At 39.7% G+C, this 288,358-nt stretch overlaps 2 protein-coding genes, 1 long non-coding RNA gene and 1 pseudogene across 5 annotated transcripts; 2 read left to right on the top strand and 2 right to left on the bottom strand.

Annotated features, from left to right (window-relative positions):
* The first annotated feature begins 68,293 nt into the window (after nt 1-68,293).
* On the top strand, nt 68,294-264,054 carry SYN2 (synapsin II). Its single transcript, XM_027042666.2, has 13 exons — nt 68,294-68,875; nt 212,166-212,223; nt 213,516-213,607; nt 215,801-215,957; nt 220,238-220,327; nt 231,326-231,388; nt 231,773-231,915; nt 239,293-239,367; nt 239,832-239,934; nt 241,247-241,396; nt 256,037-256,097; nt 260,171-260,390; nt 262,900-264,054. The coding sequence occupies exons 1-13, from the start codon at nt 68,484-68,486 to the stop codon at nt 263,033-263,035; spliced, it is 1,740 nt and encodes a 579-aa protein (XP_026898467.1). The 5' UTR covers nt 68,294-68,483; the 3' UTR covers nt 263,036-264,054.
* On the bottom strand, nt 73,865-74,328 carry LOC128314864 (40S ribosomal protein S20-like; annotated as a pseudogene).
* Nucleotides 208,814-228,881, bottom strand: TIMP4 (TIMP metallopeptidase inhibitor 4). 3 transcript variants are annotated; one of them, XR_003415072.2, is made up of 6 exons: nt 228,178-228,869; nt 226,895-226,992; nt 226,364-226,478; nt 223,621-223,745; nt 218,480-222,749; nt 213,404-218,304 (listed from the first exon to the last, which is right to left on the bottom strand). XR_003415072.2 is itself a non-coding variant. In XM_053218937.1 (5 exons), exons 1-5 carry the CDS (start codon nt 228,314-228,316, stop codon nt 212,432-212,434), a joined length of 693 nt encoding a protein of 230 aa, XP_053074912.1. In that variant the 5' UTR covers nt 228,317-228,881; the 3' UTR covers nt 208,814-212,431. The 3 variants fall into 3 exon arrangements, 2 of the variants coding, with proteins under 2 accessions (XP_053074912.1, XP_014930136.1); XM_053218937.1 differs by lacking the exons at nt 213,404-218,304; nt 218,480-222,749 and adding an exon at nt 208,814-212,647 and having other exon boundaries at nt 228,178-228,881; XM_015074650.3 differs by having other exon boundaries at nt 213,404-222,749.
* Nucleotides 264,055-267,479: 3,425 nt separating the features above from the next.
* LOC128314863 (uncharacterized) lies at nt 267,480-282,626 on the top strand. The gene is made up of 5 exons (XR_008297007.1): nt 267,480-268,978; nt 270,181-270,254; nt 275,547-275,624; nt 278,615-278,906; nt 281,766-282,626. It is a non-coding gene; the product is annotated as an uncharacterized LOC128314863 (long non-coding RNA).
* The last annotated feature ends 5,732 nt before the right edge of the window (nt 282,627-288,358 follow it).

Below are 288,358 nucleotides of genomic sequence, written 5' to 3'. Positions count from 1 at the left end.
AGGGTGTTAATTTCTGTATCTGGGGAGAGTGCTTGGCAATCAATAAATACTCTGGAATCCAATCTTATGTTCTTGATCAAGGGTGCTTATGATCAAGAACATAAGCACCCTTGATCAAACATTCTTAGAATCCAATCCCACCTGTGTTTCCCTCGTTTTTGGAAATACAAGCTTGCTAGGTCTTACAGCTCTTTTGAGATGTTGCCCTTTTCCTCCCCTACCTGGTCCACCATGTCACCTAGCTATAGACCTGGTAGCCTGGATGGGAGGTGGGGACAGATCCTAAGTGGAGGTACTTGTTGTCTTGTTATAGAGAGGCCTCTCCATGGTTTCCAAGTAAGAGGCAAGGGGAGTGCTCTTACTAAGAAGGGGTGGACCACTTATGCTGGCTTGGGGCTTCTAGAGGAGGTCTAGAACAGGTACTCCCTTCCTGAGTGTCAGGGACCCATGTTTTCCAAACCTGGGCCCTGACCTTGGCTTGACATATCTGCCTTGACTGAGCAGTTAATCTTCCCTGGAACTTGGGCCTCTATTAGGTCTTGGGCCTGGTGCTTGGCTTCCTGCCCTCCTGGGGGAGGAGATGAGAGCCCCTCTGTAAGGTATCAGGAGTTCCCTTGGCTTTCACAGGTGGATTTCAATTGCCTACTGATCCAGCAGCTTCTCATGATCTCTATGAAAGGCATCAATGGTGTTATGCAATAACCATCTATAGTAGGTTGAAGTGTGACTCCCAAAAGATATGTGTACCCCAAACCTCAGAATGTGGCCTTACTTGGAAACAGGGTCTTTACAGATGTAATTAAGTTAAGGATCTTGAGATGAGATCATCCTGGATTTAGGGTATGCCCTACATCTAATAGCTCATTTTAAGAGAAGGGAGAGGGATATTTGAGACGCATTGGTACAGAAGGAAGAAGATGGAGGTACAGTGTGAAGATGGAGGTAGAGTTTGGAGTTGCAAAGCCCCCATGAGTTGCCAGCAGCCATGAGGAGAGAGGCATGCAACGGATTCTCCCTCAGAGCCTCCAGAAGGAACCAACCCTGCTAACTCTTCAATTTTGGGCATTTGGCCTCCAGAACTGTGAAGGAATCTATTTCTGTTGTTTGAAAATGCCACGTTTGTGGTAATTTGTTATGACAGCATTAGGAAAGTACTCCCCCACCCAATCCCATTGTCCTCATAGCTACTACGTGCCCATACATCTGAACACCTGATAGATCACACCAGCTTGTGGTTGCCAGTGGTACATGACATCCTGATTCACTACAGGTGAATGTTTTAACAATTGGGCTATTATCACCTTGGGCTGGGGGCTGTCTGTACTGCACCTGCCATTAGTGGTGGGGTCTTCATTGATGAGCGATTTAGGTCTAAACCCCTCATCTATTGCCTGTTTTCTGAGATTCCTTCTGATCCCAACTGTCACAGTTTGGATTCTCTGTAAGTGGTTGCTGAGATAAGACTTGGCACGCAGGATATTTAATAGGGATCACTGGCTGTGGCAGGGAAAGGGAGGAGGTAGACTGAGCAGAGGGAGAAGTCAAACTGTAATGCAGACATAAGAGAGCCTTGGCCAGACCTACCAGGACCACAACACAGCGGGCTAAGATGAGCGCACTCTCCAATCCCCACTGTAATTAATCTTTGGATGAGGACACCCCCTGAAGCCAACCCCTCAGAAGCTGTCAGCTGAGAAAAAAAGTTCTTCTTTTAAGGGGCATCTGGACAGCTCACATCTGTGTTCACTGCTTCAGCATAAAGGTGAAAGAAGTCTTATCCTCATTAACAGATGAGAAAACTGAGCCTGAAAAAGGCTAAGTAACCAGCCCTGCAATAGCAATTAGCAGAATCAAACTCTGAATCTTCCAGAAAGAAGGAAACTAAGATTAAGGGTTACTCTGTGTGAGGCACTTTAGGAAATTTCACATTTATTTCCTCTTGGTTCCTCATAATATTGAACGCCATCCATTACTTTCTTTAATTTTTTAAAATAATTTTTAAATGTTTGTTTATTTTTGAGAGAGAGAGAGAACACAAGCTGGAGAGGGGCAGAAAGAGAGAGAGGGAGACACAGAATCCAAAGCAGGCTCTGGGCTCCAAGCTGTCAGTGCAGAGCCCAACGAGGGGCTTGAACTCACAAACCATGAGATCATGACCTGAGCCAAAGTCGGACACTCAACCGAATGAGCCACCCAGATGTCTCTAATTTTTTTTTAAGTAGACTTCATGCCCCACACAGAGCTCAAGGTGGAGCTCAATGCAGAGCCCAACGTGGAACTTGAACTCAAGACCCTGAGATCAAGACCTGAGCTGAGATCAAGGGTCAGATGCTTAACTGACTGAGCCATCCAGGTGGCCCACTTTCTCTAATTTTAGAACAGAACTAAAGCCTAGGGGAGTTAAGCATTTTGCCCAAGGCCAATGGGGTTGGTAAGAAATGGAAATAGTTAGAATTTGAACCTAGGTCTGTGTGTTTCCATAATCCTTTAAGAAGCCTGGAGGGAACATTACCTCTCATGTACTTATAGTCAAAAATGTAGAGAGGAGCATTCCATAATTAACTAGAGCTCAACTATTATCCAGGGAAAGGCAAAGTGTGTTTCTAGTCTTTATTTAGAACAACAAGATTGCAGGCAAAATCTGAATCAGAGATATCATCTGGCAGCTTTGCAGGAGGCTCCTTGTTGGAAGGTTTGATTCCTTCTTGGATGATGTGGAATGAGCTAAGTGGTTAGTCATACATGTGACAGAAAAACAAGACTGGCTTATTGGTAAAAGCTAGGAAAAAAGAAAGGCTTTTTAAAATAAGCACTGACAGTTTGCTATGAGAGAATTCTGGTGTGGCAGTCAGAAAGCCTCAGATTTTTAAAATAATTCTTTTTCTGATTACAAAAGTAATTTATGGGTATTATATGAGAGTACTGAGCAGCAAATAGAGGAAAATTACAATCATTTAGATCTCCACCACAGAGATAACCCTTGCTAATGTTTGGATGCTGAGCCTTCTAGTTTTTTCTCTTGTGAATAAATGACTACTGATAGATCTAATATATTCATGTAAAGTATATATATGCATTTATAGATAATGTTTTATAGGTTTTATTTTACCAATATGGTACCTATAATGTACAGATTACTTTTTAATATTTTATTTATTTATTTATTTATTTCAGATGACCCTTTTAAAAATATTTATTTATTTATTTATTTATTTATTTATTTATTTATTTATTTTGAGAGAGAGACAGCAAACACACCCATGGAAGGGGCAGAGAGAGAAGGAGAGAGAGGGAATCCCAAGCAGGCTCCTGCTGTCAGCGCAGAGCCTGATGCAGGGCCCGATACAACAAAGAGATCATGACCTGAGCTGAAATCAAGAGTCAGATGCTCAACCAACTAAGCCACCCAGGCGCCCCTGTAACTTGAATTTTTTTTAAGTTGGTGCTAAGATGGAGCTCTTGAGTCATATTTACAAGATCCCAATTTTTTTTTTACTAAGATATAATCGACATATAACATTGTAGCAGTGTTAGGTGTACAATGTAAATGATATGTTCTACGTATGTGTTGTGTTTACCAGAATAAGTTTAGTTAACATCCATTACCACACAGTTACAGATTTGTTGTTGTGATGAGAGATTTTAAGATCTACCCTCTTGGGATGCCTTAGTGGTTCAGTTGGTTGAGTCTCTGATTCTTGGTTTGGGCTCAGGTCATGACCCCAGGGTTGTGGGATAGAGCCCCGCGTCGGACTCTGTGCTGCTCATGGAGCCTGCTTAAGATTCATCTCTCTCTCCCCCTGCCCCTCTCTCCCATTTGTGGGCTCTCTCTCTGTCTCTTTCTCTCAAAAAAATAAATATAAAAAAAAATCTACTTTCTTTGCAACTTTCAAATATAATACACGGAATTAGTAACTATAGTCACCATGCTGTGTATGACATCCCCAGAACTTATTTATCTTATAATTGGAAGTCTGTACTTTTGACCACCTTCACCCGTTTTCCCTACCCCCACCCACAAGACCCCAATCTTGTCCCCACTACTTCCTGTATAACCAAAGGCAAATTCCTAATCCTTTCTCCAGGCCTCAGTTTCCTCACCTGACAAATGGAAGTTATAATAGTGCTTACATCACAATGTTGTTGTGAGCAGTGTAGGTAAATCTGTTGTTTTAGTGCATGGTACATCATAAGTAGTCAAATACAGTTGCCCTTACAAATACAATTATTAGGGGCGCCTGGGTGGCTCAGTCAGTTGAGTGACCGACTTCGGCTCAGGTCATGATCTCGCGGTTTGTGAGTTCGAGCCCCGCGTCGGGCTCTGTGCTCACAGCTCAGAGCCTGGAGCCTGCTTCCGATTCTGTGTCTCCCACTCTCTCTGCCCCTCCCCCACTCATGCTCTGCCTCTCTCTGCCTCAGAAATAAATAAACATAAAAAAAAAGAAAAAAAACCCAAATACAATTATTAGTTATTATTAGAAGAGGAGAACCTATTGTTATGCCCAAAATTCGTGATCCCCAAAGACCACCAGGGAGCCGAGTCTGATGTAAAAGCAAAAGAGCCTTTATTCCAGCTAGCTCGAGCTCAATCCCCTACCTGCACCAACGCAGCGGTGAGATACCAGAGAGAGAGAGAGCGAGTTTCAAAAGGACAAAGGTTTTATTGGGGCCTAGGGGCAGCTGGTGAGGTAATGGCTGTGGCCTCAGCCTATTGGCTGGGGCAGGGTCTGAGTCCTGTTAGGCAGGTGAGTGGGGGATTACTCAAGGGGAGGAGGTGTGGTCAAGGTGAAGGACACAGAACAAGACGGAGTCGGCCTGCGTAGGCCTGCCCTTTCACTATGTCATACAGTAACTTCTTTGGTTGCCATTAGTATTTTCAATTCCTCCTTGACCCTTTTCTTTTGAGTTTATTTTTTTAAATTAATTAATTAATTGGGGCGCCTGGGTGGCTCTGTCGGTTGAGCCTCCGACTTCGGCTCAGGTCATGATCTCATGGTCTGTGGGTTCAAGCCCCGCGTTGGGCTCTGTGCTGACAGCTCAGAGCCTGGAGCCTGTTTCAGATTCTGTGTCTCCCTCTCTCTCTGACCCACCCCCATTCATGCTCTGTCTCTCTCTGTCTCAAAAATAAATAAAACATTAAAAAAAATTAAATTAATTAATTAATTATTTTAATATGAAATTTATTGTCAAATTGGTTTCCATACAACACCAAGGGCTCATCCCAACAGGTGCCCTCCTCAATGCCCATCACCTACTTTCCACTCCCTCCCACCTCCCATCAACCCTAAGTTTATTCTGTTTTTAAGAGTCTCTCATGATTTGCCTCCTTCCCTCTCTGTAACATTTTTTCCCCTTCCCCTCCCACCATGGTCTTCTGTTAAGTTTCTCAGGATCTCCATAAGAGTGAAAACATATGGTATCTTGTCTTTCTCTGTATGACTTATTTCACTTAGCATAACACTCTCCAGTTCCATCCACATTGCTACAAAAGGCCATATTTCATTCTTTCTCATTGCCACATAGTATTCCATTGTGTATATAAACCACAACTTCTTTATCCATCCATCAGTTGATGGATATTTAGGCTCTTTCCATAATTTGGCTATTGTTGAAAGTGCTGCTATAAACATTGGGGTACAAGTGTCCCTATGCATCAGCACTCCTGTATCCCTTGGGTAAACCCCTAGCATATGACTCCTCTACCCTTTCTTAACCTACCTTACCTCACCCTTCAGCCATCAGCTAAGCAATTGTTTTCAAATTACATCCTGTGTCAGAATGGCTTGGAGGGCTAGTTAAAACACTGCTGAGCCCTACTCCCAGAGCTTCCCCCTCAGAAGGTTTGAGAATTTGTACTTGTAACAGTGCTGATGTGGTTGATGCTAACCACCAAGCTAGATTATTCTGGGACAAATTATCCTAGGAAAGGGATGCGTTGGCAGAGGAAAGAGTGCTGCTTCTGGCTTTTGAGTTCCCAAAGCCTAGGCTTTCAAGAGAATGAAAAGAACTCAGGGCATATTCAGCACATTTGAGAGAAGAATTTGAGGATTCAGACCAAGGCTTCTTGTCCTCAAAACTACAGGATGATTTTCTGTGCCAGGAGAGGAGAAGGACAGAGAGGGCATGAGGAGGCGGAGAATTTGTGGGTTTGGACCTGAAGGGACCACATGGACAGGAGCTGAGCCAGCCTCTGCTCACCATCCAGCTTCTACCAGCGTGAATGCTCTCCCTTACCCGCAACGAGAAGAATTTGAGAAATGCATCAGTGTCTGTGGGCTACCGTACCTCTGTTTTAAGGGCTCTGCTGTCTCTTGCTGGTGAGAAATGAGGACCTCTTTCAACAGCACCCAGAGGGGCCCTGCGGGAGTAATGCCTACCTGCACCCCCAAGACTTTGCTCAGTCCCTGTCCAGCTGCATTGTGCGGGGCATGGGGTAACTATGGCAACGACTCCTCTTAGCTTTTCCATGGACACTCCTAATCCTTCTGAGATGGCCTTCAGATGTACCACTGAAGGAGTGAGTGGACTCAAAAAAATTGCATCCCGTTGATTCCTTTTCCTGGATGTGAAATCTGATGTTTCAGAATCTGAATTTCTTCATGGGGTTGGGAGAACTGAGTGAGAAACATTACAGTTTTTATTATCTAAAAATATTTTTTTCAAAGTTTATTTATTTTTGAGAGACAGAAAACCTGTGTGTGAGCGGGGGAGGGGCAGAGAGACAGAGGGACAGAGGATCTGTCTGAAGTGGGCTCTGCGCTGACAGTGGAGAGTCTGATGTAGGCTCAAACTCACAAACTCTGAGATCCTCACCTGAGCCAAAGTTGGACACTTAACCAACTGAGCCATCCAGGTGCCCCTGAGTGAGAAACTTTACATGAAAGTATTTTCCACAGTACCAGTAGATCCTCAACAAAGTGAGTTTACTGATTCTTCCCTTCTCATCTGGAAGTGATCAGTAGAGGATGGGTGGGTGGGTGGATGGATGGATGGATACAGCAGCACTCTACCTACACTACAGGTTTTCCCAGGACATGGTACCTGCTTTTGCTTACATTGGCTTTTTTTTTTTTTTTTTTTTTTTTTTAGTACCCACCGAAACTTCCTGAGAGATAGGTATGATTATCCCCAGTCTACAGATTAGGAAACCCAGAAACCAAGGCTCAGTGAGGTTGAGCAATTTATCCAGGATTCATCTGCTGGCAAGTGGCAGTGCAAACTGCAAACCCAAGTCTGTATTAGTTGGAAAAAAGGGAGGGGTAGAGAGAGGATAATCAAAAGGATGAGTTAGAATGACATTCTTGGTGGATTTCCAGAGGTAAAAAGTAGAGACTCATAGAACTGAATTTACTATACATTACCTTCTGTTTTCTTCACATTTACATTGTTGTTAAAGGTACAACTTTCTTCAGTTAAAAAGATTAAAGCATAATTTACATGCAGTAAAATTCACCTTTGTAGTGTTTAGTTCTGTTAAGTGTTGACAAATGTCACAAATATAGTTGTGTAACTACACCATAATCAAGATATAGAAGAGCCCTACCCCCCACCCAAATTTCCCAAACTCTCAACCTCTGGCATCTCCTACTCTGCTTTCTGACCTTATGGTTTTGCCATTGCAAGAATGTCATATGCATGGAATTGTATGATATCTGGCGTTTTGAGTCTGGCTTAATTCACTTTGCATATCTGTATAGTGCATCTTTAAATGTTTCCTAGGTACAGTCTCTTGATTATAATTCTCATAAACTCTTTGTTTTTTTCTTTTCAAGGATGCAGGGGAAAAACTCTGTAATTTTCCAAAGGCAATTTCTCCTTAAACAGTAAAAAAAAAAAAAAAAAAAAAAAAAGGACGGAGGGCGGGGAGAAGTGGGGAAGGAAGATTTAAGTTGTTTCCTCTTTAAATCTTCTATGCCGTAGGAAGCACAGCACAGAGTCTGGTTAACTTTTCATAATGTCAAACACAAAAACCCACTTAAACCTAGGTGATCAGTCATTCTTGATTAAACCTTCAGGAGACTCTTAGGACCTGGGGCAACAATAAAGAGAAATGAGTCTTGATTTTAGGCAATGTAAGAACTAACTCCCATAAATAAGGTACTTGCTTGCTTAGAAGCAGGGTGATATGGTGGATTGGTTAGAAGAAAGCGGAGCAGATAGGAGATGACAAGGATAATAGAGGATGTGGATTTCACTGGCCAGGAGACACGAAGACCAAGGAGCAAGTTCTATATCCATCCACCTTTTCATCAACCCATTCATCATCCATCAATCCATTAATTCAACAATTATCTTTGGAACACGTGTCATACAAGAGTAAACAACATATAGTTCTGCTCCTCCATGAGGTCGCATGTAGATCTTCCAGATACAGTTCCATAGGATGTACACTGCATAACTTCAGGGGTCACTCCTTACATCATTGTGTCTGATGAGTTGTGCAATGTATAACCCATGCTGCTCAGCCCCAGTCTAGACAGGAAGACAAACAAGTAAACAGGCAGTTGTGGTACAGTATTTAAGATAAGTAAGAAGGGAGACTGTGCGAGCCAAGAGGAGGGGTACTTAATCAAGTCATTGGACATGGGGGTGGATTTCACTTAATATCTAAACTGAGCCCTGTGGAAAAGTGGAAGTTAACTGGGGGAAGATGTGGGAAGAAAAAGATCCAAGCAGAGGAAATAGCATTTGAAAAGCCCTAGAGGCCTTCTTTTGCTTGGTACATTCAGGGATTTGGGACCAGTTTATGTAGTTGGAATGAGGAGGGAGGGATAGGCAAAGAACGTGACAGATGAATTTAGAAAGGTTGGCAGGGGCCATATCAGAGGAGGTCTGGTAGGGGAGGCTAAGGGGATGGACTTTATCCTGAGGCCGTTGAGAACCAACTGGAGGAGGACATGACATGGCCAGAGTTGCTGTTTGGAATGATCATTCTGGCTGCTATGTGAAAGACAGGTTGGGAGGGCACCAGATGGGAAGCTTGGAGTTTGGTTAGGAGGCTGGGCCAGTTACCTGGGTGAGAGATGAGAGAGCTTAGAGTAAAGTCATGGTTTGAAAGAAGGGGACAGAGATGAACTATGTTGGGAGGTAGAATTGTCAGGATTTGGTGATTGGTCAGATAACAGGAGATAGAGAGGCTAGGAATGAGGGGTGGCCCAGGTTGCTGCTTGACACTTGGGTACATAGTGGGGCCATTAACTGAGATGAGCGAGGGAGGTGAGGTTCATCGGTAAGGTAATGAGCTCTATTTGGGCTATGTTGAGTCTGAGATCCCCGTGGGACCACAGGTGTTGATGAACACAGCATATAGAGCTCTGATGCTTGGGAGGGTAATACGGAGGTCCTCATACCCCCACAGTCATTGGAGATGATATTCCAGGCACCTCATGAGAGTGAGAAAAAAAGACCTAGATTGGAGCTCCAGGAAGCACTGAATCTAAGAGACACACTGATGTCAAGGAGAAGAAGCCAAGGAGAGCCACCCCATTTTCTTCTTCCTGCTGCTTCCTGGGTTGTTAAGTTTGACTCTGGCCAGAGTACAGTGGGGTGAGGGTGATTTCCAAGCTCCTAAAACATTCATCACAGCAGCCCCAACAGTCATCACAGAGCCTGGCAAGTAAAGGTGCTGATCTGATAGCGGTTTTAAAGAAAAGATTGAATGAATATGTTAAAAAGTGGGACTATAAAGCATGGAGACTTCAAAAACAATATACCAGTGCTTATAAATCCAAAAACATGTTCCCTGCAAAGCAGTCACCTTAATGAATATTTATCTCCATATAGGAAAAGCCTCTTAGAGTATGCAAGCAAAGACAGATATCATTTAGATCTGATGTAGCCTGTGTCGGGCTCTGTGCTGACAGCTCAGAGCCTGGAGCCTGCTTTGGATTCTGTCTTCCTCTCTCTCTGCCCCTCCCGCCCCCATCTCAAAAATAAAAAAATTGAAACATCAGAAAAATGTAATTTAAAAATCATTAAAGATTGAAAGGCAAGTGACAAATTAGGCAAAGTGAACTATAGGACACCAAAAGGGTGGGCTTTCCTAGTACATAAGTATGTGTAACAAAAAGAAAAAGAAAGAGATACATATTTCAATGTGAAATTAACCAAAAATTATGAATAGGCAACTCACAAAAGGACAAATACAAATAAGAAATAAACCTATAAAAAGTTCCATCATATTAATAGTCAAAATAACATTGTTCAATTACCAACTTGGCAATGAATTTTGAAAGTTTTAAAAATATACAGACTCTGGGGTGCCTGGGTGGCTCAGTCGGTTAAGCGTCCAACTCTGGATTTTAGCTGGGGTCAAGATCTCACAGGTTTGTGAGTTTAAGCCCCCCATCGGGCTCTGTGCTGATGGCACGGAGCCTGCTTGGGATTCCCTCCCTCCCTCTCTCTCTCTGCCCCTCCCCTGCTTGTGTGTGTGCTCTCTCTCCCTCTCTCTCAAAATAAACGAACTTTAAAATAAAAATAAAACTAGATGTACTCTTTCATGTAGAAATTCCACAACTAGAAATTTATATTAAGGAAATAATCAGGGATGTGCAAAAAATATATTAATACAAAAATTGCATCATAATTTTAGTAACAACGAAATTGGAAACAACAAAAACAATGACAGGAAATTGCAGATGACTTTCTTTTCTATTTTCTATAGTAGAGGGAAATGGCCTTTATAATTTGGGTAACAAATAAATTCTGCTTTTTCTAAAAGGGGAAAAGAATGCCACCTTGAGCACAAATATTCTTTTGGAGGGCTGCTGCTGTTCAGAATCTTCTAGGGCCCCCTCTGCAGCAGTCTTAAGAGCTAGTTTCTGTGACACATAAGAAATTGATCATATTATTCCATAGTTACCACTTCATTTTGGGTCAAATACGGCCATGATTCACTTCTATCATTCACCTTATTCATCTGTTTCTATACCAAATGACTTCAGGATCTTCAGAAAAATCACTCTACTAAAGTACAAAAATTTCCCCTTCACTGAAGGAATGCAAACGAATGTTGTTTGGATTTTAGGAATGTATATATATATGTATATATATATATATATATATATATATATATATATATATATACAGGAATACATTTATATATATATATATACAGGAATATATATATATATATATATATACAGGAATACATATATATATACAGGAATACATATATATAGGAATATATATACATATATATATATGCTTATCACAGTGCTCAGCATATGGAGCTCAATAAATAGTAGCAGTTGTTATTCCCATTTTCTTATTTTGTTTTATTTATTTCCTCATTTGTCTAGGAGGCCAGATTGCTGAGGCCAGATGGGTGAATTCTCCAGCCAATGCTTTTGATAAAATACTGAGTCATTCCATCACTTTTTTGGAGCTGGACACTCAGTAGCCTCCCACCTTAAAATGTCAAGATTCCAGGAACCAGAGAAGCAAATGAATAATGTCTAATCAACTGCCTTAACAACACTCACGTACTATACGAGTGGACATTGTGGTTCCTCAATACACATCAATATATGATCTTCGAGGTAAAGGCAGCTTGCCTTGGTCTGCCCTCCACTGTCATCTAGGGGTGGGGAGGGGAAGTGCTGCCTGTAATGCCTTGTGGTACCACTTGGGGAAGATCGTGGGCTGCACAGTGTCACCTCTACAAGGAGCTCAAGCTGGTCTTCCCCAGCTCCAAAGCAGGGTCTGGATGGAGGTGAAAAGATAGAGGAAATCTGAAAACAGACCTCAGAATGCGACAGACCTTTGAATCTAAGCTCTGTCACAGCTGCATGACTTCATCACTCTCCATCTCTGAGTTTCATACTTTTAAAATGAGGATATAATAGTGGCTGTTTCATAGGGATCTTGTATGATGGATTGAGATAACAAAAATAACCGCCTAAAATAACATCTGATACATTGCTCTACAGATGGTATCTCTAGTAAAAGATTCAAAGCACATGATTAATAAATGCTGCTAGGGGGGTGTAAAATGATCATAAATAAAACTAGCTGGGGATCGGGGAGGAATTCTCCAGACTTTTCCTATCCTTGAAATTTCAGGATCGCACTTCTCTCTCTTCCCTCTGCTGAATCCACTCCTGGGGCCACGTGTCCCACAGGCAGGCTCTGGCCCCTTGGGAGACCTACCTATGCTGAATAGTGGGAAATAGGGGTAGAGTAGACGGCTCAGGACAGCAGCTCTGCACAGAGTCAGAAGAGCCAGGGTGAAAGCATGGGGCTGGAAAAAGAGAACAGGGATGGCAAACAGTTCTCATTTTGCACACCCAATCTGTTTGGGGAGTAGATGAATGTGTTGAGAAGGAATCTGGGGTTGAGTTCAAGAGTGAGGGTTGTGATCAATTAGCAATGTCTGCTGCAGTTGTGGGATAGGGAACTGGTGCCAATATCTGCCCTCTGTGATCTGACAAAGTGCTATCCAATCATGGTCCATGGACCAGAGCTCATCTGCAAGCTACTAGAAACTGGTCTGTGACAAGGTAAGAGCAGAAATTGAGAGTAAGTGTTTAAAATTTTTTATCGCAATTTGACAGAGTAATTTTATTGAATCTATTGAATCTAATTGAACCTATTGAATTTATTGAATCTATTGAATCTAATAATAAAACATTCAGGCTTTTATTTTGGATGTGTTTCTTCTTATTTTTTTTCTAGATAATTCACTTTTATTACATTTTATAAAATTATTAGTCTGTGACATATCAAGGGAAAAAATGGTTCTTCACCAAAGAGTCTTTCAGAAGCAGTGGCTGAGAGCTTCAGGTGAAAGGGGCAAAAGGAGTTTTTTCCTTTTTTTTAATTAATTTTTTAATGTTTATTTATTTTTGAGAGAGACAGAGAGTGAGTGGGAGAGGGGCAGAGAGAGAGGGAGACACAGAATCCGAAGCACGCTCCAGGGTCTGAGCTATCAGCAACAGAGCCCGACGTGGGCTCGAACTCATGAGCCGTGAGATCACGACCTAAGCTGAAGTTGGATGCTTAATCAACTGAGTCACCAAGGTGCCCCAAAAGGAGGTTTTTCTGCTCCTGTGTGGACTACCAAACTGATTAGAACAGGAGTCAACAGTGTAAGGAGTGGGTATTGCGTACATTTCTGCGAATCTCCCTTAGGAAACTGCAGCAGTCAGTGAGTTCAAGTTTGAGACCCTGGCTGCCTTTGCTTCAGAGAATGGGCAGTAATCTGAATACTCCCATTTGCCTTTTCTGCTTATTGTCCTCCCAAAGGTTGATTGCTCTTGGGAAAACCGAGGCAGGTCAACAAATACGACCTAAGTTCTCACAAAAAGTTTCCAAGGTGGAGTTATTGGCAGGTATCTATAGCCTCCAATGGAGACTACAGGAAGAGAACAGTCACATGTGGATATGTTTACAGGCCTCCTGTGTGGCAGGCCCCAAGATGCAACACTAAGTGGATGACACAGGTGGCAAGTGTGGTAGACTGCCTGCTACCTAAGTTCTGGATCCTTAGAACTAAGGGTATGTATGCTTCCTCTGTTCAACTTAGCGGTGGATTTGGGCAGTCTGATTTCTATAGCAGGCTGAGCAAGCTAGGGAATGACAACTGTCAGGAAATCATTTATATTGAAATCACAAAATAAAAAGCGCATGGTAGGGGAAAGCAGATGAAAGCTGAAAGCTTAGCAGAAAATTGTAATCATGTAGGCAGACAATGCAAAGGAAGGATGGGTAGGTGGATGGCAGCCCTCCCCCTCACCTGGGAGCTGTTTCAACTCACCCAGAAGCAAGAATGTCTTTCCTGCAGCCAAGGTTTTGCACAGTGACTCCAGAGGCTCCATGCTCAGGGATTGTGGGACCAGTGTTGGTAGAGGTCGCATGTTGTAGTGGTCTAGAGGTAAGGATGGAGTTGGACCAACTTGGGTTCCAATACCGATCTGCCGCTTACTAGCTGTGCCATCAAGGGATAGTTGCCTTACTGTGGTGACTCACAGTTTGCCTCATCTTTAATATGGGGATAATATTAGGGCCGCCTCCTAGGTTATTCAGGTTCCTTTAGCACATTCCCGTGGGGTGGGCTCCAAAAAGAGTTGAGCTGAGCTAAACATGAGAGTCCTCTGGTCCGATTCCTTTAGGTTTTCAGATGTGGAAACCGAAGCTCAGGGAGAGGAGAGAAATTGCTTAAGATTAAATTTGCTGGGGTGTCTGGGTAGCTCAGGTGGTTGGGTGTCTGACTTTGGCTCAGGTCATGATCTCATGTTTTGTGAGTTCGAGCCCCACATCAGGCTCTGCTGACAGCTCAGAGCAGAACCTGCTTTGGGTTCTGTGTCTCTCTTTCTCTGCCCCTCCCCCACTCATTCTCTCTTTCTCTCTCTCTCTCTCTCTCAAAAAAATAAAAATAAACATTAAAAAGGTTAAAAAAAATGAGATTGAATATGCCAAGTAGTGCTGGGATTGGGTCTAAACTCCAGCTTTTTCAGCTTACTAGCTAGCTAAAAAAATTCAAAACTGCTTTGTCATCCAGTTTGAAAAGTGTGCAAAACCAAATGGTTTCCTAGGTTTTAGCTTCCTCATGTGTGTAGCCAAAGTCCCAGCTCAAGCCTGAGTGCGTATTCAGATGCAAATCCTGACTCCCTAGCATACCAGTATTTCCTGGGAAAGAGCTCATCCTAAGGAGAGGAGGCAACTAACATAATGAGCTTGACTCACTAGTAAATTACGCTCTTCCGATAGGGTCATGAGTAGAGTGTGGTGGGTCTCAATTGGTTCTGGGTTCAGATCTAGACACTTGTGTTGAGGTCCTTGCAAAGAAGAGGATTGTAATTGCTCTGTTTTACTAAAAAGTCTATGATGTTTTGCACATGAGCAGCATTACTCTGCGACAGTTCTAACAGAGGGTAGCACGAAAGGAGATGAGAAGCGTTCACTCCACTTGTCTGCTACATTACAGGGCAGCTTGACCTCCTGGACGCTTCAGTTGTGGCAGAAGACGGTGTTGTCCAGAGGGGACTCAGAGATCCTCAGTGAGTGTGTGAGAGAGCAGGCAGAAGCCTGTGATGGTAGAGATAAGTCTATCTAACTTATAGTAGACACTACTAATTGTCTACCCAATACCATTCCCTCTTCTTTGGTAACTGAACTGCCATCTTGTTCAAAGAGGCAATGTGTCTGGCCCAGATTATGGATCCGGGCTAAGTCAATTATAATAATTGCATGGCCCCTCTTTCCCAGGCTCCCTTGAAGTTGAAATGAGCATGTGACCTAATACTGGTCACTGTGCCTTTAGGGGCAATCTGCTCCGGGGACATCTGGGAAAGTGTTCAGGGTATAAACATGGATCCCTTTCTTTTTCTTCCTGCATGAATGTGGCTTTGATGGCTGGGGCTGCAGCAGCCATTTATTTAGAATCTCCATTAGCTGACTCAGGCGAAACAAAACAATACAAAACAAAGCAAAATGAAACAGCCTCCTATTTGTTTATGCCACAAAGGTCAGGTTTTCCGTTCTTTGGGGCAGAAAGCATTCCTAACTTGATAAATAAATACACATAAAGAATGAAAGCATAGGGGCACCTGGGTGGCTCAGTTGGTTAAGTGTCTGACTCCAGCTCATGTCATGATCTTGCGGTTTGTGAGTTCAAGCCCCGCGTCAGGCTCTGTGCTGACAGCTCGGAGCCTGGTGCCTGCTTCAGATTCTGTGTCTCCCTCTCTCTTTCCCCCTCCTCCACTCATGCTCTATCTCTCTCTCAAAAATAAATAAACATTAAAAAAAATTTTTTTAATAAAAAAGAATGAAAGCATAGTTATTGGAAAGGAAGCAACTAATACATCATCATTTTTAGATATTATAATTGTGTACATTAAAAAATCCAAAAGAATCTACACAAAATGATTAAATTAATAAGTGAATTTAGCAAGATCACTGGATACAAGATCAATATACAAAAATAATTTTATTTCTAGCAACACATTGAAAATGAAATTTTTAAAAATCGATTTATAACGGCATAAAAGGCACCAGCTATCTAGGAATAAATTCAATGAAAGATATATAAGATCTAAAAAGAAAAACAAAAAATAAACCCAAAACATTATGGAGGGAAATTAAAGAAGATCTAAACAAACAAACAAACAAACAAACAAACAAAAAACCCGAGGGATATTTCATTAGGAAGACTCATTATTGTAAACATGACAATTCTCACTACGTTTACTCATAATTTTAGTGCAATCTCAACTTTAAAAAATTCCAACAGGTATTTTGGCGAAGATTGACAAACTTGGCAAAGATTAAGAATAGCCAAAGCGGAGGTGCCTAGGTGGCTCAGTCAGTTAAGCGTCCGACTTCAGCTCAGATCATGATCTAACAGTCAGTGAGTTTGAACCCCGTGTCGGGCTCTGTGCTGACAGCTCAGAGCCTGGAGCCTGCTTTGGATTCTGTGTCTCCCTCTCTCTCTGTCCCTCCCCTGATTGTGCTCTCTCTCTCTCTCTCAAAAATAAATAAACATTAAAAAAATTTGTTAAAAAAAAGAGTAGCCAAAGCAATCTTGAAGAACAATGTTGTCTTACCTACTAGAGTTTTATGTTACTAGTGTGATGTGAAGTTGTAACATAAAGCTTATAGTCATTAAGACAGTGTGGCATTGGCCCAAGGATATACCAACAGAATGGGATAGAGAGGCAACTACATTATAGCTACATTAACTACATTCTTCAAACATGAGGAATGAATGAGGCTAGACACAAAAGGGTACATATTATACGACTAGATTTATATAAAGTTCAAAAAGGGGCAAAGATGGTAGGATGTTAGATAGTTGGCACTGGGAAAAGAAGTTACCCTGGGGTGGGTGTTAGGGACTGAAACTGAGCTGGAGGGCACTTCTGGGCTGTTCCTTTATCTGGGTTTTGGTAGTAGGCAATATTCACCTGGTGAAAATTCTTGAAGCTGTACACTTATGACTCATGCACTTTCCTAATTTCTGTTATCCTTCTATAAAATGTTTACAATTAAAATTTTTTGAATGTTTATTTATTTTTGAGAGAGACAGAGAGAGAGAGAGAGAGAGAGAGAGAGAGAGAGCATGAGAGGGGCAGAGGGGGAGACACAGAATCCGAAGCAGGCTCCAGGCTCTGAGCTGTCAGCACAGAGCCTGACGCGGGGCTCGAATTCACGAGCAGTGAGATCATGACCTGCGCCAAAGTTGGACGCTCAACCGACTGAGCCACCCACGTGCCCCATTTACAACTAAATTTTTAAAAGAGTGTGGGCTCTGGAATCGGATGGATTGGATTCAAATCCTGACTTGGCCTCTTATTGTCTGTGTCTATAGGGAAGTTAAAACCTAATGCCTGTGTCCCAGTTTCTTCACATGTAATTTGGAATGAAAATAGTACCTACCTCATAGAACTGTCCCAAGGAGCAAATGAGTTAATATATATAAAACCCGTAAAACTATCTCTGGTGAATTGTAAGCATTCTATGAAGATTGGCTATTATTATTCCTATTATATGACAATTTGCAGCCTAAGCTGATGAGAAGAAGCTTTATAACTAGGGAGGAACTTGAAAGTTTAGTATCTAGGTTTTGTAGCCAGAATGACTAAAACAACAACAACAACAACAACAACAAACCAACGAATCAAGATGGTCTCCCAAACTATTTGCTTGTATGCTTGCTAGCTGGAGAATTTCCAAACCAAGATGCATCTGAGCCAACAAAAGAGCTTGAAATCCACCAAGGATTCCAGTTATTCACTGGTTTGTTAGCTAGCTCTGAATTTGAGGGAAGACGTTTCCTCATTAGCTTGCAAGTTTAAAAAAAAAAAAGGCAATTCAAAGTCTTTGCTCACTATTTTGTTAGCTAGCTAACAGCCTAAAATTGAAGACTGCTACCAGCTTTTTGCTTAGTTTCTTTTACTAAAACATTCTTAGTTGTGAGTTGCTAAAAAGCAGACTTAGGATTCGTGATGATTCTAGGTCTTTGTTGGTGGACAGGTTGGAAAGACTTCACCATGTTTTTCTCCCGGCTATCTGCCTGAAGGCCTTGTCTCTAATTACGGAAGAAAACCTTTTGTCCTCAAGTGAAAGGGTTTTCAGGCTTCAGAGATCAGATAGGAGGTAGATAATGTTGTACCCTGGGAATCACCTTGGTAGAGGACATAGGACCATATCGTGCCCTGCGGTGGAGAGCACAAAATAAGAACGAGTAACAACCCTGTTCTTTAGAACCAAAACCTGCCAGCTGGTTCAGAAAGTCACCTGGTCTTTTTTTTTTCTTTCCTTTTTCTAAGATAGGAAATTAAATGACCACACCTGTAATTGTTTCTGCATGAAGCCTTTAGAATAGAGGGCTTGTCTTTCCAGATCCCCAGGGCATATTAAAACAGCAGAAAGCTCTGATAAAAAAACAAAGACTAGTGGCTCCTGAAGGATCTCTCTTTCTCTGGTGCCGGAGCCCTTCAAAGCTGAGTACTGAATTCATTTGTTTCTCTCTTTGGGGCCTTCAAGCCATCTCAAAGTCTGTCCCTTTCCTCACTAGAGAAAAAACTCTTGGAGAGATGGATGTGACTCTGGGTACATCCTTCTATACAGAGAACAGAGAACAGCTGGACTTTGTGTCTCCCCAACTCAGCAGGGATAATTATTACACAGCTTAGTTGGAGAAAGAATATGTCTTTCTTTGTGTAAAGGCCAAAGCAGGCAGTGATCTATGAAGCAAGCTCAGCTCTGAAGAAGGAGAAGGAAAATATAAAGTGGCTAGGAGCTGGGATGAAGTTCAAACCCCAGCACTGCCACTTACTAGTTGTGTGACCTCCCGGCCTGTGAACTTGAATCCCTTTACTTGTTCAGAGGGGCCAAGAGCACCGACTTCATAGTGTGGTGGAGAGGACTAAATGAGATAACGTGCGGAGAATACTTAGCATGGCGCCCGGCACACAGCGAGCCATCGGAAAATGACAGCTTTTCTTTTTATCATTCGTGTCAGGTGGTACCTCTCATGGCTTCTGAAATTATAGCTGGCTTTCTTTGACATCACTTCTCTGCTTTGAGTCTTCCAAATGAATTTTGTGGTTAGAATGTTTGTCTGTCTCTGGTGGTCTGGTATTCTAGTTCATCAGGCCAAGGACGTCTGTCCCTTGGAGACATTTCGCCTGGATAATTAGCAAGAAATTGAGTTAGGGGCTGCTACAATTTTCTCAAGGTTGTCCAATCATGCCTCTCTCATCTCAGGGCTGGGGCAGCCTGGCTTTTGTCTTCATCGTCAAAAGACTGTAAGTGTGGGTGTGAGGTGAGTTCAGCCCTCAGCTGCTTGTGCCATTTGGAAGGTTGCCAGAGGGAGAGGGAAGTGGCTACATCCACATTTGTCTGCTTTTGTCTGCCAACAGCTGGTGGAGTAAGAGCAGGTGTCTCTCTCCTAGACTACACCCTGCTTGCGCTACTGGCCTGGCCCACTTCTTGCTTGCAAGTTCAAGATTGGGGCCCCTGCCTATGCTACCTCTTTGTGCCCTATTTCTGGGAACCCCCCCTCAAATAATGATAATATTAGTGATAATAGTATCAGTTGCCATTTTGTATACTCTTTTCACAAGATGCTTGGCTGTGGGATCACATCCTACCCTGGCCACTTATTAGCTCAATGAATTTAAACTATGATTTTTACCTAAATCAGTGGTTCTCAAACTTTGCTATTCAGTAGAATCATCTAGGTAGGTCCTGAAAATTCCAATGCCTGGGGCTCCTGGGTGGCTCAGTGGGTTAAGCGTCTGACTCTTGATTTTGGCTCAGGTCATGATCTTACAGTTCCTGAGTTCCAGCCCCACATCGGGCTCTGTGCTGACAGTGTGGATGGAGCCTGTTTGGGGATTCTCTCTGCCCCTACCCCACGTGCACACACACACACACACTCTCTCTCTCTCTCTCTCTCAAAATGATAAATAAACATAAAAGAATTTATGTTAAAAAAAAAAAGAAAATTCCAATACCCAGGCTTACTAATTGCATCAGAATCTGTGGGGGCAGAACCCTGGGAATGAGCATTTCTAACAATTCCAATGCAGCTCTCTGAGGACCGGTAAGCTGACTCTCCAGCCTAGTCTCTTCCACTTGGTGTGGTCCTCAGACCAGCTGTGTTGATATCACTTGCAAGGTTGCTAAAACCTGGGAACTTCAGGCCTCACCCTGGACTACCGAATCAGAATCCCCAGGTGATTCTCCTGTGCACTGAAGTGCATGGGAGAAGCACTCCTGTAAGTCTCGCTCTCCTCATCTGTAACATAGGGGTTATACGCACCCATTGTGTTTCTCCAACTTACCTGATCAGAAGAGTCACCTGGAGTGTGTGATGAAAATATAGATTCATTAGGCCTCACCCCTACCTCATCAGTCCCCCTGAATCAGAATGTCCAGGGTGAGAGTCAGTGAATCTGTATGAATACCATGTTCCCTTCAGGTGATTCTTATATAACCAGGCAAGTTTGGGAAACCCTGAATTATAATCCTCAAAGTACTATTGTCAGGACTGAGAAAATTAAGCTCTATTTTTGTTATTATTGTCATATATTGAGGGTTTACTATTGTGTGACACAGTGCTAGCTGCTTTGTGAACACTCTATTGAATGAGACAAATACTGTCTCCATTTTATAGAGAAAGAAACTGAATTTCAGAGAAGGAAAGTGACTTACTCTAAATTGCACAGCTGAGGCACAACTAAGCCAGGCTATCTCCAAAGCCCAATCTCTTCACCACTCCCTGCTTTCATGGACGTTCAATTCATGCTTTTTTTCTGCTTCAAGAAGAAGAAAGTTCACCTTTAAGCCAGCTGTTAGAATTCCAGATTCATCTACCAGTTCATGTACCTGCCCAGCTGGTTTATTCACCCGATATTTATTGAGCACTAGAGATGGGCCAGACACTGTGCCAGGCAGTGGGGATGCAGCCATGAACAAGGCAAGCATGGCTCATTGGAGCTTAGAGTTCAGTGAGGGAGACAAACCATCTGCAGGTAATCCCACGAATGGTAATTGATTACAACTGGGACAAGTGCTGGAAGGCCCACATAGTCTAAGGGACCCTAGACTCTGGATCCAGGGAAGGCTTCCTGGAGGAAGTGGCTTTGATGCTGAGGCTTGAAGGATGAGCAGGAGTTACCAGGCCAGGAGGCAAGGGGACAGTGTCCCAGCAGAGGTACCAGCATGTGTGAAGGCCCAATAGCAAGACGTGTTCATGGGACCGACAGACTCAAGCTCTCAACTTCCGACCCAGGGTTTCACTGACATGAATCCAGTGTCTTCCCTGGAGCCAGAGTGATCTAAAATACAAATATTCCCAGTCCGACCATCTGTTAAAAACCCCTCTGATTGGATCCAGTCCTAACATCTTGGGCAGGAATTTAAGACCCTTTGATGACATGTGTCTCACAGCCTGCATATTTTTTCCTCAATATCTTCTTTCAGTGAGTCTGTATCTTATCATAAGTGACTCACATCCATCCATTCATCCATCCAACTATCCATCCATCCACCCACCCACCCACCAGGCATCTATCTGTCTATCCATCTATCCATCATCTAGTTTGGGGAGGAGAGGACTATTTTACTTGTTATTCAATGCAGAGCTCAAATCTTGCCACCGGGTAGAGTTAGTTGACCCCTGCTCTCTGTTCCTGTACTACTTTATTCATACTTTGCTACAGCCAAAGCTGACTACAGACATGTGGGTACCCTGGGCAGTGTTTTATTTAAAATTAACCAGATTATGCTTTAGTAGTAACAAATTAGCCATGGAATCTCTGTAGTTGAACATAACAAAATTTCTTTTTAACAACTATATTGAGATAAAACTCGTATATCATAAAATTCACCCATTTAAAGCGCACAATTAAAGGCTTTTAGTCTATTTACAGAGTTGTGCCACCATGACCCCTTATCTAATTTTAGAACATTTTATCACCTTAAGAAGAAACTGTACCCATTAACAGTCTCTCCTTATTCCCTCTACCAACCCAGCCCCTGGCAACCACTTATCTATTTTCTTTGTGGATTTGCCTCTTTTGGACATTTCAGATAAATGGAATCCTACAATATGTGGCCTTCTGTGTCTGGCTTTTTCACTTAGCATAATGTTTTCCGGATTTTTTCACCTTGTCGCATGTATCGGTATTTCTTTTTATGGCTGAATGATATTTGATTGCATGGATATACCAAATTTAATTTATCCATTTATCATTTGATGGACATTTGGGTTGTTTTACTTTTGGGCTATTCTGAAAAATTTATTTCTTCGTTGGTCAAAGTTCACTGAGACCCCATCCAACCCCCTAGGGCAGTGTTCTCCATGTGACAACACTCATTGAGTCGGGCCACTTCGGTTTTGTGGCTCCCTTATCTCAACACAAGACCTCTTCATTTGTCATAGCAAGGGGAGAGAAAACCAAGGAGAATGTGAGAATGTACATCTACTTGTAGATGCTTTGGCCTAGAAGTGACATATGTGGCCTATGCGTATAGCCTGCGGTCTGGAACTAGGCATGTAGCCCTGCATAGTTGCAAAGGGGCTGAATAGTGCACTTGTGTTGGGTGCTCAGAAAGAGAAAAACAAGGCCAGATAATGGTGAACACAAGTGATGTCTATCTCAGGCAGGCTAGTAATTTGGCATTGCTTCAAAATGTTATTCCTCAAATATTTGGTAAAGGGAATTTAGAGAAGAGGCTGAATGCTGTTGAGTGTTAACAATGAAAACAAATACTCCTCTTGGCAGTTTATAGTCTCTCTGTTGTCCAAGCAAAACAGCTCTGGGTTCAAACTTACATCTCCATTCAGCAAAACAAAACGCCTGCCATTAATCTGAACCCTCCTCCCTAAAAGGCAGGTTAGTGGTTAGGAGTGCTGATTTGGAATCAGTGCTGAGTGTAAATTCTGGCTTCACCACCCTGGACACATAGTAGCTATTCAATACAATATGACAATAATATAAATAGCAAAGAGTTATGTAACACCTACAAAGTGTCAGGCACCCTTCTAGGTGCTTTATATATTTTAACCCACTGAATCCTCACCACAACCCTATAAGATTAAGTACTATTATCCCAAGCAAACTGTGGCACAGAAACATTAGGTAACTTGACATACAGCTTTTTTTTTTTTTAACTTATTTATTTTTATTTTTTTAATTTTTTTTTTTTTTTGAGACAGAGAGAGATAGAGCATGAACAGGGGAAGTGCAGAGTGAGAGGGAGACCCAGAATCCGAAGCAGGCTCCAGGCTCTGAGCTGTCAGCACAGAGCCCTTTGCGGGGCTCGAATTCACGAACCGTGAGATCATGACCTGAGCTGAAGCCAGACGCTTAACCAACTGAGCCACCCAGGCACTCCTACCTACAGCTTCTAAATGTCCAAGCCATGATTTCAACCATTTGTGTTCAAAACTATATGCTACTAAGAAATTCCTTTACTTAGAAGACTGAGTTCTCAAAGTCTGCTCCTAAATCCACTTGCTTAAAGTCCTGAGGGGTGCCCATCATACAAGTAACTGCTCTGTTGACAAAGAGCAGAGTTGATGACCTTCTACTTTGGCACATGCTTACCCACAGTTGAGATTTCAAAAGTTGTTGAACTTCTGTATTATGGCAAGAATGACTATTATTGTGATTAATTGAGCATGTACTAAGCATCGGATACCACACGAGAAGCTTTCACTCATGCTGTTTCGTAAAATTACTAAACTAGCCTGTGAGATAAGTGATACTATTTTCATTTAACAAATGAAGAATTTGGGGCCCAGAGAGTTGAATAACTTGCTCAAGGTGTCATAGGTTGTAAGGGGTGGAATCAGGAATTGTACTCAGATGTAGCTGAAGATACTTTCCTGGGGATGGCAGTTGGGAAGGTTGGGCAGAGAATATGAGGAGGGAGCGGAGAGGAAAGGAGAGGCGGGATGCAGGTAGAGAGGCATGGGAAGTCAGTATAGGCTTAATGGGAACCCCACTAAATGTTGCTTGGAAGGTGGGAAATCGGGCTTTTGTGTTGTGCTTAATTAATCTTCACTTGCCTCTTTGTTAGTGTAACCGTGAAGTTTCATGTGTAAACTCCCTGATCTTATTTACTTATTTATTTATTGAGAGAGAGAGAGAGAGAGAGAGAGAACGAACACAAGTGGGGGACAGGCAGAAAGAAAGAGAGACAGAATCCCAAGCAGGCTCCACACCACCAGCACAGAGCCCAATGCGGGTCTGAACCTACAAACCGTGAGATCATGACTTGAGCCGAGATCAAGAGCCAGTTGTTTGACTGCACCACCCAAGTGCCCCTAAACTTCCTGATCTTTAATAGCAAAAATCAGAGTATTTGGAATCTGGGTAGTTGAATTCTTTGTTCACTGTTATGAGTAATTTGCTATACGTCCTTGGAAAAGTCATTTTACTTCCGAGTTTTATGTTCTCTTAAAACAAGGGTAAGATTATCTAGGACAGGGAGTTCGGAGGATCAAACGAGGCAGTGCAGGGGTGCCTGGGTAGTTCAGTTGGCTAAGTGTCTGATTCTTGATTTCGGCTCAGGTCACGATCTCATGATTCATGGGATGAAGCCCTATGTTGGGCTCTGCACTGACAGTGTGGAGCCTGCTTGGGATTCTCCCTCACTCTCCTCTCTCGGTCCCTCTCCTGCTCATGCTCACGATCTCTCTCTCTCTCTCTCTCTCTCTCTCAAAATAAATAAACATTTTTAAGAAACAAATGAGGCAGTGTATTTGATTTCTAAGTATTTATTTGTATTTTAAATATAGCACTCATTATAAACACATTTGTCAATGGTGGAAAAACTGGAAGACAGAAAGAAGCACGAATTAGAAACAACATAAATATCCTTTGTGGTAGGCACCATGGGCTGGCTAACCTGACACCAACCTGCCCCGCCCCGTCCCCCTCCCCGCCCCCCCCCCCCCACCGCTGCCTCCGCCCGTTTTTTTCTGTCTCCCTTGAACGTGAGGTAGCATGCAACCCAGTTCCATCCAATGAGATGAAAGTGTCAGGCTTTGCTTTTCCAGCTCAGATGAACAGATGGGGTTTGTGCCATCCCTTCTTCCTTGAGTGTGGAATGCAATGTGTGAGTTGCAACCATCTTGGGACCACAGGGAAAGGCCAAGAGAACCGCACAGATGCTACCCTGTGACAATGTTGTGTTGCTGAGCCAATGCTAGCATCCACCTACAACCAGACTTCTTTTGTGAGAAGAATAAACCCTTGTTATTTTAAGCCACTGTTAGTTGGATTCTCTGTAACTTCTATCATAACTGTTACATTAATACACTCCTAGCATCCAGAGATCATAACCAATAACATCTCAGTGTGCATATTTTCAGATCTTTTCCAAAGTATATGTAGCAGAAAACTATTTTGAATTATTAAGAGGTTGTTCCCTCCTAACACATGCTACCTGTACCTTTTGTGTTCTGTGCCCAGCATTTGATCATTTTCCAGGCATTACTCATGAGGGAAAATAAGGATTCTAGAAAAACATAAAGCCAAATTCTTGGCCAATCCTAAGGGGACTTAAAAACCTATAGTAGAGACAAAAGTTTGGAAGTGGAAGTACCTTTGATACAAAAGAGTCAGGGTTTTTTGGCAGGAATAAAAAAAAAATGTTTACCTCTGGATTTGCAACAGCCTGACTTTATGTATAAAAGAACAAACCTGGGAACCTCAGATGAATGTTTGGAGGATAAACCCCAGAATGAAGAAGAATGAGGGTGCAAAAAAAAAAAAAAGATATAGGTTGGACTATCTGGAGGAGAAAAGGTGCATTGGAGGGATGAAAACAGAACTGACCTATTACCTGGATTTGGAGGAGGGGCTCAGAACTCAGGCCCACACCTGAGACTGGAAGTGCGTATTAGGAATTCTAAATGGGTTTCACGAGAATAAAAAAGCAGAAGGCACCTGAGCCTCTCTTCCCAGGATGTAAGTTCATTAAAGTCACTCCATCTCAAACCTAGTACCTTGAGGGGGTGATGTTGCTGAGCAGGGATGGCAGGGCCGAAGGCATCCTTTCAGATGAGGGAGAGCATCTAAGAGTTCCCCAGTGACCCCCTGTAATGGGACCAAACAGGCCGAGAACAAATTGGGAAAAGGTAGACCAGGAGTATGTAGGCTTTTCAACCAACAGCCAGGAGAGAACTATAGACGTTAGCAGCAGATGCCAGAACTTGATAACGAGGACCAGGTAAGATAACTGCAGAGGCCAGGGAAGAGCAGAGGGTAGCACAAGATCAGATGCCACTCCTCTGAACTCCAGGGCAAGGCATCTGACCATGGAAGAAGTGGAGAAACAGGAAGGAACAGGAAATGGGGAGGATCTTGAACTGCCCACCTGAAATCAGGAAGTGTCTGAGTTGCTATGAATCGCAAGGTTAAGTTTTCAACAATCAGCAGGAATGTGGGCTAGGAGCCTAAGACAAGTTCAGTTTAAAGAAATAAATAAGGCTATTTTTTTTGACACCTAAGGATGTATTTTGTAGCTTTTAGCTCACTACCATACATACCTATATTTATAATGTAATTGTAATTTTTCCCATTTGGAAGAGTATTGCAGAAATTATTTTGTAAATGTCTGTTTCTCAAATATACTATGAGCATCTTTCTATGTCTACAAATATTAACTTGTAATAGTGATTCTTAAAGTGTTTTTGGAAACCTTTGAGAATATGATAAGAATTATTTACCTGGAAAAATGCACATATGCATCCACACAAAAATGTCTCTGTATAATTTAAGGGTACCTGTTTAAGAACACAAGGTTAAAAATCCCTTGTTTTCAATGCAATTTTCAATAACTGGATGTTATACATTATATGGCCACCCCACCATTTATTTCACCAACCTATTGTTGGATAGTTAGACTCTAGTTTTTCTGTTGTAGATAATCTTTATGATAATTTTCTAGAAGCAGAATTGCTACTCGTAGTAGGAATTTTGCCCTGCAAAAAAAGCACAGAATACCTGAATAACTGGTTTATTTTTCTCACATAACAAAAGATTCAGAAGAAGCAGCTAGGTGTCAACTCAATAATGACACCAAGGACCCATACTTTTGTTCTACTATGCTTAGCTTTTTGTCTTGTCACCTCATGGTTCCAATATGGCTGTTGCAGAGCCAGATACCATGTCTTTATTTCAGGCAAGAAAAAGAGGGAAAGGCGATTCTTTTCATCAGGAAAGCAGATTTCTGCATAAGTCTCAATAGCCAGAACTAGATCTCAAGACTGTAGGTTTCTAAAGGAGACTTAAAAAGTGATTATTTAGTTTTTCCAGACTTTTTTAGTGGAAGCAGTTAAGGGAGAAGAGTGTTGGTGGTGGGCTGTGGGTTAATCAGTCTGCCACATGGGGCCCAAATTTTAAAGGATTTGATCTACTGAGGCAACATATTTGGAAGGGCTTTGTAAACCAAAAACTTCTGCACAAATGTGAGGTATATAATTTATTAGAAGTGATGCTGTGTTTTCTCAGCAGATCAAATATGTAGTATTATTGCTAACTCCTGGGCAACTGCCTTGCTAATTGGCCACCTCTGTTCAGAAATACATTGTTAAAAGGCTCTTTTTGTAGTAACAGCTTTTCCATACCAGTGACCAAATTACTTGTTTATACCCTGTTTCCATATTTCATTCACCTCCTACTGGGGTGTTAGGGAAACAAGCTTAGGCATGGAGTCCAAAGAACTGAGTTCACTTCTTAGCTCTGCTACCTGATCACAAGAAAGACAGCCCTTGGATTCCTTATGAGTAGGATATGAATAATAATTTCTACTTTACAGCATTGCTAGAAGGACCAGATGAGATTATGGAGGAGAAAGTACTATGAAGTAGAATATAGGTATCTTTGTTGTTAAGCAGTCATTCATTCTTACTGGCCACTTTGGGATCTGTTGAACCAAGGGCAGGGCCTGTGGTTTGCTAGTAAATGGACCCTCCAAACATTTCCCCCCCTTGATTTGTAGTGTTTGGTGATATTCATGGAATAAATACTCTCACCATGGCCAACATCAGGCTACCAACAGTTTAACAACCAGCAGAAATTTTGCAGATAATTCCCAGATATTTAACAAATCTTCCTATTAGTTGGTACAAGCCAGCTCCAGTGTACCACTGGCCCAGAGCCCAAAATCAGCCACCTTGCAGCTAAGTGTCCTGGCTGAATCAGAATCAGCATGGGGATACACCTGGCAGGAGTAGTTACCACACATTTCTCAATTTCTCATTTCATCCCCAATGTCTATCTACACACACACACACACACACACACACACACAACACACACCTGGATATGTGAAAGGAATTTGTAAACTCCAAAGGGCTATCCTCATGTAAGTTTTTTGATGAACTGATTTTTAGTAGTGATTAGTTCTAAGCCTATGAACAAAGGATTTGAGTTACAAGAGGAGAGAAGTCATTGAGAACTAATCCTGTACATGTAATTCCTCAGTTTGGTAAGTGACAGAAACCCAACTGCAACTGACTTAAGTAGAAAGGAAAACTTCCCCTGCCTATATGGCCAACTCATCTACAACAAAGGAGATAAGAATATACAATGGAGAAAAGAGAGTTTTTTCCATAAATGGTGCCAGGAAAATTGGACAGCCATATGCAAAAGAATGAAACTGGACCACTTTTTTACACCATATACAAAAATTAACTCAATATGGATTGAAGACATAAATGTGAGACTGAAACCATGAAACTCCTAAAAGAAAACACAGGCAGTAATCCCTTGGACATTGGACTTAGCAAGGTATTTATGGAAATGTCTCCTCAGGCAAGGGAAACAGAAGCAAAAATAAACTATTGGGGCTACGCCAAAATAAAAAAATTAAAAAAAAATTTTTTTAAGGGTGCTTGGGTGGCTCAGTCAGTTAAGCGTCCAACTTTGGCTTGGGTCATGATCTCATGGTTCATGAGTTCAAGGCCCATGTGGGGCTCTGGGCTGACAGCTCAGAGCCTGGAGCCTGGATCCTGCTTCAGATTCTGTGTCTCCCTCTCTCTCTCTCCCTCTCTGTCCCTTCCCCCTTGCGCGCTCTCTCTCTCTCAGAAATAAGTAAATAACATTTTTTAAAAAAGTATTTGCTTGAACTCATGAACCATGAGATCATGACCTGAGCCCAAGTCAGATGCTTAACTGACTGAGCCACCCAGGTGCCCCAATAAAAAGCTTTTGCACAGCAAAGGAAACCATCAACAAAACAAAAAGGCAACCTACTGAATGGGGCGAGATATTTGCAAATGATATATCTAGTAAGAGGTTAATATCCAAAATATGTAAAGAACTAATAAAACTCATCACCAAAAAAACTCCCAAATAATCCAATGAAAAAATAGAGAACCTGAGTAAACATTTTTCCAAAGAAAACATCCATATGGTCAATGGACACATGAAAAGATAGTCAACATCACTCATCATCAGGGAAATGCAAATTAAAACCACGAGATATCACCTCACACCAGTCAGAATGGATGGTTAGTATCAAAAAGACAAGAAATAATAAGTGTTGGTGAGGATGTGGAGAAAAGGAACCCTCATGCACTGTTATTGGGAATGTAAATTGGTGCAGCCACTGTGGAACACAGCATGGAGCTTCCTCAAAAAATAAAAAGTAGATTTAAAAAATAGTAATTCCACTGCTCGATATTTACCCAAAGAAAATGAAATCACTAATGCAGAAAGATATATGCGCCCCTATCTTTATTACAGTATTATTTACAATAGCTGAGACTTAGAAGCAACTCAAGTGACCATCTTCTGAAGAATGATAAAGAAGATGTGTGTATATATACAAAATAGAATATTACTTAACCATAAAAAAAGAATGAGATCTTGCCATTTGCAACAACATGGATGAACCTAGAGGGTATTATGATAAATGAAATAAGTCAGACAGAGAAAGACAAAGATCATATGATTTCATCTATATGTGGAATCTAAAAAACAACAAACAAACTCAGACTCTCAAATATAAAGAGTAAACTGGTGGTTTCCAGGACGTGGAGGAGGGGAAATGAACAGAGAAAAAGAAAGAAAGAAAGAAAGAAAGAAAGAAAGAAAGAAAGAAAGAAAGAAAGAAAGAAAGAAAGAAAGAAAAAGGAAGGAAGGAAGGAAGGAAGGAAGGAAGGAAGGAAGAAAGGAAGGAAGGAAGGAAGGAAGGAAAGCTTATTGGTTCACATAACCAAGATGTTCAGGGCAAATGGCTTTAGGCAAGGCTGGATCCAGGTACTCTAAAAATGTAACCAGGATCCCAGGTATGTTTTCCCCTCTCAGTGGCAAAGCAACCACTAGAAGTTCCAGTTTAGCAACCCTGATGAAAAGAGAGCACTTCTTTCTTGATAGTGTCAGTAAAACTCCCCAAAATTACCCATTTTTACATCAGTCTGTGGTTCCCAAGAAGGTCATATTAACATTATTACTTTTTTTCTTTTAAACTGCTTGTAAATGTGGCCCCTCAGATATTCCTAAAAGTCCCTCTTGGGTATGGTCATATGGACTCCCAAATCAGTCTGGGCTATTGCTTCAGCAAAACTTCGCAGCTGTCCACTGCTACACTCCAGAACCACAAGATGAAAAAGCTGTGGCCCCGTTCCCTGAGCCCACAGGTCAGGTGGGAGATGAGATAAACTATAAATGCCACATCCTAAACACTTACTCTAGGCCAGGTACTTTACAGGCCTTTGTCCTTCAGTCCTCTCAACAACCCTTTGAGGTATGTATTAGGACCTGCATTTTACACGTGGTAAAACTGTTGGCTAAAAATCTTGTCCAGGTTAACTCAGCTAGTACGAGGTAGGTAGCCAGGATCTAGCATTCTTTCTTGTCTCCCTATTTATCTTCAGGAAAGAAGGAAATCTAACTCAATTTGATATTATCCCCAACTCCAAAACAGTGTTCCCCTCACAAGAGATGCTCAATTAAAATTATATGAATGTAAAAACCTGTACTCTAAATGAATGTAAAAACCTGTTCCTCAGAGGGCCACTGATCTGAAGGGGTGAGTTCACTGGTGCAGGGCAGTGTTATGGGCTGAATTATTTCCTCCACAATTCATTTATTGCAGTCCTAACTCTCCAGTACAGCAGAATGTGACTGTATTTGGAGATAGGATCTTTAAAGAGGTAATTAAGCTAAAATCAGACCATTAGGGTGGGCTGTCATCCAATATGACTGGTGTCCTTTTAAGAAGAGATTAGGATACAAAGACCCAGGAAGGAAGAAAGATCACGTGAGGACACACAGAGAAGGTGGCCATCTGCAAGCCAAGTGGAGGGGCTTCAGAAGAAACCAATCTTGCAGACAACTCAATCTTGGATTTCTGGCCTTTAGAAGTGTCAGAAAATAAATTTCTGTTGTTTAAGGCACCTGGTCTCTGGTACTTTGCTATGGCAGCCTAGCAAACTAATACAGCCAGGAATATCTTGGAAAAAGCAGAGTCAGAATAGAGGAGGAATGTCTCTTGTTGATTGTCAAAAAATTACCTAGGTAATAATATATGCACATTCAAACAGCATGAAGCCTCCCTCCTACCTGCACCCCACCTCCATCCGCACCTGTTTTCCCTCCTGGGAGGCAAGTGGTTACCAGCCTCTCAGGTTTCCTCCTGGTTATTCATTTTTGTTCTCTCTCCACAAATGTATATTTAAATTATTTTTCTCACCCTATACACACTGTTTTGCACTTTGCTTTTTTGTTTAATAAACATCCTGATGATCCTGCAATAATGACTTTAACAAAGCACGTTTGGAAAGTCAGAAAAACACCCTGGTGAATCACTAACATGATTAAAAACTAAAAGCAGTGCATTAACACAGCACCGCCGCCCTGTCAGATATTTTCAGCCTGCTGCATTCTGTGGAGCATGGGGGAGAGGCCTCAGAAGCAGGTGAGATGGGCACTGGCTGGAGAGGAGCCTGACCCTCGCAGGAGGGCAAACCTTTGGTTATTCACCCCACTCTTAACCCTCCTCTCTGCCCTTCTCTCCCTCACACACAAAGTAGGTCAGCTTGAGAGACACTGCCTTGAGCGAGCAGGAGGGAGAATGGTCCATGCTGAGTGGGAGGGCACGATTCTGGGCCCATATTGGGATGCCATCTGTAATTGTAGACTCTCGGAACTGCAAGAGATCTTAAGGATCATCTTGTATAATTCCTTCATTTTACAGATGGGGAAGCTGAGCCCACAGAGGGAAAAATGGAACCTACTTAAAGTCACATAGGTAGATGGGGACAGAGCAGGGGCTAGAACGTGGATGTCCTGCCACACAGGCCAGTGCTCTTTTGAAGTTGCCATAATACCTCTGTTGTTTCTGTAATCTTTGTCTAGATGTCCAGATTTTACTTTGTCTTCTTCGTCATCATGCCCTGTGTATCTCCCCTCTGTAACTGAAAGTAAGAGAATAGACCTGAAGTCAGACTGCCTGAATTTCAATACTGGTTGCCCTCATGGAGCTGGGTTACAAGGGGGAAGTTAATTAGCCTCTTGGTGCCTCAATTTCCTCTTCTACAAAATGGGAATTATCAGAATATCTACCTCTCAATGTTGTTGACAGGGTGGCCATGTTGTATAACTCCGAGCAGCACCATTCAGACCACAGTCCACCATGCAGGTGATATATGAGTACTATTCCCTAGAATTGTGCAGTGCACAGCCTAGACACAGTGGTCCTGGCTAGGATGAGTTAATGAAACCATGGTTACCAATTCTCTAGCATACAAAAAGCTCATTAAATATTGGCTATTATCATCACCATCATCAGTTTTATTGTCATCATGAAGGACCAATTGCCTTGTTTTTAGAAACAGCAAGGAATGGCAGAAATCAGTAGAAAGTCATCTTTTTGTAAATTTCATTTCTGTTATAAAGGTAATACGCATTCAAAACAGAAAACCTGGAAAACACATATAAGAAAAAACCCAAACAACAAAAATGTATAATCTCACCAACCAGAAATAATCTTTTTTTGATGAATGATATGTTTTTCCAGATCTTTTTTTTCTGACTGCTTTTTTTAAAAATAATTTTTTAATGTTTATTTGAGAGAGAGAGAGAGAGAGAGAGAGAGAGTGAACAAGAGCAGAGAAGGGGCAGAGAAAGAGGGAGAGAGAGTCTCAGGCAGGCTCTGGGCTGTCAGCGCAGAGCCTGATGCAGGGCTCCAACTCACAGACTGTGAGGTCATGACCTGAGCCAAGATCAAGAGCCAGATGCTCAACCGACTGAGCCACCCAGGAGCCCCTCTGCCTGCTTTTTTACTTACTAATACCTTGGGAATGCTTTTCCATGTTAATATATTCTAATCTATAACATTAGCTTCAATGAAAAGAGTAGAGCATAGTGGGTAAGAGCATGGACCCTGGATCTAGATGGCCTGGGTTCAACTGTCAGCTCTGCCACCTTCTAGCTTGTGTGACTTTAGGCAAGACAATCTCTGTGCTTCAGTTTCCTCACCTGTAAAACAGGGCTAATAAATACAACATCTACCCTGTAGAATTGTAGTGAGGATTAAATGAGCTAACATATCTAAAGTCCTTTGAGAGCAATTGGTAAGAATGTCATATGACTGTTTTTAGATCAGTCCATTAAAAAAAGATACTATAATTTGCTAAGCTGGTTCCCTGTTGTTGGCCCTTTAGATGATTTCCATTTTTTTCCTATCATAAATAATATGGCCACAAATATCCCCAACCATCTATCTTTGAGCACATCTATGGTTATTTTATTAAATTCCTAGAAATGGAATCACTGATTTATAGAGGATGTACTTGCCAAATTATCCCAAGTTTGTACCAATTTACATCCTGGCAACATTTGAAAGGATAGGAGAGAGCATGACTCCCTGAGGTCCTGGGAAACAGAACAGGAAACTGAGGACACAAATTGGGGCTAGAGGATGTGCTTTAGTTGTTAGTAGATCCATATAGTTTCCTGGAGACGCCATGTCTGCCCTTTGCAGAGTAATGCCATGTTTTCCAAACTTCAATCATTTCAGTATCACCTTCATGATATTTTCCATATCCAAGAACCATCTATACTATAGTTAATATTTAAAAATAGATTTACTTTAAAAAATACATTTGAAATTTAAAAGAAAACTTTATTGTTTTATTTTTTGAGAGAGTGCATGCACGTGTGTGATTAGGGGGAGGGGCAGAAGGAGAGAGAGAGAGAATCTTAAGCAGGCTCCACACTCAGCATGGAGCCTGATGTGGGGCTCGATCCCATGACCCTGGGATCATGACCTGAGCTGAAATCAAGAGTTAGGCACTCAACTGACTGAGCCACCCAGGCACCCATGAAGTTTAAAAGAAAACTTTAAGTCACTACTATAAATCACTCCCATAAAAAAGAAAGTAACTATAAAAAAATAAATATAATAAACCATTACAAAAGCAAATTGTTATTAAATTGTAGCTACACACTGTAACCTGGGGAGGCTCTGAGCTCTAGGCCTTGAGCTTTGCATTGTTAGAGAGGAAGATTAGAAAATTAGCAAGCACTAGAGAGGTGTTAAAGACTTTATAGCACCAAACTGACACTTTCCCCTTAGTTTAGACAGAAGGTGCATTGAAGTGGGTGCATTGAAGAGGGTGCTTTGAAGAGGGTGCAAAAGTGCACTGAAAAGTGATTTTTTTTGAAAGGTGGGGACATGTGATTTTAAGTTAAAGGACCTGTGAATTTGCCTCCTAAAACTGTCTCTATAACCATCATTTTCCTCACTTGGGGAATATCAGCCAAAATTGCCACACTGAAGGATAGCTTCCTAGGTGTGAAAGAACTCCTACTTCCCATGCTCATGGAATCTTCTCAATAAACCTACCAAGAGTGCTGTAATTATCACCTCCATTTTACAGATGAGGAAACTGAGGCATGGAAAGGTTAACTAAAATGCCCAAGATTGCTATAGCTCGTTGATAGGAGAACTGGGATATGGAACTCAGGTGTTTTGGCTCCAAAGTCTAAGTTCCTAAATTGTATATCTATAACATATGTTATATACATAATATATTGATGTATTAATATTTATAATATTAAATAATATATCTAATAAATATACATGAACGGTATAGATGGTCCCATTACCAGTTATGAGCTGTATCCCTGGTCTCTGATAGCTGTAAAGGTATATTTAGACAATGGGACTCACCTTGAACCCCCTTAAACACGTCTGATAATTGGCTTCGTACCTTGCTAACTTGACCCTGACTTGACCTTGCTTTGACCTTGACCTTTCTTTCTTTTTTTTAATGTTTTTATTTATTTCTGAGACAGAGAGAGACAGAACATGAGGGCGGGAGGGGCAGAGAGAGAGGGAGACACAGAATCAGAAGAAGGCTCCATGCTCTGAGCTGTTAGCACACAGCCCCACACAGGGCTCGAACTCACAAACCGAGAGATCATGACCTGAGCCGGAAGTTGGTCGCTCAACTGACTGAGCCACCCAGGTGCCCCTTGACCTTTCATTGGTAACTAGACTGGTGACTTTGAGACTCTGAAACCCTCTGCTAGCACTGATAGCTGAAGACCTCGCACCAGGGATGCTTGGGTCTTGAGGTGAGTATTACATTTGCATGAGCTTTGTGGAGGCTACAACGGAGAAGGGAATGACTTTGCCAAGGATGCAGAGTGAATTACTGGGGGAGCCTGAACTAAAACCCAAATCTGCTGAGTCCCACTTGGATCCACCACATCCTGCAGCTTTCTTAAGTTACGTGGACAATTTGCCTTCATAATAATTGTCTTATTGTGTTTTCCAGAGTCAGTTGCAATCTTGGGAGATAGGTAGGTATTATTGTGGAATGCTTTATTTTTTTAACATTTTTTAATGTTTATTTATTTTTGACAGAGAGAGAGAGAGAGAGACAGAGCATGAGCGGGGGAGGGGCAGAGTGAGCGGGAGACACAGAATCCGAAGCAGGCTCCAGGCTCTAAGCTGTCAGCACAGAGCCCAACTCGGGGCTTGAACTCATGGACTCTTGAGATCATGACCTGAGCTGAAGTTGGACGCTTGACTGACTGAGCCACCCAGGCTCATTTTAGGGTGCTTTATAAATAAGGTAACTGAGGTTGTGCTCAGGGTCATATAGCTAATAAGTAGCAGAGCCTATTGTATACACAAGAAAAAATTCTGTCAGAAAGGGGCATAATTAGGACTACAACCCAGTCCTGTTGGCTTTAAGTCCAGATTTCTTCCTACAAAATATCCCATAACTATTTTGGCTTCTTCAGTTTCCTAGATCCTGATGCTAACTCTCATTTCCTAAGATTTTCAATCTTACCTCTTTTCCAGTAGGGATGGGGGAATGGTGCCAAGTATGAGTGATTCATACTGATGTGTGAATGACTATACCTAGCTTCATATGTTTCCCCATCTGAGTGTGTTTGCACTTAGAGAGGTTGTTCTCTAATGTAAACTATATTTGTAATCTATTGCTATATAACAAATAACCCTAAAACTTAGTGGCTTGATACAATAATAATCATTTGTTATCTCTCACAATTTCTGTGAATCTGGAACTCAGGGCAGAGAGAAGTCTTTACTCTGTTACATGATGTGTTGGTCCTCAGCTGCAAGACTCAAAGTCTAGGGCAGAAATCATCTGAAGACACAGGTACTCACATATCTGGTGGGTGGTGTTGGTTGGCAGCTGGCACATTTACTTGTGGCCTATCCATGCAGTCTGAATGTCCTCTCAATTTAATAACTGGGTTCCCAGGGCAAGTATCCCAAAAGAGACAAGATAGAATGCATATTACCTTTTATGACCTAGTGTTGTTTCTTCTTCATTTCACTGATTGAGGTGGTACCAAATGTCTACTCAGTTTCAAGGGATGGTAACATGGACCCCACTTCTCAAAGGAGGAATGCCAATGTCATATTATAAGATCTTGTGGGACAGATATGTATTAGTGCAACTGACTTTGGAAAACATAATCTGGCACAACTCTCTAATGGTGTGGATGGAGTTTTGGGGTGATGGTGGGATTCGGAGCTGGTGGCCAAAAAAGAATTCTTGAAGATGTCTTTGGTGCAAAAAGGTGACTTATTAAAGCATGGGAACAGGACCCACAGGCAGAAAGAGCTGCACAGGGTTGTGCAGAGTGACTGTTTATATACTGTGGAGTTGGGGGAGGTAAAATCAAGAGAAAGTTTTTTAAAGGGATTTTCCTACGCTAAAGAGGATTGACAGATTACTGGAGGCCTAGGTATTGGCAGGCTAAGATTGTTTTTCCCTCTAGCAAAGCAATATTAAGATAGTAGGGAGTTCCTGGAGATTAGGCTATTGATGAGATAATTGTAAACTGTTGGAGACTCTATCAGTTTAGCCATTTGTTTTCTGTCCTTTCCTTTGTTCTTGGGCATCCTAGAGTGTCTGAGGAATATACACGTATCCTACCTGGGAGGAGGGTGGTTTGCAGGATATCAGCTTGCCCTATGCTCCCTCATCAGTGGGATTTCATACATGTAATGTGGTCTGTGGGAACAGAGTTTTGGGCAGTGGGGATTCCTTCTAGTATGGCTCCAATCAGATCTCATTGCTCCTGGGGTCATTTTGCTCCAAATTCCTACATTCATAATTCTGCTTTTGCTCTCCCTTTATACTGTGGGAAGTTGTGATCCATTTTTCTCAGAGGGCTCAGACAGCCCTCACCACTGACAGACAGGGGCATGATCCTGCCTGCCAAGAGGACCTGACATTGACAATGAACAGAAATAAAAAGTGCTGATCTGCTTCTGGGCTATCAGATGGAGCCCAGCCAGCAATGACTAGAAAGTTTCCTGCTTTGAAGTAGACCTTCCCTGGGCCTTAGAGGAAGCTTACAGACTGAAGATGGGCTCTGGGTAAGGAAATGTGTGTGTTGGGGAAGAGAGGTACCAAGATCTGTCCAGCAAAGTGATGGCAGTTCCAGAATTTCTATATGAGAGGTTTATGGGCAGCAATCCGGTTGAAAGAAAGAATTGGAAGTTTCATTTGCACAGCACTTTACATACGTTTGAGAAGGCATTAGTTGTCTGTTTCAAAGATTTGGGAATGGGGGCTGCCTTAGTTTAGATCTGACCAGAAGCAGACCCTGAGATAAAGATTGAAGAATGGGGAGAGACAGTAAAGGAAGGTAGAGAGTAAAGAGCACGTTTTGTCAAGCCAGCTATCATTGTGGGTGAATGGGGCTTATCTTGCTGGGGAAAAAATGGTAAAGTGAGTGTAAAACTCTCATCTTCAGAGTTATCCCACCCAAGAGCTGGGGTATTGGTATTCCAGTTGCCATCAGAGCTGCTCTTGTAGAGCAGGATTTAACTCCATCCTGATGTTCTATTCAGAGAAAGCTTGCAAGGCTTTGGAGAAAGTGTTTTTTTTTTTTCTTTGAGAGACTGCATGTGAGCAGGGGAGGGGCAGAAGGAGAAGGGGAGACAGAATTTTTTTAAGTTTATTTATTTATTTTTGAGAGAGAGAGAGAGAGAGAGAGAGAGAGAGAGAGAGAGACAGGAGGGGCAGAGAGAGAGAAGGAGAAAGAGAATCCCAAGCAGGCTCTGTACTGAAAGTGCAGAGCCCAACGTAAGACTCCATCTCATGAACTCTGAGATTATGACCTGAGCTGAGATCAAGAGTCGGATGCTTGAGGTGCCTGGGTGGCTCAGTCGATTAAGCAACTGACTTCAGCTCAGGTCATGATCTCACAGTTCGTGGGTCCGAGCCCTGTGTCGGGCTCTGTGCTGACAGCTCAGAGCGTGGAGCCTGCTTCAGATTCTGTGTCTCCCTCTCTCTCTGTCCCTCCCCCACTCTCATTCTGTCTCCCTCTCTCTCAAAAATAATTTAATTTAAAAACATTAAAAAAAAAAAAGAGTAAGATGCTTAGCCAACTGAGCCATGCTGGCACCCCAAGAGAGTGGATTTTAAGCAGGCTCCATGCCCAGAACAGAGCCAGACATGGAACTGGATCTCACAACCCTGATATCATGACCTGAGCCAAAATCAAGAGTCAGATGCTTAACCAACTGAGCCTCCCAGGTGCCCCTGGAGAAAGTCTTTAAAGCCCATCCATTACCCAAAACTCCTGTCTGGAAAGAAAGGATCAAAAAGGTTTTATAGATGATAAAAATGTTCCAGAATTACAGGTGTATCTCATTGTATTGCACTTTACTTTATTGCCCTTATTGTGTTTTTTACAAATTGAAGGTTTGTGGCAAGACTTTGTGCAGAGCAAGACTATTGGTGCCATTTTCCCAACAGCATTTGCTTACTTTGTGTCTTGTGTCATATTTTGGTTTTTCTCACAATAGTTCAAACTTTTTCATTAATATTATACTTGAATTCTGCCATCTCATGATATAACAATAATGGGTGAGGAATTTCTTCTCATGGATGAGCAAAGTGGTTTCATGAAATGGAATGTACTCCTGGTGAAGATGTTGTGAAGCTTGTTGAAATGACAACAAAGGACTTAGAATGTTACATCACGTTTGTTGATAAAGCACTGGAAGAGTTTGAAAGAAGTTCTACTCTGAATATAAAATGCTATCAAACAGCATTGCCTGCTACAGAGAAATCATTTATGAAAGGGAGAGTCATTTGATGGAACAAACTTAATTGTTGTCTTATTTTAAGAAATTGCTACAGCCACCTCAACCTTCAACACCTACCACCCTGATCAGTCAGCAGCCATCAACATCAAAGCAAGACACTCCACCAGCAAAAAGACTACAATTTGCTGAAAGCCCTGATGATGCTTAGCACTTAAAAAATTTTTTTTAATGTTTATTTTTGAGAGAGAGATAGAGAGAGACAAAGTACAAGTGGGAGAGGAGCAAAGAGAGAGACACACACAGAATCCGAAGCAGGCTCCAGGCTCTGAGCTGTCAGCACAGAGCCTGATGCAGGGCTCTAACTCACAAACTGGGAGACCATGACCTGAGCCGAAGTTGGATGCTCAATCAACTGAGCTACCCAGGCGTCCCAGTGCTTAGCACTTTTTAGCAATAAAGTATTTTTAATTAAAGTTATGTGCTTTATTTTTTTTAGACATAATGCTATTGCACACTGAATATAGTATAGTGTAAACATAACTTTTATGTGCACTGGGAAACCAACAAATTCATTTGACTCACTTTACTGTGATATTTGTTTCAATGTGTTGGTGTGGAACCAAACCCACAATATCTTTGAGATATGCCTGTAGATAGTGGTGATGATTGTATAATTTTATGAATATACTAAAGACCCCTGGATTATTTACTTTGAAAAGGTGGATTCTATGGTATGTAAGTTATATCTCAATTAAAAAATGATTTACACAGGATAGGCATAAAGATCAATGGAACAGAACTGGGAGTCTCAAAATAAATCCTTATTTTTATAGCCAACTGATTTTTGGCAGTTGTTATTGGATTTAGGGCTCACTGGGTAATCCAGGATGATTATCCCCTAAGATCCTTAACTTACGATATCTATGAAGACTTTTTTTTTTTCTTCCAAATAAGATTGTGTTCACAGGTTCTAGGGATTAGGATGTGGACATACATATCTTTTGGGGGGGGTTACCATTCAACACACCACAAACCCCATTTTACAGATGATAAAACTGAGTAATTTACTAAAGCAACACAGCTGGAAATAGCAGAACAGAGATGTGAATCCAGGCAGTTGGGCTCCAAAGCCCATGTTTTTAATCCCAGAGAAATGAAGGGACAAGACCAGATAAGATTTTTCCAGCTGCATGGTAAAGGATGGATGGGAGAGGAGAGACACGTGGTGCATAGACAAATTAAGAGGTGATTATAACAATCCTAGGCAGACATTGACGAAGGATTGGACTAAAACAGTGACAAATGAATGGAGAGAAGAGGAAGAGGCCCTATATCCCATCCTAGTAATTGGTTCTTCCCCCCCCCCCCCAACCCCCTAATTGGTTCTTTCCTAGCCTTCCATGGGGTAGATTGTCCACATGGACTTCAGGCCATAAAACTTGTTTCTTTGGGGTCTGGATTATGCCTTTCCTGCCCACTGTGATGGAGATGGGATAGAGGGATGTCCTCAGAGATGCTGCTATGAAATCTCTTATCTCCCCACCCCTCCCTGTACACACATTTAAGTAAAACTGGGGAAAAGGAACTTCCAAAGGTGGTCTGGACTTTGGTAAGTGTCATAGCTCAGGTATGTGTCTTGGGTACTTATCTGGACTTGGTTACATGTCTAGCTTTTGCCATAACAAAATACCACAGACTGGGTGGCTTACATAACAGAATTTTATTTCTCACATTCCTGGAGCCTGGAAATCCAAGATCTACTGGAGACCCTGGAGAGTCAATGGTGTAAATTCCAGTCCATGTCCAAGTATGAAGGCAGGAGAAGACCACTCTCCCAACTCAAAGACAGTCAGGCAGAGGGAAAGAATTCTTTTTCACTCAAAATTTAATCTATTCAGAATTTCAACGGATTGAATGGGGCCTCCCCCATACTGGGGTGGGGGGACAATCTGCTTTATTCATTCTACTTGTCCAAATGTTAATCTTAGAAATAACCCCAGAGACACACCTAGAAATAACATTTAACCAAATATCTGGATACCCTATGGCCCAGTAAAGTTTACACATAAAATTAACTATCACAAGTTAATATCTGTCTTAATTCAGGCTGCCGTAACAAAATATCATAGAATAGGTAGCTTAAATAAGAGAAATCTATTTTCTCACAGTTCTGGAGGCTGGAAGTCTGCTATTAGGGTGATATTGGGTTCTGGTGAGAGCCTCTTCCTGGCTTGCAGATGGCAGCCTCATCACTGTGTCCTCACATGATGGGGAGAGAGAGCAAGTGCTCTGGTGTCTCTTTTTATAAAGGAACTCATCCCATCATGAGGGACCTTCATGACTTCATCTAAACCTAATCATCTCCCAAAGGCCCCATCTCCAAACATCATCACATTGGAAGCTACAGCTTCAACATATGAATCTGGGGAGGACAATCCAGTCCATGAGAGTGGGGAGAGCTATTTTTTAGCAGGACTTCCCTCCAAGCATCAATAGTTCCCTCAGACCAAAGCCTAAAGGCCAACTCCTAAAAATCTAGACCCTTCCTTCTTTCCAGAATTTAACTCCTGTGCTCAAATCCCCTATAATCACCCTCTGTTCCATGAGGTGACCTGAGGCTTGTACCAGTTGTTTGAGAAGTGAGACTGATGGCTACAGTGATAAAAGTAATGGATTTCGTTTAGCCAGTGAGATTGATTGGTGAATCCTGACACTGTAGAATTAGGTATGGCCCAATGGAAAGAATTGGGGATCAGAATCCAGCAGATGTGGGTTCACATTATGGTTCTGTCCCCTACTTTCTCTGAGAACTCTGCCAACCTACTTAACCCCTTTGAACGCCTATGTTCTCATTTATGGAAAAGGAAAAATACTAATACCTATCTCAAGGGGCATATAGTGAGGATTCAAGAAGATAATGCCTCAAATGCTACCATTACAAGTCTAAGGACACCAAGGAAAGAGGAGGAGCATCATCATTACCAATGAAGTACTATTTTCATAGCTTACATTTATTCTGTATTTACTACACACTGGGTACTATGCTTAGAACTTTACATGTGTGATCTCATTTAGTTCTCCAATAAATGTATGAGGTAGGTTCTGGTGTTACCCTCATTTTACTGATGAAGAAACTGAGTCCAAGAAAGTTATGTAGATTGCCAAAGGCCCCTGAGCCTCAGCTCATTGGATCAGGATTGGATACCTGACCCAGGTTGAATCACTTAGATTCTCTCTCCCAGAAATTGCGAATTGGATTTCAGATGCTTGATACTCTCTGCTGGTCATTCAAAATGAAGACATGTAAACTTGGGAGCTACAGAGTAGTCATTAATGGTTAGGTACACACAAAGGCAGAAATTCTGTAGAGAGTGAAGCAGACACAAAGACAGAAACAGGAGAATGAGGCTGTGGAGAAAGAGAAGATGAGAGAGACTCTCTGGATTCCCCAGTTAGACTTCTTGCTTGTGTTAGTCATGACTAGGATGTAAATGATAGAAATCTGCCTCCTACTGGTTTAAATGGAAAATAATCAATCCATTGGCTCTAAGAATAACACTGACTTCAGGCATACCTTGATTCAATATGTTCAATATTGTCTGGAACCTGTCTCTGTTCTTTGATCTGCTTTCTTCTGTGTTAGTGTCAGCTTCAAGCAAGCTCTTTCCATGGTGGAAAGATGGCTGCCAGAAGCCCCAGGCACAGAACTAGTGCAGGGCTTTCATCTTGCAGAGACTATCTCTTTCCCAAAAGTTCTAAGAAAGGACTCATCATTGAGTCATTGGCTGGCATTGCCCATCTCTGAGGCTAACACTATGTTCAAGGAGATGGAATGCATAATTGACCGAATATGGTTCCAGGGGTTGGAGTCACTTAGACTCAAATCACATAGACTGAGAAGGGAAAAGTGGCTCCCCAAAGAAACACTCATCAGAGGAAGGGGGACTGGAAATAGGGCAATAAATACAATAGGTGTTCATCACATGTTACTCTATTCTCATAATAAATTTCTTTCTTTTAGCCAGCTTAAAATGGTTTAGAGGAGAAATCTGTTGTGACTTCAAGAACCCTTGATGAAGATAGTCGGATTTCTACCATATGCTTCCAGATATCCTGCCCTACCTTCTAATACCCTTCTTCACCCAGCCACCAGCCCCAAAGTCTTGTCCTACCTGCTCTCATACCTAATTGTAATCACAGATAAAGATTGCTACATTTTTTTAAAAGTAGGTTGGGGTGCCTGGATGGCTCAGTTGGTTAAGCATTTGACTTCAGCTTTGGTCATGATCTCACAGTCCGTGGGTTCACGCCCATGTTGGGATCTGTGCTAACAGCTCAGATCTTGGAGCCTGCTTCAGATTCAGTGTCTCCCCGTATCTCTGCCCCTCCCCTGCTCTGTCTCTTTCTCTCTCAAAAATAAATAAACATTAAAAGAAATAATAAAAGTAGGCCTCATGCCCAATATGGAGTCCAATGTGGAACTTGAACTCACCACCCTGAGATTAAGACTGGAGCTGAGATCAAGAGTAGGATGCTTAACCAACTGAGCCACTTAAGATTGCTACATTTTCCACTCTACCAGCCTGATGCAGACTAGCATCTTGAAGCCATGCTGAAGATGGCAGATTCTCAAGGTAGAAAGAACTTGGTTCTTAAAGAACCACCTATCGATCAGGAACATATATGTTGGAGTACATGTACACAAGAAATAATCTATTGTGTTAAACTGAGATTTGAGAGTTAGTGTGTTTCAACAGATACCATTACCTTAATTAAGAGAAAAATAAAGAAGGCTGGTTTAAGGACTTTAGACTTGACTTTCAAGACTGGTTAGCCTTACCATCAGGGGTCTTAGTTGCAAACAACAGAAACTGACTCTGGATTGTATAAGCAAGAAAGAAGTTGTGTAGGGATAGGACATGGTGTAGTTCACTGAATTGCCAGCAAGGCTAGGGATCCAGGATTGGGAAATGGACAGGACAGAAGGAAATTATATAGCCAGAATCACAGGCAAAATCAACCTTGGAACCAGACTGTTGGGAACACTGCCACTCTCACTGCTGGACATTGGACAGTCCAGGTTGCACAGCCTACACCTGCAGCCCTGGATACCTCTGCCACTTCCACCCCTAGAAATTGGGTGTTGGGGATGCAACTCTGTGTTTGTTTCTTTTCATCACCAACTCCAGATTCAAAATCCCAAATGGGTACATCAACTTGGCCAAATCTAGGTCACGTTCCCAGTCCTCTAGTTGCCAGAAAGTCTGAGACAGAGATTGTATCTGCACTTTTCAGCTTCTACATTAGGAGGCACTTTTGTCTCCTACCAACTGTTAGAGAGAAAGAGATTTCCCAAACTAGGAAGGGTATCAACTAAATTGCCCCTCCCAAACTATGCAAATCCAAATCAACAGCAACAACAACTACTACTATCATTACTACTGCTGCTAAAACAAATGACCACTGAAGGGTTTTAAGCAGGGAAGTGGCATTATCAAATACATGTTAGAAAGATGCTTTTGTTGGCTAAATGTAGTTAGGATTTGAACTTCTTCCAATTCTTCCAGGCTGGGGGTAGGGAAACAAATGAGGAGCCTCTCAGAGTGTGTCTGTGGAAGAGCCACATCAGGCATCACTTGGGAGCTTGTTAGAAATGTAGAATCTGGGGTGCCTGGCTGGCTCAGTTAGTAGAGCATGCAACTCTTGATCTCAGGGTCAGGAGTTCAAGTACCACGTTGGGCATGGCGCCTACTTAAAAAAAAAAAAAGAAAGAAAGAAAGGAAAGAAATGCAGAATCCCCTTCCACTCCTGAGCTGGTCTAGTGCAGTGCTTTTCAAACTCTGAAGTATATATGAATTACCAGGGATCTTGGTGAAATGCAGATCCCGATTCTGTAGGTCTTGGCGGAGGAGCTGCTATTCTGCCTTTCCAACAAGTTCTCAATTGATGTCAATGCTGCTAGTCCAGGATGACATTTGAAGTAGCAAGGATCTAAGTCAGACAGGATGAGGCATTGACCTAGGTTACTGGCAGTGGGATGGTGAGGTTCCATCTCCTCTGAAGGAGATGGAATTGACAAGATTAGGCAAAGGTTCTGATATGTGGTAAAATCAAGGATGTATTCTAAGTTTCTCGTTTGCATAACTAGATGGCGTTATGCAAAGTGTTTGGGGATTTTTTTTTTTTTTCTGATCTACATTTCTTATAAGGAGCCTGCATTTACTTGTGCATTAAAGAGAGGGGAGACAAAAGAAATCAATGATGCTGTAAGCGGCCCAGGTAAGTAAGGAGGTATTTTAAAATATGATAAACATCTTTAACTTTTGATGAATAAAATGTATACTTTTCTGTCTAATAGTTTCTTGGGCGTGATCCATGCTGAATTGGTACAAACTATTCAGCTGCTAGAATCCAACAATATTCCCACAAAGACTTAATAAAATATGATATTTTTTTCTTCCTTGTTAATTTAAGAACTAATCATGGTATAATGCTGACCAGGTGTGACATAGTGATTTCTCTTTAAAAATAGTTTCTAGGGAGCTGACGATGAAAACATAAGGGGGATAATGTACTTCTTTCAATACTGAACCCAATTAATTTCAGTGACTCATAAGTGCTAGGATGAGAAATTAGATTATTAAAGCTACATTTGTTTAAGAAAGAAATAATTTGCCTTCTCAATAGACTTGTAATTGTTTTAGACATAAATTGCTCTGTGAAGTTAGGTTGGAGAATTCAGTAAAACTAAAGGAAGGCTCATCCCCAAGCTTTATTGAAAGAATAGCCAACTATCTGGTTACAGGCTGCTGGCTGAGGTAGAATTGATCATCCTGTAACACGAAGCAATGATGGTCATAGCTAATACTTACTGAGCCCTTCCATGCACCACACAGCTTGTTGAGTTTCTCACAGCACCCTGAGATACATACATTTATTTTATTTTATTTTATTTTTATTGAAGTATAATTGACATTTAACATTCTATTAGTTGCAGGTGTCCAACATAATGGTGAACATTTGTATACACTGAGAAATGATCACCACAATAAGTCTAGTTTGTGTCTGTCACCATACAAAGTGACAAAATTTTTTTCCTATGATAAGAATTTTTAAGATTTCCTTTCTTAGCAACTTTCAAATTTGCAATACAGTGTTATTGACTATAGTCATCATGGTGTATGTTACATTCCCATGACTTATTTATTTTATACCTGGAAGTTTGTACCTCTTGATCCCCTTCACTCCTCTAATCTCCCCTCCCCTCTGGCAATCACCAGCTACTCTCTGTAACTGTGAATTTTGTTTTGTTTATTTTGTTTTTAGTATATGTGCTGAAGTGAGCACTGTTTGTTTTGTTTTTAAAAATGTCACATATAAGTTAAATCATACAGTATTTGTCTTTCTCCATCTGACTTATTTCACTTAGCATAATACTGAGGTAGGCACTTTTAATTCCCATTCTATAGATGGAGAAAATAAGGTTTAGTGAGGGTCACTGGCTTGTCAAATTCTCTCAGATGGTAAGTGACAGACCCTCATCCAGGTTTGACTGCTTGCAGAGCTATGACCCTTAAAAACCTACCCCTGAATTCTAGAATGTTAAGCAAGAGAATATAAGGTACATCTTCTAAGGTTTACATATGAGGAAAGCAAAGTTCAGGTAATTTCTGGTCCAGTGTGGTTTCTGATGATGCACCACACTGCCTTTTACTGAAACTGACCAAATGTATAAAGTTAGTGAAATGGATCTGATTCTAATGCATATAAGTGGTTCCCTATTGGTATGACTTTGAGAGCCCTCGGAAGACTGTTTTCTCCAAGATATGCTTTCCCTCATTAGATGGTCTCTGAGGTTCTAACATTAAATATTAATTCCTCTAAGTTAGGCCATTATTTTTTTTAATGTTTATTTATTTACTTTCATGTGAGAGAGAGGCAGGGAGAGAGGGAGACAGAATCCCAAGCAAACCCCATGCTATCAGCGCAGAGTCCAAGGTGGGGCTCAAACTCACAAACTGTGAGATCATGACCTGAGCAGAAACTGAGAGTCGGATGCTCAACTGATTGAGCCACCCAGGCGTTCTGTTAGGCCTTTCTTATACCCTTGTTAAAATGCAACTGCTCAAGCCTGTCAGTGTGGATGTGTGCATACCCCTTCCTTGAGAGATGTTTTAACTGGGGAGAGGGAACCAAGAGGGGCAACAGAGGCAGACTGAGATGAGTCTTGGGTCAAGAGAAAAGGAATAAGGAAAAAGATGAAAAACAGGGGGCCTGGGGACCTGAATGACAAATCTCTCAAATTAATTTGTTGAAGAACTGATGTAAAGAGGGGGAACTCTTAGGGTTAATGATACATGTTTGTTTTGAATAAAGATAGCATTAAGCAGATCTGATTTCTCTCACTAAGATCACCTATAAAGACAATATAGATATGGAGCAGAGCTATAAAAAGCTTGGAGAAAAAGCCCTGAATTTGACACTTCCTTATTTTCTGACCCTGAACAAGGCTTTCCACTCCACCTGGCTTTAGATATTTTTTTAAAAATTATTTAAAAATATTTATTTATTTTTGAGAGAGAGAGAGCGAGCATGAGGGGGAGAGGGGCAGAGAGAGAGGGAGACACAGATTCCAAAGCAGGCTCCAGGCTCTGAGTTGTGAGCACAGAGCCCGATGCGGGGCTTGAACTCACGAACCATGAGATCATGATCTGAGCTGAAGTCGGACGCCTAACCAACTGAGCCATCCAGGAGCCCCACTTTTTTTTTTTCTTAATGATTTGTTTGTTTTATTAGATAGATAGAGATAGAGTGTGTGTGTGAGCATGCTGGGGGGAGGAGCAGAGAGAGAGAGAAAGAGAGAAAGAGAGAGGGAGAATCTCAAGCAGGCTCCATATTCCCAATGTGGGGCTCGATCCCACCACCCTGGGATCATGGCCTGAGTGAGATCAGGAGTCAGATGGTCAACCAACTGAGCCACCCAGGTGCCCCTCCCAGCTTCAACTTTTAACATGAGTTGCTGGCAGGTGGGGGCAAGAGAGGAAGGGCCATAACTGGTAATTGATTTGGCTGCTGGGTAGATGATATTTTTGAAACACCCTGAATCTATTCTAGGATTAAATCCTCCTAGAGCCTATCTATGCAGGACATGCTTCAAATAAGGCTGACACTGAGCATCCTTAGAGAGACTTCTCACTTCCCATCAGCTTCCGTGGTTCACATTCCTCTCCTGTTAGGGATAATTAGTGGAATAGCCTCAGTTGTCCTTCTTAGCATTCTTGTTTGGCCAGAGAAGTCTCTGGCACATTCCTTTTCCTAGAGGAGTCCTTTGTCACCTCTGACTGAAGCAGGAGAAACAGTTTACATAATGGTGTTCGCACTGATGCTTCAAACTAATTTTTTCTCCAATTACCACATTTTCTGACAGCTAGTTTAGAAGTTGTTACCAATTTTTTTTTAAGCTGGAGAGCTTTCAATTATAGACCTAAGTTTATCAGAACATAACTCTAAAGAACAGAGCTTCAGATTTTAAAACAGAGATAATGAGAGATATTTCACCAATGACACAGATTTAGGGAAGAAGGTGATTCCTCCTCCAAGGAATCTTAGTGAAAGATATTAATGTTTGGGAATTTCCTCAATTAATCTCATAGGTGAAATCCTTCATAAAGCAGCTTATCTTGGATTGTGGCTCAGCTTGGCACAAACCTATCTGTGTGATAAACTTACGTGACAGACCTATGGACACAGCTGATCAAAAAGGAAAGCCTGATAAAGCAGGCAAGGCCCTGACCACTAGCAGGCATTTATGTAGATGTTTTTGTGAAACCTAGGGTTTGACATAATCCCTCAAACCATGGATATAGTTGTCCTCTGTTGTCACATGGCCATGATGGGAAAGAACTATGAGTTGATTAAAATAAAAACTGGAGATAAACAGTCTTCTGCTATGAAAAAATATGAGTACTTTTAACTTCAAGAGTCAGAAGTACCTGGGCTAGAATCCTTGCTTTGCTGCTAACTAGCTAAGCGACCTCAGGGCAAGACCCTACACTTCTCTGAGCTTCAGAATCGTCTTGTGTTTGGTGGGATGGTGTACAGAGGGACGGGACACAAGGATGCAATGAAAGTGCTAAACACAGGGCCTAGAGAATGATAAGATCTCCATGCTTCGGTGAAGGGTAGCTTTAAGACCATTTCCTGGCATCTACCCCCAATCTCATTCCCGATTTTAATTTAGCTTCTCCTATCCCATGTGGTCATGTCACTCTGGTCATACCTCAGCCCACTTCTTAGACTCTACACACCAGAGAAGTAAAGAAAGGGGTCATTGATGCAGTGTAGATTGAGGGCACCATGCAGATCTTAAATGGTTCTACTGGCTCCCCATTGCCTCAGAATCAAATTAATTCTCCTTGGCAAGGGAGGCAGGATTGTGATAAAGGGCTCTCCCTCTGGAATTAGCTGGATTTGAATCCCAGGTCTGCCGCATCCTTCCTGTTTGACTTTGGTGAAGTCACTCCACTTTCTGAACATGAATATTTTCAGTGGTAAAAATAAAAAAAAGGGATTGTAATAGTGCCAATTTCATAAGATTGTTGAAAAGATAATATGAGATAATTAACGCATGTGAAGTTTTTAGCATGAACCTGGCACGCATCAGTCACATAATTAGTGTTTTCTATTGTTGTTACTATTTATTATCATTATAATTATTTTATATTGTTAATTTTTAAATTTAATTTTATTATTATTTATTACCACTTGGTTTCAACTTGCTTGTCAGCCTTATTTCCCTCCAGCCATACTTCATACAACACCATGCTTCAGCCACTTTGAAATACCACTAAAAAATGAACTGAACAGTATAACGAATATAGTTAATAATACTGTACTACATACTTGCACATTCTAAAAGAGTAGATTATTAAATGTTCCACCACAAAAAATAAATGGTAATTATGTGATGTGATGCTGGTGTTAGCTAATGCTATGATGATAATAATTTTGCAATATATGAGTGTATCCAATCGACATGTTGCTCAAACTCACACAGTGTCATATGTCAATTGCACCTTAATAAAGCAGAGGGAAAAAAAACTTAAAAAAAAAACAACCCAATGCATTGAGCTCCTACTATATTCCAGGCCATTTCTAAGTGTGGATACTCACTCAAAAATTCAACTCTGTTTTTTAAGACATGGGAACTTATGGTGTAGTTAGAGTCTGTTTGCTATTTCTAAAAGTTTCTCATACTTTTATGTCATCATCTCTGTGTAGATGCCCTTTCTGCTGCCTAGCAAGACCTTTCTTCCTTCTCTCATTGGTGGTCTTATTTATCCCTTAAAATCCAGCTTGACTGTAAAATAGTTCCTGATATCTCACGGCAGAATTGAATGTTCTCTGCTCTTTGATGCCATAGCACCTTGCATATAATTCTATTATACTAATTATTGTACTGGAATGTTTATATGACTATCCCTGCTGCTAGAGCAGGAGCTAATTGAAATCAGGGGCCTCTGTCTCATTCATCCAACGATTATTTATTAAGCCTTCTGTGCCTGGTACCACTACACATGCTCAGACATCAGAGATATAATGCACGTTCCTGCCCTTAAAGAATTCATAGTTTAGTAAAGAAGCAGTCATTTATCCATAAAATTCAATTCAAATTGATGATTGTTATAGGGCATACTCACATCAGTCTCATTTGTCTGGACATTCCTTGTCTGTAGGCCCTGTGAGTTGGCTTGATTTGAATCCTATCACCAGAAACATTTCCCCCTAAAGATTGGCTTCCATGCTGAAATTTCACCATTTAAGTTTGTCTACTCTAGGTCTGTATTAGTCAGGATTCTTTTGGTTGCAAGTGACAGAAACCCAACTGAAACTAGTGTAAGCCAAAAGAGGAACTTACTGGCTCACCACGGAAAAGGTGAACAGCCAAATTATGTGAAAAAGCAGGGAAATCTGGATTTCAGGAAGAAGTGCCATCAGAGGCTCAGTACCAGGATCATCTTTATATCCCTTTTCTCAGTTGTGTTGATGTCATTCTTAATGCCAACCAGCTTTCTCTCTGCATGGTGGTGCTGGAGGCTATGTAAATACACCACTCAGATCTCCTTGAGGTGATCAGGAGCATGAGCCTGAGACACTCGAGAGAGGTCACTGACCAAAGGTCCAAGCTGCTGAAATTCATTGCTTCTATTTGCCCTGAGGTTATGATCTCCTTGGATTGCTCCATGGGAGTGACTGACTGAGTGTGTCAGGCTTCTCCTGGGAAGACCAGAACCCCTTGATGATTGATTTTGGCTTGAGGACTCCCCAACAGCCTGTCAAACCTTCCTTGGACTGGTTGGTAGTCTTGGAAGCTAATTTCCTCTGTCACTTGGAGTCAGACTTGCATTATAGTCTAATGATTCTCTCCACCTTCCTAGCTTCCTTTCCATTTTCTCTTACTGTGATTGACCCAATAAAATCCGCGTGCATTTAATCCTGTTTTAGTGTCTGCTTCTCAGAGTACTGGAGTAATAGACTCCTTCAAGAGAGTTTACCATGACAGCAGAATTGACTGAAGAGCCTGACTCACTCTTGTGGATGCACAACAGCATTTTGCTGAGGCCACGCTTTTCCTAGACTATTTCCAGCCAATAAATGAGCATGGTGGCAGGGGAGGGGGGTGCAGGCTAATGCTAGTCCATGTCTCTAATGGGAAATTTTGGCTTGACAACTCCCCATAGGCCTGGCCAAGCTTTCCTAGAACTGTGCTTAGAACTGAGACTCTTCCTAACCAATCTTCCTTCCTTCCCTCTCTCCTTTCATAGGCGTCAGTCCTGCATTGCAGTCTGAGCCTCCCCCTGCCCTACTCCTGCTCCCTCCCTTTTATACTTCACAGGTGTTTCTTTAAGAAATCTCTTCCATGGGGTGCCTAGGTGGCTGTTAGTTAAGCATCTGATTCTTGATTTTGGCTCAGGTCATGATCTCACTGTTGTGAGATTGTATCAGGACCCCACATAGGGGTTCGAACCCCATATCATTCTCTGCATTATGCAGAGCTTGCTTGGGATTCTTTCTCTCCCTCTCTCTCTACCCCTCCCCAACTCAAGCTCATGCTCTCTCTCAAAATAAATAAATAAACTTTAAAAAAATTTTAAAAGGGGCATCTGGGTGGCTTAGTCAGTTAGGCGTCCGATTTAAGCTCAGGTCATGATCTCACAGCTTGTGAGTTCCAGCCCTGCATTGGACTCTGTGCTGACAGCTCAGAGCCTGGAATCTGCTTTGGATTCTGTGTCTCCCTCTCTCTCTTTCCCTCCCCCACTCACTCTCTGTCTCTTTCTCTCTCAAAAATAAATAAACATTAAAAAACTTTTTTTAATTAAAAAATAAAAGAAAGAAAGAAATCTCTTCCATGTCTAATCCCATCCCAGTTAACTGCTTTTCAGAAGACCTGAACTAGCACAGGTGGTAAAAAGGGATTTGAATAGGTCTTGCATTTTTGCCCTACATTTACCACTACCTTCAAGACCAGTAATTATTCTTTAATCTATTTGTTAAAAAAAAAAAAAAAAACTCCCAGAGAAAGACTCTGGGTGGGGTTGGCCTGCGTCAGGTGAACCAATCAACTGTAGTCAAGAAAGTGAATCATGTGAAACATGTCAGCCATGTGGATGGAGTTTGGGAGAAAGGACCCAAGAAAAGGTTGGGGAAGAGGATGCAATACAGATGCAATTAAAATTTTCCACAGGGTCTTGGAGGCATTGCAGGTTTTCAGAACTTCTTGGAAAATCCATGATAAAAGGGGAGTTAGATTCATTCTTAAACCTTATCAGCTGGTGTCTGGAGGGTACCAATGATGGTGAACTGAGAATAAAGCACTATGAATAGTACCCAGGGGAGAAAAGCAGCATCAAGCCTGGGCAGGAACTCTGTGATGGGAGTCGGAATGCACTTGTATCCTCCTAGTAAGAACACTTGTATCTTCTTACCAATTCTGTTAGGGGCCAGCCTTATCTGAGTCCCCCTCAGTGGAGGAACAACGTATAGTCCTTAACTACTATAATGGTTATGCAAAACTAAAATTGTTCAGGAGCTCTAAGATCCAAAGTCCAGTGGAGAGACAAGATACAAAAACCCAGAAGGGGCCAGAGGCAAGGATCAAAGTCTGGGAACGGAGCCAGGAGTTTGGACCCAAGAGGGAGATTGTTTGGGTAGGCAGATCAGATAGCAATGGAAATCGACTGGCCTTGAAGGATTGCTTAAGGTATCAACTACCATTTATAGCTTACTTTTAAGGTCTGGCAGGAATGTGATGTGTGGGTGGGATGGTTTCATTGAAAGGTCCAGCGGTGGAACAGTCATGGCACAGTGCAAAATGTGTACACTGAACCCTTAATGTGAGCCCAATTGAGCCATAATTATAGATTTGTATATTTGGAGCCTTAATGGAATTTTCCAGGAGAATTCAGGGCCAGAGAGCCCTGTGCAAATCAACAGAAATCTGGAATTCCTGGGTATCAGAGACTTTGGGAAAGAGAATAACAGCAGAAGAGGATTTGAGGTATTTGTTTCATATAGATCTTCTGAGATAAAAGGGGATGACTTTGTGACAGCGAAATGCAGAATAGATCCCCAGGTGTTAAGCTTGGGAAATCAGAGGTCTAGAACCCTGTGCTTATCCTGCACAGCCACTAAGCTGTCAAACGCACTCTCTTCCAGGCATATGCAAGGTGCCCTTCATGCATTTACTATATGCCAGACAATGTCCTAGCATTTTTCTTTTTTTCTTTTTCTTTTTTGGGAAAAAGAGAAAATGCGCGTGCTCATGCCTGCATGCACACAAGTGGGGAAGAGGCAGAGGGAGAAGGAGGGCAAGAATCTTTAAGGGAATGACCCATTTCATTCCCCTCAGGAGGGTGACCTTGCCGGAAACAACGCGTTCTTTGCTAATACTTTCTTATTTCTGCACTCTTTCTGTTGAGCATGGAACCTGACACAGCGCTTGATCTCACAACCATGAGATCATGACCTGAGCTGAAATCAAGAGTTGGACTCTTAACTGACTGAGCCACCAGGTGCCCCTGTCATAGCATTTTTCATGCATCATTTCTTTGAATCTTAGAAAACCCCCAAGAGGTAATTACTATAATTGTTCCCATTTCACAGATGAGAAAATTGAGGGTCATAGAATGAAGTCAATTGCTGAAGTCACACAGCTAACAGAAAGTAGATCTGCAGCTTGAACACCAAAGACTGTGTAATTGGTCACCTCACTAAGCTCCCCCACCCTGCTTTTAACTCCCTTAGTTACCAACTTTAGTTGTTTTTCCATGTACTCCTTTGATGCTGATAGTTACCCCTTCAGCTAGTACTCAGGGTCATACTGATTATTATTAAAACATAACTTTTTGTTTGTTTGTTTTTAACTTGAAATTTTTTTGAAAACGAGGTAATATACAGGCAAATGGTATAAAATTTAGAGATACAAAAGTCCATAGGTTATTTCCCCATCACCCAGTTATCTTATTAAGCATGTTAAAAAGAAGACAGCAGGTCCAAAATGGAGTCACTTGTACTAGACCCCACATCAGCATTGTTTTGTTCCTTAAACAATATGGGAGTTCCTCAAAAGGTTAAAAAAAGGACCTTCCATACGATCCAGCAATTTTACTACTAGGTATTTACCCAAAGAATAAAAAAATACTAATTCAGAGGGATACATGCACCCCAATCTTTATAGCAGCATTGTCTATAATAGCCAGATTATGGAAACAGCCCAAGTGCCCATTGATTGATGAAATGATAAAGAATATGTGATATATGTATATATATATATATATATATATATATATGTATATATATATATATACATACACACACACACGTGTGTGTGATATATGCCATACACACACACACACACACACACACACACACACACACACACTGGAATATTACTCAGTCTTAAAAAGAATGAAATCTTGCCTTTTGCAACAACATGGATGGAGCTAGAGAGTATTATGTTAAGTGAAAAAATCGGTCAGAGAAAGATAAGTACCATATGATTTCACTCATATGTGGAATTTAAGAGACAAAACAAATGGGCAAAGGGACAAAAAAAGGAGGGGGTGCAAACCAAGAAACAGATTCTTAACTATGGAGAACAAACTGATGGTTACCAGAGGGGAGGTGGGGTGGGGTGGGTTAAATAGGCGATGGGGATTAAGGAGAGCATTGTGATGAGCACCGGGTGTTGTATAGAAGTGTTGAATCCCTCTATTGTACACCTAAAACTAATATTACACTGTATATTAACTAAATGGAATTTAAATAAAAACTTTAACAACTTTTCCTTTTCTACAGTTCAGCAGATCTCCTTTGTATTGCTCAATAGGATGCTGCCTGATTCATGAATCATTGAATAAAGCCAATTTGATCTTGAAATTTACTCAGCTGAATTTTTGTTGTTTAAAATGCATGAGGTTTAGAGGTCATTTGTATTTTCTTTCTTTCATGTCTATTACCTATTTTGCTATAGAATTGTTTTTTTTTCCTTACTGATATGTGGAAGCTTTTATTATAAGGGAATTAGTTCTATGCCTGTGGTATGAATTGCCAGTATTTTTCCCAGTTTGTCTTTTTGCCTTCTGAATATATGAAGGTTTTTTCCATGGAGAAATGTTTGGCAGTCTAATTTATCAATTTTTAAAAATTTTATGACTGGGATATGTCATTCTTAGGTTATTCCTTAGTCCAAGATTATAAAACAAATTACCCTATGTTTTACTCTATTATTGTTTTGGCTTTGATCCATCTGAAAAATCTTTGATGTAATGTGTGAGATATGGATCCAATTTAATTTGATAAGTTTCAAGTTATTCCAACAATGTTTATTGAGTAATCTTGTTCCCCACTGCTTTGAAATGCCACATTTATCCTATGCTAGATTTCTGGATATATTTAGCTTTATTTCTGAGTTGTCTATTTATTGATTGTTTAAATCACTGCAGCTCAATATCATGTTTTAATATGTAGTAGAGCCGGCCACTCTCTTTCTTCTCTTCCTTTTCAGAATTCACCTAGCTTCTGCTTGTTTCTTTTCTTTTCAAAGATTTTATTTTTAAGTAATCTCTATACCCAATGTGGGGCCCAAACTAACAACTCTGAAATCAAGAGTCGCCTGCTCTCCTAAGTGAGCCAGCCAGGCACCCCTCTGCTTGATTATTTTCTATATGAATTTCAGAGTTGGTTTGTCTAGTTCCCCCAAGAAACCTGTCAGTCAGTATCTTTTCTACTGGAATTGCATTAAATTTAGGGAGAAATGACATCTTTATGACGTTGAGTCTTCCTACCCAAGAAAAAGACATAGCTTTTTTTAAGTGTTCTTTGGTATCCCTTAGTAACATTATTTTCTCTCTCTTTTTTTAAAATTTTTTTATGTTTATTCATTTTTGAAACAGAGAAAGAGCACAAGCAGGGGTGGGGCGGAGAGAGAGGGGGACACAGAATCCGAAGCAGGCTCCAGGCTCTGAGCTGTCAGGACAGAGCCCGATGTGGGGCTCAAACTCACGAACGGTGAGCTCATGACCTGAGGCGAAGCCGGACGCTCAACCGACTGAGCCACCCAGGCACCCCAACATTAATTTTTTTCAAATAGAATTTGAATACATCTTTTTGACTTTACTGATGGATAACTTATCTTTTTATTGCTATATAAGTATTTGTTCTTTCCTCCATGTGCTCTACCTGGATGTTCTTTTGGCAACAATTTAAGATCTCCATGGTGGCAGTATTGCCTCATGGTATCTTGAGAAACATCATATCTGATTTGATTTGGGTTCCAGTTCCTGCTGCCAGCTTGCAGGCAAGACCTAGATCCTCTGTGGGTTCTAGCCCAAGGAATGCCCTGTCCATACACCTTAAGCTCTTCTAGAGTGGGTGCCATGGATACTAAAACAGGTTGATGGTGTTATATGTGTTATAAACAACTACAAATCTGTATGAATTGAATGCCTTTTCATGCACTGTAAGGTGTCTGTCCATCCCAGGGCAAAAGATGGCCAACTAAAGCTTATGTTGCTTCAAGATGAGACTCTTCAGATGGATTTTTCTTTGGTGTCCTGTAACTGCTCACCTTGAGGAAATTGATGTAGCATTCAGTATTACACTTTCTAAAGATGTAGTATGATTTTCTCCTCAAATCACAAAAGACAATAGGGAGTCAGGTATGCTACCAGAAAAATGGATTATTGGGCTGGCATTGGAATTTGTCAATGTTCATTAGCATTCTCAATCAGCATTAATATTTAATGAGCACCTGCTATTTACGTGCCATTCTGTGCTAGGAGTTCTGGACACAGAAGTGAATAAAGTCACAATTCCTTTCCCTAGAGGAGTCCACAGTCAAGTGGGGATAATAGGTAGAAACTCACTATAATGCACTAGATTAAATATTCTATAGAGTTAAGATCAACATGTTCTGGGAATGCAGAGAAGGGGTTGTGAAATTAATTTGGTATTAGCAGTATTGGCTTTTGAGTCGGGCCTTGAAAGATAAGAAGTAGTTAGCTAGTTTGACAAGGGTAGCAGGTGGTACTAGTAACCTGTAACTCTCTATTTAAATGCTAGCTTTGGTGAAGAGATATGCCTGGCTCTTGTAGAAGGCAGGCTGCTGGGGGAGCTAATGCTCCCAGGAGCAGTACTCAACCAGTTTTGAATGGGATCTGACTGATAATTGCCCTAGTTTTCTCACCCCTTGAGTGGGATAACTCCAAGATATGCTTTACAATATCTACCAGGGTTGCTGAGTAGGATTGGGCCCCAGCCACCCAAAGTGATAATGCTTTTCCCTGATTTCTTCCTTTCCTGGTCTCACTTGTTCGTGTTCCCACTGGGGCTTCCTGGGAATCATCTCTGAACAAACTATTTGCACTCAAATCCTAGTTTCAGGGTCTGCTTCTGGGAAACTGACCCAACAGAGCAAAGCACAGAGTGCATAACCAGAAGAGAGAAGAACATCAGCAAAGGCACATACATATGACAACTTGCCTTCTTTTGGGCCCAGAAAGCAGTTGCAGATGGTTGCAGACCAGTTCAAGGAAGGCTAGGAGATGAGCTGAAAAAGCAGCATGGAGAATCACAAATGCCTGGCTACCAAGTGGCATTTATCCTCTTGTAAAGGAAGGACGATATGATGAGAATGGGATTTTTTAGAAATCCCTCGGATGATTTGGTGGCGGGTAAGGGCACTGTCTGGGGAGGAGGGAGACTGAAGACCTTCATCTCCTCCTTCCTAGTATTTTTGGCCCAGGCTTGGGACTCCAAGCTCCAGCTCTGTAGTGCTATCTATAGGGCTCAGGCCCTCACCTGGCAGTGCCTCCCGCCATCCTACTGATTGGTTGCTGCCTTCATCACTGGCCAGACCAGGCCAAGGAGTTGCGGGGGACGCAGCCGCTGTCTCCGGAGGTGGGCGGAGCTCTTTCAACAGCCGGTGCTGTTGCCAGGCCCTGGTGGCTGTCTATCCCCAGCGCCTGCACAGACTGAATTTTCCTTTCTGCAGCTGCGCTTTCGCGCTCACCACTTGCCTGTCTCCACTCTCCATGTGGGGCTCATCTGAAGCTTCCTATTCAGTCATTGATATTCTCATCCTGTTGTTGGCTTCTGTCAATGGGGGAATTGGGAGGCTTTTGCATAACAGGCTGGGGAAGGACCAGGTGTTTTCCTGTCTGCCTGGATACTGAGGGGTGTTTTGTTTTGTTTTGTTTTGTTTTTTGAGCAGGTGTCATAAGCAGTCTTTGGCCTTGTTTTCTTTTCCTTCTGCCTTTTATTCTTTCATCTTTCTTCTGCCTTTCCTTCCTCCTGCCAGGCCTTGGATGAAGCATTCTGGATTCAGAGATGATTTAGTTGAAATCTCTGCCACCAGAAAGATCTGTTTAATGAAGGAAACAGAACATGATCCAGTAATTACAATACCATTTGCTGAGTTCTACAATTGAGTTATTTATGTACTTTACTATATTTTTAAATGTTTGTTTATTTATTTATTTTCAGAGAGAGAGAGAAAGAGAGGGGAGGGAAGAGAGAGAAGAGAGAGAGAATAGCAAGCAGGCTCCATGCTGTTGGTGCGGAGCTCAACACAGGGCTTGATCCCACCAACTGTGAGATCATGGGTTAGGGCATGGAGGAGGGAGGCATAGTCAGGGAAGGCTTCACAGAGGCAGTGGTGCCTGAACTGCATTTGGAAGGATTGGTTATAGTCATGAGCACCTGCTAACTACCAGGCACCATGCTAGGCCCTTTTAGCTCGAGTCCTCATGACAACATTATGAGGTAGATAGTCCTACTATACAGAAGAAGAAAACCTTAGGGATATTAGATAAATTAGCTGAGATCATAAATCTGTAAATGGTACTGTCAGGATTCCAAAATAGCTCTGTCTACTTTCTGCAAAGCTTGTGGTTGTCCCATTGCACCATGCTGCAAAGCATGGGGAAGGGTGTCTCAAGTGGAGGGAACAGCTTGGGCAAAGGCTTGGAAGCACAATAGAGATGACATATGGGGTAATTTTTTGGAACCCTTGGCTGCCATGCTCACTAGTCCCCAGCACTTTCCAAAGTGCTCACTGTGGCTTGTAGGAAAAGCAAGTGGCAAGTAAATGTTTAAGTCTTTCTCTTAAAATTGTGAAATAGAGTTTCAATATCAGCTCTTTTGTGACAGGCTGTGTGACCTTGGAGAAGTCTTTTCCCCTCTCGGAGCCTCTGTTTCCTTATTTAAGTGAGAGTATGTATCCTACCTTGTAGAGCTGTAAGAATTCAAGGCAATGTGTGAACCAATCATTACTATCGATCTGTTCAAGGTGACTTTAGGATACCCAGGACTGGCTCCTGATGGAGGGGTTGGCTGAATCATCAGGCAGAGGGATTTTTAGATAATTGGATGGGGGAATGCCTTCCATCCTCCAAGAAATGAGAATGCTGGCAGAAAGCCTACTGCTAGCCTGCTTCAAATGGACCAGATGCTATTTTGGAGATGAGAAAAGACATTCTCTTGACACTGGCAGTGTAGGAAGATAAAAACCAAGAAATAGGAAAACTGACCCACTCCTGATCAGGAACAAGGGACAGGCAAGCCAGCCAGGTGTCTTCAGCTATCCAGAGGGCCTCCAGCCCTGGCAGAGTCCTGCAGACCCTGGGACTTAGGGGAGGGGACGAAGAGAAAGTGCTGATGGGCTTTCAGGCTGAATCACACTCATTAAAACAACAGTCAAGCATTCGACCTTGGACTATGACTCTGTTTTTCTCAGATCCCTGGAGCTGACTGTTTTCGAGAGAAGAAATGGGGCCATCTGCTCAGAGCTGGTCCTGGCACTAAGGAACCTTTCCCCAGGGACAGCTGTGCAGGAACTCATACAATGCGGTGTCAAGGGTGGGGGTGGGAGAAATGTATTCTCAATGTGTAGACACTTACATTAAGAAGTCATGCTGGGGCACCTAGGTAGCTCATTCGTTTGAGCATCTGACTCTTGATTTCAGCTCAGGACATGATCCCAGGGTGGTGGGATCGAATACTACATAGGGCTCCGAGCTGAGTGTGGAGCCTGCTTAAGATTTTTTTTCTCTCTCTCTCCCTCCCTCTGCCCCTTTGTCCCACGCTCTCTCTCTCTCTCAAAAAATAAATAAATAAATAAATAAATAAATAAATAAACAAATAAAAGAAAGAAAGAAAGAAAGAAAGAATGCCATTGATTATTTATGCCACTTCACCAATAAAGAAGTGGATGTCTTTTTCTTTTCTTTTTCACACAAATCCTCAGATTCCAAGCAGAGATATTATAACCATACCTTCAAAATAAATCTTCACTTAAGAATATCATAGACTTTGAGCCTATGAATCTCTCCTGACCTCTTCCTTTTACACCTGAGGAAACTGAGACTCAAAATGAAATTGACTTCAGAATATTACATAGCTATTAAGCTATTAAGTGGTGAACGAGGGATTCAAATATTTGTCTCCAATTCAGAACATATGTTTCATTATATTTCCCTCTTTAAAATAATTGCTGTCATGAATATGTGCCAGGCATTGTTTTGAGCACTGCTCATACATGATCTCACTTAATTTTCTTCAGAAACTCTGCAAAGAGTGATTAACCCCATTTTACAGATAAATAAATTGAGTCTCATTAAATAAATTGCATGAGATTGCTTTGCTAATAAGCAGCTGAGGCAGAGGATAAACCCACAGGGGGTTGACACTAAAAATCTAATTGGTTCACAATCTAAGAGTAGTCAAAAGATTATAAACACAACAGCTCATTCACTGGCATCTTGTAAATATCTCTTCCTACTACCTGGCAGGAGCCTCCTTGAAGAGGAACTGTACCAAGTAGAGACAGGGTGTTGTCTTCTACACCCACTCAGTACAAAAAGCTCAGTGTTATCCCTGGGGTGGGTTGAATGCTAAGTGGAAAGAATGCTCTTTCACTTATCCATGAAGTGGTGTGAGGAAGCTACTAGAAAACAACCTCTGATGAATCCTCTGAGTTTCTCAGGCGGGGGAGACCCACTCTGTGCTGCTCCTCTGTGCGTGACAGTAATGTTCCTCTATCACCATAGCAACAAACAATACACCCGCATCCCACAAGAGGCCGGAGCTGCTCTGTGGGGAGTTGTGGTCCAAGCTGGGTGGGAGTAGGAGTAGGGTGTATGGGGGAAGGGGTGTTTCAACCAGCTTGATTCTTTCTGCTTGAAGCCAGCTTGTTCCTGAGGGCAGGAATGTTTATACAGGATGCCAAGCCTCCTATATCTGCAGGATTTGGGGCAAAGGGAGATGACAGGGAAGCTGAGAGCCCAGGAGGGCACATTATTTCTTCCATGGCTTCCAATGAAATGTACTTATTTGGCAAGCTGCTGATGAATGGCACCTTTCTAAGGGGCCTGCCAGAGTATTCTAATGGGGAATCTTATGGGCCTTGCAAACAACCAGACCTGCCTTCCATCTCCACAATTTTTTAATTCTAAGATTTCATGTTAGTTGGTATAACCTCTTTGAAGTCTAATTGCTTCAATGGCAAAAACGGGATATTTAACACCTCCCCGAGGGAGATTAAATGAGATAACACATGAGCAGTTTCTGGCATGTGGTCAGCATCTAATCAGTTGTAGTCATTATTGTGTCCCCAATACTGTCAGAGAAATGGAGACTTGGCAAGGGGACCATCTCCGACTCCTTGAAGTCAGGGAAAGACTTGGACTTAGAAGTTTCCTGGGTGCCTCTACTTCTCTCTCTTTCTCTCTCTTTCTTCTTAAAGCCATGCTCAGTGTTTGCTCCCCAGACTCAGCCCCTGTATTGCCTGGCTCAGCCTGGTGACATCAGATGCTTACTTCCCCCTGTGGGGCTCCACTCACAGAATCTCACAACACTAGACCTTGGGGATCACCCAGCTCCGGTCCCTCTCCCTCATTTTCCAGGTCAGGAAATGAAAGCCTGGAGAGAGAAGTGCATTGTTCAAGGTCACCCAGGGAGGTAGAAGCCACTAGTTGAAGGGATTGTTGCATTCATTTTAGCAGGTGTGATTAAGCCTGGGAGTAGCTGCAGAGGACCCACCTCATGCTTTTCATGAAATCTCTTGGGTGTGTGGCTTTAGGATAAGTGTGTGTGGGGAGAGTCCTTTTTTTGTAGTTTAGCTGTGGTGCTGGTGAGTTCTGTGATTCCCCTGACGTGAGGAATATTAATAGCTAACACTTGCACAGTGCTTTACAGCTTATAAGGTACAATCATATACTTGATCTTATTTAGCCTTGGTAGTAGTCCTTCCAGGTCATTATGATAATCACACCATTCTTTTACAGATGAGAAAACTGAGGCTGAAAGTGATTTGTTCAAAGTTACACAGTTACCGTGGGGTAGATTTAAGAATTAAACTTCTATTTGTGTGATTCCTAATTACAGCACACTGGCCCAGCTGACATGGCCACCTATGGAGAATGCAGTGTCAGGCACACAGCTTTTCTCTATCCACAGGTGGAGGAGGAAGGCATCCACAGGGCTGATGTCACGAAAGGCCCCCGAGTGAAGGTGACAAAGTCAATTCAGTTGGGTTCTCCAAATGACAGGTAACATACGTGTGGAAAGCAATATTGATGCCTTTTCTGGTAAAGCTTTTCACTTTCAAAGTGTTCTTATATTATCTCATGAGAGACCCAAGGCACACCTGTCCCTCCCTGTTTACATAAGAGGCCCAGAGACTGAGCAACTTGTTGAAAATTGCAAAGCCAAGTAGTGATGGGACCTATAGTTTCTGAATTTCAAATTCTTCCTACATCTCTTTAGGGCAGGGGGTCTGAATGGGGTCCCTGATCCTGAGACGTGAGCAAGGGCCAAATGTGGCATGTTCTAGCAAACTCCCTCGTTTGAGAGGACACTGGACAACAAGTGTTTGGTCAGGTGGCTTGGTGTGTCAGCTTTTTCTTTAAGCTCTTTTTTTGAGCTCTGTCTGCCTTTCTCCCTGTGAGCATTCTTTGCTGCATTGTTGCTCAGGGGAAGAGAGAAATCAGAGAGGCGATAAAGCATTTAAATTCGTTCCTGATTTTAGCAGGATTCTTTCATCTGCAGTCACCAGATGTGTGCCTGTGTTTACAACTCAGTGGGAAGATAAAGATTATGCAAGGAAGAGCATTACACAGTCCTGGGCTTCTAAAACTAGTAGAGACCTCTGAAATTCTGACATTTGGCTTAGTCGGTCATTGAGTGATTCAAAAAGGTGGGGGAGGCCTTTCCACTGATTGCTTTGAGAGAAATGCCTTCTGCCTAGAGCTAGGAATGGCTGCTTGGTCTCAGAAGGAGATAGGGAGAAAGGCCTAAATAGTGTCAGAATTGTATATTTTGTAGAATTTCCAAGGCCTGCTTCCCCTTCAATTCCAGAGAAAAAACAGGATATATGATAGACTGAAAGTGCTGTATTCTTCCTGCCCCTGGAATCTGGATCCACAGGTAAGGATAAGGGAAAGATTTTCATTATAGCTCATTAAAAACCCAAGCCCACTTACAAGCACGTGTCTTTGCATGCTGCACAGACACTTCTTGGCAAGGACTCACAGGAGTATGGAGAATACTGGTTGAAGCAGATGTGATTTATAGTTGTGCCAACTAATCAAAATCTTCTGCTCATATACAACTGATTAATGACCACACATTCCCAATTATAAGAAAATAGTCTGTTTTTCCATAAGAATAATATCCTTATTTAAACCTACCAGAAAATAACAATAAATTCATGGAATATTTAATAAATATGTTTCAATGGTCTTGTGGGCCTACATTGTCTCAATGAAGCAATCTCAACCTAAGTAGTTCTTTGGGAACATTCTGGTCTCGCACCCAAGATTGGGACACTAATTGTGTGTTAGGTGTTATATCAGGCTTCATAGAACATTTTGAGTGGGGCAGAAGACAGAATCCCTCACCTTGAGGTGATTGCCAGCTAAAAAGAAAGCTGGATAGACACTAACAACATTAACATACATACAAGTACAGCCTCTCAGAGCCTCCTTACAAATATTTAAGGGTATACTTTATGCCAGGTGCTATTCCAAGGCTTAAAGGATATAGTGATAACACAGGTGGGGTCTTTGCCTTCGAGGAGTAGATAAATACATTTTTATCACATGCCTAGTCCAGCTTCTCTGTCTCTGCTTTTCCTGTCCTCTCTGTCTTGGTTGCCTTCTCCACCCTGTTCTGGGTATCTAAATTCCACCCATTTCACAATGCCTGAGCTGTACTTCCTCTGTGAAATCCTCTTACACCTCAAAGATCTCTTCTTCCTCTGGCTCTTTTAACACTCACTGCCTGCTCCACTTTCTGGTCATTCACAGACTGCCCTGCTATTGCTGGTTATGTGTTCACATGTTTATGAGTTGTCTTTTTAAGGGTATAACTTGGGTTTTATTCGTTCTTGAATCTTGTTACCTTTGAGTGCTTAGCATAACCCTGTATGTATTAGGTACTCACAACATGTTTTTTAACTGGTTGATTTAAAAATATTATACATATACTACACCCTTAATGGTTAAGGGGAACTGCTTAGTGAAATATAAAAAAGAGAACCCAATTTAAAAAGGGGGGGCGCCTGGGTGGCTCAGTTGGTTGAGCATCGACTTTGGCTCAGGTCTTGATCTCGCGGTTCATGGGTTCAAGCCCCATCGTTGGGCTCTGTGCTGACAGCTGGGAGCCTGGAGCCTGCTTCAGATTCTGTGTCTCCCTTTCTGTTTCTGCCCCTTCCTCGCTCGCACTCTGTCTCTCTCTCTGTCAAAAATAAATAAACATTAAAAAAAAGATAACCACACATCTGAAAAATCGAAGTGATACAGTATATGAAATCCCATCATTAGAGATTCATACCTTTGTAAAAGATTCATCTGACACTCTAAAAAATACTTCCAGGAAGGACGATACCCTAAATTGAATTTAGTTATCAGTGACATATCAGTTTTATTCTCCAACAGACACAAGAGCTGAATTGGGTAAGATTACAGTTCAACTTTCAAACAGCTGAGTCCTTACTGCATGCCAAGCACTGTGCTTCATATTGGGGTCCAAGATGGCTAAAACATAATCCTATCCTTGAAATCTTACATACAAGTCACCAGAATATTTCATTATAATTTTTAAGGGGCTATGACAAAACCAAGCATAGGTAATGAACACTTAGTCTGCCTTGGAGGATTGAGGGAAGGCTTCTTGGAGGAGTCATCAACTAGCATTCCTCCATACCTTCTCTGAGTGCTTTCCCCATTTCTCTGCTGGTAAACTTTTACAGCTGCTTCAAGACCCACTTCAAATGTCACCTCCTCTGTCTGGGAAAGCCATTTTTTTAAGTTTATTTATTTATTTTGAGAGAGAAAGAGAGAGAGAATCCCAAGCAAGTTCAGCACTGTCAGGGCAGAGCCTAATGTGGGGCTCAATCTCACAAACCTCGAGATCAGAGCCAGCATCAGAGTTCCACACTTAACCAAGTGAGCCACCCAGGTGCCCCCTGAGAAGCCATGCTTCCCTCATGCCTTGGTGCCCCTAACCCACTTTGCCCAACAGTGTTATAGCATTTCTCACATCTTATTGTGGTTAATTGTTCCTGTGTTTATCCTCCCCATACTCTCCTCTGTCCCATATAGATCATGAACTTCCCACAAACAGGGGTCACTTCCCATTCATATCGGTTTATCCAGCTCTTACCACTGCCTGGCACATGGTAGATGGGAAGACCACTGCATTATTATGCATTATTATACTGAGAACTGGCTCAAATAAGAATCTAGCCACTACTACTAGAAGACCCACTGTGTGCCGGGTGCTTTATATATACACAATCTCATTTATTCTGTGTATGTAACAACTTTGAAAAGTGTTATCTCCCCATGGCATAACATATAAACTTGTGGAATCATTATTTTGTACACCTGAAGCTAATGTAATGATGTGTGTCAACTATACTCAAATTAAAAAAATTTTAAAGTGTTATCTTTTTTATCAGATAGAGAAAAGAGGTTCAGAGGCTAATCTGCCTGAGGTCGCACATCACCCAGAGTGGCCTGAATATAAAGTACTATATCTGCGGTGTCCTGTTCCAATACAACACCAATCCAATACCAATACAACACAGGGATTAAGTATATCTCATGAGAGGTGAAAACAAAGGTCCAGAGGTCATACAAGATTTAGGGAGAGCACATGGGAAGGTGATAATCAGAGTTCTTCACGGAGGTGGAGGCAGATCTAGCCAATGAATGAACTGGAAAAAACAAATAGAAGGATTTTGAAGAGATAAACTTCTTGGTACTCCATAGGCTGCAGCCCTGCCTGACAGAGAGGTGAACACAGAAGTTGTGGGGGACCCTTAGATATCCCACTTGGAGGCAAGGGATCCCCAGCCTTACACATAGCTTCTTTTCTCTGGTTCATGGGGAGGGGGCGAGAAGTAGGAGCTCTTAAGTGAGCCATCCCTAAAGTGCAGGCAACAAAAATGCATCCCGCAGACCCGGTGGAGGGATCTATTACCTTATTTCCCCAAAGTAGAGGAGATGACCCTTTGCTTTCCCACTAGGTCATGTCTGCGTCACCTTGGGATGGAAGGGATGTCTTTCTCACCCAGCATTGAGGAAGGGGTAGTTATTTTTTTTCTCACCATAGGAGAGTGTGTGTATGTGTGTGTGTGTGTGTGTGTGTGTGCGCGCGCGCGCGCGCGCGCTAGTGGGTGCAGATTATTCCTTCCTCCCTCACCCGGAGGATGAGTAGATGGCACCTTTCTCCTAGCTTTGGCAAAGGAGGTGGTTCTTTTCTTTCTCACTACAGGGAGTGTGTGTGTGTGTGTGTGTGTGTGTGTGTGTGTGTGTGTGTACGCGCGCCAGCGTCACGGGACTGGCTTTTTTCCTCACCTCATGGTGGGGAGGCTGACACCTCTCTTCCCTCCAAAGAGCGTGGGAACAGTCTCCTTCGTCTCCATATCGGATGGGACTTGGCTCTTTCATCCCCAGCCAAATAGGTGGTAGGGGTCTCGGTCCTCTTTTCCCTGTTTTCGGGGAGCATGACTGGTTCCCACGCTCTCCCCACAGAGCTCCGCTCAGGTTGCGAGAGACCTGGCCGTCCCTATGGGTTAAGACCCCAGACCTAGCGGCTTAGGCGCCCGGCGCGCAGGCGGCGAGTCGGGGGCGGCGCCCGCTCTGCGGCGCGGGGCGGGGCGAGCAGTGGCCCCGCCCCAGGCCCCGCCCGCTCCCTGGCGCGGAGCCTCCAGCCACCCGGCCTGCCCGGCCCAGTGCACCGCGGCTGTCTGCTGGGCCAGCGCGCCGCGGACCCGGCCGCAGCCTCCTCAACCGCCTCAGCCGCCTCAGGCTCCAGCCGCCGTCGCCGCCTCAGTCTCGCCCTCCGCGCCGCACGGCCTCGCCGCCTCGCGCGCCCCCAGCCCCTCAAGCCAGATGATGAACTTCCTGAGGCGCCGGCTGTCGGACAGCAGCTTCATCGCCAACCTGCCCAATGGCTACATGACCGACCTGCAGCGGCCCGAGCCCCAGCAGCCGCCGCCGCCGCCCCCCGGTCCGGGCGCGGCCTCGGCCTCGTCCTCGTCGGCGCCCCCGGCCGCCTCGCCGGGCCCCGAGCGGAGGCCGCCGCCGGCCTCGGCTCCTGCGCCGCAACCCGCGCCACAGGCGGCCCCGGCGCCGTCGGTGGGCAGCAGCTTCTTTAGCTCGCTGTCCCAAGCCGTGAAGCAGACAGCCGCCTCGGCCGGCCTGGTGGACGCGCCCGCGCCCGCGCCCGCCGCCGCCAGGAAGGCCAAGGTGCTGCTGGTCGTCGACGAGCCTCACACCGACTGGTAGGTGCCCGGCCGCCGCCGCCGCTCGGGGCTCCCGGGGCCTGCCGGGCAGCTGTGGAGGCCGCGGGGAAGGCGGTCCCGGGGCGCCAAGGAAACGTTTCGGACCCGGGAGAAGGGGGGTCTGCATGGTCCCGCAGTGGGGAGATGGCGGGTGAGCGTGCGTATGGCGGGGGGGCACGGTGGAAAGGTGAATCCTGAGGTGAAATATTTCCTCGATTCTCTCAAATCCCTCACGACACATAAAAAGAGCTACTTTCTGCAACAGGGAAAAATCTTAAAAAATAGAGTTTTGTTTGTTTGTTTTCGAAGGGGAGGTGGTGCAGAGGAAGCCGACTTTCAGCCTAGACACATCAAAGCTCAGGTGAAACATTCAAAGCCAACAACAATTCTATATCGTGAGTCACGGAGTGAATTTGCAGTGGAGATCGGTGTTGTGCGGGGACAGGGTGGTGGGGATAGATTTCACCTGGCTGGATGAGGGCTTGTATCCGTAGTGACATCAACGTTGGTCAAGGAAAACATGTGAAAGCCCAGGTGTACAGAGACTTGTTCCCATGGAGCATGGCTTAAGTCTATTTAAGAATATTAAAATTCTTGTATTTTGTGCAGCAGGGAGGGGATTTGTGGATTTTTTTCATTTGTTTTTGTTTTAGGAAAAAATATGTGTGTGGGAGGGGGTTGTGGAAGTGATGGCCTTTTCCAGCTGGAAAGATGACTGAGGTAAAATATTCTGGATCATTAAAGGGGCACAAACAGAGATCTACCTTAATGCAGTAGACGGCAACTTCAAGAATTCTTTCTTTCTTTCTCTTTCTTTCTTTCTTTCTTTCTTTCTTTCTTTCTTTCTTTCTTTCTTTCTTCTTTCTTTCTTTTTTTAAGGGATATTCAACTTAGAATGGTGAAGGCTGGGGGGAAATGTTACCTCTAGTTGGTAAAAGCTGAATGAGGTTCATTTAAGACACATCAGTTTAAAGAGGTTCTATTTTATGTAGCAGGAAGTTGGCCCAGGGGATGAATGGGGTGGGTGGTGATGGTGGAATTGATGGGTGAAGGGCTTGAAGACATGAAGAGGCAAGAGCCTGGTTGCCCCCGCCCCAGGAATACGGGAAGGGTTTTATTTTTTTCGTTCTCACAGGGGTTGAGGTTACAGACTGGACCCAAGTGCTTCCTCTCGAGAGTGAGGCACAGAGGGACCACAGAGCTGTTTATCTCCATTTCCTCTTTTGGCTTGCTTCACTGCTTTTCTCTATCATTTTCTCACTGGGAGACTTGGAGGGAGGGAGTACTGGCGTGGGTGTGGTGGAAGTGAGATGTAGATGTGGAGATGCACTCCGGCTGGCCCCTAATATGACTACTTTGAATAGTCATTTGGGTGACTTGCGTAGTTGCCTTTTCTCAGAACAGTGGAGTAAAAAATCTTAAGGGATCTTTGTTAGGAAATGACAAAGGTACTTGCAGGAGTGTTTGCGGAAAGTTAAGAGTATATGATGGTACCATAGGGAGCCCCCTGTAATTACTCTTAGTTCAAATCAGCAAGTGCTTATTAAGTGAGAAAGGTTGGTAACTAAGCTTTACTGAACATATGTTATATGTCAAACCCTGTACCAGGTGCTCTAATATATAGCTCATTAAAGTCTTACCACAAAACTGAGGCTTACAAAAAATGGATAATGTGTTCCAAGTCATAGAGCCAGCAGATAGTAGACCCACGATTTGAACTTAGGCCCGTTTGACTCCAGTAGTGCCACTCCACTATGTTATGTTCCCTTACTATTTTGTTATTATATTATTGGCAATATTAATAATTAGCTCCTTCTGTAGGGTAGGCACTGTAGGGGCCTTACAGACAGCTCACATTTGGGGAGACAAAATGGAAACATGAAATGGTTAACAAAAAAGAATCTAGAATTATTTCAGACTAGTGTTTCAGGCATTCAATAAATGAAGTGAATGGGAGAGCCAGAGTTATAGGAGAAAGCTTCACAAAAGATGAGTCTTGAAGAAAGGCCAGGAAAAGGAGGGGAAAAATGGGAATGATATTGGTGCTTCATTTTTTTTATGCAAGAATCTGACACTCCTGTACCTTGTCCTGATCTCCTATCCTGTTGAAGGCATTTGTTTTGGGTTTAATTACCAGTTAGGTACCTGCAGGTAGGAAGACACTCATTTGTACGTGTATGATGTGGCTGCTGTAGATTTGTGTTTATCACTAACTGTTTCAGTGGCTTGAGATTTGAAACTCTTCTTGGGTATTTTATTCTCTAGGAAGACTGCCTGCCCGGCATGAACCAGAGAATTTGCTTTGCCCTGGAGACTAGACTTCTGATGGAAGTAATAGAAGCCATTTTCCTTTGGGCTGACTCCCAGCTGTTTTCGGATTTTCTCTGAAGTAATAACATTGATTTATTAAAACTCATAAACCCAGTTTGAGTTTAGTGCTTGACAGCATTTGATGCTTCTCTGTTTCTGTGCTTAATAGCAATTCTCAGGATTGCAGATTTTGTCTGATATCATGCCTAAATGTGTTAAAAACATCTCAGTTAAATATTGTTGAATGGTTTTATTGGAAGTTCTCTGTAAGTTAAGGAGCAGGTGCCTGCTTATGACAAGCAGAGTGCCTTAACAAGGTGCTTTTTGCTCTAAAGGCAAATTTTAGTAAATTTGTTTTATTGTTTAAACTGTCTAGATACCATTCAGTGAGCAGGTGTCATATGTGCCTCCTATTATTTTCCTGATGCTTGACTAGGAAGTCAGAGTGTAGCTTCCCAGTAGAATTTAAGAATATCAGTCTCATCTGAATTACAGAATGCTAAAATAAAGAGGGTTTTAACAAGCATTTAAATAATTGGAGATTTAAAAGAAGGGCTTTAAATAGGCAGCCTTCAGAGCAACTCTAATATAGATTAAGATTACTTCTAATGTTTACCAGTGTAATTGTGAACAATGGAATTTGGGGACTTTGCCACTGACTAGGTTGTTGGGAAAATTGGGAGGATATTTCTGTCTCTTTTGATTTAACTGTGTTTTCATTGGTTGCTAAAGATCTTTAGGTTAATTGCACAGTGAAGAATCATTGAAAAAATGTATCTGCTTCACTAAAAAATGAAATCAAGATCATTATATCCCTTATTAGTAATTATTGTTAATATTTTAAAAATATATACATATTGCCTGACAATGCATGTTTTCTTTTAAGGTTCATGCCTAAGGTTGAAATGCAGTTAAGATTGAACTCTAGGAGCACGTGGGTGACTCAGTCAGTTGGGCATCTAACTCTTGATTTCAGCACAGGTTATGATCCCAGGGTTGTGGGGTTGAGCCCTGAGTCAGGTTCCACACTGAGCATGGAGCCTGCTTAAGATATTTTTTCTCTCTCTCTCTCCCTCCCCCTCCCCCTCCCTGGCCCCTCCCCTGCTCTTGCTCTCTCTCTCTAAAAAAATGAATAAATAAAATAAAATAAAATCACTGAACTCTTATGATCTCTGTGTTTAAACAAGGAACAAACGTCCATTTGGATATGTTGTTTTTTCTGCATATTACACTCTTACTGGTGAAAAGGTAAGTTTTCTCTCAGATTTTCCTGACTCCATTTTCAGCGATTTCAATAACAGTGATGAAGTGAAATTTTTCATCTTAGCATCTCTCAATGTTTGGTTTGAAAATCAGTGTAGCACAGGCATTCTAGAGACTATCTAGATGTTCTAGAAACTGCAGATATGGTAAATCCACAGGTGTTTATGGAGCATCTTCTCTGTGTAAGGTATATATTCTAAGAAAAAGGAGACATAGTATCTCTCTTTTAAGATCTTTCTGTCGAGATGGATAGATAAGCATACATTTTTTTTTTAATTTACTAAAAACTACCCCTTGTATTCAAAGAATAACAGTCCTTGGATTAACAGCATTGACATCAACCAGGAGCTTATTAAACTACAGATTATCAGGTCCTCATGCCTACTGAATCATAATTTGCATTTGAATAAAATCTCTAAGTGATTCACCTGCACATTAAATTTAAGATACACTGAACTAAACGGTATGTAATTAGTGCTAAAGGTGTGGCAACAACACCAACTACTGTCATTTATTGGGTAACTGCTGTATGTGAAATGTATTAATAAGCTTTTTACAAATATTATTGAATCTCTACCATAGCAGTGTAGTACTATAGAAGTTTAAAAGAATGAAAAATGGGTGCGGGCTAGAAGTGGGAAGGGAATGCTTCATGGAAATAATTGAGATTTGAATTGAACCTTGAAGAATTCGAATAAAAAAAGATAGGTTTGGCTCAGTCCAGAGAATGGATAGTATAAGGAAAGTACAGTGGTAGAAAAGACAAAGGCCGTGAAAAGACTGGATTGATGAATTACTAGGCAGCACCTACTTTCATTCTTTTATAGTCCAACTTTGGCCATATTATTAAGAATAGGGGAATTCAAAGTATAGTAGTCTGAACCAGTGCTTGTGAGAGGCTCTAGAAAAATATTTGAATTGGAACTTGGGAGGAAGCTCAAATGAGGTTTGAGGTTTCTGTCTGCTAAATATTTTGTCTGTGTGTCCTGTTTCTGACTGGTGAACATAAACACACTGATTCCATAAAATTTCATTGTTCGTAAGAGCAGTAGGCAATAGCTTAGAATTCTAGATGGTTAGAGCTGGAAGATCATCTGGGTACTTTATAAATGGGAGAAATCTTGATCTGAAGAGGGGACAGTGAGTTGTTCAAGGTTATTTAACTAGTTAATGGCAAAACCAGAACTAGAATCTAGAACTTCAGTCTCTCTTCTAAGCTATCTCTCCCCACTATACCACAGTACCACTCTATCCCTTTGTTTTGCTATCTTTCTACCTTTCTAACTTTTATCTTTTTCCATCCCTGATTCTTTCAAGGACTGATAGAGACTTTTCCTTTTATAATTATCGCATTTGAACTCGAAAGAACCTGAATGATCATCTAGCTGTGGAGAAATGGAACGATTTGCCCACCAATAAGAAGTTAGAGAATGGAGACTAGAACTTACATCATCTGACTCCAACTCAAATTTCTTTCTACTCTTTTTGTTTTTTTAATAACTGATAAAATTTACTGAAAAGATTGATTTAAGCATCTGCAATGGTGACTTCAACCTTCACTCCTGGCTCAATCCTGATGGAGGTAATTTGTTTAACAGTCCCAGAAAGACTGAAAATCAGTAAGTCGCTTGTGGATCCTCATTTGAAAATGATTCCAAGTCTTAGAACCTTCACCACAAGGAGATTTTCCTTTAGTGATTCTCAGAGTCTTGGCAACTGAACTGGTCCTTTCACTTTGAGATTCTTTTCCTTTGTACCTCTGGTCAAGTCAGCACATACGTTCTCCAAAGATACCGGGTTGTGGCTGGTTAGAGTTATTCTGAATTGTTGAATTCCTGCCTCTGGTTCCTGAGTGTTTTCCCAGTGCTTTTAAAAGCCATGGCTGTGGAGTGGCTTCCTGATCATCTTGTTCCTGGGCAAGAGTGAACACTAGTGAGTCAGGAGCAGGAGCAAGGCATCCAGGGCTCCCCTATAGCTGCGACCGCATCTTCCTTAAAGAGGTCTTTCTACTCTTCAGTCAGTCTTTAAGCAGATCCCTCAAATTAATCTTTTTTCTCCTTAAAAATACTATTTTTGTCTGTTTTAAAGATTCTTTGTGGAATTCTTTAATGAATACTTTAAAAAGAGCCACACGAGTATCATGCTATATTCATACCAATTTCACTGTCTTATTTGTGTTATTGTTGTTTCAGGAAAGGTTATTGTAAAATGGTTGAAGGAGATTCTTAGAGGCCTAGTAATCAAAATCCAAAAATATAATAAGGTTAGTCGGACTGTGGTACAATGATGACCTTCCTTTCAGGGACCCATTTTTACCAGTGTCCCTCTCTACTTGAGATTGCTTCCTGTCTTTCTGTACCAAGTTCAGATCTTTAATAACATTAGCCTTTTCAGTATCTTGCTAAGCAAGAAGTAGTGGAGACCCAAACAGTAAGTTTTCCAGAGTTGTATACCTTCCTCTAAAATTGGTAAAACAGTTAACTGGGGTATGTTCAGTGCAGCTGAACATCTAACATAAGCCAGATGCTGGAGATATAAGGATAAGTTGGGCATAGGCCTTGTTTATGAGGATCCTCCAGTCCAAGAGGGAAGAAGACAGACATTTAAAAAAAAATTTTTTTAACATTTATTTATTTTTGAGAGATACAGAGACAGAGTGTGAGCGGGGGGAAGGGCAGAGAGAGAGAGAGACACAGAATCTGAAGCAGGCTCCAGGCTCTGAGCTGTCAACACAGAGCCTGACGCGGGGCTCGAACTCCCTAACCATAAAATGATGACCTGAGCCAAAGTCAGATGCTTAACTGACTGAGCCACCCAGGTGCCCCAAAGAGGACAGATATTTAAATAGGATTTATTATAGTATGGTAATTAGCATGTGTACGATGCTATGAGAACACAGAGGTGGGTTGTCCTGGGAAATGAAGATGTGGGTAGAAATGATTAGGCCGTTAAAAATGTGCCATTGTGTATCCTTAGGTAAACTATTTTGCCTCCTTGGTTGATTTTGTAAAATCTGTCAAATGAGAGGATTGAAACAGACATTCTCTAAGATCCTTTACAGCACTATATTATTTCCATGTTACAGTTTTGTGCTATTTTCTTTAAAAAAAACTTTATAATTTATTCTATGGCATAATGCTTGTAAATCTTTGGAAGAAGAGGCATAGGTCAATAAATGACTAAACATGTCTTTGGATGAAAGGCTCATCTTTGAGTACTCTCCATTCAGTAGCTCTTTCTTACCTCCTCAAAGATGGGAATTGGGGACATGTGGTTGAATTTCTTTCTTCCTGATAGACCTAAGAACTTTTGTATACGTATGTTGAAGTATTGGCTGAAAGCCTTTATTTCTTGATCCCTGCCATATACACTGTGCTGAGCAGTTTATATAAGATACACATACACATTGTCTTACTTTATTCTCACAGTGATCCTGAACAGTAGAAAGGATATTTCATAGATGAGTAAACAAACTCATAAAAGTAATCACTTGCTCAATATTAAATAGTTAAGCTGTTAAGCTGAAATTTCAGGATCTGAACCCAGATTGCCAGATTCCTACACACACACAAAAGACAAACTTGCCAGCAGAAAAAATTAGATTATTTTTTATTATAAAAAAGGTTGTTTCTTTTGCAAAAGGATTTACCATATGATTCATTAATTTAAAAATATATATATATATATTTTTAAATTTATACCTGAGTGAGTTAGCATATAGTGCGATAATGATTTCAGGAGTAGAATCCAGTGATTTACTTAAATAGTAAGCACCCCACTGCTTTTGGAGTTACTCAATTTACAAAAATTTTATATACACACAGCTTTTTCAGGATCATATCCTTTTTTTTTTTAATTTTTTTTAACGTTTATTTATTTTTGAGACAGAGACAGAGCATGAACGGGGGAGGGTCAGAGAGAGGGAGACACAGAATCTGAAACAGGCTCCAGGCTCTGAGCTGTCAGCACAGAGCCCGACGCGGGGCTCAAACTCAGGGACCGTGAGATTGTGACCTGAGCCGAAGTGGGCCGCTTAACCGACTGAGCCACCCAGGTGCCCCAGGATCATATCCTTAAAAAGAGTGAGGGCATGGTTAAATGTAGTGGCCTCAGGATGTAGAGTTGCATACTGTTTTTAGTGTTTAATGGCACTCATGCTATATGTGCCCCTCTAAATCTTGTAAGACCTTCTGCATACTCATTGGATGGCATTGTCATTCTTTGTTTTAGCTTTCCACGTAGATGCAATTGAATACCACAAGGCTACATATAGTTTTCCAGAGAGAGGAGAGGATGATAAAAAAGGTTTCTCTATTCTGCAGACATTACTTCAATGCAGCAGAAGGAAGTAACCTAGAATAGGGCAGGAGACCTATAGAAAGAATAAAGTGAGCAAATACCATAGATCTCTGAACTCTAAAGATGCTCATTCAGCGTGCCTATGAATGGGAGGAAGTATACTGGCCTTGTTTGTTGCTTGACAGCAGGCATTTCTGAAATTGTAATCAGTTCATGTAAAATTACAAAGCAGATTATGATTATATTCAGTCACTCTACACTTCTCTTTTCAGCAGCATGAAACAATATGAACATATAGGACTAAGGGTCAGAGGACCTAGGGTTGAGACCTGGCTCCACCATCAACCATATGACCCTATCAGAGTTACATAACCTCACTGAGCCCCCTTTCCCTCTATTTGACACATTTTTCATTAGACACTTACTATATGCCAGACAGTATTTTGGGTTCTGGAATAATACAGACAAAAATTCCCTTATGTGTAAAATGGAATAATAGCATATATATCTCATAGCGATGTCATGAGAATTGAATAAAACAAGGTTTTGGAGAAGCATTTTGTAAAGGGTAAAGAGCCATACTAGTGACTGTTGCATCCTTCTTTGTTTCCACATGCAGGTACCCAACCTATCTTGGTCCTTTTGTTGAGTTCCCCAGATCTTATTGTGCAGTTTTATTATCTATTTTGCACATTTCAGGGGTGAGAAATATCTTAATTTTTTTAGATTGAAGTCTGTTCATACCCAGAATTTTTGAAGGTTTTCTTTGGTATTTTTTGAAAGGAAACATAATTTAGTCTGTTTTTTTGTTTTTTTAAATAAGAAACATTACCCATTTGACTCAGCTATATTAACAATTAGGGACAGGACCACATAAATCCTTATTTTATTTAATAAATGAATTCTAAAATAGCTCTGCTGCAGTTTCACTTGTGACTAATTAAGGAAGGGTGGTCACAGAGGGAGAAATGAAGGAAGAGAGAAACATAGAATGGCTTTAAAAGGTGTTCCTGTATTATTTTCTCCTATTCAATCTATCTTTCATATTGCATTCAGAATATTCTTTAAAAATTTTTTTTTTTTACATTTACTTATTTTTGAGAGAGCACGAGCAAGGGAGGGGCAGAGAGAGAGACAGACTCAGAAACTGAAGCAGGCTCCAGGCTCTGAGCTGTCAGCACAGAGCCAGATGCTGGGCTTGAACACATGAATCATGAGATCATGACTTGACCCAAAGTTTAACCAATTTCAGAGTATTCTTAAAACAAAAGCATTCACTGATTTTCTAGAGTTAATTTCCTTTTAAACATTCTTCTCTAACTCATTGTTGCTTGTGAGGATTATTTACAACCTCCAGTTTATCTTTTCAGACTCATTTGTCACTACCCTCTCAATCCTAAACTTTGGCTATATTCTAGATTACACTCTTTCTGAACACGTAACTTGGGTTTCAGTATTCTCTGCTATTATTACACAGTTCCTTTAAAATGCTCTTGTTCTGCTTCTCTCTCTTACCTCAATGCTCATTTTCTTTATCCCATTTTCAGAGCATGAGGATACTGTCTATTGTTTAAAAAAGCCCCATCTCCTCCAGCCTTCTCCATGTCTTTGCTCTAAATTTCACCCCTTCTATTTCCTTCTTTTCATACTCTCGTTTTCTACTGGTTGGTCCATCCTTGTAAAGAAAGGAACAAGCAAAATCTGCTCTTTGCCTTCTTAATCACTCTTCCAGATATGAAAGAGAAATCTCACACTTGTCCCCACTTCCTTATCCTATATTTGCCCCCTTGCACTGAGAGCTTTTACCTTTTCCATAATACTGAAATTGTTCCTGCTAGGTTACCTCATTGCTAAATCCAAAGGAAGGTGTCAGTCTATACTTTTAACTGATTGGCTTGATACTGTTTATCTTCTATTTGGAAGTCCCTTGGTTTCTGAATATGACAATCTTTTTTTCATACTGTCTTTTTAAAGTTCCTTCTCTTCTTGGTCTTTTCCTTTGCTTACCTCATTAAATGTAGGTGTTCCTCAGGGCCCCATCTTCTGCCCATTTCCTTTTTCACTCTACATATTTTCCCTGGTCCATCCACTCTCAAGATTTCAGTTACTTCCTAAATGCAATCAGTTCCCAAATCTCAACCTTTAGACCAGAACATTGTCCTGATCTGTACATGTATGTTTAGTTGCCTGCTGGACATCTCCATTTGGGTGGTTAAAGGTGATTCAAGGTCATTTGTTTCAGTATTGAATTCCTTATCTTCCCTTCCTATTCCAGCTCTTCTTATATTCTCTGTCTCAACTGAGGACACCATTAGTTGTCTGTTTCAATTTCTCATTAATTTCACCTAGAACTTTTGCACGCCTCATCATGATTTCCACTTAATAGCTTGAATGAGCTATTTAAAATACAAATGTGACTCTTTGACTCCTTTGCTTAATGCATTTTGTGTCCTATCCCATGTCTGATATGTAAAGTTCATGGCCTCCTGTGATTTGACTCCTGCTTACTTCTTCAATCTCCTAACCATTTCCATCCCTAAACTTCAGTTTACAGGATTATTGAACTATTTGCAGTTCCATATACACATTATGGCATTCCTTCCCTTTGTTTATGCTGTCCACTCCTCCTGCAATTGCTTTTCTTCTACTTTCCTTCCTTTTCTTGACTAAATGCATATTCACCTTTTGAGACTGAGATGAATATTTCCTTTATCAGAAATCCTTCTCTTAGCTCCTGGAATATATCGGGCATCTCTGTCCGCTCCATGCCCTCTTTCAGTCATGTGGATATCTTTATCACTGGACTCAACACAATGATTGGTTTATGTGATAGAGAGTTCTTTGCAGCAGGCTTAGGGTTTTATTCATTTTTATATCCTTAGCATCCAGCAGAGTGTCTGACACATAGTTTGAGTTCAGTAAATCTTTGCCAAATTGAACCTAGTAGAGTGAGATCTAGAGAATGAAAAAAAGGATAGAAGGGAACAATGGTGAGGAAGAAGTATTCTAGGATTAGAGTATATGTTATTATGTTGGAAATCATCTTTACTTACTGCAAATATAACTCTTTTTTTTAATATATTTTTTTAACGTTTTATTTATTTTTGAGACAGGGAGAGACAGAGCATGAACGGGGGGGGGGGGGGGTCAGAGAGAGGGTGACACAGAATCCGAAACAGGCTCTAGGCTCTGAGCTGTCAGCACAGAGCCCAACGTGGGGCTCGAACTCACGGACCGTGAGATCATGACCTGAGCTGAAGTCGGACGCTTAACCGACTGAGCCATCCAGGCACCCCAAATATAACTCTTAAAATGCTTTTTCTCTTATGCTGTATGAAATACAAATTAACTTAATTACCAATTTTCAAACAGTCCAAATCATAAATCTTTAGAGATTTAGCTCTGAATGAGAGCCATACCAGCCCACAATACTGGAAAATATTATCTAGCCCATGGGAGCTTTGAACAGAGCAAAGGCAAATAGAATAAAATTAAGGGTTGAGGTTCTCCTCCATAGATTATGTTGACACTTAGCTCTCAAGAAGCTCATTTTTCTGAAGTTCTTCTCTTCCCTCAGCATGAAATACTCATCTTGGGCCACCCAACATGCTTGTTTCTTTCTCCTTAGTGAAAAAATTCTTTTGGTTTACCCAAAGGATAATTCTGGACAACTAAACAACATTGTGACTGAAAAATGTTGACATACACAGTAAACTTTTCATGATCTGACTTTGGTTACCTCTTTAGTTCTAACTGTCTTTGACCCCCACCCACTTTGATAGCCATGACAAACTACTCAGGTTTAATGGAATGTGCCATGCCCCTATGTTTTACTCCTCCTCCTACCTGAAAGGCTTCTTCTGTGTTTTTGCCTGGATAATTTTCAAGACTCAGTTCAGTTGTTGACTGTTAATAGAGTCAAGACTAGATTTACTCCTTCCTTAGTTCTTTCAATTTGTGTTAGAAACCATAATATACTTGCTTGTCTCATAGCAATTAACTTGTATTATAATCAGGTTTTACTTGTCTCTCTTCTCATCTTCTCACCTTCAACACTGAGATCTCCTTGAAGACAATGACTATAACTTTAATTTTGGTATCCCCAGCATTTGGTATGACAAAGAAGGTTTTCAATAATTATTTGTTGTATCAGTCAATGACTTATGAAAAAATTTCTGAGAGACAGAGAGAGAGTGTGTGAGTATATGAGCGGGGGCAGAGCAGAGAGAGGGAGACACAGAATCCAAAGCAGGCTCCAGGCTCTGAGCTGTCAGCACCGAACCCAATGCAGGGCTCGAACCTCACAAACTGCAAGATCATGGCCTGAGCCGAAGTCGGACACTTAACCGACTGAACCACCCAGGGGCCCCAAAAATACTCTTATAAATTGTAAAATGGTATAAAAGCATTAATTATTGTTACTAGCCTCCCTTGATGATAAACCTGCTCTTCCACTCTCTAACATACCCTTTTCTGATGGGCATAAACACTCCATGCTTGTTCTTGGGAGAATAGCCGTGTACTCTTGATTTCTTCCCCTCTTTCAGCCTAGCCACTAACATGTCTTTGCTTACTTGAGCCTTTCTCAAATTTTGGAGTCAGTTCTTTCTTTTTTCCTTCTGTCTACGACCATTCATCCATTCCAGTCCTCCTAATTACAGCTATAATAACTTTCCAGGATATATACCTCTTATTTATTTCTCTGTTCAAGAGACCTAGCAACTTTATGCAATAACTTTAGCTTGAGGTAATCCTGCAAAAAGAGGCTTGGACTTTGTAGGAAGCAACTGAAGTCCCTTTTGTTCTGTTGCGGACTCTAATCCTTGAAAGGCCCTAATATTCATAATAAAAACTCAATTGAATACTGTTTCTTTTATACTTCCAGGTTCCAGTAATAATCCAGAGAGGGAGCTGTATGTGGGGGGGACATGCTGGATTGTCCTATGCCCCAAGTCTCATGGTGCAGGGCTCCAAATTTGAGGGTATGTAGTGGGATGTGGTAGACCCTGTGACACAACTCTAGGGTTACATATGGATATATTTTCCTCTTCAGCCCCTATTTTTCCCTGATGGTGAGAATTTAAATTCTATTGAGTGCTAATTAATGCTTTACCTATTAGACAAAAGGGCACCAATGAAAGATTGATCTGCTAATCAATCAGCAAACATCTAACTTCAGTGTGTTAGTTGCCATTAAGACCACAAAACCAGTTAAATACTTAGATAATTATAGAATATATGCTTTCAGCCTTGAGAAGTTGTGCAGAATCTCAAGGAAGACAAAAATTAGGAGAGTATGGTAGAAAGAACATTGAAGACATTTTAAAATACCCAGATTCAAGTGTCTACTCTGCCAGTTAACTTTTTGTGTCACCAAAGGCAATTTAAGTCTTTAAGCTTCAATTTCTATTTCAAAAATTAAGGATTTGGGTTAAATCATTTATCTTCAGAAATCAAGTGATTTTTAGAAATCAAGTGAGTTCTACAGCTTAGATTGTTTGACAGTATAAAGGGTTTTTCAGATGAAGGAAGAGATTGCTGTGGGCTGAGGAAGTCAGAAAATGTTTCGCATAGCCTTTGAAGGCTGAGGGAGATTTAGATTAATGAGGAAGGAGAGATGCATTTCACTTAACAGGAAAAGAAAGCAAAAGCATAACAGTAATGGGTAATGTGTGTGTAGAGAAGATTTAAGCTAGTTAGTGTACAGGTTTCAGGGCAGGGAAAAGAGAAAGTTTGGGTAAGCAGAGTGGGAGAAATGATCATAATACATAATCTATTGGGTATATGACAGGCATTGTTCTATACAGATTTATTAACTTATTTACTAGGTTATGAAATAGGTTATTATTATTAACTTAATTTTACAAGTGAGGAAACTAAAGCTCATAGTGAATCCAAGGTTTGAACCCAGGTAATCTAGTTCTGAGTCCATGCTTTTAATCAACTTGTTGTGTAATCACTAGAGAACAGTGTTCCAAATTGCTTGCCCCTGAACACCTTGATGTTTCTTATCTTCAATGACAGAGACACACATTTGACCTTGGGCAATTTCTTATTCTGTCTGAACTTCAGTTTCTTCATCTATAAAGAGGAAATAAAATGTATCTCAAAGGGTTCTTATGAGAACCTATTGAAATAAACTGAAAACATCTAATCATAGTCGGGGACATAGAGATGTTCAATAAGTGTTCCACCATGATGAGCAGATTTTGACAACAGCATACCATATGAGTATTTGTAGGAGACTTCAAGTCAAGTAAAATTATTTGTAGACAGATTTCCATGACACTAAAAATAATTTAGAAAAAATAGGACAAACCTAGATGAATATTCCTTCATTTTGGTTGTAGTAGTTGGTTACATACAGTTTAGAAAACATTGATTACTAGTGTTTTGAAAGTCTTGGAAGATATTTTTGAGATAGCTTTGTTCTTTGAGTGCTATCACATTCATTGTCTCATTTCATCCTCCACATGATAGTATTTGTGGGGCATAATTAATGTTATCCTCATTTTATGCATGAAGGAATTAAGATGGGGAGATGAGCCAAGCTCACATAGCCAGGAAGTGATAGAGTCAGGACTAGAACCCAGGACTAGACTTCTTTGACTTTGGATTTTGTATATTTTTCTACTAGCTTCCTAGACAGAGTTGCTGGTGTCATAGAACTAGGTGGATAGCTAATCTAGTTGGAAGCTTATATTAAGTGGACAAGAATATCAGTTCTTTCAGCCATTTAACAGACATCTTTGTTTTCCAAGGATATTAAGCTTAATGATTTCTCTTTAATGCCGCCTTGAAATTCTCTTGCAGAAACTTCTGGGTTCTGACACAAAAAGCCAATGAACAGTGCCATGGAAGGTGGTGACAGGAAGGTTGAGACTGATACTTTTTGGAAAGAAGGGAACCAAAAAACCTCAAGAAGCATCATAATGTTCTGTAAAGCATAGGAGATTGGGAGTCAGATGGTCTGGGTGAATTCAGGTATAGCAAGTTGCTATCCTTTTCTGAATCTCAGTTTCTTCATCCTTAAAATTGTAGTAATAATGCCTGCCCTTCTTTCTTCATGGATTGTTGTGAGGTCAAATAGCAAACTGTAACACACAGATTTAAATATATATGGATTGAAGCTATTGCAACAGGTAGGATTGAGAGTTGATATGAAGAAGAATTCTCAATTTCCTCTTAAGTATTGTCATGGGCAGTTTTTCTAGTTACTAGGAGTAGGAATTTAGGGGAGCAAATATATTTTTCCTAGTATCAGGGCTGTTGATTATAGTAAGAACTGTGGAGGTGGTGAATTTTGTTGTGGTTGTTGTTGCTGTTTTACTTTTCTGTGCCTTCTCTCCCTGTTGACACCTTTCATTCTGAGTCCATGGACATATGTCGTGTGACTTGGGTGGCACTCATTCCAGAGGTAAACATATTTTTCTGAAACAATTTGGGACAGGAGGTCTTATTTTTCAGTTCAAGAATTATTCTGGTGATTTTTAGGAGCTGAAATGAGGAATTTGGAGGAAATTTTAGTGGCTGGACACAGGGGTGGTTGGAACCGCCTCGAAGTCAGGAGGTTCATGGAAATTGTAGGCCAGATTATTGTCGGTATGCCTATCTCCTAGCCTTTAATTTTCAGTAGGCTAAGTTAATCTTTGCTCAGCCAGAAGTTGTGAATGGTTATTGGCAATTCCTTTTCACAGGTTTTTGCTTTTTCATAGAAGGAGTTGGAAAATAGAACAATTTCTCTAACCCTAAATAACGAATAGTGGAATACCAGCCCTAAGATTGGGAGCAGAGGAGAGTCCTTCCTTATTGCTACTTGCCCACATGAAAAGTCTTCTCTTTGAAAGAATAATTTGTCAGTTGAGTTGGCAAAGTAGGATTAGGCTGATTTTCCTTTAGCTCCTAGATGACTTATGCAGTCATTTTGGTTGAAAAAAATATACTCAACTTAACTTTGACCCTGGAAGGAAATTTAGGATTCTGTAATAAAGTCATACATATAAGTAAAACTTGATAATTTCTTATGTGCTTTGACTTGCAGGTGTCATCTCACTCAATTGGCACCTTAACCTTGTGATGTAATTTGGTATAACTTCCTGTTTTGATTATGAAACCAAAGCTCAGGTAGATTGTGATTTGTGTATATAGTTACAACATGAAATAGGTAGAGTGACATCTAAAATCTAGATTCTTCTTTCTCTGTGCTTTTTTCTCCTTACTTCAGTGCCTCTTTTCTCTATGTAGCTAAAGTACTTTCTGAGCCATTAGTCAATTAGGACACTTTTGCCTAAAAGCACTAAGGATGGATAAAAAAATTGCTTAAGCTGGAAAGAGCCTGTATGGCCTGTGACAGGTGCTGCGTAGGTTGGTTGAAAAACAACTTAAAGATAATCTCCTTTCCCTATGTGTTTTTGTTAATGCTTATAATATTTTTATGATTTAGAATCCTTCTGGTGTTTCTGGTGTATTTCAGACTGATTTTAAGTTGTCAGGAAAGGGGATTTTTGACTCCAGAGCTCAATTCCTTTAAAGCTTCTTATTTTCCTTTGTACCTGGAAATTTATTTCTTAGCCAGATTTTAGGATGGTGTCAAATTTAAGTTTCTACTAAAGAGACTGTTCTCTGTGATCTATTTTTTTCTGCCTTCTTTTTTCCAGGTAGCCAGTCCCTCTTGCTACATCCTACCCCTTAATTCCAGCAATAATTATATGCAAAGTTCTGAGAGTCAAAGGGTTTGGGGGTAGGGCAAGGATATGAAGCTCCTGTCCCTTCTGATTCCATGTGTTCCTCCCAAATTCTGGGAATACCTAGCACCCTCTGTCTTTTTCCACACCTTTTAGGAGCATCTCAGCAGTGGTCTTGAGGAAATAAAGACTTCCCAGAGATTTTTCAATTGTTGGTTTGGTTTTTCCCATCAATAGAGCTTAAAAAAAAAAAAAGGCACGTACAGATCAGCCTTTTGCTTACTTTTAGTGGTCTCCTTTCCCTCTCCGTCTTGAGGGTATTTATTATGAAGTTTCCCATGTTATTTCATTCATTTTTTCATGAATTATTCTGTAGGAACTGGCACTATAATGCTGAGCACAAGAGACATTGTCCTATCTTCACAAAACTTATAATTTATTTGGAAAGATAGTCAAACAAGCAATGTAATAAAGTAGGATTTATAGTTATGTCAGCATGATTAAAGAAAGTTTTAAACAGAACATATTTCTCTCATAATTTTGCCATAGCAATAGAGAAGCTGCTTCTACATTTTTCCACATTCTCTTCCAATATTTGACTATATGCAAACTTATTTTTTACATAATTGTGATTTTTATGTAGCCATAATTTCATATTGTTTTTTCAGTTATAATTTTTACATGTTGTTACTTACATTTTTTTTTCATAGCACTTGTACCATGATTTATCCAATTATATTTCTATTAGAGAACTGTATTGACTTCAAATTTTTCATGATTATTGTATAGTAAGACTATAGGCATTCTCAATTTTCAGGTAAGACTATAGGCATTCTCAATTTTCAGGAAAGGAACTACTTGATCAAAAATTATGAAAGATGTAGCTTTTGATAGATATTACTATACTGTTTCCTATAAAAAGTTTTTCCTGTTTGTAGTCCATCAACCATTTCTACCTCACTTTTCAGCACATTATTATTTTTTAAATATTAATAGGAGTAAAGGCAATATTTGAGTGTTTTATAAAAATATGTGTATTTATTTGTTTTGAGAGTGGGGGAGGAGCAGAAGAGAGAGGGAGAGTGAGAATCCATGAGAGACTTGAACTCAGAAACTGTGAGATCATGACCTGAAATCAAGAGTCAGATGCTTAACTGACTGAGCCAGCCAGCCACCCCAAAGCAATATTTGAGTGTTTTAACATGCATTTCTATGAATACAGGTAAAGTTGAATGTTTTCCCTAATGTTTGTTTATAAATATGTGAAACAATTTCTCTGGACTTGGGAAGTTTACTTGTTGATTTGCTTGGGACATTTTGATTTTGAATGGGACATTTATTGTTCATGAGGAGGAATGGATGACAGTGGGTAGAATGTCTTCCTGGGGATTACGTCTAACTTGGCAAAAACTTTTGTAATGGTGGAGTCAAGAGTTGGATTCTTTGAGCTAAAATCAGTACTACACGTGGGGTCTATACTAGGCTGTGAGTTCTTTTAGGGCAAAGGCTATGTTTTATTATTCGCCTCAGCTTTTTAGCATGCTGGCTGATAGTAGGCCTCAAAAAATTATTGAAGGAATATGAATTTCTTGGGGAGCACTGGATAAGCTCCTTCTCTAAATATTATTCTCATCTCTTCTTAAATTGCCTAAAATGTCACCATTTAAGATTTGTTCTTTGGATCTTAAAGATTTTCTAATCTTGGAGTCCTCTAGGAATTTATTAATACCTATAGGACTGTGGTGGTCTCAGGCATCATATTGGAGATTACAACCACACTGAGAGCAGCACTCCGTATGGATGGAATATAGAATAGACACCTGGTGGTGGAGGAGTGGAGATGGGGTGAGAGATGCTCAGAAGAGTAGTAGGAAGTTGTCAAAATAAACCTTATCTATCTCAGAGAATCCCAGGAATATGAGAATTGGAAAGTAATCTTAGTGGTCACCTGAGCCTTGGTGTCATTATGTATAAATGTCAATGAGAATGTCTACTTTCTAGGGTTATCATGAGATTTTATTGAAATTAAGTAGTTTATGACAGTGCTTTGTAAACTCTGAAGTGCTATGTGGAAAAAAAAATCATTGTTATCATCACCATCTCATGTAGGAAACTAAAAATAGGGAGATAAAGTTACTTTTATTTTTTCCCAGGAGCTAGATTTATTTTTTATATTTTGCTGCCAATCTTTATCATATTAAGATGAAATAGAACTTTCTAAAGTATTATTTTCCCCCAAGGGAATAGTGAGGGAGGATGGAGGATGATGGGGGGTAATTTTGAGGGGTGAATAGACTTTCTTAAGCTTTTTACTACTTTTGCAAATGATTAGTTTTTTTCTCAGTCCTTTTCCTAGGGTTGAATGAAAATAACAAGAAGAAGATAAAACAACACAAGTATGGCAGAGTGGGCCATGTTCAGATGCAGTCAGTGATTTGATAAGAAGGAATCATGAGCTGATCCTGGAATAGTAGATTGGGATCTGATAAGAGGAACCTTGAATGCAAAGCTCAGAGATGTAGTCAGTGGGGAATAGTGAAGGTTTTGGAGCAAGAGAGTGATTCAATCAGTGCCTTCCTTGGGAAGGTTTATCTGGAGACAGTGTAGAAATGGAGGAGGAAGAACTTGTGTTGGCCTGGAGACTTTAGGAGCATATTTTGGTTGTCCATCTATGAGATACTGGAGGCTTATAGTAGTGGACCATGACAGTGAAGAAGGGGTTGATACAAGGATGTCAGAGAGTGTAGTCTTTGGCTAAAGGAGCTCTGGGGCCTTATGGCCTTCAGTCTATTATCTCTTCCAGAGGCCTGTTTTCCTGGTAAACTTTTTAAACTTGAAGTATTAAAGTGCCAAATAATAAATATATAGTTCATTGGGTTTTGCAAAGTATAAAGTACAACACAAGTCAAGATACACAACATAACCAATACCTGCTAAGCTTCTATAATACCCCCTTCTTGATGACCCTGAAAGCCCATAATATACATGGGCCCCCTTCTGAGACTTAGTACTTATTTGTCCCTGCAAACAGCAGCCTCCTAACTAGGTAACCCTCCCTATGCCCTCCCCCGCCCCAGTCCCTCAGTCTCTTCTGCCTCCCCACTGAATCTCTTAGCAGCCAGTCATTAAGACTGTCTCAAGGTAGGTATTATACTGGCATATCTTTTGCTCCAGCTGGCAGGCTGACGGAAGAAGCTCCCATAGCATTTTTAAGGCTAGTTAAACCTCTTATTTCTCCCTCTCATCATTTTTCTTCATGTAGCTTTTTACCCCCAAGAGTAGGAAGACAAGAATGACAAGTAATAGGGCTAGCTGACAGGAGACATGGCCCTAGTACTAAATTATTGTATGCCCTTAAATATCACATATCCCTTCTCCTGATTGAAGTTTTATAATTTATAAAAAGAAGGTGTTGGATTGGGGTAACTGGTTCCACAGACCATTCTCAGGGCTTACTGTGGGAAGACTCAAGTGGAGATACTTTGGATCCTCTCTGTATTATCACAACCAGAGCAACTCTGGTTTTATTTGTTGCGTATGTATTGACCTTTCTCCTGAGATTTTAGTTAAAGCAAAGGATTATATAACAAATATATTCTTGAAATCCACTAGACTTAGAAGATCTCTTACAAGTGAAAGTATTACTTGTGAAAACTTTGTGAAAGATTATGAATGGCACAACAAGGATGAGCAAAATTTTTACCTTTAACATTTTCTTTGTATGCACAAGGCCTTCATGCTATCCTCTGAACCTGAGGGAATGGAGGGGGTATACTTAATTTTGTCTAGATTGGGAAGGATTAACCAAAGAGGAGGCATCGGAGCTGAATTTAAAGGAAGAATAGAAATTCACAGGGTGAATTAGGAGATTGAGGGGAATAAGGCATTTCAGGAAGAGGAATGAGGCAGGAAGGCATGAAAAGACACTTATTTTGGAAATATTGTATTCTGGGTGTAGATATGTGTATGATGAAAAGGGGAACAAAGGAATGCTAGATGATATGGGTTGAGAGGTCAATGGGCTCTTTTTTAAAGGGTCTTGAACATTATAGTTATAGTGATGAGGACTAATGAAAAATTGTAAATATCATTTGAATTAGCACTGCTACATGAATTTTGGGCTCCTTTAGATTCAGGACCCTTGATCCGCACAGCAGTGTTTATAGCTATGGCAATTGCGAAGCTCACACACTAAGAAGTGATTTTGATTAGAGAGAGCCTTGGATCTATCCTAATTTCTTCTTCTTAATTGGCTTAGAGTATCAGATATATGTGTAATGCTTGTGTAAAGACTAAGGGATTAAAAGGGGCTCTGTTGATGGGCAGCCAGTCTCCACACTGTAATGAACTCAGTGGTGTCCTTCCCATTTAAACTCATCATCAGAGGTGGAAGTGGCAAGATTGTAGTTTTACCTCCTGTGTGAAAAATTAGAGTCAGTCTTGTGGCTCAGGCTTTTCAGATCTCCTCATTCTGCCCCTGGAAACATGTGTTTATTTGTAATGCATTGCATTTGTGGTAATTGGAGCAGCGTGCCTTTTCTTTCTTCTGTCAAACACCTGTCTCCCTGCCTAGAGAGCCTCAGAACCTGATGTAATGAGCCTGTGAATTGTATTAGGTTGGGAATCAGGTTCCAAATTAAACACATATGAAGGTGTCCCACCCATTTGCTCCATTTTTTTCATTTGTGCCCTTGAGATGTCCCTAGACCTCATGTCCCTAGATATCATGAGTCCCTAGATCCACCGGTTGGGGACACATTTCATGTTGGGGCACAGTATCTGCCCATTTGGTGGGGCCAATGTCAGCTTCATCCATTTTACAAAACTGAGAAGGACTGAACTGACATTGAAAAGTTACTATGACTAGGCACTTAACATATATTATCTCTTTGAATCCTTACACTTTCAGAGAGGTGCTGTTGCCATTTTACATATAAGCAGATGGTTAAGTAACTTCCCCAAAGTTGCATACAGCTAGAAAGTGGTGAAGATTTGAATTTTTGTCTGAGTTGAAAATCCGTGTTTTTTTCTACTTCTTGACTCTGAAGGCAGAATAATTATGCTATTAGAGTCATAGAAATTTCACAGCCGAGTGGGGAAAAGCTTAGGGGAAGGACTTAAGGCATCAAGGTCAGAAAAGAGGTTTTGGAAAATTGAAATTTAATCAGAAGTAGAAGGTATACAAAGTAATAAGTTATAAGCAATTCTAGTATTTACCCCACTTTGGGAATGAAGCAGATTATGCTGTGGCTAGTGATGAGTTTAGATAATTTCCAGGTATGAGTCAGAGCAGGAGATTGATATGCTATGTAGCTAGGGCTTTCTTTTAAAAAAATGAGATATAATTTTAATACCATGAAATTCACCTTTGGGACACCTGGGTGGCTCAGTCAGTTGAGTGTTTGACTCTTGATTTCAGCTCAGGTCATGATCCCAGGGTCATGGGATTGATCCCCACTTTAGGCTCCTTGCTGAGCATGGAACCTGCTTGAGATTCTCTCTCTCCCTTGGTCCTCCCTCCCCCACTCATACTCTCTCGCTCCCTCTCTCAAAAAAAATCACCTTTTTAAAGTATACAATTCACTGATTTTAGTATATTCACAAGGTTGTGTAACCATCAGCACTACTTCCAGAACATCTTCATCATTCCAGAAAGAAGCCCTATACCCTTTGGCAGTCGTTCCCCATATCCCCTTTCCCTAGCCCCAGGCTAATCTACTTTTTATGTGGATTTGCCTATTCTAGACATTTTATGTGTGTGGAATTATATAATATGTGACCCTTTCTTCTGTGTTCAGCTTCTTTCACTTAACATAGTGTTTTCAAGGTTTATCCGCATTGCAGCATCTATTAGTGCTTAGTTCCTTTTTTAAAAAAAGTTGATTTATTTATTTTGAGAGAGAGAGAGTAAGCAGGTGAGGTGTGGGGCAGGGGTGTGGGGGGAGAGAAAAAGAATCCCAAGCAGGCTCCAAACTGGCAGTGTGACATGGCTTGAGCTGAAATCAAGAGTTGGACGCTTAACTGACTAAGCCTCCCAGGCACCCTAGTACTTGGTTCCTTATTATAGATTTTATTCCTTTTTTCCTTTCTATACAATATTCTATTGTACGGATAACCATATTTTATCCATTTATCAGTTGATGGGCATTTGAGTTTTTAACACTTCTGTGCTATTATGAATAAGACTGTTATGAGTGTTATGAGTGTACAGATTGTTACATTAACATATGTTTTCAGTTCTTTTAGGTATTTCTCCAGAGTGGAATTGCTGGGTCATGTAGTAACTCTTTTCAACTTTTTGAGAACCTCCAAACAGTTTTCCAAAGTGGCTGGTACCATTTTACATTCCTACCAGGAATGTCTGATGGTTTCACTTTCTTTACATCCTTGATGATACCTACTGTCTTTTTTTTTTTTTTTTTATGGCTATCTTAGTGTGTGTGATTTTGACTTACATTTCCCTACTGATTAATGATGCTGATCATCTTTTCATGGGCTTATTGACTATTTGTATGCTTTTGGAGAAATGTCTATTCAAATCCTTTCCCATTTTTTAATTGGGTTAATTGGGTTGATTTAATTGGGTTTTTGGTTATTAGAATTCTTTACATGTTATAGATATAAAAGTACCTTACCAGAGATATGATTTGCTAATATTTTCTCCCATTCACTGGGTTGTCTTTTTACTTTTTTTGTCTTCCTTATTTGACGTTGTTGTTTGATATTGTTTTTTAAAGCAAGAAGTTTTTAATTTTGATGAAGTCCAATTTATTTTTTATTTCTTGTGTTTTTGACATATATCTAGGAAACCATTTCTTATTTCAAGGTCACAAATATTTACATGATCTATGTTTTCTTCTAGTTTTTAGTTGTATCTCTCACATTTGGGGTTTTGAATCATTTTGCATTAATTTTTACGTGTTGGGTTCTTATACATGTGGATATTTGTTTTTCCCAGCATCATTTGTTGGAAATGCTTGTTTCCCCCATTGAATTGTCTTGACACACTTGTTGAAAATCAATTAGTGGTAGAGTTATGGGTCCATTTTTGGATTCTCAGCTCTATTCTATTGATCCAGCAGATTCCAACAGTTCATTATCTACGTCAATACCAACACCATGCTGTCTTCATTATGTAATTTTGTAAGTTTTGAAACTGGAAAGTGTAAGTCCTCCAACTTTCTTTTCCAAGATTTTTGTCTAGTCTGGGTTCCTTGAATTTCCTGATGGATCTTGGCATCAGTTTGTCAATTTCTGCAAAAAGAGCTGGAATTTTGATACAGATTGCGTTGATCTATAGATTACTTTGAAGATTATTGACATCTAGTAAATCTTACAATTCATGGACATAGTTGTCTTTCCATTTATTTTGATTTTTTAAAATTTCTTTCAAAACTGTTTTATAGTTTTCATTGTATAAGTCTTCTACTTCCTTTTCAACATTTATTCCCAATAATTTTAGTATTTTTGGTGCTATTATAAATGGAGTTCTTTTCTAAATCTTATTTCATTTTTGAATTATTACTATATATAGAAATACAACTGACTTTTGCATATTGATTACCTCTTGCAAACTTGCTGAACTCACTTATTAATTTAATTATCTAATTGTGTGTATATATTTCTTAGAATTTTGTATATATAAGATCCTATCATCTGTAAGTAGAGATAGTTTTTCTTCTTTCTTTCCAATTTGGATGCCTTTTATATCTTTTTCTTGCCTAATTGTCTTGGCTGGAATCTCTAGTACAATGCTAAGTAAAAGTAGAGAGAGCAAACATCTTTGTCTTATTGCTGATCTTTGGGGGAAAGCCTTTAGTCTTTTACCATTAGCGTAATGTTAACTGTGTTTTGGGTTTTTTGTTTTTGTTTTCTTAATAGATCCCCTTTATGAGGTTGAGGAAGTTCCCTTTGATTCCTAGATTGCTGACTGTTTTTACGATGAAAGAGTGTTAGATTTTGTCAAATGCTTTTTCTATGCCTATTGAAGTGACCATGTGGTTTTTGTCCTTTATTCATATGGTGTATTGCATTAACTGATACTCATATGTTGAACCAACCTTGCATTCCTGGGATAAATTTCATTTAGTCATGGTATATAATCCCTTTTATATATTGTTAGGTTTGGTTTGCTAACATTTTGTTTGTAGCTGGGAGATATTTAGTAGATCTTCTGATATTATGCAAGGAGAAATGGAAGGTGCCTCATATTATTCCACTAACTGCTATGTGCCACCACCTTGCTAAAGGCCTTACATATGTTACCTTATTTAAGCTTCTATCTTGCAGATGAGAAAACAAAGGGGCAAAGGTTTTTTTTGTTGTTGTTGTTGTTGTTTGTTTGTTTTGGTTGTTCAGCACTTATCCTGTCTTAAATGATGTTTGATGCTGCAAGGAAAAAATTGAGATGGAACCAAATAAAACAATAGATTTTTTGAAGGTGTGTCCTGAGTTGTAAAATTAGCTTTATGTATTGTAGTAACAGAACTGAACCTGTCATGAGTGTCATCATAGACTAGATATGTTATATCAGGTGAGGCATTGAAGATAGAGAGAAACTAACGTTTTTCTTCATTGTATGGCCACTCTTTTTTTGATATCAGGTAGCGCCTAAATCAAAGCCATCTTTAAGCCTCAGGCTTAAAGAAGACATGTTTCCTGCCCTTAAGTATTTAATAGTCTAGTTGTGGATGACATGCAAGCTGTACAGTGAGATTCTAGGCCTCTAGCAAAGGTGGGCACTGGTGTTGGGAGAGTCTGGAATATTCATTGTATACTTAGATGATGGTGATGATGATGACAATGATAATAATAATAATAATGTATGGAGTGATTAGGTATGAAGTATACTGGTTAGTGATTTGGGAGATTTGTGGTCATGTTTGAGGAGGAGAGGCTCTCTGAGTGCTCAACAGTTTGATCATCATGAATTAGGATTGTATGGGCATTCAGCTTCCCAAAGGTGATTGGAATTTGATGAGAGATGGCAAGTGTGTAGCTGCAGATAGAAATGGCAGTGAAAGTAGACTTTGGAATGGAAAAATAGGAGGTAGGAAGTCTTTGGATTGGCAAATGAATCTAGTTTTGATGAATAGGAGATAAGAATGGTGATTGGTTACTCTGCCAGGGTAAGGCAGAGGGTGTGGTAGAGAGCTTTAGTGGTGTTGGCAAATTCTGTTCCTTAAAGTGAATGGTAGGTCCATGAGAGTTCTTTTTATTAGTAGGCTTTATAACTTATTTATGTTACATTTTAAAATATATCTAATGTTTCAAAAAAGGAGGAGAAGAAAGAAAGAAAAGAAAAGAAAGAGGAATAAAATTAAGTCCCAGCAAGGAACTAATGTGTTAATAATGGAAATGTCAGGTAGCCTTTGCTTAATGTATGTTTTATTATAGCCATCTTGCCTATTTGGAGTCATTAGAGGAATATGTGCTTCTCTATTCTCTTCCATATTCTATAACTGAAAAGGTAATTTCTTAGGGCTGGGCTTTGGGAAGAGGAAAAAAGATGAAGATTTGAAACAGATTTTGTTTCTCCTTTTCAGAGGAGAAAGTGGTAGGTGTGGGAGTGGGAGCTCATGTGTTCAGGCATCAAACTTGGCAGACAACTCCTTCAGAGCAGATGGAGTGAGGATTTCATCACCTGACAGACTGACTCAGACCTGCCTCCCTGCAGCCAGCCACTACTGGGCATGGTTTGAATCTCTGTCAAAAGCTGCAGGATCATGTTATTCCTCCTTCTACTCTAGCAGTGGCTAACTCTAACCTTCCCAGGTGAAGAACTGTCCAGGACTCAAGGGAGCCAAGTGTTTCTTCAAGGATCTGATGATATATTTGACCTTGGTCATTTGCAGAGATAGTGGCTTTGATGAAATGGGCATTTCTTAGGTGGTGTTTAAGCAGAGGCTGTAACTTCCAATGGATGACTCCTCCCATCAGTGTTGCTTTAGGGAGGGTTTTTGCATTGGATTGGATTGGATTGCCTATGTGTCCTCCTTGCTTCTTTTCTGCCCTGAGGAGATGAGATGTGAAGTGGAAGCTTCTCTACAATCCAGTGATTGGCTTAGTGAGGTCAGCAGAGGAAAAATCCCTGGGAAAGGCTTGGAGTTACTGCCTGAGAAGTAAGCGGCTTTCCAGAAATTACAGATCTTGCTGCCAGTCACGATTTTAGCAACCAGTGAAGATGAACATGTTCTGGATTAGGGCCACAGCCTTTTAGTTGATATCCTTGCCTTTAGTCTCTCTCCTGCCAATCTAGACTATAAATGCTGCCAGGCTTTTTTCCCTAAAACCCTGCTGTCATCATGGCACTCTTCATTCAGGTATCTGTCATAGCTGCTGCTCTGCTTCAAGTCTAAGCATAGTGTCTAGCCTTGAAATTTTTTACATCTGGCCTTCATGTTTTATTTTCTTGCCCAGCATTCATTCTGTTCTTCTTTAGCTAAAACCTACCTGCCCTCTAAGACTTAGCTCAATTTCTTCCTCCTTCATGGTAGCATTTGTCACTGTCATCTGAATTCTGTGAAACATATATGATAACTTCCAGATAATTCAGGGGTAAATTATTTCATAATCTCTATTTATATATGGACCATCATGTGTAAGATGATGCTTGGTACTTACCAGTATATTTTGTTAAATAATTAAACATTGAAAGTTTTGTAAATAATAACTAGTATTTGTATACTATATTTGTATCTTAATTCTTCCCCTCCTTTTTTTTTTTACATTCCTATTTAAAGATAAAGAAATTGAATCTTTTTTAAAAAATTTTTTTAACCTTTGTTGATTTTTGAGACAGAGAGCATGAACGGGGGAGGTTCAGAGAGAGAGGGAAACACAGAATCTGAAACAGGCTCCAGGCTCTGAGCTGTCAGCACAGAGCCTGATGTGGGGCTCAAACGCACAGACTGTGAGATCATGACCTGAGCCGAAGTTGGATGCTCAACCGACTGAGCCACCCAGGCGCCCCAAGAAATTGAATCTTGAAGAGTTGATGTAATTTGCCCAAGGTCTCACAGTTGCTACGGTAGAGAGAAAACTGGAGCCCAGATTTTTGGGTCTTTTGAAAATGTTGACTTGCCTCAGGCCTTCTTAAAATCCCAGTTTTTCTTAAGGTATTTGTTGATAGTGTTATTTAATTCCATGGAAATATTGTGGGAGTGCACTGAAAAGGTAAGGTCTTCCTGTGAACTGGACAGTTACAAAACATGTTGGGAATCTTTCAAACTCAAATGAATCTGAAGAAGGGAAGTTGGGTAGGTTGATTAGGCCACTCAGATTCATGTCCACCCAGCACCTTAGAATGTGACCTTTTTTTGGAAATAGTTTTTGCAGATGTAATTATTAAGGATCTTGAGATGAAATCACCCTAGATTTAGGGTGGGCTCTAAATCCAAAGACTGGTGGTACTTATAAGGATAAGAGGGGATACAGAGAGAAACAGAAAGGAGAAGGCCATGTGAAGATGGAGACAGAGATTGCTGATAGCCCCTAGAAGCTGGAAGAAGCAAGGAACCCAGGCTTCCTTATAGCCTTCAGAAGGAACATAACCCTGCCAACACCTTGATTTCAGACTTCTAGCCTCCAAAACTGTGAGAGATGTTTAGATGTTTTAAGCCACTACATTTATGGTGATATGTAATGGCAGCCTTAGGAAATTAAAACAGAAGGTAAGAAGAATTAGTATTTACTAAAAGGTCTGTTATATACCAGACATGTTCTAGGCACTCTAATGTGTTATTTTATGTTGTCTTCCAACAACTTTATGTAGGTAAGGGTTATTTATCCATAATTTACAGGTCAGAAAAACAAGGCTCAGAAAAATAAAATTAAAAATTGTGTTTTAAGACCCTTCAATCATGTTGTTGTCAGCTATGTACTTTTTTTTTCTTCTGTAGATTGCCTGAGGAACTTAATTTTGCAGCCCCCAGAGTGACTGGGCACTGAATTGTGATGGTCCATCCCCACTAGATTAGTTAAAGATGTGAAACATGGATTAGTCAAAAGAGGGCCAGAAGTCTCATATGACCTTTCTTTTGGGATTAACGTCCAACATCTGTCTCCTCCAGCATCCTTACCTATTCCTTACCTCCTACATATTCACACCTTCTTCATGACACTTTCCCAGATTCTCCTCTCCCTGATATTCTTCTTTCTCTTTATCTCTTTCTCATATGAAATTCTATAGCAGTTTATCTGTTTGAACTTTATTGCACTTAAAACAGTCTTTTTTATGCAATTTCTGTCTGTTTCTTATTTGCCCGCGTATATTGTAGGCTTCTTGAAGATGGGAATCTTGTCATTTTTTAATTTTCCATATTACCTGCTAGGAATCCTTACATGTAACATCTGCTAATTAATTATTAGGTGAATTTCTGTTTTCCTCTTCTCACACTTTACCATTTTCCTTTGGAAGGTAAAGTTTGTCTTTGGTCTCTTCTGTCTGTCTTCTCAGTGACATCGTTATGTCTTATGATGCACCCCACACCATCTCTGAGCCATCTTGTCCACTGATTCTCACTCAATTCTCTTCTCAAGTGATTGCTGTGCTGTGGACAAAATCATTTTATATGAGATTTATCGTAATTCTTTCACAATGTGTTATAATTATGTTAGATGTCTTCTTCCCAAACTGCAAACTCCTCAAAAGGAAAGGTTTTTCTTGCTTATTCTTATACCCAAAATACCTCCTAGCTTTTTGCTTTACATTCATTAAATGTTGGCTGAGTGGGTAATTTAAAGGTGTTTTTCTTCCTAGAATGTCTGTATTTTTCTAAGAAAACTGGTAGCTCAACAGAACTTCCAAAGCCTATTGAATTTGGTGGTGGAATTCAAAAAAATATTAATAAGTGAGGTAGAGGTTTGAATTGCGAGCTTTTTGATCCCCCTAATATTCAACATTATAGGTTACCCACTATTTTATATGGCTGATCATGCCAAGTGTAGATGGGAAGTAGATCATAAGGCCAAGATCATCTTGAAAAGTGATTCTGAAACTCTCCATATGGAACAGAATTATTTCCTGGAGAGTTTTGTGAAGCTGTCTTTTTATGAAAATAGCTTTTAAGAAGCAAAGCAAAACATTTTAAGCTTTAGATAATTCAAGACAGAGCTGATTGAGATCCTGTTTTACAGTTTCTTCCTCCTGGAAGAATAGTATAGTATGATAGCATAGTATAATAGAAAGAACACTGAATTAGGAGTCACAGTGCAAGTTCTGGTCCCAGATATGACACTATTTAGTTTTATGATTATATTAGACTATTGTTTTTGTTTTTGCCTCCCAGTGTCTATTTCCCCTTCTTTTAGCATCAGTACTCAGATTTTACTCTAAGGAGCCATCTCCTCCCCAGAATTCAGGCTTTGAGATTTGGACAGAGCCCACTTTACCCCTGGCTCCAGGGATGGACATGTGGTTCATGTTTTGCTAATTAGAGTATTACATTCTTTTGATCATGGATACTGACTTAGGGATGGACACCAATCTCAGTTTAGATCTATGGCTCTGATTTTAGATTAGTTTTTTTGAGAAGATATGTATTCTTTTTATACTGGATGTGAACCTGGGAGTATCTAAGTTTGGGGTCCTCAGGAGAAGTTCTGCCTGGGAGTGAAGCCACAGCAGATGGAGAGCAACCAGGTGTTTTGACGTCCTAAAATCTGTTGAACTCAAAACCTGGACTTTTCAAATATGTGAATTAGTAAATTATGTATTTGCCTAGTTTACAGTTGCAAATGTAAGAGTTCTAATTAAAAAAGTGACATTAAGCTTTTCTGAGCATTTTATTCCCTTAAAATAAGTACACTGGGCTCATTAAGAGGTAGATTTACTACTGTCTTGATACATGTTTGAGATAAACTGGATTTTTTCACCAGAATAATCCAGATATGTGGTATAGATATTCTTGGTACTACTAGATTGTCACGGCATCTCCATATAGTTAGGTCTGATGTTTCAATGGATTTATAAAATCATAGTATAGTATTTGTAACCTTGGCCAAATCTCAACCTCTGAATTTTAGTTTCTTTTCTTAGGATGCTGATATTGATAACTCTTTTGTTCAACTCACAAAATCAAATGGTGGAATGAAATCAGAGGGTCAGATAAAAAGTATAATTTCAACCTTAAAGGATGGGTAGGATTCAGATGAGGGGAGGAGAGGTAGGGCATTAACATGAACAGTATGAGCAAAGGCAAAAAAGAATGGGAATTCTTCTGTAAGTCAAACTTTTTTATACTTCTGGTGGAATATTAGGTTTCATTTTGTCTTTTTCACTATCTAAGTAATTAGGATATTGAAAGATTTGAAATAGGATCCTTGTGGAAAAGTAAAGGGTTCCAGAAGCGATTTAGTAACTCTCTAAAATTATTTTGCCCTGTGGTCAAAATAATTCTAAGCAACTATTTTCCATACTTTCATAGGAAAGAACGAGGGGAATACATAGGAGATATTTAGAATCTTATAAAGACATTTATTTAAACATTAGAATCCCTCAAAATAGGAGTCTTTTTATCTTGGGTGATGGTTACCTAGTGTGGAGGCCCTGAGGTCTCAAGACCAGCCATTGGCATCCCTTTTCACTTAACTCTACCTGGTCATGATTTCTTATTGTGAACTACAGCACATTTCTTCTAGTGGGGAATAAGAACAATACCTATAATGTAGGTTTTCTATATTTTATTGTGCTCTTTGGTATAGGGTTTATAGAATTCATAGAACTTCAGCGCTGAAAGAGTAATAATAATAATAATAATAATAATAATATAGTAACTATTGAGTACTAGATGTGTGCTATCTACTGTGCTATTCTCTTTACATATTTTATTTAATTCTTACAATTATTCTATCAGATATTGTAGTTATTTCTATTTTATGCATGAAGAGATTGAAGATTACAAAAGTTAAATGTACTCCAGGTCATTCAGCTAAGAAGTTTCAGAGCTGGAATTATTATAAATCTGTATGCCTTAAGGATTGTATGATCCAGAGGTTCCCAGCCTGGGCTTTCCAGGTGGTTATTTTGAGTCTTAGTCCCTGAACTTTCAATCCAGCCATTCCACTATGCCACCACCAGGGGGCTGTACCTGTGGTGTAACAAAATCTGTGCTAAAAATGAACTTAAAAGGAGTTTACTGCATTTAGTATTTTAGTGTGTGTTTTTTTAACCTCAGTGACTGCTTAAGATTGAGATATTATTATAAGTTAGAACTATCAGAATTTAATATTTTTCTGATACAATAAAAGAGTGAATAAAAAATACATAAATTAATTTGTCATTTGCTGCAAATAAGGGTTTTGTTAAAATGTAAAATAAGTTAAAATGAGATACTAACAATGAATGAAGAGAAATGTATTTCAGGTTTTCTTTTCTGGGTTAAATAAATAAATGGCCATACTGTTTTTCTATTTGAATAGATATTTTTATTGTGTTTTTTGTTTTGTCCTTGAAAGATTCTATTGCTTAGACCACTACCGGTATTGCCACCACTAATAACAATCATTTGACTAACCTTTTGTATTTTACATAGTACTTTCTCATATGTTATTGCCCCAGACAAAATTAATTTTTCCATCTTTTCTGTTTCCATAGGTCTCTGCACATAGCCATGCATTGTGTTTTAACTATTTTTTATGTCATTTACCCCCCACAGTTCCCCACACCCCATTCCCAGAACAGTATTCATAGTCAGCTGATTTGTGGTCCTTGTGGGGTTGGAGTACTGCCATGTTGAGTGGTGGGGAGCTTAGGACTGCCTCCCAGAAGCACAAGAGAGAATTATGCAGAATTTGAATCTGCTGGAGTCATGAAGAAAAAAGTTAAAGTCAGTTATGGTTAGAAATAAAGTGAAGGTTGAATTTATAGTATAGTGTAGTGGGGAAAATAAGATTAGACTTTGGAGTCCAAGGAATTCTTTCCTTTCCCCATTTACCAGACATTTATTCATTGTCAAAGCACCCTGTACTTCTTGACAGTGGTATTTATTATATAACTGAAATTTAATAATTATTTGTGTAATGATTATATTTTCCTCTAGCAAACATATTTAATCAGGAAAGAGACTGTTAGTATTGTTCAGTTGCATTCTCTGCACCTAGCACAGCAACTGATATAGTTTAGGTGCTCAGTAAATATTTGTTGAATGAATACATGGATGAATGTCTGGTAAATTGGGGGGAGGGTTAAAATTGGCTTGACCAAATCTGAAGGTTTGGAAAAGGTTTCACTGAGGATATTACATTCCAACTGAGACCTGAAGGATGAATAGGAGTTTGCTAGGCAAATGAGGAGAACCACATTCCAGGAGAAAGAACATTTGTGAAGCTTCTAAAAAGGAAAGAGCATAGTTTGAAGAAAAGCATTTCCATGTTACTGGAATGTAGAGAAGGGAGAGAGGTATAAAATGAGAATAAACAAAGTTTAGATCATGCAGAGGCTTAAAGCTTTGCTAAGTATTTTGTACTTTATTCTAATAGAAATGAGACACTATAACAGTTTTGATAGATGAGAGCCATGATTAAATATTTTTTGAAATGACTGCTCTGGCTGCAATCTAGTGGAGACTGAATTGGAGGAGGGGAAATGTGGATGCTGGGAAATGATTAAAAGGCCATTTCAGGAGCCCAGGTGAGAGATGACATTGGCTTGCACCAAAATAGTGGCAGTGGAGATGGAGAGAGGTGGAATAACATAAGAAATATTTAATAGATACAATTATCAGGACGTGATGATTGATTAGATAGGAGATGAAGGAGAGGGATGTAGCAAAATATGTCTGCTAGATTTCTGGGTGGGCACTTGGGTGGATGCGGGTGATGTTTATCAGATGAGGAGTACTAGAAAGCCTAAAGGAAGAGATTTTAGGGGGAGATGAGAGTTATTTTAGACATGTTACATTGAAGTGCCTATGACACATCCATCTAAAGGATCATTATGAGCAGTTGGGTATATCGGTTTGAACTTCAGGAAGGTGTATTTTGGTCCATATGAGGACAGAAAGAACTTTATTCATTTTTTTCATGACTGCATGGCGTTTCATTGTATATACTAAAGTACTGATTATATGCCATAAGTAACTGAAGGAAAAGGTAAATAATGAGAGAGAAGAATAATTGATAATATTATTTTAAAAATATTTTTAGTGTTTATTTATTTTTGAGAGAGACAGAGTGTGAGTGGGGGAGACACAGAGGGGGAAGGAGACACACAACCTGAAGCAGGCTCCATGCTCTGAGCTGTAAGCACAGAGCCAGACATGGGGCTCGAACTCCTGAAGTGTGAGATCATGACCTGAGCCAAAGTTGGATGCTTAACTGACTGAGCCACCCAGGTGCCCCAATAATGTTATTTTTAACAGCAAGAGGGAATTAGGTCCAGCTCACAGGTGGTTTTGGTCTTAGATAAGAGGAGAGCCACTTGATTTATTATTTTAACAGAAGGGATGGAGGAGAATATGGACGAAGACACAGAAAGTTGTGTAGATTGGATGGTGGGAAGTTGAGGATATATCCATCTGGTGGATTCTATTTTCTCTGTTAAGTAGGAGGCTAGGTCATCTACTGAGAACAAGGAAGGAAGGGGTGCTATTTGAAGGGAATAAATAGGATTTAAAATTACCACTGTCTTTTGACCAAATACATGATTTATTGACAGTTAAAAGCCTTGTTGAGGTGCCAGTCTGCCCTGCTTTTCTTTTTTTCATTCCTCAGCAACTTGGGGTATACCTGAAGAAGGTGGATAATTGAGCTTATCAAGGGGTTTTGAGGTTTTATCAAGTGGATAGGGTGAAAGGTAAAGGAAATTTAGGTTCTTGAAATACTAGGTCATGGAATCCAAGTTGAATAGAGAGGCAAAAGAAGATAGGAGGGGAGTAGGGACAGGGACAGTGGTTCTCAAACTTTAGTGTGTGCATTCAGAATTATCTGGAGGATTTATTAAGGTGAAGATTGCTTTCGTTTGTAAAATAGGAGGTAAAGTTCTGGTGTCTTTCTCACTTGGTTGTTGTAGATGTTAGGGAGGCATCATGTGAATTTTCTCTTTAATTCGAAGAGAGCTATTAACATACTTTTTGCTCAGCTGTTCAGATTTAAGGTGGCTCAATAAATTATAAATTAGCAAATAACTCTGGAGTGAAAATACTTTAGCTCCTCCCCCCACCCCTTTGGTACCTGATTGGGAGACCCTCTACAAGTTACATACTTTGTGTACTCCAACCTTTTGCTCTGACTTATAGGCAAAGTAGCCATTACTTGTCTTTAGTGGATTGAACATTTTGTGTGACCCCAGTTGAAAGAGTTTTTAAAATGAGGGAATCAAGGGGTGCCTGGGTGGCTCAGTCTGTTAAGCGTCTGACATCGGCTCAGGTCATGATCTCATGGTTCCCGAGTTTGAGTCCCACATTGGGCTCTATTGACAGCTGAGTCTGGAGCCTGCTTCAGATGCCGTGTCTTCCTCTCTCTCTGCCCCTCCCCCGCTCATGCATGCACAATCTCTCTCTAAAAAATAAAAAACATTTAAAAATTTAAAATAAAATGAGGCAATCACCATTTCCTGTGTTTTACTTTCCCAAGGGGATGGTATGAGATTTCATTCTTTTTTTAACAAAATTTTTTTTAATTCTTTTGAGGTGGTTTTTAACATACAAAGTCTCCGTTTCACTTATAGAGTTCAGTGATTATTATAAAGATGGTGGCAATAGCTAACTTTTATTGAGCACTAATTGTTTGCCAGGCATTGTTCCAGTTACACAGTACAATGCTTTAATGCAGTATTTAATTTAATTCTCTCAGTAGGCTTATGAGGGCATATACTATTTTTCCCTTTTTTTATAAATAAGTCAAACGTGACTTAAGAAAGGTAAGTAATATGCCCAAGTAATGGGCATAGTAAGTGCCCATAGGTAAGTAATATTCCCAAGCGTGACTTAAGGAAGGTAAGTAATATGCCCAAGTAATGGGCATAGTAAGTGATAGTTAGGGTTCAAATCCAAGATTGTCCAATTTCAAGCCTCGGTTTACAATTGCTATACAGGAATTGTAGCAGTCAACACAGTAGTGCCTACTTTTAGTCATTGTATCAGCTGCTTTATTAATTTTGCAATCACGCAGACTTACACTCTGGAAGCTTTATGTGTCAGTCTTTTGAGTTCTGTGTAAGATGGGATTATCAGAATTTCATGAATATGCAGGTGAGACATGGTGAAACTTGATGTTTGGAGATGCTTATGGTCCCATCTTTTGTTTGTTTGTTTGTTTATTAGAGACTGAGTGAGTGAGTGTTCATGTGTGTGTGTGTGTGTGTGTGTGTGTGTGTGTGTGAGAGAGAGAGAGAGAGAGAGAGAGAGAGTAAGGAGGGGCAGAGAGAAAGACACAGAATCTGAAGCAGGTCAGCACAGAGCCTGAAAAGCGGCTCGAACTCACAAACCTGACCTGAGCTGAAGTTGGACGCTTAACCGACTGAGCCACCCAGGGGCTCTGCTTATGGTCTCATCTTTATCATTCATTCAACAAGTATCAGTGAACACTTAGGGGGAGGGTATATCAGTCCATTGTGCTAGGTGTATTATAAAACAGTCTAAATTCTTATCAGCTTAGTATAACTTTGGGAAGTTTAACATTGGGGATCAAAGGAGAAGTAGAGAAGAATTGTGGAAAGAACATTACATTGAAGGTTGAGAGACTTAGGTTCTAGTCTGGTACTGGAATGCTATAGATGACCTGAAGTTTGTAAAGGAAATGGTACAGTACTTCCTGTAAAATGACTAGTACGTGTTGAATGAAAACTGGTTTGGAATTCATTTTGTTTTGCAGTCCTATGTTCTCTGTTATGGCATTCTTCTCTTTTGTTTGTTCATATATTCATTGGGCAGTGCATATATTTGTGTCACACCTCTGCATGTGTGGTTGATAGATTTGGAAACTTAAGTCCAGAGTAGAAGGCAGATACCAGGCAGAGATTAAATCAGCACCCTGGAGAGTTCCAAGTGAGCGCTGGAGCTGCACATCACAAACCACTCTTAGTAGTTCTTAGGCTATCAATGATTGTAATTCTCTGCAAGAAACTTAGAATGCTTGCGGATCCTTAAGTTACTCTCTTCATTTAGTGTAGATTCTTTGACAGTAATGGTTACAGTTTGGAATGATTTCATACATTTGTAGACTTGAAAAGATCTTCATTTTATTTTATTTTTTAATGTTTATTTATTTTTGAGACAGAGAGAGACAGAGAATGAACGGGGGAGGGGCAGAGAGAGAGGGAGACACAGAATCGGAAGCAGGCTCCAGGCTCTGAGCCATCAGCCCAGAGCCCGATGCGGGGCTCGAACTCACGGACCGCGAGATCGTGACCTGAGCTGAAGTCAGACGCTTAACCGACTGAGCCACCCAGGCGCCCCAAGATTTTCATTTTAAAAAGAGGGAGAGAGAGAGAACAGAGACCCAGAGGGAGAATAGCAAAAGGATAAGTGCCTTGCCAAGGGATTTTAGCAAGTCGTTAGAAAAGTCTGGACAAGAATCCAAGTCTTCTGACATGCAGGCCAGTGCTTAGTATGTGATGATAGACCTACCTGTCTTTGACTCTTTAAGTGTCCTCTCAGTAAAAGCAGTTCAGATTATGAGGATAAAAGAAGTAATAAATCCTACAGAATATGTTTAAAAAATTATAGCTTTTCTGGATGAACAGGAATTTAAGATGATTGCATAGGACTGTGGCAAGGGGAAATATTCAGGTTCCATTAGTGGCTTTCAGTGGACAATATTTTTTTTATTAGACTATAAGCAGAGGGCACTACGCTGAGAGATGAATTGCTACATTGTTCTACGTCTCTCACAGAGGGACACAGACTGATAATTTCTCCTCCAAAGCTACTGTTGATCTTCTAGTTTTGCATAGTGGCGGTCTGTTTCTCAAATTCTGCTGCCCCAATAAGTTTTCTTAATACAGATGAATCTCCAAATTTCAGAACTGAAATGTCTTAGAGCTCCTATGGTCTACCTCCTTTATTTTATGGAATACTTTAAAATGTTTGTTTATTTATTTTGAGAGAGAGCAGAGGAGGGGCAGAGAGAAAGAGAAACCCAAGCAGTCTCTGCACTTTCAGTACAGAGCCCGATGTGGGGCTTGAACTCACGAAACATGAGATCATGACCTGAGCTGAAATCAAGAGTCAGATGCTTAACTGACTGAGCCACCCAGGCATCCCTGGACTACCTTAGTTTTGAGCTACTCTTTAACATTAAGTGAGTCCTAGAGCTCTGAAATGGAATACTTAGACTAGTTCTTGCATCACCCCACTTGGAGATGGCTTACCAAAGATCTCTGGACCGGAGGGTATATTTCTTAAATGGGTTAATTGCAAAGACTGTCTCTTGAATCACACTGTACGAAAGCATCTGCTTCAAGACTTGCGTGTACCTGAGGTATTAGGATCTCACCTCTTCAGGCAAAAACTCTCATATATTCATTTAGCTTCTCCAAGAGAGAAGCTTTTCAGAGGCCAGAAATCTTATTAAATCCACCATATATTTCCCATGGGGCCTCTGCTTCTGAGTTGGCTCCCTGCTAGTTTCCTCTACCATTCTGTTTCTTTATGTTGTGCTTTTTAATGATGATAATTCTTTGGCTTTGACTAGTGTTTTGGTTTTAAAGCATGTTAACACATCCTTATTTAATCCTCAAACCAATCATATGAGATGAATATTATCCACATTTTAGTATCTAGATTCAGCAAACATTTATTGAATGCTACCTACACACTAGACATTTTGCTAGACTGTCTCATATATATGATTTAAAATTTTTGTTTAATGTTTATTTAATTAGCTGTGTGACTTTTTTAATGTTTTTTTTTACATTTATTTAATTTTGAGAGACAGAACACAAGTGGGGGAGGGGCAGAGATAGGAGGAGACACAGAATCAAGCAGGCTCCAGGCTCCAAGCTGTCAGCACAGAGCCTACCATGAGGCTCGAACCCACAAACTGTGAGATCATGACCTGAGCCAAAGGTGGATGCTTAACCGACTGAGCCACCCAGGCACCCCGCTGTGTGGCTTTTTAAAAATATAATTTATTGTCAAATTGGCTTATATACAACACCCAATGCTCATCCCCACAAGTGCTCTCCTCAATGCCCTTCACCCACTTTCCCCTCTTTCCCACCAGCCCCCCGCCATCAATCCTCAGTTCTGTGTATTTAAGAATCTTTTATGGTTTGCCTTCCTCCCTCTCTGTAACTATTTTTTTCCTTTTCCCTTCCCCCTTGGTCTTCTATTAAGTTTCTCAAGATCCACATATGAATTAAAACATGATATCTGTCTTTGACTGACTTACTTCACTTAGCATAATACCCTCCAGTTCCATCCACATGGCTGCAAATGGCATGATTTTATTCTTTCTCATTGCCAAGTAGTATTCCATTGTATATATGAACCACATCTTTATCCATTTATCAGTTGATGGACATTTACGCTCTTTCCATAATTTGGCTATTGTTGAAAGTGCTGCTATAAACATAGGGGTACATGTGCCCCTATGCATCAGGACTCCTGTATCCCTTGGATAAATTTCTAGTAGTGCTATTGCTGGGTCATAGGGTAGTTCTATTTTTAATTTTTTGAGGAACCTCCACACTGTTTTCCAGAGTGGCTGCACCAGTTTGCATTCCCACCAACAGTGCAAGAGGGTTCCCGTTTCTCCACATCCTCACCAGCATCTATAGTCTCCTGATTTGTTCATTTTAGCCTCTCTGGCCTGTGTGAGGCGGTATCTCAGTGTGGCTCTGATTTGTATTTCCCTGATGATGAGTGGCGTTGAGCATCATTTCATGTGTCAGTTGGCCATCTGGATGTCTTCTTTGGAAAAGTGTCTATTCATGTCTTCTGCCCATTCCTTCACTGGATTATTTGTTTTTTGGGTGTGGAGTTTGGTGAGTTCTTTATAGACTTTGGATACTAACCCTTTATCTGATAGGTCATTTGCAAATATCTTGTCCCATTCCATATGTTGTCTTTTAGTGTTATTGATTGTTTCCTTTGGTGTGCAGAAGCTTTTTATCGTGATGAGGTCCCAATAGTTCATTTTTGCTGTTAATTCCCTTGCCTTTGGAATTGTGTTGAGTAAGAAATTGCTGTGGCTGAGGTCAAAGAGGTTGTCACCTGCTTTCTCCTGTAGGGTTTTGATGGTTTCCCGTCTCACATTCAGATCTTTCATCCATTTTGAGCTTATGTTTGTGTATGCTGTAAGCAAGTGGTCTAATTTCATTCTTCTACATGTTGCTGTCCAGTTCTCCCAGCACCACTTGCTAAAGAGACTGTCTTTTTTCCATTGGATACTATTTCCTGCTTTGTCAAAGATTAGTTGGCCATACATTTGTAGGTCCAATTCTGGGTTCTCTATTCTATTCCTTTGGTCTATATGTCTGTTTTTGTGCCAATACCATACTGTCTTGTTGATTACAGCTTTATAGTAGAGGCTAAAGTCTGGGATTGTGTTGTCTTCTGCTTTGGTTTTCTACTTCAGTTATACTTTGGCTATTTGGGGTCTTTTGTGGTTCCATTCAAATTTTAGAATTGTTTGTTCTAGCTTTGAGAAGAATGCCAGTGCAATTTTGATTGGGATTGCATTGAACGTGTAGATTGCTTTGGGTAGTATTGATATTTTAACAATATTTATTTTTCCAATCCATGAGCATGGAATGTTTTTCCATTCTTTGTGTTGTCTTCAATTTCCTTAATAAGCTGTCTATAGTTTTCAGCATACAGGTCTCTTACATCTTTGGTTAGGTTTATTCCTAGGTATTTTATGGTTCTTGGTGCAGTTGTAAGTGGGATCGGTTTCTTTATTTCTCTTTCTGTTGCTTCATTATTGGTGTATAAAAATGCAACCAATTTCTGTACATTAATTTTGTACCCTGCGACTTTTGCTGAATTCATGTATCAGTTCTAGCAGTCTTTTGGGGGAGTATTTCAGATTTTCCATGTAGAGTTTCATGTCACCTGGGAAAAGTGAAAGTTTGACTTCTTTGCCAATTTTGATGCCTTTTATTTCATTTTGTTGTCTGATTGCTGATTCCAGGACTTCCAAAACTAATGTTAAATAACAGTGGGGTGACAGTGGACATCTGTCGTGTTCCTGATCTCAGGGGAAAAGCTCTCAGTTTTCCCCCACCCATTGAAAATGATATTAGCTGTGGGATTTTCATGTATGGCTTTTATGATGCTTAAGTATGTTCCTTCTATCCCAACTTTCTTGAAGGTTTTTATTAGGAAAGGATGCTGTATTTTGTAAAATGCTTTTTCTGCATCTATTTACAGGATCATGTGGTTCTTATCCTTTCTTTTACTAATGTGATGTATCACATTGATTGATTTGCGAATATTCAACCAGCCCTGCACTGGGCCAGATGGACTTGACAGATATATTTAGGACTTTTCATCCTAAAGCAGAATATACATTCTTCTTTAGTGCACATGGAACATTCTCTAAGATAGATCACAAACTGGGTCATAAAACAGCCCTTAATAAATATAAAAGAATTGAGATCATACCATGCACACTTTCAGATCACAATGCTATGAAACTTGAAATCAAACACAGGAAAAAGTTTGGAAAACCTCCAAATGCATTGAGGTTAAAGAACATCTTACTAAAGAACGAATGGGTCAACTAGGCAATTAAAGAAGAAATTAAAAAGTGTATGGAAACAAATGAAAATGAAAACAAAACAATCCAAACCCTTTGGGATGCAGGGAAGGCAGTTGTAAGAGGAAAATACTTTGCATTTCAGGCCTATCTCAAGAAATAAGAAAAGTTCTCATGTGTATGATTTTTAAAAGTCTCATAGTATCTCAGTAAGGTATTGTTCACATGTACAGAAGAAAAACTAGAAGCTTAAAGAGGTTAAGTAAGGAACTTCTGTTCTACTCATTTCTGGCTTTTTTGTTTGTTTGGTTTGTTTGTTTTTAAATACCTGACACCTGATTAGAACTGTGGTTAGCACTTAGGGAGAAGCAATAGACATGTTTGATATTCTCAAATTTATGCTGTGTCTGAGGGAGTCAAGATTTGTAAAGACAAGGTAGAATTTAATCTAATATTAAAAGTTGACTATTGGTTATACTTCCAAGAAAAAAAAATTAAGTTGACTCTTAGAAGAGGGGAAAAAACCAAATCTGAGTGGACCAGAGAAATTAATACAGGCTTATGGAGAGAAGATAGAACCTTAATTGAGGGATCTGGAGCCTTTTTGGGTCCCTGATCTGTGGATAACAAGATAAAGAGTTAGGTTAGGAATGGTAAACTAGATAGAGATATTGGTGGGAAGAGAGATTAGAGCCAGGAAAACAAGTTAGGTTATTTTAATCAAAATTACCTGTAGAAGCCAGGTATGATCATATCTTCCTTCTTACTAGGGAAAAGAGTTTTTGTTTGTTTGTTTGTTTTTATTAAAAAAAACTTTTTTTTTTAACGTTTATTTATTTTTGAGACAGAGAGAGAGCATGAACGGGGGAGGGTCAGAGAGAGGGAGACACAGAATCTGAAACAGGCTCCAGGCTCTGAGCAGTCAGCACAGAGCCCGACGCGGGGCTCGAACTCACAGACCGTGAGATCATGACCTGAGCCGAAGTCAGCCACCTAACCGACCCAGGCGCCCCGGTTGTTGTTGTTGTTGTTGTTGTTGTTGTTGTTTTTAATACCAAAGGGTCATAATATTCTTAAAATTCTTAGCTTTGCCCCATTCAGTTTAGCTTTCAAAGAAATGGTAGGTAGGGGATTTGGTTTCATAGCCCACTTTTCTTCCTTTGATCCCAAAATGCTGCTCTGAACATGCTGCTGTTTTTCATGCCTCTTTCTGTTTTTTCAGTATACTTCCACACATGTTTCATTTTGCCTTTACAACAACCCTGCTGCAAAAGGCATGACAGGTATTATTTCCATTTGGCAAGTGAAGAGACTGAGACAAAGGTAAACTAGGCAACTTGTGCAAGATCACACATTGAATTACTTGAGGGCTAAGAATAGGATTCTGATTGTGTAGTCCTTCTTTCTCATTACCTGGTAGAGAGAATTTTAGCTCTCACACTCATCCTCTACTCTCCATCTACCAAATTTAATTACTCCACAGTTTGTACTTATATCAGTGATTAGTGTTTACATTATTATAATTATGTAAATACTGTTTTCTGCAGAGTTAGATGATATATACCATGATTACAATGCTTACCATACACAACTCCCCCAACATGCTGCACCCTGGAGCTAACAATATTCTGATGTTTTTCCTTGAATAATTTTTACAAACAAATTAAAAACTTACATGGTTTCTCAGAATCCATTATATATTTGTGACTTGCTCCATGTTCCTTAGACAACAGCTTGAAGCAAGCATTAAATGCTAATTCTGGGAGGTGCAATGTCAGGGCAGCAAGAATGATGAAGGTAGAGGGAAGTGAGGCAGGACAAATAGGAAGCAAATGCAAGGTGATGCATTACTTCACTGGCTACTGCTTTGCAACAAGCTATGAAGAGATAACAGCTGGTCGTTTGGCAGATTTCATTACTCACCCATTCAGGACATTTCCTTATGGGCTGTACTGAAAATTGCTAGAATAATCTACCAGAAAGAGGGAAAGGGATTTTATCTTTTAATTTTCCTATGTTTTCTGCTTCCCACTAGTGAAAATTTTCCCCATGAAGAATAAACTCTCTCCCCACCCTTCTTGTATGTACCATCAGATGTGTCTTTGGCAATTTGGGGGGAAGCGACATTCTACTATCCATAGTGTGATACTTTATCTGAATCTGGAAGTTGTGGGAGGAGCCAGAGACACCCCGAGTGGAACTCTGAGCCCCCACAGAATCACTATGGTGGCAGCTCAAGACAGAGTAAAACCAAGAGAATCTGATGAGGAGCAAGAGATGTGTCTAATACAATCAAGTACTAACAATATCTGAAAAATCTACCAATTGTCCCTTCTTCCATCCCCTCTCTGGAGATCTCCCTCCCAGAAATCTCCATTCTGTTTCAAGCTGTATATTTGCTTTCTAGGCCTGTTGTATTCAGGGGCTTCTTTTTACTGCTGTCTTAGGGAGTAGCTACTGTTTGACAGATCCCACTTTTTCCTTTTTGCTTTACTTTAATTCTTCAGGAGCACAACTTCTAGGAGTTTTTTTTAAAGAAAGGGTACCTAAGAGATGAATCTTCTGAGAAATTGCATGTTCAAAAATTTTGTTATTCTACTCATACATTTGATTTACAGTGTAGTAGAGTATAGAATTGTAGGTTGAAAATAATTCTTTGCCAAAATTTAGAAAATTATTACTTCTTTCTTCTAGCATCTTGTATTACTGTTGAGAAGTTTAACATTGATAGGTCAAGAAGGCAGAATTAAAAATTAAAAAAATTTTTTTGAACGTTTATTTATTTTTGAGACAGAGACAGAGCATGTACGGGGGAGGGTCAGAGAAAGAGGGAGACACAGAATCTGAAACAGGCTCCAGGCTGTGAGCTGTCAGCACAGAGCCCGACGCAGGGCTCGAACTCACAGACCACGAGATCATGAGCTAAAGTCGGATGCTTAACTGACTGAGCCACCCAGGGGCCCCAGAATTAAAAATTTTAAAGCATTATACCTGACCTTTTGGATATACAGATTTTATATCTAGCAATTTAAGAATATACCTTTTCCTCAAGTGTACATGGAACATTTATACAAAAATAATATGAACAAGTCATAGTATAGCAATGAATTTCAAAAATAGATATTACAAAGAATAATCTTTGACTACAACATAATGAAATTAGAAGTAAATACAAAAAGATAAAATTTTTAAATTTTCATATATTTTGAAAAATTAAAAACACAAACTAAGTAGTTAATGCAATTTAAAAATATCTAGTATTGAATAATAAAACATTACACAGTATTTGAGGGATAAAACAAAAATGAGTATAGAAGAAAATTTATCTTCTAAAATACATATATTAGATAAGAAAGCCTTAATGATTACAGCTTTGTAATAAAGCTTGAAGTTTGGAATTGTGATTCCTCTTACCATGCTTTTCTTTTTCAACATTACTTTGGCTATTTGAGGTGTTTTCTTGTTCCATACAAATTTTAAATAGTTTGTTCTAGCTCTGTGAAAAATGCTGGCATTATTTTGACAGGGATTGCATTGAATGTGTAGATTGCTTTGCGTAGTATAGACATTTTAGCAATATTTGTCTTTCCAATCCATGAGCATGGAATATTTTTCTATTTCTTTCTTTCATCTTCAATTTCTTTCATAAGTGTTCTATAGTTTTCACTATACAGATCTTTTAACCTCTTTGGTTAGGTTTATTCCTAAGTATCTTATGGTTGTTGGTACAAGTGTAAATGGGATCGACTTCTTGATTTCTCTTTCTGCTGTTTCATTATTGGTGTACAGAAATGCAACAGATTTCTATACACTGGTTTTATATTCTGCAACTTTACAGAATTTATGGATCAGTTTTAGTAATTTTTTGGTGGAGTTTTTCAGGTTTTCCACATGGAGTATCATGTTGTCTGCAAAGAATGAAAGTTTGACCTCTTCCTTGCTGGTTTGGATGTCTTTTATTTCTTTTTGTTGTCTGATTGCTGAGGCTAGGACTTCCAGTACTGTGTTGAACAATGGTGACAGGACATCCCTGTCATGTTCCTTACTGTAGAGGAAAAGCTGTCAGTTTTTCCCCAATGAGGATGATACTAGCTGTGGGTCTTTCATATATGGCCTTTATGATGTTGTGGTATGTTCCTTCTATCCCTACTTTCTTGGGTTTTTTTTTTTAATCAAAAATGGATGCTGTATTTTGTCAAATGCTTTTTTGGCATCTATTGAGAGGATCATATGGTTCTTATCCTTTTGTTGATTAATGTGTATCACATTGATTGATTTGTGGATATTGAACCACCCCACAGCCCAGGAATAAATCCCACTTGATCATGGTGAATAATTCTTTTAATGTACTGTTGGATTTGATTTGCCAGTATCTTGTTGAGAATTTCTGCATCCATGTTCATTAGGGATGTTGGTCTGTAATTCTCTTTTTCAGTGGGGTCTTTGTCTGCTTTTCCAGACTTCAAGCTATCCTACAAATCTGTAATCATCAAGACAGTATTGTCCTGGCACAAAAACAGACACACAGATCAATAGAACAGATTAGAGAACCCAGAAATGGATAGAAAACTATTTGGTCAACTCATTTTTGACAAATCAAGAAAGAATGTCCAATGGAAAAAAGACTTTAAACAAATGGTGCTGGAAAAACTGGACAGTAACATGTAGAAGAATGAAACTGGACCAATTTATAACACCATACAGAAAAATAAATATAAAACGGATGAAACACCTAAATGTGAGACAGGAAACCATCAAAATCCTAGAGGAGACACAGGCAGCATCCTTTTTGACTTTAGCCATAGCAAATTCTTACTAGACAGGTCTCTGGAGGCAAGGGAAACAAAAGCAAAAGTGAACTATTGAGACTTCATCAAGATAAAAAGTCTTCTGCACAGTGAAGGAAACAAAACTAAAAGACAACTTACAGAATGGGAGAAGATATTTGTAAATGACATATCAGATAAAGGACTAGCATCCAAAATGTATAAAGAACTTACCAAACTCGACACCTAAAAAATAAATAATCCAGTTAAGAAATGGGCAAAAGACATGAACAGATACTTCTCCAAAGAAGACATACCAGTGGCTAACACACACATGAAAAAATGGTCGACATCAGTCATCATCAGGGAAATACAAATCAAAACCACAATGAGATACCACCTCACATCTGTCAGGCTAAAATTAAAAACTCAGGAAACAACAGATGTTGGCGAGGATGCAGAGTAAGGGGAAGCCTCTTATACTGTTGGTGGGAACACAAACTGGTACAGCCACTCTGGGAAACAGAATGCAGATTCCTCATAAAATTAAAAATAGGACTACCCTATGACACAGCAATTGCATTACTAGGTATTTATCCAGAGGATACAAGAGTGCTGATTCGAAGGGGCATGTGCACTCCAAAGTTTATAGAAGCACTATGATCAATAGCCAAATATTGAAAGAGCCCAAATGACCATCGACTGATGAATGGATAAAGAAGATGTGTGTGTGTGTGTGTGTGTGTGTGTGTGTGTGTACACACACATCTTTGTAATTGTGAATCTTCTAGTTCATAAACATGATGTATCCCACCATTTATTTGATGCTTCTGTAACCTCCCTCAGTTTCATTTTGTTGTTTTTCAGTGTGGTGCTTATCCAAGCACCCATGGATAAAGACAACAAAATATGTGTTTCACATATTTTGAAATATGTGAAATTTTGAAAGATATTTGAAATAAAGGTCAAATACAGTCCAGAAATATGTGTTTCACATATTTTTTTGTCTTTATCCATGGGTGCTTGGTGGCTTTTTTTTTATGTTATTATAAATGGTATTACTCTTTGGATTTTATTTTTATTTATTGGTTGCTGGGATATAGAAATAAAATTTTGCATAAAAATGACAAAAATAGAGTATTTCCATTTTTCAGCTCCTAGTGCAAAATGTATCTAAACATTGAACATCAGCAGCAGTTAATATCACACACAAAAAAGAGACAAGCAGACATTATGCACTCCTGATAAAAGAACATAAAGGCATCTAACATGAGTCTGATCAAGCCTCTGGATCCAGCTGCCAATTTGTAGGAAGTACATAGGGCTGAGAAACATGTTGATCTTCCCTGTGGAAAATTGTATGTATGGGTCAGTGGCTCCATGTTCTTCAACAGATCCACCACAAGAGGAAGAAACAGATGAAGGAGGGAATCCTGTGGATTAAAAGGGATTTAGAAGACATATACCGTTTTTTTAAATGGGCATCTCTATAATGTCTAAGACTGTACAATGGGGTGCAAACATCAGAAGGTGATTACTAAAAACTCAGGATAGAGGTTACTTTATGGGGAGGGGACGGGAGGGGAATAGGTTAAGGTTGTGATAGGGTACCAAGGAAGCTGCTGGTAGGCAAAATTCTATTTCTTAACCTGAACGGTGGATATATGGGTGTTTACCTCCTAACAACTCATCAAACTCATTAAGCAATACATTGTTTGGTGTGGCTTTCTGTATCTTCGTTTTATTTTATGACATAAAGATTAAAAAAGAATATATTTTGTGGTCTGAACTAATGAACAAGAGGATTAGTGGGCAGAGAGGATGAAAGAAGGGAGTTTTATATATTAATTTTGTTGACCACTCTATGCTGATCTTTGTGCTAGGGCATTTCACAGATATTATCTTCATGTTCAAAACCATCCCTGTTTCGTTGAAAATCAGCCTTTGATACAAGGGATTTTTTTAAAGTGTTTATGTATTTTTGAGACAGACACAGAGCTTGTGCAGGGGAGGGGCAGAGAGAGGGAGAGACACAGAATCTGAAGCAGGCTCCAGGCTCTGAGCTGTCAGTACAGAGCCCGACGCGGGGCTCGAACTCATGGAGTGTGAGATTATGATGTGAGCTGAAGTCGGGCGCTTAACCGACTGAGTCACCCAGGCACCCCCTTTGACACAGGGTTTAAAAAAAAAAGCCAAAAACTATCCTTGTTTACCAAGTCTCATAGAGATTAAATAAATTGCTCATGGTAAAAAATAGTAGAGGAAAAATTCAAGCCCAAACATGATCTGGTTCTAAAGTACAGAGTCCTTTTACTTTCCTCATTAGAGTGATGTTGGCAAGTAGAAGTGTGGGTGGTTTATTAATTTCTCTCTAAGTGGCAATAGTATTTACCCTCTGGTAGTCACCCTTACTTAAAGTTTTGTACTTTGTGTATATTAAAAGTTGTATGGAAGCGTGTGTATTAAATTCTAACAGAAAAAAATGATAGTTTTAAGCAGATAATATCAGATGTGAAAATACAGTGATACTTTTAAATCTTCTGTTTTCTAGTGAAACATGAACAAAGATATTTGAAATAAAGGTCAAATACAGTCCAGAAGCTGAGCAGTACCAGAACAATCTTAAAAATATAGAAATATAGGGTTCAGGGAGGGACTTTATTTTCAGTATTTTATGTTGCATTGATTTTAGCCCTGTACAATATAAACTTGGATTAGACATGCCTGTAGGCTGAGTAAGGGTAATCTATTACTTCTTTGGTTACAGCTTGATTTCAGAAAGTTGGTTTTATATTTATAACTTTAATTTTGACTTAGATTCAGTTCTCTCAGCATCTTATCTGTTAATAACTTAATTTTTACTCTTACTTTACAGGGACTGACCTTTTCTACTCTCTCTGGTGTTTTGCTTTATCCACTCCTTTGGCTTGCATTTCTTGTTACTATAGGACAAACGGAAGATTTTATGAAAAAATACAATGCAAATACTTAAAATAAGTATATAAATTGAGTTGGTTCTATAAAAGTGCTAAAACTAAAAAATAACTATATAAATATACTTCAAACATATTCTGTATTTTGATCATTTTAGAATGTAGCTTCTCAAGTGTGTCCTACTACCTATATCAAAATCACCTAGGAAAGTATTTTAAGAACATACTCCATAGGTCCCATCCTGTTTAACAAGTGACTGTGCCTAGAATTTGATCTTTATCTTTTTGTCAGTTTCCCTATTTATTTCTTCACCTGTTTAAATTTCTTTAGACATTTTTTTCTTTTTTTTTTTACCTTTAATTCCAGTATAGTTAACATACAGTGTTATAATAGTTTTAGGTATGCAACATAGCAAGTCGATAATTTTAGACTTTTTACTTAGTGTTCCTCATAAGTGCACTCTTTAACCCCCTTCAACTATTTCACCCATCCCCTCACCCTCCTCTCTTCTGATAGCCATCAATCTGTTCTCTATGTTAAGAGCCTGGTTTTTGGTTTGTCTCTTTTTTCTGTTTGTTTTGTTTCTTAAATTCCACATATGAGTGAAATCATGTGGTCTTTATCTTTCTCTGACTGACATATTTCACTTAGCATCGTGCCCTCTAGATCTATCCATGTTGTTGCAAATGGGAAGATTTCATTATTTATATATCTGCTTTATCCATTCATCTATTGATGGATATTTGGGTTGTTTCCATAATTTGGCTGTTATAAATAATGCTGCACTAAACATAGGGATGCATATATCTTTTCAAATTAGTGTTTTCATTTTCTTTGGGTAAATACCCTGCAGTGGAATTACTGGATCATATCGTAATTCTATTTTTAACTTTTTGAGTAACCTCCATACTGTTTTTCACAGCAGCTGCGCCAGTTTGCATTTGACTTATTTAAATTTCTTATCTATAATATCCACAAGAACATGTAGATATCAATAGGCCATCTGGAGGTTATTTGATAGACCATTTGCATGTTTTTGAAATAATAGGTTTGATGTAAGTTGGAGATCTTGACAGCATAAATACATTTTCTTTCCAACAAATTAATGATCCCTTTAATAATAGTAAATGATTTCTGAATGATTCTCAGCTGCATTATCAAACACATTAAATTAAGATACGCTGTTATGCTGTGTGTATATATATATAAGAGTAAAAAAGGAATCAAGACTTAGAATATTTTTCCCCCAGAATGAGTGTCAGTTATTCCAGTCATTAACCTTTGTATGTTTGTGTGGTGTAAGATAACAGTAATTTACTTCTTTTCCTGACAAGCAATTGTTTCTTCTCTGTTTAAATATGCTAGTGGTAGGAAATTTTCTCCTGATGCAAACTGTTCCTTGAAATGATGGACAGTTGCCTCTATTATTATCTCTTATTCTAGTATTAGCCCTTCTGGTAACAATTAAGCTCTAGCATTTTGAAGTGGGCCCAGAGAATAAATCAAGATAAAAGCATTGAGGAAGGGAATACAAAGGCAGTGTTGAAACAAGGAGAGAGGCATGGGCAGAGAGAAACCCAGAAAGAAGCATGGGGACTGGAAATCTCTTTGATAATTTTGTTTTCCCTGACCTAGTCCAAAGATTCTGTTGGGAGTGTCATAACAGTGCTGAGAATAGTTTCTAAAAAGAACACTTGTGTTTATCATCCCTCTCCGCCACCACATGCCATTCCCAAGGGTTCCTTCTCATTCCAGTTCCATACTAGTTTAAACTACTTTCTCACCTTTTAAAACCATCCCCTAATGATATCACTGTGACCCCACATCACCACCAGTTGGAACGAGGGAAACTTAGTATTTGTCCAAGAGCCGAATCCAACACTGAGGTATATCTAAATCTGCCTGCCAGGTTACCTGCATCTCATATAATATGTTGCTCAAGTGGTTGTTCAAGAGAGCAACTGATTAAACCATAAGGATGAAAATGTGAGCAGCAGGTATCAGTTTTGACATATAAAGAACTTAGAAATTACCACTTCCACCCTTACACAAGAAACAACAAAATGAAAATCAGTAACTCTTCTTGGACAATAAGAAATCAGTAATAAGTAAGTTTTCTTATCAGAGAACTTGAGATTGCTACCCTAAAATATGGAGAGTTAGGTGAATTTAGAAAATCATAGTTGAGATCTGCTTATTGGAGCAGAAACTGCTGGAGTCATGAACTGTTAGGAGCACTTAATTGATAATTTTGGTGAATTGCTGGAAGCTGAGTGTGGACTAGTTTGAGAATGAAAAACTCCTGGGTTTGTAATCTTAGAGAAGACTAAGATTCTTCTTAGAAAAGAAACCCACACTATCATGGGTTTTACATCCAGGATCTCACTGTGAAGAGCCAAGAAGGATCTTGTTTTGATTCTGGCAGGAAGAGAACAAGAGGAACCATTATAAAATATACCTACAGCTTTCATAATAAAGGTCTCCTCTTTAGGGGAAAAGACTTTACCAGAGCTTATCCTACCTGGGAAAAGGACATTTCTTCAACTCTACCCGTCTCCACTCTTACTGTCTCAACTCAAGTGAGGAGAGAGGATAGAAGCTGGGAAATGCTTGTGAGGGACACATGCCCACCATAAGACTGAGATTTAATCATAAGATTATAGAATGCTTCCCCCCCATCTTACTGTTACACCAATAGGGCTCTGATAGAATAACTGGGTTACAGCCAAAGTAGCTTCAACACACAGACTCTATGGGGGAGGGGGCAGGGGGTGCGTAGTTCTCAGGGAAACCATGACAACAGGGGAGATACAAATGGATGCTAGAGGAATTTGAAGACTCTGGCACCTACTGATATGCCAAATATTATACAGCCAAACTCTTAGCCGGATAACCTAAAACATCACACTAAAGGAGTATTTACCCTAGCTCTGATTCCTGATAAATCACGTCTGGCTTTCAACAAAAAATTACAAGGCATGCTAAAAGGAATAGGAAACCACAGTTTGAAGAGAGAAAGCAAGCATGAAAACAGACTCAAATGGCACAAATTTTGGAATCATCAGACAGGAAATTTAAAGTAACAGTGATTAACAGGTTAAGGAATATATGAAAAATTAGACAATGTGAAAGATAACATAGGCAGAGAGATGAAAACTGTAAGAAAGAACGAAAAAGAAATGGAAGTGACATCAGCATCGTGGTATGAGTCATTCCCTTTTTCTTTTTTATTTACAACTAATTGGATGTTTATAACCAAAAAAACAAAACAAACAAAACCAAAAACCTGTACAGCATTCCAGGACATCCAAGATATCCACCCATCTGTGTACCTGAAAGTGGGTTGATTGGACCTTGGAGGAGGCTGTGGAGCAAGGGAATTGGCAGTGGAACCTGTGGCAGCAGAGGAATCAGTGGCAGGTTCAGCAGTGGGACAGCAGAATCTTTATGACACAGGAGGAGTAAAGTGAAGGCACTTGAAAAACATGGTGTGCTTTCAATTTTAGTGGCCAATCAGCTCTGGTAAGAGAAACCAAAAACTTGTGCTATAGCACCACCTTCTGGAAAGCAAAAGAAAGACTCCTAATCACCAACCTTTTGAACTGTTGGAATTAAAATAAACAATGTCCTCCCTAAATAAGGAAGGTGTTTGCTACTTCAGATGTGGCGGCAGAGGCCCTTATCAACCCCTTGAAAAGTCATGGTAGTACAGTATCACCAAAAGAAAATGACAGTTTTCCAGCACTGAATCCAAAGGTGTGGAATATAGTGGTCTAACTGATAAAGAATTCAAAAGAGCTATTGTAAAGAAATTCAACAAGTTACAAGAAAAATTACAAAGACAATGCAGTGATTTCAGGAATAAAATTAATGAAAAGTAGTACTTTACTAAAGAGAATAAATTCTGAAAAAGAACTAAACAAATTCTGGAGTTGAAGAACTCAAAAAATACCATGAAGAATGCATTCGAATGCATTGGAAATAGAACAGATGAAAGAGAGAATTAGCAAGCTAAAAGATAGGAATCTAGAAATGATTCAAGGGAGAGAAGACAGAGAAGTAAGATTTTTAAAAAGTGAAGATAGCCCATGAGAGTTATTACACTCCATTAGAAAAGCCAGCATAAGTATAAAGATTATTCCAGAAGGAGAAGGGAGGGTGAAGGGACAGAGAGTTTATTTAAAGAAATAATAACTGAGAACTTCCCAAACCTGGAGAAGAAACTGGTTATTCAAGTCCACAAAGCTGATAGAACACCTTATTATCTCAGTGCAAAACGACTATCTCAAATACATATTATATTAAAACTGTTAAAAGTCTATGATAAAGAATTTTTTTTCAATATATGAAATTTATTGTCAAATTGGTTTCCATACAACACCCAGTGCTCATCCCAAAAGGTGCCCTCCTCAATACCCATCACCCACCCTCCCCTCCCTCCCACCCCCCATCAACCCTCAGTTTGTTCTCAGTTTTCAAGAGTCTCTTATGCTTTGGCCCTCTCCCACTCTAACCTCTTTTTTTTTTTTTCCTTCCCCTCACCCATGGGTGTCTGTTAAGTTTCTCAGGATCCACATAAGAGTGAAAACATATGGTATCTGTCTTTCTCTGTATGGCTTATTTCACTTAGCATCACACTCTCCAGTTCCATCTACGTTGCTACAAAGGGCCATATTTCGTTCTTTCTCATTGCCATGTAGTACTCCATTGTGTGTATAAACCACAATTTCTTTATCCATTCATCAGTTGATGGACATTTAGGCTCTTTCCATAATTTGGCTGTTGTTGAGAGTGCTGCTATAAACATTGGGGTACAAGTGCCCCTATGCATCAGTACTCCTGTATCCCTTGGGTCAATTCCTAGCAGTGCTATTGCTGGGTCATAGGGTAGGTCTATTTTTAATTTTTTGAGGAACCTCCACACTGTTTTCCAGAGTGGCTGCACCAATTTGCATTCCCACCAACAGTGCAAGAGGGTTCCCGTTTTTCCACAACCTCTCCAGCATCTATAGTCTCCTGATTTGTTCATTTTGGCCACTCTGACTGGCGTGAGGTGATATCTGAGTGTGGTTTTGATTTGTATTTCCCTGATAAGGAGCGACATTGAACATCTTTTCATGTGCCTGTTGGCCATCCGATGTCTTCTTTAGAGAAGTGTCTATTCATGTTTTCTGCCCATTTCTTCACTGGGTTATTTGTTTTTCGGGTATGGAGTTTGGTGAGCTCTTTATAGATTTTGGATACTAGCCCTTTGTCCGATATGTCATTTGCAAATATCTTTTCCCATTCCGTTGGTTGCCTTTTAGTTTTGTTGGTTGTTTCCTTTGCTGTGCAGAAGCTTTTTATCTTCATAAGGTCCCAGTAATTCATTTTTGCTTTTAATTCCCTTGCCTTTGGGGATGTGTCGAGTAAGAGATTGCTACGGCTGAGGTTAGAGAGGTCTTTTCCTGCTTTCTCCTCTAGGGTTTTGATGGTTTCCTGTCTCACATTCAGGTTCTTTATCCATTTTGAGTTTATTTTTGTGAATGGTGTGAGACAGTGGTCTAGTTTCAACCTTCTGCATGTTGCTGTCCAGTTCCCCCAGCACCATTTGTTAAAGAGACTGTCTTTTTTCCATTGGATGTTCTTTCCTGCTTTGTCAAAGATGAGTTGGCCATACGTTTGTGGGTCTAGTTCTGTGGTTTCTATTCTATTCCATTGGTCTATGTGTCTGTTTTTGTGCCATATGATAAAGAATTTTAAAGGCAGCCAAGCAAGGAAAAGACAGTAACCTGCAAAGGAGCACCTATTAGGCTATCAGCAGATTTCTCAGCAGAAACTCTACAAGCCAGTAGAGAGTGGAATGACATGTTTAAAATACTGAAAGTTAAAACGTCCAACCACAAAAGGCTACCTAGTATATAGAAGATATTTGCTGATCAAATCTGATAAGGGGTTACTATCCAAAATATATAAATTATATAATTCAACACTAAAATAAAAAAACAATCTAATAAAAAGTGGGCAGAGACCTGAATAGACGTTTCCAAAGAAGATATACAGATTGCCAATAGACACATGAAAAGATGCTCAACATCTCTACTCATCAAGGAAATGTAAATCAAAATCACAATGAGATAATATATCACAACAGTCAGAATGGTTAGTATCAAAAAGACAAGAAATAAGTGTTGGAGAGGATGTGGAGAAAAGGGAACCCTTGTGCATTGCTAGTGGGAATGTAAATTGGTCTAAACACTAAGGAAAACAATATAGAGGTTCCTCAAAAATTTAGAAATAGATCTCCTTTATGATCCTGCAACTTCACTTCTGGGTATATCTTCAAAGGAAATGAGAACAGGATTTCAGTGAGATATATGCACTCCCTTGCTTATCACAGCATTATTTATAAAAGCCAGGATATGGAAACAACATAAATGTCAACCAGCGGATGAACAGATTAAAAAAAAGATGTATATATACACGATGGAATAGTCAACCATGAGAAAGGGGAGGATATTTCTCTATTTGCAACAACATGGATGGCCCTTGAGCACATTATGCTAAGCAAAATAAGTTAGAGAAAGGTAAGTGCTATGTGATACCACTTATATTAGAATCTAAAAAAGTTAAATCTGTAAAAAACAGAGTAAAATAGTGGTTACCTAGGGATGGGGGGCGGAATAAGAGTGATGGTACTTAAGGGTATAAACCTGTAACAAGTAGGAAATAAACCATAGAGATTTAATGCACAATATAATGAATATAGACAATAATCTTGTGCTGTTAATTATGTAATGTGATAAATATCACTATATCACAACTAAGTTACAATGTATAAATCATGCTGTATACCTTAAACTTACGCAATATTACACGTCAAAGTTATTCAATTTAAAAAAATGTGAGAAATAACACAAAAGCAATGAAGAATGCTTTTAACACAAAAGCAGTGAAAAATGCTTTTGTGGGCTAATCAATAGACTGGACATAGCCAAGGAAGTTATCAGCATACTTGAAGATATGGCAATAGAAACTTCTCTGGCAGAAATGCGAAGAGAAGAGTTAAAAAAACAAACAGAACATCCAAGAATCGTGGGGCAATTTCAACAGATTTAACATATGTGTAGTTAGAATATCAAAAGAAAGAATAAATATTTGAATAATAATGACCAAAATTTGATGCTGAAACAGTCTTTGACAAAATAGAAGTGAATTTCCTCAACCTGATAAAGAACATCTTACCAAAAACCTACAGCTAACATCATACTTAATGATGAAAAACTGTGTGCTTTCTCCCTAAGATTGGGAATAAGACAGACATGACCTTTCTCACCATTCTTTTTCAACACGGTACTGAATGACCTTAGCTGGTGCAATAAGAGAAGAAAAGGAAATCAAATGTATGTAGATTGAAAAAGAAGAGATAAAACTCTTCGTTCACAGATGACATGACTGTCTATGTAGAATGTTACTAAGAATTGACCAAAAAACTCCTGGAACTGATAAGTGTATAGAGCAAGGTTGCAGGATACAAAGTTAATATATAAAGTCAGTTGTTTTCCTATGTACCAGCAATGAACAATTGGAATTTGAAATTGGCTAAATCTACCATTTATAATACCATTACAAAAAACTAAAAAACTGACATATAAATCTAACAAAATATGTGCAGGACATTTATATAGAAAAAAACCCCACCAAAACTAATGAAGGAAATAAAAGATCTAAATAAATGGCGAGTTGTATTATGGTCATAGGTTGGAAAACAATATTATTAGGATGTCAGTCCTTCCCAACTTGATCTATGGATTCAGTGAAATCCCAATAAAAATTCCAGCAAACTATTTTGTTAAATACCAACAAACTGATTCTAAAGTTTATGTAGAGAGACAAAAGATTTGGAATAGTTAACATCAACAGGAGGAAGAACAAGGTTGGAAGATTCACATTTCCTGGTTGCAAGACTTACTATTAAGCTGCAGTGATTAGGGCAGTATACTACTGGTGCAAGAATAGACAAATGGAGCAATGGAACAGAACAGAGAGTTCGGAAATGGACCCACACAAATATAGTCAAGTGACATTTGACAATTACATAGAAAAAGGATAATCTTTTCAACAAATAATGCTGGCAAGATTGGACATCCCTGTGCAAAAAAAATCCTAGACACAGATTTTACATCATTGACAAAAATTAATTCAAAACGAATCTTTTTGGACCACAATCTAAATGCAAGGCTATAAACCTTCTAGAAGAAAACGTAGGAGTAAATCCAGGCGACCTTAGTTTTGGCAGAGTTTTCAGCTATAGCACCAGAAGCACAATCCATAGAAGAAAAAATTGGTAAGTTGGATCTTATTAAACTAAAACCTTGCTCTGTGAAAGACACTGTTAAGAGAATTAAAAAAAAAAAACAACACCACAGACTGGGGGAAAATATTTGGAAAACACGTATCTGATAAAGGATTTATATCCAAATATACAAAGAACTCCGAGACTCAACAATAAGAAGTGTACACTTTGGAACACAGTTTGGCAGTTTCTTTTGGAGCTAAACATAATCTTATTATAAGATCTAGCATTCATACTTCTAGGTATTTACCCAACCAATTTGAAAACATATGCCTGCACAAAAACTGATGTGCACATGTTTATAGCAATTTTATTTATAGTGGCCAGAAACTAGAAGGAATCACCATGTCCTCCAACAGATGAAGGAATCCACACGATGAATATTACTTAATGATAAAAAGAAATGAGCTATCAAGCCACATGGATGAATCTTAAAAGCATATTGCTAAGTGAAAGAAGCCAAATTGAAAGGGCTACATGCTGTGTGATTCCAAATATATGACATTTTGGAAAAGGCAAAACTAGGTAAAAAGATCAGTGGTTACCCAGGAAAGGGGGAGGAGGGAACCTGAATTGGTGAAACATAGGGGATTTTTTGTTGGGTAGTGATACTGTAATTGTGGATATATGACACTATTCATTTGTCAAAATCTTTGGAACTCAGAAGCACAAAGAGTGAACTGTAATGTTTGGAAGTTAAAAAAAATCATTTGGGAGGTTGAGTGATCCCAATATGAATACAGAATGTAACAGACGTAGAAATGTATGAAACATCCTCACTGAAGTGAATGAATTTCTGCTGCTGCTATATTCCTTGACTTAACACCATCAATAATTTATTTTTTTTCTCTATTGTATGTATGTTGGGAAGCACTCTTAAATCCTTTGTGAAAGGATTTAAATATTAAAATTACTCATGGGTGAGTGGTTAAAGCTGTTATTGGTAAGAACAATAAGTAGGAAGTCAGACGACTAGGGTTCTCATATGAGCTGGATCACTGATTAGTCATTTACTTTTCCTAGTCTCAACATCCCCACTTGCAAAATGAAAGAATTACATAACTTCTAAGGCCATTTCCTGATATAAAGTCAGTATATATATATGTCATTCTCATCTCACTAACTATGTGAATGTTCTGTAACAGCAGAAATTGTCTCCTTGCTTGCAGAGCATTGTACACAGGGCTGAATTGAACATTTTTCTAGGCTCTTTTTCCTGTACATGGAGTCATTGTTGCTGGTATTTTCAAGTTGAAATCAGACTGTCATTTTTACTAAAATATGGGAAAATACATTCATTTCACATTACTCTCAGAAATGCTGACTTTGCTGCAGACATTGTTAGCTATTTGCACATATCCTAGGGCTTTTTGTAGGGCTTCACAAATAAGTGGCTATACTTATGCCAAAAGCATTGGTGTTTTGTTTGGTCCCATTTGTCAACTGAGTTAATAGTGTCCATTGATATAGTAATATAGGATTGTCAGGCATTCAGGGATAAGACAGCAAATGTATATCATTGATGTGTTATTGATGAAAGCCAGGTAGGAGGAAATTTAAGAGAACTGAACTTGGAATGCCAAATTCTGGTTTTGGCTGTGCCTCTGATTTTTATTTTTTACTTTCTTTTAAAAATTTAATTCCAGTATAGTTAACATACAGTGTTACATTAGTTTCAGGTATACAGTATAGTGATTCAGCAATTATATACATTACTCAGTGCTCATCATGATGAATGTTTTCTTGTATTTTCACTTTTGAAACAATAAAGTTTTTTTTAAAAAAAAAACCTTACCCCAACATTATTGATCTGAAATCACTCTACACATAATATCTGATCTTTTAACCTTAGGAAAATACCATACCTTTTAGGTTTTTAGATTCTTCATCTTCACACTGAGGAGTTGGGCAAGATCATTGCTTCAGTCTTTTCCAGAGCTAACATTCGAGAATTTGTGTGGCTTAAGTATTAGGTTGAAGATGATAGGCTTTGCTTGGAGTTCCTCATGTGTGATAAAAGTATCAAGAATCACACCCAGATTCATAGCTTGAACCTAGAACACTAAGAAAATCAATATTTTCTCCTAGATAATACCTCTGTAATGATTGTCTCTTAGGTCTTTAAGCACTATCAGCAGTATTACCTCCAAGATGGTTTCACTTTGTAGTCTTTGCAGTTCTATTATAACAGTAAGGTTTAAGTGAAGTCAGACAAATCCAACCTAAGAATTTGACTGCATTGGTGCATTTGACAGAAAATTGTCAAATAGTGGGTATCTACCCAGCTCTTTGGAAGATTTATGCTGCTATAAATGAAGCTTCATCAAGCATTCCAAGTAGCATCAGTTTCTCCCTCTGTCCTAAATCATTCCCATCAACATATCACAAGCTCTGGCTCACTTAGCTTAAAAAAAAAAAAAAAAATCTCCTTGACTCCCATACTCCCATTGTCCTTGGTTCCTTTCCTGGAAAAACTTCACAAACACAATCTGTATCCATGTCTTCACTTCTCAAGTTTTCTTTAAATTTTTAAAATTAAAATGTAGATGAACTCAATTATAACATATTTGGCATGAGCTTGATATCTCTTTTTATGGAAACATTTAAAGTTCCACCTTTCATGTCTGAAAATATACTACCTTTGCACTTAATAGTTTGCTAGCTTTAGAATTTTACGTTGGAAATTATTTTCCCTTAGAATGTTGAAGGCATTGCTCAGTTATCTTCTGGATTGTAGTATTGTTCCCAGGAAGTTCAAAGCCACTTTAGTTTCCTAATCTTTTGTATGTTATCTGATACCAACCCTTTTTTCTGAAAGTTTTTAGAATTTTCTCTTTGACTTGCTCTTCTGAAATTTACAATGATGAACTTGGTGAGTGAGAATCAATTTATGCTAAGCTCTATGGAGCCATTTCTTTAAGTCTAGAAAACAAGCCCAATTCTGGGACACTTTCTTATATTTTTTCATTGTTGATTTTCAACTCATATTTTTCTGGCCTGTCTTTCTAGAACTACTGTTATTTGGATGTTAAAACTTCTGAACTAGTCAGGTAATTTTCTTAATTTTTTTGTCTTCTGTTTTCCATCTCTGAGTGTTTCTGTATTTTTAGGAAAATTTCCTCAACTTTTCTTCCAAAGTTCCTATTGAGTTTTCTTTCAGTGATATTATTTGTTTCTCTTAAAAAATTTTCCCATGTAAAGTGTACACTTTAATGGTTTCTATTATATCTAAGAGTTGTGCAAGTATCACCACAGTTGATTTTAGAACATTTTCTTCACTCCAGAAATAAACTGTACCCATTAGCAGTCACACTCCAAGGAAATGCCACATTGTTTTTATAAGTTGATGGACATCTCATCAATTGATGGACATTTGGGTTTTTGGCTATTCTAAACAATGCTGCTATGAACATTCATGTATAAATTTTTGTGTGATATGTTTTTCATTTATCTAGGGAACATACCTAGTAGTGGAATTGCTGGGTCAAATGGTGACTGTATGTTTAACCATTTGAGGAACTGCCAAACTGTTATCCACAGCAACTGCAGCATTTTACACTCCCATTAGCTGTGTATGAGGGCTCCAATTTCTTCACATCCTCACCAACTCTTGTTCTTTTCTTTTTTATCGTAGTCATCCTATTGGGTTATGAATTGGTACCTCATTGTGGTTTTGATTTATGTTTTCCTGATGGTTAATGATATTGGACATTTTTTCATATGATATTTGCTATTTGTATATGTTCTTAGGAGAAATGTCTATTTGGATCTTTTGATAATTTTTTACTTGGGTTATTTTTTTATTATTGTGTTGTAAAAGTTCTTTATTTATTGTGGATACTAGACCCTTATCAGATATATAATTTTAAAATGCTTCTCCTTTTCTGTAGGTTGTCTTTTCACTTTATTTAATGGTATCTTTTGAAGCACAAAGTTTTTAATTTTCATGAAGTTCAATTTTTTTCTGTTGGTTTTGCTTTTGAGATCATATCTAAGAAACTATTGTCTAATCCAAGGTCACAAAAATTTACTGTCGTCTTCTTAAGATTTTGCTCTTACATTTAGGCCTTTTATCTATTTTGAGCTAATTTCTGCATATGGTATTAAATAGAAGTCCAAATTCATCCTTTTACACATGTATATACAGTTGTCCCACCACCATTTGTGGAAAATACTCTTCTTTATTGCCTCATCTTTCTACCCTTATCAAAAATCATTGGATCATAAATGTGAGGGTTTATTTCTGTGCTTCTATATCTATTTTTAACTTACAAGAACTCATTGTTTTTCTCTGATTATTCTGTTTTCATCCTATGTTTCTACCATAGGGCCATTATCTTTCTGAGGATATTAATGATAGCCTTTAAAGCTTTCACTTCTCTGCAAAGTCTCTGTTTCTGTAGGTTGCTTTTTGATCTGTTCAGGGGTTTGACTCTGTTTCATTTTGTAATATCTACAAAAATGTGTGTTATTCTCAGTTACCTTCTCAAGTCTTAAGATGGGTACTAAAGGCTGATTGAAAGCTCTGTGGGTTTGGTCGAGCTTATCTACTATGGGCCTCTGTAGGGTGACCCAGCTAGACCTGATCAATGTTTCAGTATGTTAAAATATTTTTCTTTTACATCTTTGGTTAGGTTTATTCCTAGGTATCTTATGGTTTTTCGTACAATTGTAAATGGAATTGATTCTTTGATTTCTCTTTATGCTGCTTCATTACTGGTGTATAGAAATGCAATAAATTCCTGTATGTTGGTTTTTTTTATCCTGAAACTTTACTAAATTCATGTATGAGTTCTAACAATTTTTTGGTGGAGTCTTTTGGGTTTTCCAGATAGAGTATCATGTCATATGCAAAAAATGAAAGTTTGACTTATTCTGTGCTGATTTGGATGCCTTTTATTTCTTTTTATTATCTGACTGCCAGAGCTAGGACTTCCAGGACTATGTTAAATAACAGTGTTGAGAGTGGACATCTCTGTCTTGTTCCTGGCCTTAGAGGAAAAGCTCTCAGTTTTCCCCCATTGAAGATGATATTAGCTGTGGGATTTTAATAAATGGCCTTTATTATGTTGAGGTATGTTTCCTCTAACCCTACTTTGTGGAGGATTTTTATTATAAATGGATGTTGTATGTTGTCAAGTGTTTTTTCTGCGTCTATTGAAAAGATCATATAGTTATTATCCTGAAAACTATTAAACCACTGATGAAAGAAATTCATGACACAAAGAAATGGAAAAATATTCCATGCTCATGGATTGGAAGAACAAATATTGTTAAAATGTCTATACTACCCAAAGCAATCTACAGATTTAATGCAATCCCTATCAAAATGCCAGCAGCATTTTTCTTTTCTTTCTCTTTTATAATTTTTATTTAAATGCTAGCTAGTTAACATGTAGTGTAATGTTGGTTTCAGGAGTAGAATTTAGTGATTCATCATTTACATATAACACCCAATGCTCATCATAACAGGTGCCCTCCACAATATCCATCACCCATTTAGCTCATCCTTCACCCACCTCCCTCCATCAACCCTTGGTTTGTTCTCCATCATTAAGAGTCTCTTATGGTTTGTTAATCTCTTTTTTCCCCTTCCCATATGTTCATCTGTTTTGTTTCCTAAATTCCACCTAGGAGTGAAATCATATAGTATTTGTTTTTCTCTGACTTAGTTCACTTAGTATAATACACTCTAGCTCCATCCACATCACTGCAAATGGCAAGATTTCATTCTTTTTGATGGCTGAGTAATATTCTGTTGTGTGTGTGTATGTATACGTACATATATATACACACACACAGTATCTTCTTTATCCATTCATTAGTCAATGGAAACTTTGGCTCTTTCCATAATTTGGCTATTGTTGATAATGCTGCTATAAACATCGGGGTGCATATACCCCGTTCAATCTCTATTTTTGTATTCTTTGGGTAGATACCTAGTAGTGGAATTCCTGGATCATAGGGTAGTTCTATATTTTAAGTTTTTCAAGAACTTCCAGAATACTGTTTTCCAGAAGGCTGCACCAATTTACATTCCCACCAACAGTGTAAGAGGGTTCCCCATCTAATATCATTTTCCACAGAGTTATAACAAACAATCCTAAAATTTGTATGGAACCACAAAAGATCCTGAATAGCCAAAGCAACCTTGAAAAAGAAAAGCAAAGCTGGAGGCATCACAATTCCAGACTTCAAGTTATATTACAAAGCTCTTGTGATCAAGACAGTATGGTACTGGCACAAAAATAGACATCTAGATCAATGAAAGAGAATAGAAAACCCAGAAATGAACTCACAGCTATGTAGTCAATTAATCTTTGACAAAGGAGGCAAGAATATACAATGGGAAAATGTCTCTTCAACAAATGGCATTGGGACAACTGGACAGCAACATGCAAAAGAATGAAACTGGACCACTTCCTTACACCATATACAAAAATCAAAATGGATGAAAGACCTCAATGTGGACCAGGAACCCATTAAAAGCCTGGAGGAGAACATAGGCAGTAGCCTCTTTGACATGGGCCATGGCAACTTCTTACTAGATATTTTTCCTGGGGTAAGAAAAACAAAAGCAAAAATAAACTATTGGGACTTCATCAAAATAAAAATCTTCTGCAGAGCAAAGGAAACAATCAACAAAACTAAAAGACAGCCTACAGAATGGGAGAAGATATTTACAAATGACATATCTTATAAAGAAGATAACATCTAAGATATATAAAGAAGTTAAAAACTTCAACACCCAAAAAGCAAATAATCCAATTAATAAATGGACAGAACACATGAATAGGCATTTTTCCCAGAAGACATACAGATGCCTGACAGACACATGAAACAATGCTCAACATCACTCATCATCAGGGAAATACAAACCAAAACTACAATGAGATATGACCTCAGACCACTCAAAATGGCAAGCTTAACAATATAAGAAACAATAGGTGCTGGCGAGGGTGTGGATAAAGGGGAATCCTCTTATACTGTTGGTGGGAATGCAAACTAATGCAGCTACTCTGGAAAACAGTATGGAGGTTCTTTAAAAAGTTAAAAATAGAACCACCCTATGATCCAGCAATTGCACTATAAGTATTTACCCAAAGGATACAAAAATACTAATTTGAAGGGATATGTGCACCCCGATGTTTATAGAAACATTATTGACAGTAGCCAAATTATGGAAACAGCCCAAATGTCCATCAACTGGTGAATGGATAAAGAAGGTGTGTTATGTGTACACACACACACACACACACACACACACACAGGAATATTTGCTTTTAAAAAAGGAATGAAATCTTGCAATTTGCAATGATGTAGATGGAGCTAGAGAGTATTATGCTAAGAGAAATAAGTCAGAGAAGGACAAATACCATATGATTTCACTCATATGTGGAATTTAAGAAATAAAACACATGATCATGGGGGGAAAGGAGAAAACCAAGAAACAGACTCTTAACTAGAGAGAACAAACTGATGGTTACCAGAGAGGAACTTGGTGGGGGATGGTTTAGATAGGTGATGGGTATTAAGGGGTGCACTTGTGTTGAGCACTGGTGTTGTATTTGTGTTGAATCACTAAATTGTACACTTGAATATAATATTACACTGTATGTTAACTAACTGGAATTTAAAAACAAAAAAATCTATTTTTTAAATAGTTCAGAAGGGTCTCTTCACTCCTCTTCCTAGGAGAGTATAATCATAAATTCCAGAATTCTGGAATTTCATTATGGCATGGGCTGGGGTCTCTCAACAGTGAGAAAGTAAACTTTTACTTAATCTACTCTGTTTTCAATTAAATATCCCTAAACTTTAAACATGCCCAGTGACCCCTATGCCAAAAAATCCTTTTTTTTAATCTCTCCTGAGAATTAACTCTAGTTTTCTGTCTGAATTAAGAGGGGTCAGGAGAAATTTGTTACTGAGCTAAGTGTAGCAGTAGAGGATACAGAGGCCTAACTGCTTCTTAATACTTAATTGATCTGATTGCTTTTACCTGTAATGCCACTTCCAGGCATCTGGGCCTTTGGGGAATTTCATAATATCAACCATGATGCTTCTCTGCTTTCTTAACTCTGCTATCGGTTACTGCTTCTTCCATTTTCCACTGTCCACAATCTTGTGGCTGTCATTCCTTCTTTTCTCTTTATACTTGTATGTTTATACCTTAAAAAGAAAAACAAAAATTAGGCAACCCTTTATATTAATTATAGTTGGATTTCTGGAGATAACAGAGTTAAATATTTATGTTCATTTTGTCATCTTTAACCAGCAACAGAATATTAAAAAGTATTTTTGTTATTGATTTCTGATTTAGTGCATTGGAGCCAGGGATTGAAACTTTGATATTTGTTGAGGTTTAGAACCTTGAATAAATCAATTTTTATAAATTTTCCATGTGTGTTTAAGAAGAGTATGTGTTAACTATAAAACTTTGGCTGAGTATCTGTGTCGTGATTTTCTTCGTGCTGGTCATGACCTCAAGGAGTTTATTGGCACGTGCTGTATGTCAGGGGTTTTTAACTTGATTGTGCTTGGCCATGAAGTACAGCTTTCCTTCACATGCTGTACGTATCTGTGACCACTCTTGGGCATACCGCAGTCTTTAATCATGCAGTTTAAAACTGTTGTGGCACAAGTCACAACAGTTTATTCTTGTCTAAATAAAACTTATTAGTATGATCTATATAGAGAGATATTTACACTTTTTAAAAAATGTTCATTTATTTTTGAAAGAGAGGGAAAATATGTGCATGAGGGAGAGAGGGAGGGGCAGAGAGAGGGGGACAGAGTATCTGAAGTCAGTGCGGGTCTTGAACTCATTAACTGTGAGATCATGACTTGAGCCAAAGTCGAATGCTTAACTGACTGAGTCACCCAGGTGCCCTGAGCTATATACACTTTTGATTGTTTTCTACATGTCTGCAAATAAATGCAATTTGTGACCTGTATTAATGATTTAGTATAAAGTGGGAAAACTAGATTAAAAATATTTGCCTTAAAAAATGAGATGGAGGGGCACCTGGGTGGCTCAGTCAGTTAAGCCTCCGACTTCAGCTCAGGTCATGATCTCATAGTTCATGGGCTCAAGCCCCAATTCAGGCTCTGTGCTGACAGCTCAGAGCCTGGAGCCTGCTTCTAATTCTGTGTCTCCCTCTCTGTCCCACCCCCACTTGTGCTCTGTCTCTCTCTGTCTCTCAAAAGTAAGTAAATGTTAAAAAAGAAATTAAATAAGGATGAGTATATGTTCTTTGGCATATAATTCTTGGTATCTAAGCCATTTCTTGGATTAAGTTTGTTAATTTTTATTCACGTATTCATGGACTTAATAATTTACTTCCTGATTTATCAGTTAAAGAGGTTTGATGAAGTCTACCACTTCAGTTGTGAATTTTCAGTTTTTCTTTACTGTCAAAAGTTCTGTCAACTTTTGCTTCATGTATTTGGAAACTGTCACTTAGGACCATACGTGTTTCCAAGTAGTTATATCTTCTTGGTAGATTGCTGCTATTAATTGTATATAATAAGCTTTTATCCCTCTATCAGTGCTTTTTGACTTTGATTCTGCTTTATATGATATATAAAATTGTGAGATATGTACTCTGATATATTTTTTCCATCTTTCAACTTTCCACATTTATATATTTTTAATGTTTTCTTTTTGAGAGAGAGAGAGAAAAAGCATGAGCGGGGGAGGGGCAGAGAGAGAGGGGGAGGTGGGGACAGAGGATCCAAAGCAGGCTCTGCACTGACATCAGCAAGCCTGGTGCAGCGCTCAAACTCACAAACCATGACCTGAGCTGAAGCTGGACGCTCAACCCACTGAACCACCCAGGCACCCCTCCACATTTATATATTTTAGATGCATCTCTTGTAAACAGAATATAAATGGATCAAAAATTAATCTGACAATTTTTTCTTAACTTGGAATTTTTCATTTTTTATATTACTGATACATTGAATTAATTTCTGCTGTTTGCATTTTGTTCATTACCCTGCTTTTACTATTCATTGTTTTCTCCTTCCTACCTATTACCACATTGCTAATATTTTTTCCTCCCTGCTTTCCCCTCTCCACTAGTGTGGAAGTTATACATTCTATTTGTATTCCTTTAGTGAATACTCTTAAAATTATAAAGTTTTAGTTGACTTAAAATCTAAATTAATCAATTTCTTTATTCTTTGGAACAATTCAACAATCTTAATCTGATTATTCTTTTCATCTTATTTGTTATTATTGTCTACCTTTTAGACTTCACTTGCTTTTATTCAAATTAGTCATTATTATTTTGTTTTGTAGCTTGGCTTTATATAGAAGTCTCAGTTCCAGCATCTGCCTTGTGCAGGACTGGCCCTCAGTTGGACATCAACATCCAAGTCCATATTATTTGTAATAATGATAGGTTGGGGGGAAAAACCCAGATGTTTATTTATTAAGATACATCCACCCAATGGTATGCAATAGAACCATAAAAAGGAATGAGAATTTATCTTTCAGATATAAGTGAAAAAAGCAAGGTACAGAACAGTATAGTATAATTTTATTTAAGAAGTAAGTGCATGAGTATATTTTTTCAAAAAGAAACACTGAAGGAAACTAATAAAAATTATTAACTGTGGGAGATATGGTCATTGGAGAACTAGATGGACAGGACAGGATTGAAAATAAGACTTCTCAAAATATACATTCTTATTCAGTACCAGGTTCTGAGGAACTCTAAATTTAGGGGCTGGATAAAAGGAAGGGGAAGAGCAAAAGGGACTGAGAATAGGAAGTGAGATAGGAAGAAAGGCACTCTCCTGACTTGGTTAAACAGCCCTGTCTTATACTCTCTATAAGCAATCTCACATCATCAATGCTTGGCAAAGCTTATTTCCTTCATAGTGCTTATCAGTATCAGTAATTATTTGTATATTTGTATATTTATTTTTTCTCTTTCTCTACTAGAATGTAAAACCCATGAGAGATTGTGTAGTGCCTAGAATAATGTTTGGGAGATAGGTATTCAACTAATATTTGTTGAATGAAAAAGTAGAAGCAGCATGTGCAAATCTGTAGGGGCATGAAAACACACACATATTGGAGAACATAAGCCATTCAACAGAAGGGAATATATTTCGTGTGTGTTGGAAGGAGGACAGGTAGCTAGGTAAGGCAAGGCTGGGAATTGCTCAATACTCAGAGCTCTGAGTTTTAAAACTCAATTCATCTCCTCTGGTTCTCAAGATGCACGAGAGTTACATTAGGCTTAAGTTAATTATGTAAGTACTTTCCTTTTAAACATGTTTACATTTTTTCTGCTCCCTGTTACTTTGGTCATAGCATGTGACCTTGAACTTGGAAGAAAAACATATATAGGTTCTTGCCCTCAGGGCTTAATATTAAAAATATTTATGGGGTGCCTGGGTGGCTCAGTCGTTTAAGCATCCGACTTCAGCTCAGGTCATGATCTTAAAGTCTGTGAGTTCCAGCCCCGCGTCAGGCTCTGTGCTGACAGCTCATAGCCTGGAGCCTGCTTCAGATTCTGTGTCTCCCTCTCTCTCTGCCCCTCCCCTGCTCATGCTCTGTCTCTCTCATCTCAAAAATAAATAAAAACATTAAACAGTATTTATAATTTTCCCACAGGGGAAAAAAATGAGGTATTTGTCCAGCTCATGACGTTCTTCTTTTCTGAGAACTCTTCCTGTCCCCTCTGCTCAGTTGATTGGACCAACGGTGGACAATGGAACCAAGTCAGGTTAATCCCTGGAAACTGGAAATTAGGCCTGAGAGACATTAGTTTGGAAAAGAAGAAAAGCCAGGCATAAGAAAGAGAAACTTTGGTTTCTGATGACTACAGTTTCTTATTCTAGTTCCTCACGAGGCTCAGTTCGCTGAGATCTCTGAGATATCACTTACAATAAATTCTTCTTTTTTGTTAAGGTAATTTACCGTGAGTTTTTTTCTTGTTATCAAAAGAAATGTTAGATGCCACTTTCCTGGGGTACCTGGGTGGCTCATTCAATTAAGTGTCTGACTTCAGCTCAGGTCATGATCTCATGGTTAATGAATTCAAGCCTCTCATCGAGCTCTGTGCTCACAATGTGGAGACTGCTTGGGATTCTCTCTTTCTGACCCTCCTCAACTTGCGCTTTCTCTCTCTCTCAAAATAAATAAATAAACTTAGAAAAAAAAAAGATGCCTCTTTCCTTCCAAGCTTTACTAATTTTAAATTACATTGCACATCTGTTTAATACTTTATAGCCTCCTAATACACACTATCATTATTTCATTTTCCTCACAACAATATGAAGGTTAGACAATATTTTCTCAATTTGATAAATAAGGAAACTGAGGCAAAGACTGATGACGTGACTTGACTAGGTCCTTATAGATGTGGTGATTCTCTATGTATCATTCCATCTCTAAATTAGCTTGAGGTCATCACACAGGTTGTTTTCACAACATAGAGCTTCATTTTCTCCATTGAAGAAGAATTGAGATAGCAGGGAAAACTGTCACATTAAATAATATAATGAGACATTTATTCTATTTGGAGAAAAATTAGTTGGGGTACTATGGGTTTTTCTCTGCCTAACATAAGTATAGGCTTTTAAGGAAGGATGTCCTGTATTATAGTAGAAGAGTGAAATGTCATGCAGTTCCTTTTTTTGTGGCTGATGCTGAGTTTCTTTCTTAGCCTTGCAGGTTTTTTTTAATTAAAAATTAAATCTTCTGGGTCATTGTTGGAAAAGATACTCTATTCTTTCTCTTTCCCTGATAACAAATTCCTATGTAGTAAGAATTACTGAGACAATATTTTCTTCTATATTTGGCCAGTGATTTTTTTTAATGTTTATTTTTGAGAGAGAGACAGAGAGAGAGAATGCAAGCAGGGAATCCCGGGGCAGAGAGAGAGAGGAAAACAAAGAATCTGAAGCAGTCTCCAGACTTTGAACTGTCAGCACAGAGCCCAGCGCAGGGCTCGAACTCGTGAGCCATGAGATCATGATCTGAGCCAAAGTCTGACACTTAATCAACTGAGCCACCTAGGTGCCTCTTGGCCAGTGATTTAAAGATATGCTTTCCATTTCTGAAATCTCATTAGGAGTACATAAATGCTTTTCTTTTAATTTAAGTTTTTATTTAAATTTCAGGTAGTTAAAATACAGTGTAACATTAGTTTTGGGTGTAGAATTTAGTGATTCAACCCTTATATACAACACTGGGTGATCATCACAACTCCCTCCTTAATCCCCAATACCTATTTAATCCATCCTCGTATCAACCTCCCCTCTGGTAACCATCTGTTTTTTTTCTATAGGTAAGTGTCTTTCTTGGTTTTCCTACCCCCTCCTCATGTTGGTTTGTTTTGTTTCTTAAATTCCACATATGAGTGAGATCGTATGGTGTTTGTCTTTGTCTGCCTGACTTATTTTGCTTAACACAGTATGGAGAAAGGGGAACCCTTTTACCCCAGGAATGCAAACTGGTACAGCCACTCTGGAAAAGTCAGACTTAAAAATAGAACTACCCTACAATCCAGCAGTTGCACTACTTACTAGGTATTTGCTCTGATGTTTATAGCTGCATTATTAATAATAGCCAAATTATGGAAAGAGCCCAAATGTCCATCAACTGATGAATAAAGATGTGTATATATTTTACATATATATGTACATATGTATATATACATATATATACACACACACATATATATATACACACATATATAATATATATACAATGGAATAATAGCCATAAAAAATGTAATCTTGCCCTAAATGCCTTTTGAAATTATTTACTTATTAAGAAAAGCATGTGTAATGCCTGTTATTTGCAACACTGGGTCATGTGTGAAAATTTGAAAAAGTGAGTTAGTTACTGTCTGTGAAGAGCACACAGGTGGTAATAATAGTCAACACTTCTTGAGTAGTTGCTATTTGTCAGGCACTATTCTAAATACTTCAGAATATATATTAATTTAATCCTCACAACAATCTTGTGAGGTAGGTGTTATTATTATTACCATTTTATAAATGAGGATTTTTAGGAACAAGCTCAAGTCACACAGCTAGTTAGTTGTAGAGCCAGGACTAGAATACGTACTTGCTTCACTCCAAAGTTTGTGCTTTTCTTATTGCGCTATGCTGCCTTTAGAGGCAGGAAAAAGGAGGCTAACGGAGTAATGCCATTGTGTGGTGATAGGACTCAGTTGGGATGAATTCACTCTAAGGAAAACTCATGTAAAAATAAGCCTGGCCACAGATTTCAATTAAACTTTGTAGAATTTTTCAGGGTATTTGCTGCCTTAATTGTGGTGGAAGGAAATGTTCAACTATAAGAATTTGAAGGCTGATAGTATACAGGAAAGATAATTTACTTTTTTCTTTTTTTTATTTTAGAGAGAGACGAAGTGCAAGTGGGGCAGAGAGGGTGAGAGGGAGAGGGGGTGAGAAAGAGACAGATAGAGAGAATCCCAAGCACGTTCCATGCCCAGTGCAGAGCCCAAAGTGGGCTGATCTCATGACCCTAGGATCATGACCTGAGCTGAAATCAAGAGTCAGATGCTCAACCAACTGAGCCACCCAGGCACCCCTAGAGGAAAGATAATTTAATTGTTAAGTAGTATGAAGAAAGTAAATAGCATCATCTGTTAATGTATTTTTACTGATGAGAGAATTTATCACATCTGGATTTAGAATTAGAGCATTTTTAGAGAGCAAACAACAAAGTTTGGTCAAAGGTTAATCTACACTGTTATCCTGGTGGTGCTTAGCATATAAATGCTTTATAAGTGCTCATTGAATAAACAAGTAGAAAGCTGCCTTTACTTATGCACACATCATTGTCTTTTCTAATACAGTGGTGTATGCCCATAATATCAAATCACAAAAAGAGCTACTTGAAAGGAAAATGGAATATGTGATACTACTTTCTGCTAGTTTCTGAGGGAATAAGCTATTGTTCCAGATATTTTGCATTTCTACAGTACAAAGGTAGCTGAGAGATGATTTGCTTTTTTTTTTTGACATTCCTCAGCTTAGTTCATATTATTAGGTTTTCATTTTAGATATTTGGGCCTTTAGTTTCTTCCCTTCATTTACTTTTTTGTTATTTTTACCAAAGCAAATTGCAAAAGAAAGAACATTTGAGAAGGCAGTTCAGATCATGATCAACATGTTATAATAGACCTGAAGAATGTGTTCTGTACACTTCTGGGATTAGAAAACATTCTGAAATTGGATTGATGATTTCTAACAGTACTTGAAAACTAGAGAATCAGAATCTCAGAGGTATTTTTCTCAATAACCATCCAATCCATCTTTCTGCCACCACACATGCCCCCTCCCAGACCAATCTCTAGCTCTGAGTAAATGGATTGATTTGTAATATCTTTTCCCACCTATCTATATGCCACCCTTTCTTCAAGGCCAAGTCAAGTAGTATTTCCTCCAGGGAGCTTTTCTAAAACATCGTTCTTTCTTTGTATGATTATTGGTTTGTCATTAACTTTAGCCTTTTTTCTAAGGTGTAGAATGGAAGGTCCAATGGGTAGAAACTAAGGAAGACAGAATAAGGCTCAGTATGTGTGTCAAAACAGTGTGTCAGTGGTTTCTCTAAGATCATCCCTAGATTTGATGATTCGTTAATTAGCAGAATTCTCAGGACTGTGTACAGTCATACTCAGAGCTATGATTTATTATAGTGAAGGGATACTAAACAAAATCAGCTTAGGGAAAAGATGCATGTGGTGAAGTCTGAAGGAAACCAGGTGCAAGTTTCCAAGAGTCTTCTTTGGTAGAGTCACACAGGAAGTATTTAATTCCTGCAGCAGTATTTTGACAAGTGTAAAATGTTGTCTACCAAGGAAGCTTATCAAACACTCAGAGCCTAAAGTTTTTACTGGGGGCTGGTCATGTAGGCACCCTCTACTTACCACATGCCATAATTCCACACCCCTAGAAAGAAAGTAGGTGTTCATCATAAACCACATTGTCTGTATAAATAGTTTAGGCATAGTGAACTATTCTTATGAGTTCTGGGAATGTTGGTACCCTCCTGAAATCTAAGTTCCTAGCTACTAGCCAGGGATCAACCTTGCTGGAAGGACTTTCTAATAATAGCATTCTTAAGCCTGGTATGTTAACTTTTTATGGTATTGGGAATCTTTTTAATGTGCTTACAGAAGGTGAAATAGACTAACTTAGGAAGTAAATATTACCGTGTTAGAAGACATTTAAAAATAAGTTGGTTGAAAACTTGTATGAAAACTTTTAGAGAAAAAAAAGTTTTAGAGGAGATACATCCATTGCTATTATCCAAATTCTAGGACTTTTTAAATCCCATAAGATATATTATCTTGTAGTTTTCTTTTTTCCTTGTGTTAGTCCTTTAATACACAGGAGAATGGCACTGTATTAGAAGAAACCTGAGTTCTTACTTAGTGCTATCACTCTTTACTTGTCTCCTTCATTTTTCTTATTTGTTTATAAAGTACTTAAACTTAAAAAAAAGTATTTATTTGTTATTTCAGAGCATGCTGTGCACCGTCAGCATGTGAAGCCTGGCATGGGTTTTGATCCCACAAACTGTGAGATCATGACCTGAGCTGAAACCAAGTTGGACCTTAACTGACTGAACCACCCAGGTGCCCCAAGAACTTAAACTTTTTGATCTCAAAGTTTTGTGTAGCTCTTATATTTCTGGTCCTTGAGGGACTCCACTGGATTACTTTGATTAATAAAAAGCTCTTGATGATACTGAGGTAAAAATCTTATTATCTTTAATGTCTAACCATTCCTTTTGTTCTTAATTATGTCTTTTGGATAGGTCTGCTCCATTTCTCACCTGAATGCCTGTGATTAAGAGTTCTACCATTCTTGGTATTGATGCTAATGAATCTTGCAGACTAAAGTTTGAGTTTAGCTTCTTACCCTAGGTTGATGGAAAGGGAGCAGTAAGGAATGGGGAAACTTGAGGGAGAGCTCAAGACAAGGGAAATGTTTGTGCCTTCCTACTACAGTTCCCCCTTAGACTTGGTAACCCTTCAGGTTTAGGAAAACACTCAGAAAATATTCAAAGTGCTTGAATGTTCCTAAACTCCTGTGTCCCTATAACTTACATCTCTGTGGACTGTAGTGATTCTTCCTAAGCATAAAGAGACTGCTGTTGGCCCTTCATCACCAGTGATCTATGGTGAGGATGGGGCAGAGCTCAGCCATTTGCTAGTTTTAATCTGTCTGGAAACAGGAGTCCACTGGAATTGAAGAAGCCTCACCTCTCCATCTACCTGGCAGAATTATCATGACATCTAAATTTTACTCTCATAAGGTGTCAGTACTCTACCAAGTAGAAAGTGACCACTTCTAGGGAGCAAGAACTCCTTAGAGGCCACATAATGTTTTTCACAGGTTGGAGTGGGAAGAGGAGAATGCGAAGACAGTCTGTTGTCCAGACATGTTTCTCCCACTCATGTAATTCAGAAATCCTATTTTGGCATCCCTGTTAGGTCATCCAGGTTTAAATTAAAACCATTCATTGAGGAGGAGCTTATTTCTGCACCTTAAGATACTCCATGTGATCACTCTGAATATTTTTTATAATGTTAACGTGAAAGCTGCTTCCCTGTAACATCTAAACATTTTTAATTTTTCTAATTATACTTGTTAGTGTTTTTCAGACTGCTCTGTTTTTTTCTGAGGAGTCCTTCAAAATATTATTGTATTTTGCAATAATACAAATTATTGCACTGCATCTGGAAAATACAATTCATTAAATTGATATGCAAATTAGTTATTCAGATTTAGTCAGGACAGTGGATCAGATGAGAATCTAGAAGGAATAATTAACTTTTGAGCAATCCTTGGTAAATAGTGTTATATTAGCCTCTAGGGAACCTAAGGGCATTAGATGTCTAGGGGGAGTCAGGGGAAGACAGTTGGAGATTGGCAGATGGCTCAGAAAGGTAGACAAAGTATCCCAGCAGTTCCCTGTTACCTAAGAGTGAATGGAGTACAGGGGGATATCCTGGACTGGATTTAAGAGTCCTGGCTTTTAGGAGTGCCTGGGTGGCTCAGTCGGTTGAGCGTCCGGCTTCGGCTCAGGTCATGATCTCACAGTCTGTGAGTTTGAGCTCCGCGTCGGGCTCTGTGCTGATAGCTCAGAGTCTGGAGCCTGCTTCAGATTCTGTGTCCCCCTCTCTCTCTGCCCCTCCCCCACTCATGCTCTGTTTCTCTCTGTCTCAGAAATAAACATTAAAAAAAAAAAGTGTCCTGGGTTTTAGTCTTGCCTTTACTCCCAGTGGGCTCTATAATTTTGGGTAGTCACTTCTAGTGCCTAGTTTTCTTATCTGTAATGTAAGAAAATGTAATAGGCACTAGGTAGCCCTTAAAGCACTCTAGGCTATGATTACCAGGAAATAGACTAACTACATTTTAAGACAGTTTCTACTTAGATGTCTAACTTGCCCTCTAGGGACACACATATCTTCAAGACTAGCAAATTTACTTCTAAGCATTTTTTTTTCTTTTGATGGGTTCCTTGGTCCTTGTGAGTTACAAAATCAGTAGCTTCTTAAGAGATTTACATCCAGAGGTGATGAAGAGAGTAAGTCTTTGGCTGTGGCCTTCAGAAAGATTTAAGCTATTTTCCTACAAATGTGTTGTCATTTAAAACATTTTTTTTGCTTATAATATACATTTATTATTTTCTTCTCACCAACAGTTTTTTTTGTTTGTTTTTATTTAAATTCCAGTTAACATGCAGTGTAATATTAGTTTCAGGTGTACAGTGTAGTGATTCAACACTTCTATGAAATGTGTTATTGTTTTATAAAAAAAATTTAATGCTTATTTATTTTTGAGAGAGAGAGTGATAGAATGTGAGCGGGGATCCCAGGGCAGAGAGAGAGAGAGAGAGGGAGACAAAGAATCTGAAGCAGGCTCCAGGCTCTGAGCTGTCAGCACAGAGCCTGATGCAGGACTTAAACTCATGAACGGTGAGATCATAACCAGAGCCAAAGTCAGATGCTTAACTGACTGATCCACCCAGATGCCCCTGTGTTTTTGTTTTTAAATGACTATGAGGAAAGGCAGGAATGAGTCCAAGATGGTGGGGTAGGAAGATCCTGAACTCATGGATCATTTCCCTCTGAAAAACATCTGAAAACTAGATGAACTGCTTTTTACAACAAAGGATAAAAAGATCATTTTGAGACAGAGGAGTAGGAGATGCAGAGACAAAGTCTCACACAAAACCCCATCCCCAGTCTGGGGACAAATAATAGGGAGGGTCTCACTGGAAAGGCACTTCTCCTGGAGTAGGAGGGGTTGCCCCCACTTTGGGGACCTCAGCCCCTGTGGTCTATACTGAAAAGATGAGCCTCCAGAACCTCTGACTTGGAAAACCAACAGGGCTTATGTTGGGGTTCCTGAAGTGCTATAGAAAAATGACATTCCCTTCTTGGAGGGCTCACATGTGGGCTCACTTGCCTGGAGACCCAGTGAAAAATGGCAGTTTGAGAAGTCCCTAGACTATATGCAAGAGAGTTTCACTTGATGATCTGGAGCCATCAACTGGAGAGACACAGGACAGCTGAAACTCCCCAGAGATGGAGGGATTGGCAGATGCCATTCTTGCACTCTCCAAAGAGTCTGCTACCACAAGCAGGCAAGCTTGGATGTGGCACCCTCTTACCACCTTGTTGGAATGTGTGGGGGTGACCAGTCACAGCACTTGCTGAAGCTGGAGAGTATGGGCAGTTGCAGCATGCCTCCACTCCCTAGCTGGGTTGGGTGAGTACAAGTGGTTATAGAGTTCTCCCACTCCCTACCAAAAGTGTGTGAGGATAGGCAGTTGTGACACTCTCCTTCCCCCTGGCTGGGGCTGGCAACAGATGCATTCAGTTAAGACATTCTCTTCCTACAAATGCCCCTTCCACCCTGCTCTGTTGTTTTTCTGAAGCTGGCAATTGTGCCCCACTCACTGTAATCTACAGCTGTCTTACTAAAGCCATCCCATGCAACCTACACAGGAGACATCCCTTGATTACCTGGTCCTGGTGGCCCAGAGTGCTGGTGTTCCAGAAATCTATGGGACTATAACAATCAGGAAGACAGTTATTGGCACTACACCACTCCCAGGACATTCCGCAGACAGCAGACTGAAGCACAACCCCAATTTTCCTGTCAAAGAGGACTCTTTACTTAGCCTGGAGTTCAGACTAAGGAATAGGCTTCAGGTTTCCCATACATCGAGAGGCTAAGTAGGCACTCCCAGGGAGACACCATCCTTTTGCATACCCTTGGCTTCACTACAGTTCTATGAGACTTCCCAGGGAGGAGCTTATATATTTGTCTAGAGCCCCAGTTTTTGTAGCCGTGGCCCAGGCAACACCTTCAGATCTCCTAGCTTACAGTTAGCTTGAAACTAGGTGCTAAATGATATTCCTTTGCTTGGATCACTGACTGGTCCTGGCACACCTTCAACAATGAGGACCTATCAGGCAGTTTAGATAATCAAAAAGGTTTGGGGAACAACCAAGAGAGAGGATAAGGTTGAACAAGAAGGATCATCACCTATACAAGGCCACTCCTTCAAGACATAGAGGTACCTTTTTCACCTGATATACAGATACAAACACAGAGTCAAGCAAAATGAGGAAACAGAAATTTGTTTCAAATAAAGAAATAAGGCAAAACCTCAAAAAAAGGCCTTAGTGATATGGAGATAATCAATCTGCCTGATAAAGAATTTGAAGTAATCATAAAGATGCTAACCAAAGTCAGGAGAAGAATGGATGAACACAATGAGAACTTCAACAAAGAGAAACCAAAGAGAAGAAAGTACCAAACGGAAGTCATGGAGCTGAAGAATACAATAACTAAACCAAAAAATATAGTACAGTGATTCCACAATATAATGAAGTATAAGAATGGATCCATGAGCTGGAAGATAAAGAATGAAATGCAACCAGACAGAGCAGCACAAAGAAAAAAGAATTTTAAAACAATGAAGATAACCTAAGGAACTTCTGGGACAATATCAAGTGGAATATCATTTGCATTATAGGGGTCCTAGAAGGAGAAAAGAGAGAAAAGGGGGCACAAAACTTATTTGCAGAAATAATGGCTGAAAACTTTCCTAACGTAAGGAAGAAAACAGATATCCAGTTCCAGGAAACCCAGAGATTTCCAGATAAGATGAACCCAAAGAGAGCTACACCAAGACATATTGTAAATAAAATGTCAAAAGTTAAAGAGAGAATCATAAAAGTAGCAAGAGAAAAATCATAAAAGTAGCAAGTTTCATGCAAGGGAAACCCCATAAGGCTGTCAGCAGATTTCTTAGCAGAAACTTTGCAAACCAGAAGGGAGTGGTATGACCTATTCAAAGTCCTGAAAGAAAAAAAAAAAACTTCCAACTAAGAATACTCTATCTGATAAGATTATCATTCAGATCTTAAAAAGAGATAAAGAGTTTTTCAGACAAGCAAAAGATGAAGAGGTCATGACTACTAAAGTGGCCTTACAAGAAATATTAAAGGGACTTCTTTAAGCTGAAAGAAATGGTACTCATTTTACAAAAGTAAAAATCTCACTGCAAAAGGTAAATATACAGTAAAGATAGTGCTACTAAGAAAGCTACTAAGATTAAAAACACAAGTAGTAAAATGAACTAAAACTTCTAATTAGCAAAGGGATACATTAAAAGATGCAGAAGTGACATCAAAAACATAAAATGTTGGAGAGGAGTAAAATTTAGAGTTTTGAAATGTGTCCAAATTTAAGTTGGCATCAACTTAAAATAGACTGTTATATACACATGATGATGATATATGTGAACCTCACAATAACTACAAAGCAAAAATTTTTGGTACATATACAAAAGAAAATGAGAAAGGAATCTAAACATAACATTAAGGAGTCATCAAATCACAAAGACAAAGGAACAGAGAAGACTGAAAACAGCGAGAAAACAACAAAATAGCAATATGTAACACCTACCACTAATAAGTTTAAATGTGAATGGACTGAATTCCCCAATCAGAGACATGGAGTGGCTGAATGGTTAAAAACAAAAACCAAAAAACAAGACTGCCTCCAAGAGACTGTCTTCAGAAGTAAAGACACACAGAGACTGAAAGTGAAGGAATAGAAAAACATATTCCACGTAAAGGGAAACAAAAAGCTGGTATAGCTATACTCATATCAGGCAAGATAGACTCTAAAACAAAGATTATAGTAAAAGACAAAAAGGGGCACTGCATAGTGATAAAGGTGTCAACCCAGCAAGAAGACATAACATTTATAAATATCTGCACACACAACATAGGAACACCAAAATATGAAGCAAATGTTAACCTAAAGGGAGAAATTGACAGCAATACAATAATAATAGGGGATTTTTAAACCCCACTTACATTACTGGATAGATAAGCCAGACAGAATATCAATAAGGAGATATTGGCTTTAAACAACACATTAGACCAGATGGATATAATGGATATATACAGAACATTCCAGCCAAAAGCAGCAGAATACACATTCTTCTCAAGTGCACATGTAATATTCTCTGGGTAGATCACATGTTAGGCCACAAAACAAGTCTCAGTAAATTCAAGAAGACTGAAATCATATCAAGCATTTTTTATTGATCCCAATGGTATGAAACTAAAAATAAATTACAAGAAAATGAAAAATTGTAAGTACATGGAGATTAAACATGTTTCTGAACAACTACTGAGTCATGGAAGAAATCAAAGGAGAAATTAAAAAATACCTAGAGACAAATGAAATAAAACCAAAATTTATGAGCTGCAGTAAAAGCAGTTCTAAGAGGGGAGTTTATAGCAAAATTGTTCTACCTCAAGAAATAAAAGAAATCTCAAATAAACTATCAAACTTTACATCTAAAAGAACAAGCCCAACATTAGCAGAAGGAAAGAAATAGAGCAGAAATAGGTGAAATAGAGACTAAAAAGACAATAGAAAAAAAAAATCAATGGAACTAAGAGCTGGTTCTTTGGGAAAAAAAAAAAAAAGTTGACCTGTAGCTAGACTTGCCACAAAAAAGAGAGATAGGGCTCAAATAAATGAAATCAGAAATGATGCCATGAAAATACAAAAGATAAGAAACTGCTATGAACAGATTATGCACCAACAAATTGGACAATCTAGAAAAAAAAATTTCTAAAAACATAGTCTTTCGAGACTGAATGAAAATCTAGATAGATGGATTACTAGCAAGGAAATTGAATCAGTAATCAAAAACCTCCCAACAAACAAAGTTCTACTACCAGACTGCTTCACTGGTGAATTCTACCAAACATTCAAAGAAGGTTTAATACTATTCTTCTCAAACTTTTCCAAAAAATTGAAGAGGAGAGAATGCTTGCAAACTCGACAATACCCTCATACCAAAATCAGACAAAGATACCACCAAAAAAAAAAAAAAAAAGAAAGAAAGAAACAGGCTAATATCCCTGGTGAACATAGATGCAAAAATCCTCAAGAAAATATTAGCAAACTTGGGGTGCCTGGGTGGCTCAGTTGGTTAAGCTTCCAACTCTTGGTTTTGACTCAGGTCATGATCTCCTGGATCATCAGATCAAGCCCTGCAGTCAGCTCTGCACTGACAATGCAAAGCCTGCTTGGGATTTTCTCTCTGCTCCTCCCCCACTATTGCTCTCCCTCTCTGTTAAAATAAATAAACATTAAAAAGAAGTATTAGCAAACGCAGTTCAACAATACATTAAAAGGGTCATACACCATGATCAAGTGGTATTTATTCCACAGATGCAAGGATGTTTCAACATTTGTAAATCACTCAATGTGATACACAACATTAACAAAATGAAAGATAAAAAACATGATTATCTCAATAGATTCAGAAAAAATTGACAAAATTCAACATCCATTTGTGATAAAAACTCTCAACAAAGTGGGTATAGAGGGAACATACCTCAACATAATAAAGGTCATAATAACAAACCCATAGCTATTATCATACTCAGTATTGAAACACTGAAAGCTTTTTCTCTAAGATCAGAAATAATACAAGGATACCCAGTATCCCCACTTTTATTCAACATAGTATTGGGAGTCCTAGCCTAGCAATTAGGCAAGATAAAGAGATAAAAGACATACAAATTGAAAAAAGTAAAACTGTCACTAATTGAAGGAAACATGATACTATATAGAGAAAACCATAAAGACCCCACCAAAAACCTGTTAGAACTAATAAATGAATTCAGTAAAATTTCAGGATATAAAATTAACATACAAAAATCTGAAATCTGTTGCATTTCTGTACATTAATAATGAACTATTAGAGAAATCAAGAAAACAAACCTACTTACAATTGCAACATAAAGAATAAAATATGTAGGAATAAATTTAACCAAGGAGGTGAAAGATCTGTACACTGAAAACTATAAAACATTAAGGAAAGAAAGAAGACACCAATAAATGGAAAGATATTCTGTGCTCATGGATTAGAAGAATTGTTATTATTAAAATTCCATACTACCCAAAGCAATCTACAGATTCAGTGCAATCCCTGTCAAAGTTCTAATGACATTTCTCACAGAGCTATAACAAATAATTCTAAAATTTGTATGGAACCCCAAAGACCTCAAATAGCCAAAACAGTTTTGAGAAAGAACAAAGTATCATATTCCCTGATTTCAGAATGTATTATGCAGCTATAGTAATCAAAGCAGTATAAAATTGGTATAGAAACAGACATATAGATCAATGGAACAAAATACAGAGCCCAGAAATAAACCTATGTATATGTGGTCAATTAACTTCTGACAAAGGAGGCAAGAATATAAAATAGGGTAAGGACTCTGTCTTCAATGAATGGTGTTGAAAAACTGGACAACTAAATGCAAAAGAATGAAAATGGACTACAATCTTACACTATATACAAAAGTCAATTCAAAAATGGATTAAAAACTTGATTGTAAGACCTGAAAACATAAGACTCCCAGAAGAAAATAGGTTGTAAGCTCCTTGACATTGGTCTCATGGTGGTGGTGCTGGTGCTGGTGTTGGTGCTGGTAGTGGTTTAGATCTGACTCCAAAGGCAAGGGAAACAAAAGCAAAAAAATTATTAGGACTATATCAAACTAGAAAACTACTGCACAGTGAAGGAAATCATCTAAAAAATGAAAAGGCAACCTAAAAAATGGGAGAAAATATTTGCAAGTCATATATCAATAAGGGGTTAAATATCCAAAAATATAAAGAACTAAACTCAATAGCAAAACAAAAGCAAACAATCCAATAAGAAAATGGGTAGAGGATCTGAATATACATCTCTCCAAAGAGGATATACAGATGGCCAATGAGCATGTAAAAAGATCCACAACATCACTAATCATCAGGGAAATGCAAATCAAAACTATAGTGAGCTATCACCTTTTACCTGTCAGAATGGCTATTATCAAAGAGATAAGAAATAGAAAATGTTGGCAAGGATGTGAAGAAAAGGGAACCCTCCTTAAACTTAAAAAGAAGGGGGGCATCTGGGTGGTTCAGTTGTTTAAGTGTCCAACTCTTGATTTCGATCTCACAATTCATGGTCATGATCTCACAATTCATGAGTTGGAGCCCCGCCTTGGGCTCCACACTGACAGTGCAGAGCCTGCTTGGGATTCTCTCTCTCCCTCTTTCTCTGCCCCTCACACATGCATGTTCTCTCTCTGTGTCTCTGTCTCTCAAATAAACTGGGGTGCCCGTGTGGCTCAGTTGGTTAAGCATCCAACTTCAGCTCAGGTCATGATCTCAGGGATTGTGTTTCGAGCCCTGTGTTGGGCTCTGTGCTGACAGCCTGGAGACTGCTTCAGATTCTGTGTCTCCTTCTCTTTCTGTCTGTCTGTCTCTCAAAAATGAATAAACACTAAAAAAAATAAAATAAACTTTAAAAAAAAAGGAATCCTCCTGCACCACTGGTGGGAATGTAAGTTGGTGCAGCTACTTTGGAAAGCAATATGGATGTTTTTCAAAAATTAAAAATAGAGCTATGATCTAACAGTTTCACTACTGGGTATCTATCTGAAGAAAATGAAAACATGAATTTGAAAGGATGTATGCCTCCATATGTTCATTGAAGCATTGTTTACAACAGCCAAGATATGGAAACAACCAAGGTATCCATCAATGGATGAATGGATAGAGAAGATGTGGTATGTATATATGATGAAATACTATTCAGCCTTAAAAAAGACGAAATCTTGCCTTTGCAGCACCATGGATGGACCTTGAGGGTATTATGCTAAGTGAGTAAGTGAGATGGAGACAAATACTATCATACGGTTTCACTTATAAGTGAAATGTGAAAAACCAAGCAAGCCAAGAAACAAAACAAAACCCAGACTCATAAATACAGAGAATACATTGGTACCATTGGGGAGAGGACAAAAATGGGTGAATGGCATTAAGAAGTACAAACTTAAAGTTACAAAATAAATAAGTCATGGGGATATAATGTACATCATAAAAAAATATAGTCATAACATTGTGTTAACTTTTAAGATGGCAGATGTAACTAGACTTATCGTGGTAACCATTTTGCAGTGTATACAAATGTTGAATCACTATGCTTTATACCTGAAACGAAAATAATATGTCAGTCTTACCATGTCTTCCCCCTACCCAGAAAAAGATCATGATGAAACTTAGCTTGTCTCTGAATAGCTAGGCAGGACTCAGCAGGTTTTAGATAATCTCTATGACCACGTAAATGAAACAGGACAAATTCAAGGTCCCATGGAAGCACCAAATGCAAACACTAAGTTCATGTAAGTTACAACAGCCCAAAAAGAGAGTTGACATAATGAAGTAGAAAGAATACTAAATAGAGAGTCTGAAGCTCCAGTTTAGTTAGGCCTGGCTCTGCCACTTCCTGGCTAGTGAGACCCTGAGCCTAGTGAATTTACTTCTCTGTGCCATAGAATCTTTAGGTGTAAAATAAGAGTGTTAACTTACAAGTAACTGAGTGAGGCCTGGCAACTCTGAAGTAAGAGGAATGGAGCTAGAAGCCCCTGAATGGAGAGTCATCTGGGATGACAGGAGGGTTAGCAGGATGTTCCTGGCCAAGAGCCTAGTAACGAAGCTTTACTTCTTACTGTACCTTGGCCTAAGTGAAATTGTGTTTTGTCCTGATTGTGCCACTGAAAGACTGGCTAGGTAGTGCTTTTCTAACTTTCTTCCCACAGATACCCATAATGACAGAGGAAGGTGAACTCTAAGGTTTTGGTGGGAGAGGGGAACAGTATAGCTTTAAACACTTTACTTCAAGTTGAGCAATAGATACATTTAAAATGTTATATTAAGACAATCTCATGTAAACATAAAAAATTCTATTCTGTAATATATTTTTGTTTTACTATCAACATAGAGCTTTAATTTTTTTTTAGGGAAAAGAAAATTTAAAACTATTTCCTCTGTCTCTTCCCCTCATAATCTCAGTAGACAGAAGGCCTAAGTCTGGAATAATGATAAACACTACTGTTTATACAAGTTTATTTTCAGAGGAGAAATAGAAAAGGACTTTCATTTAAGTTTTATTTTTATATTGAATGTATTGCAAGTGTATACTCAGAAAAAGTAGAATTTTAAAAATACCCACCTTTGGAGTGCCCAGGTGGCTCAGTTAGTTGAGCGACCAACTTCGGTTCACATCATGATCTCACAGATGGTGGGTTTAAGCCCCAGATTGGGCTCTGTTGCTGACAGCTCAAAGCCTGAAGCCTGCTTTGGATTCTGCATCTCCCTCTTTCTCTGCCATCTCCCTGGCTCACTCTCTCTCTCTCTCTCTCTCTCTCAAAAATAAATAAACATTTTTTAAAATGATAAAATAGCATCCACCTAAAAAACCGTTGCATGAAATTGATACTACAGGAAGAGTCTCTGTGCATATTCCATGGAGATATGTACTTTTTGATACATTGTTCCCATTTAAGGAGCATGGGGCTATAGGAGAAGATAACAACCTTGCCTTAATCTTTTCTTAGAAATAATTTGACATTGTATAGCCTATGTGATAGCTTTTACTGTTAGTGTTTCCCACACTGTTTTGATCTGTGTAGGCAAACCTGGTTATCCCAACTATGGGGAGGAGAGGTGTGATTGTTACAGTCTTTGAGAAGGAGCATGATGTAATAGGAAAACGACTTGGCTTTGGGATAAAAAAAAAAAAAGCCATTTATTCTTCTATCAATCTATGTATTTATCTGTGCAAAAAACCCAAAATTTGCAAAACAAGTTGAGTTCTATTTATGAATTATGAGAACTTGGCAAGATATCTAACTTCTCTGAACTTCCATGACTTTATTCAGAAATTATCCCTACATCCTCTTAGGGTTGTTATGAAAATTAAGTGAGATAATATATGCATAAGTGCCGAACATACCACTTGGTACATAATAGATACTTAATGAACTTTATTTTCCTTGCTTCTTTCTGCTTGTTGAGGAAACACTTTATTCCTTTCAAAAAGCTTTCATATTCAAGGTCTGTTTTGATCCTCATAGCTCAGGTGATATCATCTTTACTTTAAAATAAGGGAAGGTGACTGGGCGGGGGTAGTGACTTATGTGCTGTTACTATATTTTAGTATAAGCAGAAGAGCCAGGACTTGAAGGCAGGTTTTTTGATTTGCCACAGGGCTTTTTTCCATACTTAATTTGGTGGAATTTCTTTTGTCTTTAAATTGGATTGTGTGTATTATTTATGGTAGGTATTCTGTCAAAATAACAAAATCTCAAGACTTAGTGGGAACTCAACAGTGGTCTAGCCTCTGTATCTTGCCCCTTATTCAATATCTCTGCCAGGTATTTATTGGAAGAGAGGATTTGACCATCAAATAAATATAAGACAGCAGGCTATGTAGAAGTGTTTAAGACATTACTTGGAAGTTGTGAGGCATATGTGGTGTAGCAAAATGAATACCAAGCCTTCTAATTAAAACTTTTGGAATTGAGGTTCAGAACTACTTTGGCCAACTCACCAAATAATTGTACAGAACAGGTATTAACCATCGATAGAGGGAAATGTCACAGTAAAGGTAATTAAGGCAAATTACTACAGATTGTTCTTTATTTTTTGCCCAGGAAAATTTTTATTTTTTTGTTAAAAACATTTTTTAATGTGTATTTACTTTTGAGAGAGAGAGAGAGAGGGTGAGCAGGCAAGGGATAGAGAAAGGGAGACACAGAATCTGGAACAGACTTCAGGCTCTCAGCTGTCAGTACAGAGCCCAATGCGGGGCTTGAACTCATGAACCATGAAATCATGACCTGAGCCGAAGTCGGACACTTACTTGACTGAGCCACTCGGGCGCCTCTGGAAAATTTTTTTTAATTCTTTTTTTATTTTTATTTTTAATGTTTATTCATTTTTGATAGAGACAGAGAGGGAGGGACAGAGAGAGAGGGAGACACAGAATCCAAAGCAGCTCCAGGCTCTGAGCTGTCAGCACAGAGCCCGATGCGGGGCTCAGACCCATGAAGTGCGAGATCATGACCTGAGCTGAAGTTGGATGTTCAGCCAACTGAGCCACCCAGGTGCCCCTGGAAAATTCTTTTTTTTTTTTAAAGGTGGGTTTTTTTTTCCCCCTATGGTCAGGAAAAAGCAAGGAAGTCCGCTCTCACCATTACTGTTTAACATAATGGTGGAAGTCCTAGCCTCAGCAGTCAGACAACAGGAAGAAAGAAAAGGATCCAAATTAGCAAGGAAGAAATCAAACTTTCACTAGTTGCAGATGACATGATACTCTATATAGAAAACCTGAAAGAACCCACCAAAAACTTACTAGAACTAATACATGAAGTCAGCAAAGTCATAGGATTTAAAATCAGGAATCTTTTGCATTTCTATACACCAATAATGAAGTAGCAAAAAGAAATCAAGAAATCCATCCCATTTACAATTGCATCAGAAACAGTATAATACCTAGGACTAAATCTAACTAAAGTTATAAAAGATCTATACTCTGAAAACTATAGAACACTTATGAAATAAATCACAAAGGACACAAAGAAATGGAAAAGTATTCTATGCTCATGGATTGGAAGAATTGTTAAAATGTCTATACTACCCAAAGCAATCTACAGATTTAATGCAATCCGTATCAAAATACTACCAACATTTTTCACAGAGCTGCAACAATCTTAAAATTTGTGTAGAACCACAAACACTGAATAGCCAAAGCAATCCTGAAAAAGAAAAGCAAAACTGGAGGCATCAGGATTTGGGATTTCAAACTATATTACAAAGGTGTAGTTATCAAGATAGTATGGTACTGGGACAAACACAGACACATAGATCAATGGAACAGAATTGAAAACCCAGAAAAATGGATCCCCAACCATATGGTCAATTAATCTTTGACAAAGCAGGAAAGAATACCCAATGGAAAAAAGTCTCTCCAACAAATGGTATTGGGAAAACTGGACAGCAACATGCAAAATTATAAAATTGGACCACTTTCTTACTCCATGCACAAAATAAATTCAAAATGGATAAAAGACCTAAATGTGAACCTGGAAACCATCAAAAGCCTAGAGGAGAATACAAGCAACCACCTCTTCGACTTTGGCCGGAGCGACTTATCAGGCTGGATCAAGGTTGTGAAGATCCTTAAAAACCAGATAGAGTTTGACTTGAAAACATTTTTTATTTTATTATTTTTAAAGTTTATTTATTTTGAAAGAGAGAAAGCACAAGCGGGGAAGGGGCAGAGAGAGGGAGACACAGAATCTGAAGCAGTCTCCAGGCTGTGAGCTGTCAGCACAGAGCCCTATGTGGGGCTCAAATCCACGAACTCTGAGATCATGACCTGAGCCAAAGCTGGATGTTGAACCTAGTGAGCCACCCAGGCTTCCCTTGAAGACATTTTTTAAAAATCCAAAGAGTGACATGATCAAATAGACTTTTCAGAAGATCATGTAGTATGGCTACAATAGTCATATAGTCCTCAATTTTCTGAATCTTTGAATGCCTGGAAAGATAGTACTTCAGGCCTTTAGAATTCGCTGCTGGCTTGGAATTGGAGATTCTTAGAATTGGAGGGGATCTTAAGTATTATTTAGTTTAGCAGTTATCGGTCTTCTTATGCATCAGAAATTCATGTAGAACTTTAAAAAAAATTAAGATTCCCAATTTCCTCAGATTTCTTTAATCAGATCTGCTGTGTTGAGATCCTTGATTTTTCTTTTAGTAAGCTTTCCAGATGATTTTCATAACCAGTCAGAACTGTGGGTCAGTGTTTAAGAACCACAGGTCTAGACCAATCCTTCTGTTTCTTATCCAATTCCCACCACTTCATGAGTGGAAATTTGCTTTCAGCTCTAACATTTTCTTGACTTGGCATTTCCCTTTAGATACCTACTTTCAAACAAAAACCAAAGCAGAATTAACGACAACAAAAATATCCAGCCACTTATTGTTTACCTATTATATCTCTTGTGCTGTTCTGGGTGTTTATCCATGTTATCTTATAATTCTTAAAATAACTCTGTGTGGAAGGTATTTTTATTCTCATTTCTAAAGAGGTTACAAAACACTCAAAGCCACATAGCTTTGTAGTTGATTGAACTGAATCTTCAAACTGAGGTTAATTCTGTGCTTTATTTAATGTTTGCTGTTGCTTCCAATGTCACCTTTTGTTGTGATTCTGCTAAGTAGATCTCTTCTTCATCAGTGATGAGGATTACGAATTTAGGTCCTCAGATCCAGTCTGGCCTGAAGGCGCTCTACCTTGTTCTCTTCTATCCAAATCCTTGTCCTCATCATAACCTGGTTCATTCATGAAGCCTTCTTACTATATTTCTACCTGTTGAGCTCTTTCTAAGCCCATCTGAATTCAGAACACTTAGTAGATATACCATTTACTTGGAATCCCTTCACCACTCAGGTTATTTCATTTCTCATAGATTATTATGTCCTTAGCCAGACAGTAAGTTTCTTGGGATAAGGGACTGCATTTCATATATCATTGTGTTCTAAATCCTCTAGTGTTTAAAAATGTTTTACATAGTTGGAACACAATATTTATTGATTGGCCATGTGGAACATTTGGGAGATGAGAGAAGAGACTATTGGGCCAGGGTTTGAGGTGATTTTTGAAATCATCTTTTAGATTTCTTGACCAGTATTTTAGATTTCTTGACCAGTATTAAAGAGCTATTGGCGCTCTGAGAATAGCTCTATAATATTTTTCCATTTCCCACATTTTTATCACTCTTCTCAGCAGGGGACCTAATGACTCTCCTTCTCTAGGTTCTGTTGGCCATCCTAATAACCCTTCCTCTCCTGCAGCGTCCCTTTGACCTTGAACTTACCACTTCCCTGCTTTGGGCCTCTGTGCCATCATTAGTAAAATAAGATCAAGGTAACTGTTAAGTTTCTTTCCAGCTCTCATATTCTATGGTGCCATTGTCTAGAAGCTGTGTTGAATGAGGAAGCAAATTATATATCACATTTCCTTGTCATTGCAGAAACCAAATTGGTCTGCTGAACAGGTTCTGGAGAATAAAAATTTCTTCATCCAAGCACCAGACTTAATGGGCATATTAGTATTGGTGGTCTCTGTAGGCTTTTTATCAAAGGAAACTTCAGACACAGGAATGGTGATATTTGTCAGTGTTAGCTGCAACTGAGAGATATAAGCTAAGAAAATGTGATTGATGTCATTAGACCCATTTTGACAGTGTGATATTATTCTCAAAGCACACCCCAGCATCGAATTATTTTTATCTCATATGGGTCAGAGTCTGGGTCCTGTTCCCCTTCCCTGGGAAGGTGGGTAGACAGTTTAATGATGGTTTTGCCTACCAGGACATTTGGTCTTAATAATGAGCTCAGATGTTTCTTTGTTCCATTGGGAACTTAAACTGTAACAAGGAAGCTTAGTAGTAAAAATACTTCGATGTGGGAAAAAAATAAGCATCTTTCGCTGAAATCAGGTTGCTCACATCACTGACCCTGGGCATGTTATTCTTTCCATCTTAGTATCCTTTTTTTCTGAGTGTCCTGCCCCTCTTCGCTGATATTATCACTAAACATCCTAACTGTACTAATAGGTCTTTTTCAAAAACCCACTCCTATCCCCATCTCCCTAGTTGCCCTTTCTCTTTTTCTGTAATTCTATTTTAAGAAGTCTCTGGGGCGCCCGGGTGACTCAGTCGGGTAAATGTCTGACTTCTGCTCAAGTCATGATCTTGCAGTCCATGAGTTCTAGCCTTCCGTCGGGCTCTGTGCTGACAGCTTAGTGCCTGGAGCTGCTTTGGATTTTGTGTCTCCCTATCTCTCTATGCCCCTCCTCTGCTTGTGCTCTGTATCTCTCTCAAAAAATAAATATTAAAAATTAAAAAAAAAAGTCTCTCTGTATGCAATTTAATGCTTAGTTCTCTATTGTCTCATATTGGTATCTCATCATTTTATGTGTGGTCATTTGTCCCCTTAAATTATTTGCTTCTTGAAGGCAAGGAACAATCTTTGTTCATCTCTGTAATCCTATCACTGGGATGGCTCCAGAAACAATATAGAGGAGGGAGCGAAGGAGTGTAGGGGACTTAACATTTATTGAATTTATGTATTATACTAGGGATATATACCTTATTATTTTTAAAACTTTATAATAGCCTAAAGTTAGGAAATATTAGGTCCATTTTACTCCCAAGGAAACTTCACCTCAGAGAGGTGAAGTCGTGGGGAGGGAGGTCAGAAGCAGTGTTGAATCAGGCATGTTTAGTATTATATTTCTCCTTCTCTGCCATTTTCTTTTTGTCTTAGTACAGTAAGTTATTTAATCTCTCTGAGCTTCAGTTTCAAAATAGAGATAATATCTAACCTATTGGGTACTTGTGAACCTTAATAAGAAAGATAATATAAATAAGGAACCTTTGGATGCTTTGCCCATGGGCAGTTAATAATGAGACATGAAGATAGAGTGGACAGGACTTGCTATTGGATTGGTTGTAGTACACAAGAGGAGAAAAAAGTGAAGCAGGACTCCCCGTGTCTATATTGAACAACTGAGAAAATCATGATATAATTTACAGAGTCTGGAACACTAGAAGCAAAACAATTGTGAAAGGGAAATGTTGAATAATTTTGAGAAGTTGAATAGGTAACTGAATATACAAGTCTACAGCTCAAAGGAGTGATCTGAGACAAAGATACAGGAGTTGTTGGCCTACATGTGGTAATCAAAGCCCTCAGGTAGAAGAGTAAGAGCAGAGTGAGATTATCTAAATTCTGAAGAACTTCAAAATTTTAAAGTGAGTAGAGAATAACCCAACAAAGGCAACTTTATTTTTTTGTTGTTTAAAAAAAATTTTTTTTTATTTAGCCCTCTGGATTATTTTTTTAAATTTTTTTCAATATATGAAGTTTATTGTCATATTGGTTTCCATACAACACCCAGTGCTCATCCCAAAAGGTGCCCTCCTCAATACCCATCACCCACCCTCCCCTCCCTCCCACCCCCCATCAACCCTCAGTTTGTTCTCAGTTTTTAAGAACAAAGGCAACTTTAGATAGGTAGCCAGATAGGTTGGAAACCAGGAAAGTATAGTGTCACAGAGCCCAAGGGAAGAAAACATTTCAAGCAACAATTGTCACACATAATATCTTTTTCATCTTCCATTTACTCTTCAACCCGATATAGTCTGGCTTCTGAACCATCCCCTCAACTGCACTGAAATGGCTCTTTTCAAAGAACCATTATCCACAGTTGGACAAATTCAGTGGGCATTTCTTCATCCTCATTGAACTTACTATGCTAGCAGCATTTAGCACTGTCTACCATTCCCTCCTTCTTTCCCCTACTTCCATGGCTCCTTTTTTTTAGTACCCTGTCATAGCTATTCTCCCTCTACATGATCCTAAATGTAGGGATTCCTCAGAGCTCAGAACCAAGTTGTTTTCTCTTTCTGAAAATTCTTTTCTTAGGTGTTCTCAACCATTGCCATTGATTTCTGACCATCTTGGTCTTATAACTTCCAAATGTTTATTTCCAATAAGACCTCTCCTGTGAGTTTTAATTTTCTGCATGATATCTCCACTTACATGTTATGTTATATATATATCCCCCAAAGCACTGTCTTTAGACTAGCCTATCTACTTTTTCTGCTTTCAGTCTTGTCTTCCTATAATTCTTTCTCCATACTGCAGGGAAAGAGATTTATTAAAAATATAACTTTGGTAGGGCATGTATGAGTTAAAGGTGAAATTAATCACTTTCACATTAAAACAGATTCTTTTTGGTTCCTTCAGAGCCCTACAGTAGGCTGGGGGGTGGCTTGGAAAAGAACCCAGGTGTCCGAAGAACCAGTCCAGAGCTCCAGAAGGACACTTTTACTAATATTCCAAGTGACATTTTCTCCAAGTTGAATAAAAAGAAAGCACATGGATTTTCTATTTATTCTGTTAATTATAAGACTCTTGCTATTAGATATGTATTAAAAAATTCATTTGTGATCATCAGCTTCTGCTTATGCCTGAGGGCTCACTGCCTTTGATAAGGTTGGTTCTTACTATCAGCAGGATGGTAACTTCTTTATTGAGAATCAGTTCAAAAAAAACATATCCTCAGTTTCTTCTCTGTGTTAAATTTTAGGTATACAAAGATGAGTAACATCTATACCTTCTATCTTATGTCCTCCAAATCCACAGTGTAATAAAGCAGACAGAGTAGATTAAATATTAGCTATAACAGGGGCGCCTGGGTGGCGCAGTCGGTTAAGCGTCCGACTTCAGCCAGGTCAGGATCTCGCGGTCCGTGAGTTCGAGCCCCGCGTCGGGCTCTGGCCTGATGGCTCAGAGCCTGGAGCCTGTTTCCGATTCTGTGTCTCCCTCTCTCTCTGCCCCTCCCCCGTTCATGCTCTGTCTCTCTCTGTCCCAAAAATAAATAAACGTTGAAAAAAAATTTTTTTTAAAATAAATAAATATTAGCTATAACAGATGCATGTAAAGAGGGTTTTAGGGGAAGATGCAGGAGTGATTGATTTGGCTGTTGAGTAGATGGAGTAAAGAAGACCTAACAGAGGAGTTAATATTTGAACTAGATCAATCAGAATTTGCCATAACAGGGAGAGCGTATTTTGGAATAAAACATCACAGGTGTAAAAATACGTCAGAGAATGATGTGGAAATATTTCATAAAATTGTACAGTGACTTTAAATTCTGAGGAAAGAAACTGTGCACCAGAAGATAGAGATTCTGAGGAAACAGAAATAAGGAAAAGTGAAAAGTGTATCAAGTTAAGAATTGCCTAAGTCAAGAAGGAAACAGAGTTAGGTCAGTGAGAATGATGGAATGAGGACTCCTGACAATTCTCTCCATAAAAGCTATGTAATCACCTCTATGAATCAGTAGCAAAAAAAACTCTCAAAAAAGCAATGAGCTTTTGGGCAAAACGTGTCCCAATGTAGGTTGTCGGAACTGTGGAGATTAATTAAGTAAAGTTCTGAAGCAAACCAAAGAGCATTTTCAAGAAAAATGGCTGAGTCTCAATGAGAATGAAGATGGAGCTCTTTCAAAGCCCCATCCCCAAAGAATTCTTGACTTGTTTGATAGTTCCCTGAAATACTCCATTGGCAAGGCTTATTTTTATTAACCTGACTGGAAGCTTGCCTGGTGACAAAAGTCTTTTCTATGGGGGCATTTTCTAAAAACAATTGGTGGCAATTGTTTAACATCATGACTTCCTTAGGTGGCAGAGACCTAAAAGGAAAAGTTGAGGAATGAGATGTCTAGAGAGGACTTCATATTATTTGAAATTAGAAGGGCATGCACATGTGCAGGGTTCTGTGCATGTGCAGGATTTGTAGGCTACAGCAGAGTTGTAAGCAGCCTGGCTGAGTGTTGAAGTCCTATCCCAACACACACAGATCCTTTAGGAAAGACTATACTTATTGGTTCCAGGCACTTAAGGAAATCTCTGTTCAATCACTAGCACACCACTAAGCTAACCAACCAGAGACCTCACTAGCTACACACAAAGAATACAGACTTTTTCTAGCAAAGTCACTAAACAAACAAACAGCAGCAGTAGCTCTTTGACTTATTCCCATGTGATCTTATTTATATGTGGAATTTAAACAATACAAAAACAAAACAAACCAAAATCTTAGATACCAGAGAACAGATTGGTAGTTGCCAGAGTTGAGGGATGGGTGGGAGAAGTGGTTTATGGGAATCAAAAAGTACACACTTCTTCTTATAAATAATTTATGGGGATATAACGTACAGCATATTGAGTATAATTAACAATATTGTATTGTATATTTGAAAGTTGCTTAGAGAGTAGATCTTAAAAGTTCCCATCACAAGAAAAAATTGTAATTATATAAGGTGGTGAATGTTAACTAGACTTACTGCGATTATTCTTTCACAATATATGCAAATGTTGCATCGTTGTATACCTGAAACCAATATAATGTTATATGTCAATTATACCTCAGTTTTAAAAAAGAATTAAAGGAAAATATGAGAATTATGTATCCCCAAATAGAGAATAGCAATAAACAGATAGAAAGTATGTAAGGATATATAAAATAGAACCATAAAAATGTCACACACACACACACATGTATGTGTGTGTGTGTGTGTGTGTATATATATATACAGAGAGAGAGAGAGAGAAAAGACATTCTGCAGTTAAAAGTACAATAAATGAAATGAAAATTTCAATAGAGATGTTCAACAGCAGATTTTAGCAGGCAGAAAACAATCTGTGAACTAGAAGATTGGTCTATTGAGATTATATAATCTGTAGAACAGAAGAAAAAAGAAGAAAAATGAACAGAGCCTGAGAGACCTGTAGATCATTGTCAAGCATACTAACATAAACATAATGGGAGTCCCAAAAGGAGAGAGAAAAAGCAGAAAGACTATTTGACAAAATAATGGTAGAAAACTTCTCAAATTTGATGAAATACCCAAGAAGCTCAATAAACTCCAAGTCGTACTAATTCAAAAGAGATCTACACTTAAGTCATCATAACCAAATTGTCAAAGCCAGACCTGAAGACAATCTTGACAGCATAAAAGAGAATGACTCATCATGTATAGGGGGATCCTTGAAGAGATTAACAACTTATTTTTCACCAGAAATGATGGAGGCCAGAAGGCAGTGGGATGACCTATTCAAAATGCCAAAAAAAAAAAAAACCCAAAAAAACTTTCAATGAAGAATTCTATATCTAACATTATCATTCAAAAATGTAGGAGAAATTAAGACATTCCCAGATTGAGAGAGAGTGGGAGAGGTAGAGAGAAGGAATTCATTGCTGGCAATGAATAGATTTAAAATAGACTGAAAGTCACAGGTTAAAAGCAAAAGTATGAAAAATATATATCATGCAGATAATCAAAAGAGAGTGGGAGTGGCTACACTAATATTGGGCAAAACAGACTAGACAAAAATTATTACTAGAACAAATGACAGTATATATTGATAAAAGGTCAATCTATCCATTGGCAAGGCTTATCAGGAAGATATAACAGTTACAAACATACATCTAAATATACAAAGTCACACACAAAAAAGCAAAAACTGACATAATTGAAGGAAGAAATTGACATTTCAATAATAATAGCTGAAAACTTGAGTACTTCACTTTGAATAATGGAAATATTATGTAAACAGATGATCAGTAAGGAAATAGAAGAATGACATTAGAAGCCTGCTAGACCCAAGAGGCATTTATAGAGCACTTCACCCAACAATGGAGGAATACTCATTCTTCTCAAATGCACATGGAGCATTCTTCAAAATAGGCTATACATTAATCCATAAAGCAAGTCTCAATAAGTTTTAAGGAATTTATCATACAAAGTATATACTCCAAATGCAATGAAATGCAATTATAAATTTAAAGCAGAAATCACAGGGAAAATTAGAACATACTTTGAGATTAATGAAAACAACACCACAGCCTACCAAAATTTATGGGATGTGATTAAAGCAATGCTTAGATGGAAATCTATACCTATACTATATTAAGGAAAAAGAATGATTTTAAATAGATAACGCTTGACCTTAAAAAAAAAAACTAGAAAAAAGCAAAGTAAATCCAAAGAAAGCAGGGGGCACCTGTGTGGCTCAGTTGGTTAAGCATCCAACTTCAGCTCAGGTCATTATCTCATGGCTCATGAGTTTGAGTCCCACAGTTGGCTCTGTACTGACAGCTCAGAGCCTGGAGCCTGCTTCAGATTCTGTGTCTCTGTCCCTCTCTCTCTGTCCCTCTCCTGCTTGTGATCTGTCTCTCTGTCTCTCAAAAATAAATAAATATTAAAAAAATAATAACTCCAAAGCAAGAAAGAAGAAAGTAAAGATTAGAGTGGAAAGAAATAAAATAGAGAATAGAAAAACAATAGAGAAAAATCAATGAAACCAAAAGTTGGTTCTTTGAAAAGCTCAACAAAATTGACAAATCTTTTGCTAGACTGATCAAGAAAAAGATATAAGATTCATATTACTAAAACCAAGAATGAAAGAAAGGAAGTTACTATTGGTCTTAGAGAATTAAAAAGGATTTTAGGGGAACACTATGATTTCTTACTCCAGTAAATTAGATAATCTAGTTAAAATGTCAAATTTCTAGAAAGACACAAAATGCTGAAACTAACTCAAGAAAAAATAGAAAACCTGAAGAGACCCATAAAAGAAATTGAATTAATAATTTTTAAAATAATCCCATACAGAAAAGCTCATGACCAGATGGCTTCATTGGTGATTTTGAGCAGATATTTCAAGAAGAATTAACATTGATCCTTCACAGACTCTTCCAAAAGATGAAAGAGAAGGGAACATTTTCTTTTTTTTTTTTTTCAATATATGAAGTTTATTGTCAAATTGGTTTCCATACAACACCCAATGCTCATCCCAAAAGATGCCCTCCTCAATACCCATAACCTACCCTTCCCTCCCTCCCACCCCCCATCAACCCTCAGTTCTCAGTTTTTAAGAGTCTCTTATGCTTTGGCTCTCTCCCACTCTAACCTCCTTTTTTTTTTTTCCCCTTCCCCTCCCCCATGCGTTTCTGTTAAGTTTCTCAGGATCCACATAAGAGTGAAAACATATGGTATCTGTCTTTCTCTGTATGGCTTATTTCACTTAGCATAACACTCTCCAGTTCCATCCATGTTGCTACAAAGGGCCATATTTCATTCTTGCTCATTGCCACGTAGTACTCCATTGTGTACATAAACCACAATTTCTTTATCCATTCATCAGTTGATGGACATTTAGGCTCTTTCCATAATTTGGCTGTTGTTGCGAGTGCTGCTATAAACATTGGGGTACAAGTGCCCCTATGCATCAGTACTCCTGTATCCCTTGGGTAAATTCCTAGCAGTGCTATTGCTGGGTCATAGGGTAGGTCTATTTTAAATTTTTTGAGGAACCTCCACACTGTTTTCCAGAGTGCACCAATTTGCATTCCCACCAACAGTGCACGAGGGTTGAGAAGGGAACATTTTCTAACTCATCCTATGAGGCCAGTATTACCCTGATACCAAAACCAGGTAACACATTACAAGAAAAGAAAATTATGGAACAATATTTCTTGAGGCACCTGAGTGGCTCAGTCAGTTAAGCATCTGACTCCCGCTCAGGTCATGATCTCACAGTTTATGAGTTCCAGTCCCACATTGTGTTCTCTGCTGTCAGCACAGAGCCTGCTTTGAATACTCAGTCTCTCTCTGCCTTTCCCTTTCCCTCCTCTCAAAAAAAACATTAAAAAAAAGAAAATATTCCTTGTGAACATATATGCAAACATTCTCAATAAAATAACAGAGAATTGAATTTGCCCCCATATTAAAAGGATTATATATCATGGCCAAGTGGGATATACCCCAGGAATGTACAGTTGATTGAACACATGAAAATCAGTATAATACACTATATTAATATAATAAAAACCCACATGATCATCTCAATAAACACAGAGAAAGCATTTGACAAAATCTGGCACCTTTTCACGATAAAAACATTTAATTACCTAGGAATCAAAGGGGACTTCCTCTATCAAAAAAATCCACGACTAATATCATACTAATGGTGAATGAAAACTAAGATTGGAAATGTGACAAGGATGTCCACTGTTACCATTTCTATTCGACTTTCTACTGTAGATTCTAACCAAGGCAATTAGGCAAGATAAAGAAATCAAAGTCTTCTAGGTTGTAAAGGAAAAATTCACTTACATTTCTAGATGCTAACAACTAATCATCTGAAAATGGAATTTAGAGAACAATTCCATTTATAATAGTATCAAAAGGAATAAAATACTCAGGAATAAATTTAACAAAAGTGCAAGACTTGTACACTGGGAAGTACAAAACGTTGAAAGAAATTTAAGATCTAAATAAATAGAAATGTGTTCATGGATCAGAAGATGGTATTACTCTCCAAATTGATCTGCAGATTTGAGGCGGTTTATTTCCAAATTCCACCTATTTTTTTTTTCTTTGCATGAATTAAGCTGATTTTATTTTATTTTATTTTTTAATTTTTTAACGTTTATTTATTTTTGAGACAGAGAGAGACACAGCACGAACAGGGGAGGGTCAGAGAGAAAGGGAGACACAGAATCTGAAACAGGCTCCAGGCTCCAAGCTGTCAGCACAGAGCCCGACCTGGGGCTCCAACTCACGGACCACGAGATCATGACCTGAGCCGAAGTCGGACACGTAATGGACTGAGCCACTCAGGCTCCCCAACAAGCTGATTTTAATATGATGTGGAAATTCGAGGGACCCAGATAGCCAAAACAATCTTTAACTTTTTTTTTTTTAATATTTATTTTTGAGACAGAGCTTGAGCAGGGGAGGGGCAGAAAGAGACACACAGACTCCAAAGCAGGCTCCAGGCTCCAGCCTGTCAGCACAGAGCCTGATGTGGGGCTCAAACTCACAGACCATGAAATCATGACCTGAGCTGAAGTCAGATCCTTAATTGACTGAGCTGCCCAGGCGCCCCACCAAAACAATCTTTAAAAGGACAATTGGAGGACTCAAAATTCCTAATTTCAAAAGTTACTACAGAGTATGATTTCAAAGCTATATGCTTCTTGGTCTTTTGGCTAAGATCAAGTGTGATTACAAAACTATTGTAATCAAAACGGTGTGGTACTGGCATATGGGTCAAACATATATAGGTGAATTAAATAGAATTGATTGTCCAGAAATAAACCCATATTTATCTATGGTCAATGATTTTCTTCTTCTTTTTTTAAAATGTATTTATTTTTGAGAGAGAGAGAGAGAGAGAGAGAGAGAATCCCAAGCAGGCTTTGTACTGTCAGAGCAGAGTCTGATGTGGTGCTCAAACTCAATAACTGTGATATCATTACCTGAGCTGAAATCAGGAGTCTGGTGTTTAACCAACTGAGCCACCCAGGTGCACCTTTGGTCAATCATTTCCAACAAGGGTGCCAAGACAATTCAATGGGGGAAAAAAGTCTTTTCAATAAATGGTGCTGGAGCAACTGAATATCTACATGCAAAAGAATTAAATTGGATTCCTACCTCACACTATATAAAAAAACTAAGTATAGATCATAGGCTTACGTATAAGAGCTGAAACTATAAGATGCTTAGAAGGAACTATGGATGTTAGTCTTTCTGACCTTGGATTAGACAGTGGTTTCTTAGATATGACACCAAAAGCATAAGCAATAAAAATAAAAATGATAAATGTCTTCAAGATTAAAAATGTTTATGCTTCAGATACTGTTTATTAGAAAATAGAAGAAAAGAGAAAATAATGTCAATAAAGTTCATTCTTGCCCCAAATTCAAACCAATATTTGTTTCTGTCATTTATTACTAATTTTTAGCTCCCAACCTCTATTCCTTTTCCAGATTAGGCCCTGAACCATTGCTTTACCATATCTTAATGCAAAGTCTTGGAAATAATGGGGTATAATTAACTATCATTCCTTAGATGTATTGCCTCTTCTTCCTTGAGTAGATGGCCGAGAATTGTTGTCTTTGAGATTTTTTTTTTTTTAATGAGAAAGTCATGGAACTCAGATGGATTTATACTTAACGTGATATTTTGAGAAGTTGAAGTAGAGGCTAGAACATAATGTTTGTCAAGTTTAAACTCAGGATATGGAGTGAGAGCATTGTTAGAAGCTAGGCAGAAACAGAGGCTATACTGAACTACAACAGCTAGAATAGGGGGAAGAAGTGTAATAAAGACATAGTCCTATAGGAATAAAGAGCATTGAGGGATCAGGTAAGATTTCAAATGGCTTATAAAATGGAATAAAATGAAGCCATAAGGAATATGATGAAGCTATTTATATACTGATGCAGAACAATTTCTAAGATATCTTTTTAAAAAGATAAAGCACAAAGAGTATATACAATATGTTACCCTTTGCATTAAAAGAGGAAAAATTATACATTTTATTACTAACATAAGCATAGAGTATCTCTGGAAAGAGGCAAAGAAGTTGAAGACATTTGCTGCCTTTGGGGATGGAAACTGGATGGATTTTACTATAATAAACTGTCAGCATGGTGGGATAGATATTTTGAAGATTCTTCCCATGATAACTAGATTGTTGATGACCTACAGTAAAAATTTTATCTTTGACCATTTTAGGCCCTCAAAAAGAAGGAAAATCTCCAAATTGCCCTACCCCCCATCCCTCTATGAATATAAAAAAAAGGATAAGGAAAAAAAGTGAGTGCAAACTGAAATGAGAACTGTAAGCAATAAACAAATCCAAAAGCTGAATTATCTTTGGGAAAAAAGCTGACTGATATCAACACTGGGATCCACAGGCCAAGCATTGTGTCTTCTGAAATGTGGTTCTGACCCTGAAACTTTGCTGCTGACCGCATTAAGATTGTTTCTCAAAGTGGTCTAAAACGGCAAATTTGATAATGTGATACTCCACCCAACCCTCAACTGAAAGCATTTATATGCAAAGATTTTCTGGAGGATAACATCCTTAACTTAGGTATTGAGGATGCCCAAAGATTAAGTTCAACCAAATAGGAGTTGACAAGCAAAGATTACCAAAATTATGAGGAAACAAGGCACCCATGAGTGAGCTACATCAGAAATAACAAACAGCAGATTCAGACTCCCAAGGACTTCAGATATTAGAGGTTTCAAGTAAAGAAAGTAAAATCTTTATGAAAGACATGTTTAAGGAATTATGAAATTATTAGCAAGACTTGAAAAGAACAAATTAGAACTTTTAGAAATAAAAATTATTGAAAAACTCAATAGATTGGATTGAATAGCAGATTCAATTATAGCTGCAGAGAAAATGAACAAATTTGAATATTGACCTAAAGAAATTGCCTAGAATACAGCACAGAGAGACAAGTAGATGGAAAATATGAAAGTGAAGTTGTGATATGGAAAATAGAACTAAAAGGTCTGAAATACATCTACACTGTTGTCCTAGAGATGAAGAAATAAAAGAGAGTCATTATCCAAAAAGATAATGGTAAGAATGTGAGCTGATAAACCTGAATCTCCAGAGGAAGCATACAAGATATTTTTAAATACAGGGGGCAAAAAAATCCCACCTTATACTAAATACATTGTAGTGAAACTAGAATACTAAAAAGAGAACATCTTAAAAATAATCAAAATAAAAAGATCACCTTACAGTAGTCAGCAATGCTATTACAAATATTTCCTTTTCTTTTTGCCTGTAGTAGGATTGTATTACTTATTCAGTGAAGTGTGGAATGTGACTTTCTTTGGCCAATGAAATGTGAACAAAATGAATGTCCTTTCCTGGAAGACCTGTATGTGGTTTTATCATTTCCCTTTTTCTTGTCTAAACTGTTATGGAAGCATGTGTCAAGATAGAACCTTTGAAAACCTGAGTCCCTGAGTGCCTGAAGGACAGAAACTTGTGCAACTTGTGTAGAAAATGTAGTGTGAGCAAGAAGTAAACTTCTGTTGGGTTAAACCACAGAGATTTAGGGAATTATTTATTACTGAAGCATAACATAGCTTATTTGATTGATACAGATAACAGATCCTCAGTAGTGATAATAGGAGCCAGAGGAACTAAAATTGTATTTCCAAAGTGATGAGAGAAAATAAGTGACAACTTACAATTATGTGACTGTAGTTACTAACACTTATTTAGAATTTGCAATGTGCCAGATACAGTTATAAGAGCTTTATATTAATCCAATGAATCCTCACAACAGCTCTCTGAGGTAGGTATTGTTATTATCAGATGAGGAAACTGAGGACCGGAGAAATGATGTGAATTTCATATAGTCTACAGTTAGTAATGGATGGAACAGGGATTCAAAATCAGGCATCTGCTCTACTCCACTAATCTAATACTGTCTTTCAGGAATGAAGGTGAACCATTTAGCAGAGCTTTGTTTAAGGAATATTAGTAATAAGGAAAATAATCCCAGAGGTAAAGTCTCAGATGTAAGAAGGAAAGGTGAGGAAAGAAATTAAGAAACTTTTCTCTGTAGGTCTAAATGAACACTGTGTATATAAAATAATAATATATAATTATGGAATTTAAAATGACAGAATTAAATTCCCAGACAACAATAGTGTGTCAGTCTAAAGGGAGATGGTTGAAGTATTCTAAGGCCTTGCTTCTCAGGAGCATTGCATCAGTTGGGAGTTTAGAAATGCAAAATACCACACTCAACTCTCAATTACTGAATTGGAATTGCTTTTTTAAGCACTCGGCAGGTGATTCATATGAACATTAAAACTGAGAAGCACTCTTCTAAGGTCCTTGAATTGTTTGGGAAGGGGATTATGATACCAATTAACTTCAAATATAATTAAGAGAAACAATATAATTTCAAGAATAACCAATGAAAGAAAAAATAACATGTATATAATTTCTAAATTAGCACAGGACTGGGAAAATTAACAAATTAAAAGAGAAGGGGGCAGGAAAAGAGAAAAAATACAGGGCAAATGGAAAGCACAGTTGAGTTGAAGCGTAACAGACATTCCAGTAAATGTGAGTGGCCAAAATTTACCAGTTAAAAGAGAGGGGGGAAAAAAGTAAAAGTGATTTTTAAATAGCATTTTAAAATGCTAAAATTTAAAATTTAGAAACACACCCAAAACATAAGGTCATAAGAGTAAAAATATCAAAAAGGTATACCAGGCAAACACTAAACCTCTGAGAATGCTGAGGTAGCAGTAATACCTCTACATAACTAGAAAGAAAAACAAAAAAGGTTGGGTGACCAGGTTAATATGAGACAAAATGCATTTTAAGAGGAAAGGTTTAACTCAATTAGAAGATTAAAAAAAAATTTGAAATATATAGGGCAAAATTGATAGAACCACAGGGAGAAATTTACAAATGCAGTATGTCACTAGGAGATTTCAATACGTCTTTCTTATTTTAAGGCCAAGCATCAAAAAAAAGCAGTAAAGATGTGCAACATTTGAACAATATAATTAATATGCATGATCTAATAGGCATATGTACAAATCATCCTTCCAAAATTAGAGAATACACATACAATTCCAAGGTAATGTTTTGTTGTATCAGTTCACTATTGCTACTTAACAACACCCATTTGTTAGCTGACAGTTCTGTAGGTCAGTAGTCTGACATAGTGTGGCTGTGTTCTCTCTTTTGGGTATCATAAGTGTCAGCTGTGCTGCTGGGGATGCAGGAGAAAAATCTGCTTGAAATCTCATTCTTGATGCTGGCAGAATTCAGTTCCTTGTGATTATAGGACTGAGATCCTATTTTTTTGTTAGCTGTCAACCAGGGGAGAGGTTGCCTGAATTCCTTAATACGTGGCCTTTTCGATCTTTAACCCACCAAAGGCACCTCTTTCTTGTGCTTCAAATCTCTAACTTGCCCTTCAACCACCAGCTGGAGAAAAGTCTCAGCTTTAAAAAGGCATTTGTGATTGGGTTAGGGCCCCCTAAATAGTTTACCTGTATGAAAGTCAGCTGTGCCTTATAATGACCTATTCATGTGAGTAAAATCCACCATACTTAACAATCCTGGGGTTAGACTGGGAAATCTGGGTTCACCTTAGAGTTATGCCTACTACATTTGTGTAAATGTTTTATCTAATTTACTGGATCGGACAAGTCTTTAGGGCAGGTTAATGTCTGGCACGTACTAACACTTAGTAAATACTGATGTTATCATTGACTAATAATGTATTAGAAGTATGAGATTATAATCTTATTCATGTTTATTCCCTAGTATCTAGTATAGTGTATGATTTATACTATAGTTTTAGCAATACTTAGATGAATACATAAAAGAATGAGTAATTATGTAATTCAGGGCAATGACCACTATTCTATTATATAGCATGATATATTTTTCTAAAATGTGTAATTCAGTTTGAAATTTCTTTGTAGTTTTAATAAAATGACAGTACAGAATGAATCTTCTAGTTTTTTAATTAATGACTTAAAAGCAAAATTATGAAAATTATTCACATAAATATCTTTTCTATTTTTTACTGTTATAAAGTAATGAGCACTGGAATAGGAAATGAAAGATTCAGATTTTGATTCTGCCATTAACTAAATAGAGGGGTGTGTGTGTGTGTGTGTGTGTGTGTGTGTGTGTGTGTGTGTTTTCAGGGTGAAGACAATTTGGATTAGATAATCTTTTAATTCCAATGTCCAATGCTACTGTTTCATATACTACTCAAGAGTTCAAACATAATATTTAACATAACAATGTGCCTTATACATTCAGGTACCCAGCAGAAGTATTCCAACTAAAGGAAAAAATACTTGAAGTTAGGCTTCAGAGAGATTAATGGATTCCACCAATAGCTTCCAAGACAAATTTATCTCTGGAATTGCAAGTTTATTACCCTGGGACTATCTAATGCTAATGTTTTCCTTCCTGCTTGAGTAGCTTTTTAACCTGCAGTTTTGAGTGATGGTTATTGTTGCAGTTTAATGACATTTACTCAGCCCTTATTGACTATCTGCTCAAATAATAGATTAGCAGATACTAATCCCATCAGAGGGCTTGTCTGTGTAATGATGTCACTGTAATCATTCTGGGTAATTTAATTCTCTGCTTAGCTCAGTTGCTAATGGTCATCCAGAGAGGTCATTCCCTTTTAAGATGACTCAAGTGGAGGCTTCTGGCATATGGTACTGTATTTTAAAGAATCCTACATAAGGAGGAGCAATATGACTTACCATATCTCATCTTTCAGTGCAGGATGCATTTTCTTTTTATTAAAATACATTTAAAATTATTTATTTATTTTAATTTAAATCCAAGTTGTTAACATGTAGTGTAATAATAATTTCAGGAATAGAATTTAGTGATTCATCACTTACATATAACATCCAGTGCTCATCCCAACAAGTGCCGTCCTCAGTGCCCATCACCCGTTTAGCCCATCCCTCTATCCAACACCCACAAGCAACCCTCAATTTGTTCTTTTTTTGAGTGTCTTATGATTTGTCTCCATCTCTGTTTTTATATTATTTTTGATTCCCTTCCTTTATATTCATCTGTTTTGTATCTTAAATTCCACATATGAGTGAAATCAGGTTATTTGCCTTTCTCTGACTGACTTATTTCACTTAGCATAATACACTCTAGTTCCATCCACATTGTTGCAAATGGCAAGATTTCATTCTTTTTGATTGCCGAGTAATACTCATTGTATATGTATGCCACATCTTCTTTATCCATTCATCCATCGATGGACATTTGGGCTCTTTCCATACTTTGGCTATTGTCGATAGTGCTGCTATAAACATGGGGGTGCATGTGTCCCTTCGAACAGCACACCTGTATCCCGTGGATAAATGCCTAGTAGTGCAATTGCTGAGTCATAGGGTAGTTCTATTTTTAGTTTTTTGAGTAACCTCCATACTATTTTCCAGAGTGTTTGCACCAGCTTGCATTCCCATAGGCCACATACTCTTTATCCATTCATCCGTTGATGGACATTTGGGCTGTTTGCATATTTGGGCTCTTGTCAATAGGGCTGCTGTAAACATTGGGGTGCATGTTCCTCTTTGAATCAGCACTGCTGTATCCTTTGGATAAATACCTAGTGCAATTGCTGGGTCATAGGGCAGTTCTACTTTTAATTTTTTCAGGAACCTCCATACCATTTTCCAGAGCAGCTGCACCAGTTTGCATGCCCATAAGCAGTGTGAAAGGGTTCAGTGTGGGATGAGTTTTAACCCAACATTTCCTAAAATTATTTGCCTACAGAAGACCTGCCACAGAACCCAATAAATGTCACAGAACACAGTTTTGGAAAGGCTGATGTTTTTTCTAATCTAAGAAACTAAGACTAACTCTTTAGGAACATTATAGAGAACTTTTATTGGAAGTAGCTTTAGACATTATCTGGTTGAACTCTTGAAGAGAGTTGCCCAAATAATGAGTTGGTGACACTGCTTCAGTGAAAGTAACCCAGATGTCTTGTGTCTCACTTCTGTGTTTTTCTTACTATATCGCAGTTCTTAATAAAATGATAAAATCACCTCAGTTCTATGAACCATTAGCCCTTTTTTCTGAAAATGACCAGACATTTAAGATCAACTGGGCTTCAGTTTGAAGATAGGAGTGAAAAGAGGGCTTTGATTTAAAGCATATACTGGTTTTTGTTTAAGGAATGTCACAAGACAGCCATTTTCAACTCCAGTTCAATTTTTTTTGTATACGGAGTCCCTCTTTCTTATCTGCCTTTCCCCCTTCAGAATTAAAATCTATTATTAAGTTATCAGACTCCACTGTAAGCTAAATGAGTCACTTCTTTTCTAACATCTATATTATTAGAATGTGTGTTCCAAGTAGGGGACTGCATCCTTCATAAATTATTTAATATGTTTTTCTTGGTTTGTTTTTTATTTCTTTTTGTTTGGTTAGTGTTTAAGATATAATTGTTCTGTCAGCCAGTTTTTCCAGAGCTTTTCTTGACCCTTCACTTAAGGGTGAGAGGAAAAAAATAGATGGAAAGTTTCAGGAAGGGAAACTGTATAGAAAAAACACAAATATCTGTTCCTAATATTGAGCTATCTGATTTTTTTAAAATGTGGTCATAAAGATACAATGAAGTTTGCAGTTTATTCTTGCTTACAGCTTGTAATTCCATCCCTAAATATCTATTTCTTCACATGTTGAAGATTTTTTCAAGTTTTTTTTTTTTTTTTAGTAATCCTACACCCATTGTGGAGCTTGAATTTACAATCCCGAAATCAAGAGGATGCTCTTGCAACTGAGCCAACCAAGTGCCCCCATGTTGAAGATGTTTCATTCTTGCTTTCTCTTGCCAGAAAGTGCCATTGTCAGAAATCATTTTTGGGAGAATATTTTCTAGGAAATTGAAATAAGTTGGATTCAGGATAGGAACACAATTGGAGGTCAGGGGACATGGAGAAGTGTAAAGCAAGAAACAGAAAGAAGGCACGGGAGACACAGCTACCAAAGGCACAGTAGTGGAAAGTACTTGGACTCTGAAGTCACATCTTTCTGATTTTGAGCTCTGTCATCTTGGATTAGGTATTTAATCTTTCTGAGTTCATTATCTGATCTCTAAAATGAGGATACTAATCTTCAGAATTATGAAGAATTACATAAATTAAAAATATGAGTATTTATTATCATATTCATCAACCAATTAGGGCTTGCCTGTGGGAAGATTGAGAAACACTTTTAATTTCTCCTTTTTTTGAAATATTTATGTAGTATTGAAAAACCAGTAAAGGTATTTTTGCTTTAATATAAAAAAGGAATTTGTGAAGTGCCTGACATTTATGAAGTGCTCTTTCCTTTCCTTCTTTCCCCAACACACTCTCCATCACCAAAGTTCCTTGATTTTTTTCTTACCTACCACCTGTTTCCTCCATAAGGAAGAAAATAAGACCCAACTAGACAGACATCTCCTCTCCTGGGTTTGGGGTACCGGGGTGAAAGGAGGAAACTCTGCATATCTAGGCTCTCTTACAGAGGCAATAAAGTATATAGATTCAGGACTTAAGCTTGGGAGAAATTCAGATATGAATATATCCTGTCTCCTATCATTTACCAGCTGAATAACCAAGACAAGTTATTTCGATAAAACTTGTGTTTTTTTTTTCTCCCTTTTAAAATGTCGGTAATTATAGTACTTATCTAGAAGAGTTGTGGTTTATATATATACTTAGCATAGTATCTGGCACACTGTACTGCTCAATGAATGTTAGTTGCCATTGTTGTTGTTATTATCATCATAATCAGTATTATCATCATCTCATCACACCAAGATCCCCTTCAGATCCTTAGACAACCCTAAATAAACTTTTACAGAATTGGCAATTCCTAAACAGTTTGATAGGATGGCTCAGAGAAAGTAGTCTTCATTTTTTAGCAGGTCGTCCTTTATAGATCTTTCTCTTCTTTTGAGACTTCTGACTCAAAAGCTTTGAATTGCCTTTTGGTGTCAGTATATTGCCCACTCTTCCTGCCTACCAGATAGTCCTAGTTAATTGAATTTTATTTAAAGAAGAGAAATCTGGAACTCCTTAGCCATCAGTTCACTGCATTAGGCCATTTATCTCTGGGGATATTGACTACTGCTCCATGTTGAAGAATAAGAGGATCTTTGGTCAGTGTACTATGGTGAATCATTTTGGGATCCCTAGGTAATTAAGTGATTTGGAAAAGGACTCTCGGTGCCTGATAAAGTGATATGGAATCTGTGGCATGGCATCATTGTTGTGTCAGCTAGTCTTCTGGAAATGAAAATTTTTAGAAAATACTTAGGACATTGGGAGAAACTCCTAGGTAAGACCCCTGCGTGATTGTTGGTATGGTTTATCTCCATAGAATCTCTAAGAGGAGGACTGTGTTCAATGCTGAAAAACATGAGAGTGGTGTTAATTTAAGGGGAGGTTTGACAGAGGTGCTTTGAGTCTAGATGAGAAGAGACATCAGCATTCTCCTTGGAATCTGAAAGCACAGTACCTGTGTGCAAGCTGCAGGTTGACTATCTGCTATCTCCCTACCCATTGTTCTATTTCTTGGATCAAAGCCACTGTCTTTGAGGGCATTCCTGGAAGCTTCACAGTCAGATTCAATTAATTCATTTTATTCCTGTATTCAGATTTGTTTAACTACCTCTGTCAACTGAATTGTGACATGGTTTTAATTCATTTCTCTATTTGGGGATCTCTCTCCTGTGCTCAGACACAGCTTGTACCTATGGAGGATATAGACATATAGGCCATACTTTCAATTTTTTTACAATGAAGTTAGAAGGCTGTTAACCCATTGAATCTCTCACATTTGCATAATATTTAGAAGTTTGCAAAATGTTGAACATAATTCTCTTCAGTTATCACAGTGAGCTGTATAATCCTTGTTAACTATTAGGTAGATTTTGTAGATGAAGACTCTAAAGCTGGAGAAGAAGAAATGTGTCCACCAGGGTCATAGCACACCTCTAGTGAATGGTGGACTAAAACATGAACCCATTTCACCTGCCTCCAAGTGAAAGCTCATTGACTGCCTCCAATGCCTCCATGGATATCTCGCAATGCACTTAAAAAAATTTATATATAATACTTTAAGAAGTAAGTCACATCAAGTTAACATTTGGTATGTGCCTGTGGTGGTATAAACAGTAAGTTCTATGGTAGTCTGGAGAGGAATGATCATGGATTGTAATGATTCGGGAAGGCTTTGTAGAGTAGGTAAGATTTGAGTTGGGCCTTAAATGAATGGAGGAACTATCAAGGGGTTATTTGGTGTCTGTTCTTCTGAGTGACCAAGCTTTCTTGTGCAGAGGACTTTGTGCAAGTTCTAAACTCAGTGCTGGTGATCTTTGTCTGTCTATCATCCTAAAAATGCATTTCACCCTCCTGTCTATTCCACTCTCTAGGAATGATTGTGGCCCAGATCAGCATCCTAGTTTTGTGTGTTGATATTTTCATGCAGTGTTTTGTTTTTTTTTTTTCACCAAGGCATTCCTGTGGAGAAGAGAGTACGTATTATAACCCAAACAGCTGCTGGCATTAACTTGAAATATATTAAGTCTTGTTTTGATTTTTAAATATATGTAAAATTTGCTTTATACTGCATAATATTTATAATCGTTTAAGGTAAAAACTTTTAAAACAAAGAGAAAAAATAATTAAGTAAAAATGATGCTTCAAGAAGACAGGCCATATTTACCTTCCCTCTTTTTTAAAAATTGTGGGATAGTGAACATAATATAAATTTCACCATTTTAACTGTTCTGAAGTATGCAATTCTATTCTTAGTATACTAAGTGGCATTTAGTACATTCACAATGTTTTGCAACCATCACCACTGTCTGATTCCAAAACATTTTCATCACCCAGAAGGAAACCCTGTACTCAATAAGCATTCATGCCCCATTTCCCCATCCCACAGCCCTGACAACTACTATTCTGCTTTCTGTTTCTATGGATTTGCTTTTTCTGGGTATTTACTATAAATGAAATCAAAGAATGTGGTCTTTTGTGTCTGACTTCTTTCACTTAGCATGTTTTTAAGGTTCATTCTTGTTGTATGTGTCAGCACTTTGTTCCTTTTATGGTTAAATTTTGTTTATTCATCAGTTGATAGACATTTAGCACATGAATGTTTCTATCTTTTCCCTATTAGAAATCGTGCTGCTATGAACATTCGTGTAAAAGATTTGTTTGAACATTTGTTTTCAATTTGGGAGTACATACCAAGGAGTGGAGTTGTTGAGTCATGTTAATTTTATGTTTAACTTTCTGAGGAACCACCAAATTGTTTTCTGCAGTGCTGCACCAATTTACATGACCACAAGCAATGTATGAGAGTTTCCATTTCTCCACAAGCTCACCAACACTTGTTATTATCCATTTTTTTATTACAGCCATCCTAGTGGGTGTGAAGTGGTATCTTATTGTGGTTTTGATATGGTCATTCCCCTAATGACTAATGATGTTGAGCATCTTTTCATGTGCTTGTTGGCTGTTTTTATGTATTCTTAGAAAAATGTCTATTCAGGTCCCTTGCCCATTTTAAAATTGTGTTGTTTGTCTTTTTGTTAAACTGTAAGAGTTCTTTATATATTCTGGATACTATACCTTTATCAGATATATGATTTGCAAATATTTTCTCCCATTCTTTGAGTTGTATTTTCATTTCCTAATGGTGTCCTATGATGCACAAAAGTTCTTTATGAAGTCTAATTTATATTTTCTTTGGATACTTGTGTTTTTGGTGTATACCTTAAAAACATTGCCTAATCCAAAGTCATTAAGATTTATTCCTATGTTTTCTTTTAACAGTTTTATAGTTTTATATCTTATACTTAAGGCTATGATCCATTTTGAGTTAATATTTATATCTAATGTGAGGTAAGTGTCCATCCAAATTCCCACTTTTGCATGTGGATATCCAGTTGTCCCAGCACCATTTATTGAAAAGACTATTCTTTCCTCATTGACTAGTCTTGGCACCATTATTGAAAATCAGTTAGCCATAGATATATGGGTTTATTTCTGGACTCTCCATTCTATCCCATTGATCTGTATGTCTATCCTTAAGCCAGACCACACTATCTTGATTTCTGTGACTTTGTAGTATTTGGAGTGTGAGTGAGTCCTCCAATCGTGTTCATTTTCAAAATTGTTTTACCTGTTTTCAGTCCCTTGAAGTTGCATATAAATACTTGGATCAGTGTTTTCATTTCTGCAAAAAGTCTATTAAACTTTTGGTATGGATTGCATTGAATCTATAAAGCACTTAGGGGAATATGGCCACCTTAACAATATTATTTCTTTCCATTTGTTTAGATCATCTTTAATTACTTTTAGCAATGTTTTGTAGTTTTTATTATACATATCTTTCATTCCCCTGGTTAAATTTATTCCTAAGTATTTTGTTATCTATGTTGCCATTATAAATGGAATTGTTTTCTTAACTTTCTTTTCAGATTGTTAATTGCTAGAATACAATTGATTGTTGCTCGTTGATCTCCTATCATTCAAGTTTGCTGAATTCATTTATTCTAGTTTGTGTGTGTGTGTGTGTGTGTGTGTGTGTGTGTGTGTGTGTGTATTCTTTAGTTTTACACATAAGGTGTAAATTCTTCCTTCCCCACTTTTAAAGAAATATTACCCGTTGCATAATACTACTTCACTTTACTGGGAGTACACCTATCCCAATGTGAGAAACCATTCTGACTTATTTCTTTTCACTTTACAATTTGCAAAGTACTTTTACATCTAATTTTATTCTTTTAATAACGAAATGGCCAATAATATCTCATTTTACAGATAAGGACACTGAGGCTGTCAGAGTTTAATGATATATTGTAGGTGTAGGCTCACACAGCTTCAGTTAGACCTGAAGTCTTCTCACTAGAGGTCTAGCATTCTTTTGCTTGAACTCTAATTCCTTCATGTATTTGCTGTAGTGAGTAGAACTTGGGCCACAGTAGTTTTTGTGTAAACTTGAGAGGCCAATCCTGTGGCTAGGGTCAGCATGCAGTAAAATAAAAAAATGGAACCAACATATGTTCTCAAAAAGACGCACACGAGAATGTTCATAGCTCTTTATTTGTAATAGCTCCAAACCAGAAATACCCCAGGAATCCATCATGGAGACTAAATAAACAAATTCTTACATTCTATACTGGAATACTACTCAGTAATAAAAGGAACAAATTACTGAGCATAGAGCACATGAATAATCTTTAAAAGATTATGCTGGTGAAAAAGCCTTACTGTATGATTTCATTTATATGAACAACTAGAAGAGACAAAACTATTACAGAAAAAATCATATCAGTGATGGCTTCTGGAGGTGTGGTGGGGATTGATAGGAAAGGGGTATGAGGAAGTAGTCTGGGGTGATAGTAATGTTCTATATACTTATAGAGGTTTGATTACATAGGGGTGTGCTCTTGTCAAAACTCAGCAATTGAACTTAATATTTGAGCATTTCATTGTATGTAAATGTTATCTCAAAAGAAGAAAAAAATCAAGTATTAAACTTAATGATATGCATTCTGAAGTATTTAGGGGGAAGTGTATTGATGCTTGCAATTTACTTTGACATTGATCAAAAATAAGATGGATCAATGGATGGATAGAGGTATAGAAAGTTGGACAGATATGTCATAAATCAAGTATGGTACAGTAGTTTTCCCATATTCACAGCTTCAGTTACCTGTGGTCAGCCATGGTCTGGAAGTAGATGATCCTCCTAATGTATGGTCCTTAGGTCAATAGTAGCCTCACACTTTATCACTGTGCCTACATCATTCACCTCACTTCATCTCATCACATAGGCATTTTGTCATCCCTTATCATCACAAGAAGAAGAAGGGTGAGTACAGCACAATAAGACATTTTGAGAGAGAGATCACATTCACATAACTTCTATTATAGTATATTATTATAATTGTTCTGTTTTATTATTATTTGTTGATCTCTTATTGTACCTAACTTATAAATTAAACTTTATCATAATTACGTATGTATAGGAAAAAACAGTACATATAGGATTCAGTACTATCTATGGTTTCAGGTGTCCACTGAGGGTTTTGGAATGTGTATCTGCCTCAAATAAGGGGGGACCTACTGTAAAATGTTTTTTTTTTTGAGAGATAAGTGAGCAGGGAGCAAAGAGAGAGAGAGAATCCCATGAGGGGCAGATAGGGAGAGAAAAAGAGAGAAGCAAGACTGGTGTTTTTACCCAAAGTGGGGCTCGTGTTGACTCGAAGCGGGGGTTGAGCTCACCTGAAGCTGGACTCCTGCTCACCCACTATGGGACTTGAACTCACAAACCGTGAGATAATGACCTGAGCTGAAGTCAGATGCTTAACAACTGAGCCACCCAGGTGCCCACTACTGTATAATTATAGTGCTAATGATAGAATTTGGTGGTGAGTTCTCTGTAAAATTCTTTCAAATCTCACCTTTGCTCTATGTTTGAAATTCCCCATAATAAAATGTTGAGGGAGGAAAGGAAACCAAGTTTGGAAACGTAGTTCCTCTTCAAGCACGCTCTCCTACCCACCTTCTCCTCAGCTTAATAAGATGGGTATAATGTTACATAAAGGCAAATGCCAAGCAAGAGGAGGGTAGCAAGAGTTCACTCACCAGGCTCCAAGCTGGCATGACAACTTTCTATTATCCTTGACTCCTTTATTAGTCTGGAACTCTTTCTTTGTTGTTACCCAGAGTCTGTCCACTTATGTTCCTGAGAAACTTGCCTATCAGTCTTCAATTTTCTTAATTATGAAATTTATTTTATTAATTTACTAATTACAAAACCTGTTTCTGTTGGAGAAATGTCTTATTGCCTTGAAAAGATTTCACTGTTGTCATTCCAAATCATCTAATTTTCATCTGAACAAAGGCATTTTTGGGGAGAAAGAATAGTCCATTGGGAAACAGGAGATTTGTATTCTGGAGTAGACTCAGGTAAATGACTTGTACAAGGTCAAACAATTGATAAATGGTAGAGCCAGAATTTGGACCCAGGAGTGCCTAATTCCAATATAGGAATATAGTTGTTCCAATAAAGAGCAACCTTGTTGCTCTTTAGGACCTAAAGGAATGTGTGATGGCGTTTCAGAGAGCAAGGACAGTTTTCACCCTTTAAATTCTGCTGTATGGACAGTTACTACTTTAGAACCTAGCCCTGGAAGTATATCAACTTTTGGAGGACTAAAGCTTACAGCCAGCTCTTAGTAGCAGCATAAAAAGTTTCAGTCTTCATATCCTTAGGTTATTTTCCTACTTTACTTACAAAAAGCTCTCCTAGAAAACTGGCTGTGAAAAACATGAGTGAATTTTTGTGCCGTATATCAGATGAAACCATCCAGGGTTCAGGAATTCCTAGTGTTTAAGACCTCTTTAATCCTTTATTCATTCTACATTTGTAATAGCCTGTTCATGGTCCTTCTTAAAAAACTTAAGTCCCAAGGACTTCTGACTAAGGATCTTTGATGTTTGTGTCCCTAATTTTACATTATGGCAAGAGATTATGTTGTGGAAGTACTATTTTGCTCCCCCAGAATACCACTCACAGACATTCTGTGAACTTGTGATGAATTGGGGTTACTACTGGCTTCCTCAGAGCAAGATCTGGACTTGTACATCTCCTAGTACAGTTCTTCCTAGCATAGAATAGATATTCAAGAATTTTAAAAGATTAATTGAATTAAAGATTTTACTTCACTTTGGGAGAAGTGCCTATTATTTTAACTAGACATTTCTCAGCCAAGATTGTCAGGCCCCTGAATAAGTCATTATGTTAGGATCAGAGGATTAACAACAGCCTAGAAAAGATGGACTGATTTGTGGATCTGTATGCCAGCTCATTTTGGAGAGCTGGCTTTTTGGAGTGGCCTAGATAAATCACAGGCCAGCAATACTGAACCCATAGGCCTCAGACAGAAAAAAAATTGTAGATTTTCCTTAGTTCCTGGGAAAAGGAAATGACAAACTCCTCCCTAATCAGATGTCTAGGCTTGAAACTAGGGATTTTTTTGAGGATGGAAAGGGAGAGCAGTATGGAAAGGGAGAGAGATAAAGGGTGGGAGAAGTGGGGAAGAGATTGGGGACACAGTTGGGAGAAGGAACAGGCAGCTAGGAATGCAGAGGGGAAAAATAGAGGACCTGAGAGAATAGTGGCTATTAGCTCACCCTTGTTTTGTGACAGGTGGGTGATTGGCTGCAAATGAGTTTTTGCTGGAGAACTGTTTCCTCAGAGTGGCCAGAATAGCCACTGAACTGGGTTTGACCTTAGTAGTCACCATCCTCACAACCCTATTCTAGTCTTGTGGGACCTTGGGATGCCAAGCGAGCTTTACAAGTTTTGTGGAAAAAGAGGGAAGGAGGCTTTAAATAACAGCTCTCTCCTTCACAATCAAGTCTCAGACATTCTAGAGAGGTTCCCTCTTGTGACTACAGATGTTGCTGTAAGCTTTAGAGTCTAGGGCACTCTTGATTATAGTTTAACCTCAGAGGGAAGCAAAAAACATTACAATTTCAGTGTCACCCAAGAGTTTTCTATAGATTACATTGGTTAGAAGTTACATAAAATCAGTGTAGTTAGTTACAACCACATGTCCCTTTCCCACCTTCATGGATATGTAGACAGACTCGCTTAAGATGTACTATCACCCTGGTTTTGCCTTGCTCACAAAAGCTTCCAAATACAGAATCAATGGATCCAGTCTTTATTCCTAGAGAAAACTACAAAGCAATTTATTCCATTCATTCAGCATATATTTATTGAGTGACAGCTTTGCTAGGGGCTTTAGACTCAATGTTGAGATAGATGAATTTAGTCTCTAAATTGTGCCTTACCAAGGTACAATCTTTAGAAAAAAGGAATATTCTATTTTGTTGAAATCTGATCTCAAATTCTACAAAGAAATGCTAGAAATTACTTAGACATACTGCTCTGGATTTTGTACTGATCAGTGCTGGCTCATATATCTCATCATTCATTGTTTATAAAGGCCCTGGGAGAGAGAGAACTAACTATATCCCAGCCCACCCTACCAAATAATATTGGAACTAATAACACTCTGGATGATATGAGTGGGTAGTGCCAGAAACTGTTATATAACCTTCTAAAAATTCTGCCTTAAGGTTGCAGTTAGAGTTGTCAAGTTTTAAATCCTCTCTCTTGTGTCTGTATATTTTCTATCTTTTGCCCTTTTGGGAGGGGATAGAGCATCCTACCCAGAAGTTAGTGACATCTTCCCTAGAGGCAAGAGTCAGTCTTCCTGGAGCCAGTTGGAAAGTGAGGATTCCCAGGTCTTCCTATCTTGGCCCTCCGTGCCACATTCTACTCAGCCTTAATTCTGAGCTCCTACTGCATGGAAGATATTAGAAGATATGGTGGCTGTGGAGATGAATATGGCATGGATATTGCTTTAAAAAATGTAGTCTGATACGGGAGATAGGATGTATATAGGAAGAGCTAAATGAAAAGCAAAAATAGGAAATTTCAGATGAGTGATGTTTGTGCAGGAAGAGGTAGCATGGAGAAATGGAAAGAGCAGTGACCTTATAGTTAGAAGTCCCAGGTTCAAAGCCTTGGTCTTATGTTCATGAGCAAATAAACCTTTTTTTTCCCTTGGCTGACTCATCTATAAAACGGGGATAATGATCCTCACCCTGCCTAATTCTAAAGGTTATAGTAAGGGTCAAGTGAGATATTATAGTATGAGAAACTTTGGAAAACACAATTTAAAATACAAACACAGGCAGACAAGTGAAGAGTGGTCTTATCCAATTTTACAGATGAGGAAACATGCATAGAAAGATGAAGAAACTTACTGAAAGTCCTGTGTGCTTGTGATGAAAAGAGCCACCTGTAGTTTAGACACAGAACAGAATGCCTATTTCCATTTTTCGTCTCCTTTATAGACCTCATCTGCTCCAAGACTGTAAAGTAGCCATTATGCTGTTGCCACCATATAAAGTATGTTTAGGTTTAGAATATGAGGAAGTTTAGGGGTCCATATTTTATCCTAAGGATATTGGTTATAGGGATATACTGTCACCTTATTCATTTACCTTGGCAAAGGTTTAACACAGCACTGTCTAATAGAAATAAAATATGAATTGCAAATGTAAGCCTTGTATGAAATTTTAAATTTTCTAGTAGCCACAGTAAGAAAAAAGGAAACAGATGAAATTAATAATATATTTTGTTTAACACAATATTTATGAAATATTCTCATTCCATCATGTGATCAGTCTAAAAAAATCATTAAAGAGATATTTACATTCTTTTTTTCATACTAAATCTTTGAAGCTGATGAGTACTTTTCCTCCCAGCACATCTCAGCTTGTATTAGCCACATTTCAGGTGCTCAGTAGTCAGTCATATGGGGCTCGTGGCTACTCTATTGGACAATGTAGCTTTCCACAATCTTCTTTTCTCCCACCTTTCAGTGGCACCTTCATTCCTATTCTTACCTTCATTCTAACCTTCATTCCTATCTTCACTATTTTCTTTTAATAGATCTGTTTATTTTCCCTTTCTTTGATCCTTAGAGAACCTAGGCTTCTTTTCTGTTTAAGTGCCAGATATCCTTCTTTGGTCAGATAAGAAAATTCTCTTCTAGCTACTATTTTAAATCAGCTTTGTTCCTTATACTATGCCTTTCCTTCTCTGCAAATATTCAGCTCTTTTGAACGAGTTTTCCATCTCATTTTGCTTCTGTGTCTATCTCTGTTACTAAATTTTGTACTCCTTAAGGACAAAGATAGTGCTTTGTTCATTTCTCTGATCTCAGCCCCATAGTACAGTTTCTGGACCTTAGCAGAAATTTGGTAAGTTTTTAATAATTGAACAAATAAACAAGCTTTTCCTGGATACCTCTCCAGCTCCTTTTTCCTCTTGTACAGCGATTTTTCTCTGTAGCGATACTTTTTATTACAGAGCTATGCTGTGGCACATAAAGGCCACCCTCGTTATTTGTGGTTTTAATTATTTGCAGGAAAACACATAGTCAGAATTTTAGACCGTATTCCACAGTTCTTTCCAGAAACCTATTCTTTAGTTTCTTTTTAGGTTATATGATTTTACCTGTGTTGGGAAAGCCTATGGAGTCTATTAGGCTTGGCTCTTTAATTGCCTGCTTGATTCTTGACGTTTCTCCCAGGTTCATTTGCCTGTCCTTCTTGACTTCATACTTTCTAATCTTCATACCTGCCTTTGTGCTCTATCCAGACTTTCCTGTCACTGTGAGTATCTTACACAGTCTCAGCCCCAGTTGTCCTGAAGGTGGGTACTCCCTAACAGCAACTTAATGTGAAACCACACAGTCATAGAACCCTGAAGTTAGAAACAATGTTAGAGGTTCACGTCCAGAGGTCTTCCTACCTTAAAGTAGTTGAATTTTTTTTAAGCAAAGCTTTAGGCACAACCCTATATATAAAACTGGTGAAAATAGAGCTGCTTCAATGAAATAGGGTTAGAGGTTCCTAGAGCTAGTCGGGGACTAAACAGGACATGGTTTGAGAACCACTAATCTAGTTCTATTCCACAGTACAAATGGGTAAACAGAGACCTAGAGAAGCGAAACAACTTGCTTAATCTGCACAGAAAGCTAGTGACAGGATCTGGACTAGAACCCAGGTTTCTTTTCCAGGTCAGTGTGCTTTTAACCACAATTGAATGTTTGGAGTCTCATTTCCCAAGGGGAGAAAACAGTAACAATGAGTCTTTTATTTTACTCTGCTTGATGAGATCTGACAGGGTCCACCTCTTCTTCCCTTCTACTAAGTCAGGTTGGCCCCTCTTGTTATTGTTTTTCTCTAGAACCCAGGCTGGGGCTTGCCTTAGCCTTTGTTCTGTTCCCAGTTTTTGTAGTGCCAAGAAGGATAGGGAGAGAGCGGATTCAGGCAGGTCAGGGTGGAACAGATGTTTCCTGTCCCTTGGCTAGTCTGGCTGTGTCTTTCAGAGGCAGCCGAATGCCATGGCCAGGTGTGTCTTTCAGGGCCTTCCAAGCCCTTGGAGGTGGTAGGTGTTTGTAACCGCAATTTCCTCACTAGCTTCTGTTTTTCAAAGGCCTCTAGCCACTACCCGAGGGAATACATCTAAACCTCTACTTTGGGAGTCATCAATCATTCAAAACTCTCTGGGTCTGGCCATCATCTACCTCCGTATTCTTATTTTCCAGTGTCCCCTTCATGCATCCTATGTTTTCTCCCAGACCACTGTGTTTTCATCCCTTCCACCTCATCTTCACCTGTTAAAATATTATTCATCCCTCCAGATCAAGCTTAAATGCCACCTTCTTTAAGAAGCCTTTCTCAGTGTCCAACCTTATACAACCTCCCTCTGTTGTAGTTTTCTTTTTATAGCCTCATCTCCCATTATTCCCTGCCTCATACTTTATGCACAACAACTTTGTACATACATGTTATTTCTCACTTCCATGTCTTTGCTTATGCTGTGCATTTGCCTATAATTCCATGTCCTAATTTTTACTTCACTTTTGCCTGGCTAACTCCTATTTAAATTTCAGATGGGCACAGGCATCACTTTTTTCAGGATGGCTTCCCTGACCCTTTCACTCTGAGTTAGGCTATTCCCATAATAGAATATACCTACCTCTGTCTCTATACACTGTATTTTATCTATTTGTATCTAACTCCCACACTGGACAATGTTCCAAGAGAGATATCTGTGCCTTATATTTTCTATTGCTAGCATCTAGCAATATCTCACTAATAGTAGATGCCTAACAAATATTCATGGGATAGGTGAATAAATAATTTTATACTATTTTAATACTTTTATACTAGTATAATATCTACATTGAAAAAAGCCTGTCTACCACAAGACTACAAGTTCTGTAACAGCAGGGACAGGGTTTGAGTGTTACCTTTTTGTCCCTCATAGGGCCTTATTCATAATAGGTGTAACAGCTGGGGTTTTCCAGAGAAACAGAAGCAATAGGAGATATGTAGATACATAGATTTATTCTAAGGAATTGGCTCAAATGTAATTTAAGGAATTTTAAGGAACTCAGGCAAGAATCGATACTGCAGACTTAAGTCTGAAATCTGTTAAGAGAGGCCATTAGGCCATCAGGCAGGATTTCTACGTTAGTCTTGGGACAGAATTCCTTCTCTGAGAAACCTCAGTTTTTGCTTTTAAGAACTTTAACTGATTGGATGAGGCCCACACACAATTATCAAGGATAATCTCCTTTACCTAAAGTCAACCGATTGTGAATATTAATCGTATCTACAAAATACCTTCACAACAACACCTAGACTAGCATTCAACCAAATAATGGGGCACCTAGCCAAGGTGGAACATAAAACCTAATAATCACAATAAGTGACCAATAAATGTTTGCTGAATTGAAGCATGCTTTTGAGCTTCCTATCTGACGCTCAGAAAAAGAGAACAATCTTACTTCTGTGTCCAGCAATAATTTGAGCTCAATAACCTGAAAATCCTCTACCCACTAAACTCCTAACAGTTCTGAATGAAAAATAATAAATTCTTTAAAATACATAACTAAGTTTGCAAGAAAGTAAGGGACTCTTTGGAGGCCAAAAAGGAGACAGAATGTGTAGTAAGTCTATACGATGATGCATCAGGCCTCTTGGAATATCTGTCTTGGTAATCTTGGGACTTGGATTTTAATATGTATACAAGAACAGGAGATGAATCTTTATGAGACAGGCATTAAAGCTGAGACCTGCAAGTGAGTCTTACACCTTCAGTAAAATGGTGGATAGAAAACAAAATCTCATTGGGGTGCCTGGGTAGCTCAGTTGGTTAAGCGTCTGACTTTTGGTTTTGGCTCAAGTCATGATCTCATGGTTCGCGAGTTTGAGCCCCATGTCAGGGTCAGTGCTGACAGCACCGAGCCTGCTTGTGGTTCTCTCTATGCCCCTCTCCAGCTGCCTCTCTCTCTCTCTCTCTCTCAAAATAAATAAACTTAAAAGAAAAAAGAAAAAAAACCTCAGCAATATGTGGACACAACAAAGTTGTCATTCTCAGCCTATACTCTGGATAAAAAAAAGTTTCTTTCTGAGAATTCAAAACCATAGGTCTATCTTAAATTGGGTGTGGAGTTTGGATTTATACTACCTGTGTAGTCTGACGTCCTACAAATTGATTAATTAACAAAAAATATGCCCAACCAACAATACCCCAAGGTGCCTAGCAAAAGAAAACATGAACTTTTCTTAAGATGAAAAAGATCTAAAACTATAAGATGATAAAAAGATCTATAAAATTAATATACTTAAAATTATTAAGGATAAAAAAGAATTTAAAATATAAGGCATATATGACAAATAGAATTTTCAGAAATCAAAAAATATAGTAATCTAAATTAAAAATATGTACTATTTAAATAGGAGATTAGATGCTGCTGAAGAAAAAATTGGTGAATTGGAAATTAAGGCAGAAATTACCCATGATACCCCTTAAAGAGTCAAAGAGAAGAAAAAAATATGAAAACAAAGAGACAAGGAGGATAGAATGAGAAGATCCAATATATGTTTAATAGTTCTAGAAGGCAAGAATGGAGAAAATGGAAAGGGGCGATATGCAGAAGTAATGGTTGATATTTTTCCAAAATTGATGAAAAACCTCAATTAGGTCTTTGAATTCCAAAGGATAAATTAAAATAAAGTCACTTCTAGACATATTTTAGTGAAACTGTGCAACTACAAAGACAAAAATTAAATCTTAAGAGTAGCTAAAGACAAGAGATAACCTACTAGAAATCACAAATTGAAAACAGTGACAAAATAAACAAAGGAATGATCTCAAAAGCTGAGAGACACAAAACCCACTCAGTATAGAATTTTCCACCTAGTTAAAACTTCATTCAAGAATAAGGGTAGGGAAAGCTGGGTGGCTCAGTTGGTTAAGTGTGTGACTTTGGCTCACATCATGATCTCTCAGTCTGTGAGTTAGAGCCCCATGTTAGGCTCTGTGCTGACAGCTCAGAGCCTGGAGCCTGCTTCAGATTCTGTGTCTCTCTCTCTCTACTCCTTCTTGTTCTCTCTCTCCCTCTCCCTCTCTCTCTCTCTCAAAAATAAATAAACATTAAAAAAAAGAATAAGGGTCAAGTGGAAATAATTTTAGACAGATAAAGACATTAAGTTTACATCTCAGAGATCATTTCTGAAAAGACTACTGAAAATGTATATTCTTCAGGAAGCAGAAAATTGAATCCAAAAGGAAGTAGTAACATGAAAATAGCAATAGGGAGCAGAGAAGTTGGTAAACATGTGAGTAAATCTAAAACAAAACAAAACAACAGAAAAAGCTTGACTGTATGGAATAACAACAAAAGCGATGACTAATTTAGGGAGTATAAAAAAAGGGATATTAAAATATTGGGCAATAGTAGTAAGTGACATGGCAGGGGAATAAAGAGAAAAGTGGAGTGATCAGTCTTAAAGCACACTACAATTTGGGAGGACAATAGAGCTACTGATTAATTTTATACCTGAAAAGTAAAGTATGCATGTTAAAAGAAGAATTAAGGGTAACCACACAAATGAATACAAATAAAATGTATAACTGCCAGACTATTAAAGGGGAAAGATTTGCACCAGGGACCCCATACAAGAAAGGTTAACTCTGCATACTTTGTAATAGCAAACATTCAGAATAACTTAAGTGTGCATCAGTGGGAGGAAAGTTAAATTTGATATATTCAAACAATGAAAATAAATGAATCAGTGTTTTATGCATTGCCACAAATACACATAAAAATTACAACATTGAAAGGAAAAAGGCAGCTTACAGGCAGATAAATACAGAATAACACCACTTATATAAGCCCCAAAACAAGCAAAAGAGTACTACATATAGTTTATCAATACACACAGTAGTAAAATTGTATAAATATGTATATGGAAATAATAAACATTAATTCAGAATGGTTATCCCTGGGAAGAAGAGGTAGGGGAATGAAATTGAAGAGGAATGTGCAAGAAGTTTCAACAGTGAAACTTCTATTTCTTTTTTTTTTTTTCATCTGAAGAAAATGTAGAAAAATATTAAGATTTGACAAAGCTTAGTATTGGGGGATAAACAGGTATTTGTTATGTCATTCTTTAAATATTTCTATATACTAGGGCACCTGGGTGGCTCAGTTGGTTAAGCATCACACTCTTGATTTTTGGCTCAGGTCATAATCTCACAGTCATTAAATCATGAGATCGAGCCATATGTCGGTCTCTGCACTGGGCATGGAGTGTGCTTAAGATTTTCTCTGTCAAACGGGAACCCTCTTGCACTGTTGGTAGGAATGCAAACTGGTGCAGCCGCTCTGGAAAACAGTGTGGGGGTTCCTCAAAAAATTAAAAATAGATCTACCCTATGACCCAGCAATAGCACTGCTAGGAATTGACCCAAAGGATAGAGGAGTGCTGATGCATAGGGGCACTTGTACCCCAATGTTTATAGCAGCACTTTCAACAATAGCCAAATTATGGAAAGAGCCTAAATGTCCATCAACTGATGAATGGATAAAGAAATTGTGGTTTATATACACAATGGAATACTATGTGGCAATGAGAAAGAATGAAATATGGCCTTTTGTAGCAACGTGGATGGAACTGGAGAGTGTTATGCTAAGTGAAATAAGTCATACAAAGACAGATACCATATGTTTTCACTCTTATGGAGATCCTGAGAAACTTAACAAGACCATGGGGGAGGGGAAGGAAAAAAAAAAAAGAGAGGGAGGGAGCCAAAGCATAAGAGACTCTTAAAAACGGAGAACAAACTGAGGGTTGATGGGGGGGTGGGAGAGAGGGGAGGGTGGGTGAGGGGTATTGAGGAGGGCACCTGTTGGAATGAGCACTGGGTGTTGTATGGAAACCAATTTGACACTAAATTTCATATTAAAAAAAAAAAGATTCTCTCTCTCCCTCTGCCCCTCCTCCACTTGTATGTGCACATGCATGTGATCTCTCAAATAAATAAACAAATAAATAAACACATATTTCTGTATTCTTGAAATCTTTATTTAGACAATTAATGAACTTATATTTGGAGAAATGTATATAGGTGTTTGAGGATTATAATTAGTTAAGTTTATTTTTTTCACAGTAAGGTCTGATATAAAGTGGTGGCAGAAATTTAAACAGACATCACTTCCAAAATCATGTTTTCTCTAAGTGGTAGTTTGCCAAGAGAGAACAACACTGAATAAAATCTCAGATTTGTCCAGCTTCCAATATTTGCTTCTTAACTCAGGTTTGATCTGACCAATCCAGAAGAATTTCGTTAAGTTCTATTCATCATGCCCTAATAACATAAATTGGAGGAGGCTTTAGGCTGAGGCTATTTGAGAGAATAGCGGTGGTGTAGCTTGAAGAAGTGAAGTCTTAAGGAGGCCTGTTCACTGTCCTGAAAGGCAAACACGTACAAGAAAGGAACAGACTGGTTTTATGTGGGCAAAGTCAAAACCAAATAGCAAACTTAAAGATGGCAGTCTGAAAATGAAAACAAAAAGTAATAGTAATTTTTATTACTGAAAATATAACATTAATTTTACTGAAAAATAGTAATTTTTTGATGATCCCTTGTTATGAACATTGTAGACCAGATTTTACATTGGTGTAAAAGTTGGATTTGATGACCTAGTTTTAAGCTTCCTACATATGAATGATAATTAAGTCTTTAATCTTTTTTTTTTTTTTTTGAGAGAGAGAGAGAGAGAGCATGGATAAGCAGGGGAGGAGCAGAGGGAGAGAGAATCTTAAGCAGGCTCCACGCCCAGTGTAGGGCTTGATCTCACAACTGTGAGATCATGGCCTGAGCTGAAATCAAAAGTTGGGTGCTTAACCGAGACTGAGCCATCCAGGTGCCCCAGATTATTAAGTCTTTAAGCCGTTCAAGTGAACATAGTCACATAGCAGAAATTTTGACACAGAGGAAGACTACTCTTGGCCTCAGGATTTCAGCTCTATCTTAGGAAAATCCCCAACGTACAGAATCTGGAACCTGGGAAATAAACAACACTTACGTAGAAATCTCCCTTCAAGAGAGTACTGTGAAGGTGGCTGTTTCTTTATTCCCCAAATTCCAAATTATTGGATTCACAGGTCTTCAGAGGCCCCTCTCTTGGTCATTGGCAAACCAGGAAGTGAGGAACTGGCTCCATCCTACCTTTCAGCCTATTCCTACTGCCCTATCACTTCCTCTCTGAAATATGTGTATTATACTATTTTATACAGTATACTATATTATACTGTAACTGTACCACCACTTAGCAGGGTTTTGTGAATTACACTTTCATGCTGCAATACTTTTGTTTAAGCCACGTCTCTGCTTGAAATGGCCTTTCTGCATCACACATTGAAAATCCTACTACTTAACTCCTATACTGTAAGAACCTGAAAATGCCTTTAGAAACCATGTGATTAAATCTCCACATTTACATATAAAGAAAATGTAATTCAGGTGAATTTCTAAACTATGCAAAATTTCTTCCTTTCACCCTGTGATCAGAATTTATCACTCCTTTTTCTGTACTGTAGCACAAACAGAAAACCATGTAGAATGTTTGAGACCTTATCTGTTCTAAATTGACAGTATCTGTGAAGGTTAAGTATCTTGACCTTAAAAGAGCACAAGGAATTTTTATTTTTAATTGTGATAAAATACACATAACATAAAATTTACTATCTTAACCATTTTTAAGTGTACATTTAGTTCAGTAGCATTAAGTACATTCACAGTGTTGTACAACCAATCTCCTTTCATCTTATAAAATTGAATTTCTATCTCCATCAAACAACAAATCCCCACAGAGCACAGATGTTTTATCATGTAAAGTGTGATAAAAGAAATAAAGGAATTTTTAAAGTTTATCTGTCTTAACTAAAAAGAAACTGAAATCTTTAAGAGCTGGAAAATTATGTAGAAGCCTGATGAACAAAAGATACTTCTCTTAAAATCTGCTCTGGGAAAAATGAAGAGAATTAATGGTTATAACGGTTGATTATTACAGAAAAGTTACCAAATTGTATCTAAAGGTGTTGGTTGTCTTTACTGTCTTGTATAAGTATCTATTTTTAAAGCTATACTTTTATTACAGAAATCATACTTGAGGGGCACTGGGTGGCTCAGTCAGTTAAGTGTCTAACCCTTGATTTTAGGTCATGATCTCACCATTTATGAGATTGAGCTCCACATCAGGCTCTGCACTGACAGTGCATAGCCTACTTGGGATTCTCTTTCCCCCTCTCTCTCTGCCTCTATCACACTCCCTCTCCCTCTTTATCAAAATAAGTAAATAAACATTTAAAAAAAACACAAAAATCATACTTGCTAGGAAATCATTTTTAAAAAAGATTTTTTATTATGTTTATTTTGAGAGAGAGAGAGAGAGAAAGAGACAGAACATTAGCAGAGGAGGAACAGAGAGAGGGAGACACAGAATCTGAAGCAGGCTCCAGGCTCTGAACTGTCAGCCCAGAGCCTGACGTGGGGCTCAAACCCACGAATCATGAGATCATGACCTGAGCCAAAGTCAAATGCTCAACCAACTGAGCCAGCCAGACACCCCTCTAGGAAACCATTTTTAAATAAGAATATAAATTATTACACTCAATTGTTATTATTACAAAATTTTATTTAATCAAAAGTAAAAAATTTTAAAGCATGCATAAAAGTGAATATCTTAGAAAAATGTTAGTAAATTGTGAGATTTTCAAAAATGAATACTCTTTAAAAATTATTTTTGAATAATTTCACATTTCAGAAATAGTGTGAAGTGGTTAATAAGATCTGCTCTGGAATCATGACCACAAACCCTGAATCCATCACTCAATAGTTACATGACTTGAACAAATTAATTAAACACTCTGTGTCTTAGTTATCTGTTGGATTAGGAGATGATCTTGTCTACCTTATATGACATAAGGATTAATTGAATAAGATGTGTAAATTCAGCATAGTAACTAGTGCTTACTGTAGTTAATAAATATTAGCTATTATTAATTTTACTGTAGTTAATATAATTCTGGTACTTGTACTCTCTGATAAATAATCTGCTCTACTGCTGTTAACACTAATTTATTCTTTGTGCTGGAACTGTGTGAGGTCTATAGTCTTTCCTTAACCTACCCCCTACCCAGTGCTTTGCATATTGTTGGACAAATAGTAGGTACCTAATCTAAAAAATCTTTGTTGAATGAATGATGAAAATGTTTTTAAAGGTTTATGGAACATATTTCATTATAATAGCACTGAATAACAAACTCCTTTTCAAAGGAATATATCTAACACTAAAAAATGAACTGGGTTTTCAATCAGTTTGGGTTGATTTTTAAAACTAGTCTTTTGGGCTTGTTATATGTGAAGAGCATTTCAATGAATCATGAGAGATGGCTGAAATGATGGACAAATTCACTGAGGAGAAGAGAGCCAGAACACCACCATATATCTTTGCAATTCTATACTAAGGCATGAACTTCTTTCCAGATTCATTGCATACTAAACTTGGTGTAATGAGAAGAGCATTGGATTGAGAAAAGATGAGCTTTCCCACAGGGTTCTTGTGAGCACTGGTGGTATAGTAGTGAGCAAAGCTGCTTTCCACAGGATTCCCACTGCATGACCTTGGATGACCATTTTTCCTCTTTAAGTGTCTGTTTCTTTGCCTATGAAAATAAGAGAAAACCAGGGCTCCTGGTGGCCCAGTCGGTTAAGCATCCAACTGGATTTTGCCTCAGGTCATGATCTCATGGTTCATGAGTTCAAGCCTCACGTGGGGCTCCATGCTGACAGTGTGGAGCCTGCTTGAGATTCTCTCTCTCTCCCCTTCTTTCTCTGCCCCTAACCCCACTCACACACGCACACATGCACTCTCTCTCTCTGTCTCTCAAATAAATAAAAAACCTAAAAAAATTAGAGTATACCATCTAAGGTCCATTTTTTCCATTCAGAATATGTGTGGTTCCATTTTGCTAAACTTGGGTGCATCTGGGAACATGTGGCATGTCTCTTCCAGGACAGTGCCAGTTATTCTCCCACCCTGCCAAAATTCAGTTGTTAGTGCCTATTCTGTGAGTAATATCTCCCCCTGAATTGGTGCCAGTTGGAAAATTGTAGAATGGAATGTGCCACCTGGGTTTGGATTTGGAAATCCAGAGTATTGTTGCCTTGAGGTACAAGGATGTTTCTACTGAGCCATGGTGGTGAGTAGGCTGGTAACGACCATTTTCTCTTGGACCAGGAAATGAGGGTCAAATCTCCTTTACTAATGATAGCAGAATGAAGAGAGCACTCTTATTTCCTTCCAACAATTTGCTATGTGAACTGTGATGCAATTATCACACACAGAATCAAAGTATCAGTAAAGTGATAAAAATAAATAAAACTTATCTAATGCTTTTGTAATGCAGAGCTGTTTATATTCTTTATCATACTTGATCTCACAAGCACCTTGAATGGAATTCAAGCCCTCCGTTTCCACATCCTATAATGTCACTTACAGATCTCTGTTCAATTACAGTGTTCCTTGATTTGGGGAGAGTTGCCTTTCTTGCTCTAGAGGGGCAACATGGTGGAATGGAAAGGGAATATGGTCTACCTCTAACTAAGTGTTAGACCTTGAATTAGTCAAGTATTACCCCTTTCTGGGACTCTGTTTCTTCATAAATAAAAAGCCTCTAAGCGAAAATTTCCCTCTCAGAAGGCTGAGGAAGTATGTTATTAAAGTCTCACATGTCAGTAAAGTCTTATAACAGTTTAATAACTAGTATGCTGACATGTACCTAGAATAGAACAATAAGACAGAGGATGGTCTCATCAAATATTAGAGTAAATGACCATATTTCTGTCTTTAATTGTAAATACCTGATCAACATTCAAACAAAGAATCCATTTGGTTGAAATGCTCTGCATTTCAAAGGACTCACACAAGCACATTGTTTAATCCAGGGATTTTTACGTAGAAAGGGGAAGAGAGGTACCTAAAATGTGTGGCTGAGTGCTGTGCTAGATACTGTACATACTTATATTTGTTCAGCAAATATTATTGGGCACCTAATATGTACCAGACATTATAATAGAGCTGACATGGGATTGATATAGCAGTTACTATGACAGCTAGGGCCCTGTTATCGTGGAACTTACATTTTGATTGGGGAGATAGATAATAGTCAAAGAAAATTTTTAAATGAATATAATGTCTTTGAAGATAATAGAATGACTGGGAGGGGAGGGGACTACCTTAGCTCAGGTAGTCTGGAAAAACATAACAAGGTAATGTATAAACTGAGACTCAAATAGTAAGAAGCAGCAGAATGTGCAAAGATCTAGGGGAAGGATATATCCTGCAGCAAGTGCAAAGCCCAAGAGAGGTGAGGTGGTAAGTGTAGCTCATTTGAGGAATACATTAAAATAATTTAAATCTAACAAATTTTAGAAATAGGTATTATCTTTATCCTATAGATAAAGATACAGAGAAATAAAGGTAGTAAATTTCAGGTAGTAAATTGAGGATCTGAGACTTAAACCCAAGTTAATCTGGTTCCACTCAGCAATTGATTGAAATGCAAAATTTCTGAGTTGGCTTGAATAAGTTGTTTCTTTGTGACCCAGTGGGAAAGGTATTTTTTCTTCATTTTGATTCAGGGTGTATATACCTCAACTAAAAGATGTAAATGGCTATTTGCTTTTGGCATTGGATGAACATATAGCACTGTGTATTCTTGTATGATACTATTTTATGTATTGTGGTTCCTCATTCCTCGAGTCTCAGATGGGTGGGTGTCCTCTGTCAGGAATCAAGCAACAGGTCTTTATTAAGGATTTTGTTATGGGGCTGAATGTTCGTGTGTCCTGTTCCCCCCCACCTCCACCCACCAATCCACCCACTGCCAAATTCATGTGTTGAAGTTCTAACTCCCAATGTGATGGTATTTGGAGGTGGGGCCTTTGGGAGGTAGTTAGGTCTGGATGAGGTCATGAGGGTGGAGCCCCCATGATAGAATTAGTGTTTTTATAAAAAGAAAACAGAGAGCTCTTTCTCTCTCTCTCTACCATGTGAGAACACAGCAAGAAGGTGGGTCTTTCCAAGCCAGGAAGAGGATCTTACTGAGTAGACTGGCACCTTGATCTAGAGTTCCCAGCCTCTAGAACTGTGAGAAATAAATGTGTATTGTTTAAGCACCCAGTCTATGGTATTTTACTATAGCAGTCCGAGGAGATAGATATCTGTATCTATACATCTTTGTCTATGTTATACATAGATAACATAAGTAAATAATACATAGATAATAGATAATATATATTATTTCTCTATATATTTATCTGTAGGTCAATAGAGAGAGGTAGATAGGTAGGTAGGTAGGTAGATAGACATAGACAGAGATAGATTAGATGGATGGATAGATAGATAGATAGATAGATAGGGAAAGAGAAGGAGATTTATTGTAAAGAATTGGCTCACACAGTTATGGAGACTGAGAAGTTTTAAGATCTGTGGGCAAACTGGAGACCCAGGAGAGCCGATGGAATAGTTCCAAGTCTGAAGACCTAAGCACCGGGAAAGTTGTTGTAAATTTCAGTCTGAGTCCAAAGGCAGGCGAAGACTGAGACCTAGCTCAAAGACAGTCAGAGAGAGAGTGAATTCTTCCTTACTCCATCTTTTTGTTCTCTTCAGGCCTTCAATAGATTGGATTAGGTGCACTTACATTGGGGAGGGCAATCTGCTTTACTCAGTTCTAACTCAAATGTTAATGTCATCCAGAAACACCCTCACCAGAATAATGATTAGGCAAATATCTGGACCCCTGTGGCCTTGTCAAGTTGCAACATAAAATTAACTCTCCCCGTTTTGCTTTATTTAAGGCAGTGGTGAGTGTGAGGGTGTGTGTGTGAGGCAGTAGGAAGGAAATATAAGACAGTCTGCACCCTCAGAAGGCTCTGATACAGTAGGAAGAGGCACACATAAATGAAAAATCAGTGGGTTATACTAAACTGTGTCTCTCTAAAGTGACAAGGGAATGGGTTTCAGACTAAGCTTTCAAAGGAAAGGAAAACCACTATCAGAGGGAAGGACAGGAAAGGTTTCATAAAGGAGGAGGAACTTGTTTTGGACCTTGAAGAATGAGAAGAGGTGATTTCCTTCCTTTTTTTTAAACATTAATTTTCAAATGGTCTTTAATATGTTTTAGGATACATGCAAAGATAATTCATAAAATTTGTACCAGAAAAGAAAATATAAGACTCTCCATCCAATTTTGTTGAGACTACAATAGCCTTAACAATAATTTGGATAAGAGCAAAAAGAAAAGGATTTATATCCCATTCCACCTACAAATTTAGATGCAGTCATTCTTTGTAACATGTTATTAATAGAATCTGATTAGGTATCAAAAAGAACATTGTATAATAAAGTAAGACTTGTTCCTGGATCCAAAAGCTGGAAGAAAAGTACAAAGTCTATGATTGCTTCACAGGTGAATTCTCTTAAACATTTATGGTAGAGAATACAAGTTCCACAAACATTCTTACTCCCAGCCCATTCTGTGAAGCCAGCATTATTACTCTGACATCAAACAAGACAAAACACCACAAAAAAAGAAAACTCACAAACCAAAATCCCCGATAAACATAGATTCAACAATTCCTAAATAACATTTTAGTGATAGCACTTTAGCATTTTAGATGATCCCATGATATATAAAAAGGATCATGCTTTGGGGCACCTGGATGGCTCAATTAACCTGGATGGTTAATGTCCAGCTTCAGCTCAGGTCATGATCTTAAGGTTTGAGAGTTCGAGCCCCACATCGGGCTCTCTGCTGTCAGCGCAGAGCCGGCTTCAGATCTTTGGCTCCCTCTCTCTCTGCCCCTCCCCTACTTGTACTTGTGCTCTCTCTCTCAAAAATAAATGAACATTTTTTAAAAAGAAAACAAAGGATTATGCATGATGACCCAATGGGGTTCATCCCAGGGACTCAAAATTCATATAACATTTCAATATCAATCAATGTAATTCACCACAGCAGCAAATATAATAAGAAAAACAATAAGATCTCAATAGATGCATAAAAATCCTTTGAGATTACCTTTTGTGGTGTGTGTATGTGTTAAGAACACAGTAAATTTTGTGGTGAGAACTCTCAGAAAATTTCAAGAATATAATACAGAATTGTTACCTGATGTACTTTAGATCCTCAAAACTCATTCATCTTGTCTAACTGAAACTTTGGAATCTTTGACCAACATCTAATTGCTGCCTCCCCAGCCCCTGACAACCACCATTCTACTCTCTGCTTCTAAGTTTGGCTATTTTATATTCTACATGTAAGTGGCATTATGTAGTATTTATCTGTACCTGGCTTATTTTACTTAGCATAATGTCCTCCAGGTTCATCCATGTCATTGCAAATGACAGAGCTACCTTTTTAAAGGCTGAATAATATTCCATTATACATATACATCACACTTTCTTTATCCATTTGCCCATCACTAGACATTTAGGTTGTTTCCACATCTTGGCTATTGTGAGAAAGAGGTGATTTCTAAGCAGACCAAAGCACGGAGGCAGTAATTGATGAGAGGTAGCTGGGAAACAGCGTCTGCGTGGTAGATTGATGTAGTAGTACCATTCAGTGTCTGAATGGTGGTAGGACAGGGCTCCTACATATGCTGGTGCAGGCTTTTCACCATACAAGTGCATTTGAGTGCGGAGACTAGTGAGGGATGAAACTCAGCCCCACCTTCTTTTTGCCAGTCCAGGGTACCTGGGTACAGGAATGTGTCCACCTGGAGTAAAGGGTGCTTTTTTTCTAATTCACACAACAACTCTGCAGCTGTCTTGCAGGAGGGAAATGGTAGGAGATAAATTTGAAAAAGAAGGATGGGGCCAGATTATACAGAATGTTCCTTTATATCTTGACTGCTATAAATGGATGGAAACGTGCAGCTTTGATGGTAATGGGGGGTATGATTTGTGACCCTCCACTGGAGTTAAACCCAGGGCTTTGCCAGGGCTAGGAACCATGTTTATCTAGCATAAAATAAATCTGTATCTTTTGAAAATTATATTTGCTTGATGTTTCTCTAAAGCAAACTTCATAACTGACCCATTTTGCTCCAAAATCAAATCAGCCTGATTTAATTTTATAAGCCAGTCATGGAAAGAGAATTTGTCCCATGACTCCAAAGCATTCTGTTCTGTAGCTCCACTATAATTATAGACAAATGCATCTAATCTTCCCATCATGTGTTCTGAATTACAGGATTCTTTTTTTTCTTCTGTATTCGATAATCTTATCTTGTTATACTGCATCATTTAATTATTCCCCAAAATAGAGATCTTCAGAAAATCTGCTCAGAAAAAGTGATTTAGTGTTCCTAACTGAAGTCAAACTGGGGTGTTTACTTAGAAATTAGTCATTTTCAGAGCTTTGAGTTTTTGCTGTTTTTCTTAAGGGGTCTCATCTGCCATCTAAGGCTATTGAAGTTGTCCCACAGACAACTTAAGCGAATATATAAATTCCAGAGACATGGACTCTGTAGGTATCTTCAGAGACCTACAAGCCCAGGACTCTTTCACAATGAGCAAATGTGCCAAATAGTAGGACAGGTATTGGGAATACAAAAATGAATAGAGCACAGTCCCCATCTGAGAAAGTAAACAGTCTCTAAATTTGATCATCAGAGGTCCTGAAATTTAATTTTACCAGCTCTGCCACCTACTAACTACTACCTTTAACCAAGTCACTTAATTTATCTGAGCCTCATTTTCCTATAAAACCTGTAACATTGCGATGACATTCCTGTAAGGCATGAAGTATCATGAGATTAATTGGTTATCTGGGATGAATGACGTATGTAGTCATTCAGTGTTCTCTTTCCCTCCTTCATATTACTTCTGTCCTCTTTGGATCTTTACCTTTACAGACTGAAGATTTTATTGAAGTCTTTCCTAACATCAGAACCTTTACATTTTGTTCTTTTTTCCCTGAGCCATTTCTACTTTCATTATGTTATTTATTTTTAGACAAGTGGACCTAATATGCTGAGTCAAAAATATGGACATCCTATAGTTTGTACAAGATGAGGTCAGAGTGTAAGAAACTCTTTATTACTTTAAAAAAAATTTTTTTAAATGTTTATTCATTTTTGAAAGAGAGAGAGACAGAAACAGACAGAGCATGAGCGGGGGAGGGGCAGAGAGAGAGACGCGGAATCCGAAGCAGGCTCCAGGGTCCGAGCTATCAGCAGAGCCTGACATGGGGCTCAAACTCATGGACTGTGAGATCATAGCCTGAGCCGAAGTCCGATGCTCAACTGACTGAGTCACCCAGGAGCCCCTGTAAGAAACTCTTTGTATTGGGTTTCCAGTAAACTTTCTGATGATACCCAACATTTTAAAATCTTTCACTCTTGATCTTTTTGTGTTTTGTCTGTGACATTGTACAGGACTGATGTCTTTTTTTTTCCTCCCCTGTCATTTCAGGTTCCTTTACTGGATTGTAGTTGAACACTCATGATCCTGTGATAAGATCATTTCCCCTGAATGTGTTTTCTTACACTTAGTCACATTAAAACTCCTCTGCCACTTTTCTGCCCACGTCCACATCTTCTTTCAGTTTATCCCTAATCAGCTTGGCATTTTAATCCCTGGAAGAGCTGAATGCCATCTGCAACTTGGCAATTTCCCCTTGTACTCTCTTCCAGATCATTTATATGAATGTTAACTAAGACACCATGCAACTTGCTTTCTATGTAAGAAGTGCCTTGTTGCAGAGCATTTGATAGAACAATTTAATCACTGAATTAATAACATCAAGGACTAGCCACAGAACTTTTTATCCGGAAAAGTGTTCACTCATTCCTGTTGTTTGCTTCTCATTCCTAAACCAATTATCTGTAACAGACATTTCTCCACATAGGGGGTTTTATGGTTTGTGAATTAGAAAACAAGTCCAAATTTGAGTTAAGAACCCTTTACCAATATGAAGACCCTGACTATTTTAGGTCTGATTTATGTCTCTGTTCCAGAACATCTTTAGTAGGAATCATATACCACTTTCTATCATTTCATTAAATCCTCTTAGCTAATATCTTCTTAAATATCTTCTTAAATAACTGTCATTTTCCAGGCAGGTGCTAGGTTTCTAGACCTAATCAATTAAGTTATCAATTGAGTTGCCAGATGAATGCTGTGCAGTAGCTATTGGTTTGGTTGTGTACTGGTAAGATAGCAAGTCCTGAAATCTACTTACTGCACCAGCTTCCCAGATGATCTCAAGCCCTGGTTTGTTCCCTCCAGTCTCTCCCACATTCCAGATAAGTGGTTTCTCAGATCTTAGGCACAGCTGATCATGTCACCTCCCTGCTTAACATCTTTGACAGTATTTTTAAATTTTTCTAATGTTTATTTATTTTTGAGGGAGAGAAAGAAACAGAGCACAAGCAGGAGAGGGGCAGAGAGAGGGAGACACAGAATCTGAAGTAGGCTCCTGGCTCTGAGCCGTCAGCACAGAGCACAATGCGGGGCTTGAACTCACGAACTACAAGATCATGACCTGAGTTGAAGTTGGATGCTTAACCGACTGGGCCACCCAGGCACCCTTCTTTGACAGTATTTTTGGAGACAATTGGGAAAATTTTAAAGATGTTAAAATTTATTTTAACAGTAAAGATGTTAAAAATTATTATTAACACTAAATTAAGTGTTAAAAAGTCATTACCCAGGATAGCCAAACTCATAGACAGAAAGTAGATTATCAGGGATGAGATGGGGATGGGATATGGGCAGTTATTGTTTCATGGCTCCAGTTTCTATTTGGAATGGCGAAAAATTTTGGAAATAGTGATGATGACTGCACGTTGTGAATGTATTTAACACCACTGAATTTTAGACTTAAAAATGTTTAAATGGCAAATTTTGTTATGTATATTTTGCTACAATAAAAAATGCATCATCGCCAGAGATAGTATTTAAAGTGTTATAGAAGAAATGGTATGAAATTTTGGATTTGTTTTAAAACACTCAAACAATAGTCTCAACAGTGAGGGTGATAGTTGAAAATGATGGGCAAAATATTGATAACTGATGAGGGTAGTTTTTTCACAATAAAAAGTTTTAAAAACTTTTGTAAACTAGCCATTAAGTCCCGACTATTCAGCCTGACATCTGAACCCTTTGCCGGTTAGATGCTTCCCTTTCTCTGTACCTGCAGCTCTCACTGCTCAGCTTACAGTGTTCTTCCCTGCAGTCAGGGGGTCCACCGCAGTGTTCTGTGCTTACGTAGCTTCTGTGCCTTTATACTCAGCCATTCAATTCTGCTTCCTTCTTCTTATGTGGCAAATTCCTACTCATTCTTTAAGACTTTAAGATTCCCTTTCTAGAGCCCTCCTAGACTTCTCCAGGCAAAGAGAATTCCCTCCTTTGAGTTCCTAACATGCCTTGTTTATACTCCTGCTATAGCTTATACCCTAAATTTATATTTATACCTTTTATTTATGCTTATGTTCTCCACTAATCTGTAAGCTTCATAAAGGTAGAGGGAACTTGCTTTTCACTACATGTTTCTGAGTGATATGAAATTTCTGTTGTTTTAGTTGTGCACTTCAAGTATTTTTTTAAAGAAAGATTGAAAGGTGGGAATGTGAATACTGGTTATAAATCTTAAGAGTTGAAAAGGAACTTAGCAATTGCCTGTATTGGTAATGGACATCATTCTCCTTTTCTAGACTGTGCTTTCTCTACTTGGCAACTATTGGGTACTCAGTAAATTGTTGTTGAATTTATTGACAAATTGTAGCCTTTCTTTCTAGAGATTGCAAAAAGCCAGATATGTAGCTTGGGGTATATGGACACACACTTTCTAGAAGAAAGTGAATTTTCAGGCATGGTTTGTCAAGGCAGCAAATGAGCACCTGGAGGGATATTCCTGGGCTAGTGGGGTTGGTGGCAGTACACATCTTGCCAGTGGGTGGCGGCAGGACCTCATAAACCCTCTGCAAGACTAGCAGGCCTAATTTTACCCTTTGAGTGTAGGGTGGGAAATAGGAATCCTCTAATATTTCCAGTTTACTTTCTAACTTCTTCATGCCTAGAGATGCTTGGCTGAAAGAACAAGGCCAGTGAGACAGTGAGTGCCAGAAACTAAGCACCTTGTTAAAGATAAGTGTCCACACCAGTGCCAGGTATTTACTAAGTGCTAGACTGGTTCCAGAGCTCTAAGAATGCTTGTTAGTGCTTTCATATTCTAGATTGGGGTTTTGATCCCTATATAAACCTCAGGCACCTAGGGAAGATTTACACTTAAGGCTGTTTTTAGGCCCTTTAGTTCCAGTGTGGTTGGAGATTGAGAACAGATTTTCATGTGGGGAAGAAAGAATAGACGCGCACGTGCCCTCAAATGCACAATGCAGGAAGAAAGGAGGAACTTGGGCCTGCAGTGACAGGCTCTGTTCAGTCAATCCTGAAGGTGGCCCCTTCTGGTTTTCTCCATTTGTCTGGCCAAAACCATCACTCCTAACATTAACATAACATTAACTCCAGTTAATAAGCAAGCCCTGATTATGAACCTAGGTAAGTACATAGCTCAGTGAAGGAGTTGGAAATTTATGGACACAATGATTATGTTTGTACAGGCCTTAGCTCAGAGCATATAAGCAGACAACAGCACATAATCATTATTAAAATGCCAAAATGTTCTGGAAAATCCAGGGCTCACTTGTGGGTGGTCCTTGCACCAAGCATTATTACATAATCCAGTTGTCTAAGGCTCAGGGTGGGAGAGGGGTATCCCAGATTATTAGACAACTGAGTTTGAAAGGTGGTATCAGATGATGATGCTGTGAGCCAAATATCATAAGCAGACAATAAATGGGATGAAAGTTCAGAAGAGGAAGAGGCCATGTTGGCTGTGGTAATAATAAAACAGCAGTAATACCTGGTACATAAATATTTGTTGCATTTTGCTAATAGTAGTTTGTATTTACATAGCATTTCAGAGTTTCCAAAACACTTTCATGTCCGTTATTCTCATCTGGCTTTATTAAGTCTTCACAATGACCTGTGAGTAAGGTATTAATAAATGAGGTAAAATATATAAAATAAAATACTTAGACTAGTGGCTAGCACACAGTGTATGCTTGCTATGAGTATTACAATTATTATCAGCCCTGTTTTATATATGAGGAAACTAAGGCTCAGAGAGGCAACTATTGTCAAGTCAGACTCCTGAAAAGTGGTAGAACTAGGCCTGAACCCAACAAAACTGGCTTCCATTTCTAGACCTTTCTCCATTCTATTTTGAGACCTTTCTCCATTATCCCATGCATAAAACAGGGAGAATTTAAGTTGGGCTTGCATAGGTTGGGCCAACAAGTTTTGAGGCGGCCTTAGCAGAGAAGTGTTTTGAAATTGTGTTCCTCAGCCTCATAAGCCCTAGTTGAATAGGAATTGGTGAGATTGGTGAATGTGTTCATTGCCTTGAGTAAGAAGAGTTAAATCTAGAAGGCTCTACTCATTTTAGCAATAAGGGAAGATGGTTCATTGCCTGGCCCATCAAGGAAGCTGCAAGCCATTAAACTCACATAGATCCTCAGCTGCTAGGCTTATTAAGAAAATGTACAATAGGGGGAAATTGACAACACAGGCACCATAGATATTTTTAGTCTGTGCTTCAAGGATGTACATCTTGGGTTCTGTTTAGGGTTGAGAACAAGGAGGTGAATTTGGGTTGATTTGACAAGATTGCCAGTCAGAAAGTCCTTCTCTGTGCCCTGTTTATGCAAGAGACTATGAGGTTAGGGAGGGAGGAAGGGAACTAAGGGAGGTGAAGTAACTTTCCCAAACTTTCAAACACTGAGGAGAGTGGTGTATTTTTCTTGGGGCATCAGGGGAGGGTGGGGAGGACAGTGTGACAATGTCAGTAAAAACTGTAACTCTGTATGTTCCTTGCACCAGCAGTTCTGCAATAAATTGTTTATCCTTCTAATGTACAACATGGTGACTATAGTTAATAAAATTGTATAGTGTACTTGAAGTTTTCTAAGAGATTAAATCTTAAGTGTCCTCACCACACACACAAAATGGTAACTGTGTGAGGTGATAGACATGTAATGTGGTAATCCCAATTCACAAAGTATGGGTATATTAAATCATGATATACACTAAATGTATACAATTTTATTTGTCAATTCTACCTCAGTACAGCTAGGAAAAATAAGTTCTTTATCCTATGGATAGATTCTCTCTCTTTTTTTTTAATGTTTATTTATTTATTTTGAGACAGAGCAAGGGAAGGGGAGAGAAAGAATTCCAAGCAGGCTCTGCACTGTCAGCACAGAGCCTGAGGCAGAGCTCAATCTCAGGAACCCATGAGATCATGACCTGAGCCAAAATCAAGAGGCAAATGCTTAACCAGCTGAGCCACCCAGGTGCCCCTCTATGAATATATTCTTAAATGTTAGCCATTATAGCACTGTTTATAATGTCAAAAATAACCCCAAACTGGAAATCTAAACACTCACCAATATATATTGGTGAAATTTACTGTATGACTTTCAAATAGAATTTCTTGCAACTATTAGAAAGAGGTCCATCAGTATGTGCTGAAAGCATATCACTAAGATGTTTTATCAAGTGCAATAAAAATCAAGATTCAAAAAAGAAGAGTTTATGTAGCATGATACTATATGTATGTATGAAGCATATATGTATGCAGATAACATACACACATTTTCCCCACACTGGAAGGATGCTTGCAACTGGTAATGAGGATTATGTGTGATGAAAAAGGAATGGGAAAGGAGAAACTTATTTTTTATCTTATTCTTTTATGTGCTTTTGAAGGTAGATTTTGGTTGATTTCACCACATGACATACCTTTTTTGTTGTTGTTTAATTTAAGCCACTTAACTAAGGTCACAGAGCCAGGAAAGGTTAAGGCTAGGATTTCAGAGCATTGTGATTCACAGCTTCTCCGGATTCTAACACACTGCCTCCTAACAGTGCTCTCTTAATATTAGCAGGTACTTCTGTCACTTCTGTCACTTGCTTGTAAGTTACAAGCAAGATTCTTCATAAAAATATCTGGAACCAAAATTTCCAAGGGCCAGAGCTGGGAGAATGTGCTCATTCTCCAGAAAACGTCTCTGCCCCATCCACTTGCTGTCTCAGCTTCTTTTTTATAAGATTGGCTCAGCCAAGAGAGGTCAGTGACCCAGAGCCAGGAAACACAGACCAAGATTTTCAACAGGACAAATTACCTTAAGGAAAAAGCATTAAGATCATTGGAGAGGTGGGGCTGGGGAGAAGGCATGAAAACAGTATCGTTAGCTGACTTGGTCACTGGGCAGGTGCAGGAAGTGGCAGATAAACCCAGCCAGAATCTATAAATATACTTCAGTATCAGTGTTTAAAACTCACAAAATAAGCAAGTGCAAGTGAATTAAAATACTTGGTGACACGTAAGCACCTAGATGTAAACTCTTAGTTCTAGGCTTAACCCCTATGAACTTTTCTGTGGTTTGGGCATATTATTTAACTGCTCTGGGTTTCAATTTCCCCATCAGTCAGATGGACAGCACTATCTGCCCTGGCTGCCTCACTAAGTTGTAAGGGACAAATAAGGCAAGGAATGTGCTTTGAAAGTGCAAGGTATCATACTGAATGAGAGGTTATTGTTAATGGCTCTGAGACTTACCTCACAGAACAAGAGCTATTTTGAGACAGGAAGATAGAAGGAAGCATCAGAAAAGCATTGCTGATAACAAGGTAGACACACCTCATCAACACAAGAAAGGAACCTCTAGGGTCATTTACTCCATTTCTCCTTTTTATAGTCATGGAAAAGATCTCCAGAGTCAAAAATCTACACAGCAGTGATAGTGCCACTATAGACTATCATTTAAATTCATAAATAAGATGGAACTGTAGCCAAGGAGACAGGATAGGGTACAGGCCCCTTGCTGGAGGGGCTTACAGACCTATGGATGTTGAACAGGGTTCTGTAAGCAAGCTGATGAAGCTCACTAAGGTATTGGAACAAAGGTTGGGGGGATAGGCTTCAGTGATCCAGCTCCAGGATGGCTGAGTACCTCTGGGGAGCAATTTAAGGGTGGCCAGGGACTTAGGACAAATGATAACTTCCTAGAACGGACTGTTCCAGAATCCAGAGAGGAAAGGAAATATCTTGGCCTCGTCCTGGGTAGTTCACAGGAACCAGGGTAGGAAGTATTTGTAGTGGAAATAGTGCTCACAACATCAAGTCCTTTTGAGCGGAAGAAGGAAAATAGGGAAAAAACATGCAATGTAGCACAAATGACGAGTCAGTTTTTGTAATGGTGGGAGTGAAGATGGAGAGAATGAATCAGCAGAGGGAGACAGTACTATACAGTCCCAAGGGCACTGAACCCACACGTGGGTGTGAATACTGACTGGCTCTGTCACTAACTTGCCATGTGACCTTGAATATGCCATTTTCCTCCTCTGAGTCTTGGTTTCCTCATCTCAGAAATGAATACCTTTCTGTCTCATAAGTTGTTATGAGGATTAAGAGAGATCTTCTTGAAAGCAATGTACATACAGTTCCTGGAACATGATGTCTAATAAATGTTAATTTATCCCTTTATTTTGGAGAGGGACTTCTAGAAACCCACCAGTGAAATATGCTAATTTGAAATTTCAAGCACTGGGAAAGTGGGACCAACCCAGCTAACAGGTATAGTGTGGAAAGGCCCTTTTCCCATATGGAGAAGTAGCCTAAATGGACAGATAAAATCTTATGGGGGTGAGGATGGGGAGTTAAGAGCAAAGTAGGAATGGATAGAAATATAAACATAAACACAGTCCACTTATGAGGGGCTCTGAAGACACTGATGCATTAATATGACGTTCCTCTAGATCCATGACAAGATAGGAAGATAATAATTACTATATAACTCAGCCTGACTAATTTTCTTGACTGAAATTCAGAAATACAAGATAGGTTTTGTGTTCAATTATAGCAGCATTCCTCAGCCTCTTCCCTTTTAAAATTTATTTTCTGGTATAATTAACTCTGTCATTCATTGATTGTCCTTTAATCCTTATTTTGTTGGTTATATTTGCCTTTTAAATTATTAATTGCCTCAAATCCTTTTTGGAAGTATGGGTATGAAGGGGTAAAATGATAACAGTTTCTTTAAAAACTCCAAGGGCAGAGCCCAAGTAGAAAATCAGAGTGACTTGTGGGATAGAGGAAGATAAGCAAAGTATATGTGTAAGACTGACCTGCTCTTTACGAGGAATAACATTAGGGGAATCCCTACTTCTAGACTTCTTTTGTAGCCCAAAGACCAAGGATGTTATCATAAAAATTGCAAAATCTAGGAGTGAAAAAGTGCTTTGGATTATTTTATGTGTAGGCAAGCTGAGCATAAAGGAGAGGAAGTGGTTTGTTTGCTTGAGGCTGTCTCATGATGATCCAGTAGCTGAGTTATAGGGTCCAACCCTCTCATTCTGGGGTTCTCTCTACTATGGTCCTCTTCTTTATGATCATGAATTCCTGATCTCAAACACTTCTATGATACTAATTTGTGTGGGTTTTTTTTTTCCCCTTTTTCCAGGGCCAAGTGCTTCCGGGGCAAAAAAGTCCTTGGAGATTATGATATCAAAGTGGAACAGGTAATCACCCTGAAGCCCAGAGTTACATCTGCATCATCATTATTCTTTCTTGACATCCCACAGTGAACCATCTAGTTCTTCAGAGTAGAGTTCAGTGTCTGTCACTGGATTCTAGGCTCTCCATCTCCTTCCCTCACCCCTCTCCCTGGGGATTTTCTGCCTATGAGATATGGTTATGAAGGCTGCATTTCAACTTCCTGACTTTCTTTCATGGTGCTGGTGTCTGTAAAGAAGCGAGGAGTGTGGCTCTTAGGGACTTCTTGCAGTACACAGTTCTCAGGCTGAGGAAAACCTTAGGGGAATGTCTTCCTGGGACACCGGCCATACCTCCGTATTGTTGGTTGCATGATTTTCCTGGGTTGGCACATATCTGGCATTCAGTTGTGCAGCCTCCAGTGGTGCCTATTCTGGGTGTGAGGCTACACTGCAGAGAGAATTTCAAAAGAACACCTTGTTTGTAATGTAGTAAAGTCCTGAAATCACCCCCCCCCCTTTTTTTAATCTTCCTCTACCCTTTGCATTGTAATAGATAGAGATAATTAAGTCCATTTGGGTGGAGAAGGGGTGTCCAGTTGAAACAATGCATGTATTTTCTATGTAATAATAGAAGTTACTTGTCATTCCTTACACAGAGTGCTGTGATTTACAGAGTACTCTCCTATGCATTGTTGCATTCAGTTCTTAAAACAACTTGTTAGATAGGCAGGGTTGATTACAAATTATTCCCATTTTATAGATGAAAGAAACCCTCCCCGCCTCCCACCCCGAGAGGTGAAGTGACTTGCTTAAAGTCTTATGGAGCTAAATGGGGGCAGAGCAGAAGTAAAACCCGGTTGCCTAAACTAAAACCTGGTGTTTTTATGTTGAAACTGACAGAGGGCATGTTGCCTCAGTTTGTGTTCCTGCTCTGTAGAAAGTCAGCACAGGGGAGTCAGAACACCTGAGCTTTGCTCCAGTCTCTGCCAACACTAAGTTTTATTTTCCAGAAAAGTCACTTAACTGCTTCTTTGGTAAATAGGGAGAATTCTCTCTGTCCTTCTTGCCTCACAGAGTTGCTATGAGAGCTGGATGAGATCAGTTTGTGAAAATATTTGAAAACTGAATAAATGTTTAGGGGAAAAGCTGCTGCTGCTCTGGGGAGAACTTGGCAAAGGATTGTGATCTTATTTCCCTACCGTTATTTTTATTTATTTATTTTTATTTTTTTTTTTTACAATTTTAACTATAGTTAAAAAAAAACAAAACATGTAACATGTAATGTACCCTCTTAATCCCCTACTGTTATTTTCCAGGCGGAATTTTCAGAGCTCAACCTGGTGGCCCATGCAGATGGGACGTATGCTGTGGATATGCAGGTGCTCCGGAATGGCACAAAGGTTGTCCGGTAAGCTCCTTTCTGTCTTCAGGGTCACTGTCACAGTCTTCGGAGTTATTGTCTCTGGTTTGCAGAGGTGGTTTCAAAGTCAAGTGTTGGATTGAGAAGGCAGTGCTGTGTATATTGTACAGAAGTTAATGATGTGTGCTATGTACAAGTAGTAGAGGAAGGCGGAGAAAACTAAGGCAGAGCTCTTAGTCCATTGATAGAGAAAGGACTCAGGACTCATTTAGACGTAACTAGAGTCCTATTAGGGGAGTTCTAGACCCCAGCACCCCTTCCACCAGTGTGATTTTGTGCTTTTATATTTTCCCTGGAAAATAGGATTCCTTCGCTTAAAAAAAGGTTTGAAAACCTCTGATCTAGTTCAGCCTTCTATTTTGCATTGATTTTCTTCAATTTACTCAGTGAGTTGCTGGCAGAACATTGTGTTTCTCTATTCTCTTAACCCCTAGCCCTGTATTCTTTCAACCCCCATCCCTGTATTCTTTCTATATTCCTTAGTCCTGGGAATTCATAAGTCTGATAGGAAAGTCTAGGTTGGAAGGGACATTGTGGATGGAAGAAAATTTGCAGTTAACAGGACACTCACATGCCAGGTGGTGTGTTGGATCATATCACTTATAGATGTGATCAAATCTAATACAACAATTCTGTTAGGGGAGGTAATGAGAATTCCAGATCGGGAAAAATGGTTCCCACAGTGTCATTCTTCCGAGGGGTCCAGCATGGCATCAGGTTTTTAGACTTCAGAATCTTGCTCCAGGAAGAATCTTCACTTTATCCTCTTCCCTACCTCCATCTGCAGCATCCTGACACTGAGGTCTCCAGTGTCCAACAGGAACTGGCTCAGTGACAAGGAAGGCAAAACTCAGGTGTCGGGAACTTAACAACAGGGAAATGTAAACTCCTCCATCCTGGAGACTGAGGAGGACAGTAAAAGAGATGTCCGTTCAGGTAGGGAGTGAGCTCAAGAAAACGATGGGCTCCTCCAGCTGCAGGTAGAATGAGTCATAGGGATGCATGCACAGAAGCAGGTGGTGACAGAAAAGTCCATAGTGGGTGTCAGGAGGGATCTGGCAAGAATAAGGCAGGCCCTTCCAGGTACGAGTGTAGGAACTTGAGAGCTGGCCTGTGTAGGAAGTCTGCAGCTCAGTTCCTATAACTGATATGTAAGTTTTGATCTCAGGCATATAGGCTGGAGCCAGTTTCCCAGAACTTGGGCACAAGGAAGTCAGAACAGCTCTAGCACATGCCATACTGACTTGATGCTAAGTCCCTTGCATGACTGAGGAGGGCTTCTTCCAACCCCACATTAAAAAGACTGGTCTTTGAGGCCAGGTGGTACTGGAGCTGCAGATCAGGGTTGTATGGGTGGCCTGGGCAGAGAACCAGGTAGGTCACTGCATACGGTATGAAACTGGCAAGCTCTAGAGCCTTGAGGGTAGATGCTGCCACAGAACTGACTCTCTGGAAAGATGGGGTTCCTCTGGAGTCAGGGCATGAAGATGGAGCAGCTGAGGCAAGGAGCTTTGCTGGCTAGAGGGGAAACACAGGAAGCCTTCCCATGCATGGGAACATTCTGTACTCCTAGTGCTTCCTGTAGCCATTGCTCAACCTCAGTTCTTCGAGAAATATTTGCACCCCTCCCTAGCATACGCTTTGGAAGGATAACATCCGGAAGCTTGGCATCTGTTCTCAGTCAGCCTGAACCCTTACTCTCCTGGGGGCCTGATTACCTTTAAGCAGTTGGAAGAGGGCACTGAGATCAGGGATCTCCGTGGCAGGGTTGTGAAGTCAGCCACATATGTTGTCCTTAGAGTCTTCTGGGATCCTCTTGGAGCATGAAATCTGAAGTCACAAGGAACTTCTGCTCTCACATTTCCCCATATTCTTGTTCATTTAAGGTGTATGGGTCTGAAAGTACTTCTTCCCTCCTGAGGAATTTGTACCTTAGAAAAAGACAATGCTTAATCCAGAGGAATAAGGGAACTTCATACATCTGTTCCTTAAATTTCCTCTGAGAAGTACCATAATACCTCACTTCCTAGTCCATGAAAGGATAATAATAATAAAATGAGGGGCTTACACCAGGTGGCCCTGAATATCCCTTTTCTATCTAGGGCTTTGGAAATAGGAGATGAGATGATGTGTGACCTGAGATGCTGGTTGATGGGAAACTTGCCTCTACATTTTTACCAGGTCCTTCCGGCCGGACTTTGTGCTTATCCGGCAGCATGCATTTGGCATGGCAGAGAATGAGGACTTCCGCCACCTGATTATTGGCATGCAGTATGCAGGCCTCCCCAGCATCAACTCACTGGAATCCATTTACAACTTCTGTGACAAGCCATGGGTGGTGAGTGAGATCCCCTTCTCCCCAGATCCTGTAGCTCCCAGTCCCCCAGGGGGGACCACTGATAATCAAGGCACATTAGGCAAAGCTGTGAGGATATGGGAGGAGCTTCAAATGGGACAAGGGGTAGGGTAGGCTCTCACAATAAAACATTATCATCATGGGCTGGGCTGCCTTTGCTGCAGAGTGGACCTTTGGTCTCACAACAAAGCCACACAAAGCTTCTATAAAGAAATCTTTACAAGTCGGTAGGCTGTGCCCTCAGCCATAAGATGCAACAATAAAAATACCTGTTTCTTGGCTCTGAAGGGCTATTGGAAAGGCCTGAGGCTGTGGGGACCCAGCTCCTATAACTGCTGCTCCAGCCTGCCCTCTTAGAAGGAAACACCTGCCCCTAATCACATCCTCTTCCTCTTGTTTTTCAAAAATCATTTCAGCTATCACACACTGACTTTCCAAGGGTGCAAGCTGCACACACTGTGAAGTTCTCCGACCCCAAGCCTCTCCACCACCCAGGGAGTTGGAGGGGGTGTTTTTTAACCAGGTGGAGCCATCACCTCTGCTCTTGACCTCTTCCTCACACCTGAATTCACAATATTTCCTGTTCTCTTACAAACCCAGGAGACCTGACAATGTAAGAGAAAGACCAATGAATGAGGAGTCAGAAGATCTGGGAGTTGCTGTGGTTGAGGAGGGCAGGTTGGGTTCCTGGTTACCAGTCATTCAGCCTTTCTCTTTGGATTGAGATACCTAAGAATCCCAGAGTTTTGCAGAAGCAGGCTAAAAGAATTATATGATTTGAATATGTTGCTAATCACAGAAGATCATATTTGAGGCCTTCAAGTTTCTTCTCTGGGGACCCCCCTTTTCTCCTCAGTCACACAACCTTCCCTACTGCAAATAAGCCCTAATCCTTTCCTTCCCTACCTTTCCAATACCTGTTAGAATTTGGCTCCCTCCTAGCCACACAGGGTGATTCTGCTATTATTAGTTTTTTTCTTCTAACTAAACCTCTCTGTGCCTGGTTTCTTTGTCTGTAAAGTAGGAATAATAGCAGTGACTGTCACCAGTTTGTCAGCCTGGTTGTTACTGTCCCCTAGTATTTGGGATCCCTTAAAGAAACTAGTCCTCTGCTTTATGTTCCAAAACTATGCCAGAGGCCAGGGTGGGAGGATCAGGGAGCCTGTGCCTAGGGCTTTGCCCCTCCTGGGATCTGGGATCTGGTGAGGGTTCACATTCTCACCCATTCATAATCCCAGCACATTGCCTTTGGCATCACATGAGAACTGCAAGGCTCCCTGGCCAGACACCAAGTTCTCCCTTCATTTTCATTAGGCAGCTGCCACACTAATGACATTTTATATATTGTTCTTTGCCTGTTAATAGGAGTGAACAAATTTGGTGACTGTGAAGGGAAGGTCCCTCTGAAATGATGACTTTGGTTCATATTTTCTATATTTCTTTATTGCGTTGCGAACTCAGGCCGCTTTCAGTGTGAGGCTTCAGTTGGATTGTCAAGGCTCTACCTTGCATCACCATGTCTCTGACCATATCTGCTATGGTCAAGAGACCTGCTTGGTCAAGGCAGGCACACTGGGATTTTGGAAACAGAAGTAGCCCTATCAATGAAGGTAGCATTCCAGAAGCCAGAATGCCACCATCCCATATTGCTGCAATTTTATCTAAAAATCCTATCACTCTATCTAAGTTTTTTAGAGACAGAAGCACGAGAGTTGAATTAAAGCATTTATTTCCAGAAGTGCTAAGGATAACTTACTAAATTCAGACTTATCTTGAAATCTCATTTCTTCCAAAAAATCTTTCCCAATTCTCTGAAGAAGTGGTAAAATGAACATTATCTTCCTATTCATTGCCAACATCACCCCCAGCACCTAAATCCATTGTCTATGCATAGAGGAAATAACCCTTATCAGATATTACATTTGTTTAATTGGTAACTGTGTGCTTGTGACTTCATCTAAGTTTCCAAGGAGGCAGGGGTTAGATGCCAAACCCAGTACCTTGAGCAGACAGGGACTGCCAGAGATAAAGTGGAGGAGGGTGGGGTGAGCTCCCAGGGATCTAACTAGTGCCTGGGAACTGGCTGCCATTTTAGTCTTGCTGTCCCAGGACTCTGGGATTCCGCCGTGGGCCTTCCTGGCATCGCTGTGGTGTCTGTGTAACTCTCCCACATGCTGGAAAGATAAAACCCCACATGCCTTGGTGCCATGCCAATGCGTGGGCTGCAGCAGGACAGAGGTTGTTAGGCAGAGCTGGCATTAGTTTGCTGGCAATGCTGGAGAGCGTTGGGAGCTCAGGAAGGTATCCAGAGGCAGAACAGGAGTCCAGCCTGGCCAAGGTGGGTAGACAGGACTTAAAGGTCAGATGGGGTGATGGAGAGAATCAGAGAAGGCAGGAAAAGTCTGAGGGGTTGGTCTTGACAGTCAAAGCAAGTTGACAAACCAAAGAATGGCAAGGACAGCAGGGTATACAGTGGAGAATGCAGTGGGCAGGAAGAGACCTACCTGGGTGCTGTCCCAACTCCAGGTATCATCTGGGGGCCTATGCTTTCCTTTGCTTCTCTAGCCTCAGTCTCTTCATGTGTAAAATGAGATGTCTGGTCCAGAGACTCTGTGAAGTGTCTTTCAATAATAAAATCTTGGGGGCCTGAGAGTCCCTGACTCATAGTTTCAGTCCTGGAGGACTTCAAGATCCAGAGTCACTAGCCGTGTCACAAAGGGGAATGACCCAGAAATTCCAACATTTTCCAGCATTTCAAAAATAATAGGAAAATTCTGTCTTTGCCAACAAAAGAACCACAACATATGATCACTTAAACTGCAGTTTGATGATGGAGTTTGGGAGGAAATATAATAAAATGATATTCCTTTATGGTAAAAAGTTTGAAGAACTGATCAAATTCATTCCTTTCATTTTATATATGAAGAAAATGAGGCCTGGAAAGGAGAAATCATTTGTTCAAGGGCACCCAGCAAGTTCAAGGCAGAACAAGAACCAGAAGACTCCAGTTTTCTAAAATCCCTGTTCTGAGCTTTTACTCCTCCCCTCATTCCCCTCTCCCCCCTCCCCACCATCCTCACTAGCTCATACACCAACATCCCTTATACAGAATAGGACCTGAGCTTTTGAAAGATGTTCTAGCTTTTCTTTCTCTGATAAATGGAAGGCACGTTTGATCTGGCAACTTTTCCTTCTAGCAGTTCCAGGTATCAGTGGCTTAGAGTATAAACTAACCTAGTAGCACTAGAGGGAAGATGCTGGATTACCCCTACTGCCAGTGCACTGGGGATAGGTGTGTGGGTAGGGTGTATGAATGGATGGAGCAGAAAAGTCCTGTGTGTTTCCTGTGGGAAGAGCATGGTCTTTGCAGAGTATAAAAGGTAGCTACGTGAAAGAGTAGGAAGAGTTATATATTAGGAATAAAGGAGCCTTGGTTATGAATCCAGCTTAAGTATTATGTGACTTTGGGCAAGTGACCTCACTGGGCTTCAGTTTCTTCCTTATAAACTGTGGGAGCAAGGTGCTCCAGGAGGTGCTAGATGTTTGCCAAAGGCTTTTCAACCCTCACATTGTAAGTATGTGTATCTCACCTCTTCTTCATAGAGTTATTTTGGTTTCTCATAGGTAAAGGGTCCAGTGAGTTGAGTTCTTAGATGAATAGGAAGTCCTGGAGAGACTGGGTCTGTCTATCCTGCATACCATGAGCATCAAAATCTTCCTAAAGAGCAGCTTTATTCATAACCTGCTGCTTAAATTCTTATGACTCCATACTGCCTGCAGAAAAAAGCTACCATTCCTTTCCTAGCATTTGAACTTTCAAGACTTGGCCCCATGTTACCTACCCAGCTTTATCACTTGCCATCTCTGGAGTGTTTTAGAGTTAGAGACCCAAATTTCAATCCCAGCTTCATCTCTTTGCAGCTCTGTGACTTTAGGCAACTTTTCTACTTTCTCTGAGCCTCATACGTAAAATGAAGAGGATAAAATACCTAGTTCATCAATTTGGTATGAGGACTGAATATCATTAAAATTGTATAATTATAAAATTCATTCGGTAATGAATGTTACTTCATTCTCTCTCCCTTCCCCAACTAATGCATATGTTCCCTAAAAATAAGAATTGTGCACCTCTTTTATATCCTCAGAGTGTTTTGCACAAAGCCCCCAACAGAGCAAATACTCAATAAATGTTTGTTATATAGATTGATGTTTGTCTGTTCCAGTTGTCTAGATAAGCTGAAACATTTGCTTCTCTTTTGCAGTTTGCCCAGCTGGTCGCCATCTACAAGACATTGGGAGGAGAAAAGTTCCCACTCATTGAGCAGACATACTACCCCAACCATAAAGAGATGGTAGGTGATTGAGTGGGGACTCTAGTCCCTCTGCTGTTTACATTCTGAGCTTAGCCTCATGGTGATTATGGGGCTCAAAAGAGGGCCTCAGCATTTTCAAAAGACACTCTGTTGGGGTTGAACTGTGGACCTGCTTTGTGGGGCTAGAGCAGCTGAATTTTAGCTGATAACCCCTTGTCTCCAAGGGGTTATTGGAGACTGAATAGTGAAGAGCAGAAACAAGGGCATTTTATCAAGCTGAGAAAGTAACAAACCTATGGATCAGCAATCAGAAGATCCCACTGTTTTGGGTTCTAGCTCTGGCCCTGCCACAGGTCACTGGACTAGTTAGATTCCCTGTATGTCAGTTTCCCACTCGGAATGTTAAATGCACATAATTATTCCTGACCAGGATATCTAATATAGTACTTACAAAATGTGAATGAAATTCTTTAAGTAATAGCCTTCTGGAAAAGTGTGAAGCACTCCTCAGATGTAAGGTATTGTTCCTATTATTTTTCACCAGGCCCTTCCCTTGGCTTCCTCAAGATTACAGTCAGACTGGATTAACACTATGCCTTCTCTGAGGCCATACTAGGATATCAGAAGGAGCAGAGAGATGGTTTGGTTGGCTGGGACAGAGGCTATTGCTAATGTTTGTCCTTCATGACAACTTCTAGCTCCAGTTTAACTCCCTTCTTTCTCTCTGTCCCCACATCCTCTGCCCCAGGGTTGCATGGTCTGTTGGTGATCCTGCTTAACCCACCAATGAAGACTTACTGCCATAGCATTCCAGTATTGTACTCTGGGACAGAGATCATGTTTATTTCCCCTCCCACTCCCTACTCCAAAAGGGATCTCCATTTGAACCATTTCTGTGAATTATCTGGCGTATTGTGCACGGGCCAAACCACACATAAAAGATGAATAGCATCCTTGAGCCTTGAAAAGAACTACCTTCTTCATTTTTGCCAGGGCAAGGCTCTGGAACTTTAAGCCCTCATCCTTAATAAATTCTTGAGATGAGCATAAGGGCTTTCCCTTTCAGGGCAAGCCAGGAAGCCTTGCACAGTCTAAGGAACCCTAAGGGGTCTGTGCCTTGGAGTTCTCAGGGACTCTAATACACAGTGGTGAGGGGACTGAGCTGAGGAGCAGACAGGGAACAAAGCTGGCTTTTTCCTGCCATAACGCCTAGCAGGGCTGATCACTGAAAACAGTTGTAAGAGTTGCAAAGTATGTTCCCATCTTTTTCCCCCAAGGGCCCTTGTGTTATTTCTCTCCTGTCCTCTATCCTGAAATTTTCCCTCAAGAGAGGACCTCCTAAGATCTCTCTGAGGTGTTAAGAGCTAAAGAGGAATTTCATCTCTACAAGAGAAAGGCTTTTTTTTTTTTGGCTTAAAAAAATTCTGAATTAGGAATGAAAACATTAGTAATTGAGTAGAGAAGGACTTTCTAAAAGAAACAGGAGAAGCTTTATGCACATCAGTTGAAGGCATTAAGGATAATTAACCTGGAGAGGTAATACCTAAGTCTATTCTTGTCCACAGAGGTATGCTAACTGGGCCAGATCCTCTGCCAGGAATGACGTAGAGGGGAATTACAGCATGTGGAGGAAGGTTAGGCCACTGCAGGTCTCCCCCTGAATGACTCTGCACCCCTCAAGTCTCTCCCCCAAACAGATGAAAGTATATGAGAGGATTAGGATGAGTGGGATATGAGTAGAGGACATACAGCCATAGTGTATTGTTCTTTTCACTCCTCCAAATCAGCTTGTTTCTGATTCTGTCAGCCCACCTTCTGGTATTGTACATCACAAGGCCACATCATCTCATATGTATAATAATCACCATTTCTCCCTTATCAGATCAGTTACAGTAAGAGAAAACACATTCTCCCAGGGAGAAAAGTGAATAGTTCTGGCTATAGAAAACAAACTAGCCAGAATCAAAACTTCAGTAGCAGGGCTTAGCTAGACTGAAAGGGTTTGGAAAGCAGGGGAGATCGGCTAAAGGCAGGCTAGAAAAGTCAAGTGACTTTTCCTGGCCTTTGACAGGTTCTGGGATGGTGTTTGGATACAAGTTGTAATAAGCCCCATCCCTGCCCTAACACTAGCCACATCATCTACTTGGTACTTCCCATTGGCTGGCAGTGATGAGACAGGTGGTGACGGCCAGAGCTCCACAGGGAAGGAGAACTGGCTTAGGCTTCAGGACTCTTGAAGGAAAGTGGTGGTCATTGGCCCATACTAGGGCTGGATGATGTCAACAAACTCCTTCCTGAGGGGCAGGCGGCCCTGGTACCAGCTGCAGGTGCCATCGACATGCTTCATGCAGATATAATGCTGGGCCTGGTACCCATAGAGCTTCCGTTCCAACAGCCAGTCTGTCCAGAGGCACTCATTGGGGGCGGAGATGGTACAGGGCACTGTATAGCAGGTGGTAATCTAGGGTCATACCACATAACATCAATGTGAGTAGAGCGTCCTTTTTCCATTATTGCCTTTCAGACTCCTACATTATCTGTACAACCCAGCTCAAATGCCCCTGACTTATAAAGCTTTTCCTAGTCCCCTAATCCCCTTCCTCCTGAGCTCCCCATCCCTTATGCTCCTAATATATAGCATTGCCTGTCTGGCTTTTTTTTTTTTAATCTTTATTTTTGAGAGAAAGAGAGAGCACAAGTTGGGGAGAAACAGAGAGAGAGGGAGACACAGAATCCAAAGCAGGCTCCAGGCTCCGAGCTGTCAGCACAGAACCCAATGCGGGGCTCGAACTCATGAGCTATGAGGTCATGACCTGAGCTGAAGTTGGATGCTTAACCGACTGAGCCACCCAGGCAGGCGCCCTAGCATTTCCTGTCTAATGATGTTTCTGGAGTCAGACAGGCCTAACAGTCTTTACCACTGACCTTGAGCAAATCACTTCACTTCTTAAAGCATTAATTTCTTCACCTTAAAATGGAAATCTTAATTCTTCATAAATTTGTTATAAAGACTAAATTGAACATTTTAAATAAATAGACTATTATAAATCCTGGCAAAAGTAGACTTTCATTAAATGATAGCTATATTATCTCAAACTTTATATGATGGCTACCTTCCTAGCCAAAATGTAAGTACTTTGAGATCATGGACTATGGACCATCTTGCTTTCCCATCCCCAACTTCATACAGTGACTGATCCATGGCAGATTTCAAATATAGTATGGTAAGTGAATAAATGCATACACAAAGGAAGGAATACATGAAGAGTGAGACTGCAAGGCTCAGACCACCCCCCATCCCCAAAAGACCTTGGAAATGGACATTCCCTTACTTGGCAGCCACAGTTCAGATGGTAGTGGTGATTCAGACTTTCTCTCTGCAAAAAGGACAGGTTCTCCCAAGGTTCGATGTAGTTACACAGATGGATGAAGACTTTTCCATCACTGAGGATCTGACCTTCAAGGGGAATGGAGGAAAACCTAGCATGAGGAATCTATTCATGGAGACCAGGAGCCCAGGTCCTCAAAGATACTGTCATTGCAGACTCTTCAATGGCTTTTTGATGGCAGTGTTGACTTGGGACTCAATGAAAGAACCAAAAAAAACTCTATAATTTTTACATCGAAGATATTAGCAGACTATGTTTGTATGAGAGAGAGTTGTGGGATGAAGACTTTTTCCTTAGCATGGTACAGAGAGAAAAACATGGGCTTTAAGGTCAGACGCTTGATGTAAACCCCTTCTTTTCTCTCATTTAGAGCTATGACCTTAAGAAAGTCATATAACTTCTCAGCTGGAACATGAAAGTAATAATTTGTTGTCAAGATTAAATGAGAGAATATCTGTAAAGTTCCCAGCACAGCTTGGGTCCACAGAAGGTTCCATAAATAATAGGTCCCTTCCTCTTTCCAACCCTTCCCAATAACTACACAACCTAATCTCCTGCCCTGTTGAAGCTTTTCTTGGTGAGTCTTTCTCCTTCCCCATAGGAAAATTCCCCCTCTTTACTTATCAAATTTTTTCCTATTTTCCAAAGACTGTTTTCAGTACCACCTCATCCTCCTAGCCATCTCTGGCCACGCTCACTCACACCTCTCTTAGAACTTCAGTCATTCATTTACTCACTGAGCAACTACTATGACGTGGTACTAGAAATACAGAAATAAATATGACAGAATCTCTGCCCCCAAGGAGCTTAATAAGCAGTAGGGCAGACAGATAAGTAGGTAAAAATTACACTGCTGTGTGATTATATACAAGATACAGTACAAGAATGAAACAAAGCATAATTATCTCTGTCTGTGGAAGGAGATGGGGACAAGGAAGGTGTCTCAGAGGAGATGATGCTTCTGTGGGGCCTTGAAGGGATGGATAGAAGTTCACTTGCAAGACACATAAGGGAAAGGACTTCTGGACATTGGGACTACACTGTGCAGGGTGGTGGGGTGCAGCCCAGAAGAACACCTTCTGCAACTACAAGTAGTTTAGTTCAGCTCTGGGGGGAAATGAGGGTCTGGGAACTGTCACTCACACACGGCAGGAGACAAAGCTGGAGAGGTCGGCGTGTTCTGATCATAAGGGCTTTCAACATTAGGCAAAAGAGCTTCTGCTTTCTCCTGAAGAGCTTAGGTACCACTGATGATTCTTCAGCACACTTGTGGGTTTTTTTATCCCCACTCTCAGTTAGACCTGACATTTTTGAGAGAAGAGGGCATGTCTCCTCCCCTTGATGCACCACAGTGCCTGGCAGAGGCAGGGCACATGGAAGAAATGAGGTGGCCTCATCTGCTAGTCCTGGGACCTAAAGGGCTCAGTGGCATGCCCTGCCTCTGTCTCTCCCATCCAGAGGCCCCCAGATTAACACAATTCCACATCCTTAGATTTGGGGAGCCCCTACCAGTGTGGCCTCCAGAGGCTATGACTTCTCAAGAGCCAAGCCTGGACTGTGAACTCTTTGGGGACTGTGACCTATCACTGAGTCTTGGCCCTCCTGCCCAAGGCCTGGCAGCGAGTAGGTGGTCATTATTGCTGAATGGATGGACAGATAATGTAAAGTCCTCCTGTTCTCCCCAACTGCTGTGTTTTTCTTTTCCTTGCCTTCTTTTCAAATATTTTTCATCCTTTAGGGGAAAGATAGGTCCCACCAACAATTAGCTTCCCTAATTGTTTGCAACCACACAAATACCTATTTTCCTTGAACTCACAGCATAATTTAATATTGCATTCATTCACTTATGGAGTCATATTCTTGAGTGGTTCCTTGACTGTTATGTCCCAACCAATTGGATATGGAGACCTGCCTGGGCCCGAGTTCCTAGAGTTCATAACCATGTTAGATTCAAGGCTCCTGTTAAGACCTGTGATTTACTGTACCCCTAGAATATGGCCTGTGATGTGAGTTAGCCACAGAGGCACATTATGAGCCAAGAGCATGACCCAATATGGCTATCTAAAGTTACTGTAATAACTGTCATATGTGTGTTGGGGGGTGAGGCTGCACAAGCACAATCCTCGTTTACTCTGTGAAACCAAGACATCACCTGTAGTGCAGTGTCCAGTTTACGGTCCTGTGCTAGAGGAGGGACAGGCTATATCCCATTTGAGAAGGTGTCCAGGATAGGAAGGGGTGTTGGAACCACAGCCAGCAAGCCTGGAGCTAGAGTATTTGTATCCATGGTCCTCCAGCCTCTAAAGGATCATCATAGAGCAGAGGGCATAGCTGAACCCACAAAGGGCAGTTTCAAAGAGGCAGATTTTTGGCTCAAGGTGTCAAAAACCTTATACCAATTAAAACTGCTTAAAAATAGAACCAGCTGCCCTAGGCTGGGAGAGCAGTCTGTCCTTAAAATAGTGAAGCAGTAGCCAAGATCAGTGTAGTGAAGACTCTTGCATTGAAAGGAAGGTTAACACGGCTCCTCCCAACTCCGAGGCTGCCTCTTAGTAACACAACTCTGTTTTATGCCCAAGAAAATGCCACCTGGCTCAGCTTGCTGCCCAAGGACAGCCCTGACTCTTCCTTGGCTGCCTTCCTTAGGACAGAGACTGTTAGGGTTGCTTGTTGGTCTTTAACTTACCAGTCAAGAGATATTGCTTCTGGCTGTTAGCTTCTAGTTTTACACCACAGAGAGAGGAATCAAAAGGTGTATAGATATACTGAACATCCTTGACTTTCTCAAACCCTTTAAACATCTGAAAGGCAATTACCAAAAAAAAAAAAAAAAAAAAAAAAAAAAAAAAAAAAAAAAAAGCAGTATTGGGTCAGGGAGTATACTTTATATCTTAACAGGAAAAACCTCTCATTTCTCAATCTAAAAACATTAGGCAAAAGTCTAGTTCAGAATTTGGTAGCCCAGCTTCTCTCTTAAGAAAAATCTAAACCTTGGTTTATTCCAGTGAGAATACCTCCAGGATAGACAGCTGTAGGACTAGATGGACACTGAGGGTCTGTGGACCCTGCTCCCAACACATCAACCACTTCCACTCCAGCATCAATACCCCAGGATCAATGAGCCAGTTGCCTGACCTGCCAGCCCAACTCCCAGTAGACAGACCCCACTCCTCCCAGCAGCCCAAGGAGGTTAATGCCCTGTCCTGTCCCCATGTACCTTTATCTGTTTGATTTCATACCGGATCATTTTTTGAGTGTCAGTGGGGTCTGCACTGGCAGGAACTACCTTCTCACTGGAGATTTTGGCCCGTATGGCTGCATAAAAAGAGAAGAGAGGGGACCTTCAGCAACCTGTGGGAGCAGTCCACCTGGTATCTGAATGACCTGAGGCCCCTGGAGAATTTTATAAGGGAATTCTGGGTTTAGGTCTCATTGCGTTGTGAGGGGGACCATTTTGTGTAAGAGTGGGGGCCCAAAAACAATTCCTCTGCAGTTACTGAAAGTTCCAAACCCCTCAGGCCTGCTGGGTCCTACAATCTTTAGAGTTTACCTGCTAGTTTTGAGAGTCTAGTTTTCCATAGCCCAGATTGCAGTGGGTTGAAGGTAGGTGCCAGGGTAGAGGAGGGAGAAGATGCCCCTTGAGTTTGCAGTCTTCTACCTATGTAGCCTGAGGCCTCAACAGAGCCCACGCAGAGCTGACATTAGTAAATGTTTATTGAATTAATAAATATGTTCTGACCCTGCACAGTTTGTCTCTTGCCATGTGGGCATGAATCAAAAACTGGCTGTAAAGTTCTTCCTCTGTGCCTGGCCCAACGCTAGGTACTAGGTCTGTAAACATGATTAAGCATCACCTATCCTGCAGGACTCTTGGTTTAGTATAGAACACTTACAAAGAACAACAGCACAGCATGGTGGGAACACAAAAATGTAAGAGATACTGTGGTAGCACCAAGGAGTCCAAAAGTCTTCAGAGGAGAGATACCTGAGTAAGAACTTGAAGGATAAATGGGAGTTTGCCGGGAATTTAAGGGTGTGGGGGAAGGGCATTCCAGGCAGAGGAAAGAGAAAAAGGGCAAAAGGTGTGTCTTGGGGTTTGGGGGGCGGCCTGGAGACAACATCAGTTATAGGCTTGGAAACAGTGGATGTTTATAATGAAAGCCCAATCCCCTGGCTCCTGGCTCCCCTTCCCTGCATCCAGTAGTTCAGAATAATCACTGCATAGCTCTTGTCATTGTGCTTCAACGACACTCCATAATTTCAGTAGGCAGGGGTGAGGGGGTCGCTATAGGGGTCCCTTAGACTGTCTTTCATTTCCTTGCAACTTGCAAGGTTGCTATGGCACCAGCCCTGCCCCACCCATCAGCCCCAATAGGAGGCAACTGGTGCAGTATTTGATCTCCTCCCTCTCCCTGCAGACTACAGGTTTGCAGCTTGGCCCCATACCAACCCCACACAACCACCCCCCGCTGTGGACCTCACAGGCCTCCGGGGACTCACCGAGCGCTGAGTGGCAGACGTGCTGCTGGGGGTGCGCAGGGGCGCAGCTGCACGCCTCGCTCATCCCTGGCGGCCGCAGCAGTGCCAGCAGCCGCAGCAACAGCGCCCAGCTCGGCCCGGTCCGGGGGCTCCGGGGCATGACACCGCAAATCCCTGCTGAGCCTGTGGGGTCTGTCGGACCAAACAGGCCCTCCAGGGTTCATCCAGAACGCGTCGCGCCCCTTGCCCCAGGCTTTTTGAGGTGGACCTAGGGCCAATCCCGCCCGGATGGGCTCCTCCCTCCTTTGGCTGTAGGCCACCCACGGCTGCAGGACCCGCAGCCCTCCTGACTGGCAGGCTCAGTAAGATGAAGAGGGAAGCCAGGAGAGAGGCCCTTAGCCTCTATTTCCCTGCCTAAGCAATTAAGCCTTATAGAAGTAGAGGGAAGGCACTGGGAAAGGGGATGGTGTCAAGGCAGAAAGACAGAAAGCGCAACAAAGACAAATGCATGAGGGCAGAAAGACAGAGGGGCTGTGATTCAAGCTGAAGGAACAAGGGTGAGGAGAGCACAAACAGAAAGTGAGACAGGCAGAGTCAGAGAGAGGCAGACGGAATTACAACAGGCAAAAGAGACAGTGACAGAGAGGACGGACCCCTTGCTGAGCTGCACACTGGGAATGAGACAAGCTACTCAGGGCTTCTTTCAGCTGCAGGAAGTGTTTTCAATGCCCTATTTATGAGGCTCCAAAGCAACAGCAAACAGTAATGGAATAGGACAGAGAAAGTTGGGGTGTGTGTGTGTCTTGGCTCTGTCGGCTGGGGGGTGGGGCGAGATGTCAGAGAAAGCAGCCAGTGCTTTTAGAAACCTTTTCCCATGTCCAGAGCCTCAGACTCTGCAGATGGCTGAGGACAGTGCTCTTGGTGGGGGCTCAAAGCGCAGGGTATCCCAACACTCAGGGCAAACCTGGGACCTCAAAGTCCTCTCCAGACCGTAGGCCACACTGATTGCTATATTCTGTCATTACTCGCTGGAGAGACTGTGTCTTGTCATAGAAGGTGGAGCAGCTTAGAAAACAAAGAAGCAAGGTACATGGGGTCACTTCAACCAGAACCATGCCCTCTATGTTTGACAGAGCACAATGCTCCAAGTCTCCAAATAGAAAGAGATACATGAGATTATTGCAGGATGTTTCCACACAGTGCTGGACTAGAAGGTAGGAGGCTGGGTTCCGATTGTGTCACAAGGTAGCTTTGCAGCCTTTGCCTCTCTGGGCCTCGCTTTCTTCTCCATAAAATTGGCTTGAACTACATCTTTCCAAGGCCCTTTTGCCCCAGCTTCAACCGGCCTCATCCAGGAACCCTGAAATCCTCAGATCAGGTACTCCCAGTATCTCGTCACACTTAGGATTCCCATGGGAATCTGACTTTTCATCAGAGTCAACTTTAATTTTTTCTGAAGACTTCTCATTTTGATGTGGAAATGATGTTTGAAAAGAAGTAAATTGAAGGAGAGCTGAGTCTGACTGAGAAAGATGAGATCTGGTGACCAGGTTGGTTCTTCATATAACACCCAGACCAAGATAGAGCCTGACGTATTTATTATTGGACGGACCCCAAAAAGCATCCACTCCAGTCTCTTCATTTGGCAGATGTGAAGACAGAGTCTCAGTGAGGTAAAGTGACTTTCAGAAACCAATAGCAAAGAGGACTAGAATGCAAGTCTCCTGATATATGCAGGGAGCCCTCCAACATGGTACTTCCTCCGTCCTCACTTTGTAACCACTTGAAATCCTGCCTTTGGAGGGTAGTTCTCCTTTTAAGTTTCTGTTGTCCCTCTGTTAAAATATGGCTACTTCAAGATAGAGTTTAAGGATGTCTTTCAAAAGATACACATGTTGAATTCTTATGTCAGCTCTCTTCCGAACTCCAAACTGGGCAGAAAGAGACCTTAGCATACTAAGCTGTGTTTGGTGGTGAGTTTGGGGTGTTGGTGAGCAGCGCAGACAGTGTGAAAGAGAGGGAGAAAAGCCAGGTTCAGTACAGGAAAGCTGGAGGTTTGAAGGGGGAGGGAAGGGTACTAAAAGGTACATGACAAAAGGGGCATTAAGATTCCGAAGATACTGTTCTTGGGGCACCTGGGTGGCTCAGAGGGTTAAGCGTCAGCTCAGGTCATGATCTCCCAGTTAGTGAGTCAGAGCCCCACGTTGGGCTCTGTGCTGATAGCTTGGAGCCTGGAGCCTGCTTCAGATTCTGTGTCTCCCTTTCTTTGTGCCTCTCTCCTGCTAGTGCTCTCTCTCTCTCTCTCAAGAATAAATAGACATTAAAATTTTTTTTTAAAAAACCACAAAGATACATTTCTTTCTTTTTTTTTTTTAACGTTTACTTTTTTAGTTTTGAGAGAGAGAGTGAGCAATTGGGGAAGGGGCAGAGAGAGAGGGGGACAGATGATCCTAAGTGGGCTCTGTCCTGACAGCAGAGAGACTGATGAGGGGCTTGAACTCACGAACTATGAGATCATGGCCTGAGCTGGAGTTGGACGCTTAACTAACTGAGCCACCCAGTAGCCCCGGTACATTTCTTTTCAAATTCAGGTTTATTAAAATACAACTTACAGGGGTGCCTGGGTGGCTCAGTCGGTTAAGCGGCTGACTTCGGCTCAGGTCGTGATCTCGCGGTCCGTGAGTTCGAGCCCCACGTCGGGCTCTGTGCTGACAGCTCAGAGCCTGGAGCCTGTTTCAGATTCTGTGTCTCCCTCTCTCTGACCCTCCCCCATTCATGCTCTGTCTTTCTCTGTCTCAAAGATAAATAAACGTTAAAAAAAATTAAAAAAAAATACAACTTACATACAGCAAAATTCACCCTTTCAAAGATTATTTATTTATTTATTTATTTTTACTTCTCTTTGGCTAAGGACAGGTCCTGCCCAGAGTTTGTCTAATGCAGAGAAGGTTGAAACAATGAATTTTAAAGATATAAAGAGTACTCAGTGGCAGAGAGGGGCAAGTCACTGTCACTCTATGGGCCTCAGTTTTTTAATTTGTCAACCAAGTAGGTTGGGCTGGTACTTTAAAGGGCCCTTCCAAGGGTATTACCAAGAAAAATACTTGTAAGATTCCACAGAGAGTGAGGCACACTCTGACCAGTTCATTCCTTTCTCCTCTGCTTTCAGCTGACACTGCCTACATTCCCTGTGGTGGTGAAGATTGGCCATGCTCACTCAGGCATGGGCAAGGTAAGGCCAGGGTTTGCTGCACTTTGGGGTTGAGGCCAAGAAGGGTAATTTTCAGAGAGCCTGGTTATGGACTGTTCTGCCTCCTTTCTCTATGAATTCTTTCCAAGGAGGTGATTTGGCCCCTCTGAAGGCATGAGTGTTACCCAAACAGACCTTTTCTAACAAACAGAGTACAGGCTTGGGCCTTGGGCCCTTTGTAGCAAGTGTGGGTCCTGAGTTCTAGGAGGGGAAGCTAGACAGGAAGGGCTTCCTCTGGAGATGTGGCATCCAGGTTTGCATCTGGATGAGCAACATCTTGATGGGTTTAGCTCAGGGTTCTTGTGATTCTCAGTATCTGCATTTGTGTGTCTCCTTTTCTCCCTCTCTGCCTTGCTTCAACATTAGGTCAAAGTGGAAAACCACTACGACTTCCAGGACATTGCTAGTGTGGTGGCTCTCACCCAGACCTATGCCACAGCAGAGCCTTTTATTGATGCCAAGTATGACATCCGGGTCCAGAAGATAGGCAACAACTACAAGGCTTATATGTGAGTGGGGTTGGGGTCTCAGCACATACTCTTCAATTTCTCCTCAGCCCAGTGGAAAATCTGAGGCTCCAGGTAGCAGTCAACTCTCAGTTTAACCTCATCTGGCCCAAAAGGCAGAGAACAGAAAGGAGTCAGGGACTCCTAGCCTGAGTTCCTTTCATGTCAGAGGAGGGCCCATGAACTAAGATGAGAAATAAAATTAATATTTATTTTCACTAGCCTCTAAGTGAAATTTGGCATCTCCTCAGTTATAAACCAAGACAACAGGCTACAGTAGTAGTAACAGCACATGTGACCTTGTCACTAAAGGTAATCACAGAGATTTTGGGGTTTTTTTCCCCAGATTTTTGTTTACATTCTAGTTCATTAACATATAGTATAGTGTTGGTTTCAGGAGCAGAATTTAGTGATTCATCACTTACATATAACACCCAGTACTCATCATAACAAGTGCCCTCCTTAATACCCATCACCCACATAACCCATCTCCCACTCAGCTCCCTCCATCAACCCTCAATTTGTTCTTTTTTGTTAAGAGTGTTTTATGGTTTGCCTCCCTCTCTCTTTTTTTTTTTCCCCTCCCATATATTCATCTATGTTGTTTCCTAAATTTCACACAGGAGTGAAATTATATGGTATTTGTCTTTCTCTAATTGACTTATTTCTTAGTATAATACACTCTAGCTCCATCCATGTCATTGCAAATGGCAAGATTTCATTCTTTCCTTTTTTTATTTTAATTTTGAGAGAGAGACACAGTGTGAATGGGGTAGGAGCAGAGAGAGAGAGAGACACAGAATCTGGAGCAGGCTCCAGACTCTGAGCTATTGGCACAGAGCCTGATGTGGGGCTCGAACTCATGGACCGTGAGATCATGACCTGAGCCGAAGTCAGACACTTACCCTTAACCAACTGAGCTACCCAGGCACCCTGAGATTTCATTCTTTTTGATGGCTGAGTAATATTCCTGTGTGTGTGTGTGTGTGTGTGTGTGTGTGTGTGTGTGTGTGTACATACCACATCTTCTTTATCTATTCATCAGTCGATGGACATTTGAGCTCTTATGTTGCTATAAACATTGGGGTACATGTATCCCTTCAAATCTGCATTTTTGTATCCTTTGGGCAAACACCTAGAAGTTCAGTTGCTGGATCATAGGTTAGTTCTATCTTTAACTTTTTGAAGAACTTCCATACTCTTTTCCAGAATGGCTTCATCAGTTTTCATTCCCACCAACAATGTAAGAGACTTCCCCTTTCTCTGCATCTTTAGCAACATTTGTTGTTCCTTGTGTTGTTCATTTTAGCCATTCTGACAGGTGTGAGGTGGTATCTCATCGTGGTTTTGATTTGTATTTCCCCGATGGTGAGTGATGTTGAGCATCTTTTCATGTGTCTATTAGCTATCTGGATGTCTTCTTTAGAAAAGTATCTATTAATGCCTTCTGCCCATTTCTTCACTGGATTATTTGTTTTTCGAATGTTGAATTTGTTAAGTTCTTTATATATTTTGGATACTACCCCTTTATTAGATATGTCATTTGCAAATTTCTTCTCTCATTCCACAGCCTGCCTTTTAATGTTGTTGATTCTTTCCTTTGCCATGCAGAAGCTTTTTATTTTGATGCGGTCCCAAAAGTTCATTTTTGCTTTTGTTTCCCTTGCCTCTGGTGACATGTCTAGTAAGAAGTTGCCCTGGCCAAGGTCAAAGAGGTTGCTCCCTGTGTTCTCCTCTGGGATTTTGATGGTTTCCTGTCTCAGATTTAGATCTTTTATCCATTTTGAACTTATTTTTGTGTGTGATGTAAGAAAGTGGTCCAGTTTCATTCTTTTACATGTTGCCATCCATTTTTCCCAACACCCTTTGTTGAAGACACTGTCTTTTTTCTATTGGATATTTTTTCCTGCTTTGTTGAAGATTAGTTAACCATATAACTGTGGGTCCATTTCTGGGTTTTCTATTCTGTTCCATTGATCTATGTGTCTGTTTTTGTGCCAGTAACTTACTGTCTTGATGACTACAGCTTTGTAATATAGCTTAAAGTCCACAATCATGATGCCTTCAACTTTGCTTTTCTTTTTCAGGATTGCTTTGGATATTTGAGGTCTTTTGTTGTTCCATACAAATTTTAGGACTGTTCATTCTAATTCTGTGAAAAATGCTGGTGGTATTTTGATAGGGATTACATTAAATGTGTAGACTGCTTTGGGCAGTATAGACATTTTAACAATGTTTGTTCTTCCAATCCATAAGCATGGAATTTTTTCCCATTTCTTTTTGTCACCTTCAATTTCTTTCGTAAGTGTTCTATAGTTTTCAGAGTACAGATCTTTTACCTCTTTGGTTAGGTTTATTCCTAGGTATATAATTGTTTTGATGCAATGATCAATTCCTTGATTTCTTTTTCTGCTATTTCATTATTGGTGTTTAGAAATGCAACAGGTTTCTGTACATTGACTTTATATTCTGCAACTTTGCTGAATTCATGTATTGGTTCTAGCAAGTTTTTCATGGACTGTGTCAGGTTTTCTACCTAGAGTATCATGTCATCTACAAATAGTGAAAGTTTGACTTCTTTCTTGCCAATTTGGAGGCCTTTTATTTCTTTTTGTTATCTGATTGCTGAGGCTAAGACTTCCAGTATTATGTTAAATAATAATGGTGAGAGTGGACATCCCTGCCTTGTTCCTGACCATAGAGGAAAAGCTCTCAGTTTTTCCCTATTGAGATGATATTAGCTGCAGGTCTTTCTTATATGGCTTTTATGATGTTGAGGTACTTTGTTGAGGGTTTTTTTTTTTTAATCAAGAATGGATGCTGTATTTTCTCAAGTGCTTTTTCTGCATTTATTGAGAGATCACATGTTTCTTATCCTTTCTTTTATTAATGTAGCATATCATATTGATTGATTTGTGAATATTGAACCAGCCCTACAGCCCAGGAATAAATCCTACTTGGTTGTGGTGAATAATTCTTTTAATGTACTGTTGGATTTGATTTGCTAGTATCTTCCTGAGAATTGTTGCATCCATATTCATCAGGGATATTGGCTTGTAGTTCTCCTTTTCAGTGGGATCTTTGTCTGGTTTTGAAATCAAGGTAATGCTGGCCTCATAGAATGAATTTGGAAGTTTTCCTTCCATTTCTATTTTTTGGAATAGTTTGAGAAGATTAGGTATTAACTCTTCTTTAAATGTCTGGTAGAATTCCTCTGGGAAGCCATCTGGCCCTGGACTTTTGTTTCTTAGGAGATTTTTGATTATTGATTAACTTTATTATGAATCTGTTAAAGTTTTCTATTTCTTCCTGTTTCAGTTTTGATAGTTTGTATGTTTCTAGGAATTTTTCCATTTCTTCCAGATTGCCCAGTTTGTTGGGATATAATTTTTCATAATATTCTACTTTTTTTTTCTGAAGTTTATTTATTTTGAGCGAGAGAGCATGAGCAGGAGAGGGGCAGAAAGAGAGGGAGAGAGAGGATCCAAAGTAGGCTCCGTGCTGTCAGCACAGAGTCTGATGCGGGGCTTGAACCCTGAGCCAAAATCAAGAGTTGGACACTTAACCGATTGAGCCACCCAGGCGCCTCTCATAATATTCTCTTATAATTGTATTTTTGTGGTGTTGGTTGTGATCTCTCCCTCCTTCATTCATGATTTTATTTATTTGGGTGCTTTCTCTTTTCTTTTTAAGTCTGGGTAGGGGTTTATCAATTATATTAATTCTTTCAAAGAACCAACTCTTAATTTCATTGATTTGATCTGTTTTTTGTTTGTTTCTGTATCATTTATTTCTGCCCTAATCTCTATTATTTCCCTTCTTCTGCGCTCTCTCTCTCTCTCTTTTTTTAGGCTTTATTTGCTTTTCCTTTTCTAGCTCCTTTAGACATAAAGGATTCCTTTTTATACATTGAAAGGAATCCATAGATTTCACCAGGCTGCCAGAACTCAGAAAAGGTTAAGACACTCCTAATAAAAATATATAGCCCTGAAAACACTACAGAGCATTAAAAGCTTATTGGTTATGAGAAGAGATGACTTCTCCACATGACTGTGTCCATTTGCCAGAATGGAAAGTTAAAAGTTTCCTCCATTTGAATTTAGAGAAAGAAAAGATTTCAGGATGACCTGATCTTCTATAATATACATAAGAATGCAAATAGCTTATTATAATTCCAATTTTGGAAATATTAGCCTCTCACTTTTTAATAAATATAGCATAGTGTTTCCTTTACAGACAAGAACATTATAACCTGGATTTGACTTTGCCGCTCAGCACTTGAGCAGACTTTAAGGTTGAGCAGCTTCCCTTTCCCTCGCCCAGCCATTTCCACTGTTCTTCCATCATTATCTCCCTTCAGTGTTTGTACTCCCCACCCCTGGAATTAGTTAGGAGCCTTCCCTACACCCCCTTCTTCTCATAATGCTGCACACACCTCTAGCTTAGCCCTCTTCACACACAGGAATTCCTGTCACCCTCCTCTGAACTCCCTGGGGAGGGACAGTGGAACCATCTCTGCAACCCCATCAGCTTGTGTAAAAGCAGGCACAGAGTAGGCAGCCAGTAAGTACTCAGGGAAGAGCCCTTGTACAGGACTGAAGCACAGAATCTTTTTTACTTGTTGGACTAGATTACTGCTTTTTAAAAGTTTATAATTTTTTATTTAAAATCTTACTGCTTCAGAAAGGAATTTAGGGTTGTTTTAAAATTGTACACAATGGGGGCGCCTGGGTGGCTCAGTCGGTTGAGCGTCCGACTTTGCTCAGGTCACGATCTCACGGTCCGTGAGTTTGTTACTGTTTTAAAAATTAAATAAGAGGGGCGCCTGGGTGGCTCAGTCGGTTGGGTGTCCGACTTCAGCTCAGGTCATGATCTCACAGTCCGTGAGTTCGAGCCCCGCATCAGGCTCTGTGCTGACAGCTCAGAGCCTGGAGCCTGCTTCAGATTCTGTGTCTCCCTCTTTCTCTGGCCCTCCCCCCGTTCATGCTCTGTCTCTCTCTGTCTCAAAAATAAATAAATGTTAAAAAAAATTTTTTTTAAATTGTACACAATGTAAGACAAGATCATTTAAAAGATCATTATAAAAAGTAGCTAAAAGAAGCAGAAAAATCAATATGTGTAGGCACCTAGGAAAGCAGATTTCCTATCCTTTACTTTTAAAAGTAAATACATAAATACAAAATGTTTATGACAGTGGAGCAAGAGTACCTTGATCTTTAAAAGGAGTTGCCACTTTTTTAAGGTTCAGGTTTCCAAAAGCATTTTCATTGAAGCATAAGAAAAGAGAATCCTCTAATATTTATGAAGGATGGGCAACCAAAGAAACTTTAGAAAACATTTACTTACTTTTTGATTTGCAAGGGGCAGTGATTTAGGTGAATATTCAGGTCCTTGCAGCTCCTCTTCCCCAAGCTTTTAGCTATCCCCTTGCTTTCAGAAGGAATTGACCTGGTAATAGCCACAATAAGGTTTAAGAGTCTTCCCTTCTCCCTTAGCTCTCACCCTAGAGATCCAGAGACAGCCATATTTGGTGAAAAGAGGGTGCTGTTCCCTCTCTATTCTCAGTAGGCGATAGTGTGCATCTGTCTGTAGAGGTCAGATGACCTTCAAGTCCTGAGAGGTAGTTGAGCTGTCACCGAGTGGCTTCTGGGTGCTCCTTACACTCCCCCAGGTCCCAGGTAGCCTGTATGGATCTATGCCCTGTATTCTCATTGTTAGAGAAAGGTGTGAAGTGTAAGGGACGTTATTACTTACTCACAGTTTCCAGGACAGTATTTGTACCGTGGCCCTGTGCTGGGGACCTGGAAGTGAGTGATTCTTTGCCCCTGCCCTTGAGGAGCTCAGCCTGGTCACAGGGACACACCCGTAAACCACCAGTGTTAGGAAGACAGTGCTATTTTTATTATGATCTTATTTTATTATGATTTTATTATGTGTGTCTCTACTCAGATTTTGCAAGTCAGTCAGCTGTTAGTTGTTTGTTTTTTTCTGAACTAGGCCGTGGGGTATGGGGGGAGCACAGCACAATGAGGGAATCAAGAGTCTTGGATTTTTTATCTGATGTCTAATTTCACTAGATACATAACCTTCAGCAAGTCATTTAACCTTTCTGAGTCTTAATCTCCTTGTCTGTAAAGTTGGTGTGAGGATGTCAGCCTACTCACAACAGGGGTTTGCACTGAGGCTCTGGTGAGGGGGTTGTGGAGGAAGAGCCTTGGAAAGTAGTCAGTACTGTACAAACGTGAGGGGTTCGTATTACCATATCAGTCAACTAACTAGGCTGCCTCAGGGCTCTGAAAAGTAGCCATATGTCTAGATTTCTCAGTGTCTGAGACCCGACCTCTGGAGAAGGTACTCCTGGGAACTGCTGAGTGGAGACTGCCACGTGCATCCAGTCTCCAAACGGTAGCACGTGACAAGGGCAGCACATGAATGGCTCTGTCAGTAGTGTGAGCAGGGCTTTTCTGTCCCCTAGGCAATCCCCTTCCTCTTGACTCTGTATGAGTGAGGACTAATAATTAAGAAGGCCTATTTTTGGTGTTTTACAATTCATTTAAAACTGTATCAATTGATCCTCATGACAAACCTGTGTTTACACAGGGATAAGAGGCTCAGAGAAGTGAAGTGACTTGCCCATGGTCACCCAGCCAGTTAAGAGCAAATCCAGAACATAAACCAGGTCATCTACCTCCAATTTAGTCCAAGACTAGTTGACTCTAATACCTGCTCATGGATGGAGAGGGTACAGAGGGCACAGCAGAGAAGTCACAGGTCGGTGACTTGATTCTATCAGTTGCATTTGATGGATGAGGCAACTTAAGCCTGAAGAAGTTAACTGACTTGCCCAGAGTCGCATTGTTAATACTGTAGACTGTCAGAAATTAACTGTTGAATGAATAAATAAGTGAGCTAGTAAGGAAGCCACGGAACCCTGAGCGTGTTCCCAAGATCAATAGAATTCAGTCTGTATATACCAACTCAGCCCAGATACTAAGTGGGTAGGCTGCGAGTGGTTTATAGACTTGTACACATAAGACTTAGCTCAGATAGCTAATGTAAAAAGTAGATCTAGGATTGTAAGTAAGGTATAGGCAACGTCCTTTAGGGTTCGGGAAAGTAAGTGTTCATCTGATGGAAAAGATCTGGGAAACCTCCCTGGAGCCACAGCAGTCTGGGCTGGACTATAGAGAGGAGGAGGACACTGAGGGCAGGGTTTGGCAGAGGTAGCCAGCTTCTAGGCTCAGCAGAAAGGTGCCTTGGCTACTGAGGCAAGAAGCAAGTGGGGGAAGCAGCAGTGAACTAAAATTCTGGAAAGTTTCATGTCCCCATCTTGCTGGTACGGCTCACTGCCTGTCCTATCCTGGTGGGACCTTGTTACAGGAGGACGTCGATCTCAGGGAACTGGAAGACAAACACTGGCTCTGCAATGCTGGAGCAGATCGCCATGTCAGAAAGGTGAGTGAGAGAAGTTGTCCACCCCCCAGCCCAACTTCCCTAGATGAAGAGGTGAAAGAAGTGACTCCTGCCCAAAGGGAGCCTCTAATCAGGATAGAACACAAAGGCCCAAGTAGCCAGGTAATGAGATCAGGCAGGACTGGGTTATATGCTAAATTATGAAGATAAAGACTGAACACTATGTAGAAGCTCCAAGAAAGGAGCAGTTACTGTGTACTGGAATAGCCAAGGAAGGCCACCTAGAGTATATGAGACCTACTTTGAGCCTGGAAACATGGGTGGGATCTGGAGAGCAAAGTGAGAGGGCATTCTATAGAAGGCAATGTGCTTGATGGGGGTAGAGGGAGGGAAGGAGGAGAGGGGTGGAATGGGGGAGCTGGAGACAGGAGGGAGAGCATGCAGTAGCAAGCAGGTTTGATATGAGCTAACATCCCAGACTCAGAACACCTTCCCATCACCTCCAGGTACAAGCTGTGGGTGGATACCTGCTCTGAGATGTTTGGTGGCCTGGATATCTGTGCTGTCAAAGCTGTACATGGTAAAGATGGGAAAGACTACATTTTTGAGGTAAGTCTGGCCCAAGGAATATCTCAGTAAGAGACACCCCCCAAAGCTGGAGGCCACGCTCTTGGCTTGAGAACTATGTGGGCTGCCCAAACCGCATTTAGTCTCTGAGGCCAGGGGATGGTTCCCACACAATACGTCCAATGGCTGTGCATAGCAAAACATCTTCACCAGTAGGAAGCTGTTGTTTGCAACTAGCTAGGCTGACCCACATCAAGGGTAAGAGATGCCAGGTCTGGGTTCCTGGAGTTCTAGTCTAATGCTGTTCCTCTGGGAACACTGTAGTGATTTACCATTCTTGGTCTTAGAAAGCTGGACTTGGGAATCATTCGGTTCAGTCTCATTTTGTAGATGAGAAAACTAAAGCCCAATGCCATGAGCGTGTGCTCAAGGCCACGGAGTGAATTGGTGTCTCAATCTGGGCTAGAGCTTAGGTCTCCTGGATGCAGGAGATTCTTCTTAGCATCTCTCTGAGGCTTAGAGATACTTTATTCAGTCTGGTCCTCTAACACAACTTTGCTGACTCCCTTTTCCCATATTAAAGGGAAAGTGAGTAGCAGTACGAATCATTCATACACTTTCTTGCCCAATCTTTCTGGGAACAGGAAAGGCTCCTTGCCAGGAGTTGGTGGTGTTTGCAGAGGATTTGTGTCAGGACCCCAAAGTGAGCTTCAGAATCTACTCCATGATCTGCTTGGCATGTAGTGTCCTGGATAATCGTATGTCCCCTCTCTCGGTGGGCCTGTTTTCTCATCATAAATGAGAGCTGGACTACAGGGTCTATGGTCCTGGTTAAGCAGTCTCTTCCTAAAGGAGGAAAACATTTACCCAGACATTGAGGTACAGGAAGAATCAGGATGGTGGTGAAAGGGAAGGAATCCCAGGTCATGAGCAAAAGCAGAAATCTAGTTGTTTAATGGGCAGAATATGTGTGGAGACAGAAACTGCATGGGTGAAAAATCTCAGAGACGAAAACTGCCTACTCTTAACTAGAAGTTAGGGAGTGACCTTCATGTGTCCTGCCTGCAAACCTCTGAGCCCTAGAGCCATACTCTCTTCTTCAGCTACCAATCTTTCAACCTCACTGAGCCCTTGCCTGGGTAAAGTTTGGTGGGGAGGACCTTAGGCAAAGGTTTGCCAGAGAAGGGGACACAGGTCTATTTCTGCAAAAGAACTTGCTTCCAGCTCAAGATAAGAATGCCAGTTTCATAACCAACCTATCTCTGATGCCTTACATCCTACTCATTCTAAAAGTCTATTCCAGGCCTTTGATGTTTCCAGACTCTTTCCTAACCTGAGCTACATCTTCCACCAGGTCATGGACTGTAGTATGCCACTGATTGGTGAACACCAGGTGGAAGACAGACAACTCATCACCGAACTGGTCATCAGCAAGATGAACCAGCTGCTGTCCAGGACCCCTGTCCTGTCCCCTCAGAGACCCTTAACCACCCAGCAGCCACAGGTAAGCAGCAGGAAGAGACATGGGAGAACCAAGAACCATTCCCAAGCCCACTGCTCTAGACTTTGGTGGCTCCAAGATGGAGGAGGCTTCTCATTAGGAGTCTGCAATAGCAGCTATAGAACTGTCCAGAAATGGAGTATTGGCTCTCTTCTCTCTGAACTTGAAGTCTCTGGGGGAACCATAGCCCATTTTCCCTTGGGATACTCCCACTTTTAAATGGGAGGGGTCTCTGAGGGGGTGCTGGGTCCGACCTCTCAACAGGTGTTTACTGTCTATGAGGGCTCTGCTGCATTTGTAGAGAAAGAAGGTGTTTATCAGAAATCTGCTGGTCTAGCAGTGCCTGGGTGACTCAGTCCATTAAGCATCCAACTCATGATCTCTTGATTCATGAGATTGAGCCACATGTTGGGCTGTGTGCTTGACAGCATGGAGACTGCTTGGGATTCTCTCTCTCCCTTTCTTGCTCTCTACTCCTCCCCTGTACTCTCTTTCTCTCTCTCCAAATAAATAAATAAATTTTAAAAAGAAAGAAATATGTTGGTCTAGAGACAAGAGGGGGTCATTCTCTTCCCTCATTCTGGAAGAGAGTAACAAGGTAAAGCTCAAACTAGAAATCTGCTTTCCTTTCTAAGGGACAGAGACAGCTTACTTCAGTTGACTATCGTGTGTGACTCATGACCAATCACATTCACAGTGACAGAATCCAAACCTCAGGTGGGAAATCCACACTGAAGCTTTTGTGGCTCAGGTCCTGTGGCTCTAGAATGGGCCAAGAAAGGCAAGACTGAGGGTGTTAAGTCCCATCTAGGAGATATCTCACTTTGCAAAAATATCCCCTAACTTTCTTCCCACTGAATTTTTGCATAATGAAGTGGTAAGAACTTGAGATAATGAATCTAAGAACTGAATCCTAGTCTAGCTGTTCCCCTAAACAGCTGTGTGATTTGGGGCAGTGGGGGGTGGGGGGTGGGTGGGAATTACTACCCTTTCTAGGGTTCAAGTTTTATTACTTGTACATGAAAATCACTCAGAAATCTTTCTTTCAAAATCATACTTAAGACAATTAGAAAGGTAGAATAGAATAGTGATTTCAGAGTATGGGCTTTAAAGAGAGAACTACCCAAGTTTGAATCCTGGACCCTCTATTTACTGGCTTTGTGACCTTAGACACTTATATGTGGCTCAACAGAGATGACAATGGCACCCCTCTCCTAGGGTTATTATGAGAATTAAATGAAGTAAAGAACCTAAAATATAGCATACATAGTGTATCATAAGTGTTCAATACAAGTTACTTGCTATTATTAAGTAAGTAAGCAGCCTCTGGGCTTGGGTTCCCTGCGACCTTAGGCTTTGATATCATCACCCCCTTTCCTAAAGATCAGTGCCTCACTGGGATTATACTGCAAACAGAAGCCAAGTAATTGGATTCTCAAAATACTTCAGTAAGAAAGAAGAGGAGTGGGGGAGGGAAAAACAGGATAAACCAGCCTGGATTATTTGGTATAGAAGCAAATTACCCCACATTTTCTTCTTATCATTTGAATATCACAGAATCATAGCATAGGAGCATGATTGATATTCAAAATAATGGACCTGAACCATCAAGAATCAGTTACTTGTAAGTCAGTATTCCACATGCTGTTTAAGAAAGCTAGAAACGTAATGTATGAGAAATATTTCTGTAGAAATGACTAAATTAAAACAGTGTGACCATTCGTAAGTCAATTCTTTCTCTGGATGTCAGTTTCTCCACCTATAATATTAGATAGATCTAAATACCTTTTGAGCTCTGAAAATTTGAGTAAAAATACTTCTATTCTGGCTGATGTTGGATAAATGGGAGTTTCTGGGCTAATAGATTTACTTCTGGTGTCCAAGTTGAGAGTAGCCACCTGCAGTGGGATGCTATCATATATCAGCTCTTACGGGTGTCTCATACCTTCTGTAGCAGGCTCATGCTGTGTCAAACCTCTGGGCAGGTGCAAGCATCTGTTTCTGTACATCAGGAATGTTAGTCACTAGAGAATTACAGTAGGGTAATTAACAGAACAAAGATTAATTGCTTGTTAGAGATATAATCCCATTATTTAAAATTTATACTTAATTTGGTGTGATAAAAAAAACTTTCGGGGCACCTAAGTGGCTTAGTCGGTTAAGCGTATGACTTCAGCCCAGGTCATGATCTCACAGTTTGTGAGTTCGAGCCCTGCGTCAGGCTCTGTGCTGACAGCTTGGAGCCTGGAGCCTGCTTCGGATTCTGTGTCTCTCTCCCTCTCTCTGCCCCTCCCCAGCTCATGCTCCTACTCTGTCCCTGTCAAAAATAAATAAACTTAAAAAAATTTTAATAAACAAACAAACAAACAAACTTTCCTGGTTTAAAAATATCAGATCTGTGGTTAGATTTTATGATTTTGTAAAGCTAATGGATCAGCAGATTGTTGCTTGTCCCTGCCTGGGAGGAACAGTAACAGGTAGCCTCCTTCCTGAGAAATACAGAGAACATCTGGTTGCAGCTTAAAGAATTTATACAGAGTAGGACAGGCTCATGCTGCCCAGGCAAGATAAACAAAAATGGGCTGTTCTGGGATTCTTTGAGGATCCCTGAAGTCCTTTTATAAATAGGAGTGTGCACAACTCTCTTGGCCTTCTATAGGAAAGTCATTTTGGACTAGAATGAAGAGGAGACCTAAGTTCAGCCTTGTCCTTGCCACTGACTCACCAAGTGACCTGGGATAGATATCGTCCTGTTTCTGTTTCTGTGTCTCAGCATCTTCATGTGTAAAATGAAGGACTGAACAAAAAAAACCGCTAACATGTCTTCTAGCAATGAAATTTAGATTATACAGAAATGATATCTGAAGCATAAAAGTTCAGTAACAAAGAAGTCACCAAAAAATATTGTCCACCCCACAAAAAGCATTAGTTCTATTTTGGTACAAGCCCCTTACTCTGCAAACATTACATATTGCAACTTAAATATTCTAAAGAAAAATGGGAGGTAAGAAACATAGTAAGGAATGAGCTTTCCTAGATATAGGAGCTCCTACAAAAATCCCCTTGTAGCAAAGCCAGACTGGCTCAAGGATAAGCTTTTCTCTGCTCAGGCTCACATTCAAAGCTACACTAAGATATTGTGGGAAGCACATTGTGCTGGGAGTTAGGACACTCAGGGGTTCGTCCTACTCTATCCTGATATTATGTGACCTTGGGTAAGTCTTTCCCCATCTCTAGGTCTCTAATTCCTCACTTACGGAATGAAGTTGGATCAGATAATATCTAGATCCCTTTGAATTCTAAAGTCACATGAAACCTGGAGTCAGCCCAACTGCAAAGTCTGAGAGTACAGTCTTCCACAAGACTGCCTTCACTCCTGATACCAACAGAAAGTTCAGAGTTCCCAAGAGTTCTCTGGAAGGACTCACATAACTTACTGAAAGCTGTTATACTCACAGGTGTATTATAGGAAAGGATACAGGTCAAAAATGAACCAAAGGAAGAATGCACAGGGCAGAGTCTGGGAGATTCCAAACATGAAGCTTTCATTGTCCTAAGGACCCATTAACCTCTCAGCATCCTTATGTGACAGTACACATGGTGCTAATCAGGGAAGCTCATCTGAGATTTGGTGTTCATAGTTTTTATTGGTTTTCATGTAACAGTTATGCTCGACTGATTGATCACCTGTTTGAACTTGGTCTCCAGTATCACCATACCTCAAAGTCAAATTAATACCATGTGGCCCCACGGGCTACTGTGAGTTACCTCATCAGCATATATTATCAAATGTGATCTGAGGGGCTCTCACCACAAATAACAGGGACACTCCTATTGCTCAGGAAATCCCAAGAATTTTCCTTCCAAAAGTAGGGGGACAAAGGCCAGATTTCTTACCTCCCAGGAGTTGGGGGACAAAGGCCAGATTTCTCTTTGGGCAAGGCCAAATTCTTTACTCCACATATGATTAAATTAGCTTAGCCAATGTTTCTTGAATATTTTAGACCCTGTGGGCGAGGGACATACCTTTTTCATCTGTGTTTCCACTGACTAGCACAGGCCTAGCCCAACATATGTGCTTAAAATTAGTCATTAGACTTAGGGCTACAGTGATGAATGAGATATAGTTCCTGTCCAAAAGATGTTCGTATTCTAAATTCATATCATGACTGAATTCACAGAGGTCATCACTATTGGTCAGATGGTACCTTCTTATATTCTCTGTTAGTTTCCTCCTGAACCTTGTGCCTTGACCCCAGCCCCCCTAAAGACAGAAATACCAGTCTGTCACACTTGGCAAAATGCTGCTACTTGGGCTGGAAGTCATGACTGAACTGGTCATATTTCCACCTCCTATTTCTCCCTGATGATAGCATATTTCCACTGGTTATGATTGAGGAGACATTTCAGTCATCCTGGCTCCAGGCCCATGGAGTGTCAGACCAGATTGCTTCCATATTCCCACTATTATATCTGCCAGTTAATCTGCATCTTTAGCCACATGATCTGCTTCTAAGACCCACCCTTCACTGGTGATCTGGATGCCACCTCCTTTTGGCTTTCAAGTTATCCCTATTTTCTCCATCATCAATTTCTTCTTTCTAGAAGATTTTCACATCTATCCACAAATATCTGCCATTTAGAAAAATGAAATAATAACCAATCCCACCATCCCACTGAAATTGCTCTTGTCACAGTGACTCCAAGTCACTGAGTTCTGATCTTCCCATCTTCTTATCTTGCATGACTTCTCAGTAGCCTTGATGCAGTTGCCCACACTCTCTCCTTCTTGAAACACTTTCCTTTCCAGGCCTCAGTGACCCTGTTCTTGCCTGGTCTTCATTCTACCTCATTGATTTCTCCTTCTCACCTCCTTTGCTGGCTTCTCCACTTGTGTTAAACCACCAAATGTCGGTGCCCTAGAATGTGGTCTGTGTACATTCCTTGGCGATCTCAGCCAGCCCATATCTATCTCCTGCTCTGACCGCTCCTTGAACTCCAGATTCACATTTTTAACTCTTGCTTGACATCTTTATTTGCATGTCTGAAGGCATCATAAATATAACAAGGCCAAAACAGAACTCTTTTTTTTCCCCTTAAATTTGTCTTCCTTCCAATTTTTCCCAAGCAACTCACGTAGACCCCTGCCTGCCTCTTTGCCCTCATACCATCCTAGCCCTTCTTCACTGTGCCCCAGCCACACTGGTAGCGGCCATCGCATCAGCTGTGTCCTCTCTCTGAAATGCTCTTCCCCTTTTTTTGCATGGCTGGCTCCTTCATGACAGTACAACTGAAATTGCCTCAACCATCCAATCCGAAGGTACCACCGGCTACCACCCCCGCTTCTTGAATTTGCTGCATAGCCCTTGCTATCAGCTAAAATCATTCTCATCTGTTTATGCCTTTGACTCTTCCAGTAGCATGTAAGGATCTGGAGAGTAGGGGTCTGTTCACTGCTGTGTCTGTAGGGCCTGCAGAGTAGCTGGTAATTTGTAGCCACTGAATACATCATGAGTATACTGAGGAGTGGGCGAGAGTGATGTGGCCAGATACAGACAGTCCTCAGTAGAAAAGTTAACAATAACAAAACTAAGTCTGTCTGCTTTTTATTATCATTATGTGATAGCAATTCTATGCAAATGACAGTGACTAAAATACTCCTCCTACCCAGGCAAACCACTCCTCCTTCTCCTCCCCTTGATATGGTATTGCAGTACATATTTGTTGAATGAGTTCCCAGATGGAATAAGTGTCTTTAACAGCCCTTAAAGCATATTAGAGTTGGTGTCAGGATCCTGTGAGTGATTTTGGTAGTGTGAAAATGGAAGGGCTATAAGCCAAGGGACATTACCTGGGTCCCAGCCAGAACTCTGTACAGTACACTGAGACCTTAGGTGCTGTCACTAAGTCACATTCCATTCCTCACAATCAGACCCCTCTTGCTGGCCTCTTTCTTCCATGGCTCTGGCAGCTCAGGCTGAAAGAACTTCTGGCCTGAGTCACAAGCCCTAAGAGCTGCTTCTTGCCCAGTATTCTAGGTCAAGACCAGGACAATTTATCTACCTTTCTCTTTCTCCCTCTCTATCCTTGTCTGCAGCTCTACTGTTACAGCTCTCATTTCTTTGACTCTAGAAGAGCACCTAAAGGAGGCTGAGGGGGAGGTGAGTAGAGGGCACACCTTACCTTGTTGTCAGCCAGCCTCCTAGCCTGAGACAGACTAACTATAGAAAACAAAGAGCAAAGTCATTTGAGCGGACTCAAGCTAGCTGCTGTGCCCAGTTTGAAGGGATAGGGGCAGGGTTGTAAAAGGCACTGGCTATGTTGCTGAGGGCAGGGAGGCGAGTGGCAAAGCCTTATCTGGCTAATGACAACCTGGCCTCAGACTGGCTGGACTGCCAGCTTTGGAGCTGCCCTAAGAGTTGGCCAGGGCAAGTGACTCTGAAGTGCTTTTGGGAGACTGTTCTCAAGGTGGCAGTGACACCTGGTGGCCAGTGATGGCCAAAGCCTCCAGGCTATATACTTTTGAAACCTTCCTATAGGCCATGCCCTCGCATCCCCTCCACACATTCACCAACCCTTGGGGTCTGTCTTCTGGGATCTGAGCTGAGCCTGGGGCTCTGGAGAGGTGAATGCTGCTCCTGAGACTCCTGGGAACCAAGGAGAGAACTTCGGGTAGACAAAGCTTCAGGTCACGCCAGCAGAGGTGGGATCCTGGTGCTCTCCTTCAGGTGGCGAATCTTTGTTCATACCCCACCACACTACTTCCACTTTTTAAAGTTTCCTGTAAAGTCTTCCGGAGTCAAAGGGCTGAATTGCTAATGCAGGGGTTTCAGACACCAATGGGCTTTCTCTTTGGCTTGCAGGTTATACCCAGGAGAAGTGATTCTAAGACTCAGCCTTTGAAGTATTTAGTACACATATGGTGTCCGGGAGGAAAATGAGCCTCTTCCCCTACCTTGAGCTGATGAGAGCACAACTGCAATGTGGTTTCCAGTCTGAGAATCACAGTATTAACAAGGACAACCTCTAACTCTAAGAATGTGCTCAGAGGAAAGAATCTGGGGGTTGGGGCATTTAGCAAATCAACGACTTAATGTTAAAGGAGATCCAGTTGAATAGCAATACTCTCAAGGAGCCCATGACTGAGTACCTTCAGGTCTCCGGTGCCTGGTGCCCAAAGGCAAACCTGCTGGAAGACAGGAGTAAACTAACACTAGGAGAGGAAATGGCTGCCCTGGGAACTGGTGTGTGTGGCTGCCACGTCACTGCTGATGTTCCTGCAGGGGCAAGATGAGTACATGTCAGGGCTATGGTGAAAGTGTGGGCTGGGGGCTAGGGCTGTTGGAGCAGGTAGCTTAAAATCCCTTTCCAGATCTGAGATGCTGTGTACTAGCCACAGACCTGGAAAGTGCAGTGATGAGACTTCAGAACTGAAAGACTGAGGCCCACAGACCTGCAGCCTGTGGCCTCTGGTGGGACATTCTACCAGTCCTTTTTACTGGTTCTCTGGACTAAAGAGATACTGAAAACATTTCCAGCCAGGTCTTTCTAGCCACAGAGGCTCAAAAAGATGAAGTCTCTTGAGTACAAGGACACAAAGACTGAGAAGGGGTTTCAGTGGGGTCTAAAGTGCCATGCAGTTAGTGAAGGGATGCAACTCAGATCCCAAACAGGAGACTAAGAGGGACTCACATAGCTTAGAAGAAGTAAATTTAGGACACATGAAAGGTCTTCCTGCTTCCCACAGCAGGACTGGCTTTAGGGAATTAGTTCCCCAGTGAGTATAAGCTGAAATTGTGAGATTTGAAGCAGGTTCAGATAAAGTCACTAGTGACCAGATCCTTTAGCAGACTATTAAGGGAAACTGACTATTTTCAGGCTGTCTTAACTTTTAAGGGACATCTTTAATCACTTGAAGCTGACATTCTGACCTCGGGTGACCTGGCCCTCAGTGCCTCCATAGGTCTCATGGATTGCCCCTGTGGGACACTTCTTATGTCCTTAGGAAATCACTGATCATGGGAGGGCCCCAATCCAGGAGATGAGCTCTGCCCTCAGAGTAGCAATTTCCCTCGTGAAAGGAGGAGGAAGAAGAACTCATCCTTGGGAACCTTTTATAACCTTTCCGAGGAAGGAAGGTGGGCACTGGTGACTGCTGGGGTGATCTCAGAAAGATCCCAAGGTGCCTGAAAACATGCTGTCCCCTTTGCTCTAACTGAACCTACAACCTCCCAACCACATTCCTTCCCGCTGCCTCATTCCCCCTGGGGTCTTAGACCGGGGGAGCAGAGCCTGGGGGAGCTGATCAGAATAGCTCTGTGGCGTGTCCGGCAAGGAGCTTGGCCTGGCCTCTTTCCTGGGGCCAGACCCTGAGACCCTTTCCCAATTTCCTGTCTCAGATATGCTGAGCAAGCACAGGCCTTCCTCCTTGGTGGGGGCAGCTGGACTCGGGCCAACAACTCTGAAAAGTTGAGTCACTCAGTGTCTTTCCTTCCTCAGCTTTCCGTCCTGCTGGGACCTCAGATAGGAGCTCCTGTCTCCCAGCTTGTCTGCTGAAAGCCACAGGGTAGCAAGTTAAAGGTGCCTTTGACAAAACCCCACAAACCCTCATCCATGGGCTTGCTTTCTCTCCTAGACTGTGATTGCCTGTCCATTTACCTCAACAGCTAATATTTACTGTTTCTGAAATGACTTTTCTGCATCTTCAGGGGCCTTACTGGAACAAGTTAGTGATATAATACAGAGGGCATGGTATAGCCTAACCCAGAATCCCCTACATACTGAGCCACTGTGCACCAGGTGAAAGGAAGCCACCCAACAATACTTTCTCCATTGACACATGAAATTCTAGAGCTTCATTAAAGCTGCATTCCTTTGGATTGATATTTATTATTATTTAAATAATAGTAATGATGGTCACATATATCAATGCCTTGCCTAGCACTGTACAGTTTACAAAGCACAGTCACTATTTTGAGCCTCACCACCCTATGTGAAATGGTTTGGGCTGGTATTTCTATCTCTGTTTCATACATCAGCAAAGAGAATGCAAATGACTTCTCCAGAGTCACACAGTCACACAGGAGTGCTGGATCTTCTGATCCACAGTTCAGGTAGTGGTCTACAATAATAGGCACTATGCCTTTTTCATGTCCCCACCAGAGCACAGGGGAAGGTAAGAATGGAGAGAGCTGGGCCTTTGTGACCTTGTGTAAGGGAAACCCTTGCTTTCCTGACAACCAAGTGCTAAACTTAGCCAACCTAGAGGAGCCTCTGAGCTATACCTGCCTCTCTCCTGTCTCCCTGATTTCTCAGATTACTAAAGCCCAATGGGTTCATCAGAGTGGGATACCAGCCCAACCAGCTTTGATGGAGAGCAGCAGCCCTCTACTTGCCAAGGCCCTCAAAGCCTGTGCCTCTGCTCAGGTCCAGTAGCCCTGGCATCTTGCTGGGCTCAAGACTCTGCAGCTAAGAAGGGCTTGTCTCCTATCTCAGACACCTAGAGAAATGAAAAATGCATGAAAGAATTAATGGAATCCCAGAGACAGAAAAGCCTGTAGAAGACCTCTGGCTTCAATTTGATGACGTCCTCTACAGTATCTCTGATCAGAGTTTGTCCTGGCCCTGTTTAAACACCTCTAAGGCCTGGAAGATCATTGCAACCCAAGCTAGCCCTTGACCTTGATCAGATTTACATTTGACTAACTTTGATTTTCTACTCAGTCCTAGGTGTTTCCACGGTTACCTCACTTAGTCCTTCTAATCTGCCTATTTAAAAAACTGAGACTCAGAGATTAAGTAACTTTCTCAAAGTCGCATGAGGAAAGATGTCATTTCCACACTTTTCACCATCCTGTGTGCTCCATGTACCCATTTTAATTCCACTGGTGTCACCCTTAAAGAAGCACCAGAATTGGTTGCAGTGCTCTCTTGTGGGGCTTATCAGCCCAAAGAGCAGTGAACCTGTGACTTCCCTTTCTGAAGCCTCTCTAGCGTAAAATTTTTTGGCAATGGCATTGTAAATGGACAACCTCTGAGCTTTTTGTCATTCTATAAGCCCAGGGTTGTTTGTTTGTTTTGTTTGTTTGTTTGTTTGTTTGTTTGTTTTTTCCCCTTAAGGGGCTGTAAGGCCATTTATTCCCCCTTCTTTTTTGAGTGCAGCTGGGCACAAGCACTGGACTACACGTTCTTACCTGTTTGAGTCAACTCAACTTCCTGAGGGAAACTGTAGCTCAGTCTGGCCATGAGCTCCTGCTGTGGGCTGGCTATAGGCCAGACTTTGGCAGTGACGCCAGAGTGGCCAGACTTCTGTGGAATTAAGCATCCCAGGCAGTTCTTGGTGACTGGAGACAGATCCCATGGTAGCCAAACCCCACGGGAATACCCCTCAGCCCCAACAGATGGAAGGCTTGTGGGTGGAGCCAGAAGGTCTCAGCCTGGTAAGGGACAGTCCTAGGGGACTCTTGTCCTGCCCCACATAGTCCCTGGGAAGTCTTCAGTCCACAACCTCAGTGGAGCCAGGGAAGGGAGAAGCTCCCTAGGCGCCAGACAAGGGTGGCCAAAGCATATTCCCAGGCTCCAGCTCAAAGGACCGCCTCTGGGAGCTCTTTCTCTGAAGCTTTTAGAAGTGAAACTTTTGGGCTCAGTTTATCCTTGGGTGTCTTATTTTTATATTTCTTAGGCTGAGGAGAGCCAGGGCCAGCCTTCATTGGTATGATTACCCGTGTCAAGTCATCCAGTCAGTGTCTGGTGTTCTACCATTAGAGTTTAATCTATGGGATTTTAAAGTCCCTCCCCCCCCCCCCCAACACACCCTGCCACCAGAATCATAAACTGTCAGGATACAAGGAACCATGGTGTTCACCTAATCTATCTCATGTTTAGTGAAAGAATATCTCTACAATATCTTTGTCAGGTAATTCTCTAGCCTCTGCTGAACACACCCACCTCCCAAGATAGCCTCTTCTACTGTTTTCGCTATATAAAGTTCTTCCTGTAACTGAAAGTCTACTTTTCCAGAGCTTTTGCCCATTGGCCCTGGCTCTGCTCTCTTGTTATATGGTCTTCCATAGCCCTATCTGAAAATAACAATTCTCTGAGAGGAGAACATCTTAAGCTATTCTTGACCAATGTCTGAGGTGATTGGCAGCAGTCAGTGGTATGAGGTGAGGCCTTAGGGAAAGGGAACTGGCAAGAGACAATCTAGTGGCTCCACAAACTGTATGAATTTGGTGTCTTTCATCTGAGTATCCTTTTCAGTCAATTAGAGGGCATAACACTGATGGCTTGTCAGGGAGCCCAGAGGAGGCTTTGTTATCACAATTAAATAAAGTTCTCCAAAGCCTAGGAATAGAGCACTGCAGGGGATATTCCAACATGGGAGTAAGACAGAGTTTCAGAAGAAATTCCTTATCAGCATCACCATGACCATCATCTGTTGCATTTACTTAGCACCTACCAGGGTCAAATGCTTATAGATAGATAGATAGATAGATAGACTCACTTCTTTTGAAGAAAGATGGGTGCAGAGGAGTGAAATAACTTGCCCAAGGTCACAAAGCTAGTTAGTGGCAGATTTGGATTGAACCCAAGGTCTTCCCAACCCAAAAACCTAAATTCCTCAATCACTCTGCTGCCCAGTCTTAAAGACTTGCTGCTGGAGACCTAGGCAGCAGTGTGTGTGTGTGTGTGTGTGTGTGTGTGTGTGTGTGTGTTGGGACGTGGGGCTGATGCCCAACCTAGTCAGAGCATGTGAGAAGCCCAGGTAGAAAGGCTATCCTGCTATCCTGGTGCACCCATTACCAGACACTGTATCCTGGCCCCAGACTTCTCCAGTTGGCAGCCAGGTTGTGAGAGAAGAGATCACAGTGAGAAAGAACCCTTGGGCCTAAGGTTTCCCTGACTTCAGCTGGGTTAGGTGGTCTTGATGGAAGCAATTTCTGATTCTTTGAGGCTTGTTTTAATTTTATCTTCTGTACCTGATATACCTCTGCTGGCCTCAATTTTAATTCCCTAACTTGAGCATTTCCAGAGCTGCTCACTGGATTTGATACCAAATTCAATACAATTTAACTTCTATGATTTAACAACATTTGTCTTCTAAAGACTTATACTCTAGTCCTTTTTGGATTTTCACTGTTACTGTGTTTGCATGTTCATTTATTTAACAAGCATTTATTAAGGATATCTTATTATACTCAGCCCTGTGCTTGACGCTGTTGGTAAAATTTTGATAGTCTTGAATTTTCCAAAATATTCCTGATTCCAACTGTTTGATTTTTTAAATAAATAGTTCCTGTACCAGGCCTTATATCCCACTTTTTCTTTGAAAACAATGGGCATTGTATTTGTTGGAAATTCAAGAGAAGATGAAGACACATAGTTCTCTGAAGCATCTGTCTTCTTGGGGGCATCATACCCAGTCTTCAGGATAAAAACAAAGGCTCTCTTCAGTAGTATGAGTCTCCAAAGTGCTGTTTCAGGATTTCAGAGAAGACATCACAGTCGAAAAGTTTCATGGGTGAGGTAGAAAGTGACTTAAACCTCTAGGATGTGTTGGATGGGATTGGTAGAACAGGAGAAAAGGCATTCCTGGAAGATAATCAGCACAAACAATGGAGTGGCCTACCCTAGAGAATAAACAGTGAGGGGTCAGGCCTAGAGGGAACAGGTGTGTTTAGGGCATGAGGCAAAGAGAAGGCTAGGAAGGTCAATTCTAACCATGCTGAAGCAAGTTTTGGATGTCAGCCTGAAGGATGTGGTTGTCATCTTGCTGGTAATGGGAAGAAAATATGAGCATCAGACTGCCTGGCCTCACAGCCCAGCTGCATCAGCCTCTACTGTGTGACTCTGTGAAAATTACATGACTTAGCTAGGCCTCAATTTCCTTATCTAAAAATTAGAGATGTTGATAATAATAGCATTTACCTCATAGAGGTCTTATGAGGTTTTTGGCAATACTGCATGAAAGTTCCCAATATGTTACCTGGCACATATGCAGCGTTAGCTATACATTATTTAGAGCAGTAAAGTGACACAATTAGGAAAGGAGTATAGGAGAACAGCAGGTGGGCATGGAGAGAATAGATTGGAGAGAGAGGAGACTATTTTGGTAGTGGTAAAGTAGTAGGAGTACTAGTACTAGGAGTCTAGTAGTCTAAGCAAGAAATGGTACAGGCCTGACCAGCATTGGTTAGAAGAAGGTGGTGAATCTTAGAAGCTGATGGGTCTTGCTGCTGACTGGATGGTATGGTCTCTAGCTGGTGTGTTGGGTGTGGGTATTTTGGTGCCAGAGCTCAGAACAAGCATGGACCCCATGACAAGGCTTGGAAGAAGGGGAGGGAAAGTATTGGTGCGATTGCTGTGATCTGTGAGGGGGTGGGGAATAGATAGAACACACACCCTCTGATGTGGTGGCACTAAGGACATTTCAAAGGCCCCCTGCCTCCCACTGCCCAAATCCTCTTAGTAGAACAGTTTTAAGCAAGGTTGTTAAAGACCATGACACTGGAGAGGGTAACACTTTGGCTCTCCTTGAGTGGAGCTGAAAACAGGCCTTAATAGGCAGGAGAAGAGACTGATGGTGAGAATCAGAGGCCCATAGGAAATAAGGAACAGGAGGAGAGATGGTTTTCATGTGGGAGTAGGGCCGAGGGGCACTGAAAGAGGAAGTGGGAGAATGCTAATGACATTCTCAGCCCATTTCACAGCCTTGCCCTTGCAGCTCCCTCTGTGACATCACCATCAGCACACTCGGCAGCCCTTAGGTTTTACAGACCATTTCCCTTTTACTGAATTTAAGCTCTAAGTCCTCACTGCCTCTAATTCAAATGTAAGACAAACTGAAGTCACGTGCATATTTGATCCTGTCTGGGCATAATCAGAATCCTAGCTGGGAGGAGAGGGAGCTTGGGAGTGGAGCCATGTTGTTGGGTAAAATGTGATTATGCTATCTGAGAAGGAAAAACAGCCTGGCCTTGAGCACTTTTACTAGCATTAACATCTTACTGCTTCCCTCTGGGTAAGAAGGGTTCCTGGGGTGGGGGGAAACAGACTACTGCCCCTCCTTTAAGTCCTTCCCTGTGGGGGTTCCAGTGCAGCCCAAAGAGTGGATCTGACCCCAGAGCCAGCCCAGAGCTGATCCCACCCCAGAATTAACTCCACAGAAGAAGTGAAGCAAGTCTAGGTTAGTCACCTAGTCCAGCCCCTGCTCTCAGGACCCTTGGAATTGCCTAAGGCAACCCGCCCTCTGGAGTTTGGTGTTGATCCTTTCCTTCAGGAAGCCGGGCCATGAGTATGAGGGGAAACTGGACAGCAGGCAGCCACCAGAGAAGAAACCAGATGCTGTTAGAAGATTCAAAGCTTCTGAACAGAATACGTCTAAAAGGGAGGGAAATGAGAAGGGGGGAGGGGGGCACTGCCTACCAGTATGAGACTAAGGCCCAGACCCCCTAGACCTGTGCCCCCAGCAACACTCCAGATGTTGAGATCTCCCTTGAGGCATTTCTGGAACAGCAGAAGCCTCTAGGCCAGATCCCATGGATCCCATCAGATCCCACTACACTCATGCCATGGAGCCACAGGGTTTCTCTTTGGAATCTGCTCAGAGTTTTGTTTTTATCTCTTTTGCATTTTGTCTTCCAGAGTGCAACACTTAAGGATCCGGACTCAAGCAAGACCCCACCTCAGCGGCCAGCCCCTCAAGGTTGTTTACAGTATATTCTCGACTGTAATGGCATTGCAGTAGGGCCCAAACAAGTCCAAGCTTCTTAAAGTGATTGGTAGTTCATTTTTCAAAGCAGAAATTTTAAGCCAAAAACAAACAAGGAAAGAAAGGAAAGCGGGGAGGGGAGCAACACTCCCCCCACCCCCCAGTGGTGCCGTTTCTGCGTTCTTTCAATGCTGACTGGACTGTGTTTTCCTATGCAGTGTCAGCTCCTCTGTCTGGTTGTTTACCTGTTCCTGTTCGTGCTTGTAATGCTCACTTATGTTTCTCTGTATAACTTGTGATTCCAGGGCTGTTTGTCAACAGTGTACAAAAGAATTGTGCCTCTCCCAAGTCCAGTGTGACTCTATCTTCTGGGTGGTTTGATAGTATTTTTTAAAGTATTACATAATGTGGGGTGAAATAGAACTGAGGGGGGTGGACAGGGGAGAAACAAAGACCACAAAAATAAAACCCATCTCCTCTCCTTCTCCCCCCCAGACTCAGATTAAAGCACCCCCCCACCCCCTGCTTACCTCCATGTGTGTGCTTGGGATCTTCAATGAATTGTGCTTTTTGCTTCCTTTCTGCATGACTAGGGTAAATAGATAGAAGTTTAAGAGATTTTCAAGGTCTAATTTCCATAGCTTCATCCGTTGAATCTGAAGGCATCCACCTTTTTCTCCATTTGCTAAAAATTTGGTGCAGTTTGAGTTTATGTGAATAGGCTGGCTGTGCCTGTAGAGCTCTTGTGTTTTTAGTGATGACATGAAATATAAAGAACAAGCTATTTCCAGGAATGTGTTCTGTATTTTACATCGAAGTGTACCTTCTTTTTTATTATTAACTAATTAGCTATGAGATTAGACAAAAAAAAAAATGGGGCCGCTGATGTGCAATATCAAAGTGAACTTGTGAGTATTTTCTGTGTGTTGATCTCAGTCCCCCTAAGTTGTTTCTTCTTTGTTGCTGTTTCTGAATTGGCCATATTATGCACTTCTGTGAAACTGAGGCTGCTTTTTATTCCCCAAAGCTTGACCTATGTACAGAGATGATTCTGTAGTGATTTTGGACATAGGATGCAGGAAGCTACTGAAAGTCTGAGAAGGATTCAGCCACTGTGCTCTTGGCCTCTCCCTAGGCATCATGAGACCAAATAAAAAATGGCCCATTTCACAGAGCGGGTACACTGCTACAGAAGTCTGAGGTGGACTCCTGCTTTCATTTCCAGCTCTGACAAGAGCCCTCCAGAAGTCAGAGAATGAGGGTTTTTCTTTTTCCTAGGAAGAACTGTCTCCAATTTTAGCTTGTGTGTGTTTGGGGCAGAGGCTCCACAGCCATGGCTCTTGAAGAAACCTTACCAGTTTGCCCTCTTTCCTCTGACACACAGTTCCTGGGCAGTGATGAGGCAGGTATTTAAAGCAGGCCTCGGCTTCAGTGCCTCCTCCTGCCATCTCCTAGCCAGGTTGGGACAGGCACTCAGTGGTCTCCTCTGGCATCATGGTCCATGGGAGATCATGCTAGCAGTTTGCATTTTAGAGAAATGCTTCTAGCTCTACTTTCACATTCCTCTCACTTCTATACTGACATGTTACTGTTCTGGATTCCAGGTCGGAGGAATAAATAGTGCCGATAGTATGATTTATGTGTCCAGGGGCACGTGCCCCAGTTTCTCCTTGGGTTGCTGGCAAATTCTGAGGCTACAGGGAAATGCACTGAGTGTGAGTGTTCTCATCTGTGACCCCTCCCTTAGATGATGGTGGTGATGGTCGATCTGTTGTAAATATATACACATATGCATTTACGCACTTCCAGGTGGGTTGCATAAGAATCAGGTCCTTAAATACCTCCCAATCTGATGAAATGGTAGAAAGGAATAAAGCAACATTTCCCAGAATGGAGGAATACCTTTTATTTATTTTTTACTTATTATTTATTATTATTTTTTGTCCAAGCAGTGAGCTGATAGTGGTGTTGCTTCTCTGCATGTTATCAGTGTGAACATCTAGGTGCTTTTCATGTGACATTTGTGAGCCACAAATACAAAGTTGCCATTTGAATTCAGTCAGGCTCCAGGGTGGCTTTAGCCAAGGTCTCTCAGGTGGGGGAGAAACTGATTAGGGCTCCTACTGCCAAATGCAAGCAGGCAGCGTATCCTGACTATTATGTGCCCTCAGGCAGCATGCTAAGGAACAACTCTGTGGCCTGGGGGACATCCGTGTCACAGTATAGGATTGCTGTTCAGGTGTTTTGTACCCATTTCTTTTCTGATGTTGTCCCCTTTTTTTGTACCGATCCAGCTGGGAGAACCTCAGCCAATGCTGGAAGAGTGATTTAAGTACCTCTCTTTTGTGACTCTCTTGTACAGCTTAATGTGCAATAAAGGAAAAGTTATATCTGTCTTCAGTGTTAAGTTGTAAAGTTTCTGGCTATTCAAGCATCTCTGTACAAGTGGGAAAGAATTCAGGTTCCTGGTGCAAGAGGCTGAGCTATCAACCTGCTGTACTTTACAAGAAAAGGCTATAATACAAACAATGCCAAACTTTGGAAGAGGCAGAACTGGTTAACATGGAATATGCTGATCTTTCGTCTTCATCTTCACTGGTTATCTGATTTGAACTTGGAACTTCAAGTTTTCAATGCAAAACTCCATTTCTTTATTCCTTTATGTATTTATTTATGTATAACTAACCCTGGTATTTACTGGTAATTGATAAAGTGGAGCCCATGCCATGTGGTAGGGAGATGGGCTGATGATCATGGGTGCACAGTGTTGTAGATGTATAAATCTGCCTCTCTAGAGGGTATGGGTATTCTGGTGTTTCTAGGAAACTAAGTTACAACACAACTCTTAGCTTCTCTTGAGTTTCTAGAAGCCCACTCCTTACAGCGGGCCCATGAATGTGGACTCTGGGAATGAGACTGAGAAATTGGATCTCTCCGACCAATTATGCATCATTTCCACTAGTCAGTATGCACTGATGGGGACATCTTTTGACTTTTGAGTACAGGAACCCCCTTAGCAAAATCTGAGCAATCAGGTATCACACTTACTGCCTGACAAGCCCCAGAGGAAGGATGGCCTTTTTTTTCTCTCCAGGCCACCAGATGGTTTTCTGTCTCATGCTGGGAGAACAGTATCCCTACCCTTTGGGGGGCAGGTGGGGCTCTTTGCCAGATGGTGCCCACAACATCCCCAGGGGAGCATAGGACTTGGGTTTCTGGAAAATTTCCACCACATACACCTGGGAGGGAGTGGAGCCCCCTGAGGATGGTACTAAGGGGCAAAAAGCACATGGAAACAAAGGATTGACCCTAGTCATGTGCATGGGCTAATGTTAAAATGAAGCTCTGGTGGGGTGGGGCATGACAATCAGACATGTGCAGGTCAGGAGCCGGACAAAGGCCAGCTGGGTAAAACCATCACAAGTCTGTGATCATCAATGGTCATAAAGCACACAATGCTTTTTGAAGAACTTTCTGGTCCATTAACATCTTTGAAACACTACCTGAACACTGTCTGAAAGACAACTAAGACTAGGGATTACTTTTTAATAGTTTTATGGTTGTAAACACCAAGGTGCAGAGAAGTTTGCTGACTTGCTCAGGGAGTCACTAGTAGACTATGTCTTGGTTTTTCTGACGCCCAGCCCTGTGCTCTTTCCACTGCCCTGTACTATGTCTGCTGCGTGGAACTCGAGGCCTCCTAGGCCTGCATGGGGTGGGTTGCCCTATACCTAAGGAACCTCTGGAGAGGAGGGTTGGGCTCCCTGTGGTCTGGGAGGATTTCTGTAAAAGAGCTTGCCTCTGACCAGGGCTGCTCCTGTCATGGTTTCTTCCCTGTCCTGACTTCTGTGCCTGAGGGGCTGTGTCTCTATGGTGGAGCTAGTGGTGGTTGGATGAATGGGGAAGCCAGGGACTGGCTCTGGAGCCCTTCAGAGCCTCTGGGTGGCTTCTCATAATAGAGCTTATCCTTTTGGTAATTAACTAACCCCACCCCATAAGATGTAGATTCTAATAAGGAAACCCTTTGATATGGTTAAATTATGAAGTTTTTCTTGTACTGAACCTAGGGGGCCCTGGGCAACCCCAAGGAATGCAACCCCCAGGCAAGGTGCTGCCTCCACGCCGGCCTCCCCCTGGACCATCACTGCCACCTTCCTCCTCCTCCTCCTCCTCCTCTTCTTCCTCCACCACCCACGGAGATGCACCCTCCAGCAGCAGCTCCCTGGCAGAGGTCCAGCCACCCCCGGCTGCTCCACCACAGAAGCCCCAGCCTCACCCACAGCTCAAGTAAGAGACGACTCAGCAGCTCCTTCCCCTCTCCCCTTCCTGCCCCTCCTCACAGGACTTAGGCTTCAGAGCTGCTAGAAAGCACCTTCAATCAGGCTTCCTTCTACAAATATTTTTGTGGGGCTTTTTTGGGGTTTTGGTTCTGGGTTATTTTTTTGGTTGGGGGCATGGTTGGGGTTGATCGGGGAGGGTAGGAAAGAGGGAAGTGAAAGTCTAAGGTCTAGCCAGAAGTGCAAACCCTCCCCTTTCTTCCTGGGGAATACCAACAAGGCAGAGTTACTGCCCCCTTTCCTATTCTTATATTAGCTTAGGGTTGTTGTTTCTTTCTCTTTTTTTTAAATCCTGTCTCCCACTCTTTTTTTCCATTCCTTTTCTGTGTGTGTGTCTCTCTCTCTTTCAAAATTAAAAAGAAAAAAAAATCCTCTTTCCTGCCTCTGACTCACAGTTTAGGGTGTGCAATCAGCAAGCCTGCCCAGAAGGAAAAGGGGGAAGTAGTTAAATCCATTTCAACTTTTTACCTTCAGCTTTGTCAGAAGGAGGTTGGTTTCTGGTTATGGTCAGAGGAGGGCCCAGATAGATACCCCGAGGAACTCCATCTTCTTGGGCTTCCTCACTCCCTAGAAGCCCTCACCACACTGCCCTGCAAGCCCTCACCACACTGCCCTGCTTCAGAGGAAGAACTGAGGGCCCCTAGAAAACAGTAATGCTGTACTTGGGATAGACAGCATCTGGGTGAGGATGGTGGTCAGTTCTACCCTCTTCCCCAGAACCAGAGACACCTCTCTGTACTGTCCCCAAATAGACCCCTGTCATCACTGCAGCAGAGACAGCTGTAGCCTTGTGGGGATGGGAGTGACCCACCAGTGCTTCTCAGAGTGAGGTGATTGGAATCTTCAGGGAGGGAGGAAAGGGAGGCACTTAGAGATAGTCTAGGCATTGTAGAGATGAGTAAACTGCTCAGAGAGATTTGGTTAATTTTCTTTTTCAAAACCACTTTGTCAGTTAGTAGCAGAGCCAGGATTAGGGCTCAGGTCATCCAGATAACTACTCTCTCTAGGTCTTTCAGCCCTCATGACTGGAGGGGCATCACCCACTCCTGCTCCCCAGCTCTAGCTGGTGGCACATTTCACATCTCACCTGCCCCATAACCTCCCCTCAATACGATTGTTTTCTGCGTGCTGACTTTTAAGATCTCTCCTGCCTTCTCATTAGCCAACTCTGGCCCCAGTCTGAGGGCAGATCTTTGGGTTGCCACTGCCTTTGGGCTGAAATATCAAATAGAGCCAGCCTCTGACAACAGGCAGGAGGCTTATACGTGGTGCCCCTGGCTGTACATGCAGAAGAGGGCCCCCTCCCAGAGGCAAGCATGTTGGAGGCTCATCCCCAACCCTAATGAAAGACAGGCCATTTATTTACAGTCACTGCAGGAGAAAAACTGCTCACACTCTGTAGAAGGGAGTTTCTGGGTCTGCACCCCAAATTTCAGGAACGACTGAGAGTTCTAAGACACCAGGAGAAGAGTTCTGCAGCCAAAAACCATCAGAATAGAGACACAGTGAAAGTCAAGGAAATATGATAGACCACTAGAGTCATCAGATCTCATATCTTCTCAAATGCTGGGCTTGGTCTCCCCTTGACCTTCTTGCCTTCACAGTTTTTCTCTCTGAATCTCTAGTCTCTCAAGGGAAAAATTCCTCCCTAAAATGTGTGATTTGGGTTTGTAATTAGAAAACCCAATATGTATCCACATATACACATATGTGTCCACCTGATATGTTTCTCTTTTGCCCCTGGATTCCCTGAACCCCACAGACCTCATATCAGGGCTCCTCCAAGGAAGGCCATAAGGGCGGTCATGTCCATTTTAAGAACAGATAAATTGAAACATTTGTTTATTCCAAGTTTACTTGGAATGAGAGAAAAAAGCAGAGTATAAAGACCTCACAAATGAGAAACCGAGTCCCAGAGAAGCACAAGAGCGCAAGAAGGGCAGATCCAAGACTTTGACTCAGGTCTTCTGATGACTTCACCACTTGACAGTTGGTGGGAAAGAGAGTGCAGAGTCTAGGGTCCCCTAGTTGCTATATTTCATTAGAAGGGAAGGGTGTGAGATTCCTAGACTAGTCCTTACCAAGTAGGGACTCTGAAATGTAGCCTGTGGGCCCTTTAGTTCAGCATTAAATAAAAGGAACAGATGAGTCACACTCCTTCTCCTTCTTTCCCTTCTCTCTCTTTTCCCCTTCTCCCTCTCTCCCTTCTCTTTTTCCCCCTTCTTCCTCTCTCCCATGCTGCCCCCATCCTTTCCTGTCTTAGCAGCACTGAAGGTGAGGATAATAGCACAGGGGCCTCCCTGGGTCTTGGTAACACTCCACTGCTGGCTTTCTCCTCCATCACCCTGGTCTCCTTTCGGGGGGGAGTGGGGGTTCGGTTGTGTATCCTCATGTCACCCTCCTTCCCTGCCTCACTGGGAGCACCCCCTCTCATGTTCTCTCTGGTTTTTATCTTCAAGCAAGTCGCAGTCCCTGACAAATGCCTTCAGCTTCTCTGAGTCCTCCTTCTTCCGGTCTTCAGCCAATGAGGATGAAGCCAAAGCGGAGACCATCCGGAGCTTGAGGAAGTCCTTTGCCAGCCTCTTTTCAGATTAGCTCTCCAGATACACTGGGGCACCTAGCCCACCGGGAAAGGCATCTGAGACATTTGACAATAGTCAGCCATGCTTGGTGGTGATGTCCCATGACCTTGATGTGTGTGCCCCTTCCTCTGCTTTGTTGTGCTAAGTGATATTGTGCAGCTTAGAAAAGACGATGTGAAAGTCTCAGGGCAGGTGCCTAACCAGGAAAGGGTACCTGACTTCAGGTAGAATAGAGCTGTTTTCCTGTAGTCCTGACAGCTTCCTCTCAGGTCATCATTCGCTGTGAGTTTAGTGGCCTTATTGTGACAGCGCCGTCATGTCTTACTCTTCTTCATGAAACCAGAATTCCCTTCACTGAGAACTCTTGGTAGTTTAACCCAGCTCAGATGCAGTGCTAAGCATGCCCCCCGCTTTAGTCAGTGCTGCCTGTTTAGGGAGCATACACCTACCCAAAAATGCTCTTGGCTCTAAGTGTTAGGCACTTGCCCACACTTGGATCCTTTGTCATACCTGTTCACTGTTTGAAACACACCTGCCCAACACAAGACATTCCTCCACCACTATCATGGTAAAGCACCTTTAGTCTGTTGATTCTGGAGAGAACAGATCTACAGCGCTCCTGCCCCTTTTCTCTCCTCTGGGGAGCAGTTCTTATGTGCGTGCTGCAGTGATCTTGAGCTCTGAAGCTGCACTGTAGAGAATGCATGCCACTGTAACAGCAGTATGCCAAGTTTTGTGTTCATCTCCAAATAAATGTTAAGACCTTTGGTGTAATAAAAGCAGCAGCATTAACCAGCATTTGATTCAGCCATGAGGTCTCCCCTAGGCCACCCTTTTGGTTGAGAGAGTGTATGTGAGGCATATGTGTGTGCTTGCAAGTGTAGGGAAGGGAAAAGTCCAGGAGAGTGAAGCTGTTTGTGCCAGTATGTTTGTGAATGTGCTTATGTGTGAGTGACTGTTTGCAAGTGGTTGAGAGTATGGCTATCCTTTAGATGCCAGTTACGCTGGGCCTCCTGACACCTCCCGGTGAATGTTTCCTGCAGAACAACTGAACATTCTTCAGTAACTCAGCATTTCCACCAGTTTTACTGAATTTTTAGCCTTTCTAATATGCATAGCACCCTGCTCCTGGGGCAGTCAAGTTAGACCTACTTGTCTGGTCCATCAAGCTCCTCAGCTAAAACCCACATGGTGGTACCAACAAGGCTGGACCCATCTGCTCTGATGAGTGGAGTCCCATGGGCCTGGCCCCAGGCATCCGAAAGAGGCCTGTGATTGAGGGTGGGCTCTGAGGGACTTCACTCTGGCTTCTTCAACAAGAGTAGGTTCCCGAAGACCACAAGTACTGTGAAGATAAACTCCAACTAATAAATGGAAATCAGTATATTAACATGATATCTATATAATTTCCTACACATACCCATCCTAACTCAGCAAAATAGCTTTCAGCCAAATGCCACTATCTTGCTAACCCTCCTCACAAGCAGTAGATGCTGAGAAGGCAGAAGGTGAAGTTGTCTGACACTAGTGTCGCCTTTCTAATTCAGCCCATGATTTCAGGGTTCAAGGATCCAGAACGCTACCTTCTTCTTACACTTAAAAAACAAGAAGTATAACTTCCCATTGAGTGACTCCTGGGAGTGTGGGGGCATGGCAGCCCTCCTCCCTCAACAACACACATAACTAGGGAACAAACTATTAACAAACTAAATAAAAAGGTGGGGTCAGGGAACTCCCTATACTCCAGGGAATTGACCTTCAAGGTTACTTCTATATCCAGCAAAAAGTCTGCCACTTGTAGTCACTTATGTCCCTCCTGATTCTAAAAATATTTAATAGGATGTGTTAATTAATCAAAAAGCATTTATTGAGCACTTGCTATGAGCGTAAACATTGTGATGGAGGCAAAGAAATATGTACCAGCACTTTCATAGTGCTTACTAAGTTTCAGGCACAATTCTAAGTACTTAGCATATATCAATTCATTTATTCCCTCCAACAATCCTATATTATGGGTATTGTTACTATTTTACAAATGAAGAAATGGAGGCACATCCAGATTCAATAACCTGCTCAAGTTCACCCAGCTGGTATGCAGTGGAGCTGGGATTTGAACCCACATAGTGTAGCAGTATAACTGTATTATTTTTATTTTACCTGGCAAAGGAAACAAGATGTAGTTTTACTGAATGGTACATAATGTGAAAGCAAAATAAGAAATATACACAAAAATTCTTTGCACCCATACCTTCCTCCTTCCTTTACCTTCTATCAGTTGGCCCCAGGGAGAAGAGGGGTGGGAGAAGGTTGGAGAACTTATCAGTGTTGACCCCTCGTCCTAGAACCATGAGTAACACACACAATATATCTTATTCTGATTGAATATAGTTATGGTTCTTAAAAAATTACTCATTCTTCCACATGTGATGTCAGACCAAAAACCACAAGTGGCTTATTTAGAAAATGAGTCAGCCAGGAACTGCTAGGGTGACAAAAAGGGGAGGCATTTACTATAGGTCATGTAGCACCCTGGTCCAAAGGACACATGGATTCTATTCAACTCTTAGTAATGGGGTGGGGCCAGAGGTGGGGGAGTTCCATTTTGAAACACCCCTCTTGGTACGTAATAAAGCTGGCCCCAGAGACTAAGAAATTTGCCACTTGCAACAATCAATAAATATTTGATGAATACCATGGTTAAAAAAATGACCTAAGGGTTGGTGATAGTCCACTATAGATCTTGAAGCCTTCAGTCTGCAGGCCAATTGTGACCACTCTACAGCCATCTCTGCAGCTGACGGGGATTCCCTACCCACATCTTTACCCCAGAGTAATAGAGATAGAACACCTCATCCCTACCACATGGAACTCCCCATATCCTTGGGTCAAGATGAATTAATTCTGTTTATGTATTTGTTCAAAACTCTTTATTGTATACTTACCAAGCTCAATACATTTTGTAGGAAGAATATAAAAATGAGTTAAGCAAAGATTCTGCCCTCATAAAGTTTACCATCCAGTAGGGGAGGTAGCATATATACAAATATAAGAAGAAAGTGGCCAATGTCATAAGACAAATGCAGTCAAAATGTTAGTTTGGAAAAAAATTAAGCTTGATAGGTATTGGTGAGGATATGGGAGACAAAACTCTTACACACTGCAAGTGGGAACATATGTTGGTACTGCCACTTTGAGGAACAATTTGGCAATATCTAATGCACAAACCCTATAATTCAATAATTTCTAGACATTCATTCTAGAGAATCTCTTGCACATGTACTCAAGGAGGCAAGTAAAAGCATATTAGCTGCAGCACCATTTGTGCAAAATAGAAACAACCAACTTTCTGTCATGGGGGAATTAGAACATAAATTGTGATTTACTCATAAATTGGAATACCATATAGACGTTAAATAAAAATATTTGAGGAATTCAGTTAAGTTCAGATAAGATACGGAAGGAGTATGAAAAATATGAGTGAAATAACAGTAAAATGGACAAGTAGTAGGTGTTATGGGAGTGGAGCATACCTGTAGCTTGGGTGTTCAGAGAACGGGGCACCTTACTAGTGAGCTGTGAGCAGCCCACAGGATGAGGAGACATGGCCACTGGGAAAATGGGGTGAGCACACAGAATGCAGTCACTGAATTGTACAACTGGAAATTTCATCTAGTTCTGTCCTCTCATTTTACAGATGAGAAAACTGAAGCCCAGGCAACTTAAGGAACTGGCCAAGGTCATGAAGAAAGTTAGTAATAGCAATAATGACTCTCAGTCCTAGGTGCCTGATGGGCCATTAGAGACACTGTCCATCATGAGATAAATGAATGGGTTTCATTTCCAGGAGCCCTCCTGGGAGGAAGAGGCTTGCAAAGCATTTCAGAGGCCAGGAAAGAAATGGGATGAGACAATGCTGGGCCACAGGAAGAGCCTGGAATCAAATATGGGTTTAAATCGTGTCTTTGCTAATTGTTAGCTAATTGACTTTGATTATAGCTTTTCTATAATCTGAGGAGATTATTTTAATAATTCAATAAGCTAAGTCTCTTCAGGAAATGGTGCTGAGAAAACTGGACAGCTGCCTGCAAAAGAATGAGCCTGCACCACTTTCTTACACTGTACACAAAATAAACTCAAAATGGATTAAAGGCCTAAATGTGAGAGCTGATACCATAAAATTCCTAGAAGAAAGCAGGCAGTAATTTCTCTAACATTGGCTACTGAAACATTTTTCTAGATATGCCTCCTCTGGCAAAGGAAATGAGACAAAAGCAAAATTAAACAAGTGAGACCCACCAAAATAAAAAGCTGCACAGCAAAGGGAACCATCAACAAAACAGAAAGGTAATCTATTGAATGGGAGAAGATACTTGCAAGTGATATGTCCTATAAAGGGTTAATATTCAAAGTACATAAAGAACTTACACAACTCAACACACACACACACACACACACACACACACACACAAAGAATCCAATTTTTAAAAAATGGGCAGAGGATCTGAATAGACATTTTTCATATACAAATGGCCAAAACTCATGAAAAGATGCTCAACACTGCTAATCATTAGGGGATTGCAAATTAAAACCACAGTGAAATACCACTTCACACCTGTTACAATGGCTAAAATCAAAAACAAGAGATAAATGTCGGCAAGGATGAGGAGAAAAGGGAAACCTCGTGCACTGTTGATGGGAATGCAAACTGGTATAGCCACGGTGGAAAACAGTATAGAGTTTCCTCAAAAAATTAAAAATAGAATTACCATATGATCCAGCAATTCCACTACTGGGTATTTACCCAAATAAAATGAAAGCACTAATTCAAAAAGATATATGCACCCCTATGTTTATTACAGCATTATTTACAATAGCCAAGATAGGGAAGCAACCCAAGCATCCATCAGTAGATGAATGGATAAAGAAGATGTGGTCTATATATACTATGGAATATCACTCAGCCATAAAAAAGATTGAAATCTTGCCATTTGCAACAACATGAATGGACCTAGAGGGTATAATGCTAAGTGAAATAAGAGTCATAAAGGGGTGCCTGGGTGTTTCAGTCAGTTAAGCATCCAACTCTTGATATTGGCTCAGGTCATGATCTCACAATTTGTGGGTTCAAGCTGCGCATGAGACTCTGTGCTGATAGTGTGGACCCTGCTCAGGATTCTCTCCTCTCTCTCTGCCCTTCCCCCACTCATTCATTCTCTCTCTCTCTCTCTCTCTCTCTCAAAAGAAAACTTTAAAAAAAAGTCAGAGAAAGACAAATACCATATGATTTCACTCATATGTGGAATTTAAGAAATAGGACAAATGAACAAATGAAGGGAAAAAAGGAACAAACAAAAACCAGGCTCTTTAAAAAAATTTTTTTAATGTTTATTTATTTTTAAGAGAGAGACAAAGCACAAGTGGAGGGAGGAGCAGAGAGAGAGGGAGACCCAGAATCTGAAGCAGACTCCAGGCTCTGAGCTGTCAGCACAGAGCCCAGCGTGGGGCTGGAACTCACAAACTGTGAGATCATGATCTGAGCCAAAGTCAGATGATCAAACTAGTGAGCCACCCAGGTGCCTCAAAACAGACTCTTAAGTACAGAGAACAAACTGGTGGTTGCCAGAGGGGATGTGGCTGAGAGGATGGGTGAAATAGATAAAGGAAATTAAGAGTACACTAATCTTGATGAGCACTGAAAAATATATACAATTGTTGGATTATTATATTGCATATCTGAAACTAATATACACTGTATGTTAGTTATACTTGAATAAAAAAATAATTAAATGAATTAATTAATCTAAAGTCTGTTCTAACAGTGGTTGGCGTATGAGAGGATCACAAGAAATCCTCTGCCTCATGAAGAGAACACCAGTGGAATCCCCCCTTGGCCAGGACTCCTCCAGAAGCAGCTAAAAAAATGTCAGTCGTGCTTTTCTTCATCTCCTGTAACCAGGTGGGCCTCTAGGGCAATTTCAGCCCATTAGATGCCTTTTCCTAGGGCTATGTCTTTTTAAGATTAAGTTGGTTATATTGAGTTGAGGGAAGACACCTGAGGAGGCAAATACTGCTGCCCTAGGCATCCATCCCACTAGCAATGAGCGTGCACTCGCACACACGCACATGCACACACACAGCCAAAACCACTGCAGCTATGGAAATGACCACACAAACCCCAGATGACTTCTAATGGGCTAAATTTTAGACACTCATACTATGTGATCATTCCTATAGTGGTGTGGTTTCCTTCAAACAATTCCTTTGGGAGACTAAACATTTATTCCAACAAGCCTGTTGCTTATGCTCAGAAAATGGTTCCCCTCAGATCTGTAACCCTCAAATTTGAATTTCTGTGATTATTGGAAGATCAGGAGTTCATTACCTGGGAAAATACAGATTCCCATGCAAACTGTCCTGCATATTGTACATTTTGGCAGGTCCTCAACACACACAAAAAAATAGTTAAGAATCATTGTTTTAGGGAGTGAATTTTGATTTAAATAAAACACTTAAGGGGTACCTGGGTGACTCAGTCAGTTGAGCTCCTGACTTTGGCTCAGGTCATGATCTCGAGATTCATGAGTATGAGCCCCATGTTGGGCTCTCTGCTGACAGCTCAGAGCCTGGAGCCTCCTTTGAATTCTCTCCCTCTGCCCCTTCCCTGCATGTGCTCTGTCTCTCAAAACAATGAAATAAAACGTTAAAATTTTTTTAAACATTTAAAATTCTTTTGGGGTCAACTCTCATGATTAAGGTAGATCACATATAAGGTTCAAAATGAAATGTAACTATAAATTAATGAGATAAATTTGTGTAGTTTATAAACTGGTTCTGAAGGAAACTAATCCCATTAAAGGAGTCTCATATGTTTGGAATTATTTCTCTTTGAAATAAATGTCAAGCCTCATCAAGATTCCTGATTTTGTCAGAGAGACGATGCATTTCAACAGGCAAATTCTATTGTTTGTTAAAAATAACCTTATTACTATCTAATTCTCAAGCCAAGCACAGACTACATTCAGAATAATGTTTTTCTCCTCAAATGCTCATAATCACCATCCCTTACATTTGTATAGTATTTTACAATTTATATAGCACCTTGCAATTTAAAAGCACTTTACAGTTTATAAAGCACTGAGTCTTCTATCTTTTTGTTAGATTCTCACAACAGCCCCATGAAGCTATCTCATTACATGTGATTTCTGAGTGAGCTTTGGACTCCCACTTGAAAGGTACTCTTCCTTCTACAAATCTCCTTGGACTTCAAAGCCTGTTGATCGTAAACATGTAGGGAAAATAATGCAATTATTGATTCTGTCTGATGTTACTTCCCTATTCAACACCCTATCACTTTTTGAGAACTTGCTTTCTTTCTTGGATACTGATGTAGTCACACACACACACACACACACACACACACACACACACACTTGTGCTCGTCCATTGGTCATATTTTCAGGTATCTTTTTTTCTCTTGTTTCACGGTCCATACTCCCCAGCCTGGCACCTTTATCAAGCAAATAACCTGAGAGAGAAAGGGGAGGAGGGAACACCAAAGAGCTGTTCCAGGGAACCCATGCCATGTGTAAATAAATGTTCCCCAGGGAATGCCACCCTTCTCATTTTCATCCACTTCCATATCCATATAGATCTCTTTTGATAAGAGTATCCACCCTTCAGTTAAGTCCTTCACAACAGAAAGCCACAGCCATCCCAGTGGATCAGGTTAAGTTCAGTGACCACCTAACAAACCCTGGTTGTTCTAGATCCTATTCTTGAGTAAGGGGCATTATTAGCTCTGTTGGATTACTGATGAGATGTAACAGGTTTGGATTCTTGGATCCACTCTAGAGCTAATGGTAATGGTAATGATAGAGAGTTGAAAGACTGTGTCCAAAGGAGCCCTATAGATGGCTCAACCAAACCTTACTTATCCATACTCTGAAGACCTTCAAACCAACCCTGAGATCTGAGTGGCTTGATGAGTAGACTGGAATGACATTTGGGCTGCTCATTTGCCTTTGGAGTTTCACTGAGCTAACATGCTATAACTCCTGGGATCTAAAGACACTTTGGGTTTGAATATTTAACACTAAAGCAGTGAGCGGTCAATAGATTATTTCTTCTTAAAGACTTTTCCTCTATTCTGTCTCCATAGCTATTATTCTGGGGTAAGACCTTTATTCATACTTCTTATTGTTTCAGTCTCCTAATTGGTCTTCCTGGTTTCAACCTGTTGCCTATTTCTGCAAGGTACACTTCTTTTAAGATCTGTGATTATCAAAATCTTTCAGTGGATTTCCAGTTAGAGAGTGGAACCCTAATTCTTTATCTTGGTAGTTAAGCCCACCTAGAGTCTGGCCTCAATTTAGCAGGGAGACATTACATCTATGGTTAAGTATTTGGGCTTTGGGGTTAGACAAACCTGGTTTCAGTGGGGGTTCTACCACTTGTTAACTGTGTGACCTTGGGCAAAATGACTAAACCTCTCTAAATCCTAGTTTCATTACTTGAAATGATTGTAGTTGTAATAGTACATATGTATGAGATAATGCATGTAAAGTGCTATGTGCAGGTATTGCACACATATAAAGAAAATTCTAACACATTTTATTTATCATTATTATTGTTTTTCCACCATATCTTCCCCATATTTAGTTGTAGCTAAGCTGATGTAGCTGTCCTTGTTTTTGCATTCTTCCACTATATGCTCACTTTATTGTTTTTTGGCGATCTTCAGCTCCTTAAAAATTACTTTTTTTCTCTTCATTACTTGTCCAAATCATGCATATCCTTCAATACCCATCTGAAATATCACCTACTCCATGAAGCATTTTTTTCCACCTGAGTAGTCTGTGGTTGTTGTCTCTCCTCTAGAGAGATACACTCCTCTTAGAATACACTTATTGTTTCTACTACTTACATAGATGTTTTGCAAGTTCACACAATTTTATTAAAATGTGTATATTTATTTCATCTCTTTGTTCTATTCATATCTTGAACTCTTGTTGATTTTTTTTATGTTGAATTATTTTCTTCCACTTTTCATCTATCAAAGTCTATGTTTTAGGCTATTCTGAACCATATATTTTTCCCAACATTGTATTTTGAAAATTTTAAGATACATAGATAGTTGAAGTAATTATGCAGGAAATACCCTTATACTCACTACCTATATTCCACAATTCACATTGTATTATGCTTGCTTTATCCCATATCTATCCACCCCTTATGCATCCAACAATCAATCTTACATTTTTAATGCATTTCATAGTAAGTTGCAAACATCAGAACACTCACAAATCATGACGCAAATTAGCTCCATCTGGTGAAGATTTTGAGGATGATCTACTTTATCTCCTGGTTTTGTAGATGAAAAAACTAAAGACCTAAGATATTAAGCAATTAATTCAACATTGGTTGGTTAATCATCAAGTATATACTGATCACCTGCTATGTCCCTGGTATTCTGCCAGGTCCTACAAATATAGTAATGAACAAAACAGTTCTGCCATCATGAAGCTTACAACCTAGCGGAGAAGATGGGTAATTGAACAGATCATTACAAATAGTTAAATAATAAAGTACTTGGAGATCCAAACAAATCTGGTGGTTTAGAAAAAGGATCCTAAAAGGAGTCACTATTTACTGCTCAGATCTCCAGACCCTTACTCCTGGTGATATCCAAAGACTTTCATGTATAATGATGATCTATTTTTTTCTGTATGAATAAATGACTGTAGTATAGAATTATTCTTGTTGTAAATATAAGAGAAACTTCACAAATTCTTCCAGAGGAGACCAAATACTGCAGGACAGAGTTGAAGGTGTAGTTTCTATGGAAGAAAAGATTCTCAGGAACATGGAGAAGTTAGCCTGAGCCCAGGAGTTAAAGCTGTGAACTTTTTATAAATAGCAGTCTCTCAGGAGCTAGGGCAAAGATGTTCAGGTCAGACTATAGGAAGCATATGAATTCAGGCAAAAGGAACCCTAGACTTGCAGGAAGCTCAATTTAGGGTGGGACCAAAGAATTACAAATACAAGGATTTCATTAAGAGTGGCCTCCTCAGGTGGACTTTGTACCTATTTTTAGACTTGTAATTTCCTAGTAGACTGAGTATGTGTGAGTGAAATATAACTTTATGTTAGGAAATTTCTATAGTTTCTCTCCTATTAAGTGATTTAAGGATTCTACAGTATCTCTTCCAAGTTTGTACAGTTTGGATCTATTTTTATCTTCTAAGGTAAAGAAATGGGTCCATCACTAGTCTCAAGACACAAGACTAGGTAAAAGATTTATCAAGGCTTTAGATCTGATCTTTGGAATTCTGAAGCCAGAATTTTGCCACTAAGTTAAGTTCATGGATTGAGCATATTTCCCTAAGACTGCCCTTTCAAAGAACATTGTTACAACTGGAGAGAGTAGCTTTCTTCTTTCTCTCTTTTTCTTTCTTTCTTTCTTTCTTTCTTTCTTTCTTTCTTTCTTTCACAATCTTTTTAATACTTTTTTGCTGAGGTATAATTGACATATAACATTATATTAGTTTCAGGTGGACAACATAATGATTTGATATTTATATATATTGCAAAATTATCACCACCTGAAGTCTAGTTAACATCCATCACCACACAATTACAAAATTCTTTTCTTGTGATGAGAACTTTTAGGATCTACTTTCTCAGCAACTTTCAAATATGCAATATGGTATTATTTACTACAGTCAGCAAGCTGTTCATTACATTCTCATGACTTAACTTATTTTATAACTGGAGGTTTGTACCTTTTTACACTATCAACTATTTTGCCCAACCCCCACCACCCCACCTCTGGCAACCACCAGTCTGTTCTCTGTATCTATGAGCTCAGTTTTTTGTTTTTTTTTTTTAGATTCCACATATAAGTAAGATCATAAGGTTTTTTTTTTCCTCCGTCTTATTTCACTCAGCATAATGCCCTCATGGTCCCTCTGTGTTGTCACAAATGGCAAGATTTTGTTATTTTTATGGCTGAATAATATTCTGTCATGTATATATATGACATTTTTTAATCCATTCATCCATCAGTGGATACTTATGTTGCTTCTATATCTTGTCTACTAGAAATAATGCTGCAATGAACATAGGGGTGCGTATACCTGTCAAGTTAGTGTTTTCATTTTCTTCAGATAAATACCCAGAAGTGCAATTGCTAGATCATATGGTAGTTCTATTTTTAGTTTTTCAAAGTACCTCCATACTATTTGCCACAGTGGCTGAGCCAATTTGCATTCCCACCAACAGTACATGAGGGTTTCCTTTTCTCCACATCCTCATCAACATGTAACTATCTGTTGTCCTTCTGATAATAGTCATCCTAACAGGTATGAGCTGATATCTCCTTGTGGTTTTGATTTGCATTTCCCTGATGCAAAAGTGATGTTGGGTACATTTTCATGTATCTGTTGACTATCTGTATGCCTGTTTTGAAAAAAAAATGTCTATTCAGATCTTCTGCCCATTTTTAAATCAGACTGTTTTTCCTATTGAGTTGTATGCATTCTTTATATATTTTGGCTTTTAAGCCCTTATCAGATATAAGATATACAAATATTTTCTCCCATTCAGTAGGTTGCCTCTCATTTTGTTGATGGTTTCCTTTGCTGTGCAGAAGCTTTTTAGTTTGATGTGATCCCAATTGCTTATTTTTGCTTTTGTTGCTTTTGCTTTTGGTGTCAAATCCAAAAAAATATCACCAAGATCAATGTTAAGGAGTTTACTGACTGTCTTCTAGGAGTTTTATGGTTTCAGGTCTTATATTCAAGTCTTTAATCCATTTTGAGTTAGGTTTTGTGTATGGTGTAAGAAAGTAGTCCAATCTCTCTGTCTCTCTCTCTCTCTTTCTTCTTTCTTTTCTTTTCTTTTTTATTTCTGTTTTTTTTTTTTTTGCATGTGGCTATCCAGTTTTTTTTTTAACACTATTTATTGAAGAGACTGTCCTTTCCTCATTGTATATTCTTGGCTCCTTTGTTGTAAAGTAATTGAACATATATATGTCAGTTTATTTCTGGACTCTCCATTCTGTTCCATTTGTCTATGTGTTTTTATCCCAATAACCATATTCTTTTGCTTGCTATAGCTTTGGAATATAGTTTGAAATCAGAGAGTGTGATGCCTCCAGTGTTCTTCTTTCTCAAGATTGCCTTGGCTATTCGGGGTCTTTTGTGGTTCCATACAAATTTTAGAATTTTTCTTTTTTATTTATTTACATTTGGTAAGTAGACCATTTGTAGATAACCCTAAAAACTTATGGAATGAATGCATGTCATCAACATGGAGGACTCTGAGTATTTTGGATTATTGTTCCCAATTATTCACTCTCCTCCTTTCTTTAACTGAGGACATGTCTCCATCCATTGCCAAGTGATTTATCTCCCTTGTCCCACTGACATGGGGCTTGGTTATGGGATTTATTTTGGCCAATGGTATGGAAACCAACAGAATTTACTCCATGAATGCCAATTCATTTGGTTCTCCCACTTCCACAGAAATGGTCAGATTGAGTCCTAGAATGGAAAGAAAAGTGGAACAGAACTACCACCAGTTTGAGACTGCCAACACATAATGTAAGTGATAAAAGCATGTTTATGTTATAAGCAATTGGTGTTATAGAGTTGTTTGTTTCTACAGCGAAGCTGACTGATATATATCAGCAAAAGTGTATTTAGACTAACCCTTCCCCAAAGTTTGCCTAGAGTAGGTGAGATACTTAAAAAAGTTATTTTTTTAAGCTATCTATTGCAATATTGAAGGAAGGTGGTTTGGAAATTAAAGGAGACTAATTCAAGTAAATAAGTATAGTATAGAAAGATATATCAAACCTGTATTGGGAAGAGGAAATGGTATTTCCTTGATTTAAAAATCTGTACATTAGTTTGTTATATTCTCTGTAGGCTCCCTAGACAATCCTTCTTAAACTTTCAAGTTTGATTTCTCTCAGAAAAGTCATGGCCTATAAAATGACTAATAGTATTATTGAAAAATGAGGTTGATTTGAATATTTAATAAAATACTTTCAAGCACTCTACTTGAAAATAAATCTTTTTTTTTCAAGCAACTATCTATGACATAGAAATCAGCAGGCTCTGTAGATTTTTATCTGAAAGTATGGTTAGATTCTCTTCTTATGGATAGAAGTACAGCCCAGCAATGCCTTTTACAAGATCTACTAAACTTTGTGAGGACCATCTAAAATCTAATAGGAGTAGGGGTGCCTGGGTGGCTCAGTTGGTTAAACATCTGACCGGCTTAGATCAGGATCTTGCAGTTCATGAGTTCTAGCCCCATACTCTCTGCTGTCAGCATGAAGCCTGCTTCGGATCCTCTGTCTCCCTCTGTCTGCACCTCCCCTGCTCATGCACATGCACATTCTCTCTCAAAAATAAATAAACGTTAAAAAATAAATAAATGAAATCTAATAGGAGGGGTGCCTGGATGGCTCAGTCGGTTAAGCATCCAACTCTTGATTTCAGCTCAGGTCATGATCTCATGGTTGGTGAGATTGAGCCCCACGTCGGGTGCTGCACTGACAGTGTGGAGCCAGTTTGGGATTTTTCTCTCTTCTTGTTCTCTGTCCCTACCCTGCTCATGCTTTCTCTCTCTCAAAATAAATAAACATTAAAAAAATCTAATATAGGAATGAAAAATCAGAGCATTCTAAAAAGTCCTGAATTTCTAACTTATTAACTGGGCCACGATTTTGGAATCTTTGATGCTGTTTTCAAAAGCAAACATTACTCTTATTTAAGTCCTCTAACTTTGTATCCTTGTACTGTTCTGGCTGCTCTCAGATCCCCTTCCCCATCCATTCTGAAAAAGGAAGACAGATAAAGCCCAAAGTCACTTTCATCAAAGCACATACCTGACTCATACTCCACTACCTAGAGCATGAAGGCCAAACTACAACTTGCCATCAAAGCCCTCTGCAAATAAACTCACTATTAGGTGTTAGCTTCCTACAACACAAATCCTCTACTCAAGACTAATGATCTACTCGCTATTCCTCAAATATAATTTGTACTTTTCTGCCTATTCACCTCTGCTCATGAGGTTAGAGATATGTTCTCTCTCTCTCTCTCTCTCTTCTGCATGTCCAAATACTCCTTACCCATCAAGCCCCCACTCACATTTCACTAATGAAGCCATCCATAACAACATAATTACAAGGGACTTGGGTCTTATTACTATCACAAGGAACATGGGATGATACAGGCTTTTGGGAACCCAATATTGCCTGACCTAGTGAAGTCAAAGGACAATAATTTATTACCATAATTTCTTACGGGCTAAATAGCATGCCCATAAGGCAAAAAGGTAAACATCACATAGAAGCCTATTGTATAAGGCCAGATTCTGCTGTGAGCAATTTAGTTGGAATTTAGGACAAATGCATACACCAAAATCACCTTTTTAAAGTAATGGTTACTGCTGAAGCAATCTTTTAATAACCTGAAGACCCCTTAAAGATTGTGGGTTCTTAGGGTACAAGAAGAGTAAGTCTTGAAGGTGGGGGGATCTGTGCATTCTTTAGAAAACTTATACACTATAAATATTATTTGTAGTCTGTTAGTTTTCGTGCTTAATTTTTTTGTAATAATTATTATTTTCAAAAGGTTTTACGTTGGGGCACCTGGGTGGCTTAGTTGGTTAAGCATCTGACTTTAGCTCAGGTCATAATCTCACAGTCTGTGAGTTTCACTCCCTGCGTCAGGCTCTGTACTGACAGCTCAGAGTCTGGAGACTGCTTCCGATTCTGTCTCTCTCTCTCTAGCTCTGCCCCTCACCTGCTCATGCTCTGTCTGTCTCTCTCTCAACAGTAAATAAACATTAAAACTTTTTTTAAAAAGGTTTTTTACATTAAATCTTAATGTATAAAACAGATCAAACTTATTTTGATTAAATCAGGACAAGTAGGTCAGGCACACCACTAAGTTGACCTATTGTACCTTTATCTAAAGGTGATCTCTGCTTCCCTTCCACAAGTGCCAAGTGTCTAAAAAACAGTTTATCACTTGTCTAGTCCAACTCTGCTATCCAGTCTAAAGCATCTCTGATGATTTGTCATCCAGCCTGTCTTCAAATCTAAGATTTTAGACTTCCTGTTTGGCTGAATCTGAGCTATAAGCTAATATTATAACTATTCTCAAAAAGGAGAAGTAGCAGCTGCTCAAATCAAAATCCACTTGGAATGAACATATCAGGAACCTTCAACAGATAGGAATATGTGCCATTCGTGCCAAAGTACTCAGACAGCAATGAGGAAAGGGACTTCATGTCAACCTCTGGGTAAGAGCCGACTGCCTCCAGCCCAGTGAAGACAGGCAGGAGGAGTTCTATGGAGTGTGCCTTGGAAAGTGGGACAAGGCTCTTCGGCACTGTCTCTATTCCTCACAATTACTTCAAGCCTCAGGGGTGCTGGCTGTTTGAAATGTCATTGCTATTAAAAACATTTACCCTAAGTGACAGGATCAATCTGATGAAAAGTTACAAAGACGAAGGGTAGAGAACGTTAAAAATGTGTATCACATTGCCATGTTTTCACTCACACTCCTCCCAGGTCTCTCTCTCTTTCATGATGAAGTCCAAGACCATGGATGGGATCTTTCAGGATCACAAAATACATGTATATTTCCTTTCATGGAAAAAGGAACTTCTTAAAAACCAATAATCTTTTAAATGGCATTGTGGGAAGAAGGATTCTTCATGCCAGGTTCTACATCCAAATGAACTGAGGAAAGGTACCATGTGACAGATAATCATGGATAAATACAATAGGAAGCTTAACTTCCTCCTGGAGATTGTCCAGAGCCTCTTGGCACTAAGCCAGTGTTCCCACTCCTGCTCCTGAGGTAGGTGTTCTTGCTTTCCAACAAACCCTCACAGGCGCCAGGGTTATAAGATAGAAGGTAGAGAGGAAGGCACAACTCTGTATGAAAGGAAGTGATTCATTTTAAAATATACTGCATTTAAATATAATATTAAAGTGAGTATTAGATTCCACACTCTACTGTGAGTAAGGGTATGGCTGCTAGAAGCCGAAATGGGAAAAAACCCAAAACAACCATAGTTGGATTTTGGTAGATGTGCACCAGCTCATGGGTAAAATGCTAGCCAGGTGCCTACTGGAAGCATGTATATCAGGGAGCACAAAAGAGAAGGGTGTTTCTGAGAAAATACCTGGCAAACCCTCAGAACATAGAACTCAGGCAAGCAGAGCCATGAAACAAATACAACATAAACCTACCAATTAACCACTTTGCTTCTTCTGAATTATGCTGTGAGTGATAGCATTCTTCCAAATATAGATGGTGTGTTATTTAAAGGGTAGTAACAAGGTGCTGGCATAGGGGTTTCATGTTGTTAATATATGAATAGGAATCATTTAGGCTTCTTGCTGGAGGAGCCCTTGCTGGAGATAAATAGTATGTGCAATTTCTGCTGTCAACAGAACCCAGTGTGATATGTCTTTAGTGGGATGAAATGACACTGAGCAGTGGCCCTGAGAGCAAGGGGCTCTGGTTGGTAATAGCCAGAATTATATTTAGTCTCCTGAACTTTTACCACCTTTGCTTTATTCTAAACTCACCTCCTGTAAGTTTTCTACTTAGCTGCAGTCAGTCTAGATGTGAGGCACATAATGAAGGCATTTGCTTTTTCTTTGAGAGCCATAAAATCTTTCTGAGGGGAGGAACAATTGCTTTTTTAAAAACAGAAATTTAAAATCCAATTTGTAAATGTACATTTAAAATAATTGAATCCTGTGGGGCACTTGGGTGGCTCAGTTGGGTAAGTCTGATTTCGGCTTAGGTCATGATCTTGCAGTTCACAAGTTCGAGCCCCGCTTCTGTCTCTGTGCTGACAGCTCAGAGCCTGGAGCCTGCTTCGGATTCTGTGTCTCCCATCTATCTCTGCCCCTCCCCCACTTGTGCACACACAAGCTCTCTTTCTTGCTCTCAAAAATAAACATTTAAAAAAATTTTTTAAAGCTGGTTCACTGAAAAAATTAACAAATATAAATGATCCAAAACCAACCTGATTTTGAAAAAGGAGAGGAAGCCTAAAGACACAGCATAAGAAATGGCAAGAGGAGAGTAACCATCAAAAGAGAAGCAATTTTAAAAACTACAGTTCTAAGCAAGTACATTAGAAATTGTATACTAAATAGATAACTTGCTAGGATAGCAATTCTCAAATTTGGGGGGCTCCTGAAAATTACTGAAAATACAGAAGAACTTTCATTTATGTGGGTTGTATCTATTACTGTTTACCATGTTTGATATTAAATTTGACAACTTAAACAGTATTTGTGTAGTAATTAAAATTTTAAATAATTATAAACCCATTGCATGTTAACATAAATAACAATTTTAGGAAAAATAAAAATTCTGTTCTCCTTTCTAATCTGAAAACTTACTGAGAAGAGTGGCTTCTTTACATTTTTGCAGATCTCTTTAATATCTGGCTTAATAAAAGACAGCTGGGGGTTCCTGGGTGACTCAGGTGGTTTAGTGTCTGACTCTTGATTTCAGTTCAGCTCATGATCTCAGTGTCATGGGACCAAGCCCCACGTTGGAGCTTGCTTAAACTCCAACTCCGTGTGGAGCCTGCTTAAAATTCTCTGTGTCTCCCTCTGCCCCTCTGCCCTGCTCACACACAGTCTAAAATTAAAAAAAAAAAAAAAGACAACTGGATTCTCACCTGTTTCTGTACTGAGTTTATTGTCACATGCTGTAGCTTCTGGATACCTCTACTATGTATTAGTGAGAGAATGAGAGGGAAAGACTTGGACACTTGATGTTCTAGGAAAATATACTTTAGAAAAAATAAATGTATATAATTTACTCATTCCAGAATGCAAGAATGCTTCAATATTAGGAAATCATTAGTCATCATAAGTCAAACAAATAAGTCATCATATTAGTAGATGGAAGCATTTGACAAAATTAAAAACCTAGTCCTGATAGAAGTACTCAATAAAATAGGAACCAACGGATACTTTCTTAAAATCATAAAATACAAAAATTATGTTATTTCATTAGCATGAATTTATGTATACCCTGATTTTATGCTTTGCTTTTAATTTTATATATGATATAGATGTAGATATGGAGATGGAGATAGAGACAGAGACAGAGAGAGATAGAGACAACATAGAGTTAGAGAAGAGGTATCTTAGCCCCCCAGGCCAGCATCTTATTTAATGGGATACCCCAAAGGCATTCCCACTAAAGTCAGGTTTAAGACAAGGATGACCACAGTCACCATTATTATTAACCTGATATTGGAGGTACAAGTCAATGCTGTTTTATAAGTGAAAGCAATTAGAGGCATAGGAATTGGAAAAGAGGGATAAAATTATCTTTTGGGGGAAAACCAAGAGAATTGATGGAAAACCACAAATTAGAGACTTTAGTTAAGAAGAAGCAGGAAATTAAGTCTCCTCCCACACACTTATTTAACATGCCATATTCCTGTGTATTCTCTGTTTTGTTCCATTAGTCTGTTTTTTTTTTCTATTTGTAGACCAATATCACACAGTTTTAATTACTATAACTTTATGATATGTTTTTATTGTTAGGAAAATCCTAGCCTTTTCTCCTTTTTCAGAGTTGTCTTGATGATTTTCTCTTGTACTTTTTCTATTCTATATGAAACTTAGGTTAAGTTCCATTAAAAAGCCTTTTGATACACCTCTCTGTTTATTGCAGTACTATTTGCGATAGCTAAATTATGGAAGCAGCCCAAGTGGTCATGGATTGATGAATGGATAAAGGAGATGTGGTATGTATATACAATGGAATACTACCCAGAAATAAAAAGGATGAAATAAAAGGATGAAATAAAAGGATGAAATCTTGCCATTTACAGCAACATGGTTGAATCTAGAGGGTATAACGCTAAGTGAAAGAAATCAGTCAGAGAAAGACAAATACCATATGATTTCACTCATATGTAGAATTTAAGAAATAAAACACACGAGCAAGAGAAAAAAAAAAGAGAGAAACCAAGAAACAGACACCTAAAGTATATATAGAACAAACTGATGGTTACCAGAGGGGATTGTGGGGATGGATGAAATAGGTAATGGGGATTAAGACATACGCTTATCATGATGAGCACTGAATAATGCATAGAATTGTTGAATCACTATATTGTACACCTGAAACTAGTGTAACACTGTATTTTAACTATACTGGAATTTTTTTAAAGCCTTTTGAGGGGCTTCAGGGTGACTCAGTTGCTTAAGCATCCGACTTTTGATTTCAGCTTAGGTCATGATCTCACGGTTCATGAGTGTCTCTGTCAGTGACCCGTGTCACTGTCAGTGGGGAGCCTGCTTGGGATTCTCTCTCTTTCTCTCTCTGCCCCTCCCCCCATCAAGATAAATAAATAAACTTTAAAAATAAATAAATAAATAAATAGCCTTTGACATTATGATTGGGAAGGCACTACATTTACATATTTATTTCCCAGGAGAATTGACATCTCTAAAATATATGACTTCCCATGTCATAGTGTATGCTATTCTTCTAAGCATGGCCTTCCCTGACCACCCTCTTGTAAATCGCATCCCCCCAACACTCCCTACCTTCCTCCCCTGCTTTATTTTTCTCCATTGCACTTGTCTCCATCTAACATACTTTATATGTTACTTTTTATTTTGTTTATCATCTGTCTCCCCTTTACTAGAATAGAAGTTTCATGAGGACAAGTACCTTTGTTTTCTCTGTGGCTATAAATAGCCCCAATGCCTAAGATGGCACCTGACACTTAACAAGTGCTCAACAAATATTTGCTGATAAATTAATTAATACAATTGGGCCTTCTTTTATTCCTTAAATAACACTTTACAGTTTTCTTCATATATAACTTGCTAATTTCTTGAAGATTTGTTCCAGTTATGTTGTTGCTATTGTGAATTTTATTCCACTTAACTTTCTAATTGATTAGAAATTAGAAAATTTTAATAGTTTCTTACTTGATTCTCTTGGACCTTCTAGATTAACGATCATATAATTTGCAAATATTGTCTCTTCCTTTCTGATATTTATACCTGAAATCTCCCCCTGTTTTATATTTTCATTGGTGGGGACCTCCAACAAAATGTTAAAAATTATGAGTAAGGAGCATCCTTGTTTTGTTTCTAACTTTTAGGAGATGTTCATCATAGTAATTAGTACATATGATTAAATATGTAAATGGACTTTATCAGGTTAAGGAAGTTTCCTTTTGTTCCTAGGAAATAGGAAACACAAAAGTTTTAAATTTTAATGTACTCAAATTATTAATATTTTTCTCTATGGTTTGTATTTTCTGTGTCTTATTTGAGAAAACTTTCTTTACCTCAAGGTCATACAGACACTTTCCTACATTTCTTTCTATAAATCTGCCACTACCATTTGGGCCTTTGGTGTACCTGAAATTAATATTTGTGGTATTGCGATGTAGGGATATTTTCATTTCTCTCCTATGTGGACAACCATGATCCCAGCGTCACTTCTTGAACAATCCTCATCCACTTGCAGTGATATTTCTATCATACATCAATGCTTGGGTCTATTTGTGACTTCTCAGATGTGTTCCATTAATTTATTCATCTATCCTTGCACAAATACTGCACTATCTTCCTATAATGAACAAATCTTACTACATGATAGGAAAAGTCCCTTATCACATTCTCCTCGAAATTGTCTTTGTGATTCTTGGCTCTCTGTCCTTCCATAGAATTTTAGGATCAGTTTGTCAGGTTGACAAATTAACCCTGTTGAAATTTTTATTGTAATTATATTAAATGTATAGATGAATTTCATGGAGAAGTTCCATTTTCACAAACTGGGTCTCTTAGTCCATAAATGGGATCTATATCTCTCCATTTATTTAGGACTTCTTTTATGTTCTTTAATAGTGTTTTAAATTATCTTTACATAATTATCTTGCGTAATCTTTCTTAAATTTATTCCTGGATAGCCTGTAGTTTTTTGTTATTATGATAAATATCCTTTATTTTGTTATATTTTCTAATTGACTTATTACTGGTGCATAGGAATGCTATCGGCTTTTCTAAATGCTTATTTCTCCAGGAATCTTGCAGCATTCACTCATTAGTTGTATGTTTGCAAATTTTTGGATTTTCCACGTAGATATCCATATTGTCTACCAAGAAGGACTATTTTCAATCCTCCTTTACAATCCTTTAGCCTCTCCAATTTACTTACCCTACCTCTTGATGAACAGAGGTTCTTAACTTTAATTAAGTCCTAGTTATCAAGATTTTCCTTCTTGTTATTGCTTTCTGTTCCTGTTTAATAAATTGTTCTGTATTCTTCTATGTTCTGAAATCTTTATTGTTTTTCCTTTTATATTTAGATCTACAAATCATCTGGAATTGATTAGTGTATGTAGTAGGAGATAGGAGCCAAGATTTATTTATTTTTCCATATGGATATCAAATCAGTTCAGTAACATTAAATGAAAAGACAACTGACAGCCTACTAAATTATGGTGGCAACTTGTCATAAATCTCTGCAGATCTGTTTTAGAACCCCCTACTATGTTTTAATGGTCTATCATTTTGTAAATAGCATATTGTCTGAATTACTGTATTTTATGGCAAATTGTGTTGTCAAGTAGCTCCGATATCAATGGTCATCAGAATTATCTTAGTATTCTTCAGCTTATCAGTTTCCACAAAAAGCCTTCTGAAATTTTTATTAGTATAATATCAACTGGAAGACTTGACACATTTACAATATTGAGACTACCAACTCATAAATATGATATATCCTTCTATTTATTTAGGTCTTCTTCAGTTCCTCTAAGTAATGTTTTGTAGTTTTCTGTGTAGAGTCTTCCACATCTTCTGCTAGATTTATTTCCTAGATAAATGATTTTTTTCTATTATAAATACATATATATGCATAACATATATGTTTAGGGGCACCTGGGTGGCTCAGTCGGTTGGGCGTCTGACTTCAGCTCAGGTCATGATCTCGTGGTCCGTGAGTTTGAGCCCCGCGTCGGGCTCTGTGCTGACAGCTCAGAGCCTGGAGCCTGTTTCAGATTCTGTGTCTCCCTCTCTCTCTGACCTTCCCCCATTCATGCTCTGTCTCTCTCTGTCTCAAAAATGAATAAACGTTTAAAAAAAATTTTTTTAAAAAGAAAAAGAAAATGATCACTTTTTTTATTTGGGAAGTTTTTCTTTAGACTAATGTAATTATTTTTTACTTAAATATTTGAAAATTCACTGATGAAGCCATCTGAGCCTGGAATTTTCTTCATGAGAAAGTTTTAAACTAAAATTCAGTCTCCTTAGTAGATAGAGGACAATTCACATTTTCTGTCTTTTTTTGTCTGTATTGGTAGGATGTGTTTTTCCAGGAATTGTCCATTGACTTAAAATTTCAATTTAACTTTGGCATAAAGTTTTCCATGGTATCTCATCTTCTTAAAATTTTTTTTAATTTAAATTTTAGTTAGCATGAAGTGCAATATTGATTTCAAGAGTAAAATTGAGTGATTCATCACTTAAACATACAACACCCAGTGCTCGTCACAAGTGCCCTCCTTAGTACCCATCACCCGTCTAGCCCATCTCCCACACACCTCCCTCCATCACCCCTCAGTCTTTTCTCTATTGTTAAGAGTCTCTTGTGGTTTGTTTCCCTCTCTTCTCTTCCCCCCTGCCACTTCCCATACGTTCATCTGTTTTGTTTCTTAAATTCCACATATAAATGAAATCATGTGATATTTGTTTTTCTCTGATTGACATATCTCATCTTTTTAATATCTGTAGTATCTTATACTTATGTGTTTTTTTAATACAAATATTGGTAATTCTGCTTTGTCTCGAATTATTACAACTACAACTGTTTTTGTATCATTGTTTGTGTGTTAGTAAGTCTACCACAACAAAATACCACAGACTGAATGGCTTGAACAACAGAAATGTATTTTTTCACAGCCTGGAGGCTAAAAGTCCAAGATCAAGGTATCAGCAGGTTTGGTGTCTCCTGAGACCACTCTCCTTGGCTTGCAAATGCCAGCCTTCTTGCTATACCCTCGCATGGACTTTTCTCGGTGCATGAACATCCCTAGTGTCTCTTGTAATCCTAACATCCTCTTCTTATAAGGACACCAGTCAGATGGGATTAGGGCCAATACCAATGCCCTCATTTTTAACTTAATTACCTCTTGTAAGTCTCTATTTTCAAATACAGCCATGTTCTGAGGTAGTAGGGTTAGAACTTCACCACATGAATTCAAGGGGACACAGTTCCATTAGCCTGGCCTATCTTTTCCCTTACCTGCAATCTTTCTGTGTCCTATAATGAAGGTGGATATCTTCACTACAGATGCATATATTTAGACAGACAACGTATATTTGGATTACTTTAATTTATGTAGACAATCTCTGCCCTTTAAATGGAGTTATTAGTCTATTTGCAGTTAATGTAATTGTAGGATATTTGGCTCAAATCTACCATCCAATTTTTTTTTTCAATTTGTCCAATATATCCTTTGCCTTTTTAAACTCATTTTATGTTTTATTTTGGATCAACTAAGAGACTTTTATTATTTCATTTTACCTCTTCTCTTAGCTTGAATTTATTCAATTATTGTCTTTTCTTTTATTGTTCCCCTAGAGATTACAATGTGTATTCACTGAAAGCTTTATTTTAAGAGATTTAATTCACACACCAAGCAATTCATCCATGTGAAAGGTCCATGTCAGTGTTATTTAGTATATTCACAGGTTTGTCCAACCATTCTATACCTGTTTGGAACATTCTTACCACCTCATAAAGAAACCAGGTACCATTAATTGTCACTCTCTACCTCTCCTTCAGCCCTAGGCCACCGCTAATCTATTTTCTGTCTTTATAGATTTGTCTATCCTGGACATTCAATATAAATGGATTCATACAAGATGTGGTCTTTTGTGACTGACTTCTTTCTCTAAGCATAATGTTCATACATCTTGTAGCATGTATCCATGCTTCATTTCTTAATTGATGAGTAATATTCCATTGTATGAATATATCACATTTTATTTATCCATTCATTAGTGATGGGCATTTGGGTTGTCTCCACATTTGGGCTACTATAAATACCTATATTTGTGTACCAGCTTTTGCATGGACATGTGTTTTAAATTCTTTTGGATATATACCCCAAAGAGGAATTGCTGGTTCTTATGGTAACTGTTTAGTATTTTTGAGAAACTGCCAGACTTTTTCCAAAGAAACTGTATAATTTCATATCCCTATCATCAGTGTATGAGGGTTCCAGTCTCTTCACATCTTTGCCAATATTGGTAATAATAGGTATTTTTTATGACAGCCATCCCGTGAGTGAGAAGTAGTATTTCACTGTGGTTATATTTTGCATTTTCCTAATGGCTAGTCATCTTCAACATCTTTTCATGTGCTTTTTGGCCATTTATGTATCTTTTTTGGATAAATGTCTATTCAGATTCTTTATTTATTTTTAAAATGGGCAATTTAACTTTTTATTGTTGAATTATAAGAGTTCTTTATATATTCTGGATACTAGGCCATTAAAATGTGGAAAAATTCTCTTCCATTCTGTTGATTGTCTTTTGAAGCACAAAAGTTTTAATTTTGTTGATTTCCAATCTATTTTTCTATGGTTGCATGTGCTTTAGTTGTCATGTAGGTTTATACCACTATTTTTTTCTAGGTCTTTTATATTTTTAGTTCTTACGATTAGACATTTGATCCATTTTGAATTAGTTTTGTGTATGGTATGAGGTAAGGGTCCAACTTTATTCTTTTGCATGTGTGTATCCAATTAGATCCAACACCATTTCTTGAAAAAACTATTCTTTGTTCCATTGAATTGTTTTGGCACCTTTTTTTAAAATCAATTGACCATAAATGTAAGAACTTTTTAAGGTTTTGCTTTTTTTTTAATGTTTATTTATTTTTGAGAGAGAGACAGAGCATGAGCAGGGGAGGGACAGAGAGAGAGGGAGACACAGAATCCAAAGCAGGCTTCAGGCTCTGAGCTGTCAGCACAGAGCTGGACGCAGGGCTTGAACCCACAAACCATGAGATCATGACCTGAGCCTAAGTCAGACACTCAACTGACTGAGGCACCGCCCCCTTAAGGTTTTGCTTTTTATATTTTGCAGTCATTTATGCATATTTGAAGCAGATAAGGTATGTGGAAGTATGAACTTACTGCAGCATTATTAATGGAAAGTCACTATATTTATTTCACACTCATCTTTTTTTAAGTTTATTTGTTTATTTTGAGAGAGAGAGCAAGGGAGGGGCAG

Source organism: Acinonyx jubatus, chromosome A2 (genome assembly GCF_027475565.1).
Source record: "Acinonyx jubatus isolate Ajub_Pintada_27869175 chromosome A2, VMU_Ajub_asm_v1.0, whole genome shotgun sequence".
In the NCBI taxonomy this organism is placed as follows: domain Eukaryota; kingdom Metazoa; phylum Chordata; class Mammalia; order Carnivora; family Felidae; genus Acinonyx; species Acinonyx jubatus.
This window is presented reverse-complemented; position numbering and strand designations above follow the sequence as displayed.

Coding starts and splice junctions, on each gene's coding strand:
- SYN2 (XM_027042666.2), top strand. CDS start 68,484: ATGATGAACTTCCTGAGGCGCCGGCTGTCGGACAGCAGCTTCATCGCC. Junction 231,389..231,772: donor CTCACTCAGGCATGGGCAAG/GTAAGGCCAGGG, acceptor CTTCAACATTAG/GTCAAAGTGGAAAACCACTA. Junction 231,916..239,292: donor AACAACTACAAGGCTTATAT/GTGAGTGGGGTT, acceptor ACCTTGTTACAG/GAGGACGTCGATCTCAGGGA.
- TIMP4 (XM_053218937.1), bottom strand. CDS start 228,316: ATGCCCCGGAGCCCCCGGACCGGGCCGAGCTGGGCGCTGTTGCTGCGG. Junction 226,993..228,177: donor CGTCTGCCACTCAGCGCTCG/GTGAGTCCCCGG, acceptor CTTTTTATGCAG/CCATACGGGCCAAAATCTCC. Junction 223,746..226,363: donor GAAGCAATATCTCTTGACTG/GTAAGTTAAAGA, acceptor TTCCCCTTGAAG/GTCAGATCCTCAGTGATGGA.